This window comes from Neoarius graeffei, chromosome 26 (assembly GCF_027579695.1).
Source record: "Neoarius graeffei isolate fNeoGra1 chromosome 26, fNeoGra1.pri, whole genome shotgun sequence".
Lineage (NCBI taxonomy): Eukaryota > Metazoa > Chordata > Actinopteri > Siluriformes > Ariidae > Neoarius > Neoarius graeffei.
Window position 1 is genome coordinate 18,651,229 of NC_083594.1, and position 243,793 is coordinate 18,895,021.

Here is a 243,793-nt window from a genome sequence, read left to right on the forward strand (position 1 = left end):
CATTCCTCTACACAGTGACACAAGGTCAGTAGCATGAGTGGCTCATGGGAAAGTCAGGGCTGTTTCGATTCATTGCACATAAACACATTTACAACAAGAGTACATTTTTATATAGCGTGAGCTGTTCAAATCTCTGGAGTGTCATCAAAGGCAAGCAGGCAAAGGAGAAATTCCCTAGATGGCTTACTCTAACCACAGCCCATATTGCTTTTCCACACAAAGCCCCATTTTAAAAACAGTCCCGACAGACAGTTAAGCTGTTGATGCCACTCTTGGGTAAATGATGAAAAATCTGCAGCACGCCAATGGGCTGCGGCACTCTTGCATTCTACACACAGAGGGCAAACTGAGCAACTCGTAAACAGATGCATGCATAGGCTGACAGACACACGAAATGGCTTTTATATGCCTTAGCCAAGGTCTCTTTAAAGCTTTGGTATAAATCTTAGCAAGGAAGAAAGGTATCTGATGGGTGGGAGATTTACTCATATTAACACAACATGCTGGCAGACAGCATGTCTTTGGTGTCCATGGGCACAAGTAAAAAACTGTTTTGAACTTTTGTCAAGGGACATTTATCATGTAGGTTGTTTTAGACTGAGAGAGAGAGAGAGAGAGAGAGAGAGAGAGGGGGGGGGGAATTTATGGTTCTGTGCACTTTAGTGGGTTACTAATTGTCTGAGCAAATAAAGTTTTTCTTGTGAGACTTTCAGAACTGTTAGCTTAAAATGGGATTAGTAATTATGGTTAACACTTGTACACTTGGTAATCACACTAAATATTCTTTGCATAAGACTGTAGATACACTTCTACTTAATCTAAAATCATTGTCACCTTTATTACACCACTTGTTGTAGAGCTTGTGGCTAAGTTGCGCTTGATCATTAGTAGAATCCATGACCATGCTTTGTTTTGGTTTTAGCAGGAAATGATAGAAAAGACCACTTATAACCTGGAGTTATTTATAAATGGTAATCTTTCCAGACATGATGGATTTAGATTGGACTAAAATCCCTAAATCCAGCCTGAATAAGGCTTAAGTTTCAGGTTACTGTCCAAAACTGAAGCTCTGCTACACACAGTGAAGGGAAATAAATGTTCAGGCACTGTTGTTTTTGTTATTTAATATGCTTCCGGTGCATTTTTTTAAAACATATGCTTATGAATACATTTTTTGTCATATGTATATGTATGTATGCAAATCTGAAGTGGATATATAGACTGGAAGTATAATAAACGAGACCGTCAATGATGGCGTAGCTCACTCCAACCCCGTCTAGTCCAAAAGGAATGATCTAAAATGGGCCACCTTGAGCATTTCTACTCTCAACCAGTCTAGTTCAAATATTTGAGAGTAGAACTGTGCAAGGTGGCCCACTTTAGATCGCTCCTTCTGGACTAGATGGGGCCAGAGTGGGTAGATATTATATGCACCCTAGGTACCCCTACTTTCATGCCAAAAATAATCAAAATTGGTGAAGAATTGAGGGAGAAGAAGCTATTTGTGTGGAAACTGCTCATTGAGGCTTAATTACTCCATATCTTCATTATTAATTGCAATTATGCAAATTTGGGTAGAAGCTATATGTACCCCAGGCAGACCTACCTTCCTGTCAAAAAGAATAAAAATCGGTGAAGAATTGAGAGAGAAGAAGCAGTTTTTGTGAAAAGTGGATGACGCCGGATGGATAACGGACAATAGACAATACATGATGGCATAAGCTCATTGCCTGTCGGTCGGATGAGCTAATAACAAAAACAATCATGTCTGAATACTTCGTGCCCGTCCCTCAAGCAAAAGCTACACAACTTAACCGAGTTACTGAGTTCCCAACAGGGAAGCCATGGCTTAAAGGTCAGAGAATCAGCTTTGGGAGCAAAACGTCACTGGATTGATTCCCTGGACTAGCAGGAACGGCTGAAGTGCCCTTGAGCAAGGCAGCTAACCCCCAACTGCTCCTCAGGGTATGTTGTATGTCTGCTAAATGCCTGTAATGTACATCTTAAATGTATACAACTGATTTTGATTAACCTTGAGTACAAATCTCAGGAAACAACATTTCCAAACTGCTTTTTTAAGCATTGTCATCCTGTTGTGTGGACAATCTATAACACAATATTATGCATAGCAGTCCAGTCCCAGGTTTTTATGGGCTCTGATGGGGAATGCAATGGTTCAGTGAACTGCTAACCATTCTAGCTAGCTAGCTAGTTTGTTTTGGGTTTTGTTGTGTGAGCAGTTAGTGAAAATAGAGAAAGAAATTTTATTGTGAATGTTACATAATATCTAAGGGAGAAACATGGGGAAGATTGCTGTTTCCCTCAGTCTGTGCAGTATGCAAGGATTTCCCTGCTGGTTTTTGATCTTTCATATTAAACCAACAAAGATTCCTCAGACTACACAGCAAAGTTGGTAGAATGTTTTTTGGCTCAAATCCAAAACTAACAACTACAACATAAAGAGAACAAAGTAGTTGCTCTGGCTTGTGCTGATCAAAAGAAGACAATGAGATTTATTTGTGCCTGCGAGCACAAATGGAGTCCACAGAGAGCCGCTGAGATTTAGGCCCTCTGAAAAGGGACAGGATGTAATTTCTATGCAAGTCAATAACAGGCAGACAAGAATTCAATGCTCCTCAACCTTCTCTAGGTTGGTGGCTCTCGGCTGGAGCAGACGCTCAAAAACAAGCCATGGAGACACATGGCATGCTAAAGCAGTGGTGAGAATTTCTCGCTATGCACTAGTGAGGGCAAAAGCTCCCAATAAACTTATCCACAAGTACAGCAAATGACACTTTGCAGGGAGCACAGGCTCATCTGCTAGATGAGTTCCATATGACTTGCAGATAGAAAAGGGATTCATTAAAGACATTTAATCGTCTCTTCCCGAATGAAGGGCAGGAAGGCAGTTAGCATGCTCTTGGAACCTCTGTTTACACCAGACTGCGGCTTCACCCAAATAACAGGCCCTGACCACACTCTGTTATTGTGTTTATGATTACTGTAAAGTGCTGTGCACAAACACTCGCATAGCTAAAGCCAGAAAAACAAGACGAGGACAAAACAGTCATCAGGGAACTGTCGCCTGGCCGCTGGCTAAACATAAAATTAGCAGAGGCCACGTTATATCTGTGTAAATGCTTTTGCAACCAGATTAAAAACATTCATTGTATATGGAACTGAGTATGCTGTCAAAAAATCTGAGATCCTGTTAGCCTTAACAATGGTATAATTTTTTAATATAATATATTGTAAAATTAAATTTGCTGAATATATTTGAATATACACTCACTGGAAAGCCTGTACACCTCCTGTTTTGTGCAATTACCCAGTCAGGTAGCAGCACACCAATGCACAAAGACCAGGTAATAATAATAATAATAATAATAATAATTTATATAGCACCTTTCTCACACCCAAGGTCGCTTTACAATTAGAGGGGAAAGAAAAGTCCACCAAAAGAGGGTCAAGATGTAATTCCAGTGGTGTAACTGCCCACAGTCCCATCAAAAGGTGCATGAAGGTATGTCTAATACCGCCTACACAGCCGCCGTGATACCACCGGGCAACATCACTTGGAACACCGCGCCATGGATCCACAAACCAAGCACAGAAGCACCACCACACAGAGCATCGGTATGTCCCAAACTGCCTGCACAGCCACCGTGACGCCACCAGGCAGCATCGCTCGGAACATCGCACCAAGCACAGAAGCATCGCCGCACAGAGTGCTGGACAGCCCCAATGTGAAAAGAGCACAGGCATTACCCATGATAGACCAAGGCCTGAAAGAAACCGACGCCCAAAACTGGGTCTGGAGCTACACCATAACCGGCGGACAAAACATTCAAACAAAGAACAAACATCAAACCATACAAACACAAAAAAAAACAAAGGGGGAAAAAAAGAAAAAGAAAAAGCTCTGGTGAGAAGCGGCAGCCAAAATGCGCACAGTGTACTCTCAAACGGAAACCTGAGTAACGTTTTTCTGTCCAGTATGGGTGAATCTGTGCATACTCTAACCTCAGATTCCTGTTCTTGGCTGAAAGGACTGGAATCCAATGTGGTCTTCTGCAGTTGTAGCCCATTCAGCTTAAGGTTCTGTGTACTGTGCATTCTGAGATGCTTTTCTGCTGATCACGGTTGAAAAGAGTGGTCATTTGAGTTATCATAGCCTTCCTTTCAGCTCAGACCAGTCTGGCCATTCTCTAACCTCTGTCATCAACAAACATTTGCACTTGCACAACTGTTGCTCACCAAATGTTTCCGCGCCATTCTGTATAAACTATAGAGACAGTTGTGTGTGAAAAATCCCAGGAGATTCGCAGTGTCTGAAACACTCAAACCACCAGGACCCATGATACAGTTGAAGTCACTGAAATCACATTTTCTCCCCATTCTGATGTTTGATATGAACATTAACTGAAGATCTTGACTTGTATCTGCATGATTTCATGCACTGTGCTGCTGCCACATGATTGATTGATTAGATAATTGCATGAATGAGCAGGAGTATTGGTGTTCCTAATAAACTGGCCAGGGAGCGTGTTTGACATACATTTTCTAAATAGAAAATGTACCACATAATCCACATGGCACTCAGTCCAATTCGCACCATCATCTCCTTTCCTGTCTGATATCATTAGCTGTTATTTGTGCTGCCTCCTATAAGATACAACCTTGGTACCACTTAATCGCTACATCTTTCAGCCAGGACATGTTCTTGTCACTCCCTGACAGTTATATAACAGTTGATCAGCGAGCCATGTTAGGGATTAATCATGTCACCATACTTTCTCTTGCAGCACCAGGGCCTTTTGACGTATTTAACGCAGCCCAATCTCATTAAGGTAATCCTCTTGTGGAAAAAAAAAAGTTCCAGGCCAAATGATAATCAAGTCATATATATATAAGCTGAGGCAGGCTGGATGTCACTGCACAGGAAACTAGAGCACCAAACTAGTGTATACAGTTGAATGCAAAAGTTTGCATGCCCTTAGGACAAAATGAGGAAGATGAAGAATTTATCTTGCTTCAGATATGGCCCATTATGTTATCTTAATAGCAAACGTAATAGCTCTAAATCTTGCTTGGGTAAGATTTTCCCATATTTCTTTTATAATATAATGTATAAAGAATACTTTTTTTATAACTATATTTCTTCTTTTTTTTGTGTTGATCTCACCCTATCTTTTGGAGTGTTGACTTGTTGCAGTATACACCCACATGTCCATTTGAAATTTCTTAGCTCTTAGCACTGTTTCTATTTCACACCTCCTAAGCACAAGGGAAGTGAAAATCACCTGGATACTTTCTTATAAAACCAAGTCATGATGCATGATGCAGTTTGCAAATAAATACTTCTATCATACATCTATCTTTCTATTACATCAGACTACATGTATTCCATATGAAGCCATCTATTAACAGCTTGTAATTACATTACATTAATGGCATTTAACAGGCACTCTTATCCAGAGTGACGTACAGCATACCCAGAGCAGCCTAGGGAGCAGTTAGAAGAAGTCAAGCCAAGAAGCCTTTATTTGTCACACGTACACTCATGCAGTGAAATTTAACCTCTGCATTTAACCCATCGGAAGCAGTGAACACACACGTGAGCAATGAGCACACACACATACCCAGAGCAGTGGGTATTTATGCTACAGCACCTGGGAAGCAGTTGTAGGTCAGGTGCCCTTGCTCAAGGGGACTTCAGCCCAACCTCAGGCTATGGCTGCCCCATGCTAACCTAACAGCATGTCTTTGAAGATTAGGTGCCCTGCTCAAGGGTAATTCAGCCATTCCTGCTGGTCCAGGGAATTGAACTGGCAACCAGTTTTGGTCCCAAAACTGTTTCTCTAACCAAAAGGCCATGGCTTCCCCAATTACAGTTGGAGCTACAGGTGACCTGTCCAACATAGCTGCCAATAGCCTATTCTCATTTCTTCTGCTACAGTGAGTGTATTTTTTTATACAATACAGGCACATTTGTAGTGAAACAGTACAGAACTCTATGGTGACTCCAAGCTTTGACTTCTTAGCCTGTGTTATTGTTCAATAAGTGGAACTCACCCTCATTCTCCCCACTGTGTCTAGTTTTCCCTCAGCATGACCATGTTGTCTAACCAACTAGTAGCACTGTGGCTAAGCTCTGATAACATGTTGAGTAGTTTTCCCTTGCTGTACCACGTACTGTTTACTACTGAACCTGCTACATAAGCTAGATTCTGCTAATATACAACACTGCAGTTGTAGTTGAGTTCACCCCTCATCCCTCATTCTCCCCACCTGGTTAGGATCTTCCTTGGTGTTATCTTCTCACATCGCTTGCCATCCAACCAACTAGTGTGGTTGACGGGAATGAGCTATGTATTCATATAGATGCAATCTGGCTCAGATATCCGTTGCACTGGCAATGCTGAAATGGTGCTTGTATAGCATGCCAGGATGGTAGGTTTAGACTCTGAATACACCACAGCCTAAACTGTGCTAGTATGTTTACTACTAGCAGATGGTCTGTGAAGATTCTCAATCATCCAGGTCATAGTAAACTGTGGGTGGTAGAAATGGGTAACTGGACTTGCTTGAAGATTCTTGAAAACGTTTCACCTCTCGTCCAAAAGGCTTCCTCAGTTCTGTCTGACTAATAGGGAGTATCAGATATTTATCCTCCCCTGGATCAGAATCAGAATTCTGATGACCAGCTCATCTAAGGTGTCATTGAGGCATCATGTTGGTGTGGGTCACTGGAGGCTGGGTGTGAACAGCGAGTCATTAGGGTGATCAAAGGATTGTCCGTTAGGGTGATCAATGGCAATCTGACTCTCTCTGTCCTCCTGTGAGTCACTGAAAACAGCTGGGTCCTGGCGTACACCCAGCCGTCTGGGAAGAGTGTCCAATACTGCCTTGTAGATGGTTGATAAATGATGTCTTAGACCCCCACCTCTGTTCAGTGATGGCCGTTCCAGGTTGACAAAAATGGCTTCTTTAACTCCTCGCTCATACCAACGATCCTCTCTGGCTAAAATGCGTAAATTACAATCCTGAAATGAGTGTCCTTTGTTGTTAAGATGAATGTAGACAGCCGAGTCCTGGCCTGAGGAGCTGGCTCTCCTGTGTTGGGCCAAGCGCCTGTATAGCGGTTGTTTGGTCTCACCAATATACGAATCCGTGCAATTCTCACTGCACTGAATTGCATACACTATGTTGTCCTGTTTGTGTCTGGGTATTCTGTCCTTAGGGTGGACCAGTTTCTGCTTCAGGGTGTTACTGGGTCTGAAATGTACTGGAATGCTGTGTTTGTAGAAGATCCTCCTGAGTTTCTCAGATATACCAGAAATGTAGGGAATGACAATGTTCTTGCATTTGTTCCTGTTATCATCCTTGTCAGTTATGTTCCTTTTTATGCTCTTTAGGAAAGCCCAGTTGGGATAATCGCAATTCTGAAGTGCTTTCTTGATATGATTCTGCTCCTTCTCTTTTCCCTCTAATGTTGTAGGAATGTTCTGAGCCCTGTGTTGCAAGGTCCTAATGACCCCCAATTTATGTTCCAGTGGGTGGTGAGAGTCAAAAAGTAGGTACTGGTCTGTGTGTGTGGGTTTCCGGTAGACCTTGATACTAAGGCTTCTGTCTTGTCTAATGTGTACATCACAATCCAAGAAGGCTAGATTATTCCCACTGACATCCTCCCGAGTGAAGTTAATGTTGCTGTCCACTGCATTGATGTGTTTCGAGAAAGCTTCCACCTCCTGGATTTTGATTTTAACCCAGGTATCATCCACGTATCTAAACCAATGGCTGGGAGCAACTCCTGCAAAAGTGGTCAAAGCTATATGTTCCACTTCCTCCATGTATAAATTGGCCACAATAGGGGACACTGGTGATCCCATGGCGCATCCATGCTTCTGTCTGTAGAAACTTTCATTAAACTGGAAATAAGTGGTAGTCAAGCAGAGGTCAAGCAAGGTGAAAATCTGATCCGTGGTGAGTTTTGTTCTATCCAGTAAGGAGCTATCCTGAAGGAGTCGTTTTCTTACAGATTCGACTGCTTCTGTGGTGGGAATGCAGGTGAACAGAGAACTGTGGGTGGTAGAAATGGGCAACTGGACTTGCTTGAAGATTCTTGAAAACGTTTTCAAGAATCTTCAAGCAAGTCCAGTTGCCCATTTCTACCACCCACAGTTTACTATGACCTGGATGATTGAGAATCTTCACAGACATGTTTCCACGCATTTTGGGATGAGAACCCTTCGACTGGTGCGGGAGTATGAGAAGTGTTCCAGAAAACTGGCAGACTACAGAAACCACCTGCGTTTTAACCTGAGATGCCGACAATCCAACATTATCCCCACTAGCCTACGACTATTTTCAACGGTTAAAGGACACAGAGCTGAGATAATCCTGCAGAAAGCCCAGAAGCAGCTTCTCAATGAGAGAGTGAGACAAGTACATTTCACCATCGATGCTCTCCAGAACAAGACTAAACTGAGGTTTGAGGAGTTGACAGCCCTTCTTCCCAGTGAAGTTTTGGAACGAGTCTCTGATCTCACTGAGAAGGCACAGCTTTCACAACACACCAAAGGTAAGGAACGACAGATGCGCAAATTTCAAAAATTGCTGTCTAAAACCATCTCCTCTGACAAGACAGAAGGGCTGTCTTGGAGGAAGAAATCTGACCAGGCTACACCACCAGACATAGAAGAGAAATGGGTGAAGAACTTATCCGACAGGGTACTCACCCAACCAGAGAGAGATGTCTTATCCAAGGGTCTTAACTTTGCAGTTTCACCTGAGCAGATACCGGTAGTAGAACTCATCACAGCCACAGAGACAGCCATCAGGAACAACAACCTGACCAACACGGAGTCAGAACAACTTAGACTGAAGATATCAGTTGCTCTATCCAGTGCGAAAGCACCCCCCTCCAACCTCACCAGCCAAGAAAGGAGGGCTCTTACAGTGCTTCAAAGAGACCGGAACATCACCATCCTTCCTGCTGACAAAGGGAGATGCACAGTGGTGCTAAATACAGCGGACTACCACTCCAGGATGACCAGTCTCCTCAGTGACACAACCACTTATGAAACATTGAGGAGGGACCCCACAAGTGGTTACAAAAGGAAAGTTGTTAGCTGTTTGCAACAACTAGAAAAGGACCAAGCCATCAACCGATCTCTTTACTACAGATTGTACCCTGGGGAAGCCGTGCCTCTCATATACGGACTCCCTAAGATTCACAAAGAAGGAGCTCCTCTCAGACCTATTATCAGCAGTATAAACTCGGTCACATATAACATTGCTAAACACCTAGCCACCATCTTGGCTCCTCTGGTTGGGAATACACCATATCATGTCAAAAATTCCCAAGATTTTGCTTCTAAAATTGCAGACCTCAAACTAGATTCAGATGAAACCATGGTTTCCTACAATGTCACTTCTCTGTTCACCTGCATTCCCACCACAGAAGCAATCGAATCTGTAAGAAAATTACTCCTTCAGGATAGCTCCTTACTGGATAGAACGAAACTCACCACGGATCAGATTTGGACCCTGCTTGACCTCTGCCTGACTACCACTTATTTCCGGTTTAATTAAAGTTTCTACAGACAGAAGCATGGATGCGCCATGGGATCACCAGTGTCCCCTATTGTGGCCAATTTATACATGGAGGAAGTGGAACATATAGCTTTGACCACTTTTGTAGGAGTTGCTCCCAGCCATTGGTTTAGATACGTGGATGATACCTGGGTTAAAATCAAAATCCAGGAGGTGGAAGCTTTCTCGAAACACATCAATGCAGTGGATAGCAACATTAACTTCACTCGGGAGGATGTCAGTGGGAATAATCTAGCCTTCTTGGATTGTGATGTACACATTAGACAAGACAGAAGCCTTGGTATCGAGGTCTACCGGAAACCCACACACACAGACCAGTACCTACTTTTTGACTCTCACCACCCACTGGAACATAAATTGGGGGTCATTAGGACCTTGCAACACAGGGCTCAGAACATTCCTACAACATTAGAGGGAAAAGAGAAGGAGCAGAATCATATCAAGAAAGCACTTCAGAATTGCGATTATCCCAAATGGGCTTTCCTAAAGAGCATAAAAAGGAACATAACTGACAAGGATGATAACAGGAATAAACGCAAGAACATTGTCATTCCCTACATTTCTGGTATATCTGAGAAACTCAGGAGGATCTTCTACAAACACAACATTCCAGTACATTTCAGACCCAGTAACACCCTGAAGCAGAAACTGGTCCACCCTAAGGACAGAATACCCAGACACAAACAGGACAACATAGTGTATGCAATTCAGTGCAGTGAGAATTGCACGGATTTGTATATTGGTGAGATATACAGGCGCTTGGCCCAACACAGGAGAGCCAGCTCCTCAGGCCAGGACTCGGCTGTCTACATTCATCTTAACAACAAAGGACACTCATTTCAGGATTGTAATGTACGCATTTTAGCCAGAGAGGATCGTTGGTATGAGTGAGGAGTTAAAGAAGCCATTTTTGTCAACCTGGAACGGCCATCACTGAACAGAGGTGGGGGTCTAAGACATCATTTATCAACCATCTACAAGGCAGTATTGGACACTCTTCCCAGACGGCTGGGTGTACGCCAGGACCCAGCTGTTTTCAGTGACTCACAGGAGGACAGAGAGAGTCAGATTGCCATTGATCACCCTAACGGACAATCCTTTGATCACCCTAATGACTCGCCATTCACACCCAGCCTCCAGTGACCCACACCAACATGATGCCTCAATGACACCTTAGATGAGCTGGTCATCAGAATGCTGATTCTGATCCAGGAGAGGATAAATATCTGATACTCCCTATTAGTCAGACAGAACTGAGGAAGCCTTTTGGACAAGAGGTGAAACGTTTTCAAGAATCTTCAAGCAAGTCCAGTTGCCCGTTTCTACCACCCACAGTTTACTAGCAGATGGCTACAATGACAACTGATCAATACAAGAAGAAGTCCAGAAAGCAATATGAATTACTTTCTCGGTGAACTCAACATTGCCTTGATGTTGCTTCACATATAGTCATGTAGGCTAATATATATTATATCAGTGCTAATCACGAGTGCTGTCTTTTCTCAGGAATTGAAACCTTGTGATATTGATATGCATATTTCACTATTTCAGATGCAAATTCTCCCAGTGGTCAGAATGAAAGAATGAAAAGTTACAGTGCCTTGAAAAAGTATTCATACCCCTTGAACTTTGTCACATTTTTCCACCTTACAACCACGAACTTAAAAGTTTTTTATTGAGATTTTATGTGATAGACCAACACAGAGTAGCACATAATTGTGAAGTGAAACGAAAATGATAAATGGTCTTCAAAATTTTAAACAAATAAAAAGCTGAAAAATGTGGTGTGCATTAGTATTCAGCCCCCCTGCGTCAATACTTTGTAGAGCCACCTTTTGCTGCAATTACAGCTGCAAGTCTTTTGTGGTATGTCTCTACCAGCTTTGCACATCTAGACACTGAAAATTTTGCCCATTCTTCTTTGCAAAATAGCTCAAGCTCAGCCAGATTGGATGGAGAGCGTCTGTGAACAGCAATTTTCAAGTCTTGCCACAGATGCTCAATGGGATTTAGGTCTGGAGTTTGACTGGGCCATTCTAACACATGAATATTCTTTGATCTAAACCATTCCATTGTAGCTCTGGCTGTATGTTTAGGGTCATTGTCTTGCTGGAAGGTGGATCTCCTTCCCAGTCTCAAGTCTTTTGCAACCTCCAACAGGTTTTCTTCCAGGATTGCCCTGTATTTAGCTCCATCCATCTTCCCATCAACTCTGACCAGCTTCCCTGTCCTTGCTGAAGAAAAGCATCCCCATAGCATGATGCTGCCACCACCATGTTTCACAGTGGAGATGGTGTGTGCAGGGTGATGAGCAGTGTTAGTTCTCCACCACACATAGCGCTTTGCATTTAGGCCAAAAATTTCAACTTTGGTCTCATCTGACCAAAGCACCTTCTTCCACATGTTTGCTGTGTCCCCTATATGGCTTCTGGCAAACTGCAAATGGGACTTCTTATGCCTGTCTTTCAACAATGGCTTAAAAGTCTTGCCACTCTTCCAAAAAGGCCAGATTTGTGGAGTGTACAACTTATAGTTGTCCTGTGCACAGATTCTCCCACCTGAGCTGTGGATTTCTGCAGCTCTTCCAGAGTGATCATGGGCCTCTTGGCTGCTTCTCTGACCAGTGCTCTCCTTGCTCGCTCTGTCAGTTTAGGTGGACGGCCATGTCTTGGTAGGTTTGCAGTTGTGCCATACTTTTTCCATTTTTGAATGATGGATTGAACAGTGCTTCTTGAGATGTTCAGAGCTTGGGATATTTTTTATAACCTAACCCTGCTTTAAACTTCTCCAGAACTTTATCCCTGACCTGTCTGGTGAGTTCTTTGGTCTTCATGATACTGTTTGTTCTTCAGTGTTCTCTAACAAACCACTGAGGCCTTCACAGAACAAGTGTATTTATGCTGAGAGTAAATTACACACAGTAGGACTCTATTAACTAATTACCTCTGAAGGCAATTGATTGCACTGGATTGTCTCATCTCATCTCATTATCTCTAGCCGCTTTATCCTTCTACAGGGTCACAGGCAAGCTGGAGCCTATCCCAGCTGACTACGGGCGAAAGGCGGGGTACACCCTGGACAAGTCGCCAGGTCATCACAGGGCTGACACATAGACACAGACAACCATTCACACTCACATTCACACCTACGGTCAATTTAGAGTCACCAGTTAACCTAACCTGCATGTCTTTGGACTGTGGGGGAAACCGGAGCACCCGGAGGAAACCCACGCGGACACGGGGAGAACATGCAAACTCCACACAGAAAGGCCCTCGCCGGCCCCGGGGCTCGAACCCAGGACCTTCTTGCTGTGAGGCGACAGCGCTAACCACTACACCACCGTGCCGCCCCTATATATTATATGTTTTATAATATATAATAAACTACCCAGCCACTGGGGTTGCACAAGCCAGTGTATAATTGGCGCCGGTCCCAAACCCGGACAGCTTGGGGAGGGTTGTGTCAGGAAGGGCATCCGGTGTAAAAACCTATGCCAATTCAAATATGCAGATCATAAATTGGGGATGATACACTGTGGCAACCCCTAAGGGGAGCAGCCGAAAGAAGAAGAAAGAAGCTATTTATTTATTTATTGACTTATTTATTTATTACTAAGTGAGATAAATAAGGGAACAACCTAATAGGATTTAAAGTATTCTTTTCACGCCTCAACAACTTTTTTCAGTGGAGAACAACAAAGGAACAGAAATAAGGAGAGATGAAGCAACACTGAATGCATTATACTGATTCATTGTGAGTGTTTGCACTTAACAACTTGTACAGACAAGCCTCTGTACAAGAAGCCTCTGTGCACAAATCACATACAACATCACACTGTATTTTAAATTAGCTTTGCATACACTTGCCAGTAAAACTCCAAAAATAAAGCCAATAACAAAAGATTCTGAAATATCTGAACTAAATGAGGCAAGGCCTGATAGCTGACTAACAGGAGAATTGTACAAAGGCCAAAGCTGGACCATGCTTTGGTGGAGGCATGTGTCTTGGAAAGATATTTGGGAGGCTGAAGCGTCAGTGGTAAACCATCGAGGAGCCACAAAAAATTCTTCCATGCAGTCCTTCAGCTTTCTGTTTTTTTAACTGAAGCATGGCCGAAAAGAGTGCAAGCCTAAAATGTTGACACATGGCTATACTCAAGATTAAAAATGCTTTTTCCTCTCTTTGCTGGCAGCTGTCCTTAAAGTCATGTGGAGAGTTACAGGTGCCTATATATCATGTTCTGTTGCTTATCTGCATAGTGTTGCCATTAAAGGAAAAATCCACCCTGAACGCCTTGCATTAACATTAACCAACATTGCATTAACAAGTACCAGCCAACAAATTAACACCAGATTCACTAAACACACCACAGCTACTGTATTTCAATATAAACATGTTTAATGTGTTTCAGGATGGACTTTTTTCTTATAGTAGAGTTCATTCAAAATATTGATCAGTACATAACTGGTGCATTAAATGCAGTGATAAAGCAACAGAAAGTTGGCCTTCTGGTTTTATGCATTTTATGTATTTTATCATGTCAGCCTGGCATCAGGAATGCAGGTGATAGATGGATGTAAAAGTTGAAGAGTTTATTCAGGCATACTGGCAGACAAATCCATATTCTAAGGCAGAAAACAAATTTTAAAAAAAAAAACAGGCAATGGTCAGGCAAGGCACAAGCAAGATGTCAGAGGCAGTATCAGAAGGCAAAGTCCAAAATACAAAACAAAGTCAAACCAGAATTAGCAGAACAATAATAGAAGGCTTAGTAAAATCAGACACAAAGAACTGCACATATACTTCACAATGACTAGGTACAGTGAGAGCACTTAAATAGTGGTCTATGGTGATTGAGTCCAGGTGTGTGCAATCAGTAATCAGGAGACTGTGAGCAGTTAAGTGCATGAGGCTGTTATAGTCTATAGTGCCCATACTTGAAGGCTGCTGTGAATTCTGGGAAATGGAGTGTTGAGTGCAAGTAGGTGCAGTTTTTAGTTTTGACTGAGCTACCGGCCAAACTGATAATCACATAATCAGTTTTTCTTTGGCTAATTAGACACAAGGTATGCCACCACTCTTGCCAGAGCAGTTGGGATTAGGCACCTTGCTTAAGGGCACTTCAGCCAGTCCTACTGGTCCAGGGAATGGAACCAGTAACCTTTTGATCCCAAATCTGTTTCTCTAACCATTAGGCCATCATTTCCCACCTATAGTCATGTTGGCTAATGTTTATTGTATCAGTGCTAATCACAAGTGCTGTCTTTTATCAGGAATTGAACCCTTGTGATTTTTTTATTCAAAAAAAAGAAAGATGAAGGACTGCATGGAAGAATTTTTTGCGGCTCCTTGATGGTTTACCACTGATGCATCAGCAGGTGCAGATGTGACAGAACCCATGATAATTTTTCTTGGGTGGCCCTGAGGGCGAGGGGCAGGATTGTTGGGATGCTTGGCATGGGAATTCTTGGCAAAGGAGTGGATCTAAGCGGTCCTTAGCAGGGACCCAGCAGCACTCCTCGGGGCTGTAGCCTTCCCACTCAACCAGATATTCAAAGTTCTCTTTTTTGTGATGAGAGTTGAGGATGTCATGAATGATGTAAGCTGGTTGACCATCAAGGGTGAGGGGTGCAGGAGGTGAAGTGGAGGTAACACTGATGGCTAAGGCACTGGGAATGGCTGGTTTCAGGCATGATACATGGAACGTGGGTAAGAGTCTACTGTGTCAGGGCAGATCCAGCTTGTAGGTAACATTCTTGATGCATTGAAGAATTTTAAAGGGGCCAATGTACTTAGCACTGAGTTTTTTGCAAACTTGTGGGTTCCTGATGTCCTTGGTTGACAGCCACACTGTCACCTGGGTTTTAATGAGCGGGGTTCCCCTCTATAATGGTCAGTGAAGTGCTTGTACCTTTGTGCCACTTGCTTTAAGTACTGGTGGACACTCTCCCACATGTGTTCACTGCGCTTGAACCAGTCACCAGTGGGGGGCGGGTACATTGGTGGAGAGTCATCCCATAGGAAGAGCAGAGGTTGATAGCTGAGTACATATTGGAAGGGCATAAGTTGGGTCGCAGAATGCCGCAGAGTTCTGGGCGTATTCAGCCTATGGTAGCAATCGTGCCCTAGTCCCTCTGGTTTTCAGTGCAAAAGACCCTGAGAAAGTATCTGATCTCCTGCTTCACCCTTTCTACCTATCTGTTAGACTGTGGACAGTAACCAGACATTAGGCTTAACGAAACTCCCAGCTTGTCCATAAACTTGGACCAAAGTAGAGACATGAACTGTGGCCCAGGATCACTGACAATATCTTTTGGGACACCAAACTAATAAAACACATGAGTAAAAATGAGTTTGGCTGTTTGAAAGGCTGTGAGGAGACCTGATCAAGGAATAAGTCTGAAAGATTTTGAAAAATGATCAATGAAGGCAGTGATAACTGTATTGCCTTGGGATTTGAGAAGATCTGCGATGAAGTCTATGGCAATATGGGACCAGGGACGCTGAGGCGTGGGCAGTGGCACAAGCCTACCTACTGGAAGTGCCCGGGGCACTTTAGCCTGTGCACACACTGAACATGAGGAAGATTGATGTCTGTCAACATGTTGAGTCACCAGTATCTAGTTTACAATAGTTGGCAGGTGTGCTGACTGCATTGAAACCCAGTGGGAGGAGTGATCAGATAACCTCTGAGATGTGGGGGAACATGGGTAAGATTAGTAGGGCAGTTGGCAGGGACATGATATGGCATGATTCAGGCGAGTTCTTGGTCAGTCTCCCAGGTCAAGGATTTTACAAAGCATGGAGGGGACAATGGATTCTGGATCCTGGACTGGAGCTGTGGATGGGTAGATATGGGACAGAAAGTCAGCTGTTGTGTTCATAGAGCCAGGTCTGTAGGCTATTGTGAACTGAAAACATGTGAAGAAGAGGACCCAGTGGGCTTGACAAGGAATCAGTCATTTGGCAGTCTTCAGATACTCCAGATTTTTGTGATCAGTGAAAGTAGTAAACAGATATGTTGCCCCCTCCAGTCAGTGTCGCCACTCCTCCAGAGCCAGCTTAACAGCCCAAACATACCAGTTACCAATATCGTAGTTTTGTTCTGTGGGGTAAGTTTCTTGGAGAAGAAATCTACAGCATGCAACTTGGGCTTTTCACCAAAACGCTGAGACAGCACTGCTCCAACTCCAGACTCGAATGCATCAACTTCTATGACAAAAGGCTTTGTGGGGTCAGGGTGTTTCAGGATGGGGCAGACATGAAGGTTGTCTAGAGTTGAGCGAAGGGCCTTTCAGCCTCTTGGTTCCATTAGAGGTGTTTGGGGAATTATTTATTTATTTATTTATTTATTTTTAAGAGCTATCTAAGAAGTGCCAATGGAACTGAATCCTCTGAAAAAAAATGCCTGTAGAAGTTGGCAAATCCTAGGACATGCTTCAGCAGTAACTGTGGTGGGAGTTGGCCACATAGTTACTGCTGAGACCTTGTTCTCATCCATAGTTACTCTCTCTGCACTGATAATGTAACCTAGGAAGGATATCCAGGAGACATAGAATTCACATTTCTAACAATCAGTTTTCGAGGAGTTGAGACAGGACCTTCCTTACATGATCCACATGACTTTCCTTGGTCGGGGAGTAGATCAAGATAACTTTTATGCACGTAATGACAAATCTACAGCATTCAACAAATGCCCTTTTCTAGAAGTGCTTTGTAGTCTCTATCAAAAACACATCCTCATGCTTGTTTACTCGGTCAGGGACTAATAGGACTGTCTTACTTATATACCAGTAGTTATGATCTATTGTGTGGAAAAGTTTTATGTTAAATTCCAAGTTGACCTTTTGGTTAAACTTCATTTTATCAAGTGTATTTTCATTTTGGTTTCCCACATTACCTACAATACTGTTCAACTGCACACTGATAGAACCAGTGGGAATTCATCTTTCCATATGATGCAGCAGCAATTTAGTTTTTAATCTCTCCAGAAAATTTGTAATGTCCCAGTGTGATACCAGAGCAGCACACAACCACTAAGATCCCATAGGAATAAAACAAATTAAGCACCAACCAACAAATTAACATCAGAATCACTATACATCACAACTATTTCAATATAAACATATTTAATGTGTTTTAAGGTGGAATTATTTTCGTATAGTAGACTGCATTCAAATATTGATCAATATATAATTGATGCATTAAATGCAGTGATAAAGCAACAGAAAGCAGAAGGTGGCCTGCTGGTTTTATGTATTTTATATTCATGTTAGCCTTGCTCATATTGTTCCACCTGTGGCTACTGTTCCACCATTGTCTTCTTCTGTTTTGTCATTTGTTCATTTATTATAGTTCCATATTTAAAAGGCACTGTTATCACTTTCATTTTGTAATAAAGTAATATACAGTTGCACTGCTATGAAACTTAATGAAGCAACTTTGTTTAGTACAATAAAGCCTCTGAACATATAGTATTTATTTAACACAATGTTCTACTACGACTGCAAATTATGCATGAGAAAAAGGTTCAATTTAATATCCACACATGCCTCTTTTACACTTGTTATTTAGCAGAAACAAACAGTTTAAAAAGTGAGCGCTTGTGTCTAGTGCACTGGTGCCATGACCCTCTATTAGGCCCTTGTTATGTAAGTTTGTTGGTCTGTCTCAAATGAAAGAATGCAACCAATGAGTCAGAGCCTCCTTCCATATGTAGCTTTACTTTAGCAAGAACCTTTCCATAAAAACATTCATGTAAACATCAAGTGAAGGAAAACAGAAGGGCTGGAGGTTAACACAAGGAGCAGGATCAAGTCTGCTGAAAACTCTATGCAGTTGTTTACCAGTCATTACTGAGTGACCCAAAAGTATCTGTAATATGTCTGGGAAAATGATCAAAATAAAAATTTGCCAGGCATACCAGTGTAATTTTCAGACTGCATTGGCAGATTTAGGTGGGCAATAAAGCCACAGAGGAGGTTGCTGTTTTCAAATCGGCTGTGCATAGTAAATTCCTTTTGGGTATTATCCTAAATATGTTCATTTTGGTTCATTTGTGGGGATTATACTGAAGAATGCCCAGAGTCCAAACTTATTTGTATTTAAACACTAAAATAACCCATATCATTACCTTCAGAAAACTGCACAAAACTATTAACAAGAAAAACTTTAAAGCATAAATAATCATTGTATTTTTAAATAACATTTACCGAATGTTTAGCCATATATGCCATCCTTTTACACTTAGCATTTTTATTCCTATGTTCTCACTTGGAGTGTGATGATGTACTGTGTCATCCAGAATTATTGATACCTTTTATTTAATTGAGTAAAAAGAAATTTAAATTAGATAGCTCCTGTGACTAAAGTCATAGTGATTTGCACTAGATCTTACAAACCGGGACGTCTGGTCACCGTACCCTATAGATCCAGAACGGTAAGACATAGAGAATAATGCTTAGTGAAGAAAAAAGTTTGTTTTTCATGGATCATTCTGGTTCGGTGATTCAGATCAGTACCAAAAGTCACAGCAACTTAATTCAGCCCAGAGGTATTCTACATGTTAAATTTGGTGATGATTGGTTGAAAACTGAGGGAGAGATAAATGATTGAAAAAAAAGCTCGTTTTTCATGGATCATTCCAGTTCAGTGATCTGGATCAACACCAAAAGTCATAGCAACTTAATTCAGCCCAGAGGTATTCTTCATGTGAAATTTGGTGATGACTGGTTGAAAACTGAGGGAGAAATAGCATCCTAAAAAAATGTTAGGAGAAGAAGAAGAAAATGTGTTGCCAGGCAAAACAAACCTTGCCTGGTAGCACTTATGATGAATATGAAGGACAATATCGCAAAAATAATAGGTACCCTATGGGTACATGTGGCTACCCTATGGGTACATGTGGCTAGAAATAAAATTGTTTTCTGATACCATGTCCATACAGTAAATATAGCATATATATTTACTCTATGAGGCAGTAGCCACAAAAATGAAGCGTAATCCAAAAATTAACTATTTAAAAATCACAGAAGTAAAATATACCAAGTGTCTGTACTTTATATTATTCTACTCTTACCTTTTACAGTTTTTGAAACTGAAACCTCCGAACCGAGGCTGACATACACACGCTGTCGCCATGACCCAAACTCTTATTTCCCGGAAATGTCCCGGCGCTAGAGCTCAGTGGAACGCGCTTTCCCTCTGTAATAAGCATAAACATGTCTGAAAGCGGGCAGCACGGTGGTGTAGTGGTTAGAGCTGTCGCCTCACAGCAAGAAGGTCCGGGTTCGAGTCCCGTGGCCGGCGAGGGCCTTTCTGTGTGGAGTTTGCATGCTCTCCCCGTGTCCGCGTGGGTTTCCTCCGGGTGCTCCGGTTTCCCCCACAGTCCAAAGACATGCAGGTTAGGTTAACTGGTGACTCTAAATTGACCGTAGGTGTGAATGGTTGTCTGTGTCTATGTGTCAGCCCTGTGATGACCTGGTGACTTGTCCAGGGTGTACCCCGCCTTTCGCCCGTAGTCAGCTGGGATAGGCTCCAGCTTGCCTGCGACCCTGTAGAAGGATAAAGCGGCTAGAGATAATGAGATGAGATGTCTGAAAGTGATTTCTTTAGTCTAGTCCATTTATTTTGAATGGTGAACCAAATTGTATACACTCACCGGCCATTTTAACCCTTTGATGCAAAACATATGCACACCCCTTCTAATGCACAACATGGGTCACAAATGACCCGCATTCATTTTCCAGGTTATTTCATGCTGACTGAGTTTTTCTTTGCTCTATCTTTTGAAATCAATTTATTTTATGATGGAATATTCCAAGTATTCTTTAAATATCTTGTTTTTAATTACCACAAATCATTAATTAAATTTTTTCTTTCCTACTTTATGAACAAAAATACTTTTTATATTACTACACATGGGTCATCCAAGTGTGATTTAAAATTAAATGTCTTAATACTCATCTCTCATCTCATTATCTCTAGCCGCTTTATCCTGTTCTACAGGGTCGCAGGCAAGCTGGAGCCTATCCCAGCTGACTATGGGCGAAAGGCGGGGTACACCCTGGACAAGTCGCCAGGTCATCACAGGGCTGACACATAGACACAGACAACCATTCACACTCACACCTACGGTCAATTTAGAGTCACCAGTTAACCTAACCTGCATGTCTTTGGACTGTGGGGGAAACCGGAGCACCCAGAGGAAACCCACGCGGACACGGGGAGAACATGCAAACTCCGCACAGAAAGGCCCTCACCGGCCCCGGGGCTCGGACCCAGGACCTTCTTGCTGTGAGGCGACAGCGCTAACCACTACACCACCGTGCCGCCCCTGTCTTAATACTATAATAATAATTTGTTTCAAGTAATTACTTTAGCAGTGAATGGGGCCAGTTATTTATTTATTAACTATGTAGTTAGCTAAGCCAACTACAATAAAATTAGCTAACTAAAGTAGAATATGTCAACAGCTCGGTAGCTAATAGTAATTACTTGTAACTTTCTGACAAGTAATCTACTCACTCTCAAGGGAACCTAAACATAATCAATTTTTTTCTAAGGTAATGTTAGAACAATTGAAAAACATTACTTACATGTATTAGATGGGCAAAGGGCGCTGTGCTGAGCTGTGAAATGTCTGACACAAGCACGATTCACAGTTCCCACCAAACGCTGGAGTAAATGCATGCGGGTCGGTTCTGACCCATGTGTGTAAACTTGATGTAGAATTACAAAAGCTGTGCTTGTTCATAACTTAAGAAAGGAAAAATAAAAATGATGATTTGTGCTAAACAAAAACAAGATATTTACTGCATATTTGGAAAAGTAAATGACTAAATGAATTTATTTCAAAAGTATATCATAGAAACACTCAGCCATACATGAAATAACCTGGAAAATGAATGCAGGTCGTTTTTGACCCAGGTTGTGCATTAGAAGGGTAGTGATACAAAAAGGGTTTTTATTCAAAAAGTAAGAAAGGAAAAAATAAAATAAGGATGTATGATGATCAAACACAAGTTAATTGAGGAATACCTTGAATACTGAATGATGGAATTAATTTATTGCAAAGATATAGAAGATAAAAACTCAGCCGGGTCACTTTTGACCCATGTTTTGCATCAAAGGGTTAATCAGAACACGTGTATGCCCATGCGCAGTGTGCAATTGTTACACTCTTACATTCTTACAGCATGATGACGTAGTGGCTAGCGCCTCTATATGAGGCAGTAGCCACAAGAAAAACAATTTTCACCTTTTTGGTGACCTTGACTGGATGACCCTCAAAATGTTGGAGGTTCTATTTGAGACCAATGCCCATCTATCCTGAAAGTTTCATGAAGATTGGTCCAGCCATTTTTCCGTAATATCATTAACAAATAAACAAAGAAAGAAACCCGACCAAAAACAATACCTCGCCCCCGGTGGACGCTGTCCCGGGTGAGGTAATAAAGTAGAAAGATCCTGAGTAACAATTTGCACTACCGTTGCTAGCACAAATTAAAAACAGATACCACATGCAATGATATGACTCAGACATGATAATATAAACTCAAACATACAGAAAAAGGACATTGTATAGTCATCTTTTTTTACAAACACAAGAACAAAACACTGGTTTCAAAATGATCAGCACCAACAAATAATATTTCATTACACTTTCCCCAGAGAGAATAAAAGCATCGAGTCTCTTCTTGTAATGTTGGATGTTGGAGACAATTGTAGAGGGATCTTTGTCCACTCTTGCATGCAGAACATTTAAAGCACCTATACATACTATATTCTTATGTTTGTACATGTGGACATCTGTCTTTTTCTTTTTTCAGTCGGGTTCAAATTCAGAGACTGAGAAGGCAATTAAAAAATTTGTCTCTTTAACATTTCTGTTTTCATTTTGAAAATAGATACTTGGCTCATCATCTTGTTTAAATCTCTATCAATGGACCCTCTATCTATAAAGTCCCCGAACAACAAGCCACAAAACAGTCTCAACACATCAATATAGAGTGTACAGGTGCTTTTCCTTTGATAGAGTCCAGTTTTGCTATTGGGCTGCTCTGATCAAAACACACACGTTTTATTGCAGCATTTTGTGAGATGCTCTTAGCAAAGTCTCTTTTCTTTCAACACTTCCAAACAGCTTGTTATGACCACAACAGTGTGTTCTCACACAGTGTTTTCGGGTCTAATTCCTGGCAAATTTCCAACATGTTTCAGACATATGGTTGTTGTTGTTGTTGTTGTTGTTGTTGTCGTGGCCTAAATTGTGCTTTTATGATATTTTTAACTGCTTATCTATTTTTGTATGTTTTTTCTCATAGTTGCCTATATTTCATATCGGGATTTACATGGGCATACATGTCAACTTATAGGGAATGTCCGTATTTTATACGGATTTGATTCGATAAACGTAGTATACGGGCGTATAAATAAAGTTATACGGATTCTTTAAAAAAACTTCAATATTTATTTAGAGCTATAATCAATTCCCACTATGATAAAAGAGCGCATAACATTTACAAACGTACTGTACACCACAGACAGCCAGTAAAGAGTCTTATGAAATCGCACGTTATCTTGTGGTAGCGAGACTTCGTTCCACTTTTGATCATGCACACACCACATTGCGAGAATCCCGCCAACCGTGAAGTCATAGACATATAAACATAGACGCCGCCTTCTGCGTAGAATCATACGTCATCCTCGCCACCATATTGGATGTGGCAAAGTAGAGATTCTTCAACCATCTCTGGTATAGCGTCTAGACAGTAGCCGAGAATAAAGATGCCTCATTCATGTGCTGCGTTTAACTGTACCAACAGGCTTACCGTCCAAACGAGATCACATGGGATTACCTTTCACAGGTGAGACTGGAAAAATACTTTTCATTGTATTTGGTCATTATAATGTAATTTTACGAACAGATTTTCCTGACTTTGTGGCTAATATGAAGTCTCGCGCATAATAGCCGCTCGGTGAAACCTGTCTCCAAACAACGAAGTATTTCCTTCGTAACTACGCTGATAACACTTTGTGTTTTTGTCAAACATTGGAGCTTTGTATTCATTCTGAAGGTTTATTGTTATTAATATTGAATAAAAAGTAACTGGGATATATCATTGTTAATTATCATTCAAATTTTAGGTAAATTATTTTAATTTGCATCTTATACGGATTTTATAAGGGAAATACGGATTTTGGAGGTTGGTTATACAGGTTTGATTGACCAAAGGTTGACATGTATGCATGGGCGTAAGTGTACATGTATACCCTGGGGAAACTAAATGGCTAAAGCCAACAACGTTGAGAGCAAATGGATAAATAATATTAGAATGGCAATTTGTTTACATTTATTGAAAATACTTCTTAGGGATATCAGTAATTTTAGAACATAAATCTGAGAGAAAATATTATTTAAAAAAGCATGTAGTTAGTCAGAATCATTTTTGTTAGAACAAAGATAAAAAATATATATAAATATATCCTTAGTTTTATAGTTATGGTTAACAATGTTTTATTACTGTTTGGGTGGAAAATTTGAATTACTATGTGTAATGTAAATTACTATGCGAAAATACATCATTTTCATCCATTTTATGACGCGAGTACACTGGACAAGAATTGTCAGTTTACTATGGACACATTGGGCTTTTAAGTAGGATAAAACCCACACATTTACCTTATCTATTAATATAGAGAAACCACCTTAGGACCACCACTGACCAGCTATTATATTGGTGCTGGACCTTTCTCAACACATATCACATAAAAGTTAGTTTTTTTTAATATTTTAGCAGTTTCTAAATGTGATGCACCAGCAAGCATGATATTAGCTTATGAATGTCTCATTCCCACCCACACTGCAAAGACACTGTCCTCAGTTTGCCTTTCCTGCCTAAATAAAAAGTTAATAAAATGTAATAAATTTAAATGCCCAATTAGGATTTGCTGCAACTGGCAGGAAGATTTGAGTACAGCAAAAACAGATGCTTTGTAATAACAGTGCATCCAGTAAAACATGCAATGGGTACATTTACGATGTTAGTAAAACTCAAACATCATCATGGGCTTCAGGCTTTAGCTGCAGTACAACAGAACTATCATATGGCATAATATTACATTCACATTTATACATTTGGCTCATACTTTTATTCATAGGGTTTAATGTAAGCGCAGAGAATTTAAGGGTTAAAGGCCTAGCTTTCTTCCACTTCCAACCACTGAGTTACAGACTCATTTTCTGTTGTTGTAGATGGTTCCATATGTATATCCTAATGATTTTCAGATTTGTACCAACTGCTGCTCTAATCATAAAGACTCTCCTGTGATTATCCCAGGATTCTTATGGCCCTTTTCCACTGCATGGTACCAGCTCAACTCAACTCAAGTTTTTTGGTTTTCCATCGGGCCAAAGTGTGGATAGCACTCGGTACCCAGTACTTTTTTAGTATCACATCCATTGAGGTTCCAGGCAAGCCGAGGCGATACCAAAAGGTGATGTGAAAACACTGTGGACTATTGATTGGTCAGAGAGAATTGTCACTGGATCATCATTGTGCAACACAAGACATCCTGAACAAACCCTCCATTTTTACAAAGCATTATATTTATTTGTAATACTTCACTGATTATGAGGTTTTTTCACCGCTCACATGCATGTTTGTGTGTGTGCACGCGAAACAATGTTATGTCAACCCATAGTTGCCAGAATTCTTCACATTTCTAACAACAACAACAAAAAAAAACCCACTGTAAAAAGTGGTGTCCAAACTATCAGGATGTAATAGCAACAGCATAAAAATTGCCATCAGTTTACAAGTGGCAAAAAAGACACACTGTATATGCTAAAATGGTGTGATTGTGAAGGCACAGGGCTTTCAATCGGAGAATGTGGATTGGCATCCCCACTCAGCATTTTTTTTGGGGGGGGGGGGGTGCTGCAGGTAGCTCATTTAAAATTAGACAGCCTGTACTGATATTTTGCCTAACTCTCTGTTAGTAAACCCAATGAGTGGACGTGCACTCTTCTCTTGATCTCTGTAGTCAGTAAGTATATTAAAGAAAGCCTCAAATTGAAGGCTCCTGCCTTCATAAGAAACCGTTCGAAACCCTAACTTTTCGTAAGATAGATGGAATCCTGCTTCAGTCTGAGTATTGCCATGCTATGATGTTCAACTTATTAAAAAATCTCAGTCAACCCATAACATTACTCATAATTATTATTATTTTTTTTAACCAACAGACGGTTAGGCAAAATTGTAGCAGCTTTGGTGTATACACACACAAACATGCCTGTGAGTAGTCGGCGGCGGTTGTCCATTGCTAGCGGTGATGACTGCTTCATTAGCATGTGCAGAAAAGCAGATGGGCTGCGAGGCCTGCACCAGAGCAACAGAGTCGTCCGTAGCAGTGGCACGAATGGTCTGGCTGAGCTGCCATGGAATTTCTGGCTTCATGAGCTGTCGTATACTCCCTTTGACACTTGTCTTCAATTGTGGACACTGAGCTTTTAACTATGTTTCGCCATGTTGCTCTATCTGAGGCATCCCTTTCCCATGTCTAATCAATAATTCCGGCATTCTTCATGTTCCTCTTCAAGACGTCTTTGTACCTCAGTTTCTGTCCTCCTTGGCTCCTCTGTCCGAGGCTCAGTTCTCCATAGAAAACTGAGCCTGGGTAGTCATGTGTCAGACATGCACCAGATGTGTCCAGCCCAACGGAGTTAGGAGGCTCTGATCAGGGCTTCCACGCTTACTGTTTTGGCTCGCCTGAGGACTTCTACATCGGGGACCTTGTCCTGCCATCTTATTTTGAGGATTTGATGCAGGTGTCTGAGTTGTAGCCTGGTCAGTTTCTTGAAATGTTTACAGTAGAGCGTTATGCGTTTGGTGGCGTAAAGCAGAGATGGTAAGACTGCAGCACTGTAAACTTTCAACTTGGTGGTTCTCTTGATGTCATGGCGAGACCATAGTTGCTTTTGTAATGCACCAAAGGCTTTGGTGGCAGCTTGAATCCAGCGGTCTACCTCCAAGTATGATGAGTTTGTGTACCTCCAAGTCTGTGAGTAGTAGTATTAATAATAAAAGATATAATGAAATAACAAAGATGTTCCTGTGTGTTTTGTGTTGAGGATGGTGTCAAGGCAGTTTCATGCAACATCGCTATGACAACTAGCTGTAGTAGAAAATGAACTACCGATACCAAAAGCGAGTCAAGTTGAGCCGGTACCATGTAGTGGAAATTGGACTATTATTCCCAGTATGCACATACTGAACATCTGCTTAACACTATTACTATTGTTTGACTTTATAGCATACAGTTGTAGGAGAGTAATAACTGATAATCCCACTATCAGATTTCACCCAGAAGAGGATCGGTTCCTTTATTAGTCTGTTTCTTCTCAAGGTTTCACCCTCATGTTGTCTCAGGGCGTTTCTTCTTGCACCTGTCGCCTCTGGCCTGTTCACTGGGGATCTAAACCTACATCCAAATTTCTGTCAAGTTGCTTGTAGGCAATGTCTACTGTTAAAAGTGCCATACAGATAAAACAGAATTGAGTTAGCAATGCCCCAGTTAAAGCCCCACTTAGATTTTGGGATATGCTATTATGCAAATGTTTGGCTTTTGTTTTGTTTTGTTATTTGACCTTATGATTTTGTTTATATATGGACTTTTTGCTACATGGTGGTGCAGTGGTTCAAGAAGGCTCCTCACAGCAAGAAGGTTCTGAGTTCAAACCTCATGTCTGACAGGGGCCTTTCTCTGTGGAGTTTGCATGTTTTCCCTGTGTCTGCATGAATTTCCTCCCACAGTTCAAAGAAATGCAAATAAGGTATTTAAAAAAAAACAGCCTCTGGGGTTACACAAGCCAGTGCATGCTTAGTGGCGGTCCCTAGCCTGGATAGATTGGGGAGGGTTATGTCAGGAAGGGCATCCAGTATAAAAAAAAAAAAAAAAACCTATGCCAAATCAAAATATGTTGATCATAAATTGGGAAGGATTTCTCCAACTGTGGTGACCCCTAATGGGAGCAGCCGAAAGAAAAAGATAGACTCTTTACTTAGGGACTAATTATGCTAAACACATAAGATATGTATGAAAAGATATGAACTGGATTTGAGTGCTGTGAAAAAGAAAACATGAGCAGAACAAGTGTGGGCCGCGACTATCTGACCAATCAGGATGGAGGCATCTCTACCTGCCTGTCAACCATGTTACCTTTCAGTTCAGAATGCCCTGCCTCTTCCACTATGTTCCAGAAGTCTAGTTTTAATCATACAGTATGTTTGGATTTTGAGTTTCCAAACAGCTAGTTTTAGCTAATTTCCACCAAAATCACTGACTATACCTTTAATATCAAAGACCCAGAATGAACAATAAATAAATCAAAATCAGAAATGTCTTTGCAAGACCTCTCCTACTCAAGCTATGTGGGGAAAAAACAGGTATTTTGAAAAATGTGGTTAATAGTGAAATCATCTAGTTCCTTCCAGATATGCTTCAAGACTGCCAAGATGCTAAAAAATCTCCTTGGCCTGTGTAATTTCAGACATGCTTCTTTAGAAGAAAACAAAGATGTTTTTGCTCAAAGGCCAACGGAAAAAAAAAAAAAAACACCGGCCAGTTCATTAAGTTCAGCATCATTCATATAAAATCCAGCTCTTTAATACAGAAACTGCTTATTAAATTAGTTTGTTCGGAATGCTGAGGCAAACCACGGTGTGCTTAAACTGATTGCACTTTGGCGTTTTACATAACAGATTATATTAAAGGGATAACACGATGTGACATAAATAAGAAACTTATCCAAAACCTCAGCATATCAACCCAAATGGGATGTTGGGACGTTTGTTCATTATGTGGAGCCTAAAGGGGATAAACCACAAACCATCTAGTAATTTTGGATATCGTGGGTAGAAACATGAGAACAACAAAACAGTAAATCCACAAACCTGACCTATGAGATGAGAAGCGTGGAATCTCTAGATAACGTGTACTGGGTATATGCTTTGTGTGTGTGTGTGTGTGTGTGTGTGTGTGTATATATATATATATATATATATATATATATATATATATATATATATATATATATATATATATAAAAGCATGATGTGTGGACAAATAACTATTTCTGATTGAAGTGTGTTTTTAATTGCCTGTGCATAGCAAATGAATGGTACATCTGAATTCCAACACATTATTCTGTGCTTAATATTTCACAGGAACAGTAAATGACTGCTGGCACATGTGCCCTAACATTTCAACAAGCCTCTCCTTCAGCGGCTCCACTCTCGGCTCCATGCTTCCTGTGTAGTTTAATAATAAACGACATTCAAGAGCAGAGCTGATGAAACCCAGCACTGATCCGGAAGCCGAGGCCTGGTTATCGGCCTGCATTGTTTTTGCATCTGTTGAAGGTCTTTCAGTATTGAAAAATAATTCACCAAGGCTACATACTTTGTTTGTTCTGCAAACCATGAGTCTCAACTTGATTACAGAACATTAAAGGTTTTCTATGCTACTGATTTAGAGTTTCAGTGTATTACATACAGTGCCTTGCACACATATTCACTCCCCCTTTGAACTTTCTACATTTTGTATTGTTACAGTGTCTTGCAAAAGTATTGATCCCCCTTGGTGTTTGTCCTGTTTTGTCGCATTACAAGCTGGAATTAAAATGGATTTTTGGAGGGTTAGCACCATTTGATTTACACAACATGCCTACCACTTTAAAGGTGCAAAATGTTGTTTTATTGTGACACAAACAATGATTAAGATGAAAAAGCAGAAATCTGGAGTGTGCATAGGTATTCACTCCCCCCCCCCCCCAAAAAAAAAGTCAATACCTTGTTGAGCCACCTTTTGCTGCAATTACAGCTGCAAGTCTCTTGGGGTATGTCTCTATTAGCTTAGCACATGTAGCTACTAGGATTTTTGCCTATTCCTCAAGGCAAAACTGCTCCAACTCATTCAAGTTGCGTTGGTGTACAGCAATCTTCAAGTGATGCCACAGATTTTCAATTGGATTGAGGTCTGGGCTTTGACTAGGCCATTCCAAGACATTTAAATGTTTCCTTTTAAACCACTCCAGTGTAGCTTTAGCAGTATGTTTAGGGTCCTTGTCCTGCTGGAATGTGAACCTTAATCCCAGTCTCAAACCTCTGGCTGACTCAAACAGGTTTTCCTCCAGAATTGCCCTGTATGTAGTGCCATCCATCTTTCTTTCAGTCTTGACCAGCTTTCCCATCCCTGCAGATGAAAAATAGCCCCACAGCATGATGCTTCCAACACCATGCTTCACTGTAGGGATGGTGTTCTCAGGATGTTGGGTTTGCGCCACACATGGCATTTCCCATGATGGCGAAAAAGATCAATTTTAGTCTCATTTGACCAGAGAATCTTCTTCCATGTGTCTGGGGAGTCTGCCACATGCTGTTGGGTAAACTCCAAACGTGTTTTCTTAAGCAATGGCTTTTTCTGGCCACTCTTTCATAAAGCCCCACTCTGTGGAGTGTACAGCTTAAAGTGGTCCTATGGACAGATACTCCCATCTCCATTGTGGATCTTTGCAGCTCCTCCAGTGTTATCTTTGGTGTCTTTGTTGCATCTCTGATTTAATGCCCTCCTTGCCCAGTCTGTGAGTTTTGGTGGGCGGCCTTCTCTTGTCAGGTTTGTAGTGGTGCCATATTATTTCCATTTTGCTATAATGGATTTAATGGTGCTCCATGGGATATTCAAAGTTTGTGATATTTTATGTAACCCAACCCTGATTCATACTTCTCCACAACTTTGTCTCTGACCTGTTTGGAGGCTCCTTGGTTTTCATGTTGCTTGCTTAGTAGCGCTGCAGAGTCAGGGTCCTTCCAGAACAGGTCGATTTATACAGACATCATGTGACAGATCATATGACACTTTGATTGCACATAAGTGGATCTTAATAAACTAATTATGTGACTTATGAAGTGAATTGGTTGGACCAGCTCTTATTTAGGGGTTTCATATGAAAGGGGGTGAATACCTATGCACACTCCAGATTTCTGTTTTTTTCATCTTAATTATTGTTTGTGTCACAATAAAACAACATTTTGCACCCTTAAAGTGGTAGGCATGTTGTGTAAATCAAATGGTGCTAACCCTCCAAAAATCCATTTTAATTCCAGCTTGTAATGCAACAAAACAGGATACATACCAAGGGGGATGAATACTTTTGCAAGACATTGTACATCTTGGAACTGAAATGGATTTAATGAGGGTTATAGATCATGAATATACACAAAATAGGACTCTTGGCTGTGTTTCTGACTCATCCCCCTTTTACCATGTCACCAATTTGTGGTTGTGCCATACTATCTCCAGTTTTTAATAACGGACCTAATGTTGCTCCATGTGATGTTGAACATTTGGGACATTTTAAAAGAAAATTTTATAACCAAACCCTGATTGGTCCTTTTCTAAAACTTCCAGTTCCAGACTTGTTTTGATAACTCCTTGGTCTTCATGATGTTGTTGCCTGAACAATTGTTTAAGTATGTGCCTGGAATTCCAGTAACACATTTGTTTATATTGAAATCACACGGCACTTTAATTGCATGCAAGTCAGTTGGCAACCAAGGGTAACTAGTTGCACCAGAACTAATTTAGCATTTCCAAGCAACCAGGGTAAATACTTGTGCAATAACAATTTACATTTGTTTTTCATTTGAAAATCATTTAGCAAAACTATATACTGTCATGTTTTATTTTTTCTGTAGATTGTAGATGACATGATGTACTATAATCCCAATTCAATCCAATTCAGGTTGCAACCCTACAAAATGTGGAAAAGTTGAAGGGAGTGAATATGTATGCAAGACAATGTATGACACATGCAACACAGTTTAAGGTTCAAGACTTTCAGGACAAGAAAGTTTCCAGAATAGGTCATGGATCATGTTTATTCCACAGCAAGGTTGTACCATATTCCATCAATACAGTGAAGATGCTGAAAATCTCCTTGGTTGAGTCCTAGACATGCTTCTGTAGGAGAAAATAAATTATGTCTTTGGATAACCTAAGATGGCTATAACTGACTGGCCATCCATCCATTATCTGTAGCCGCTTATCCTGTGCAGGGTCGCAGGCAAGCTGGAGCCTATCCCAGCTGACTATAGGCAAGAGGTGGGGTACACCCTGGACAAGTCGCCAGATCAACGCAGGGCTGACACATAGAGACAAACAACCATTTTGACTCACATTCACACCTACGGTCAATTTAGAGCCACCAATTAGCCTAACCGGCATGTCTTTGGACTGTGGGTGAAACCAGAGGAAACCCACACAGACACAAAGAGAACATGCAAACTCCACACAGAAAGGCCCTCGTCAGCCGCTGGGCTCGAACCCAGAACCTTCTTGCTGTGAGGCGACAATGCTAACCACTACACCACCGTGCCACTCCACTGACTGGCCAATCATTAACAATTATTTGCTGAAGGTAAAGTGAATACTGGTGAATAATACAGTGGTATGCAAAAGTTTGGGCACCCCTGGTCAAAATTGCTGTTACTGTGAACAGTTAAGCAAGTTGAAGATGAAATGATCTCCAAAAGGCATAAAGTTAAAGATGAATCATTCCCTTTATATTTTAAGCAAAACAATTTTTTATTTTCATCTTTTATATTTTCAAAATGACAAAAAAGGAAAAGGGCCCAAAGCAAAAGTTTGGGCACCCTGCATGGTTAGTACCGAGTAACACCCCGTTTGGCAAGTATCACAGCTTGTAAGCACTTTTTGTAGCCAGCTAATAAACTTTCAGTTCTTACCTGGGGGATTTTCACATATTCATCCTTGCAAAAGGCTTCCATTTCTATAAGTTTCTTGGGCTGTCTTGCATGCATTGCTCTTTTGAGATCTAGCCACAGATTTTCAATGATGTTTAGGTCAGGGGACTGCTGAATTTTGTGGCTAGGATGCAGGAACAGTTTTCTTCTGATGACTCTTCCATGAAGGTCATATTTGTTCAGGTGTCGCTGCATAGTAGAACAGTGCACCACCACTCCAGGGTCTGCTAAATCTTTCCGAAGGTCTTTTGCAGTCAAACAGGGGTTTTTATTTGCCTTTCTAGCAATCCAACGAGCAGTTCTTTCAGAAAGCTTTCTTCATCTTCCAGACCTCACCTTGATCTCCACTGTTTCTGTTAACTGCCATTTCTTAATAACATTACAATCTGAGGAAACAGCTACCTGAAAACACTTTGCTACATTATTGTAGCCTTCTCCTGCTTTGTGAGCATCAATTATTTTATTATTCAGAATGCGAGGGAGTTGCTTAGAGAAGTCCATGGCTGTCAATTTTAGGGACAAGTTTAAGGAGTCAGAGAATTTATATGGCTTTGAAATCTGCATCATCTGACCTTTCCTAATGAAGAATTTGAACAAGCCACAGCTCAATAAGCTAATTAAGGTCTGGAACCTTGGTAAAAGTTACCTGAGAACTCAAATGTATTGGGGTGCCCAAACTTTCGCATGGTGTTCCTTTTCTTTTTTCACTCTCCAATTGTACAAAACAAAAATAATATACAAATCTTGCAGAAAATGCTGAAAAGAAATGTCATCTTTACCCTTATGCCTTTTGGTGATCAGTTCTTTTTCTGCTCACTTAACTATTCACAGTAAGACATTTTCAGTAACGGTGCCGAAACTTTTGCATGCCACTGTAACTGAGACAAACTCAATGTTATTATTCACCAATATTCAATGAACCTGAAGCAGATAATTGTTTTAGTATAAATACACAGGTGATTATTTTTTAAAAATCAGATGAAAAAAATTGATTTCAAACTTCAAAAGCGGCATACAAAAGCAATATAGGTGCAGCGCAGACTTGTGCCACTTATCTATGACATTTCATTTAAAATACAGATAAAATATATCACAATTCCACCTCACCTTTGAATAGTTTTAGATCAAATTTCATAGCGTCTTTACTGCTTTTAGAAACAGCATTTTCTTTCATAATTTGTCATTCTTCTTCACTTACGGTGACAAAGCAATTGGCCACCATTTTGCCGAGTCTCTCGAGGTGATTATTGAGAAGTAGTTAGAATTTTTTAACCAATCAGCACACGCGATTTTCTATAATCACCTTCATATTTATACTGACAGATGTTCCTTGTTTATCGTATCACAGCACAGTTTAATTCCCAAATCTGATTGCTCAGAGGGAGTTGATTAATTTTCTGTAACAACATCTCTAATGGTAATTCCAGATGTAAGGGAAATTTCAACTTTAAAGTATTAGAATGATCACATTAATATAGTGTTTACAACTTACAGTGGTGCTTGAAAGTTTGTGAACCCTTTAAATTTTCTTTATTTCTGCATAAATATGGCCTAAAACATCATCAGATTTTCACACAAGTCCTAAAAGAGAACCCAGTTAAACAAATGAGACAAAAATATTATACTTGGTCATTTATTTATTGAGGAAAATGATCCAATATTGCATATCTGTGAGTGGCAAAAGTATGTGAACCTTTGCTTTCAGTATCTGGTGTGACCCCCTTGTGCAGCAATAACTGCAACTAAACCTTTCTGGTAACTGTTGATCAGTCCTGCACACCAGCTTGGAGGAATTTTAGCCCATTCCTCTGTACAGAACAGCTTCAACTCTGGGATGTTGGTGGGTTTCCTCACATGAACTGCTCGCTTCAGGTCCTTCCACAACATTTCGATTGGATTAAGGTCAGGACTTTGACTTGGCCATTCCAAAACATTCACTTTATTCTTCTTTAATGATTCTTTGGTAGAACGACTTGTGTGCTTAGGGTCGTTGTCTTGCTGCATGAGCCACCTTCTCTTGAGATTCAGTTCATGGACAGATGTCCTGACGTTTTCCTTTAGACTTCGCTGGTATAATTCAGAATTCATTGTTCCATCAATGATGGCAAGCTGTCCTGGCCCAGATGCAGCAAAACAGGCCCAAACCATGATACTAACACCACCGTGTTTCACAGATGGGATAAGGTTCTTATACTGGAATGCTGGTACCTCGTATAGTGAAGGCTACATCAGGGGGCAGAGCCTTTTCTTACAAAGCCCCACAGTTATGGAACAGCCTTCCAAGTAATGTTCGGGAATCAGACACAGTCTGTGTTTAAGTCTAGGTTGAAAACCTATCTGTTTAGTCAAGCCTTTTATTAATGGTGTCTATGAGGTAAAGGTGTAGATCTGGAGGGTCTTCAGACATAGAGTGTTTTGGTAAACTGGGATGTATGGATGCTGTCAGTCCACCACTTGCTTGCTCACTCGAGTTTGTTGACGGTGTAGTGGCTGGCTGCTTTATGTCCCGGGGCTCCCTCATGCCTGTGTTACCTTCTGGCTCTCCCCTTTTAGTTATGCTGTCATAGTTAGTTGCCGGAGTCCCTGCTTGTACTCAGCAATATGTATACTGTTCCTACTTATTCAGGTGATATTGGGCATACCTAACAACCTGTGATTTCTCTCCCTCTCTCTCTCTCTCTCCCCTCCCCCCAATCTGTCCCTCTGAGTTACATGTTGGTCCTGGGATCGAGATGCTGACCTCTTCTGCTCCTCAGACCTGCTTGATCCATCCTGGTGCCCTGTGTCTGGTTGGAGTCTCATCGCATCGCTCCTGTGGAGGATGGCCCCATGAGGACAGCTGAAAGTCACACCTGGAGGACGCTCTGGACTCTTACAGTAATGCTTTTATGGCTGAAGACTACAGTTGACTTGCTAACTTTAGGACTGCGGTTGTCATGAACAGTTTTGCACTCAAGTTTCCATCAATGAAGAGTTTATAACATCAACGAAACTGACTTCATGTTAAAACTGTTAATATTATAGTCATGCTGTCTGTTGTTGCTCAAATGAGGATGGGTTCCCTTTTGAGTCTGGTTCCTCTCAAGGTTTCTTCCTCATGTCGTCTGAGGGAGTGTGGCAGCGGGGGCATGGTCAAGCATCAGTCTGTGACCGGAAGGCAGAGTCAGGGAAGGTAAGTGGCAGAATCACTACACCTAATGTTAATTAACCTGTTTGTATGTCTTCCCAGTAACCACACCCTATATCCCCAAAGAGATTCTGACTGACCAAGGCACCTTGTTTATGTCACGTACACTGAATGAACTGTATTGGTTATTAGGTATTAAGCCGATCCGCACCAGTGTTTATCACCCACAAACGGACGGTTTAGTTGAACAGTTTAATCGCACCCTCAAAAATATAATTAAAAAATTCGTAAGTGAGGATGCATGTAATTGGGTTAAATGGCTCGAACCCTTGTTATTTGCAGTGTGAGAGGTCCCCCAAGCCTCCACGGGGTTCTCCCCGTTCGAATTGTTATATGGCCGTAAGCCGCGCGGCATTCTAGATGTGCTGTGAGAAAATTGGGAGGAGGGACCTTCACCTAGTAAAAATCAAATTCAATACGTTATGGACCTGCACGCAAAACTCCACACACTCACACACCTAACCCAGGAGAATTTGCGGCAGGCCCAAGAACGGCAAACCCGCCTGTATGACAGGGGTACGTGCCTTAGGGAGTTCGCACTGGGAGATAAAGTTCTTGTACTGTTGCCCACATCGAGCTCCAAATTAATCGCCAAGTGGCAAGGACCCTTTGAGGTCACACGGCGAATTGGGGACGTCGACTATGAGGTGAGGCGAACGGACAGGGGTGGGCCGCTACAGGTTTACCACCTCAATCTGCTGAAACTCTGGAACGAGGAGGTCCCCATGGCATTGGTGTCGGTGGTTCCGGAGAAGGCGGAGCTGGGGCCGGAGGTTCAAAAGGGAACATTGGCGTCGCGTACCTCTCCGGTCCCCTGTGGAGACCACCTCTCCCCGGCCCAACTCGCGGAGGTCGCCCAGTTGCAGACCGAGTTTTCAGACATGTTCTCGCCCCTGCCCGGCCGCACCGACCTCATAGAGCACCACATTGAGATGCCCCCGGGGGTGGTAGTGCACAGCCACCCTTACAGGCTACCCAAACACAAGAAAAAAGTGATTCGGGAAGAACTCGAGGCCATACTTGAAATGGGCATCATCGAGGAGTCCCACAGTGACTGGAGCAGCCCGGTGGTCTTGGTACCCAAGACCAACGGGTCGGTCCGGTTCTGTGTAGACTCTAGAAAAGTCAACGCGGTGTCTAAATTCGACGCGTACCCAATGCCTCATATTGATGAGTTGCTCGATCGACTAGGCACAGCTCGCTTTTACTCGACACTGGATTTGACAAAGGGTTATTGGCAGATCCCCTTGACTCCATTATCCTGAGAAAAAAACGGCCTTTTCCACACCGTTCGGCTTACACCAGTTTGTCACACTTCCTTTTGGGCTGTTTGGGGCGCCTGCTACGTTCCAGCGACTGATGGATAGGGTCCTCCGCCCCCACGCCACCTATGCGGCTGCGTACCTAGACGATATCATTATTTATAGTAATGACTGGCCGCGGCACCTACAACACCTGAGGGCCGTCCTTAGGTCGCTGAGGCGGGCGGGTCTCACAGCCAACCCAAAGAAGTGTGCGATTGGGCAGGTGGAAGTACGGTATCTGGGCTTCCACTTGGGCAACGGGCAGGTGTGTCCCCAAATTAACAAGACAGCAGCAATTGCGGCCTGCCCGAGGCCCAAGACCAAGAAGGGGGTGAGACAGTTCCTGGGGCTGGCTGGCTACTATCGTAGGTTTATACCTAATTATTTGGACATCACCAGCCCGCTAACTGATCTGACTAAAAAGGGGGCACCAGATCCGGTCCAGTGGACGGAGCAATGCCAGCGGGCTTTCTCTGAGGTGAAGGCTGCACTGTGCGGGGGGCCACTGTTACACTCCCCTGACTTTTCTCTCCCCTTTACGTTGCAGACAGATGCATCGGACAGAGGGCTGGGGGCTGTTCTGTCCCAGGAGGTGGAGGGGGAGGACCGCCCTGTCCTGTACATAAGCAGGAAGCTGTCAGTGTGTGAGGGGCGCTACAGCACGATTGAAAAGGAGTGCCTGGAGATCAAGTGGGCGGTCCTTGCCCTCCGCTACTACCTCCTGGGGCGCTCTTTCACCCTCTGTTCGGACCACGCGCCCCTCCAGTGGCTCCACCACATGAAGGATGCCAATGCGCGGATCACCCGTTGGTATCTGGCACTCCAGCCCTTTAATTTCAAGGTGGTCCACAGGCCGGGGGCGCAGATGGTCGTGGCGGACTTCCTCTCCCGTCAAGGGGGGGGGGGAGAGTTGGCTGCAGGCCGGACGGCTGCCCGGCCTGAGTCGGGCGGTGGGGGTATGTGGCAGCGGGGGCGTGGTCAAGCGTTGGTCTGTGACCAGAGGGCGGAGTCAGGGAAGGTAAGTGGCAGAATCACTGCACCTGATGTTGGTTAATCTGTGTTTGTGTGTCTTCCCCAGTGACTGCGCCCTATATAAGGAGAGAGAGAGCAGAGGAAGGAAGCTCCCTCCCAACCACAATGCATGTGTGTGTGTGTGTGTGTGTGTGTGTGTGTAGAGTGTGTGATAGTGTGAGTGAGTAAAAGCTAAATTAAGTGGAATAAAAGAGTTTCTTTGTGGAACTTAACCCTGGCCTGCCGTCTTTCTGTGCTCCACCCATACAAACTGCTACAGTAATATTGGATCATTTTCCTCAATAAATAAATGACTCATTTATTTTGTCTCATTTGTTTAACTGGGTTCTCTTTATCTACTTTTAGGACTTATGTGAAAATCTGATCATGTTTTAGGTCATATTTATGCAGAAATATAGAAAATTCTAAAGGGTTCACAAACTTTCAAGCACCACTGTAGATCCAATCCAACTCAGGATGAAGTGGTTACTCATGATCAATGAATTAAATGAAAATCAACTTGATGAACTGGATGGGGTTTTTTTGCAGCTCTTGATAAATAAAGTTGGCCAATGCGGTAATCCATCCATCCATTATCTACAACCCCAAATCAGAAAAAGTTTGGAAGGTATGTTGAAATTGAAATTAAAACTGAAAACAATGATTTGTAATTAATCGTTGACCTGTACTGCACTCAAAACAACACAGCACATTATTTGATACTGTAGCTCCTGAATTATATTGTTGTTTTTTTATAAACACCTTTCAAAAAAGTTGGGACGATAAAGTATTTACCACTTTATAATGTTGCCATTCCTTCTCACAACACTTCAAAGATGTTTAGGTACTGAAGAGACCAAGTGATGAAATGTTTCAGGTGTTATTTATTTTGTCCCTGTGGCAGTGGGGGCATGGTCAAGCGTCGGTCTGTGACCGGAGGGTGGAGTCAGGGAAGGTAAGTGGCAGAATCACTACACCTGATGTGAATTAACCTGTGTTTGTGTGTCTTCCCAGGAGCTGCACCCTATTTAAGGAAGAGAGCGAGAGCAGAGCGGTGTGTGTGTGTGTCATATGTATACCCGACCAGAACACGTGTGTGTGTGTGTCATATGTATACCAAAATATAGCTAAGGCTGAAAAGCTTTAATAAAGTGTTTGTGATCTCAGTTCTGGCCTGCCGTCCTTCTGTGCTCCACCCACCCATCCGAGTTGCTACAGTCCCATTCTTCCTACAAACAGGTCTTAAGTTGTGCAAGAGTACAGGGTCATTGTTGTCATATTTTTAGTTTCAAAATTTGCTCCACGTCCTCTATTGGGGACAGAGGGGATACACCCTCTTCTTCCACAGCCATGCCTTTGTTACATGTTCAGAATGTGGTTTTGCATTGTCTTGTTGAAAAATCCCTGGAAAAGATGCCGTCTTGAAGGCAGCATGTATTGTTCCAAAATCTCAATGTACATTAATGCTGTCATCACAGAAGTGTAAGTTACCTTTGCCAAGGGCAATGACACAACCCCATACCATGACAGACCCTAGGTTTTGGACTTGTTGCTGGTAACAGTCTGGATGGTTCTTTTCGTCTTTGATCCAGAGCACACGGCCTGCGTGGGTGTTTGGATGTTGGCCAGCAAATATTGTCCTGGAAAATAACTGACTACGATGCTTGGTTTTTATTTTTTTAAATAAAGTCGGCTTCCTGTCTGCAATGGAATATCCCCATCTTGCATCAAAGAAAAAAAAAACAGAAATTCCTGGTTAAAATGAGTAATAGCCAACAAATCAGTGCAAGTGCGAGCATGTGTTTAGGACAAACACATGAGTGCACACGCCTAGCAACTTGTGGTTGTTCTACTGGTATCTTAGTTGATAAATAATTGAAGAGGAACAGTGCAAAGTAATGAACACAGGCTTGTGTCATTGATGACGTCTTAATATTTTGAGTCATTTGTGAGTTATCGCTGTTGGTACAGAATGAACTTATTCACATCCTTGATCTACAAAATGATGGTCCAAAGTGAATTTACATTTAATATCATTAGTATAATCAGCATTAAATTGAAATTCTTCTGTACAGAAAGTCATTTTAGCCCTGTCAAGAGATTTAATCAGAGTGATGCCTGGTTTGCATTTCTGTATTTATGCAGAAGTGTGGTTTATGGGTGTGTATTGCATGTTGAAATGCTTTTTGCATTCTCACATGCAGGCTTTCACAACCTAACTGGGTAACATGTATCTGCAGTGGTGCTTGAAAGTTTGTGAACCCTTTATAATTTTCTATATTTCTGCATAAATATGACCTAAAACATCACCAGATTTTCACACAAGTCCTAAAAGTAGATAAAGAGAACCCAGTTAAACAAATGAGACAAAAATATTATACTTGCTCATTTATTTATTGAGGAAAATGATCCAATATTACATATCTGTGAGTGGCAAAAGTATGTGAACCTCTAGGACTAGCAGTTAATTTGAAGGTGAAATTAGAGTCAGGTGTTTTCAATCAATGGGATGACAATCAGGTGTGAGTGGGCACCCTGTTTTATTTCAAGAACAGGGATCTATCAAAGTCTGATCTTCATAACACACGTTTGTGGAAGTGTATCATGGCACGAACAAAGGAGATGTCTGAGGACCTCAGAAAAAGTGTTGTTGATCCTCATCAGGCTGGAAAAGGTTACAAAACCATCTCTAAAGAGTTTGGACTCCACCAATCCACAGTCAGACAGATTGTGTACAAATGGAGGAAATTCAAGACCATTGTTACCCTCCCCAGGAGTGGTTGACCAACAAAGATCACTCCAAGAGCAAGGCGTGTAATAGTTGGCGAGGTCACAAAGGACCCCAGGGTACAGTGCCTTGCAAAAGTATTCATACCTCTTGAACTTTTTCACATTTTTCCACCTTACAACTACGAACTTAAAAGTTTTTTATTGAGATTTTATGTGATAGACCAACACAGAGTAGCATATAATTGTGAAGTGAAACGAAAATGATAAATGGTCTTCAAAATTTTAAACAAATAAAAAGCTGAAAAATGTGGTGTGCATTAGTATTCAGCCCCCTATCTTCTGATACCTCTAAATACAATCCAGTGCAATCAATTGCCTTCAGAGGTAATTAGTTAATAGAGTCCTACTGTGTGTAATTTACTCTCAGCATAAATACACTTGTTCTGTGAAGGCCTCAGTGGTTTGTTAGAGAACACTGAAGAACAAACAGCATCATGAAGACCAAATAACTCACCAGACAGGTCAGAGATAAAGTTCTGGAGAAGTTTAAAGCAGGGTTAGGTTATAAAAAAATATCCCAAGCTCTGAACATCTCAAGAAGCACTGTTCAATCCATCATTCAAAAATGGAAAAAGTATGGCACAACTGCAAACCTACCAAGACATGGCCGTCCACCTAAACTGACAGAGTGAGCAAAGAGATCACTGGTCAGAGAAGCAACCAAGAGGCCCATGATCACTCTGGAGGAGCTGCAGAAATCCACAGCTCAGGTGGGAGAATCTGTGCACAGGACAACTACAAGTTGTACACTCCACAAATCTGGCCTTTTGGAAGAGTGGCAAGAAGAAAGCCATTGTTGAAAGACAAGCATAAGAAGCCATATAGGGAACACAGCAAACATGTGGAAGAAGGTGCTTTGGTCAGATGAGACCAAAGTTGAACTTTTTGGCCTAAATGCAAAGCGCTATGTGTGGCGGAAAACTAATACTGCTCATCACCCTGCACACACCATCTCCACTGTGAAACATGGTGGTGGCAGCATCATGCTATGGGGATGCTTTTCTTCAGCAGGGACAGGGAAGCTGGTCAGAGTTGATGGGAAGATGGATGGAGCTAAACACAGGGCAATCCTGGAAGAAAACCTGTTGGAGGCTGCAAAAGACTTGAGACTGGGAAGGAGATTCACCTTCCAGCAAGACAATGACCCTAAACATACAGCCAGAGCTACAATGGAATGGTTTAGATCAAAGAATATTCATGCATTAGAATGGCCCAGTCAAACTCCAGACCTAAATCCCATTGAGCATCTGTGGCAAGACTTGAAAATTGCTGTTCACAGATGCTCTCCATCCAATCTGGCTGAGCTTGAGCTATTTTGCAAAGAAGAATGGGCAAAAATTTCAGTGTCTAGATGTGCCAAGCTGGTAGAGACATACCACAAAAGACTTGCAGCTGTAATTGCAGCAAAAGGTGGCTCTACAAAGTATTGATGCGGGGGGGGTGAATACTAATGCACATCATATTTTTCAGATTTTTCATCTCATCTCATCTCATTATCTGTAGCCGCTTTATCCTGTTCTACAGGGTCGCAGGCAACCTGGAGCCTATCCCAGCTGACTACAGGCGAAAGGCGGGGTACACCCTGGACAAGTCGCCAAGTCATCACAGGGCTGACACATAGACACAGACAACCATTCACACTCACATTCACACCTACGGTCAATTTAGAGTCACCAGTTAACCTAACCTGCATGTCTTTGGACTGTGGGGGAAACCGGAGCACCCGGAGGAAACCCACGTGGACACGGGGAGAACATGCAAACTCCGCACAGAAAGGCCCTCGCCGGCCACGGGGCTCGAACCTGGACCTTCTTGCTGTGAGGCGACAGTGCTAACCACTACACCACCATGCCGCCTTTTCAGATTTTTATTTGTTTAAAATTTTGAAGACCATTTATCATTTTCATTTCACTTCACAATTATGTGCTACTCTGTTTTGGTCTATCACATAAAATCTCAATAAAAACTTTTAAGTTCGTGGTTGTAAGGTGGAAAAATGTGAAAAAATTCAAGGGGTATGAATACTTTTGAAAGGCACTGTAAGTTCTAAGCAACTGAAGGCCTCTCTCACATTGACTAATGTTAATGTTCATGAGTCCACCATCAGGAGAACACTGAACAACAATAGTGTGCATGGCAGGGTTGCAAGGAGAAAGCCACTGCTCTCCAAAAAGCAGTTTGCTAAAGATCACGTGGACAAGCCAGAAGGCTATTGGAAAAATGTTTTGTGGACGGATGAGACTAAAATAGAACTTTCTGGTTTAAATGAGAAACGTTATGTTTGGAGAAAGGAAAACACTGCATTCCAGCATAAGAACCTTATCCCATCTGTGAAACATGGTGGTGGTAGTATCATGGTTTGGGCCTGTTTTGCTGCATCTGGGCCAGGACGGCTTGCCATCACTGATGGAACAATGAATTCTCAATTATACCAGCAAATTCTAAAGGAAAACATCAGGACATCTGTCCATGAACTGAATCTCAAGGGAAGGTGGGTCATGCAGCAAGACAACAACCCTAAGCACACAAGTCATTCTACCAAAGAATGGTTAAGAAGAATAAAGTTAATGTTTTGGAATGGCCAAGTCAAAGTCTTGACCTTAATCCAATCGAAATGTTGTGGAAGGACCTGAAGTGAGCAGTTCGTGTGAGGAAACCCACCAACATCCCAGAGTTGAAGCTGTTCTGTACGGAGGAATGGGCTAAAATTCCTCCAAGCCGGTGTGCAGGACTGATCAACAGTTACCAGAAACGTTTAGCTGCAGTTATTGCTGCACAAGGGGGTCACACCAGATACTGAAAGCAAAGGTTCACATACTTTTGCCACTCACAGATATGTAATATTGGATCATTTTCCTCAATAAATAAATGACCAAGTATGATATTGTCTCATTTGTTTAACTGGGTTCTCTTTTAGGACTTGTGTGAAAATCTGATGATGTTTTAGGTCATATTTATGCAGAAATATAGAAAATTCTAAAAGGGTTCACAAACTTTCAAGCACCACTGTACAGTGGTGGGAGTCCACTAGCTTGCGGGTGACTGCTGGTCAGCTGGAATAGAGGCATTTCTGGTTGTGTCTATTTACCTTTCTTCCATGGGTTTTAATGACATCTCATCTCATTTAAACACTGTAGTCTCACCAATTACTTTTTTTTCCTTTATCACATCCAGTAGTTAATGTCTCTTACAGGCTAAAGACGTGTTCATGCTCCCTAACTATTATTTTGAAAGTGTAGTCTGTTAAAAATCTCATACATCAAAGCTCACAACAGAAAATGCTTTCGAAAATTCCCACTTCATACAGAGTCACGCTGTTCAATTCTGAGGCTGGTACCTTGAATAAAATGTTTCCTTTATCAAATAAAACTCTCACACTGACAAGCAGACGGGAAAGTAACAATTACAGTTTAGGACAATAGTGTTTGCCTGAAAATGGCCAAGTTTCAGCTGCATAATATTCCTTTCTCACAGGTCAAATTAAGCAACTAACGTAAATGAATGCTGGCAACAATTTCCTTTTAATGCATAACCATTAATTCTTAGTTTACGGCTATTAAAAAAAGGGAGCTTATTTATGGTTTTGGAACCTCACGTTACCACTCTGGTAGTGCCATGAATGCCATGATTCTTAATAGATGAGACACATACAGTGGTATGCAAAAGTTTGGGCACCCCTGGTCAAAATTGCTGTTACTGTGAACAGTTAAGCAAGTTGAAGATGAAATAATCTCCAAAAGGCATGAAGTTAAAGATGACTCATTCCCTTTATATTTTAAGCAAAACAATTTTTTATCTTCATCTTTTACACATATTCACATCACATATTCATCCTTGCAAAAGGCTTCCAGTTCTACAAGTTTCTTGGGCTGTCTTGCATGCACTGCTCTTTTGAGATCTAGCCACAGATTTTCAATGATGTTTAGGTCAGGGGACTGTGAGGGACAGGGCAAAACCTTCAGCTTGTGCCTCTTGAGGTATTCCATTGTAGATTTTGAGGTGTGTTTTGGATCATCGTCTTATTGTAGGACCCATCCTCTTTTTAACTTCAACTTTTTTACAGATGGTGTGATGTTTGCTTCCAGAGTTTGCTGGTATTTATTCGAATCCATGCTTACCTCGACCAATGAAATGTGCCCTGTGCCACTGGCTGCAACACAACCCCAAAGCATGATCGAGTCACACCCATGCTTCAGAGTTGGAGAGGTGTTCTTTTCCTGGAATTTGGCACCCTTTTTTCTCCAAACATACCTCTGCACATTGTGGCCAAAAAGTTCTATTTTGATTTCATCAGTCCACAGGACTTGTTTCCAAAATGCATCAGGCTTATTTAGATGTTCATTTGCAAACTTCAGACCCTGAATTTTGTGGCTAGGATGCAGGAACAGTTTTCTTCTGATGACTCTTCCATGAAGGTCATATTTGTTCAGGTGTCGCTGCATAGTAGAACAGTGCACCACCACTCCAGGGTCTGCTAAATCTTTCCGAAGGTCTTTTGCAGTCAAACAGGGGTTTTTATTTGCCTTTCTAGCAATCCAACGAGCAGTTCTTTCAGAAAGCTTTCTTCATCTTCCAGACCTCACCTTGATCTCCACTGTTTCTGTTAACTGCCATTTCTTAATAACATTACAATCTGAAGAAACAGCTACCTGAAAACACTTTGCTACATTATTGTAGCCTTCTCCTGTTTTGTGAGCATCAATTATTATTCAAAATGCAAGGGAGTTGCTTAGAGGAGCCCATGGCTGTTGATTTTAGGGACAAGTTTGAGGAGTCAGAGAATTTATACAGCTTTGAAATCTGCATCATCTGACCTTTCTTAACAAAGAATTTGAACAAGCCACAGCTCAATAAGCTAATTAAGGTCTGGAACCTTGGTAAAAGTTACCTGAGAACTCAAATGTATTGGGGTGCCCAAACTTTCGCATGGTGTTCCTTTTCTTTTTTCACTCTCCAATTGTACAAAACAAAAATAATACACAAATCTTGCAGAAAACGCTGAAAAGAAATGTCTCGTCTTTATCTTTATGCCTTTTGGTGATCAGTTCATCTTCTGCTCACTTAACTATTCACAGTAACAGACATTTTCAGTAAGGGTGCCCAAACTTTTGCATGCCACTGTACAGTACCAGTCAAAAGTTTGCACACCCGTACTCATTCATAGGTTTTATACTGAACATACATGGAATTATGTGGTAAACAAAAAAATTGTTTAAAAAAAAAGTTTCATATTTTAGATTCTTCAAAGTAGCCACCATTTCAGGTGGCACGGTGATGGAGTGGTTAGCACTGTCACCTCACAGCAAGAAGGTTCTGGGTTCGAGCCCAGTGGCCGACGGGGGCTTTTCTGTGTGGAGTTTGCATGTTGTCTGTGTGGGTTTCCTCTGGGTGCTCCGGTTTCCCCCACAGTCCAAAGACATGCAGGTTAGGTTAACTGGCTACTCTAAGGCCGAATCCCATTTCACCCCTTGGACCAACCCCTTGGCCCTTCCCCTCCATTTTGCGCGTTCACGTGAAGGGGTAGGGGTATCCCAATCCCAGTTAACGCGGAGGGGTAGGGGAAGGGGGAGGGCTTCTGTACCCCTCCAAACGGAGATTTTCCTGGAGCAGACTCCGAACGAAGGGGTTTGAGTGATTTCCCACAATGCCATGCGGATTTCAGCGAGATTTCATGCGGATTTCATAAAGATGGCGGTTCCCGCGGCGAAAGATTGTCATAAATGTATTTTCTCCATTATTTACGTGTTTTAAGTTGTTATCCAGAGGAAACACGCCGCTTGATTCGCTTTCGAGCTGAGAATGAGCAGCGATTTCTGAAATCCAAGCTGCTGCTAAAAAGCTTTGGGAGTGAGTATTGTTTTCGGTTGCTTTACTGCGTACGTTTTGTTCTGTTATTCTCGCTTTTATTGTTTACATGAGTGTTCTGACACCTCATTCTGTCGGATGTGGTGCACGAAGCGCCAAAGATATCCCATTCAGTGGTGTTAGTTAACAAATCACACCCTGCCAGCAGAGATTTCTGCCTCTGACTGTAGCGGCTGGTCGCAGCCAATGACGCATTTGGTCGCGTTTTGCTAACGTAAACGCTGACGGAGGTACGCGATGACGTATGCGATCGTTGAAGGGCTATCCCAATACGTAAGGGTTGAATTTCAAGCCCTATCCCTTGTAGCTCAGTTTCAAGGGGAAGGGCCAAGGGGAAGGCGGAGGGGAAGGGGGAGGGGTAGGGGTAGAAATTAGAATTGGGATTGGGCCTAAATTGTCCATAGATGTGTGTGTGAGTGAGAGAGAATGGTTGTTTCCCAAGCCCAGCTATGGGAGGGTTGTAGCAGGAAGGGCATCTGCCATAACACTATGCTCCAATTAAAATGACATGTGGCTCAATAGGGTCCACAGGGACCCCTAGAGAAGAAGAAGCAGCCACCATTTCCTTGAAGATGCTTTGCACACTCGCGGCATTATCTTAACTAGCTTAAGAATGCTTTCCAATTAACAAAAGTTAATTCGTAGAATTTCATCATTCTTAATGCATTTGAGATTAAACAGTAAATAATAAAAATACAGTAAACAGCCCTATTCCACAACTGTAGTGATCCATATTATGTCAAGAACCACTCAACTTAGTAAAGAGAAACGACATCCATCATTACTTTAAGACATGAAGTGTCTTAATTCATAAAAAAATAAAGAAAAAACATTGAATCACACTACGTTCACACTGCAGGCTGAAGTGACTCAAATCCGATTTTTTCGCCCATATGTGACCTGTATCCGATCTTTTATTGACAATATGAACGACACAGATCCGATTTTTTCAAATCCGACCCAGGCCGTTTGGATATGTGGTCCTAATTCCGATTCCTATCTGACCTGTTCATATGCGACTTCAGTCTGAACCGCCAGGTCGCATTCATCCGACTTACACGTCATCAACAAGCCACAAACGTCACTATGTAGGCAAAGGTTCTCCTCCCGACGAGAAAGTTGTTAATGAACTCGGTGTCAGTGAAGGAGCGAAGCACATCTACATCCCACCATTCCTGGCTGCGACTCCGCACCCACACGTTCCTTTGAACGGAGGTTGCAGTTACTACCCCGCAGAACGCCCGAGCCAAAACCCTTGCCCTCTTCCTTCTCAACCTCCTCCTTAACATCAGGCTATTGTGCATGTTCTGGCTCCGTCGCAACAACAACTGCATCATCGCCAGGTACTCCATGCTGGCTACTGTCATACACAGGAAACTTTAGGTTACTTCCGTAAACACTGGCCATGCTCACTGCGTGTGACGTCATCGTATCCTGCAATGCGCATGCGGAACACTTTTAGGTTGCTTTTCGTTCATACTGAGGATCACATACAAGTCGCATATATTTGTTAATGTGAACGACCTCACAAAAAAATCGGATTTCACAAAAAAATCAGAATTGAGCATTAAGCCTTGCAGTGTGAACGTAGTGTTAGACAGTGTCCAAAGGTTTGACTGGTACTGTATGTTTGAATTTAATGCATGGAGAATAAACAACTTTTTCAACTTACAATGGGGAAAATAATTATTTGATACACTGCCGATTTTGCAAGTTTTTCCACTTACAAAGAATGGAGAGGCCTGTAACTTTTATCGTAGGTACACTTCAACTGTGAGAGACAGAATCTAAAAGAAAATCCAGAAAATCACATTGTATGATTTTTAAATAATTAATTTGCATTTTATTGCATGAAATAAGTATTTGATCACCTACCAACCAGCAAGAATTCTGGCTCTCACAGACCTGTTAGTTTTTCTTTAAGAAGCCCTCCTATTCTCCACTCATTACCTGTATTAATTGCACCTGTTTGAACCCGTTACCTGTATAAAAGACACCTGTCCACACAATCAATCAGACTCCAACCTCTCCACCATGGGCAAAACCAAAGAGCTGTCTAAGGACACCAGGGACAAAATTGTAGACCTGCACAAGGCTGGGATGGGCTACAGGACAATAGGCAAGCAGCTTGGTGAGAAGGCGACAACTGTTGCCACAATTATTAGAAAATGGAAGAAACTCAAGATGACTGTCAAGCTCCCTCGGTCTGGGGCTCCATGCAAGATCTTGCCTCGTGGGGTTATCAATGATCATGAGAAAGGTGAGGGATCAGCCCAGAACTGCACGGGAGGACCTGGTCAATGACCTGAAGAGAGCTGGGACCGCAGTCTCAAAGATTACCATTAGTAACACTACACCGTCATGGATTAAAATCCTGCAGCGTGTGCAAGGTCCCCCTGCTCAAGCCAGCACATGTCCAGGCCTGTCTGAAGTTTGCCAATGACCATCTGGATGATCCAGAGGAGGCATGGGAGGTGGTCATGTGGCCAGATGAGACCAAAATAGAGCTTTTTGGTATAAACTCCACTCGCCGTATTTGGAGGAAGAAGAAGGATGAGTACAACCCCAAGAACACCATCCCAGCTGTGAAGCATGGGGGTGGAAACAACATACTTTGAGGGTGCTTTTCTGCAAAGGGGACAGGACGACTGCACTGTATTGAGGGGAGGATGGATGGGGCCATGTATCGTGAGATTTTGGGCAACAACCTCCTTTCCTCAGTAAGAGCATTGAAGATGGGTCATGGCTGGGTCTTCCAGCACAACAATGACCCAAAACACACAGCCAGGGCAACTAAGGAGTGGCTCCGTAAGAAGCATTTCAAGGTCCTGGAGTGGCATAGGCAGTCTCCAGACCCGAACCCAATAGAAAATCTTTGGAGGGAGCTGAAACTCCCGTGTTGCCCAGCGACAGCCCTGAAACCTGAAAGATCTGGAGAAGATCTGTATGGAGGAGTGGGCCAAAATCCCTGCTGCAGTGTGTGCAAACCTGGTCAAGAACTACAGGAAACGTCTGACCTCTGTAATTGTAAACAAAGGTTTCTGTACCAAATAATATATAGATTTAGGCACTGCCTAAAAGCGGAGCTCCCATCTGTTTCTGGGTTGTAGAGTCTTCTTATATCATAGCCAGTCTCTTTTGCTTTATTTCTTTACTGGCTAGCACTGGCCACGAGGCGGTGTGTATGACTGGTAATTACTAACACTGACCACAAGGCAGTGTGTCATCTCATTATCTCTAGCTGCTTTATCCTGTTCTACAGGGTCGCAGGCAAGCTGGAGCCTATCCCAGCTGACCACGGGCAAAAGGCAGGGTACACCCTGGACAAGTCACCAGGTCATCACAGGGCTGACACATAGACAACCATTCACACCTACAGTCAATTTAGAGTCACCAGTTAACCTAACTGCATGTCTTTGGACTGTGGGGGAAACCGGAGCACCCGGAGGAAACCCACGCGGACAACATGCAAACTCCACACAGAAAGGCCCTCGCCGGCCACGGGGCTCGAACCCGGACCTTCTTGCTGTGAGGCGACAGCGCTAACCACTACACCACCGTGTAGGCGGTGTGTATGACTGGTAATTACTAACACTGGCCACGAGGCGGTGTGTATGACTGGTAATTACTAACACTGGCCACTAGGCGGTGTGTATGACTGGTAATTACTAACACTGACCACGAGGCGGTGTATATGTCTGGTAATTACTAACACTGGCCACTAGGCGGTGTGTATGACTGGTAATTAATAGCACTGGCCACTAGGCGGTGTGTATGACTGGTAATTACTAGCACTGGCCACTAGGCGGTGTGTATGACTAGTAATTACTAGCACTGGCCACTAGGCGGTGTGTATGACTAGTAATTACTAGCACTGACCACTAGGCGGTGTGTATGATTGGTGGTACACGTACACACCGCAAAAAAAATCGACTCGATGGGTTTACCATTTTTTCTTAGGTATGGTGCTCCGCTATTAAGTTCTGTTTTTCTATTGCATCAAATACTTATTTCATGCAATAAAATGCAAATTAATTATTTAAAAATCATACAATGTGATTTTCTGTATGTTTTTTAGATTCTCTCACAATTGAAGCGTACCTACGATAAAAAATTACAGACCCCTCCATTCTTTGTCAGTGGGAAAACTTGCAAAATCGCCAGTGTATCAAATAATTATTTTCCCCATTGTATTTTAAAAAAAAAAAGTCATGTCGGTTTGCTCAGCAGAGTAGGTAAAATGAAGACTCAAAGTAGGAAAACTCTCCCCTTTCTGAGATAAAATCTCTGTATCTAGTCTCTGATCATCTGTCTTCAGCTAAATAATTTTCATAAATGCATGTAACTGGATAAGATGCAACAGAGTAGCTGCTCTGGTTCATGTATAGAAATACTTCGCTAGGTCCACTTTACACTTTCACATTATTGACTTTCTTACAGTTGAATTGCTGTGTAAATAACCTGGAATTTAGGACACTTGATTCCCTAACTTATTGCTTTACTTTCTTCAAGGAGTGTGATTGTGTAATTCCACACCTCACAGCCAACACCCTAGACACGTTTGTGTGTGCTCCTAAGGAAGAATCATGTCAGTTACATGACATTGATCATATTTGAATGAATTTATAAATTTGTCATAGTTTAATTCCTGGGCGGCACGGTGGTGTAGTGGTTAGTGCTGTCGCCTCACAGCAAGAAGGTCCGGGTTCGAGCCCCGTGGCCGGCGAGGGCCTTTCTATGCAGAGTTTGCATGTTCTCCCCGTGGGCTTCCTCTGGGTGCTCCGGTTTCCCCCACAGTCCAAAGACATGCAGGTTAGGTTAACTGGTGACTCTAAGTTGACCATAGGTGTGAATGTGAGTGTGAATGGTTGTCCATGTGTCAGCCCTGTGATGACCTGGCGACTTGTCCAGGGTGTACCCCGCCTTTCGCCCGTAGTCAGCTGGGATAGGCTCTAGCTTGCCTGCGACCCTGTAGAACAGGATAAAGCGGCTAGAGATAATGAGATAAGTTTAATTCCTTTTTGGACGGAGTACATTTCCTATTTATTCAATTAATACTAAAACCCATGTCCAGGATTTCTTTCATTTTCTTATACGTAAGCATGACTATTTATAGATTTTATGGTTGCCATGAAGGTCCTCTCAAAGGACAAACTCGCATCCATCCTTCCCAGATCTCATCTATATCTGGTTAAAAGCACAATCGAGCCAGATGTGTGCGTGCATATATATATATATATATATATATATATATATATATATATATATGCGCTGTGGGAAAACCAAAAAGGACACTCGTTGAATAAACTACATCATTACCCTCACAAAACACTTTGTGATGGGAAAGGAGCTCAAGTTTCTTTCTTAAAGGAATAGACCAAATATTTTCCTACTCCCTCCCAAGTCAGAGTATGTGATGCTGTTTCAACATGTTTTTTGGCCATGTACACACCCAAAGAAAAAACAAACCAGCAACCTACTGTAAAGGCATTGGTTAAAAAAAAAACCCCACCCATAATAAATAAAAACAGTTTTCAAAACACCTTTATTAAACAGATACCGTGTGAACTTACTAACAATGAATCCTATGGGAAGGTAAATTTCCATGAACAGAGCTAGTGAGCACTGGTATAAAATTCATGCTCTCCAGTACATGTACTCTGCTCAATTTGTTTTTCCTGCTTTTCACTCACCAGTTAATTCACAAACAAGTACAGGGTATAGTGGAGCAGGAAAGGGAGAGAGAGAAAAGAAAAAAAAAAACCAACATACTAGACACAAGCACTCTGGACCCAGATTTAAGTAACACATCAACAAAGAGATATAAGGGACAGCCAAGATCCTTCATGGTGTAGGGAGCTGAAATTAGATGTGGAGGTGGCGCCACCTTCTGACCACTACTGCAATATAAAGCAAGCAACAGCTTTTATTCTATCCACATTCACTGGACATGAGCAATCACGCGCTCTGATTGGCTTCTTTACTACTAGGCTATCAACTCGTATACCGTGAGTAGAGAAAAAAATTGGCAGAGCGTGTTGGGTAGCACGGTGGTGTAAGTTCAAACCCAGCGGCCGGTGAGGGCCTTTCTGTGTGGAGTTTGCATGTTCTCCCCGTGTCTGCGTGGGTTTCCTCCGGGTTTCCTACACAATCCAAAGACATGCAGTTAGGTTGACGTGGGGCGGCCTTGGGCTGAGGTACCTGACCCCTGACTGCTCCCCGGGCGCTCTGGTGTGGCTGCCCACTGCTCTGTGTGTGCGCGCGCGCGTGTGTTCACTGCTTCAGATGGGTTAAATGCAGAGGATGAATTTCACTGTGCTTGAAGTGTGCATGTGACGAATAAAGGTTTCTTCTTAAAAAAAAAAAACCGAGGACAAAATAAAAACCTCTATTCGAAAACAAAACCAAAAAAAAAAATTTTTAAAAAGGCAACAAAATATGGAATAAAAGTATTTCATGGTAAGAATATCTTGATTTGTCAAGAATTATAGCATTTTTCACAAATTGCTACTGTCATTTCGCTGGTTTGTTTACATTTTTAGCAGAAATTATTTTGTCGGACTTTTATATAAAAAGTTTTTAGTTATCGAATTTGCAAAAAATAAAAATGCTCCGTTTCTCAAAATCCAGTGAATGTAGATAGAATTAAAAACAGTTATTCCACACAATTTCATCATACACGGCTTACAGCCCACTCGGTACTACGTGTCTCGTCGGCTATCGGCTCACGTACGACTCGATTTCGTGGAAAAACTTGATTACTAGACACATGATACCAGTCTTAAAATCTCAAATCATTGATCAGAAATTATTGAAAGAAATCAAGAGTTTTATTGTGAATATAAAGCATGTATGGAAGAAAATCCACATAGCTCACATCCAAAGGACTAACTGAAAGATACAATTTACCAAGCATGTAACACAGATGTTAACTTGTGACATTTTTCAACTCAAGATACAAAAACTTTACAAATCCGTGGTTGAACAAAACCAGCCGATATTCATAACAATTTACAGTCCAAAGTGTCCTTCGTTCAGAGCTTAGCCGACTCTCAGTGGGGGAGCGACTAGCACGACGCCATCTCCACGGACAAACAGCATGGGAATGTTCCTCTTCGTCGACTGCAGAAACATGAAGATGGAAATTAAACAACTGAACTTGCATGACCGAGGAAACGCGTTTACAAAACAAGAGAACTGGTTAATTTCAACTGAAATCAATTTCTCAGTAAGATGATGCTCACAGCCAGTGATTTCTGAACACGTGCTGCCATATTTAGTCTGTGATAACTGGGCTAACAAAAAGGTCACTGGATATGCAAGAGAGATCATGTAGAACTGGTATCCCAAGGTAATTTCTGTGTCAGGAGTCTCAAGGCACACCAAAATGCTTGAAAGGAAATCAAAACTGGGTTATTCAGTGCAACAGCAGGACTGCGAGTGGAATATCGTTTTTATTAAAACGGTTGTAGAAAAAGCAAGTAATTAATACCAAGTACATGCCCGACAACATGGCCAAATGCTTATTTCTATTAATTATTTAACTCCATCAGTGAACACAGTTCCCAAAGAAGCCACAGCCAAATAAAACACCACGTGTTGCCATGGCACTACAAAAGCTGACTGACAGCCAGAACATAAATGTATTCAACATGATGCATTGTATCGCTAAAAATAACTGTTGTGCTGGAATGATTGAGCAAATAGCCAACCACATGAACAGAAAGCTTTCATGCTGGAGACAATCTTAAAATTAGTATGCACGTCACATGTTAGTGGTCATCGTTACCATGACAACATGCAGCACTTAAACAGTGCTTTTTTTTTTCCTAGCCTATTTAACGGATTTTTAAAAAGGACATTAACGAGCCATGTACATTTGATCATTGTTTTCATGTCAGGAACAGAAATTAATAGGCCTTTTGTGCGTTTCTTTTCCTTTGCACATTAAAAAATAAATACAAAGAAGAGTTCAGTTTTCTGAAGCCTGTGGTTGATGGAGAACATGAGCGATTTACTGATCAGCTCGAGCAGTGCAAATTTCAATGCGATTCCAAATCATATAAAGTACACCAATTTTATGCTGTTGGGTAAAACCAGCTCTTTCCACAAGTATCTTTCAGACCTGCGGAGAGAAACGGCTCATTTTCTCACGCCATACTGTTCCTGTTGTCACGTCAATTGCACAAATGAACGCCACACCTGTTAAACTGTTGTCCCTTATAGCACGCTCCATTATCAAGGGATATGATGTGCTTTGTGTGTGTCAGGGAAGGAACATGCCCAAGGTTTGTTCATGCAGCTGAACTTTGCGTATTTATGATGTGCTTTTCTGACTTCGCATTGAATGCATTCAAGTGAAACGACTGAACAAAATGGAACTGTCCATCACTACATATCACGACTGTTTTATCACCCAGGTGGAAATGATACATAGCAGGGCTCGAAATTCTTTTTTTTTTTTTTTTCACTAGCCAGCCGGACTAGTTACCTTCCAAAGTAACTAGCCAAACAGAAAATCAACCCACCAAAATTTGTTCATGTATGAATTTTACTTCTGTCAAAAATAACACAAAGAGAGTAGTTACCATTGTTCATGACTAATGTGCATTTATTTCAAGACCCGAGTATTTTGATACTGTTTTTTTTGCACACTTTACAAATTGGCATTTGCTGTTCCACGTCCTCCTCGCGATATCAAAAAAAATGCTGGATGACTGACCCCTTACTAGTTCTTTTAGGAACCAATTCGTCCGCTTCCATTTTTAATTTGTCGCTGAAATTGACAGAGCTTACACGGTAGCCTATGCAACACCAGCGATTGCACAAACTGAGTCAGCGCTGTAAACCGAAACTAGGAAATCTTCCCGCAAGTTCCTTTCAGCACCTAGATGTCACCTGGGATTGGTTGGCGAGTGTGTGACGTTATTGTTTTTTTTACCCTTAGGCAGCCTCTCATGTTACTGCCTGAGGGACAGGGAGAAAACCACCAGAAAAGGTTTTAAACAAACGCAACAAACACGAAACAAACGCAAGTCGGCAGATGACCATAAAATACTCGATAGTTACGATATAATAATTATATGTATCTCACACAGAATTTTCTGAGATATATCGAGTATATTCGATATATCGCACAGCCCTAGTCTGAATCTTCGCTTCATATACATTTTTTATTTTCAACTAGCCAGCCAGGCTGGCTAGTGACAGGAATTACCCGCCAAATGACAAATTAAGTCGCCTACGGCGACCGGACCACCGCGAATTTCGAGCCCTGCACAGTGAAATGTACTAGTGCTGTTGTACCAAATATCAGCACTCTTTGAACACAGCTTGTCCAATCAAATTAGTAGACTAGAACTATCTTGGTATAAATACACAAATCAAGCACATTGATTATCGAGAAATAGTCCGAATTTCTCGACCAATCACCTTGAGCGATTTGGCAAAATGGCTACATCACTGTAAGTGAGGAAGAATTAGAAGTTATGAAAGAAAATGCATTGGAACGAAGACGAATGAAGGTGAGCAGCAGCAAAACAGAATACATGTGCATCAATGAGAATGGGCATGAGAGTGTAGTGAAGATGCGAGGAGTAGACGTAAAGAAAGTTGGTGAATTCAAGTACCTGGGGTCAACTGTGCAGGAAAATGGGGGCTGCTGTGCGAGGAGAGAGAGAGTGTGCAGGCAGGGTGGAGCAGTTGGAGAAGGATTTCGGGAGTCATTTGTGAGAGGAAAGTCCCAGCAAAAGTGAAAGGTAAGATGTATAAGACAGTAGTGAGACCAGCTATGATGTATGGATTGGAGACCGTACCCTTAACGAAGAGACAGGAGGCGGAGTTGGAGGTGGCGGAGTTAAGGATGTTAAGGTTTGCGATGGGAGGTTGGACAGGATAAGGAACGAGCACATCAGAGAGACGGACAGCACATGTGGTGAGCTTGGAAATTAAGCTAAGAGAGATGAGACTGAGATGGTATGGGCACATCCTGAGAAGAGATGCAGAGCATGTTGGAAAGAGAATGTTGAGGATGGAGCTGCCAGGCACACGAAAACGAGGAAGGCCAAAGAGGAGATACATGGATGTGGTGAGAGAAGACATGAAAGTGGTAGAGAAGGATGCGGAAGATGGAGCAATAGAGACGAAAGCTCCACTGTGGCGACCCCTAATCAGGAGCAGCCAAAAGAAGAAGAAGAAAGAAAATGCTGTTCCTAAAAAGCACAAAATGCCGTGAAGTTTGGTCTAAAACTATTCAAAACGTAAGGTGGAATTGAGAGTTATCTAATTCAAAACAAATTATGGAAGCTGGCATAAACAAGTGACAACTCTGCGATGTACCGTTAATACATTTTCAAATTTCAAAAGCAGCATGCAATAAAGGACTTAAAGAAATCACCTATGTATTCCTATGAAAAAAAACAATTATCCACCTTAGGCTCAGTGAATAATAACCGACTGAATCTCTGTCGTTATTCACTTTGCCTTCGGCGAATAGTTGTTCATTATAACGATCACTGAGGTCAAACTTGAGCAGGATAAACCTGTATATGCCATGTTCGTAGCCATCTGGATATGCAAAAAGTTTCCTCACAGAGTAGAGAGAGGGGAAAAGGAAAAAAACTGACACATTTGAAACAAACTTGGAAGCCTATGACGGGACCTAACAGTGCTCGAGGGACGTGTGAGCAGCAGTACTGCTCTTCGCAGATGGATTGTGCATAGCGCGTTACACAACACGCATGCAAAGCGGCATTCCTCCCCTCCAAGAAAAAAAAAAAAAGGATAAATCTGCATAAAAGCATTTTCAGATTGGAGAATCGTTTTCATAATTCTTAGAACTGCTGGAGGAAGTTCCGCCTTTTTTGCATATCCATACTGCAGGTCATGAGAACGATTAGAGTTCTCTGAACAGCGTTTCGAGCAGGCTTGTAGTACTCGAGTCCAGTACTCGGACCCGAGTCTGACTCGTGCCCTAATTTTAAGGACTTGAGCATTGATGACTCAAGCTAACTTTATTCTTTGTAACATGCCATCATAATTTGGTATAAGATCTTTATATTTTCATTAATTTTTGTACTAAATTCATGCAAGAGTGTCACACCTGCACGCCTTGGCGCGTGCATCAGATAGCCTCTCGGGCGCGCTCCGGACAGCTCGCGCACCAAGCAGACTCTCACGCGCATGCGCCGTAAATGACTCACACCTGCACAGGATTAAGGCGCAAATCAGCGTGCCGATATAAAAACTGTGAAAACACACTTACTTTGCGAAGTATTGAGTTGCATTGCTGACACATTACTGAGCCTTATGTCCTTGTTTGGTTTCCTGATCCCCGATTTCCTGTTTCTCCTCTTTGATTCTGCCGAGTCTACAATAGCCTGTTTGTGCCTCGCTTGACCTGCTGCCTGTTTCACGATTTTACCTGCCGTTCTGGATCGTTTACCTGTCTCCACCTGTATTAATAAACACACCTTCTGCACTTACATCCGTCTCCCAACCATCTCTGACAGAATACTTCGCACTCCCTGATAAAGAGAAGCACATTCACCTGTTCATACGTCATGTTCAGGAACAAACTAATGTTAATGGCGCTGAAACAACCACCGTCAAATGGTGCGGCTGGAGTCTTGACCTCGACTCGGTACAATACCGGACTCGACTCGAAAATTCTCTTTCATGACTCGGACTTGAACACTGGGGACTCGAGATTGGACTTGAGGATTAGTGACTCGACTACAACTCTGATTTTGAGGGAAATTTTTTTTTTAGCTCCTACTTTCGCGTAGGTACTCTTCCAGCACAAGAGGAACCATGAGTGAAGTGTACAGTGATTGGTCCAGAAAAATCTTCAACACCATTTTCTGCTAATGTCCCACGAACAAGCCAATTTACATCACTTCAGCGTTCCTACTGGCGGTGCGAATGCAAACGGGGGGCGGGGGGAAGAGTCCTTGAAGGTGTGCAGCTCTTAGGGTATCTTCCCAGTGGGTAGTTCCTCTGAAACCCCTAGAACTATTTGATCCGAAAGCACGTATATAGCACCGATTATGGAACCGACTTGAGTTTGAGAAATTCAGTGAAGCTCTTTAACTAAAACTACTGGTATCTGCTTAACGTAAAAAGAAAAGTTGCTCAACACTATTTTAAAATAAGCTGAAAATTACAATGCAGCCACTTTATATTACTATATGCTTTTGTCCTTTTCAGTCATACAACATTCATTACAAGCAACACATCTTACTATACACGTACTGCTCACCTTGTAAATTTCTTCATAGGTCTCCTCATCGATCTCCACTGTCGTCACTGTCTCCTCCACATCCCCAAGGATCATGTTCAAATGTTGGTCATAAGCCTAAAACAGATTTACCAAGTGTGAGCTTATTCTCTCTCGAGTGACACTTAAAATCTGACAATCTGCACCTACACTGAAGGAAAAAAAAAAAAAAAAAAGCTTGAAATACCTACTTTGCTGTTAACTATGTCTCAGGCTGAGAATTTCCCCCATTATTTATTTTACTTTCCCCTCTGAATATTAACTTCCTCGCATATCCATTTTGTACAGCTCTTGTCGAGCAAGTACAATTATGGGATTGCTTTCTCGAACTACATTAGTTTGTTTAAATAGGACATTTCCTAACGCTGATTCATTATAATGCTTTTGCAATATCTTGGACCCTCAACATAGGCTAAACAGGACTTTTTAAACAAACCTTCTCACAATAACATAGTACCACAATGCGCTAGAGTACATAAACACTCCCCTTCCACAAAAAGCATCAACAGCCTGTGGTAGAAAACTGAAAGGTTTTACACAAAACTCTTACGTGTAGTCTTCCACGTAGCTCCCTGTCATTCCGCATCTTTACATAAATTCGCTCATCCAGACTCAACCGAATGAGATCCAGTGGTTCCTCGACCGTGTTTGTGGTCTGTTGCTGAAAGATATTGAGACAAAAATCAAGTGATATTAGCTGTGCAGCAATTAAAGCCTGGTTGCATCTGTAAAGCATTGCCCTATTGGCCATATACAGCAGAGTGCAAAAATGTACAACCCTCACGACCTCTGGGTGTAGAAAAAGGAAATTTACCCACCCATGTTATTTACAAAAAAAAAAAAAGTTAAAAATAAAATGTGGCTGTGTTGTGTAAAAGAACACCAAAAAGAGACAATCAGTGGATACAATATGTTTTAAAGGAGCCTTTTTATATACAGTTATTTATTTACCACTGTCTCTGTGGTCTGGTGATGTTCGTATGGTTGTGATGTCTGCATGCGCTTTTGTTTTTTTTAATTGTCTACTGTAAAACCAAAGCAAATTGCAAACAAACCAAAATGATCAAATTTTGCTCTGAATCACTCAGTAAATGGACCAACAGATGTGAAGGTGCTCGCAGTTTCCAGAAGTGAACAGCTATAAGGAGAACAGGCAAAGAGCAGGCAAGCAAACTGGCAGAATTAGAACTCAGGTCCAACTGATAAATTGGCGTGCCGTTATTATCTACCGTTAAATTAGTAGTGGTGTTTATAACAGCTGCTGAACAGCCATTACAAAAAGAAACCGAGACAGAAGATCGTTTTCTCAACCATGTTATGAGCCTAGTCATTGAATAGTTTGTCCACCAGAGGGCAAACTGCAACTCCACTGTTGGCATCACACTCAAATCACAACAATCAGCAGACCCAAGCGGAGTCAAAGTAGCAAAGGTGTGTCAAACAGATGAAGACCTATGGCTATTTTAAGTCAGTCTCAGATGGACACAAATTAATGGTATACGTACAATTTTTTTTTTAAAGTTTTAACTGAATTTTTGTGTACAGGTCCTACAAAATTAAATGAACGAAGTACCTAAAGTACTTCAGTTATATTAACATTCCACACGAGTGATGATGGATTAAACTTTTTTTTTTCTAATTAAGTAGGCTATATCTGGAAAACACAACCAATATTAATCTGGAAACGTGCACATTTAATCATGTATACAAGTTATGTATATAGGCCTAATTAAAGTAAATTTGTTGTGTACATAGTTACCCCCCAAAGTGTACGTTTCGGTCTGCTTGACCATTTTTTTGTCAAGTATTTTAATTTAGTACAAATACAGAGGTGATTATAGGAAATCATGTGCTGATTGGTCGAGAAATTCAGCCTATTTCTTGATAATCACCCCGAGCAACTCAGCAGCCAATCGCTGAGTAAGAATTACAAATTACAAACAAAAACGCTGTTCCTAAAGGCACTAATTATGCTATGAAGTTTGGTCTAAAATTATTTAAAGGTAAAGTGGAATTGTGATTCATTTTAACGACTTCAAAACAATTTTTTGCGAGTTGGTATAGATAAGTGCATGTGCCTTTATTACATTTGCATGCCGCTACTGAAGTTTGAAATAACATTTTTAAAACAAATCTCACCAGTATACTTATACTAAAATAAGCATCTGCCTCCGGCTCGGTGAAGATCGATGAATAATTCACTTCGCCAAATAATTGTTGAATATTCCTATTTCAACAAAGACATCTCATCTCATTATCTCTAGCCACTTTATCCTTCTACAGGGTAGCAGGCAAGCTGGAGCCTATCCCAGCTGACTATGGGCGAAAGGCGGGGTACACCCTGGACAAGTCGCCAGGTCATCACAGGGCTGACACAGACAACCATTCACACTCACACCTACGGTCAATTTAGAGTCACCAGTTAACCTAACCTGCATGTCTTTGGACTGTGGGGGAAACCCACGCGGACACGGGGAGAACATGCAAACTCCGCACAGAAAGGCCCTCGCCGGCCCCGGGGCTCGAACCCAGGACCTTCTTGCTGTGAGGCGACAGCGCTAACCACTACACCACCGTGCCACCCCCGATAACATCAGTTATCAGAAATCAAACCTTTATCATGATTGTTGGAAGAAAAAAAAAAAATACCTTATCGGTCAGGCCATAACTAGAACAGAGAAAATCAGGAAGAACAGGGTGGAAAGAAATATTACAACAGAGGATTCAAAGCGGCACATGGGGTATGAAAAGTTATAAATGTCAAGTGTGGACAGACTGTTTATTAGAAAAAACTGACGTCACATTAAGAAGGATCAAATTTGAACAGTTTGGTTTTCCACCCACGATTAATATCTTCACATAGACCATTATTGCCAGTTGAGATAATGAAGGAATACCTGTGAAACCCAATATACTTGACATACTCTACAATCTTGTCTTAAGGGTGTACAAACTTTTGCATTCGACTACCGTTCACAACAGTTTAACCAATATTTCATATCCTATCTAATATAGTGAAACTCGTTTTAGCAGTAGATATTTGTATTTTTTGAATCTAACAATAATGGCAACTTTATTAGCCTTAAAATGATTTAGCCAAGCATCACGGATATATTTACAACTTTCGGTATGGCTGAATGAAGCATGTAGCCAACAACTTGTCTAAAAATAAAAATTCCACCAGTATTCCGATAAATCCCGCCTCCTGTGCTATGATAAGCTAATAAACGTGTCAATTCGAAGGACGACCTGAAGATGAGCCTTAATAACAAATCCGAGTGCAGCCCGCGAGAAAGTACTATCCAATCCTAAACAAGAGGGCAGGACTTGTCGGAATACAGGTAGGATGAGAACAAAGCCGGGTCTGCCGCTTATTTTAACCAACCTGCTAATATGAACTACACCTTATAACCATCACTGTTTTCTACGCTCTGGAAAAATACAAATATCACTGGGAGATTTATAACTTGACTAGCAAAGTATCTAAATTTGAGTTTATAAGCTATCGTACGCTTTAAAAAAAAAAACATACAAACCTGTTCTACGTCGTCCGCCATTTTTTAAAGTGACCGTACCCAGAATGCAACGCGTGTTCTTTAGGTTTTTCAAAACTCGCGAGATGTCCGCGTGATCAGTTAATATTCAGCTAGTCGAGTTTGTTAGGTTCTGTGGATTAGCATAACATTATATCGCTTTTTCATAATGTTAATAAACATTCAAACTTAAGTAGTAATTCAGTCCATTTTTACTTTATTTACACGTTGTAGTTGCAAAACCTAGGTTATATTTCCCTTCAAACATATGTTCTACCAAAAATACTAACTAACAATTCAAATAAACATCCTGAATAATATAACACATCAAAACAAACCTCTGCTTCTACAGGCGTCATCTCAGCCTCCTGGTTTATAATCAAAATGTCTTTTCCCTGAACACACACGAGATTTATGCACACCTGTGTTTCATAAAGCACTTTTAATTAGACTTGTTTGCCAATTCAAACATTTGATTATTTATCTTTAAGTTTTCCTATTCACTCCAGAGCTCACGCCAAAACATGAACATCTTTATGATGCTGATTGTTGCCAGATTGGGAAAGTTTACATACAAATGGCCTGTTAGGTTGTGTAAAGAAACTATTCTTCGTTTGCAAACACATGACCAAAACTTTCTGTGTCATTGACCGCTGCCACGTTGGAGGATATACTTGTGTTTATGACTATTCATCCATCATCTGTAGCCACTTATCCTGTCCTACAGGGTCGCAGGCAAGCTGGAGCCTATCCCAGCTGACTATGGGCGAGAGGCAGGGTACACCCTGGACAAGTCGCCAGGTCATCGCAGGGCTAGCACATAGACAACCATTCATGCTCACATTCACACCTATTAGCCACCAATTAGCCTAACCTGCATGCCTTTGGCGGAAACCAGAGCACCCAGAGGAACCCCACATGGACAGCATGCAAACTCCATACAGAAAGGCCCTCGCCAGCCGCTGGGCTCGAACCCAGGACCTTCTTGCTGTGAGGTGACCATGCTAACCACTACACCACCGTGCCAATCCTGAGTCTGTGGTACCGCTAGGGGAGACAAACAGATGGTTTCTGAGAGTTGCATCGAGCTGCCGCATACCGAGTCTGTCGAGTGGCGCTTTTTGTAGCCAGCCCGAAATGGCATAGCCCTCCTCCGCCATTGCAGCCGTTGAGTGTAAGACACAACCTCTGCCTGCTCCGCCGTTGAGGTCCTCCAAAGACAGCAAGGGCAACAAGCTTATTTGATGGCAGTCCGCACTCGCCATGTCGCAGACCCGTCAGAGGGCATATGTGGCTTTTAACGAAAGAAGTATGCAAACCCTTCACACACCACGCCCCGGTAGTGTCTGTCGCTGTTGGTCCACGACTGCTTAGTCGTCAGGAACATAGTCCTGCTTATTTCGCAGCTAGCCTCCATATCTGGAGGCCATTCCACTATCTGCCACCGCTCCATCAAGACAAACAAGAAAAGAGCAAGAACTGGACTCGTGAGCCACCAGCGAGCCCATCACCATTCTTAATGATGGAAGGAAAGATCCTCAGAAATGAGAGAACGCCGACTATATATATATATATATATATATATATATATATATATATATATATATATATATATATATATGGGTGGCACGGTGGTGTAGTGGTTAGCACTGTCGCCTCACAGCAAGAAGGTCCTGGGTTTGAGCCCAGTAGCCAGCAAGGGTCTTTCTGTGTGGAGTTTGCATGTTCTCCCCGTGTCCGCGTGGGTTTCCTCCGGGTGCTCCGGTTTCCCCCACAGTCCAAAGACATGCAGGTTAGGTTAATTGGTGGCTCTAAATTGACCGTAGGTGTGAATGTGAGTGTGAAAGGTTGTTTGCCTCTATGTGTCAGCCCTGCGATGACCTGGCGACTTGTTCAGGGTGTACCCTGCCTCTCGCCCATAGTCAGCTGGGATAGGCTCCAGCTTGCCTGCGACCCTGTAGAACAGGATAAGCGACTACAGATGATGGATGGATATATATGTTTGTCTGCTAAGGTTGTCACTTCCGGGGTAGGAGTCGGCCTGAGAATCTACTCTCTTATTAAAATGCTCCAAATGGCATACGTCTCTTATAGCCTCTGACAACCGAAGCCTGGCTCCTGGCCTTCTCGTGGCGGAGATGTTTGGCACTAACAGGGATAAAGGGCGAAGGCGAGGTGCTGGCGCTTTAAAACCAGTTTCTCAGGGTAGACAGAGCTTGTTAGCCTTGGCTTGGGAGTCTGTCTAGGAGAGGGCTCACTCTGATTTCAAAAGCCGAAGAGCGCGAGGACGTGAAACTTCTCTATTTGGTTTTAGAGAGTGCAGTTAAACCACTGGAAGTGAAGGACCCCTGGAGGGTACTCTGATGTAAAACCCGCGGTCTGAGTGATTACTGGTCATTTCGCTTCAGCCTGTCACCGGATGCTAGTCACAAAGATTCAGAGAGTGGTGTTTGTGTTGTACAAGCATACATCACTTTAATCCATTGATGTACAGATGTCTTACCACCTCATCGTCTCTTCACTTACTTTTTATCTGCCATGTATGTATGAAGCCTTGCAAGTCTGCTGCTGGACTAAATTCATACTTGAGAGCACATGGACGGAGGCAAGATGAAGAAATTGATGAGTGAGACAGCAATCATCTGACAAGATGCAGCAATCAACATGTATGGTGCTTGAAAGTTTGTGAACCCTGTAGAATTTTTTTATATTTCTGCCTAAATATGACCTAAAACATCATCAGATTTTCACACAAGTCCTAAAAGTAGATAAAGAGAACCCAGTTAAACAAATGAGACAAAAATATTATACTTGATCATTTATTTATTGAGGAAAATTATCCAATATTACATATCTGTGAGTGGCAAAAGTATGTGAACCTCTAGGATTAGCAGTTAATTTGAAGGTGAAATTAGAGTCAGGTGTTTTCAATCAATGGGATGACAATCAGGTGTGAGTGGGCACCCTGTTTTATTTAAAAAACAGGGATCTATCAAAGTCTGATCTTCACAACACATGTTTGTGGAAGTGTATCATGGCACGAACAAAGGAGATTTCTGAGGACCTCAGAAAAAGCATTGTTGATGCTCATCAGGCTGGAAAAGGTTACAAAACCATCTCTAAAGAGTTTGGACTCCACCAATCCAGAGTCAAACAAATTGTGTACAAATGGAGGAAATTCAAGAGCATTGTTACCCTCCCCAAGAGTGGTCGACCAACAAAGATCACTCCAAGAGCAAGGCGTGTAATAGTCGGCGAGGTCACAAAGGACCCCAGGGTAAGTTCTAAGCAACTGAAGGCCTCTCTCACATTGGCTAATGCTAATGTTCATGAGTCCACCATCAGGAGAACACTGAACAACAATGGTGTGTGTGGCAGGGTTGCAAGGAGAAAGCCACTGCTGTCCAAAAAGAACATTGCTGCTTTTCTGCAGTTTGCTAAAGATCACGTGGACAAGCCAGAAGGCTACTGGAAAAATGTTTTGTGAAATAGAACTTTTTGGTTTAAATGAGAAGCATTATGTTTGGAGAAAGGAAAACATTGCATTCCAGCACAAGAACCTTATCCCATCTGTGAAACATGGTTGTGGTAGTATCATGGTTTGGGCCTGTTTTGCTGCATCTGGGCCAGGATGGCTTGCCATCATTGATGGAAAAATGAATTCTGAATTATACCAGCGAAGTCTAAAGGAAAATGTCAGGACATCTGTCCATGAACTGAATCTCAAGAGAAGGTGGGTCATGCAGCAAGACAATGACCCTAAGCACACAAGTCATTCTACCAAAGAATGGTTAAAGAAGAATAAAGTGAATGTTTTGGAATGACCAAGTCAAAGTCCTGACCTTAATCCAATCAAAATGTTGTGGAAGGACCTGAAGCGAGCAGTTCATGTGAGGAAACCCACCAGCATCCCAGAGTTGAAGCTGTTCTGTATGGAGGAATGGGCTAAAATTCCTCCAAGTTGGTGTGCAGGAGTGATCAACAGTTACCAGAAACGTTTAGTTGCAGTTATTGCTGCACAAGGGGGTCACACCAGATACTGAAAGCAAAGGTTCACATACTTTTGCCACTCACAGATATGTAATATTGGCTCATTTTCCTCAATAAATAAATGACCAAGTATAATATTTTTGTCTCATTTGTTTAACTGGTTTTTCTTTATCTACTTTTAGGACTTGTGTGAAAATCTGATGATGTTTTAAGTCTCATCTCATCTCATTATCTCTAGCCGCTTTATCCTGTTCTACAGGGTCGCAGGCAAGCTGGAGCCTATCCCAGCTGACTACGGGTGAAAGGCGGGGTAATTACTAACACTGGCCACTAGGCAGTGTGTATGACTGGTAATTACTAACACTGACCACGAGGTGGTGTGTCTCATCTCATTTCATCTCATTATCTCTAGCTGCTTTATCCTGTTCTACAGGGTTGCAGGCAAGCTGGAGCCTATCCCAGCTGACCACGGGCGAAAGGCAGGGTACACCCTGGGCAAGTCACCAGGTCATCACAGGGCTGACACATAGACACAGACAACCATTCACACTCACATTCACACCTACGGTCAATTTAGAGTCACCAGTTAACCTAACCTGCATGTCTTTGGACTGTGGGGGAAACCGGAGCACCCAGAGGAAACCCACGTGGACACGGGGAGAACATGCAAACTCCGCACAGAAAGGCCCTCGCCGGCCACAGGGTTCAAACCCGAACCTTCTTGCTGTGAGGCGACAGCGCTAACCACTACACCACCGTGCCGCCATGTTTTAAGTCATATTTTCTGTATTTCTGCATAAATTCTAAAGGGTTCACAAACTTTCAAGCACAACTGTGTGTGTGTGTGTGTATGTATATTGTGATATCACGAGAGGTTGACTGGCTCTCAGCGGAACCCTTCAATTAGTGCAAGGACACAAAGGTTAAAATAAATCAAGATTTTTAATATTATGCCAGGAGATTAAACAAAAAAGGTATCTCAAAGTCCAATGTTCAAACGAGGATGGATTCCCAAAAGTCAAACTCAAACAATGTCTCTGGCTTTAGAATAACAAAATTATAGGCAGGTTTCCTTCAGTCCAATGTCCTTTTCACAGAACAAACAAAATCTTCTGCCTTACTTTGAGTCCAGTCCACAATCCCTGTAGTCTTCAGCCCGGTGGCCGTCCAGTCGCAGGCGTTCGTAACACAGGTAAGTATTTCAGTGCAAAATTTTGCTCATTAGGCCCTCATTGGCCACAGGTGTGTTGCCGTGGTGTGTGCTGAGGGGTGAAGTTCCTAACTCCACCACCAGATGGAGTTATAGCTGCCAGTGGTTGGAGCCATCTGCGTGGAATATAGCACCCCTCCAAGACGCAGCCTCTCGGGATGTCACACATCCCCCCTCCCCCCCCCCCAGGATCGACGTCCTCGTCAGGCTGAAGGTCATGAAGAGGGCATCTTGCCCGGACAGGGCGTCCGCATTGCCATGGCACCTGCCAGCCCTGTGGACAACAGAGAAGTTAAATGCTTGCAAGCTTAAAAAAACATCTGGTAACCCTACTGTTTGTCTCCTTGTTCTTAGCCATCCACTGCAGAGGGGCGTGGTCAGAGATCACCGTGAAACGCCGGCCCAGGAGGTAATATCGTAGGGACTCCAGGGCCCAGGTAATGGCGAGACACTCCTTTTCAACCGTTGAATAGTTCTTCTCTCTTGGGAGTAGTTTTCTGCTTACTGTAGGTATAGGATGGGATGTTCCTCACCTTCATGTACTTGAGCGAATACAGCCCCCAGCCCCACCTCTGAAGCGTCTGTCTGAACCACGAACTCCCTCTTGAAGTCTGGTGCCACCAGAACCGGACTGGAACAGAGGGCCTGCTTCAGGTTGATGAAGGCTGCCTCCGCCGCGGGATTCCACTTCACCATTCTTGAGTGCTGTTTGGTTGTCAGACCTGTCAGGGGTGCAGCAATGGAGGCAAAATTGGCAATAAAACGCCGGTAGTAGCCGGCTAGGCCCAAAAACGACCTCACCTGCTTCTTTGTGAGGGGTTGCGGCCAGTCCTGTATGGCCCGCAGCTTCGCTTCCTGTGGCTTGACCAGTCCCCAGCCAACGGTGTACCCCAGGTAATTGGTTTCACTGAAGGCCAGCCTGCATTTTTTCGGGTTTGCCGTCAGATCTGCATCTCTGAGGGAATCAAGCACAGCTTGTACACGGGGTAAATGACTGCCCCAATCCAGACTTTGAATGACATCATCTAAAAATGCAGCTGCATACCTCTTGTGGGGAGCAAGCACCCGATCCATTAAGCGCTGGAACGTGGCCGGCGCCCCATGCAGCCCAAATGGGAGCCATGTGTATTGGTAGAGACCTTCTGGGGTGGCAAAGGCCGTCTTCTCCTTTGATGCTGGGGTCAGGGGCACCTGCCAGTAGCCTTTTGTAAGGTCCAAAGTGGTGAGGAACTGGGCATGTCCTAAGGAGTCTACTAAGTCATCAACATGGGGCATAGGGTATGAATCAAACTCTGACACCTCATTCAATTTGTGATAATCATTGCAGAATCTCACCGACTCATCTGGTTTGGGAACCAGGACGATGGGGCTTGCCCAGGCACTTTTGGACTCTTTAATGACTCCCAGCTCTAGCATCTTTCTCACCTCCTCCTGGATAGCCACCTTGCGAGCCTCCGGCACACGATAGGGATGCTGGGTCACCATTCGGCCAGGGATGGTGCGGATCTCGTGTTGGACCACCTCTGTGTGCCCGGGGAGTGAGGAGAAGACGTCTCGGTTGCAGTCCACCAGCTCTAGGGCCATCTGCCGCTGATGTGGGGATAGGCCTGGCCCCACCTGAACCTCCTCTCTGGCGGGTTCTTCGGACTCTTTCGGGGGCAAACAGCTGAACAACGCCTCCCTGGCGTGCCATTTTTTCAAGAGGTTAACGTGATATATCTGCTCAGGTTTTCTTTTATCGGGCTGTCTCACCTTATAATTCACCTCTCCTACCTGCTCGATGACCTCATACGGTCCTTGCCAGGTTGCCAGGAACTTGCATTCCACAGTCGGCACCAGGACCAGCACCCTGTCCCCCGGCTTAAACTCTCTCGGCTGGGCAGGTCAGTTGTAGGAGGCCTGCTGTTGCCGTTGAGCAGTCTCCATGTGTTCACGCACTATTGGGTAGACGGCTCTCATTCTCTCCTTCATGGCCCCAACATGCTCGATCAGGGTCCGCTGTCTGCAGGGTTGCTCCTCCCTAGCCTCCTTGGCAATGTCCAGCAGCCCTCTGGGTCTGTAAGAAAGCAAAAGTTCAAAAGGCGAAAAGCCAGTAGAAGGTTGGGGTACCTCTCTCACTGCAAACAGCAGGTATGGCAGCAGCTGGTCCCAGTTCCGCCCATCCTCTTCAATCGCCTTCCTCAGCATTGACTTCAGAGTCTTGTTAAAACGTTCAACCAATCTATCTGTCTGGGGGTGGTAGACAGATGTCCGCAACTGTTTGATCTTCAACAGGGCACACAGTTCTTTCATCACCCTGGACATGAACGGGTTGCCTTGGTCCGTCAATATCTCCTTTGGAATTTCTAGACTGGTGGAGAGGAGGAACAGCTCCTTGGCTATTTGTTTGGAGGTAGCCTTCCTCAGGGGGATGGCCTCAGGGTACCGGGTCATATAGTCCAGGATGACCAGGATGTACTGATGCCCCCTGGAGCTTTTTGGCAAAGGACCAACTATATCCAGTCCAATCCTCTCAAAAGGAATTTCGATAATTGGTAAGGGAATGAGCAGGTTATGGTATGGGGGCTTAGGCGCCACCTTCTGGCATTCTGGGCAATTACGACAGTAATTCTCTGTTTCCTTGTGCACTCCAGGCCAGAAGAAACGCTGCAAGATCCTTTCTTTTGTCTTCTCTACACCTAGGTGGGCCCCCAGCGGATGTGTGTGTGCCAGATTGAGCACAGTCGCTCGGTGGGGCTGTGGTACAAGGAGCTGTTCATGCACTTCGTCATTTTTCTTCACCACCTGATACAGTAGGCCACGTATAACTGCGAAATGGGGGTATGTAGGGCTTGCTCTACCCCCTAACAGTACTCCCTCTAGCACCTGCACATTTCTTAAGGCATTTGCAAGCGTGGGATCCTGCAACTGGGCAGTACCATACTGGCCTGTGAGAGGAGGAAGCTCCTCAATGCCTGGGGCGTCTTCCTCGTTGGAGCTCGGAGAGCTTTCCGGGGCCACATTCTCTTCTCCAGTGTCCGGGCCAGTCTCTGTGTCGGTCTGGGTGCCTGTCATCCCTGCGAGGGCAAACGCGGGGATGAGTGGTTGTGCAGGTTGCACTTGTGTGTTTGCAGGACGAGTCTTACCCCTCTGACTGCGGGGTACCTAGGCTGGCCTCTGCTGGGTCTCTCTCCACAGCAGGTGGAAGGCTGGGCAATCTCACCCAATCAGAACAGGAACAGGGAGGGAATCAACCACTCCCACCCTCATGTGTATAGTCCCCCTGGTGGTGGTCACTTTTAGTTCAGTGGTGGGGTACTCTTTGGTGTCTCCATGGACGCAGGAAACTGGGAGAACTTTGTCAGTGGTCAGACACGATGGATCCACCAGGTCCTTATGCACCAAGGTGACCCAACTACCCGAATCTAACAATGCTTCGACATCACAGCAATTCACCGTCACTGGGCAGGTGGGGGGTCGATCTGGGGGCCCGTCTGCAGCCCCGATGAGTGATGCAAACAGCTGGGCGGATGGCGAGCTTGAGGACCCTGCAGTGGGCATAGGCTCGTCCACCGGTTTCCCACACTGCCAAGACATGTGTCCCATACCCCCACACCGGAAGCATTGTTGGGTGGCCCCATCACAGGGAATTCTAACCGGACCCGGCTGGTTTCTGGCTCCCCCTGGAGTATAGCCAGGTCCTGCTATGGCTGGGCTGGACACCTTGGGGTTTTTGGGGCGGCCTCCCCCTGTCGGCAGCGGGGGCACAGTCCTGGGGTCCTTTCTGGAAGCACGGAGCATTTCTGCTGTGGCCTGGTACTTTCCCACAGCTTCAACGGTCAGTTCAGCTGTGGTTAGGACTTGTTGGCTGCAAGGTTATAATAGTTTGATTTTTCATTATAGTTTAGTTTTATTTCGTTTTGACCTTTTTTTCCTCTAATTTAGTTAGTTTTAATTAGTTTTTAGAGCAGGTTTGCTAGTTTTAGTTAGCTTTCATTTTTTCTAAATGCTTAGTTTTAGTTTAGTTTTTATTAGTTTTAGTTTTTCATACTTTGGGTTATTTGTCAGGTGCAGGATTCAAAAAGATCAGTAAGTATTGTATAATAAAACTTGACAAAAGATACCATTTTTAAAAAATTTATTCAGTTACTTTTGAACAACCAACCATCCACCACAACCATAACAGTATACAAAATAGCAGCCTTAATTGCAAAATATGTGTAATACTGCTTCTGAGGTTGGATACAGGTAGTATTCCTGGTACAAATCAAAATAGCCAATAGACTAAAGACATACATGAACATAAGAATATAAACAGATTCATGAGGCACACGTCACATTTCTTGACAGCCAGGAGTCTCAGGGAGCTCAATCTGAGAAACATGAACAAACTTAAAAAAAAAAAATTCCACAACAGGACTGATTTTTTTTTTTTACCAAAATTACCTACTCAAAAAAACAAAAAGTCTTCTCAGCACTAGATCAGGTGCAGCTTTTTGACACATCAGTGCAGTAGACAATAGTAACAATAACAGACTAACAATACAGTACCTCACGTGTTGTACTGTATTTAACATTTTAAAGTGAACACAGTGAATGTTTTGGACACTTAAAGTGCACATTTAGCCTATCTGTTAGTGCACAGAGCCAGGCAGCTATAAAGATACTTCTACACCTCAGCTTGATCCTGATGTGCTTTGCCTTTCTATGTTAATCTTATGTCAAATATTGTAAACAAAAAGGAAATGAAGTCTTTGCATTTTAGGGAATCAGCTGTCTGAAATACAGCTTTTCAGGATTGTGTTATTTCTTGGTTCTACATCTAGCTCTGGTATCTAGCTCTTCGTTATACATCAGCAAGTGTTAAGTTTTCTTGGTCAGTTTTCCTGGTCATGACCAGGTTCTTTGGCAGCTAAAGAACTGGTGTGTGTGTGTGTGTGTGTGTGTGTGAGAGAGAGAGAGCGAGAGAGAGAGCAATGGGTGTACTTCAGTCAAACAACAATTTCCTGTTGATCTTGAGGAAAACGCGCTGCTCCAGAGATGTGGTTGTTCTGTTCCTCAGACCAAATGAGAACAGTCCACACACAGAGAAGATGCGCTCCACAAAGGCTTGTGAGGCAGGAGCACTAACGAGATCCAGTGCCACAGGGGCAAGTTTTGGATAGACAGCCTCTCTTGATCTCCAGAACTGCAACGGTGTCTCATTAAACACACCCTGTTTGACGTCATCACCATACTTCATTTCGGTCAACAGACTATCAGCTCCATCAGGCTCGTTTGTCAATGACACACTGACCTCCATAAGGGAGGCAAGGAAGCGGTATTTCTGAAGGACAGTAGGAGGGGAGTGTGCTGCAGTTTGAGTGGCAAAGACATTATCCTGAGAAGGAGTTGCTGGGTTATACTGAGCTGCCAGGTTCTGCACTAAAGACTGTGCTGCCCTCCTCAGTGGCACCATGTCTGGTGTTTGAAGAATCAGTGAAACACTTGGATCGAGTAGGCAGGCTGCTGCTGGTGTAGCATCAAACTCTGGGGAATCAGGGCTAAGAATGGCAGCAAAACGTTCTCGCAAGGACTTCAGTAGTACTTGAGCTAACTGTTTCCCTGCAGCAGTAGTCGTCAGCAGGTGTGCCTCAAGGTTGAGCAGGCATGGCACTACTTGTGAGAGTGACTGACTGTCACTCTGAAGCTGATCTGTGTGAATGGCAAAGTGCTCAAGCAGCTTGACCAGGTTCTCCAGCTTAGCCCAATCGCTCGTGAGAAGTGTGTCCATGCCCAGCTCCTCAAGTACTTGGTTTAGTTCAGTTCTGATCTCCAGCAGTCTTCTCAGCATATCAAAAGTGCTGTTCCATCATGTGCTACAATCTCGGACCAGAATTTTGCCACACTTTTTGATCATTGCTTCATTTGCCACTGACGATTTCCTCACTGTGTGTACCAGCTTTCTTGCTCTTGATATGATCAAATCAGCATTTGGGTGCTTAATGGCATCTTTCAGGGTGAGCTGAAGGGTGTGGGCCAGGCATGGCATTCTCTGGAACTTCTTGTTCTCCCCATCATCTGGCAGGTCAAGTTCTTAGCAGAGAGAACAGACAAACACATAGATAATTAATTATCATCAAATGTAAAACACACATAGGAATGGTACAGTTTAATAAAAAGTTATTTATGAATTAGGACTTTGTCTGTATTGCCCTAAATTTGTTTCCACAGGATAACACATTTAATATTGCATCTTTGTAACGAATCTCAATTTTAGATAATGAAATCATGACAACAATAACTATGATGTCAATGTGACAATTGTACATTTTATTTTTTAAGAGATGTATACCATTTGGGATGGACATTTTAGATTTTGAATAGGAGTGAGTAAATGAGAGCAAGTAAATTATTTTCCTCTCTCTTTTTATTTGAACTCTATGGAGTTAATGTCAATTAAAGCTTACAATGCTGGTTATATCATTGTGATATTTTAGATATAAAATAATAAATCAATAGGACTAATGTATTTGGCACTATAACCTCACTCACCGAGGTCTCCAGTATCTCCAATCTCCTCATCCTCCTCGTCTGTCTCCTCCGACTCTGATTTGATCCACAATTCATCCAGACCATCTCCAGCACCTCCTGGCTGAGGCTGTGAACCATCTGTGGACTCCTCACTTTGTTCTTGGCCTCTGTCCCTAAGCAGCCGCACAGCTTTGATGATGTTGGAGCTGTTATCTGTCACAATGAGCAGCACCTTGTCTTCTCCTATACCCCATGCATCCAATGTCTCAATGCAGCGAGCAATGGTCTCTCCAGTGTGTGGGTGCTCAATTCGGTGCAGGTTAAGCAGAGCATGGTAAACCTGGCCTCTGAGTGGATGATAAAAACATGCTGACACACCCATGAAAGACGCTGTTAATCCTCTCTTGCTCCAACCATCTACACAGAGGGTCAGCTTCCTTGCGTCCTTTATGATCTCTTTCAATTTGTGCTTTGCCTCATCCATCTTAGCTCCAATAAGATTATTCATTCTTGCAGCACCAGGTGATTTGAATTTTGGTTCGAGAGAAAAGTTGAACTTTTTGAAAGCAATTGAGTCACATAGTCGTGTGGACATCCCAGTCTCAATAAACATATTTACCAGTGCATCCTCCCACTTGTGGTGTTCCTGCGTATTTACTAACCAGCAGCTGTTTGGTCGTCGGTGAAAGCAGTCCATTATGGTTGTCTCCTCCTTCCCGGTGCTACTTGGCCGTGATGTTGCTTGTCTTTCAGGGGAGCTAATCAGAGAGGCTACTTGGTCAAGGTACTCGTGATTAGCCGTCTTATGCGAGCTTCTCAAATGGACTTTAAGATTTGTGGGGGGGTTTCCCTTGAGAAGTATCCCACAAATTCTGTCACCTGTTTCTACAATGCACTTGCTCTTATCTGTCTCGCTGTCATAGTCAAAAAAATTCCATATAGGACTCTGCCGCTTTCTCCCAACTTTAGTCATTGCCATTTTGCCAGGTAACGCAGTGAGCACAAGCCGACTGAACAAAAAGTGACGGACCGTGAAGTGCTGTCAGCTCACGTAAAACTGCTAGAGCAAAGTAAATCAATTTCATATTAATCCAAAAGGCTTATAAAGACGAAAACGAAGGACATTTTATCTATAATTCCAGTACATTTTAGTTAGTTTTGTAAACGCACAATACAGTTTCAGTTAGTTATCGTTTTTTCTTTTAATTGTCGTTTTTATTTATTTCAGTTAACAAAAATGTTTTTTTAATTTTAGTTTTCGTTATTTTATTCGTTTTCGTTGACGATAATAACCTTGGTTGGCTGATGAAGCGCTTCGCCTCATATGGCAGGGCTCGTATGTAGTGATCCATGACAATGGCCTCCACTACTGCAGCCACTGTGGTTTTTTCAGGTTCCAGCCATCTCCTCACGATTCTGGAAAGTTCGTGCATCTGCGCACGGGGAGCCTGGTCTGCTTGAAAGGTCCAGCTGTGGAAGCGTTGAGCCATCCCGAACTTGGTGAGCCCATGTCTGCTGAGGATCTCAGTCTTCAGAGCATCATAGTTCGTAGTCTTGTCAGGGGGTAGGTCTCGGACAGCGTTCAATGATTCTCCTGTTAAGAATGGGGCTAACAGTCCAACCCACTGTGCCTTGGGCCATCCTTCCCTAGTGGCCGTGGCTTCAAAGGTGTGCAAGTATGCCTCAACATCATCTGTGGCCCCCGTTTTGGAGATAAAGTTACTTGCTTTTATTGGGCCAACACTCTGAACAGCCATCTTCATCTGTAGCTGCAACTCCTCTGCCTTCAGTTGGTTGGCTTTCCTTTGTTCCTCCAGGAGGGCTGCACTCACCTGCATTTGGGCTTGCTGGCCTGCAATAAGGGCCTTCAAAATTTCCTCCATCTTGTTATGCGGAGGGCCTATGGCTAACTGGGAAAATTGAGCAATCAAATGTTCAGTGTCCTCCTCGTACATGCATTATTATTGATGATTGAAGTGCCCACATTCTCCACCATATTATGTGATATCACGAGAGGTTGACTGGCTCTCAGCGGGACCCTTCAATTAGTGCAAGGACACAAAGGTTAAAATAAATCAAGATTTTTAATGTTATGCCAGGAGATTAAACAGAAAAGGTATCTAAAAGTCCAATGTTCAAACGAGGATGGATTCCCAAAAGTCAAACTCAAACAATGTCTCTGGCTTTAGAATAACAAAATTATAGGCAGCTTTCCTTCAGTCCAATGTCCTTTTCACAGAACAAACAAAATCTTCTGCCTTACTTTGAGTCCAGTCCACAATCCCTGTAGTCTTCAGCCCGGTGGCCATCCAGTCGCAGGCGTTCGTAACACAGGTAAGTATTTCAGTGCAAAATCCCTCAGGTAAGAATTCCAGATAAGAATTTCAATGAATACTCAGCCAAGAGAGTCCATGAACCTCTCTCCTCCACATTCACACAGAGTTTTGAGCTCTCACGGGGCTTCCAGCAAGATGGCGTGCTGAGCAGTCACGCCTTTGGTATGCTCTGCAAGCCTAGTCCCAAATTGCAACAAAATTAAAATATTCTCCCAACGTTTACCTCATTTTTAGTCAGCCGAAGCCGGAAAAATGATGTTCGAGGAAGTTAAAGCCTCGGGAAGTGAAATAAAGTCGAAGCTGGAAATAGGGGCCAAGGTGAGCCTAGCATCGGCTAATGAAGCTAACGTTAACATTCGCCAAGAAGAAACAGAGGATATGGAGGCAACTTGCTCTGTGGTAAGAAGAAGACAACACAGCCCTCCATCCAATGTCACTGTCTCTGCTAAGAAACAGAAGGGAATGCCGAAACTACAGCCGGAATTCGTGTCTAATGTGGACGTCCTAGCTGCTATCCAGAACTTAACGGCATTAGTAGAGGACTTCGGTGCACAGCTAAAACAGAACAACATCATGATAGCTAACGTCGCAAAGGCAGCGGAGTTTAACACTGCGAACATCAAAGAGGGACAAGAAAAGACTAAAGTGCTTGAAAATGCGGTGCGGGAGCTTCAGAAGGAGAATTTGGAGCTGAAAGAAAAAACTGAGGAATTGGAGCGATATCAAAGAAGATGGAACCTCCGTCTAAATGGGCTCCCCAAAACTGAGGGCGAGAATACCCGACAGGAGGTAGCAGAGCTAATAGCAAGGATGATACCAGAATGGTCACACAAAATGGACATAATTCTGGACACTGTTCACAGACTGGGGAAACCGAAACCAGGAAAGACTCATCAGATCATCTTACAATTCACCTCAAGAACCCACCGTGACACACTTTGGAAACAAGCGAAGGACGACAGGGTGTGCGCCGAGAGGAAGGTACGCTTCAAAGAGGACCTCACCAAAGCGGAACGAGATGCTCGCAACGTGCTCTGGCCAAAGATTGAAAGAGCGAGACAGCAGGGAATGAAGGCATTCTTCAGAGGACCCTTCGGATTCATCAAGGCTTTTGATACTGTCAACCATTCAGTACTCCTTTCTAAGTTAGGGTGCTTTCAGCTGGCTCCAAGTGTACTAAACTGGATTGAGTCATATTTAATGAATCGGACACAATGTGTTAGAATTAAGGATAAAATATCTTCCTTAAGAGCTTGCACTATGGGGATTCCACAAGGTTCCATTTTGGGACCGCTTTTGTTTAGTACATATATCAATGATCTCCCTTCTGTTTGTGAAGATGTGGAGATACTGATGTATGCTGATGATACTGTCCTATTCACATATGGTAAAGATCCTGGACAGGTTGCAAACAAATTGACTCAAACATTAACGAAGGTCTCAGTGTGGTTAAAAAAATCTTGTCTTACACTAAACACTGACAAAACTGTTACAATGTTCTTTCATAATAGATCTAAACAAAATATTATTCCAAATATATATGTTGATGGAATAAGGTTAAAGAACGTTGAAGAATTCAAATACTTGGGAGTGATTTTAGACTCTACTCTTTCTTTTAAAAAACATATTAAAAAGCTTGGTAATACTATAAGGTATAGCATAGCTAATTTTAGACACATCCGTACCTCTCTAAGTGTTGATGCTGCTATGATGTATGTCAATGCAATGATTATGTCTCACTTACATTACTGTATATCAAGCTGGTCTCAGGCCAACAAGACTGCCTTAAGATCCATTGCTTCACTGTACAAGCAGGCTCTGAAGGTCTTAGACAAAAGACCATTTCAGTACCATCACTGTGCCATACTTGGCAAGTATAATATGCTTAGCCTTGAAAACCTTATACAGTACTCTGATCTGCATCTAATACATAAAATCATTAATAATACAGCACCCCCACCTCTGAGAAAATTTGTTCAACTCTGCTCTGAACAGATGAGCAGAACCACAAGATCCACCAGTAGGGGAGATTGTAGCCTCCCAAATCGGCGCTCTGCCTTTGCTCAATCAGCCTTCTCTTTTAGAGCTACCAGAGCTTGGAATAGTCTCCCCAATGACTTAAAAAGTATTGTTGATTTCAAGGCCTTCTCAAGGAGCATGAAAAAATGGATTTTGAGCAACCAGTCTTGTCAACATTAATCATATTATGTAATGCTGCAATTATATATCTTATGTCTTAATTCTTAACTGATTGTGTGTGTGTGTGTGTGTGTGTGTGTGTGTGTGTGTGTGTGTGTGTCTGCGCACATGCATTTGTGCACCTATGGCTGCTCTTATTCTCACGTATTTTGTTTGTATTTGTTTTACCTGCCTAGGGACTGCAGATGGAAATTAGCTTTTTAGCTATAATCTGGCGCAAGCCATCTTCTTACTTTTGTAACCAATGACTCTTGTGCATGGTCCCTGTTTCAACTAAACTAAATAAACTAAACTAAACTAATCAACGGACAACGCATTCAGGAATAGGAAAGGTGATCGGGTATACCAGCTGACTACGATAAAATGTAAAGGGAGGAAAATGTTTATTAGGGGCGTTGCTGAAGTTAAAAACTTTTACCATTACTTTTGACGGCAGGTGCTTGATTTAAAGCCACTAGAGTAGCATGTTTGGCTCTTTTCTTTTATTTTTTTTTCCATCGTTCTTTTATTTATGTCGTTGTTTACCACAGAAGTTTCAGTTACATCTCTAAATGTAAGGGGTCTTAAAGACAACACGAAAAGGAAAGCTTTGTTTTTGTTTTGCAAAGGGCAGAAAAGTACTTTCACGTTTATGCAGGAGACACATTCTATGAGGGAGGATGAAACGTTTTGGACACAACAATGGGGAGAAAAGATTTTTTTTCAGTCATGGCACAGAATGGTCAGGAGGAGTGGCAATTTTGCTAAATAACTGTTCTGGGAAACACTTGTATGTGAAGGCAGACCAACATGGACATTGGATGATTGCAGTGATGGACTTAAATGACTCAAGGCTCATTTTGCTAAATGTGTATGGGTACAACAACAGACAGAAGAATTTGGACTTGTTAAAAGACATGACAAACGAAATAGAGAGATGCAAACTATCTTACCAATGTGAAAATGTATTAATAGGAGGGGATCTTAATTTGGTAAACGATGAATGGTTGGATAGGTCTCCCCCAAGAGGCCATACTTATTCACCGAATAAGACATTTCAAGAATTCTGCCATTCAAATGCGCTACAAGATGCCTGGAGGTACTACAATGGTAACAAAGTACAATTTTCTTGGTTTCAACCAAATGGGAGTCATCGGTCTAGGTTGGATTACTGGTTGCTATCAGACCCTCTTTTAGGACTGGTGTCTGATGTAAGAATGTCGGCAGCTCCGTTAACAGATCATTCAGTTATCTCTCTGGTACTAAAACCCCCTGAACCACAATTTCATTCTAAGGGTTATTGGAAATTCAACTCAGAGTTACTTTCACATGATTGTTACTGTACGGGTGTCAAGCAACTTATAAAAGAGGTTATGGATATGGAGGATTTTTCCTCATACATACTGAAATGGGAATTCTGTAAGTATAAAATAAGACAATATTCAATTGCTTACAGTAAAAATCTTAAAAAGTCTCAAAGACAAGAGGAACTGCAGCTCATTAAGGAGCTGAATGCCACATGCAACAAGCCCACACTTACAGATAATGACAAACAAACTCTATTGACTCTGCAGACAAAGTTGGATGAAATGGATGCAAGAAAAGCCAAGGGTGCTTGTGTTAGATCTCGGGCTAGGTGGATAGAAGAGGGGGAAAAAAACTCAGCATATTTTTGTCGCCTTGAAAAAAACAGACAGCAAAGGAATGAAATACGATCTTTACTGATTGATAATAACCTATGCAAGGATCAAAGGGTTATTTCTAAAGAGATTCTAACCTTCTATAGCCAACTGTGTACTTCCAAGTTCTCAGAGAACGAGACACTCACTTTCTTTGAAGGTATTAAACACCACATTCCACAAATTACAGAAGTATTCAGGGACACTTGTGATGGAGAGTTACAGATTCAAGAAATGGATGTAGTTATCAGTAAAATTAAAATTAACAAATCCTCGGGGGTTGATGGCTTAACTGCCAATTTCTACAAACATTTTTGGCCAGACATGTGCCATTTTCTTTTCCATACATTCCTTGAAATATTAAACAGCCACACACTTTCCCCATCCATGAAACAAGGTATTATAATACTAATTCCCAAACCAGGGAAAAATTCACTGGTTTTAGATAATAGAAGACCTATTACACTTCTCACAACAGACTACAAGATTTTAACTTATGTTTTTGCAAACCGTCTTAAAACAGGTATTGAACAATGTGTTAGTGAGTCTCAGTCAGGCTTTATGAAGAATAGATCTATTCATAATAACATCAGGTTAATTCTGGACATTATAGATTACAGTGATATGATAGAAGATGAAGGTTTTATACTGTTTCTAGATTTTTTTCAAAGCATTTGATACTTTAGAACATAACTTCCTCTTTCAGTCTCTTGAATACAACCTCGATTCCAAAAAAGTTGGGACAAAGTACAAATTGTAAATAAAAACGGAATACAATAATTTACAAATCTCAAAAACTGATATTGTATTCACAATAGAACATAGGCAACATATCAAATGTCAAAAGCGAGACATTTTGAAATTTCACGCCAAATATTGGCTCATTTGAGATTTCATGACAGCAACACATCTCAAAAAAGTTGGGACAGGGGCAATAAGAGGCTGGAAAAGTTAAAGGTACAAAAAAGGAACAGCTGGAGGACCAAATTGCAACTCATTAGGTCAATTGGCAATAGGTCATTAACATGACTGGGTATAAAAAGAGCATCTTGGAGTGGCAGCGGCTCTCAGAAGTAAAGATGGGAAGAGGATCACCAATCCCCCTAATTCTGCGCCGACAAATAGTGGAGCAATATCAGAAAGGAGTTCAACAGTGTAAAATTGCAAAGAGTTTGAACATATCATCATCTACAGTGCATAATATCATCAAAAGATTCAGAGAATCTGGAAGAATCTCTGTGCGTAAAGGTCAAGGCCGGAAAACCATACTGGGTGCCCGTGATCTTCGGGCCCTTAGACGGCACTGCATCACATACAGGCATGCTTCTGTATTGGAAATCACAAAATGGGCTCAGGAATATTTCCAGAGAACATTATCTGTGAACACAATTCACCGTGCCATCCGCCGTTGCCAGCTAAAACTCTATAGTTCAAAGAAGAAGCCGTATCTAAACATGATCCAGAAGCTCAGACGTCTTCTCTGGGCCAAGGCTCATTTAAAATGGACTGTGGCAAAGTGGAAAACTGTTCTGTGGTCAGACAAATCAAAATTTGAAGTTATTTATGGAAATCAGGGACGCCGTGTCATTCGGACTAAAGAGGAGAAGGACGACCCAAGTTGTTATCAGCGCTCAGTTCAGAAGCCTGCATCTCTGATGGTATGGGGTTGCATTAGTGCGTGTGGCACGGGCAGCTTACACATCTGGAAAGACACCATCAATGCTGAAACGTATATCCAGGTTCTAGAGCAACATATGCTCCCATCCAGACGACGTCTCTTTCAGGGAAGACCTTGCATTTTCCAACATGACAATGCTAAACCACATACTGCATCAATTACAGCATCATGGCTGCGTAGAAGAAGGGTCCGGGTACCGAACTGGCCAGCCTGCAGTCCAGATCTTTCACCCATAGAAAACATTTGGCGCATCATAAAACGGAAGATACGACAAAAAAGACCTAAGACAGTTGAGCAACTAGAATCCTACATTAGACAAGAACGGGTTAACATTCCTATCCCTAAACTTGGGCAACTTGTCTCCTCAGTCCCCAGACGTTTACAGACTGTTGTAAAGAGAAAAGGGGATGTCTCACAGTGGTAAACATGGCCTTGTCCCAACTTTTTTGAGATGTGTTGCTGTCATGAAATTTAAAATCACCTAATTTTTCTCTTTAAATGATACATTTTCTCAGTTTAAACATTTGATATGTCATCTATGTTCTATTCTGAATAAAATATGGAATTTTGAAACTTCCACATCATTGCATTCCGTTTTTATTTACAATTTGTACTTTGTCCCAACTTTTTTGGAATCGGGGTTGTACTTTGGTTTTGGGAATGGATTCGGTAATTTTGTCAAGACATGTTACAAGGACATAAATAGTGTGGTTGCTCTACCCAGTGGAACAACCACACGTTTTCCAATTCAAGTAGGGGTAAGACAAGGCTGTCCTATTAGCCCATACCTATTTATCTTGGCAGTAGAAATGTTGGCTATTCATATTAAAAATTACACAGAACTAACAGCACTCCGTGTGCTTGATACAGATATAGTCATAAGTCAATTAGCAGATGACACAACAATTTTTCTGAAGGATAAACATCAAATCCCAGTGGCGATTAAAGGGATTGAAATGTTCTCCAAAGCCTCAGGTTTACGCCTTAATATCACCAAATGTGAGCTCATGCCTATCAAACAACGTGAAGAGTTGGTCATTAATAGTATTCCAGTTAAAAGGGAAATAAAATACTTGGGCATTCACATAACTAATGACAAACAGAGAAGAATCAAGCTTAATATAACAGACACCATTCAGAAAGGGAAAACAAGGCTGGATATATGGCAGCAAAGAGACTTGTCTGTTTTTGGCAGGGTGTACCTAACAAAAATGGAATTTTTATCTAGGTGCATCTATCCTTCACACTCCTTAGCCATCCCAAAAGATGAAATTAAAGCTGTTAATCAAGCTAATTTCAGCTTTATATGGAGGAATAAAACTCATTATTTACAGAAAGCATACATTGTCAAGGACTTTAAAGAGGGGGGGGTAAAAGTTATTGACTTTAACTGTTTAAATGGCATGATTAAACTTAACTGGATTAAGGAGTACTTGAAGAAGAGTGAAGCCTTTTGGTACTGTATACCCAGACTGATCTTTAATAGAGTTGGTGGCTTGCCTTATCTCCTGTCATGTGACTTTGCCACTTCAAAATTACCAATCAAATTGTCAGACTTTCACCAGCAAGTTCTAATGTACTGGAAACTTATCTACAAGCACAATTTCACACCCCATTCTTCCCCTATTTGGAACAATAGATATGTTACATTGAGTCGTAAATCCTTGTATATAAAAGAATGGAAAGAGAAGAATATTTGGTCCATATTGGATATTTTGGATGATGAAGGGAACATTTTTTCTTATAATACATTTTGTGTTAAGTATGGTTTTACCCCCCCCCGAAACGACAATTTCATAATGTCATTAAAGCTATCCCTGAAGGTTTGATTAAAACTATCCAAAACTATTGAAATATGACAGTTTACAACCCAAGTTGCCTGATTTAATTGTGAAAGGTGTGCATCTACTAGATATTAAAAGTACAAACAAGTTTATAAGAGAATGCTTACGAGAAGAGTTTCACCCGGTGAGACCAATAAGAAATAATTTATTTTACTGAAAGCCAGTTAGTCTCACTCAGAACTAAATATTTGAAGTTCCCAATTCCACCAAAAGCAAAAGAGGTGCATTTTAAAACCATTAATAACATATATCCATCAAAAGAATTGCTACACAACAGATTTAATATTGATTTAGAGCTATGTGTGTTCTGTAAGAAAGAAAAAGATGCAACTGTACACATTTTCAGTGATTGTTTGGCAACACAAAGTTTTTGGGTTGCTGTGAAGAACTGGTTGGCAATATCTGGACCTAGACTTACAGCTGAAGAAATTCTTTTTGGCACCACAAGGGGAAACTCAGAAGAGAATTACATGGTGAATGTTGTTATAATTTTAGGTAAAATTCTTTATTCATAAAACCAGATATCTAAAAACGTTCCCTCACTTTATAGTATTTAAAACAGAATTTAATACATACTGGAATTCACTTAATAAAATGACAAGTAAGAAAGCAATTGTCCTTAAAAATATTATCTGCAATTTTATCTAACAGCCCTTGTACATGTAGAAATGAAATTACTGTCCTATTTTTATTGTCTGTGGTAGGTGTGTTAGTACAAAGAGACTTGGCTATGTAGATGGCAGTGTTTTTTTTCTTTCTTTGTTCTTTCTCTTTCTTTGTTTTGTGTTTGTCTTGTTTGTTTTATGTTTTTTGACTACATGTGAGATGTAATGTTAAGTTCTTTAAAATACTCTTATATGAGCATGTAACATGTACTGGGTTATAATCTTAAGTGTACACATGCTTTGTATTGAGATTGAATTTCAATTAAAATAAATAAATACATAAATTAAAAAAAAAAGTTTTGAGCTCTCACAAAGCCCTCTTGCTCATTAGGCCGTCATTGGCCATAGGTGTGTTGCCGTGTTGTGTGCTGAGGGGTGAAGTTCCTAACTCCACCACCAGATGGAGTTATAGCTGCCAGTGGTTGGAGCCATCTGCGTGGAATATAGCGCCCCTCCAAGACGCAGCCTCTCGGGATGTCACTATATATTATAGTACCAGTCAAAAGTTTGGAAACACCTTCAAATTCAATGTTTTTATTTTTTTTCCTACATTGTAAATTAATACTGAAGTCATCCAGACGATGCAGCAACATGTAAGGAATCATTTAGTAAACTTTAAAATGTTAATCAAATCAAAATATGTTTTAGATTTTAGATTCTTCAAAGTAGGCACCTTTTGCTTTGATTACAGCTTTGCACACTCTTGACATTCTCTTAGTCAGCTTCATGAGGTAATCACTCGAAATGGTTTTCCAACAGTCTTGAAGGAGTTCCCAGAGGTGCTGAGCACTCGTTGGCTGCTTTGCCTTCACTCTGCGGGCCAACTCATCCCAAACCATCTCAACTGGGTTTAGATCAGGTGATTGTGGAGGCCACATCATCTGATGAAGCACTCCGTCACCCTCTTTCTTGGTTAAATAGCCCTTACATAGCCTAGAGGTGTGTTTTGGGTCATTGTCCTGTTGAAAGATGAATGAAGGGCCCACTAAGCGCAAACCAGATGGGATGGCATGTCGCTGCAGAATGCTGTGGTAGCCATGCTGGTTAAGTGTACCTTCGATTTTGAATAAATCGCCAACAGTGTCACCAGCAAAGCACCCCCATACCATCACACTTCCTCCTCCATACTTCACTGTGGGAACCACACATGTAGGAACCATCCGCTCACCTTTTCTGTGTATTCTGCCCTCGCTATACGTCAGCTGTATACAGCTAGACAGATAGTTAACAATAATGAAGAGAAACTCTGGAAGTCTCGTTGAGGATTTAGGTTTGGTCTTTTGTTCTCCTTTCCTCAGTTTTATTTCTCAGATTTCTTCCCATTAGTTTTTTTTTTGTAAGACTGAAATGATAAACAGAAAATAAACATTACAAAATGTAACGTCTGCTGTCTCTTTACAACAATAAAATATAAAGTTACACACATTCATATAAATCAACAGGTGTAAATAAATCTGTCTGAGGCGCAGCGCCAAGGCCCCTGCAGGGCAAATTAAATATTACATTGGCAGAACAAAACGTATTTACTGCGAGTTTAACTTGTAAAATACAGTCAGAAACGTGATAAACTGTATTACATAAAGTAAACAGGTACACCGCAAAATAACCATAATGCTGACGTGTAATAACTTGCAGACAAAGATTGTACCCAGCGCTGTATTGAAGCAGACTCATGTTGGGTATGATTTTCGTGTAATTGCTTGAGTCGGTCTGTCCCTCAAAACGGTCCGACTAGGAACTAAACTCAAAACGCCGAAGGGCGGAATACTCCTCACCTGGTATATTATTATACCACTATAAACATCTTAATTACTCAAATGTTAATCAACCAAACTATTAGATTAAACAAGTATACAATCAATCACCATTTACACTACCGTTCAAAAGTTTGGGGTCACTTTGAAATGTCCTTATTTTTGAAAGAAAAGCACTGTTCTTTTCAATGAAGATCACTTTAAACTAATCAGAAATACACTCTATACATTGCTAATGTGGTAAATGACTATTCTAGCTAAATTCTACTAAATGTCTGGTTTTTGGTGCAATATCTACATTGGTGTATAGAGGCCCATTTCCAGCAACTATCACTCCAGTGTTCTAATGGTACAATGTGTTTGCTCATTGCCTCAGAAGGCTAATGGATGATTAGAAAACCCTTGTACAATCATGTTAGCACAGCTGAAAACAGTTTAGCTCTTTAGAGAAGCTATAAAACTGACCTTCCTTTGAGCAGATTGAGTTTCTGGAGCATCACATTTGTGGGGTCGATTAAATGCTCAAAATGGCCAGAAAAATGTCTTGACTATATTTTCTATTCATTTTACAACTTATGGTGGTAAATAAAAGTGTGACTGTAGCCGGGTACAATGTGTGGGTGGAGCACAGAAGACAGCAGGACAGAGATCAGGATGCCAACAATCGGCTTTTATTGCCAAACTTTTCAGCTTAACATTAAATTCAATAGCTCAGAGAGTGACTCGCGCGCACACACACAGACTGTCGTCTCCTCTGGATAATCACTGACTCCCCTCCGCTCTCACTCTCCCTCTTTAAGTAGGGCGCGGTTTACTGGGGAGAACACACACAAAACATAGGTTAATCACACTCAGGTGAAGCGATTCTGCCACTTACCTTCCCCAACTCCGCCCTCCTGTCACAGACTGGCGCTTGACCACGCCCCCGCTGCCACAGTGACTTTTCATGGAAAACACAAAATTGTCTGGGTGACCCAAAACTTTTGAACGGTAGTGTATGAACACTCTTGTTACTCATCAGAATGTCTATCACTTTATGAGCCTTTAGACATAAGAAAAACAAGCTCTGAGATGGGCCTGACGTAGGTTTTTGTTGTTCCTTGTCTCACAACTTTAACTTCAACCTTGCGGACTTTGTTGTCTTTGCTAGGCAATGTCTTCACTACAAGTCCAATTGGCCAGTCGTTCCGTTGAACCTGACTGTCTTTCATCAGAACTACATCATCCACTTGAATGCTTGGCTTGTCATCAGTCCACTTGTGACGTTTCTGGAGAGTCACCAGATATTCCTGTCTCCATTGCTTCCAGAAGCTCTCTGCCAGACACTGCACCTGTTTCCACTGATTTTTGTGAAGATCCTTATGATCAAAGTCACCTGGAGGAGCTGTTACTGGTGTCATCTTTTGAGTGAGAATCATTGCAGGTGTTAATATAGTAGGATTGTCGGGATCAGTAGACACTGGAGTTAACGGCCTGGCATTTAGAATGGCCATGACTTCTGCCATCAGTGTTGTCAACACTTCGTGTGTGAGGTGGTTGGTGTCAGACCGCAGCAACATCCCTTCTAGAATCCGACGTGCTACTCCTATCAGTCTTTCCCAACAACCTCCCATATGGGATGAATGGGGGGTGTTGAAAGTCCACATGCAGCCCTGTTTGTCAAGGTAACTTGTCAGCTCTGGATCACTGGTGTTGATTTTTAACTCTCTACATGCTCCAATAAAGTTTGTGCCTTTGTCAGAGCGAAGCTGTTTGGATGAACCACGGATTGCAAAGAATCGTCTTAAAGCATTTATAAAACTTGAAGTGGACATGGATTCTAACACTTCGATGTGTGTCGCTCTCGTGCTCATACATGTGAATAACACTGCCCATCGCTTACTTTCAGCGCTGCCTCCATGAGTGCGGCGAGTGACAATGCTCCACGGCCCGAAGATGTCCAGTCCGACGTGGGTAAAAGGTGGTAACAGTGCCATTTTCTGTTCCATTAACCTCCCTCTCAGTTTTTTGCAGGTCACACAGTTATAGAGGATACTAGACACCAGCTGTTTGCCTCCCACTATCCACACTCCTGCTGACCGGACGGCACCTTCAGTAAGGTGACGACCCTGATGGAAAATGTCTTCATGGTAATGTCTCACTATGAGAGTCGTGATGTGATGTGTTTTTGGCAGTATGACAGGATGTCTCTCGTCTCTTGGTACCGTAAGTCAGCGTTGGTAAGGCGTCCTCCAATCCGAAGGAGTCCATCCTCGTCGATAAAAGGATTTAACTTTCTCAGCGGACTCTTCTTTGAGAGCTGAATCCTGTCTCTCAGACAGTTTAACTCTTCTCCATAGGATTCTTGCTGGACACAACGAATGACGACCGTTTTAGCTTGCCACTGTGCATTGACAGCATTCGCTTTGTGAGTCTTGGAGAATGTTCTTATTACTTGAATAAGTTTTGTGATAGCTTGCAGTAATCTCTTCCAGCTAGAAAATCGTTCAAAGCATGCTGAGCTGAACTGACCTTCTGTAGCTTTGGTGTTGTTGACAGCAACCTGAGGCCGGACTTCCACATCATGTTCAGGATCCACAAGATCAAAACTGTTGCTTTGTGGAGACTCACTTGTGTTTTTCAGGAATCCTGGACCTGAGAACCAGTTTGAAGCTCTGAGGATGTCTACAGACTTGGGCCTGGTGGCATGATCTGCTGGGTTCTGTTCGGTGGCAACATACTGCCACTGTTGAGGATGACTCAATTTCCTGATGCGATTGACTTGGTTAGCAACATACACATGAAATCTTCTGCAGGTGTTATGGATGTACCCGAGAACAATCCTGCTATCAGTGAAAAATCTCACGGCATGCATCTCAATGTCCATCTCACTGCAGATTGCGTCTGCCATCTCAGCTGCCAGGACAGCAGCACACAGCTCTAAACGTGGTACTGTATGGGCTGGATGCAGCGCCAACTTCACTTTGCCCATGATGAATCCTACGTGGCACTTGTTTTCATCATTGGTGACATGCAGGTAGGCTACTGCGGTGATAGCCTGAGTGGAGGCATCGGAGAATAAACAAAGCTGTCGACTTTTAGATGAGGGAAGAGAGATAGGCACATACCTTCTTTTGATGTGTAGCTTTTCTAATTCTGGGAGGGACTCTTTCCACAGCTTCCAGGACACTTGCTTATCTGACGGGAGAGGATCATCCCAGTCATATTCTTTAGACGACAGTTCTCTGACCAGAGCTTTTCCCTGAACTGTGATGGGAGCCACGAAGCCCAGCGGATCACAGAGGCTCTGAATTGTTGATAAGATGCCTCTTTTCATGAACGGTTTCTCCTCGCGGGATACTTGGAAACTGAAACTGTCGCTCTCCAGATTCCATATCAGTCCGAGGCTCCGTTGAAGCGGGAGAGGATCTGTTCCTAAGTTGAGGTCTTTTAGGTCTTTTGCAAGGTCCTCTGGGGCAAATGCTGTCATGACTTTGTTGCTATTGGAAGCAATTTTGTGGAGCTTTAAGTTAGATGCTGCTAACATTTTTTGAGCCCTCTTTAGCAGATCAATAGCTTCCTCTTCTGTCGGAACTGACGTCAATCCATTGTCCACGTAGAAGTTCCTCATGACGAACTCTTTACTGTCTGTGCCGTATTCAGCCTGATGTTCTTGTGCAGCTCTTCTTAGACCATATATGGCAACTGATGGTGAGGGGCTGTTGCCAAATATGTGCACCTTCATTCTGTATTCTGTGATGTTGTTGTTGAAGTTGTTATCCTTATACCAAAGGAACCTTAGATAGTCACGATGATCTTCTTGAACAACAAATGCGTAAAACATCTGCTGAATATCAGTGGTGACTGTGATGTTCTCTCTCCTGAAGCGCATTAAGACACCCAGCAGGGCGTTGTTTAAGTCTGGCCCACTGAGCAGCACGTCATTCAGTGATGCACCATCATGTTTGGCGCTTGAATCGAAAGCCACTCTGATCTGATTTGGTTTTTGAGGATGATAGACTCCAAATAGAGGTAAGTACCATCTTTCTTGATGTTCCTCTAATGCTGGTGCTAGTTCTGCTTGGTCATTCTCGAACACTTTTTTCATGAACTCCACAAAGTGTTCTTTCATGCCTGTGCGTCTGTCTAGTGTTCGTCGGAGAGACAAGAGTCGTCGCAGAGCCATGTCTCTGTTGTTTAGAAGACGGCGGCGGGCTTTGCAGAATGGCAGCGGTGCTACCCAGCTGTTCGCTTGATCCATGTAAACCTGTTTGTCCATGATGTCTAGGAATGTCTGATCGTCGACTGACAGAGCTACCTTTTCATCATCAGGGTGGCTGTCGAAGACTGTAGCTCCAAGTTTTTCCGTCTCCTCGCCTTGGAATGTGCAGTTCACAATACTTGGTTGATGAGTATTTTTGTCTTAAGTGTCTCTTTCACTTGTATTTTGTTAGGACAAGGACTTAACATGGATGTATGTTCATTAGGCAGTGTGTGTGTCTTGTAGACTCTGACACTAGGTGGTTTGTGAGCTCGGTCCAGGCAAACGTCTCCTACAATAACCCACCTGAGGTCAAGACGTTGGGCGTAGGGGTCGTCATGGTTACCATTATACTGCTGCCTCACTTTATGCACTTGCAAAATGTCTCTTCCTAGCAGGATGAAGATCTGAGCATTTTCATTGAGAGGTGGTATCTTATCTGTTAAATGTCTCAAATGGGGGAAAAAGCGGGCTATTTCAGGTGTGGGGATTTCATCTCGGTTGTCTGGAATCATTTCACACTCAATGAGAGTCGGAAGCTTGACCTTGATCTTTCCATCATAGGATTCCACCACAAAGTCTGTTGCTCTCCTCCCTGCAGTTTCCATAACACCAGAGCACATCTTTAAGGTGTAGGGAGATGCTTTTTCATAGAGGCCAAAGTGGTTGAAGAACTCAGGGCGACCAAGTGAACGATTGCTCTGATCGTCTAACACTGCGTATGTCTGAATTACCTTTTCTGGTTGATCTTCAGGGTAGATGTTAACTAAACATATTTTGCAGCAGGATTTGGCGTTGGTGTTTCCCCCATAAACCTCTGTACATTTTGATGTTACTGCAGGGAGAGCTCCTGGAGGACTCTTGTGGGTCTCCTCCTCCTCGCCTTGATCTGCTGGGACTTCTGAGACCCAAGGTGTGCGACCAGGATGTAAAGCTGATGTGTGAGCCTTGCTGCCACATTCTCTGCAGATTATTTCTTTATCACAGTCTTTTGCTCTATGTTTGGTCGAGCTGCAACACCTGAAGCAGATGTTCTTCTCCTTGAGGTAGGTTTTACGCTCCTCTATGGGCTTGCTGCGGAAGGTGTGGCATTTTCTGAGTGCGTGAGGTTTGTTATGTAGAGGGCATAGGCGGTCTGGATCTATAGCTCTTTTTTCGACAGAGCCTGTGGGAGCTGCTGTAGCTTCAGAAAAGACGCCAGTCTTCCTCACAGACACTGCTACTCTGTTGTTGTATCTTGTGGGTCTCTCTGTCTTGGTGGGACCTGAGTAGTGAGCTTGAGATATCATAAAGCTAGGGTCATTTCTGGTTTTAGCTTCAGAACGAATAAACTGTGAGAAGAAGCTGAAGGGTGGATAGGGGACATGGTTGTATTCTTTGTACTTTGACCCTTAGGAAATCCATTTTTCTTGAAGACTAAATGGGAGTTTTTCTAGTATGGGGTTCACCCCACGTGAAGTATCAAGATATGTTAGGCCAGGGAGGAATCCTCCTTCTTTTGCAGATTCAAGTTCAAGCAAGAGCTCTCCAAGCTCTCTTAATCTCACATTGTCTCTGTTCGTGATTCTGGGAAATTCCTCAATCCTCTTCAGGAGTGAATGTTCGACTGCCTCAGGGGTTCCATAAGTCTCTTCTAGTCTTTGCCAAACCATGTTTAGCCCTGCAGCCGAGTTGTGGCTGTGTATGGCTCTGATTCTTTTTGCTTGTCCCTTAGATGCTGGTCCGAGCCATTTAATCAGGAGGTCTAACTCTTCTCTTGGAGTTAATGCGAGTTCATCAACGACTCTTTGAAAAGATGTTTTCCACGCCCAATAGTTCTCTGGGTGGTCATCGAACTCCATTAAACCAGATGTGACTACTTCTCTTCGCATGAAGTATTTTGCGACATCTGGTGTGGTTGCTATCTGCCTTAAAGAGTTGTCAGGGTCCCACCTCTGCTGTGCAGGCTGTCTCAGGTAAGTTGAATTTACAGTTGGATCTAAATGTCTCTTTTTCTGTGTTTGCACAGGAGGAACGTTTACAGGAGTATGTTGTGTGGCGTTCACTGCTGGTTGGATGTTCACATCTTTATGAGCTGTTTGAAGGTGAGTATCTTTATTTTCAATTTTGAGGTTGCTCATTTCTCGTTCAACTTTCTCGACTGCAGGTTGTGAACATGTGTGCATAGACATGTGTCCTGATGCGCCACAGCTGTGTTGCAAAACGTACTCACTTGTCCTTTGTGCAGCGTTGGATGGTGAGAGAGGTAGGTCAATGTCATGACGAGAGTCTATCTCTGCGTTTTTCTCAGCAGCCACGAACACTGCCTCTTCTGCAGTGACTGTAGCTGCATCCTTTTCTTTCTGCAGAATGTGCATTTTTGCTTTTAATGTTGCCTCTTCAACCATCATCTCCGCTTCTTTCTTAGCAAATGAAGCCTGCGTGCAAGCAGCTTCAACTCTGGCTCGAGCCCTGAGTGCAGCCGAGCTTGCTGTTGATGATTTGCTACTTGATTGTGTGATTGATCTAGTCGCCAAGGACTGATGTGTTTCTTCTGTGTTACACCGTTCATCCATCCTGGTTGCTTGGATGATGTTGGGTAAGCAATAATGGAATCAGTGTCGAGCTGCCTCGTGAAGAACTTGGTGTATTACTGTCTTCTTACTATTCTGCCCTCGCTATACGTCAGCTGTATACAGCTAGACAGATAGTTAACAATAATGAAGAGAAACTCTGGAAGTCTCGTTGAGGATTTAGGTTTGGTCTTTTGTTCTCCTTTCCTCAGTTTTATTTCTCAGATTTCTTCCCATTAGTTTTTTTTCTGTAGGACTGAAATGATAAACAGAAAATAAACATTACAAAATGTAACGTCTGCTGTCTCTTTACAACAATAAAATATAAAGTTACACACATTCATATAAATCAACAGGTGTAAATAAATCTGTCTGAGGCGCAGCGCCAAGGCCCCTGCAGGGCAAATTAAATATTACATCGGCAGAACAAAACGTATTTACTGCGAGTTTAACTCGTAAAAATAGATACAGTCAGAAACGTGATTAAACTGTATTACATAAAGTAAACAGGTACACCACAAAATAACCATAATGCTGACGTGTAATAACTTACAGACAAAGATTGTACCCAGCGCTGTATTGAAGCAGACTCGTGTTGGGTATGATTTTCGTGTAATTGCTTGAGTTGGTCCGTCCCTCAAAACGGTCCGACTAGGAACTAAACTCAAAACGCCGAAGGGCGGAACACTGCGTCTTACAACCCCGATTCCAAAAAAGTTGGGACAAAGTACAAATTGCAAATAAAAACGGAATGCAATGATGTGGAAGTTTCAAAATTCCACATTTTATTCAGAATAGAACATAGATAACATATCAAATGTTTAAACTGAGAAAATGTATCATTTAAAGAGAAAAATTAGGTGATTTTAAATTTCATGACAGCAACACATCTCAAAAAAGTTGGGACAAGGCCATGTTTACCACTGTGAGACATCCCCTTTTCTCTTTACAACAGTCTGTAAACGTCTGGGGACTGAGGAGACAAGTTGCCCAAGTTTAGGGATAGGAATGTTAACCCGTTCTTGTCTAATGTAGGATTCTAGTTGCTCAACTGTCTTAGGTCTTTTTTGTCGTATCTTCCGTTTTATGATGCGCCAAATGTTTTCTGTGGGTGAAAGATCTGGACTGCAGGCTGGCCAGTTCAGTACCTGGACCCTTCTTCTACGCAGCCATGATGCTGTAATTGATGCAGTATGTGGTTTGGCATTGTCATGTTGGAAAATGCAAGGTCTTCCCTGAAAGAGATGTCGTCTGGACGGGAGCATATGTTGCTCTAGAACCTGGATATACGTTTCAGCATTGATGGTGTCTTTCCAGATGTGTAAGCTGCCCATGCCACACGCACTAATGCAACCCCATACCATCAGAGATGCAGGCTTCTGAACTGAGCGCTGATAACAACTTGGGTCGTCCTTCTCCTCTTTAGTCCGAATGACACGGCGTCCCTGATTTCCATAAAGAACTTCAAATTTTGATTTGTCTGACCACAGAACAGTTTTCCACTTTGCCACAGTCCATTTTAAATGAGCCTTGGCCCAGAGAAGACGTCTGCGCTTCTGGATCATGTTTAGATACGGCTTCTTCTTTGAACTATAGAGTTTTAGCTGGCATCAGCGGATGGCACGGTGAATTGTGTTCACAGATAATGCTCTCTGGAAATATTCCTGAGCCCATTTTGTGATTTCCAATACAGAAGCATGCCTGTATGTGATGCAGTGCCGTCTAAGGGCCCAAAGATCACGGGCACTCAGTATGGTTTTCCAGCCTTGACCCTTACGTACAGAGATTCTTCCAGATTCTCTGAATCTTTTGATGATATTATGCACTGTAGATGATGATATGTTCAAACTCTTTGCAATTTTACACTGTCGAACTCCTTTCTGATATTGCTCCACTATTTGTCGGCGCAGAATTAGGGGGATTGGTGATCCTCTTCCCATCTTTACTTCTGAGAGCCGCTGCCACTCCAAGATGCTCTTTTTATACCCAGTCATGTTAATGACCTATTGCCAGTTGACCTAATGAGTTGCAATTTGGTCCTCCAGCTGTTCCTTTTTTGTACCTTTAACTTTTCCAGCCTCTTATTGCCCCTGTCCCAACTTTTTTGAGATGTGTTGCTGTCATGAAATTTCAAATGAGCCAATATTTGGCATGAAATTTCAAAACCTCTCACTTTCGACATTTGATATGTTGTCTATATTCTATTGTGAATACAGTATCACTTTTTGAGATTTGTAAATTATTGCATTCCATTTTTATTTACAATTTGTACTTTGTCCCAACTTTTTTGGAATCGGGGTTGTACAAAGACATAGCGATTGGAACCAAAAACCTCAAATTTGGACTCATCAGACCAAAGGACAGATTTCCACTGGTCTAATGTCCATTCCTTGTGTTCCTTGGCCCAAGCTATTCTCTTCCTCTTGTTGTTCTTCCTTAGAAGTGGCTTCTTTGCAGCAATTCGACCATAAAGTCCAGATTCACGCAGTCTTCTCTGAACAGTTGATGTTGAGATGTGTGTGCTACTTGAACTCTGTGAAGCATTTAGGTGGACTCTTATCTGGAGTGCTGTTAACTTGCGGTTTCTGAGGCTGGTAACTCTGATGAATTTATCCTGTGCAACAGAGGTTATGTTTTCTTTCTAGGTCTTCCTTTCCTGGAGTGGTCCTGATGAGAGCCAGTTTCATCATAACATTTGATGGTCTTTGTGACTGCACCTGGGGATACTTTCAAAGTTCTTGAAATTTTTTGGTCTGACTGACCTTCATTTCTTAAAGTAATGATGGACTGTCATTTTTCTTTACTTAGTTGAGTAGTTCTTGGCATAATATGGATTAGAGCAGTACTCAAATAGGGCCATTCACTGTATACCAACTCTACCTCTTCACAACACAACTGATGGTCTCAAACACATTAAGAGGTCAAGAAATTCTAGAAATTAACTCTTGACAAGGCACAGCTGTAAACTGAAAGCCATTCCAGGTGACTACCTCGTAAAGCTGACTGAGAAAATGCCAAGATGTGCAAAGCTGTCATCTAAGCAAAAGGTGCCTATAAGAATCTAAAATATAAAACATATTCTGGTTTGATTAACACTTTTTTGTTTACCAAATAATTCCATATATATTTCTTCATAATGTTGATGACTTTAGTATTAATCTACAATTCAGAAAATTTTAAAATAATGAAAAACCACTTTCCAAACTTTTGACTGGTACTGTATGTGTAATATATATACACACACAGTGGTAAGAGTATAGACTGAAAGATAAAGAGGAGTTACATTTAGAAGCTTGCAGTCATTTCACAAATCTATTTTAAAAATGATCATTTTGACTGCTTCAAAAGATCGGCATCTAACACACTATAGAACATTTAGTTATCAAAGAGCTCTCGCCAGGTGAGCAGACTACAGTATTTGAGGTAGTGGACTGACATGAATCTTGTTTGATTCACTCTGTGATTAAGAAGATTCTTCAATAATTTTGTTTTTCTTTATGTGCTCTGTACAAAACTAAACTCTAGTTTAGTACCAGCTTTGATTTTGTTGTGGCCCATATTTTGCTTTGGAGCCTAGTCTGGATCTGTAAAATTGTAGAGATCAGCTGGTTTCCCTAATTGAAAGTAAAAGCAAAATAAAAGCAGCATCATTAAAAATTATATACAGCTCTTTTTAAAATGAAACAATCGTAGAAGCTTTTGATTGTCGGCTCACACACTTGATCACGGCTTTGTTGCATTTGACAGCGGTGAGTTTCTGCACAACCAGGCTATTAAACGATCGACAATTTCTTATATATTGCGATCTTTCATTAATAACTAGTTTGTAGCACGTACCATTGATAAAATGTTCACTGCAGACTTGTGTGGTTTTAGCTTTCTCATTACTTAGATCAGCCCAGTTTATATTGGACAGCCATTGACGTCTATGCTCCGTGGACAACTCTCTCGTTTTTTCTCCTTGAGTATTTATAATTGCTGGAGTTCTACAGAACTTAAGTCCCTTTGTCTCAAGTAGAGTTGTGCCCGCGTCCAATTAGCACAAAGAGTCGGCATGGCGAAGAAACAAAAGTAATTCTTGATCGTAACAACCCCTCGAGCATACACTACCGTTCAAAAGTTTGGGGTCACTTTGAAATGTCCTTATTTTTGAAAGAAAAGCACTGTTCTTTTCAATGAAGATCACTTTAAACTAATCAGAAATACACTCTATACATTGCTAATGTGGTAAATGATTATTCTAGCTAAATTCTACTAAATGTCTGGTTTTTGGTGCAATATCTACATTGGTGTATAGAGGCCCATTTCCAGCAACTATCACTCCAGTGTTCTAATGGTACAATGTGTTTGCTCATTGCCTCAGAAGGCTAATGGATGATTAGAAAACCCTTGTACAATCATGTTAGCACAGCTGAAAACAGTTTAGCTCTTTAGAGAAGCTATAAAACTGACCTTCCTTTGAGCAGATTGAGTTTCTGGAGCATCACATTTGTGGGGTCGATTAAATGCTCAAAATGGCCAGAAAAATGTCTTGACTATATTTTCTATTCATTTTACAACTTATGGTGGTAAATAAGTGTGACTTTTCATGGAAAACACAAAATTGTCTGGGTGACCCCAAACACGTGCATATGAAGATTTAAATGCCTACTGAGTACTGGACGGGCGGCACGGTGGTGTAGTGGTTAGCGCTGTCGCCTCACAGCAAGAAGGTCCTGGGTTCGAGCCCCGGGGCCGGCAAGGGCCTTTCTGTGCGGAGTTTGCATGTTCTCCCCGTGTCCGCGTGGGTTTCCTCCGAGTGCTCCGGTTTCCCCCACAGTCCAAAGACATGCAGGTTAGGTTAACTGGTGACTCTAAATTGACCGTAGGTGTGAGTGTGAATGGTTGTCTGTGTCTATGTGTCAGCCCTGTGATGACCTGGCGACTTGTCCAGGGTGTACCCCGCCTTTCGCCCGTAGTCAGCTGGGATAGGCTCCAGCTTGCCTGCGACCCTGTAGAAGGATAAAGCGGCTAGAGATGATGAGATGAGTACTGGACACCCTGCGGATTCTGACATTCTGCTTTTTTTGTGTGTATTTATATAGTAAAGCAGTGTACGTATTCAGATGCAATCTTGAGCAACTTACAGAAGTGATCTATCTATTTTGTCCCTGTAACGTAGGTTTCTATTTCCATCAGGCACAACTATTCATTAGTTGAATCAGGTGCATTAGAGCAAAGAAAGCATGCATCTCTCATAACCCGGTACGGAACAGAACGGGACAGAACTGTACCATCACATATTTTAATGTGGTGTCACGTATTTTCTTATATTTGCTTTCCGGGTTTTTATATGCTCTTCCATCCCATGTATAACAAGTGTTCCGTCCCGCAATACCATTTTTGTGGCATTTATTTACATAATGTATAACCTTACCTATTTGTTCCAGTTTCACACAGACATCTGTCACGTCCACCATTTTATTCATCGGCACTTACATTAGTCATCCCGCCTTTATAGATGAACCCATCCTGTCACGTATGATAAAGTTAGAAGAAAAACAAAATATATTGTTCAGTTGTTTTATTGTCAAAACATATAACGCCACACAGGATTTCTTTGTGACGTCACGCCAAGGTATATTGGATTTTGTAATTGGAATTCCAGGCTTTTAGATCAATTTCGATTGAAAATATTGTGAATATAACATTAATACAATGTGACGGACTGCGAGTTGGCCTAGTGGTTAGCGTGTCCGCCTCTCAATCGGGAGATCGGGAGTTCTACTCACAGTAGGGTCATACCAAAGACTATCATAAAAATGGTACCTACTGCTGTCTGGTAAGGCATGCTGCAATACAGATGCGAGTGGGGAGTCAAACTCTCACGGTTACCAGAGGACTAGCCCCCCACTGTAACCCTAGCTATGTAATAGGCGAGAGGCCGAGGGCTACGGGAACAGAGATCGGCGCCACCTTGTGCATCACATGGCTTGAGAAGGGACTTTGACAATGTAATGGGATCTAATAATAGTGGATAATCAAAGAATACATGACAGTGATACGTGTGAGTACAAGATGTTAAGTATGAAACCCCTGAATATTTAGAAAACGTAATGTTATTATAACGTACCATCCGGTTCATACTTTATGTACTGGGTTATGGGAGACACCAAGAAAGCACGAAAATGTACAGAACAGGGTTTCCAAATTTCACGATGGTGAATAAACTGATAGTGGAAACATTTTATCTTCAGAAATAACTTTCTATAAAAAATGTTTGAGGAAATGTCTCTGGGGTGGCACGGTGGTGTAGTGGTTAGCATTGTCATCTCACAGCAAGAAGGTACTGGGTTTGAGCCCAGTGGATGGATAGATGGATGGATGAAAACAAGAACACAGCTTAAAAAACAAACCTCATGTTACTTAAAAAGCGTCACATCCTCTGTCCTGAAGACTTTCCTGTGATAGAAAACATGTCTAGGGCGGCACGGTGGTGTAGTGGTTAGCGCTGTTGCCTCACAGCAAGAAGGTCCGGGTTCGAGCCCCGTGGCCAGCGAAGGCCTTTCTGTTTGGAGTCTTCGTGGGTTTCCTCTGGGTGCTCTGGTTTCCCCCACAGTCCAAAGGAATGTAGGTTAGGTTAATTGGTGGCTCTAAATTGACTGTAGGTGTGAATGTGAGCGTGAATGGTTGTTTGTCTCTGGTGGAATTAAACATGATAAAACAAATATTCTGCAATAGGAAAATAATCATCACTGGGGTATTGTGATGCACAATTGATTATTTTCCTATAATACCATGCTATCAAGTTTTATTCCTCTTATTAAATAGCAACATGTCAATTAAAAAGTGACCTGACATACTTATGATAAATTTGTTAGATGTCCATGAAATACATTAGTTCCTGTTATCACTTACTTTGTAAACACTAGAAATCGTTATCCCATGTAGGGCTGTGCAATTAATCAAATTTTGATCACGATTTCGATTTTTGTGTCAAACAATCTCAAAATTCATATAATCGAGTTAAAACAATTATTTTGCCATTTGTCGGGGACGCGCACACGCAATACATTTCCTTCCCGCGGGCCCATGCGCAGACTTGCCGACAACACTCACGCGGCGGAAGCAGCATGTGTGTCTCTATGGCTCTCCACTCACGCAGATGAAAGGAGGAGAGATTGTGAATTGTTTGGCGTGAGGTAGGCTCGCAAGATGACAGAAGGAGGGCAGAATCGGTTGGTCGACAAAAAGGGACGAAAAACGTCTGTAATATGGGATCACTGTGGATTCGAAGAATCCGAAGTGGAACAGAAGCGCATCATGTGTAAGATTTGCAATAAGGTAGTATCTGCGCCTCTTGGCAACACTACAAACCTCTTCAACCACCTGAAACTGAGCCATAAAGTTATTCACGACGAAACAATAAAAAACAAACAAAAAGATAAAGCCAATGCCGCCACAACCAGCAAGACAATGCAGCCATCCATTTCAGCCACTCTCTACAATGCCACGAGTTCGGAGAGGCACAACGCACTCACAGCATCCATCGGATATTATTTAGCCAAAGACATGCAGCCTATCAATGCAGTAGAGGGTGGGGGTTTTAAGAAAATGATAAACGAGTTTGACAAACGTTATGCACTGCCCTCTCGACATCATTTTAGCAGAATGGTTCTGCCAATCATGTACGAAAAATATCGAGGTGAAGTCGCAAAAGAAGTGTATGAAGCGGATGACTTCGCAGCGACGACAGATCTTTGGTCTAGCTGTACAGCAGAGCCATATATCGGTCTCACAGTTCACTTCATCGATGCAGAATTCAATTTGAAAGTGAAGTGTCTCCAAACGGCGTTCATGCCCGAAGACCATACCGGACAAAACATTGCGGATGTACTGAAGGAAGCTCTGGCGGAATGGAGATTAAATGAAGAAAAGTTGGTCTGCATTACCACTGATAATGCCGCTAATATGAAGCTGGCTACTGAAATCAATGGAAGGATGAGGCTCCAGTGTTTCGGGCACAGACTCCATTTGGCCATAGGTGAGTAGCAGTTAATTCCAGTGTGACAAATACCATGAAGGACATATAAAATAGTGATGGTACTTACAGGTAACAGTGATAGTTACTGTTTATGGCCTATGAGCACTCAGTGCTTTTTCAGACCATAGCATACTAATGGGCCTTTTCCACTACCCTTTTTCAGCTCACTTCAGCTCACTTCAGCCCAACACGGCTCGCGTTTTGACTACCTCAGAGCAGCACAACTGAGCTCACTTCAGCTTTACTCAGCACCCAGAACTCGCACGGTTTTGGAGTGAGGCTGAAGTGAGCCCAACCGAGCCGAGTGGGGCTAGGGGCGTGAGGAGACACTCCCCTGTGCACTGATTGGTGAGGAGGAGTGTCCTCACATGCCCACACACGCCCCGCGAGCACACTGGGATCTTTAACCACCATCTGTAAACACCGTAAACCCGGAAGAAGAAGAATTACGACAAAGAAGAAGAAGAAGATCAGAAAACTAGCACCAAGACCAGCAACACTAACGACTCCATGTCCTCCATGTTTATTGTTTACTATCCGGGTCGTGAGACTACCGCTTAAAAGGTCACTGATGTCACTGTTTGCGCCGCCTAACGACATCACGTGACATCCACCCACTTTCGCTAACTCCACCCAATGTGTCCACCCACTTCCAGCCAGCACGGTTCACCGCGGTTGTAGTCAAAATGCAACCCCAACAGCCCCGCTCAGCTCGACTCAGCCCAACTCAGCACCGCACGGCTCAGCCCAACTCAGCCGCGTTGGTAGTGGAAAAGCCCCATAAATGTATTGTGCTTAACATTTTATCTTAGCCTATACTTAACCTGGGTGGAGCTGGACACTGATACTATCAATAAATGGCAGAGTGTAGAACAACCCAGGACAGCATTAAATTTGTGTTATTCGTTTATTATTAATAAGTTTAGTTTTACCCCAATGGCTGTGTTATCAGTTGTGTGTAGCCTTCCCATTGCTAGGTAAATAATATGTGATACTAATATTTTTTTTTAATCTTTGTGTTATGTTATCTTAGAAAATGCAATGAAGGATCCCAAGATCAGCTGTGCAATGGGAGTCTGTAAGAAGTTGGTCAGCAGTTTCAGCTACAGCTGGAAAAAAGAGGGATCTTGAAGAGGTCCAGAAGCAACTGAATCTGCCTCAGCACTCCCTCAGGACGGAATGTCCGACCAGATGGGGATCTAGACAGGCCATGATCGACAGAATCCTTGAACAACAGAAGGCCATTGCCCAGGTCCTTTCTAATGACCGGAAACTCCATCATCTCTGTCTCTCCTGGCAGGACATTGATGTACTGGAAGCTGTCAATAAGTCACTAACCCCTCTGGTTGAGTTCACTGACGCACTGTCAGGAGAGAAATACGTAAGCATCTCTCTTGTGAAGCCCACCCTTCACCTTTTCAGTAATTCAGTCTTGAAAGACCAGGAGGACTTGCCAAAACTACCAAACATAACATACTGGAGTATCTCAATGAGAAATATAGTGACCGTGAAACACAAGAGATACTTGACATGGCCTCTGCCCTAGACCCACGCTTCAAGTTAAAATATGTGGATGAAGACAAGAAGGAATCCATTATGAATCGAGTGAAAATGGAGCTGAGGGATGTGAGGACTGCCAGTGCTATGGTAATAATAATCTAATTAGTAACAATACATTAATACTATAATAATGTCAAGATTGTGTGGTAAATATAAATATTATATTAGCACATAGCTGTTTAATATGTTTTCCCATTTGTGTTTTTGTCTCTAAGGTCAGAGCCTCTTCTGAGACAGCTCCGCCCCCTGCTCGTACCAAGGATGCTGGTACAGAGGATGCTGTTCCTTGCAAGAGGAGGAAGAAGGGCCTGGGCAGCTTCTTCAAGGCCACCACAGACCAGGCTGCAGGGCCTCCTCCGCAAGAAGACCAAGTCATTGCTCTTGAGATCCAGTCTTACTTCCAGACAGAAACAATAGATCCTGAGAAGGACCCTCTGACATGGTGGAGAGATGCAAAAGCTATCTACCCACGTCTTTCAAATCTCGCCAGGAAATACTTGTGTGTCCCTGCCACAAGCTCCTCATCAGAGAGAGTTTTTAGCACTAGTGGAAACATTGTTACTTGCTTGCGTGCATCTCTGAAACCTGATCATGTTAACAGGCTGGTATTTCTTGCAAAAAACCTTTAAGAAATCTTAGCATTTGCCATATTCACCTAAACTTATTCAAGTTAAAGTTCATTTCAGTTGCTTTGCACCCATGCAATAGTGGGTGTTGTTTACAAAAATGTTTGATTTGGAATTTTGTAGTATTGCACTAAAGTGTACCAAAGTTTATTTCTGGATATTCTTTATATAAATAAGTACATTTATTTTATTTTTTTAAATATAGAGATTGTGGACAACTGGATAGAATGTACATTTGTTTTTCTCTGTCTTATGTCAAAAGAATATTTTTATTTTGTTTTATACAGTGGTGCTTGAAAGTTTGTGAACCCTTCAGAATTTTCTATATTTCTGCATAAATATGACCTAAAACATCATCAGATTTTCACACAAGTCCTAAAAGTAGATAAAGAGAACCCAGTTAAACAAATGAGACAAACATTTTATACTTGGTCATTTATTTATTGAAGAAAATGAGCCAATATTACATATCTATGAGTGGCAAAAGTATGTGAACCTCTAGGATTAGCAGTTAATTTGAAGGTGAAATTAGAGTCAGGTGTTTTCAACTAATGGGATGACAATCAGGTGTGAGTGGGCACCCTGTTTTATTTAAAGAACAGGGATCCATCAAAGTCTGATCTTCACAACACATGTTTGTGGAAGTGTATCATGGCATGAACAAAGGAGATTTCTGAGGACCTCAGAAAAAGCGTTGTTGATGCTCATCAGGCTGGAAAAGGTTACAAAACCATCTCTAAAGAGTTTGGACTCCATCAATCCACAGACAGACAGATTTTGTACAAATGGAAGAAATTCAAGACCATTGTAACCCTCCCCAGGAGTGGTCGACCAACAAAGATTACTCCAAGAGCAAGGCGTGTAATAGTTGGCAAGGTCAGAAAGGACCCCAGGGTAACTTCTAAGCAACTGAAGGCCTCTCTCACATTGGCTAATGTTAATGTTCATGAGTCCACCATCAGGAGAACACTGAACAACAATGGTGTGCATGGCAGGGTTGCAAAGAGAAAGCCACTGCTCTCCAAAAAGAACATTGCTGCTCATCTGCAGTTTGCTAAAGATCACGTGGACAAGCCAGAAGGCTATTGGAAAAATGTTTTATGGACAGATGAGACCAAAATAGAACTTTTTGGTTTAAATGAGAAGCGTTATGTTTGGAGAAAGGAAAACACTGCATTCCAGCATAAGAACCTTATCCCATCTGTGAAACATGGTGGTGGTAGTATCATGGTTTGGGGCTGTTTTGCTGCATCTGGGCCAGGACGGCTTGCCATCATTGATGGAACAATGAATTCTGAATTATACCAGCAAATTCTAAAGGAAAATGTCAGGACATCTGTCCACGAACTGAATCTCAAGAGAAGGTGGGTCATGCAGCAAGACAATGACCATAAGCACACAAGTCGTTCTACCAAAGAATGGTTAAAGAAGAATAAAGTTAATGTTTTGGAATGGCCAAGTCAAAGTCCTGACCTTAATCCAATCAAAATGTTGTAGAAGGATCTGAAGCGAGCAGTTCATGTGAGGAAACCCACCAACATCCCAGAGTTGAAGCTGTTCTGTATGGAGGAATGGGCTAAAATTCCTCAAAGCCGGTGTTCAGGACTGATCAACAGTTACCGGAAACGTTTAGTTGCAGTTATTGCTGCACAAGGGGGTCACACCAGATACTGAAAGCAAAGGTTCACATACTTTTGCCACTCACAGATATGTAATATTGGATCATTTTCCTCAATAAATAAATGACCAAGTATAATATTTTTGTCTCATTTGTTTAACTGGGTTCTCTTTTTCTACTTTTAGGACTTGTGTGAAAATCTGATGATGTTTTAGGTCATATTTATGCAGAAATATAGGAAATTCTAAAGGGTTCACAAACTTTCAAGCACCACTGTACATCGCAAACTTGTTTTTCTAGACTATATTTATTTTCAGTTTGAAAGAAAGGTGAACATAATGATCAGTAACAAAGAGGTTTTTTGTTTTAAAGAGAAATGCTGAATAAATGAATTGTTACAAAAAATCGTTTGAATAATCGTGATTTCAATATTGACTGAAATAATCGTGATTATTATTTTTTCCATAATCGAGCAGCCCTAATCCCATGGCCAGCTTCTCTTTTTTATTTCTCCTGAAAACAAGAACACAGCTTAAAAAACAAACCTCATGTTACTTAAAAACCAAAAAGCGTCACATCCTCTGTCCTGAAGACTTTCCTGTGATAGAAAACGGCATGGTGGTGTTGTGGTTAGCATGGTCGCCTCACAGCAAGAAAGTTCCGGATTCGAACCCAGTGGCCGGTGGGGGCCTTTCTGTGTGGAGTTTGCATGTTCTTCCCGTGTCTGCGTGGGTTTCCTCTGGATGCTCCAGTTTCCCCCACGGTTCAAAGACATGCAGTTAGGTTAACATGGGGCGGCCTTGGGCTGAAGTGCCCTTGAGCAAGGTACCTAACCCCTGACTGCTCCCTGAGCACTGTAGTGTGGCTGCCCACTGCCCTGGGTGTGTGTGCGTGTGTTCACTGCTTCAGATGGGTTAAATGCAGAGGATGAATTTCACTGTGCTTGAAGTGTGCATGTGACACATTAAGGTTTCTTCTTAAAAACATGTCTTGCAAAAGTATTCATCCCCCTTGGTGCTTGTCCTGTTTTGTTGCATTACAAGACTGAATTAAAATGGATGGTGGTGTAGTGGTTAGCACTGTCACCTCACAGCAAGAAGGTCCTGGGTTCGAGCCCAGCAAGGGCCTTTCTATTTTGCATGTTCTGTCTGTGTGGGTTTCCCCCACAGTCCAAAAACATAATTGGTGGCTCTAAATTGACCATAGGTGTGAATGGCTGTTTGTCTCTGTGTCAGCTCTGCGATAACCTTGTCCAGGGTGTACCCCGCCTCTCTCCCATAGTCAGCTGGGATAGGCTCCAGCTCGCCTGCGACCCTGTAGAATAGGATAAGTGGCAACAGATAATGGATGGATAGATGAAAACAAGAACACAGCTTAAAAAACAAACCTCATGTTACTTAAAAACCATCACATCCTCTGTCCTGAAGACTTTCCTGTGATAGAAAACATGTCTAGGGCGGCACGGTGGTGTAGTGGTTAGCGCTGTCGCCTCACAGCAAGAAGGTCCGGGTTCGAGCCCCATGGCCGGCGAGGGCCTTTCTGTGTGGAGTTTGCATGTTCTTCCCGTGTCTGCGTGGGTTTCCTCCGGGTGCTCCGGTTTCCACCACAGTCCAAAGACATGCAGGTTAGGTTAACTGGTGACTCTAAATTGACCGTAGGTGTGAATGTGAGTGTGAATGGTTGTCTGTGTCTATGTCAGCCCTGTGATGACTTGGAGACTTGTCCAGGGTGTACCCCGCCTTTCGCCCGTAGTCAGCTGGGATAGGCTCCAGCTTGCCTGCGACCCTGTAGAACAGGATAAAGCGGCTAGAGATGATGAGAAAACATGTCTTGCAAAAGTATTCATCCCTCTTGGTGCTTGTCCTGTTTTGTTGCATTACAAGATTGAATTAAAATGGATGGTGGTTAGCACTATCGCCTTACAGCAAGAAGGTCCTGCGTTCGAGCCCAGCGGCCAGCGAGGGCCTTTCTGTTTTGCATGTGTAGGTGTAATTAATGATTATGGATATGTAGATTGGTATCAAATGATCACTCTTTAATAATTACATGAAATCAGTCTCATTAAATTTGAAGGTTAATAGTTAAAATGAATCAATCCTATTGAATCGTTTAATTTGACTCATTTGAATTGAATCATACCATAGAATCAGTCTCATTGAATTGGTTGAAGTGAATCATTCAGTGAATCATTTGGTGAATCATTTAGTGAATCATTCAATGAATCATTTAGTGAATCATTTAAAATTTGATAATTCAAAGTTTATCACTTACCAAACTGCATCTAATTAATTATTCATACACCTTAGGAGTTCTTTGACAATGTGGGCGACTTCAGAGTATTGTAAACAAACAATGACAGTTTTAATAATAAGAGTTTATTATAAAAAGATAAAATTTTTAATAAAAAGAAAAGGAAAAATTTGAACAATCTAATAGCAGCAGAATTGAAATCTTCTGTAAACAGAGTGTGTGTGTGTGTGTGTGTGTGTGTGTGTGTGTGTGTGTGTGTGAGAAAAGAGAGAGAGAGACCTTGGCTCTCTCTCAAAGTTGGAATGCGTCCATACCAGGACGTGCTATCTGCAATCTTGGAGGAGGGGAATCCTCAAAGTTTAGTGAGCATGTGTGTGTGTAAGCAGTTTTAGCTTGTGAGCTAACTGAACAAAAGAATTTCTAACTAGCCATGTGCTTCCAGGCCTAGTGTGTAAAAGCTGAAGGCTTTAATTAAAATTAAACATTCAAACAGTCATCTGTAGTTTATATGGCTTTAAATGTAAACAGGAGAATTACTATCAAGGTTGAATTAAACTCAGGACTTATGATGTTTATCTAATACTGAGATACAGGACCATGTGTTCAAACTTAGTGTGTGGAGGCAGGGCCCAGATCTGCTCCTTGGAGAACAAAGGAGCTGGCTCTGCTTTGCTATCTAAAACACGTGTGAGGCCCAGTGGAAGGGAAACTTTCCAGCCAGCCAACTCTCTTAACTTCCTAGTATTACCCGAGTTACTGAAATCTTAATGAGATCAGGATATGAGTGAGTAATGAATTCAGGATGTTAAAAGGAGAGAGAGAGCGAGAGAGAGAGAGCATGCAACTTATGGATTAACCAATTTTAAAATCAACAAACAAATGATAGAGAACCAAGATTCAGTGTATACACTTCATTTAACTTCATACAATCTTCACATTAAGTTAAACTAATTCCTAAGACTTAAACTTCTGTTGCCCAGTGCCTTTCTTACTGCAGAGGAAGTTTGTCTTCTGTCTGAAGTTGGAGGCTCGAGGAAGTTGCGCGCGCTTCCTAAGGTCAGAAGTCTTCGGTGAGGGAGAGAGAAGTTCTGAAGCTTTCTTTGGTGATCTTTGTAGTTGATAAGACAAAGTCTTTGTTCAACACCGTGCACGGATTTAAAAGAAAGAAAAGAGAAGAGCTCTTTAGAAAACTGCCTTTGCTTGCAGCCGCGTACGCGTTTAAAAGACAAGTGATACTTGCAAACCGGTTAATAACTCGCTTGAGTTGATGATCGCGTGTTTCCGATATCTACTTTGATCAGGAGCAGATTAAAGAAGGAAACGTGCTGTTTAGACGTCTGATGATGAGTTCTCTTTTTAGGTCAGTCTCGGTTAGAGTCCGACGCGAAAGAGCAAAGATGGCTGTGTTCCAAGTCCTTTTGTTGAAACCTGAGGAATGTGTATGTGATCCCGCCCAGGCGTGACGTAGTCAACGCGGAAGTTGCCTGGTAGTTGTAGTTCTTAGACCAAGATGGTGGCATGATACCTACACATGTTCTCCCCGTGTCTGTGTGGGTTTCCCCCACAGTCCAAAAACATAATTGGTGGCTCTAAATTGACTGTAGGTGTGAATGGTTGTTTGTCTCTGTGTCAGCCCTGCAATAACCTTGTCCAGGGTGTACCCCGCCTCTCGCCCATAGTCAGCTAGGATAGGCTCCAGCTCGCCTGCGACCCTGTAGAACAGGATAAGTGGCGACAGATAATGGATGTGTGGATGGATGAAAACAAGAACACAGCTTAAAAAACAAACCTCATGTTACTTAAAAACCAAAAAGTGTCACATCCTCTGTCCTGAAGACTTTCCTGTGATAGAAAACATGTCTTGCAAAAGTATTCATCCCTCTTGGTGCTTGTCCTGTTTTGTTGCATTACAAGACCTTGTAGAACAGTATAAGCAGCTACAGATAATGGATGGATGAAACATCTGTGTGTGTGTGTGTGTGTGTGTGTGTGTGTGTGTGTGTGTGTGTGTGTGTTTAGTGCATTAGCAGCCGAATCTGAACTGAGCTGTCCAATGAAATGACTGACTCAAATCCCAACCCCAGACACGTCAATTGCCCCTTTTCCACCAAAGCAGTTCCAGGGCTGGTTCGGGGCCAGTGCTTAGTTTGGAATTGGGTTTTCTGTTTCCACTGACAAATAACTGGCTCTGGGGCCAGAAAAACCGGTTCCAGGCTAGCACCAGCTCTTAGCTGGGCCAGAGGAAAGAACCGCTTATGTCAGCGGGGGGGAGGGGTGTTAAGACCAACAACAATCACAAGACCGCGAAAGGTCGCCATTTTTAAGCGACGAGAAGCAGCAGCTGTACAAACGCGAAGTCATCCATTATTCAGACCCTCCAGGATTTCGCGATGTTGCGATTTGCAAATTCAACCAACCCCTGCGAATTCAGCGCGGTGTTGCAATTATATCCAGTCACCGCAACTTTCCCGCAAATTTGACCAATCGTTGGCATCGTCTTGAGGTGTGCGAGTCAGTGTTTATATAGGCTTAAATTCTGTTACTGAAAGTGTGTTATGTTTACAGTGAAGGACTGTGTGCACTTTACATTATTTTTTTTACTTAATACAATAAATTAATGGATGCCAACATTTTTGCCAAAATGGTATTTTATTTTCCATTGTTTAGGCAGCTTCAGCATCATACTGTGAGATTCTGTTCAAATTGTTTTTTTTTCTTCTATGAAGCCTGAGCCATTTATTTTATTAGTTTATAATTATTGTTTAATTTAGTCTTCAGGAGAGACTGCCTGCACACAGTACTAGTATTAATAGCTTTTTTTCTTACATGAAAGCTGAGGCATTTATATTATATTTTAAGGTAACTTCATGTTGTGCTGTGAGGTTCTATGCACTTTAACTTTTCAATCAACAGGGGCATTTGGATAAGTAAAGCCTATTTTTCTGTATTTTTGTAGTCCTGGTAATCTATTATATTCGGAGCATTTTTTAAGGATTTTCCACTAGGAGACCAACTGGTCTGGGCAATACAATCACAGGCGCCAGAGTCCATGCGGCTGCACCGCTGCGGCATATTCTGTGATGCAAAATGGTTCACCAATCACCATACAGACAAACACACTACAGTGACTACACAGCTATCAAGAGCAATTACCAAGCACATGTTATGTCAAAGACACTCAAAGTTACACAGTAATGACATCGGATTCTGACATCAGCCATCTCAGCAACCAAATTTTAGTTTTGTTTTTGTTAACCAACATAATCTTGTGTGTATATCTTATAACATAGATCTTCGTTTTCCTTGTTAAATGTATACTTACATGATACTTGATTAATTAATTGCAACTGATTGAACCAAATGATAAGACATAACTTGGTTTAAAATTTGGTCTCCCAGTGAAGCTAGTTTGGCATTGACTAGGAGACCAAATCTGGCCACTGGGAGACCATTTGGTCTCCCAGTAACTATGTTAAAAAATGCTCTTTAGTAAAGTTGTTTACAGGACCATTTCTCAGTGTCTTTTTGTTTTTTTTAATCAATAGTTTTTCAGTAATAACTTAATATTTAACATATCACTCAATTTTAATCACAAAAAGAGAAAATTGCAACTTTCACTTCCTCCTGCAATGTAATTGCAACAAAAACCTAAAAAACACTGTAACTTTCATCGCAATTTTTTGGAAACCCCCCCGCAACATCAGACATTTTAGCCCGCAACAATCACAGAAAAGGCCCGTGAAATCCTGGGGGGACTGCTTATTGTTATTGTTGCTGCTTCGATATTCGCGCCAAGGTTTATGCAAACGCAGCGACGTAACTGACGTATACAGCGACGTCATGACGTGGCTCCCCTTAGCACCACAAGCTATGGAAAAGCAAGTTGAATGAGTTGTGAACCAGCCGTGGAACTGATTTGGTGGAAAAGGGGTAAATGACGCTTTCGAATGGTGTGTTAGAAAGCCTGTGCGTTTTTGAGAACACAGGAATCCTTTGGGGCGGCACGGTGGTGTAGTGGTTAGCGCTGTCGCCTCACAGCAAGAAGGTCCGGGTTCGAGCCCCGTGGCCGGCGAGGGCCTTTCTGTGCGGAGTTTGCATGTTCTCCCCGTGTCCGCGTGGGTTTCCTCCGGGTGCTCCGGTTTCCCCCACAGTCCAAAGACATGCAGGTTAGGTTAACTGGTGACTCTAAATTGACCGTTGGTGTGAATGTGAGTGTGAATGGTTGTCTGTGTCTATGTGTCAGCCCTGTGATGACCTGGCGACTTGTCCAGGGTATACCCCGCCTTTCACCCGTAGTCAGCTGGGATAGGCTCCAGCTCGCCTGCGACCCTGTAGAACAGGATAAAGCGGCTAGAGATAATGAGATGAGAAAACATGTCTTGCAAAAGTATTCATCCCTCTTGGTGCTTGTCCTGTTTTGTTGCATTACAAGATTGAATTAAAATGGATGGTGGTTAGCGGCAGCACGGTGGTGTAGTGGTTAGCGCTGTCGCCTCACAGCAAGAAGGTCCGGGTTCGAGCCCCGTGGCCGGCGAGGGCCTTTCTGTGCGGAGTTTGCATGTTCTCCCTGTAATGACGAGACACACACCGAGGTATCAGTCAGAACGTTTACTGGTAACTGCAAGACTCTCTCGTGTACAACTGCTTATATTGCCAGGTCATGGCCAGGGGTCATACTGCCCACTTGTGGTGAACTCTATAACTTCACATATCAATACATCTCCCCTTTTTTCAAGTAAAGGACATTTCCAAACTATAAACTTAAGACTGTTGACATCATTTCAGAATAAATCCATTGCTTGACTTCCTATATCTTTTAAACACATACTGTTTCTTAAATTTCATTAAACAAAATAAAATCCATTTCTTCTGTTTACATATATCTGTGTCAACCTAGTACATTGAATTATAACTTCAACAATTTCTCTGTTTACAACTCAACATACATTCTCAACAGTTTGGAACACTTTTTTTTTTTTTCAACTTTTATACATTCATCTCAGAGCATTTCATTACATTTCCTCAATCAATCTCTTTGGTCTCACAATTTGTCTTTGTGAGCTTCTACTCTGTGTCACCTCAATCTGTTCGCTCCTGTCTGTCTCTATGTTCTGATTGTCTGCCATTTCTGGTTGTTCTGTCTGGCTTGGAATTGGCATGTCACTCGTATCACTGTCCATGACTCTCATTTTTGTCTGAGGCACTTTCAGTAAGTGACGTCGGTTTCGCCTCATTGTTTTGCCGTGCTCTGTGATGACTTCGTATGATCTGGGAGTTGTTTCTTTGACCACTTTCGTCAGCGGTCCCCATTCTCCATCACATCTCACTCGCACGATGTCCTCATGTGCAAGTGGTCTCAGAGGCCGTGCTGTTCTGTTGTACAGTTCAGTTTGCCTCTCATCACGCCTCACATCTCTCTTTTCCATCTGATGAGATGCTGATGGAAGTCGTGTTCTGAGTTTCCGGTTCATGAGCATTTCTGCTGGGGAAAGTCCATTCTCCAGTGGTGATGCTTGGTAATTCAGAATCGCCAGATGAGGGTCTTCTGCATTGTCTGCGGCCTTTTTCAAGATGCGCTTCACAATTTGCACTCCTTTCTCTGCTAACCCATTCGACTGTGGGTACAGAGGGCTTGAGGTCACATGTTTGAACCCATATGTGTCTGCAAAGTCTCTGAAGCACTGACTCGTGAATTGTGGTCCGTTATCGCTTACAACAGTCATTGGAATTCCATGGCGTGCGAACATAGTCTTTGTATGTGCCACCACCCGTTCTGCTGTTGTGTCACTCAACCCTACAAACTCAGGGCAATTTGAATGATAGTCCATGACTAACAGATAGTCCTTGCCCTTGAGCTGGAATAGATCCATGCCCACTTTTCTCCATGGCTCTTGAGGCTTGTCATGGGGCCTCATAGGCTCCTTTGGCTGCTGATATCTGTGGCGCTGGCAGGTCTCACAGCGCTGCACATATGCCTCAATGTCCTTGTGCATGCTGGGCCAATACAACACATCACGTGCACGTCTTTTGCACTTCTCAATACCCAACTGACCCTCATGCACTAATTTGACCATTTCTGCTCTCATGGAGGTAGGTATGACAATCTTTGTACCCTTTAACAGAACCCCATCTAACACAGACAGTTCACCTTTAAAGTGTTGGTAAGGCTTGTCAAGCTTAACCTGTCCTGGTTGATGTATCTGTTCCATTACTCTTTTTAGTTTCTCATCCTTTTGTGTTTCTTTCACTATCTCTGCCCATTTTGCATCTGACACTGGCATGTGTACCCTAATAGCGTCGACATGGATTTGCACTGCTTCTTCTGTCGTGCTATTGGTGTTGTGCAAGCTAGCCCCACTCAGCGCATCGGCTACCACTAGGTGCTTGCCTGGTGTGAACTCAAATGTCAGGTCATATTTCTGTAGTCTTAGCATTAGACGCTGGATGCGCGGCGGTGCGTCACCCAGTGGCTTCTGTGAGATAGCAATCAGTGGTTTGTGATCGGTTTCTAGTATTACTGATCGTCCATACACATATTTGTGAAACTTCTCACACCCAAACACTGCGCCTAGAGTCTCCTTCTCTATTTGCGCGTAATTTCTTTCTGCGCTTGTCATGGTGCGCGACGCGTATGCGACTGGAAACCACTCTGTATCGTGCTTTTGCAATAGCACAGCTCCTAGGCCGGCTTTAGACGCATCAGTGGACACTTTCAACGGTTTGTCCTGATCATAAAATTTTAGCACTGGCTCCTGTGTGAGACTACTTTTGAGCCACTCCCATTCTTCGACATGTTCTGCCATCCACTGCCACATTGTATTGGTCTCTAACAAGCTTCTGAGAGCTCTTGTGTTAGCTGATAAATTTGGGATAAATTTCCCCAAGTAATTCACTAGCCCTAAGCTCTCTGTAAGTCATTTTTATCCTGCGGTACTGGCAGTTCTGCTATGGCCCGCACTTTTTCCGGATCTGGTTGCACGCCTGTCCCAGATAGCTTCTCACCTAGGTACGTAATCTCCTGCACCCCAAATTGGCACTTACTCTTATTCAGTTTCAAACCTGATTTTTGCGCCTGTGTGAGAACTCTGGCTAATCTCTCATCATGCTCTGCTTTTGTTTTTCCCCAGACTACCACGTCGTCGATAAAGACTCCCACCCCTTCTATTCCATCGAACAGTTGCTGCACGGTTCTATGAAAAACCTCAGGGGCTGAGCTAATCCCAAACGGCAATCGTAGAAAGCAATGCCTTCCGAATGGCGTATTGAATGTGCACAATTTAGAGCTTTCCTCATCAAGCACTATTTGGTAAAATCCAGATGAGGCATCTAGTTTTGTGAAGTAGCTTGCTCCACTCATTGTGCTGGTTATGTCAGATTTTGTTGGTAGCCTGTAGTGCACACGCTGTATCGCCTTATTTAGATCTTTCGGATCTATGCACAATCTCAGATCTCCATTTGGCTTCTCTACGATAACCAAGGAGTTAACCCATTCAGTGGGCTCTTCAATTTTTCTGACGACTCCTTCTGCAATCAGTGAGTCTAATTTTTCCCTCAGCCTCTTTTTAAGAGCTACTGGCACTGTTCTTGCTGGGCGTATGACTGGCTCTGCATTTTCTTTAAGCCTAATTTTATGTTTGCCTGGTAGGCGCCCTATGCCCTTGAACACCTCTCTGTATTCCTTCACCCAGTCAGTGTGTTTGGGCCTACTTGTAGTAGCCTCTGTATTTTCTCGTGCTGTCACCTTGTCTGCATCAATGACATTCACTCTCTTAATCAGGCCTAGCTGATCACATGTTTTCAAACCCAAAATTGCTTGCCTATTTCCATCAACAAGCACAAACAAAGCATTCACTGTTTTACCTTTGCTTGACAGTGTAACCCTGCACACTCCCTTAGTGGGTATTGGCTTATCATCATATGTTCTCAGATTAATCTTTTTGTCTCTTACTTTCGGTTTGTTTTTCAGTCTCTTAAAGTCTTTCATTGGCAGGATGTTTACCTGCGCACCTGTGTCGAGCTTCAGTGACACGTCCGTGCCATTGACATCCAAGCACGCAATCCATTCATCGCTCGAAGCACTCTTCTCACCCTCGATTGCATCCACGAAGAACGGCTCCTCCTCGCTGTCGCTCTTGTGCTGCACGAGTTGCACCCTCTTCTTGGTGAAGCAGCTCTTTGCAAAGTGGTTCTTGCCGCCACACTTGCGACATTCCTTCCCGAAGGCTGGACACTGTTTTGGCGCGTGTTGCATTCCACACCTTTCACAGTTCCCGCTCTCTTGCCTGGGTTTTGCATCCCTTTTCCTTGCATGCGACGTTGCTTTCGGCTTCGCGCGCTGCACTGCATCGACCCCAGCAGTCTCGCTGTCTTTGCTGCTAAAAGTCTTTAGCTGTGCCTTTGTACTCTCAGACGCTTGGCAAATTTGTATTGCCTTCTCGAGCGTTAAGTTAGTCTCTTTCAGTAATTGCATCCGCAACTTGTTGTCTTGGACCCCGATTACAATTTGGTCCCTTATCATGGAATCACACAATGTTCCAAAGTTGCATGACTGACTTTTCAGGCGTAGGTCTGTGACATACAGTTCAATCGATTCTGACTCTTTCTGAAGCCTGTTCCTGAACACATACCTCTCGTACGTTTCATTCTTTCCCGGTGTGCAATAATCCTCGAATTTCTTCATCACGACATCGAAGTTGTCCCTTTCTTCTTCCGTGAAGACAAATGTGTTGTACACATCCAAGGCAGCTCGCCCCGCCACTGTTAGCAGTAGTGCTATCTTCCTTTCCTCGTTTCGAAGACCGATAGCTAGCGAATAAAGTTCAAAACTTTGTTTAAACGCCTTCCAGTTCTCGTTGACATTGCCCGTCAACTTCAACTCTTCAGGTTGTCGAATAAAGTTCATTGTCGCCGTCGGTTCGATATCTTTATCCTGGTACCATGTAATGACGAGACACACACCGAGGTATCAGTCAGAACGTTTAATGGTAACTGCAAGACTCTCTCGTGTACAACTGCTTATATAGAGATCTTGCAGTCACGTGACCGGAAAGTACACAGACGCCATCTTGTCGGGCAACAACACAGCTGAATACTGCTGCACTCGTGTACAGAATGGATCACTTTCAACCGATGGACTACACGGTTCATTTTTCTAATGCACAGATAATTAGATATATGTCTAAAATAAACGGTCTACAGATTTGTGACCCTCATGGCTTACCGGACGGAGTTTTCACGACCGTGTCAGTGGATCTTGAACTGCCGAAGGTGGAATACCCAGACGTGTATAATTACCTAATCAACTTTCCTTCGCTGTTCAGTGGTGAAGCACTGCGTGCTTATAAATCTCTGGAGAGTTATCTCTACAGAAATTCAGGATTTGTCAGCCCCCCTAAGATGTGGCATCTTGTAAAGAAGAAAAAAACTATTGTCATTGGCCGGGTAAGTCACGTAACTGATGCTAGATATATCAGTAGTATCTAGCATAGCACTGACCAGCCGATTATGGTTGAATATTTTATATTATCAGTTAGATCAAGTATCAGTAGTCTATCACTATTACTGTATATATGGTAAACCTGCTTAATGAAATAAAAACATATTTGTCCAGTTTAATTTCCTTAGTTTTTACCTTAATTAGCAATACTGATAAATCATAATTCTTAGAATTAAAGATGTGTGGGCATATATATTTATTTATAAGTCCTTATAAGGATTGATCCTTATATTTATAAGGATTTACTACTAAGACAGTGGTAAATTCTTATAAGTTCTTTACTGTTTTTTTTCGTACCACACCGCTAAAGACCCAATCCACCCCAACCCCAACCCTCTTTTCTCAGGCTCCCACTTCCCGGAATTTTTTTATTAGAGCAAGTCATAAACTTATGCTGCAAATAACCACATGGATATACTGAAATAAATACATGACGAACCTGAGATGAAATGGTCACTGCACAGGCGCCAGTGATCGCTCCTTCCAGTCGGTACCCATGCCTTGTTCTTGTTGTTTGGATCAGCCCGGCCGATAGCAGCAATCCATTTTGCGCGCCTGTCAGGGTCCCGTGGCAGCCTATGAAACTTTCTTCCTGTTTTCTGACCTCTCCTGTTGTGGCATTTATATGCCATGCAAATATCCGGCATTGTGGCATGGTAATTTTTGAATATTTCGGCAAAAAAAAAAAAAAATGAAAGTCAGCGTCGGAAATATGGCGCTTGACCGCCAAGATGGCGTTTGTCTACAATCTGGAGCGGATGTGACGTCACATGCAAGTGCTCCATTGCCAGGTCATGGCCAGGGGTCATACTGCCCACTTGTGGTGAACTCTATAACTTCACATATCAATACACTCCCCGTGTCCGCGTGGGTTTCCTCCGGGTGCTCCGGTTTCCCCCACAGTCCAAAGACATGCAGGTTAGGCTAACTGGTGACTCTAAATTGACCGTAGGTGCGAATGTGAGTGTGAATGGTTGTCTGTGTCCGCTACGTTCACACTGCAAGGCTTAATGCTCAATTCCGATTTTTTTGTGAGGTCGTTCACATTAACAAATATATGCGACTTGTATGTGATCCTCAGTATGAACGAAAAGCGACCTAAAAGTGTTCCGCATGCGCATTGCAGGATACGACGACGTCACACGCAGTGAGCATGGCCAGTGTTTACGGAAGTAAAACCGCCCGGTTGCGGTATGACCCATCCAATCTAGCTTGAATAGCTGCATCCCCCCAAATGGAAATCAGCTCCCTAACCTCTGCGTCCTTCCATTGAGAAGATTCAGAACCTTCACAGCCCGAAGTGTCCCTCGCATTGATGTCATGCGCAGGGGCGCAGATACGTTTTTTGAACTGGGAGGGACAAAAAACTGGGGGGGACAAAGCTGCCAGCAAACCAACCCCAACCCCGATATGCCTGTCAAACTTGTTGTTAGTAACCATAGCAACCAAGCTCGAGCTCGCAACCTGTGAAGTCTGCGCCGCTCAACCAACCGAATATGTCTTTGTTTTGTTTTATGTGAGTTGTTGCAACTATGTATACACTGCCGTGCACCTCAATAAACCGAATGGTAATTAGTCTTTTGATTTTTCCGTGAGGTTTGCCTTATGCAAAGAAAGACAGCATAGACGTTTTTTCCTCCCTATAAGTGGGGGGGACCGAGCGAGGTGAATTTAAATCTGGGTGGGACGAATCCCCCCCTCTATCTGCGCCCGTGATTATGCGCCATGTTGTTGTAACTTTTTTTGAGAGACCCGCCGCCTACTTCAGCGCAGAATAGTGACGTTTGTGGCTTGTTGATGACGTGTAAGTCGGATGAATGCGACCTGGCGGTTCAGACTGAAGTCGCATATGAAAAGAGCGGATAGGAATCGGAATTAGGACCACATATCCAAACGGCCTGGGTTGGATTTGAAAAAATCGGATCTGTGTCGTTCATATTGTCAATAAAAGATCGGATACAGGTCACATATGGGCGAAAAGATCGGATTTGAGTCACTTCAGCCTGCAGTGTGAACGTAGCCATGTGTCAGCCCTGTGATGACCTGGCGACTTGTCCAGGGTGTACCCCGCCTTTCACCCGTAGTCAGCTGGGATAGGCTCCAGCTTGCCTGCGACCCTGCAGAACAGGATAAAGCGGCTAGAGATAATGAGATGAGATGAGGAATCCTTTGGGTCAATCTGGCAACCCGTGGTGCACAGTATCTCGCGTGTGGCATCCCAGGATCACAATCCACTTCCAGTTCTGTTTGAATTATTCTGGATTCTTCCTCGTGAATGTGGCGTCCGGCTGTGGTGTGTGCTGTGTTCGCCGTGTGGGTGTGTGGATTCCCAGCACCGGCATCATGCGGCGTTTATTTAAATTACAGACCCGTGATCGGTAAGGCGCTGCCTGTTGTTCACTGTGTGTTTGTGTCATCGCTGCTGCCACAAGTTATCCTGCCTGATGCGGATAATAGCTGTGATGGGTCATGCACGAGCGAACCGGATCTCTCTCTCTCTTTTTTTTTTTTTTATCATTCTTTCATGGTCAAATGAATCGATTCCTATATCTATATCTCAAAAGAAGGCTATGTTGTTTCATGCTAACAGACCGATTTATACTTCCACCACTTCTATAATATTTTGATGTTATCAAGGTTAAAACACGTTTTCTGTCACAACTTAACAATTTACTATATTAAAAAAAAATCCGTCAATATATTATATGACAACATTTTCTATAAATGCTGCACTGGGTGACTCAAAGCCTTCATGAATTGGTTTGAAAGAACCGATTCAGTGAATCATTAACGAGAATCGATGCTCGGGAATGTTCGAGAATCAAATCTTTAGCTGATTACCTTTTGTAGGACATCTCAGTGAACACAAAGAATTTCCAAAATGCTGACAAGACAAAGATTAATATAACATCTGAAAGTAAGGTTAATAATATAACTTTTTTTTTTCAGTTTTACTCAAATTAGGGTGGTGCAAAAATGAGTACACCCCACAATAAAAACTACTACATCTAGTACTTTGTATGGCCTCCATGATTTTTAATGACAGCACCAAGTCTTCTAGGCATGGAATGAACAAGTTGGCGACGTTTTGCAACATCAATCTTTTTCCATTCTTCAACAATGATCTCTTTTAGTGGCTGGATGGAGAGTGATGCTCAACTTGTCTCTTCAGAATTCCCCAAAGAAAATAATTTCTTTCCACCACAAAGGTGAAGGCTACAAGAAGATCAGCAAAGCTTTACTTATCAGTCAGAATACTGTAGCAAAAGTGGTACAAACATTTAAGAAAGATGGAACTGCAACCATCTCACAGAGACGTCCAGGTCGTCCACGGAAGTTAACACCTCAACAGGAGCGTCTTCTGATGAGAAGAAAATCAGCATGCAAGTTCACTGCAGTTATCTATAGAAAGCCAAACCGGGGTGACTATTTCTTGTGACACAATACGGCGTACACTGCAGAGGAATTGCATGCATGGACGCCGTCCACGAAAAAAGCCTCTCCTAAAGCCCAGGCACAAAAAAGCCCGCCTAGAGTTTGCCAGGGCCCGTGCTGACAAAGATGAAGATTACTGGGACTCTATACTCTGGAGTGATGAGACCAAGATAAATGTTTTTGGAACTGACGGCTTCAAAACTGTATGGTGTCGCAAAGGTGAGGAATACAAAGAAAAATGCCTGGTGCCTACAGTGAAACATGGTGGTGGCAGTGTCCTTATGTGGGGCTGCATGAGTGCTGCTGGTGTCGGGGAGCTGCATTTCATTGATGGCATCATGAATTCACAGATGTATTGCTCTATACTGAAAGAGAAGATGCTACCATCACTCCGTGCCCTTGGTCGTCGTGCACTTTTCCAACATGACTAAACACACATCTAAGGCCACTGTTGGATTTCTGAAGAAGAACAGGGTGAAAGTGATTCAGTGGCCAAGTATGTCTCCTGATCTGAACCCAATCGAACACCTATGGGGAATTCTGAAGAGACAAGTTGAGCATCACTCTCCATCCAGCATCTAGTCACTAAAAGAGATCATTGTTGAAGAATGGAAAAAGATCGATGTTGCAAAATGTCGCCAACTTGTTCATTCCATGCCTAGAAGACTTGGTGCTGTCATTAAAAATCATGGAGGCCATACAAAGTACTAGATGTAGTAGTTTTTGTTGTGGGGTGTACTCATTTTTGCACCACCCTAATTTGAGTAAAACTGAAAAATGTGTAATTTAAGTTATATTATTAACCTTACTTTCACGTTATAAGTTAAACAGATGCAGGGCTCGAAATTCGCGGTGGTCCAGTCACCTGAGGCGACTTAATTTGTCATTTGGCGGGTAATTCCTGTCACTAGCCAGCCCGGCACACACACACACAAGTCGTCTGGTTGGGGAGAGAGAGCTCCCTTCCTCTGCGCGCTCTCTCTCTCTCTCTCTCTCCTTTTATAGGGCGTGGTCACTGGGGAAGACACACAAACACAGGTTAACTAACATCAGGTGTAGTGATTCTGCCACTTACCTTCCCTGACTCCGCCCTCCGTTCACAGACCGACGCTTGACCACGCCCCCCGCTGCCACAGTTCCTAAAAGAACTAGTAAGGGGTCAGTCATCTGGCATTTTTTTTGGATATCGCGAGGAAGACGTGGAACAGTAAATGCCAGTTTGTAAAGTGTGCAAAAAAAACAGTATCAAAATACTCGGGTCTTGAAATAAATGCACATTAGTCATGAACAATGGTAACTACTCTCTTTTGTGTTATTTTTGACAGAAGTAAAATTCATACATGAACAAATTTTGGCGAGTTGATTTTCTGTTTGGCGAGTTACTTTGGAAGGTAACTAGTCCGGCTGGCTGGTGAAAAAATATATGAATTTCGAGCCCTGAGATGTTATATTAAACTTTGTCTTGTCAACATTTTGGAAATTGTTTGTGTTAAGAGATTGTTTAAAATGTTACTTTTCAAAGGGGATGTACTCATTTACGCTGAGCACTGTATGTATGAAAACACCACACACAGTGCCGTCTACAAATATTGGCACCCCTTGTAAAGGTTAAAAAGGATTAGAGGGGGAAAAATCCACCTTTTGGTGAAGTAACTTCATCTCACACTGAAGAAAAAAAAGAGAAAAATCCAAGAGTGAATTGAAGATTTTGTATATATGGTATATAAAAATTTTATTTATTTATTTTATTCAGAGAGAAACAAATCCCTCATCAAGAAATAATTTTCAACAAAAACACCTGTTCCACTATAACCTAGAAATGATAGTGAACACAATGTAACTGAAGCATGTTTCCAATTTAAAAAAGTACTTTGTTGTTTTGTTGATTGACACGTGTAGGAACTTTCAAACTGTAACCCGTGACTTCCTGATTAACTAGGGTACAAATATGAGGGGACACAGAGGCCAAATTCATTTATTAGCATGGGCAGAGGTGGGCACCCAACTTCATTACTTACAGTGGTGCTTGAAAGTTTGTGAACCCTGTAGAATTTTCTATATTTCTGCATAAATATGACCTAAAACAGCATCAGATTTTCACACAAATCCTAAAAGTAGATAAAGAGAACCCAGTTAAACAAATGAGACAAAAATATTATACTTGGTCATTTATTTATTGAGGAAAATGATCCAATATTACATATCTGTGAGTGGCAAAAGTATGTGAACCTCTAGGATTAGCAGTTAATTTGAAAGTGAAATTAGAGTCAGGTGTTTTCAGTCAATGGGATGACAATCAGGTGTGAGTGGGCACCCTGTTTTATTTAAAGAACAGGGATCTATCAAAGTCTGATCTTCACAACACATGTTTGTGGAAGTGTGTCATGGCACGAACAAAGGAGATGTCTGAGGACCTCAGAAAAAGCGTTGTTGATGCTCATCAGGCTTGAAAAGGTTACAAAACCATCTCTAATGAGTTTGGACTCCACCAATCCACAGTCAGACAGATTGTGTACAAATGAAGGAAATTCAAGAGCATTGTTACCCTGCCCAGGAGTGGTCGACCAACAAAGATCACTCCAAGAGCAAGGCGTGTAACAGTCGGCGAGGTCACAAAGGACCTCAGGGTAAGTTCTAAGCAACTGAAGGCCTCCCTCACATTAACATTAGCCAGTGTTCATGAGTCCACCATCAGGAGAACACTGAACAACAATGGTGTGCATGGGAGGGTTGCAAGGAGAAAGCCACTGCTCTCCAAAAAGAACATTGCTGCTTGTCTGCAGTTTGCTAAAGATCACATGGACAAGCCAGAAGGCTATTGGAAAAATGTTTTGTGGATGGATGAGACCAAAATAGAACTTTTTGGTTTAAATGAGAAGCATTATGTTTGGAGAAAGGAAAACACTATATTCCAGCATAAGAACCTTATCCCATCTATGAAACGTGGTGGTGGTGGTAGTATCATGGTTTGGGCCTGTTTTGCTGCATCTGGGCCAGGATGGCTTACCATCATTGATGGGAAAATGATGGTAAGCTGTCCTGAATTATACCATCGAATTCTAAAGGAAAATGTCAGGACATCTGTCCATGAACTGAATCTCAAGAGAAGGTGGGTCATGCAGCAAGACAACGACCCTAAGCACACAAGTTGTTCTACCAAAGAAGAGTAAAGTGAATGTTTTGGAATGGCCAAGTAAAAGTCCTGACCTTAATCCAATTGAAATGTTGTGGAAGGACCTGAAGTGAGCAGTTCATGTGAGGAAACCCACCAGCATCCCAGAGTTGAAGCTGTTCTGTACGGAGGAATGGGCTAAAATTCCTCCAAGCCGATGTGCAGGACTGATCAACAGTTACAGGAAATGTTTAGTTGCAGTTATTGCTGCACAAGGGGGTCACACCAGATACTGAAAGCAAAGGTTCACATACTTTTGCCACTCACAGATATGTAATATTGGATCATTTTCCTCAATAAATAAATGACCAAGTATAATATTTTTGTCTCATTTGTTTAACTGGGTTCTCTTTATCTACTTTTAGGACTTGTGTGAAAATCTGATGAAGTTTTAGGTCATATTTATGCAGAAATATAAATTCTAAAGGGTTCACAAACTTTCAAGCACCACTGTAAGTCAAAGTACAGATACCACTGTTTAAATGTGTCTCCGATACAATCGAAAGTTGTCCAGTCAAATTTTTACTGAAGTACTTGCTTTCAAAAAATACTTAAGTATTAAAAGTACATTTTCTGTCAACACATTGTATTATTGCCACAACACTTACAAAACGTAACGCCTCTGAAACAACCGACTGGATTTTCTGACTAGCAAACTCTCTTTTCCAACTCTAAATCATATTGGGTAGCTAATGTTACTAGAAAAGAGAGATTTCTACAGTCTGTTTATTTGGCAATATTATGCTGAAGTTAACGTTTTTCATGTTAGCGTAACTCTGTTTTTACATGCTAACTAACAGTGTCCATGTTAACTAGCTGTGTGTTAACGTTAGCCGTGGACAAGGTGATGGAAACTTGGTGGGAAAATCCATAGAAAGTCATTTGACTAACCAGACCTCATAGCTATTGCAACATTATCGCTAGCTCTAAAAGCACAGACAACTTCATTACAAGCTTTCTCTCGGAATAAAACTTTTACATTCCTCACTATGCTCCCGCACGTTGGACGGCAAGTTTTTGTAGGCCGTGATGTGGTTTGTTTTCGGCAAACATTTAAAATGAAATGAATCTTTAATCCTTTCAGAAAACTGAAACATGGGGGCATGCATTCTCCAGAAAAACTGCCTCCTTCCGTGCTGCCGTCAACTGATCGTGTTCAAATAATGTTGCGGAGAAATCCCTGAACTTGATTGTCTACAGTCTATGGATGTGATGTGAGCCTAGTGATCACTGATCAACTGTCTCAGTGTCACCTGCGAAAAAAAAAATCATGTTTTACAAAAGAAAACAAACAAAAAACATCGACTTTCAAAGCTGCTTCATAGTAACGAGTAATGAGGACCTTGATAGAAATGTAGTGGAGTATAAAGTACGATATTTGTCTCTCAAATGTAGTGAAGTTAAAGTCATAAGTTTTCCAAAAAAAAAAAAAACTTAAGTACAGATACTCAAAGTGTACTTAAGTACAGTCCTCAAGTAAATGTACTTCGTTACTGTCCACCTCTGAGCATGGGAAAGATACCATTTTTGTTAACGCACACACACCAGTGAGTGGATTTTTTTTGTTTTGTTTTCATAAAATCTGTTTTTAAAAATATATATTGGCTCATATTTAATTGTTTCTATTTAACACAAAAAGTCTAAAAATCACATATTTGTGAATCCAAATATGAAAAATTGCCCACTGAAGGAACGTTTTAAGCATTAAGCTATTCTCTGGTTAGAATGTGTACTTCTTATCCTGCTTTCATAAAACATACAGAAATTTTGTGATTAAAATATACTTCAGTTACAGCATGTGGAAAATTCCTCCATGTTGTCCATTATACCATCTCATCTCGTTATCTCTAGCCGCTTTATCCTGTTCTACAGGGTCGCAGGCAAGCTGGAGCCTATCCCAGCTGACTACGGGCGAAAGGCGGGGTACACCCTGGACAAGTCGCCAGGTCATCACAGGGCTGACACATAGACACAGACAACCATTCACACTCACATTCACACCTACGGTCAATTTAGAGCCACCGGTTAAGCTAACCTGCATGTCTTTGGACTGTGGGGGAAACCGGAGCACCCGGAGGAAACCCACGCGGACACGGGGAGAACATGCAAACTCCGCACAGAAAGGCCCTCGCCGGCCACAGGGCTCAAACCCGGACCTTCTTGCTGTGAGGCGACAGCGCTAACCACTACACCACCGTGCCGCCTCCATTATACCGATCACTCATCATTTTTACAGTTATATACACATACATTGCAGCACATCAAGAATTAATGGTAATCACAGGAAAATGAGAGCTTTTTGTAATAGAGCAGCAGCTACAGTTATTGACAGTCCATAATTATCGACACCTTTTCAGATTTATCAATAAACAGTTTTACAAAGGTGAGTTTCAGTTATAACAGTTATTATTGGTTAATTCATTAACCAGAAGACCCGCCTCGCCCTTTGATCTTGTCATCTGATGACACAGCTCGTTACCTGAGATGGAATTTATTTTAGCACAATCAGCAATTTGAGGAAAACCCGGACATTATCATTGCAGGTAAGCATGGTGGAAACAGGGGCGTATCACCCGCGGGGGATGCGTACGTTTCATCCCCCCCACTTTTGTTGAAACACAATTTCATCCCCCGCACTTTTGTCAGATTAAAATGACATCATTATGAAAATTATACAGCTACTATAAAATGTGTAACAAGGAAGTAAACTATTACCATAACGTTAGACAAAAAACAGCTACGCAACGGACTCAGAACAGTTTTTCTCACCCGACCAATCAGCAGTTGCGTGAATATAATAGCCAGTTTGCGTAGCGTGCCGAAAGCGCTCAGTAATACAGTATCTGTCTGCAGAGCTGCAGAGCCAACACCAGTTTTACCGCTCCTGATTCACCGTTCCAGGTTTGACGTCGCATGCGGTGCCTACTGTGCCTGGCTCTGCAGACAGACCCTTCTCAAAGCGCTTGCGATGCCGTCGTTCAAACAGTTGTCCCAGGTGCCATGCCCTAAAAGATTGTGTTAATAGTAGTTACTAGTTGTAAAGTCAGTTGAGGCAAGTTTTTTATTACGAGTGTGTGTGTTTGTACCAAGTCTACTTTTCATGCATTATAACTGCTTATCACTTTTTAGAAGAGTTTTTCAATTGAGATTTAAAGGCATTTCAACTCGAATGAATGTTCAATAATTGTTGTACAGTAATGTTATTTGGCCATTAAGTGTTTGTTGTATGTGTAGTCTATTGCATCATTTTCAAATTTTATGCATTAAACCTGATGTAATGCATGATGCAAACAAGTTTTGTAAACGAGTTTGAATAATTAAAGACATTAAAAGCAGGAACTGCCTCGTCTTATTTGAATTCTATACTAAAGAGGTCCTTCCAGGATGCTGCGCTTCTCCAACATGAACTGATTAGCCATGCCTCCTGCTCACACAAAGCGATCCCAGTCCAAACTGCTATGCATGATGGTGTATGATCTATACACTGTGTATGACTTCTTGGGCTATGTGAAGTTTTTGGTTTTGTTTATATCAGTGTATACCAGTGTAGGCAGCAATACTGACATCTCTGTTATAGTATTCTGTTACCTAGAATTATCACTCAATACTTTTTGCCTTCACTTACTGAATAATTACATAGCCCTGGCAGTAACAACACCAAAACCCAACATGATAGATCTCTGCATGAAATGCAGAACTTGGCTGGAGTCAACTGGATTTATAGGCTTTCTGCTGTCCTCCATTTCATTTGCATCCATGGACCATGGGTATGAAAAAGTTCCGTATCGGTCATTGACAGTACATCAGTGTACACGCCGGGCGTGTATATAGCCATAAACCGATTTCTAATGATATGGCTTCCCCATTCCAGAACACCCCCACTTTTGGAAAGCTTGATACGCCCCTGGGTGGAAAGATCATGGACATGTTTTTACTTATGAAATTCACCGATATTTCATGATCTCCTTGTCGAAACCTACTTTGTTTCTTACTCTTTCATTTGACAGTCACTCAGTGTTTCCCCGAGAAAATGTTTGAAGGTGCGGTGGCAAGACCTGCGCTCAGACGTCCCACCCCAGTACGAGGATACGGGAGCATTCTGAGAAATTTTTTGACAAAACACACTCTAAAATGGTGACCCTTTGTAAGGGAATAAATGAATAAACCTAGTCTTGAAAGACTAGGTAATTAACACAACAAAGACTATGAGTGGCAGAATTGGTTGATATTAAAGTAGCCACAGAATACTTGCCATGGTCAGTGTGGTAAAGCCAAGGTTTGTATCTGGGCTTGTCAACCCATGTAGGGTCCCAGCCCGTGGCCCTGTGTTTGCCCTTCTTTTGGCTGCTCTCCTCTCTCTCTTCCCTCTTTTCACATTCTTTTTCCTGTTCTGGCAGTCTGCTTTGCTCTCCTGCTTGATTACTGCTACCTGCCGAAAATGTTCATATTTTCAAAACATTTACATGGACATTTTGAAATTAACGTGGCTTTGATCATTTCTGATCTGATATGGCATTTTGCAGATGATCACACACCCACTGACGTTCGGAAAAAGGGCTGTGTTTAAAAACTCGCGTCGGTGTTGTACTTTCTGCAACAGTGTATGCTCGAATTAGGGATGGACATCACATAACCAATAGCCTAGATTAATCGATAATTGACCATTAAAAATTTCGTTAAGAAGAATGACGTTCATGTTCATCGACAAAAATGAATAGCCTATAGGTTGTTGCGTTGTGCGTAGTACAAATCTTCAAGCAATGAATTTCGCTGTCTGTCACGGACAAACATTTGGCCGTACCCTGGCTTCAGTTACCTACGGGTTTCCGTAGCGTAGGTCAATCGCTTAAAAATCAACATGAAGCAGCACGGTGAAGTGTGGCGTGGGACCATTTTTAAATGGCCAAGTTTACTGTCATCACTATAATGGAGCGTATAAATACAATTCATCCACAACAAAAGTGATGTAGCCTACCATTTGAACAGTGCGCACAGGAGCCTTGTAAAATGACGGTGGCGGTTCATCTCAATTCCAACTATCGACTCGGTGTTAGACTACGGACAAGAAGGAGCTGGAACATCTCATAGTAAAACTAAGATAGTTAAATACAAACGTTATGGCTTTGGTTCTAAAAACACACCGAAGAGGGTCTGAAGTTTCGATATTTAGTGTATAGACTATCAGATAGAACCTGTGGTTTGTATCCAAGGACGGCTCGCAAACCGCAAGATCTAGAGTAAAACTAAAATATCTAAAAATAATTGATTACAAAGACGTGTTTTTATTATGAAAATAAATCAAAGAGGGTCTGAAATATTGATCTTAAGAGTATTTAGGCTTATCTGTAAATGGGATGATGGCGTCGTCCGTTCACCTACATAGCCTATTAAAACACCGACGCCGGCCGCTACGGGATACAATACGGCCGCCGCCGGCCGCCATGGAATCTAATGGGATAAATTATAGCAATAATTATGATTACTTTAATATAAAGATGTTAATTATTATTCGATTATTCATCGTTAATTCTCCCGACAATCGGCGAAGAAAACGTAGCAGTTAGTTTACCTCAGGTTGGCTTGGCTACGCTGCTCCAGGCGGAACGTTGTCCAATCAGAGCCCACGGCGACCCGTGGAAACTAATCAAGTAACTGCTAGCTCGGCCAGTGGAACTGCGCTTCGCCCCAAACGCAAAGGCTGGGCAAGCAACGGATAATGTAGTCGAATACATATAGCTCCTAGGGGTATTCCTGAAGGTGCGGCGGCAAAAATCAAGGTGCGGCGGCCCGCCACAGCCAATTGTGCATAGCGGAAACACAGGTCACTGTTTTGTATCTAAACGCACGTTTGAGTGTCCCGTGAGGCGTCGATAATAGTGATCACTTTCACCGGTGTCCACCATTATCGACACCCTGTGGAATTAAGTGACGTTTGCAACTGTTATGGATCGATCTTTGTGTAACATTGTTGAAGTAGATGAAGTACTTTTAAAAAAATAAAAGTGCTGTGATTTTATTTTATTTTTTTTCTGATTCATAACAGAATGGAATGTTTATAGAGTATTTGGAATCCGATTGCAATAAATAGAATTAGACCAGAATTAAATTCCTAGCATATAAAAAATTACATGCTTGAAATATTCAGATTTTATCTATTCCATTCAGAAAATATTTTTTGCACTTTGTCGTAAATATCTACCACATATTACAATATCAGACATTTTATATTTTGGTTCGAGGAATGACATGCAACCTTTGACCTGGATTGTCATGTGGTTACAATGTCGACTGCCTGTTGACATTTATTGGTAAATGACAAAACTGGAATTTAATACAAACAACAACGAATGATTAACAAAATGTGATCTATGAAAATAGTTAGAAAATGAAACAAAAAGATTTTCTGAAGCAGGTTAAACATCATCAGTTCATTTGTTTACAAACATTAGAATTACTTCCTCATTTACGTAAGCACCGACATTGATATATTTGTCTCATCTCATCATCTCTAGCCGCTTTATCCTGTTCTACAGGGTCGCAGGCAAGCTGGAGCCTATCCCAGCTGACTACGGGCGAGAGGCGAGGTACACCCTGGACAAGTCGCCAGGTCATCACAGGGCTGACACATAGACACAGACAACCATTCACATTCACAATTTAGAGTCACTTAGAGTCACCAGTTAACCTAACCTGCATGTCTTTGGACTGTGGGGGAAACCCACGCGGACACGGGGAGAACATGCAAACTCCACACAGAAAGGCCCTCGCCGGCCACGGGGCTCGAACCCAGACCTTGCTGTGAGGTGACAGCACTAACCACTACACCACCGTGCCGCCACCCGATATATTTATATAAAAGATATTTTGTATTAAATATAAGTCTATGTAAAACAAATTTTAAATAAAACCTATATTTTGTTAATACCACATACCTACAACCCCGATTCCAAAAAAGTTGGGACAAAGTACAAATTGTAAATAAAAACAGAATCCAATAATTTACAAATCTCAAAAACTGATATTGTATTCACAATAGAACATGGACAACATATCAAATGCCGAAAGTGAGAGGTTTTGAAATTTCATGCCAAATGGCTCATTTGAAATTTCATGACAGCAACACATCTCAAAAAAGTTGGGACAGGGGCAATAAGAGGCTGGAAAAGTTAAAGGTACAAAAAAGGAACAGCTGGAGGACCAAACTGCAACTCATTAGGTCAGTTGGCAATAGGTCATTAACATGACTGGGTATAAAAAGAGCATCTTGGAGTGGCAGTGGCTCTCAGAAGTAAAGATGGGAAGAGGATCACCAATCCCCCTAATTCTGCGCCGACAAATAGTGGAGCAATATCAGAAAGGAGTTCGACAGTGTAAAATTGCAAAGAGTTTGAACATATCATCATCTACAGTGCATAATATCATCAAAAGATTCAGAGAATCTGGAAGAATCTCTGTGTGTAAGGGTCAAGGCCAGAAAACCATACTGGGTGCCCGTGATCTTCGGGCCCTTAGACGGCACTGCATCACATACAGGCATGCTTCTGTATTGGAAATCACAAAATGGGCTCAGGAATATTTCCAGAGAACATTATCTGTGAACACAATTCACCGTGCCATCCGCCGTTGCCAGCTAAAACTCTATAGTTCAAAGAAGAAGCCGTATCTAAACATGATCCAGAAGCGCAGACGTCTTCTCTGGGCCAAGGCTCATTTAAAATGGACTGTGGCAAAGTGGAAAACTGTTCTGTGGTCAGACGAATCAAAATTTGAAGTTCTTTATGGAAATCAGGGACACCGTGTAATTCGGACTAAAGAGGAGAAGGACGGCCCAAGTTGTTATCAGTGCTCAGTTCAGAAGCCTGCATCTCTGATGGTATGGGGTTGCATTAGTGCGTGTGGCATGGGCAGCTTACACATCTGGAAAGACCCCATCAATGCTGAAAGGTATATCCAGGTTCTAGAGCAACATATGCTCCCATCCAGACGACGTCTCTTTCAGGGAAGACCTTGCATTTTCCAACATGACAATGCCAAACCACATACTGCATCAATTACAGCATCATGGCTGCGTAGAAGAAGGGTCTGGGTACTGAACTGGCCAGCCTGCAGTCCAGATCTTTCACCCATAGAAAACATTTGGCGCATCATAAAACGGAAGATACGACAAAAAAGACCTAAGACAGTTGCGCAACTAGAATCCTACGTTAGACAAGAATGGGTTAACATTCCTATCCCTAAACTTGAGCAACTTGTCTCCTCAGTCCCCAGACGTTTACAGACTGTTGTAAAGAGAAAAGGGGATGTCTCACAGTGGTAAACATGGCCTTGTCCCAACTTTTTTGAGATGTGTTGTTGTCATGAAATTTAAAATCACCTAATTTTTCTCTTTAAATGATACATTTTCTCAGTTTAAACATTTGATATGTCATCTATGTTCTATTCTGAATAAAATATGGAATTTTGAAACTTCCACATCATTGCATTCCGTTTTTATTTACAATTTGTACTTTGTCCCAACTTTTTTGGAATCGGGGTTGTATTATTATTATTATCATTATTATAAATAATCATCTGGGTGTCGATAATTGTGGAACAGTGTCACATGATCTGATCCGCTAATTAATCAAGAATCAACTCCTCCCCCCTCCCCCAGTGGAAGTTTGAGTAACTATTCATGCACAATTTACTTGTTGAAAGTCTTTTCTACTTTTGCAATGGCCAAAAGATCATTAAGGTGTCGATAATTGTAGCCACCGCTCTATTTGTTTTAAAGCCAAAACTGTTTTGAAAACAAAAAAAATCTTATGCACTCAATTTAATTTTATTTGTATAGTGCTTTTATCAGTCAACATTGTCACAAATTTGCGTTACAGGAATATGTACATCCCAGATATAAATTTTACATATATGCAGTGGTGGCTGGTGTTTGTGTGTACAAACACGGTAGAGGTCAGAATTTTCAGTCCCGCTCCCGCCCGCTCCCGCATTGTGCAGTCCCGCTCCCGCAAAGAATTATGATCTTCTGTCCCGCTCCCGCCCGCGCCTGCCATATTTTGTCCCGCTCCCGCCCGCAAATCCCGCATGATGCAGACGTTCGCGTTATTTCTCACGAAAGTTCTTGTCATTGGCTTGGGGAATTAAACATACTGAGCTTAGCTGAGCTCTCCACTGACCGATCCTTCATTTATTGTAAGTTTATTGTTTAGACTCTGACATTCTGCTGCCACATTCCAAGTTGAGCGCTGCATGCGCTCATGATTGACAGCTCTCGCTTTGCGCACTCCCACTTCCGAGTCTGTGGCGTTATGATTCCAACCGCGATTTCATTCTCCTCTCATATGAAGTGCTGCGCAACCACAACCAGCTCCTCAGATTCTCATCTCATCTCATTATCTCTAGCCGCTTTATCCTTCTACAGGGTCGCAGGCAAGCTGGAGCCTATCCCAGCTGACTACGGGCGAAAGGCAGGGTACACCCTGGACAAGTTGCCAGGTCTCTTCAGATTATACACCGTCTATTTCTAGCTTTAAATTGAACAATCTGTGCGATACACAGTCCTTTTTAATACTAGTTCTCAGGGCCGGTTCTGGAGGGGTAGCAACGGTAGCATTTGCACCCGGGACTGGTGTGGAGAGGGGCCCCAAAAAATAAGATAAAATAAAAAATAAAGAGTTCTCTCTGTTCCTGAATAAGTGCATTACTGAGACCCCGTCCACACGTAGCCGGGTATCTGCTAAATCGAAGATATTTTTCTACGTTTTGGCCTGTCATCCACATGAAAACACATCAAAAACGAATATTTAAAAAAACTCCGGGCAAAGTGAAGATTTTTGAAAACTCCGTGTATGCCTTTTCGTGTAGACAGAGATAACCGGAGTTTTGCGTTTTAGAACGTCACAATCTGCGCCAAAAAAATGACAACAAATCTGCCCTGACATCAAACGTGCGACCTTTGTTTACTGCAGAAGCCAGATTAAGCATGGACAAAGAGTAATAGTGCCTTGAAAGCGTTAATTATTGTGCAGGTGCTATTTACATGTTTAATTTTAGAAGCCCAACTACTGACAAGATTCCCAATCAACGTTTTCTTGCGTCTTTTGAAATTTATACTCCAAAATTGTGTTTAGAAGCAATTCTGTCTCAGAGTCTGTCCAGACGAACGAGCTTGGCGCCATGTTTTATGTTTAGGCGGAAGTGACGCCAACAGAGGGCTATTCTGATGTGATTAGGGGGTAGGATTTGGGGAAATAATGCCATCTACAGTTTGGAATGCTTATGAATGTGATTGAAAACGCAGATGTTTGGTTATGTGTGGAAGGGATTTTTTTCGAAGACGAGGTGGTGTGGATAAAACATTTTTATAAACGGAGGGGGGGAAATGTTCGGTTTTAAAAATACCTGGCTACGTGTGTACATGGCCTGAATGTCTCTGAGCAAAGGAGAGCCTGAACGTTGCAACCTCCCCATTGGCTGTTTATTGGTTGTTTGTAAAAATGTATCAATTGTTGCCCTTCCCATGGGAATCATCGCGGGCTCGAGAGACGAGACCTGACGAGTTAGTTCGTTGGTAGCAGAACAAAATGTCTGGACACAAATCGGGTTTTCAGAAAAGGAAAGAAAATAAACGCAGGGTCGAAAATACAAAAAAGGAGGCAGAAAATGCAAAATGAGTATATACTTCTTGGCTTAGTAGACGAACAGAAGAAATCGAGGACACAGGGATGGTTACTTTTTAAGGCAGCCCGCCGTGGCTGCACAAGCTGTCAGTTGTGTCATTGAATGGTTACTTTTTAAGGCAGCCCGCCATGGCTGCAGGCTCATTTATTATAGCCCATTTAGTTAAAATAGTTGATGTAAAATGTTTATAGTTATGTGATGGTTGTCCTGATTTAGACTGGTGTGTGTGCGCGGTTTTTTTTGGGGGGGGGGGTTGCGCGATGTTGCACCCGGGTCCAGATTAGGGCAGAACCGGCCCTGCTAGTTAATACTTTTATTTAATACTTAGGACTAATACTCTTGACTTTTTAACGGTAAATGTACCTCTTTTTAAAGCAGCACTTACTTCTGAAGCACTGTGAGCTTCACTAGAGGAGCTCTGCTCTTCTGCCATGATCGGAGATCTCAAACACGGAAGAGCGGACAGGAATCGGAAACGTACGCGTGATTAGACCACATCCGCAAATTTAGGCATCTTAAAATGTTTTTATTAATGCCAAATAAAATATCCAGGACAAATTATATATGATGGACATAAATTAATAATTTATAAATTTTATTTTAAACACGTTTTTAGTTAGCGGGACTGCAGCTTATCACCTCTCCCGCCCGCGCCCGCATTGTGCACTCGCGCCCGCAATAAGCTTTCAAAATTTGTCCCGCGCCGCACTGCTTTGCGTCGGGTCCCGCAGGACTCCCGCGGGAGTGCAGGGCTCTAAAACACGGTACACAGAACACCCTTTTGTTCAAACCCAAAAAAATACAAAAAAAACACCTATACTTATGGTTTTGTCATCTGTTCTTTTGTGTAATTTGAAATTTGATTCGACATGTGCTCAGTCTATCAACTTTCAGTTTCTCCTCCGAACACATTTTACTGGAGAAATAACAATAGGGTAAATAATCTACTTCATTCACATTCACTATACCTGTGACTGAGTCCAGTGGTGACGTATTACAGAAATGTCACCAAAAGGGGCTAGAATAGAATGCTCTGGTGCTGTTATACTCTGGTTAAAAAAAAAATCACAAATAATCCTCTTGAAAACGTTTATTAACTGCAGATAAGATGATGTGGATGCCCAAAATATGAAACTAGTGCATTGATTTTTCTTTTACCTTTGGGGGGGGCTTAGCGAGCTGCCCTTGCATATCTGAATTTATAAATTTATCCCTAATGAGCAAGCCAAAACCTTGAGAGGGAAAACCTTCCAGACTCAAAAGAGAACCCATCCTCATATGGGTGACACCAGACAGTGCGATAATAAATAACTTGCTTCTGTAAGTGTGTGTTTTACGGTATATGGTCAGTGTGCAACTGAGTAACCAGGAAATTCATTATAGTTTGAAAATGAACTGTTTTGTTCAACTGTTTTGTTTGTATTAAATGTTCACTGACTGAGACTGGTGGGCAGCACGGTGGTGTAGTGGTTAGCGCTGTCTCCTCACAGCAAGAAGGTCCGGGTTCGAGCCCTGTGGTCGGCGAGGGCCTTTCTATGCGGAGTTTGCATGTTCTCCCCGTGTCCGCATGGGTTTCCTCCGGGTGCTCCGGTTTCCCCCACAGTCCAAAGACATGCAGGTTAGGTTAACTGGTGACTCTAAATTGACCGTAGGTGTGAATGTGAGTGTGAATGGTTGTCTGTGTCTATGTGTCAGCCCTGTGATGACCTGGCAACTTGTCCAGGGTGTACCCCGCCTTTCGCCCGTAGTCAGCTGGGATAGGCTCCAGCTTGCCTGCGACCCTGTGGAACAGGATAGAGCGGCTGAAGATGATGAGATGAGAATGATTGAGACTGCGAGAATGTACAAGCAGCTCTCACAATGAAAAAGCTTCAAAAAAGCCATTTTGAAGCTGATAAAAGAGGGAAAATCAATCCGAGCCATTGCACAAGCACTGGGTGCAGCCAATACAACTATTTGGGATGTCCTGAAAAAGAAAGACGTCACTGGCACACTAACAACCAGACATCAAACATGTGGGCCAAGGAAAACTGCATTTATTTAAGAAAGAAAAGAAAATGGCAGTTGACAGCCATTGTGAGAGCTGTAAAAAAAAAAAAATCCCCCAAAACAAGTCAGTGACATCACCAATAACATCCACAGGGTAGGGGTGAAGATATCGCAAGGCTAGATTGGAATTCACACAGAAATACACAAATATCGATATGATCTATAAAAGTTCTAGAACCAAGATAACCTCATGAAGAAAGAAAGGATCTGCTCATGATCTGTGTCATGGCTTGGACTTGCATGGCCACTTCTGGAACAGGCTTACTCATCTTTTATTAATGATGGAACTCATTTATGGTAGCCGCAGAATGACTTCAGAAGCCAACAGAAACATTCTGTTTGCCAATTTAGAGAAATAAATCCAATCTAATTGGGAAGACCCTCATCCCGCGTCAAGACAATGACCCAAAACACACTGCCAAGACAACAGAGGACTTAAGGGGGAGGGAAAGTGGACAGTTTTAGACAGGCCAAGTCAATCACTAGATCTTAACCCAGTTGAGCAGCATTTAACCTCCTACAGGAGACTGAAGGGAGAAAAAAAAAACCCAGAAAGAATCTGCAGTACATACCTGTAAAAGCACCACAAAAGGAGAATGCTATAGTTTGGTGATGTCAGTAGGTTGTTGACTTGATGCAGTTACTGCAAGCAAGGGATATGCAAAAAAATATTAAGTAGTATTATGCATACGGGCCACTTTTTCCATGGAATAAAAACACGTATTCTATTCCTTTCTAGTGGGTTTATTGATGGCATGCAATATTATCATATTGCTTATCCTCCATGTAGTACGCCACTCTCCCCAATGGAGAATGAGCATGCAATATTGTAATAATATTGCACATTGTCAAGACAACGCGGCATCACACTTCGGAGCTCATGCGAAGCTCCAGTGATGAAACTTTGCTGCTGCGCATGCGCACAAACATTTCTTTGTCAGCCAGGAGAGAAAAAAGATGGTTAATTCAGTGCTCGGTTTAAGCACCAAATAAATAAACTGAAAACTGAAACTAAAGACGCGCTGAACACCCGAAAGGCTACCAAAACTTCATTAGATATTCTTCACACATCTCTTTCTCTATGGTCCGCGTCACAAATGACGAGCGGAGTCTCTCAGTTGACGTCTTTGACAGTGCCTTTGAGATCTAAGGTCAAGCTGTTCCTCAGCATAGACACGGCCTCTTTTCGTCTGGTTACGCCAGGCATCCCTGTCTGTGGTGAGGTTATGCCATGAGGTCAAGTTGAACCCAAATGCCTTCAGGTTTTCCTTGATGCAATCCTTCCATCGTTTCCTTGGGCGACCTCTGCTTCTCTTACCTTCTGCCATCTCGCCAAATAGCAGTTGTTTGGGGATGTGATTATCCTCCATACGACATACGTGTCCCAGCCACCGGAGTCTATTGCTGCGAATCATGGTCTCAATGGTGGAGGTCTTTGCTCTATTGAGGACTTCTCTGTTTGTCTTCTTGTGCCACCATCTGATTTTAAGTATCTGGTGTAGAGAACGTGGATGGAATGCTTCCAGACTTTTGAGATGGTGTGAGAGAGTTGGCCAAGTCTCACTGCCATACAGCAAGGATGGTAGGACAATAGCTTTATAGACAGTGAGCTTAGTAGACAGGGTAAGTCCTTCCCAATTCCATACTCTTGAGCTTAGGGACTTGAATGCAGCTGCACCACGGGAGATTCTGTGTTTGACCTCTGATTCTAACGAGGCATCTTCTGACGTAACCCCACCAAGATATGTAAACTTCTTGGCACACTTGAGTGTGAAATCATCAATCTTTATTGGGGGTGGATCAGGGCAGCCAATATGCATCACTTTGGTTTTCGGTTTACTGACAGTAAGACCCCAAGCTTTGCAAGACTGATTGAGGGCAGTAACTCCTATACTGCAGAGAACCTGCACTTTTTGTGGCTAGAGATGCATCATCTCCGTACAGGAAATCAACACACACATATGTACACGAGAAAAACATACCAATGGACATTGAAAAATTGGAAAAGAGACACATCAGAGACGTAAAACTTCTGCACTAACGAGTGACTGTGACAGTTTATAAACAAACATGGTCACAAGGTTTGCTTCATTAAAAGCGGAAGATTTAAAGAGAGACACGCTGAACACTCAAAAGGCTACCAAAACTTCACTGGATATTCTTCACACACATTTATAAGAGAAAAACATACCAACGGACATTGAAAAACTGGAAAACGGAGCAATAGCAGAAATATTGTCAAAGTTCTACTTGAAGGTGAGGAAAAGTGATGGAGACTTTTACAAGAGGACTTCACTTGTGGACTTCACTCAGCAAAACCCTTTTGTTTTGAACAACTGCAATGTAACAATTAACTCCGACCAAAAGTAACTTTGAACATGAACTGTCAACCTGGATAAACAGTAGCTTGTATATAAGTTGGGTTGTTGTTCAGGCTTTTTGGACTTGTACCATTTTTATTGTTAGAACTTTGAGTTTGTACATTGGGTTGACAGAACATTTGAATTACATTCAATCAGAATCAGCATTCAATATTGGTAAGTTACAATATTGTTATATTGTCAATAAGTTATCAAATGTGGATGTATTATTATAATAATAATAATATTGGCTGGCTTGTTTTTGTGGTGTATCAGATATATTCCATTCAGCTACCCATCTTCGACTCGGTCAATATCATGCTAGTTGAATGGAATATATCTGATAGCCCACTCAACGCCAGTTAATATTATTAAATTATTTACTTTAATTTCCTATGGGCCCTATATTACACCAGGTGTAAAGCGGCACCAAGTGCAATGTAAGTTTCTTTGCTAGTTTGAGTATCATTTTCCTGTCCAGCACTCATGTTGGTGCTTGTGGGTGTGTTGGTTTTAAAATCAGGTGTAGTCAGGTGCGTTGTTGACACACTGCTATCTTGAGGCAGCAGAAACTGATTGCGTGATTGATTTCAGACCAAGTTGGGGTTTGTTTTGTTTTTTTAAGTTGTTGGTCAGTGGTGTAGTTGTTATTTTAAGGGCACATTGTTAAGATTGTAGGCTAATATAGGCGGGTGCACAAAGCACATACGTGACTTGCAGTGATGGCAATAACGGCGTGAGAAATTAACGGCGTTACTTTTTTTAGTAACGAGTAATCTAACTAATTACTTTTTACATCGTTATAACGCCGTTCCCGTTACTTACAATAAAATACTATGCGTTACTTTTATTAAAGCTGTTCTCATCTGGCACGCTGCTCGTTCAGCCTTTCTTTACTCTGCTTTCGTGTGGGGCGGGGAGACACGAGACAACGGCACAGTAAGCCAATCAGAGTAGATTTGGACAATATACGTAGGTAGGCCACGCCTACTGCACTACTGCGCGCTCTTTCAATCGGAAGACACAGCGATGGCGAGCGGTCAGCCCAACACTGCGCTTTCAAATTGGAAATACAGCCATTACTTTTCATTACTTGAAATAAAAGGCAAGAGTGTTTACGTGCAATGCACATTATGTCGAGGAACAAAGCGTTTGTCCTCGTCAGTGGCCAGTAATTAGTAACATAATTTTAATAACTACAAAAATATATTACATTTGATAGATGTCTTATCTCACATTGTCCCACAAAAATATTAATATAGTGTAGATAACATTACTAATTGGTTCTGTTAAGTGTCCATTTCAGTCATTAAACACATTTAACATTCACTTTTATTATGATTACACTAATTGAATTTGATTTTTTTTTGAGGGGGAACAAAATGTAACGGAATAATTACTTTCCCTGGTAATTGGTTACTTTTATGACAAAGTAACTCCGTTACTAACTCAGTTACTTTTTGGGAAAAGTAACTAGTAACTATAACTAATTACTTTTTGAAAGTAACGTGCCCAACACTGGTGACTTGCTACCCACATAGGGAAACACAGCATATGCACAAATGTGCAAAAGATGACAATGTGAAAGATTGTTTTTCTGTACTTCAAGATTTTTTTTTGCCGTAATTAACAATTATTCGCCAAAGGCAAAGTGAAAATTGGTGAATAATAACCAAGACAAAGTCGAGGTTATTCATTGAGTCTGAAGCAGATAATTGTTTTAGGATAAATACACAGGTGAGGTTTTTTTTGTTGTTGTTGTTGTTTTTTAAATGAGTTGCTTTTTTAAAAAAATTTATTTATTTCAAAGTTCAAAAGCGCATGCAAATGTAATAACGGCTCAGCACAGACCTGTCACTTATTTACGCCGACTCACATACTTTGTTTTGAAATAGATATAACAAATCACAATTCCACCTTACCTTTGAATAGTTTTAGACCAAACTTCGTAGCATCTTTAGTGCTTTTAGGACCAGTGTTTTCTTTCATAATTTCTAATTGTTCCTCACTCACGGTGACAAAACGCTCGGCAACCATTTTGCCGAGTAGCTCGAGGTGATTATCGAGAAATAGTCCGAATTTCTCAACCAATCAGCACACGCGATTTTTTTATTTTTTTTTATAATCACCTCCGTCTTTATACTAATTATTACTCCCTGCTACTTCCTCCCATGCCTGCTTGACCTGAGGGAGCTTTGGCGGAATCCTGTTATTGCCATAGATGGTGGTCTGCCACCAAATGTTCCATGTTCTTGGTTGTTTTAGCACATCTGCATGTAAAAGCTGAAATTCTGATCCATCGTCCCCTATTCATCTTTTAATCTCAACCCCAAAATGTCTCCAGTGTATAGCAAAAACAAAAGAATTGGAATTAAGGGGACTGGACACAGACCACATTGCTATCTGATATTTTCTTTTCACCGTTTGTCCATTTATTTCTTAGGTGTTTTAGCCCAAGAGAACTTGGAAAGTGATCATCAAGCCAAAGGAGCCTCCTATATAGCTGCTTCCTATGTGAAGTATTTGGAGTCGGCTGGTGCCAGGGTTGTGCCCATAAGGTAGGCTGAAATATCAGTGACTGAATGTTTGACATTACAGATATATTGAATCTGATTAACTTTTTCACCCTTGTTTGTTCATGTTCTTTCCTCAGGATAAATGAGACCGAAGAGGAATATAGCAAACTTTTCTACTCAATAAATGGGTTAGTATAGATATACTTGTATAGATTTACATCTGGCTCCTAGGCAGTATTTTGAACCCAAGAAAAAGCTACAGAAAACGTTTTTGTGTTCTTCATAATGTAGGCTGTTGCTGCCAGGTGGAGATGTGGATCTTCAGAAGTCCCAGTTTAGTAGAGTGGCCAAGATTTTCTATGAACTAGCAATCAAGGTCTGGTACATTTATCAGAAGCGACACACCAAGGATGGAGCTTAAGGGAAATTTGATAAACTAATCGCAAACCTCATAATATGTGACCTTTTAGAAAAATAGCCTGCTGATTATAATTGCACAATAGTTTAGTAACATTAGCTAAGCTTGCCAGCTACCTATAGATTGTACTGTACTACATTACATTACTGGCATTTAGCAGACACTCGTATCCAGAGTGATATATAACATGCCCAGAGCAACCCAGGGAGCTTTTGGGGGTTAGGTGCCTTGCTCAAGGGCACTTCAGCCTTTCCTGCTGGTCCAGGGAATCGAACTGGCGATCTTTTGTCTCAAAGCTGTTTCTCTAACCATTGGAGAAGCCATGGCTTCCCCCATACAAACATGAACTAGGCTAGCTGGTTCACTGCAGTGCTGGTTTTGGTCATCAAAAGGGTCAGCATTATCTTATCTGATCTTCGATCTAGACATGTTGGGTAAACAGGTGTGTTGTTTAATTAGAATCAGAGTTTACTGGTTTATCAAAGTTCACTGCTAAACTACTGTATTGGTTATTTAAATCTGGACTCCAAGGGGTATATTTAGTAACGATTTGCGGCATTAAAAAAAAATACTGTCAGGATTTAGTGAAAAGTTAATGATGGAAAGGCATGGACAGTTATCTTTGCTGCTGACCTCACTACCTCTGCCATCTTTGTTGAAGGTTATGGTTTCGCCTCCGTTTGTTACCTCGCCCACGACGGAGTCAGCGGGGCGAGATATTGTAATCAGTGTGGTTTGTTTGTTTGTTTGTTTGTTTGTGTGTCTGTTTGTTAACAATCTAGCATCTAGATGGTTGCACCAGTTGACTTCAAATTTTCAGGGTAGGTGGGGGCAATTCCATGTAAATGTCAACCTCACCATGCAAAAATAAAGCAACATGTAATACATCAAAACCACTCCCAGAGATATCACCTAGGCCTGTATTTTACAGATGTGAATAAGTTGAACCAATTTGTAACCAACCTAATATGTCACTGTCAGTCTTTCTTTCTTATAATGTAAACCCCAAGCTAAAATCAACTTTGATCATGTACAATTCTATATTATTGCCACAAGCCACAGAAATGTATGCTAAAATCCACAAAACAGCAAAACAATAGCCATCCTAAATATTATTTAAGAACTTTGATAGTTTTAGCTGATATTTAGAGAGTTTTTCAAAGGGTTATGGTGGTTAAATTGCTGATTTTCTAAACATATGCCATGTCTATTTCAGACGCGTCACATCCATAACGGAATTTCGTCACATCCATAACGCTGACTTTTCCTTCCGAAACTCTGCATGAAATACAAAATATTTTAAACAAAGATTTTTTAATATTCACCTTGGACCCCTCTATCAAATGGATATCTCCATTTCGACATTAGGTTTACAATTTCACAGAGTTTGATAAAAATGTACAGTCACCCAAGAAAAGTGATACTTTTTCTGTCACATCCATAACGCATCTTTTATTGGCATTTTCTGGCATGCCCTAGATGTACTATGGGAATTGTTCTTGTTCTATCACTTCTCCAGTATGGTACAGCCTTAAAATATGCAACACCTGTTTAAATACTGGGAGACAATAAAACATGCACTGGGTCATTTGTTGCCATTTTGAGTTCAAGTGTCACGTCCATAACGCTGGAATTGCTCGTGGGCAATGGTCCATAGATTACCTGATTAAATTTTAGGAGTAATCAGGTCAAGGTCACCGGTAAGGTCAAAATCGTTTTTTTACGATAACTTTCTTCAAATTCATCATTTTGACTTCAACCCAAAACCAAAATATGCATCTTTCAATTCTGCTTCCAACCATATGCTGCATGATGGGGTAGCTTGGACAGTCTTCGTAGCGGTTGGGGGTTAAAGGTCGGGGGGTCAAGGTCATCAATCAAAATAACATTTTCCATTATAACTCAAAAACGGTTGCCGATAGACAGATGTTTACTATTATGAGCATGTCAGTGCCGCCGGGCGAGGTTTGCTTTGCCTGCCAACACTTGTTTTTGTTTGTTTCCAACATAACTCAAAGTAGTGAACAGATTTTGATGAAATTTTAAGGAAAGGTGAGCCATGGGCCAAGGAACAATTGATGCAAATCTGGATATGTATGCAGATCCATGATTTTTTTTTTTTTTTGGTCTGTTCCCAATGTAACTCAAAAAGTAGTAAACAGATTTTGATGAAATTTGGTGTACAGCTTTGGTATTATCCTAGATTCAAGTGAAATTGATTTTGACGTTGATTTGTGGCTTCACGGAGGTATGCGCTCTACCGAGTGCCCTTCTAGTTGCATATGTTGCATGTGGGAAGCCATGGTCTAATGGTTAGAGAAGCAGCTTTGGGACCAGAAAGGTCACTGGTTTGATTCCCTGGGCCAGCAGGAATGGCTGAAGTGCCCTTGAGCAAGGCACATATCCCCCAACTGCTCCCCAAGCTGCTCTGGGTATGTTGTATGTCACTCTGGATAAACGCCTGCAATGTAATGTCATATGTATTTGTGGGAGGTTTCCTTTCAGATCGCTAAATCTGGAGGACGAGAGTATTTAAATGAATCACGCAATGTGATTCACTAAGGTTTGCAGTAGTCAGTTTATTACTAATTGCGCTATTATTTAATGCCGAAAAAAAGCACGTCTTTGCAGAGATGTTGCGAGGGCAAGAGAGACACCATGCACAAGTGTACAGGTGTCTGCCAACGCACACAGCAGAGATTTTTGTTTTCTCAGATTAGGCTGATATTTTCGCTTCAAAATATCCCTAATTTATGTGCTTGCAAGCTCATGTCAATTTATTTGGATTGCTAAAGGAAGACATTATTAGAACCTATGGATTGCTAAGGCACATTATTCTGTAGTTTCCAACCCTCTGCTAATTTGCACTGCTCTTGGTAGATCGCATCGGTCAGTATTAAAGTTAACTGATTGTGTCCATGTTCATTTACATATTGTTAGATCACTCACAGAATTGGCCACTCCCATTCAGTGCCCTTTTTTACTCGCGAAAATCGGGGAGTTTTTTACAAGTATGTTGATCTGTCCGTTTGTTTGTTGGCACTCTAGTGTCGTCATTTCTTGACCAATCTTCACCAAAATGCACAGGACAACTCACTAGGGTCACACAAAGACATCATTAGGTTTTGGTGGGTCAAGGTCAAAGGTCAAGGTCACCAAGGTCAAATCTTGTAAAAACACCTAATCGGCCATAACTTCCGTTTCTTTGTGATTTTCACAAGTATCATGCTCTGCACAACTTTTCTGATTTTTGTTTGTTTGGGGTTTTTTTTTTGGTATTGTGGTCTCACGCTAATTTGCCCTATTTAGTAAATCTGGCCCCAAGTGTATTAGCAAGCTAGAAAGGTAAATAAAAAGTCGTGCAGAGCACGATACTTGCGAAAATCACAAAGAAACGGAAGTAATGGCCAATTAGGTGGTTTTACAAGATTTTACCTTGACCTTTGACCTTGACCCACCAAAAACTAATGTCTTTGGCCCAATCCCAATTCTAATTTCTACCCCTTCCCCTCCGCCTTCCCCTCCGCCTTCCCCTTGGCCCTTCCCCTTGAAACTGAGCTACAAGGGATAGGGCTTGAAATTCAACCCTTACGTATTGGGATAGCCCTTCAACGATCGCATACGTCATCACGTACCTCCGTCAGCGTTTACGTTAGCAAAACGCGACCAAATGCGTCATTGGCTGCGACCAGCCGCTACAGTCAGAGCCAGAACAGAAATCTCTGCTGGCAGGGTGTGATTTGTTAACTAACACCACTGAATGGGATATCTTTGGCGCTTCGTGCACCACATCCGACAGAATGAGGTGTCAGAACACTCATGTAAACAATAAAAGCGAGAATAACAGAACAAAACGTACGCAGTAAAGCAACCGAAAACAATACTCACTCCCAAAGCTTTTTAGCAGCAGCTTGGATTTCAGAAATCGCTGCTCATTCTCAGCTCGAAAGCGAATCAAGCGGCGTGTTTCCTCTGGATAACAACTTAAAACACGTAAATAATGGAGAAAATACATTTATGACAATCTTTCGCCGCGGGAACCGCCATCTTTCTGAAATCCGCATGAAATCTCGCTGAAATCCGCATGGCATTGTGGGAAATCACTCAAACCCCTTCGTTCGGAGTCAGCTCCTGGAAAATCTCCGTTTGGAGGGGTACAGAAGCCCTACCCCTTCCCCTCCCCCTCCGCGTTAACTGGGATTGGGATACCCCTACCCCTTCACGTGAACGCGCAAAATGGAGGGGAAGGGCCAAGGGGTTGGTCCAAGGGGTGAAATGGGATTCGGCCTTTGTGTGACCCTAGTGAGTTGTCCTGTGCATTTTGGTGAAGATTGGTCAAGAAATGACGACGCTAGAGCTCCAACAAACAAACAAACGGACAGATCAACATTACTTGTGAAAATCTCTGATTTTCACAAGTAACTAGCAAGGTAATGAGGAAAACTATTGTTCCCAACACTCGCTGGACAAGCTAGGAAAAATTAGGTTAAAATGACCATGTGTAATTAAAACTAGGAGCCAGTTCATTACTAAGCAAGCTTACGAGGTAAACTGTTGTGATGTGGCAGTTAGTTAATCAGATTTAACTTAAGCTCTTCCCTTGATGAACCAGGAATATCCATCAGTTCTTTCAGATTTTCACCATTTCCTAGCAGGGGACTTGCTGCATTTTTGTAAATCTCACTCTTCCTTATCTTTTGTTCATGTTCTCATTAGGCCAATGATGCCTCTGATTATTTTCCAATATGGGGAACTTGTCAAGGCTTCCAACAGCTGACTGTTCTGACCAGCAACAAGAATCTGCTGACATCAACGAACACTAAAGCTGTGACCCTGCCGCTCATCTTTGCTCCAGGTTAGTCACAGCTTGTTTTATGTCACGAGTCTTCCTACTAAATTAAACTTAATATATAAAATTGTCTATCAATTCCATGTAATTTAAAGTTTTCCTTCTGGGGTGATTATCCAAATTTGTAAAGAGTTCATGCAACTAACACAGTTAATATTCTGCACTTTCAGTTGTCTTGCGTTTTATCAAGCATTATATAAGATCAGACTCAGAACATCTGTAGAGGGTGGTTCTCCACTCTAGTTGCAAATTGGTGTCACCTCACTTAACAAGTATTCTGAGACCAGGCCTTTAAATAAAATCAGGGTGTCTGTGTTCATATGCCTTCCTATTGATTATAAAAATTAATTGATATTAAATTTTATCCACTCAAATATAATAGTGTTGGTAGAATTTTTCATTGGAAGTACCCAAGGGGGTCCAAAATGCGTGTCTCATACATCCCAGAAGGAAAATAAACCCTTGCTGAAAAATATTTATTGGTGTTATTTTGTGTCACCCATTTAAATATGATCAATATTGTCCATGCAGCATGAAGAAAAGCACATTTTGAAAATATTTCCAATACTAGTCAGAAATTTTCCTGCCAAGAAATTGATTTTTGGTGTCCCAAGTAATTAAGTCAGTACACTAACAGTACTAACTAGAGACACCTGGGGAAAATGGACAGAACTATTCTAATGAGATGACTGCAGTGCATTGTGGGAATCCCACAAGTTCAAGGGAGGGAAACATTGAATTTCATATTGTGGTAGTTTTCCAGCATTGTTCAGGTTTGTATGGCAATTTTTAACAGAATTTATAATAGCAGTCAATACACTAACACTTCTAGAATGATGTAGGCCCAGCTTTGTCATGAAAACATGTTTGTGCCATGAATGTGAGTTATGGCCCTTTTCCACTACCCTTTTTCAGCTCGCTTCAGCTCACTTCAGCCCGACACGGCTCGCGTTTCGACTACCAAAAAACAGCACGACTCAGCTCGCTTCAGCCCTGCTTAGCCCCTAAAACTCGCACGGTTTTGGAGTGGGGCTGAAGCGAGCCAAACCGTGCCGAGTGAGGCTGGGGGCGTGAGCAGACACTCCCCTGTGCACTGATTGGTGAGGAGGAGTGTCCTCACACGCCCCACGAGCACGCTGGGATCTGTAAACACTGCAAACCCGGAAGAAGAATAATTACGAATTACGAGAATTTCTGAATCCTTATGCGCCTCGCCTCATCTATACGCTCTTGCCAGTATCTGTTCGCGTTGTCGGTGACAACAAGCCACAGCACCAAGACCAGCAACACTAACGACTCCATGTTTATTGTTTACTATTCGGGTTGTGAGACTACCGCTTAAAAGATCACTGATGTCACTGTTTGCGCTGCTTAACGACATCACCTGATGTCCACCCACTTTCGCTAACTCCACCCAATGTGTCCACCCACTTCCAGCCAGCACGGTTCAGTGCGGTTGTAGTCGAAATCCAACTCCAACAGCCCCGCTCAGCTCGACTCAGCCCAACTCAGCACGGCACGGCTCAGCCGCGTTTGTAGTGGAAAAGCGGCATTAGAAGACCTTTCAACTAGACTACAATGCACAGGCATCATATACACATCTGCACCCTGGTGACCAGATGATGAACTATTTGTCCATACACTAACAGTCCATACACTAACACCGGGGTCTGTTTGTGTACTGACTATTGTGTTAGTGTATTGACCAATTTGATAGGATGACAGTTTGATGTCTCTTGATCCCTTTTGTCAACCTAGTACATGTATCCTACCAGGATATCTTTAAAGGTTTTCTGATTAGGCCTAGTCAATTTCTGAGAGTGTCTGTGTACTGACTTAAAAATTTGAACACTGCACCCTTTTAATACATATATTTATTGTTCTATTGTGATAAATATACATTTTCAAATAGAATTATTTATAATAAGGCCCAGATTTGTAATTGGGGTCAATTACATTTTGATTTTGGTCAGAGATCATGGATTTATTAGGCATTTCAGAGACCTGTTTGTGTACTGACAGAGACAAGGGCAACCTTGGCCTTGAAATGACTTTGACCTTGAATTTTGCCATATAGAGCAATAAGAAGATACTTTGATAAAACTCCAAAATTGGCTACCAGAATTCTGCCTTATGAACTTATCAGTTTGCTCAAGGTCCATATCCCAATTTGCAACTATAGTGGAGAACCACCCTAGAATGTTTGCTTATTGTCCATTCTGCTTTAAACTTGCAATCACAGAATTATTTTTACATTTCAGCATGTATTTCTTCATATAAGTGTCACTTAGGCGGCACGGTGGTGTAGTGGTTAGCGCTGTCGCCTCACAGCAAGAAGGTCCGGGTTCGAGCCCCGTGGCTGGCGAGGGCCTTTCTGTGTGGAGTTTGCATGTTCTCCCCGTGTCCACGTGGGTTTCCTCCGGGTGCTCCGGTTTCCCCCACAGTCCAAAGACATGCAGGTTAGGTTAACTGGTGATTCTAAATTGACCGTAGGTGTGAATGTGAGTGTGAATGGTTGTCTGTGTCTATGTGTCAGCCCTGTGATGACCTGGCGACTTGTCCAGGGTGTACCCCGCCTTTCGCCCGTAGTCAGCTGGGATAGGCTCCAGCTTGCCTGCGACCCTGTAGAACAGGATAAAGCAGCTAGAGATAATGAGATGAGATGAGAAGTGTCACTTATCCATAAAAAATACAAAAAAGTACATAAAGTTTACATGCCGGTTATTCTTTTAATAAACAGTTTACCCACCGTGTTTCATTCGAAATTTCATTTAAATCAGTCTGTTTTGATCGAGGTTTACACACATCATTTCTTCTTAAGACATTAATAGCCTGGTTTATTAATAAAACATGAGGCAGAACGTAAATGTAGATATTTTTACCAATTATTGAACAGGAGCACAGAACAGCAGGCTTTTCAAAAGTTTCCCCAAGGACCTCCTTAATTCACTTGCATCGGAGAACATCACATCCAACTTCCACAGCTGGAGCATGTCTACACAGGTAGTACTGAGATTGTATTTCATTACAACCACAGCCAAGCTTGTAAAGTGGACGGATAATCTCTGATGCTTGAAATGTGCTTTATGCCATCAGAATTTCACCCGGAATGTCAAGCTCAAGCGCTTTTACAAAGTCCTGACCACAAACACAGACGGCAGGAAGGAGTTCATTTCTACCATGGAAGGTGAGAATGCTGATGGAATCTGGGAACAGATCAGTAGTCCTGACATGGGTGACCACCTTTTAAATGTATTCCCAGTTCAGAGCCAGTTTTCAAAATTTAATTGATCAGAAATTATGTGAAGATCAACCAGTTTGAATTGGTATAGCATTTTGGATATTTACAATATGGTTATTCAATACCCGCAGGCCAGAAGCATCCATTGAGTACACTTGTACTGGCCTTTTTATTGGTCCATACCAGCGAACTAAAGCAGGATTTACAATTTAGGATGTACAATTATTATTTATTTATTTATTTTTTGTTCGAAAGGCCTGAAGGGGGATTATGTCGTGGCGATGTCCATCTGTCTGTCCGTCCGTCCTGGGAAGGGTACTCGCCTTCTGAAATCAACTCCTCTCACTATTTTTGGAGGAATTTCACGAAACTTGACAGGATTCTTTGTTATATTTCGGTAACACACATATTGTAATTTCGTTAAATTCAGTCGCGTTTTACCAGAGTTACGGCCCTTGATTACCAAACTTGTACTTTGACAATTTCATGAGGGTGTGCTTGTCTACTGAAATGAACTCCTCTCTGAAATTCTTGGAGGAATTTCACGAAACTTAGCAAAAGGCTTTGTTATATGTTACTAATACGCATATTGCAATTTAGTTTGATTCGGTCAAATTTTTTTCAGAGTTAGGGCCCTTGATTACAAAACTTGTACTTTGACAATTTCATGGAAAAGTGTGCTCGTCTTCTGAAATAAACTCCTCTCACAATTTTTGAAGGAATTTTCCGAAACTTTGCAAAAGGCTTTTGCTAGATATCGGTAATGCGTATATTACAATTTCATTCAATTTGGTCACATTTCACCAGAGTTATGGCTCTTGATTACCAAACTTGTACTTCGACAGTTTCATTTGCTGTCGCAGGAAAAAAATCGCACAACATAAAATAAATTTTTAGTTGTGAGATGAGTTCAGTGATCTTAGAATACATAATGTGACATGCTCACAGGTGGCTCATTTAGGGCCTTTGCATCCAAAGACTGCTGTCAAAAATGTGTCGGAAATTCTTGATTAAAATCTGACCAAGTACTGCTTGGACGCTCATCTAAAAGCCAATAACAGGAAGGCAAAAGATTAGATGAAAACCACTGGATAGCTCCAAATACAATACTGACAATGGTGAAACATAAACAAACTGGAAGGGCACTCAGTAGAGTGTATACCTCTGCCAAGCCACATATTAGAATATCCTGGATCCACACACACATCCGGATTTGCATCAAAATCTAATCGGTTATTCCTTGGCCCATGGTTCACCTTTCCTCCAAATTTCATCAAAATCAGTTCATTACTTTTTGAGTTACATTGGGAACAAACAAATGGAGGCAAAAACAATCTCCTCCAGCAACGTTGGCTTGTTCACATGACCCCATTTTCCGCACAAGCCCGAATCACACTGATTGTTGACCTAAGCAGAACATCGCAATTTTCTTTAATTGCCAGTCCATTCTTGGAGAATCTCCATTATATAATCTGACGTGGAGAACGTGTTATAGAATTTGGCTTTATCAGGATCTCATACAGTGTGTCAGATTATTTTCTGTATTTCCATGATTATAATACATGATTTAATCAATTAAATTTAGTGTGATTTCATTAAGGGTCTTACTTCCTTCATAATGCATACATGTCTGCGCTTTGTTCACTTATAATATACACGTATCTGTTTCTGGGGTCATGATATTTTTGTCTTTGCTCATGTTTTTCTTTATCTTAGTCTTGGGTATTATCTATCTACAGTGTCTTGTCTACAGTGCATTCATCCCTCTTCTGGTTTGTCCTGTTTTGTCACATTACAAGCTGGAATTTAAATGGATTTGGGGGGGTTAGCACCATTTGATTTATACAACATGCCTACCACTTTAAAGGTGAAAATTGTTGTTTTATTGTGACACAAACAATAATTAAGATGAAAAAACAGAAATCTGGAGAGTGCATAGGTATTCGACCCCCAAAGTCAATACTTTGTAGAGCCATTTTTTGCTGGAATTACAGCTGCAAGTCTCTTGGGGTATGTCTCTATTAGCTTAGCACATCTAGCCACTGGGATTTTTGCCCATTCCTCAAGGCAAAACTGCTCCAACTCCTTCAAGTTAGATGGGTTGTGTTGGTGTACAGCAATCTTCAAGTTATGCCACAGATTCTCAATTGGATTGAGGTCTGGGCTTTGACGAGGCCATTCCAAGACATTTAATTTAATGTTTCCCTTTAAACCACTCCAGTGTAGCTTTAGCAGTATGTTTAGGGTCATTGTCCTGCTGGAACGTGAACCTTCGTCCCAGTCTCAAACCTCTGGCCGACTCAAACAGGTTTTCCTCCAGAATTGCCCTGTATTTAGTGTCATCCAGCTTTCCTTCAGTCCTGACCAGCTTTTCTGTCCCTGCAGATGAAAAACATCCCCACAGCATGATGCTGCCACCAACATGCTTCACTGTATGAATGATGTTCTCAAGGTGTTGGGTTTGCACCACACATGGCATTTCCCATGATGGCCAAAAAGATCAATTTGAGTCTCGTTTGACCAGAGAATCTTCTTCCATGTGTTTGGGGAGTCTGCCAAATGCTGTTGAGCAAACTCCAAATGTGTTTTCTCTGGCTTTTTTCTGGCCACACTTCCATAAAGCCCCACTCTGTGGCATGTACGGCTCAAAGTGGTCTGATGCATAGATACTCCCATCTCCGCTGTGGATCTTTGCAGCTCCTTCAGTGTTATCTTTGGTGTCTTTGTTGCATCTCTGATTAATGCCCTCCTTGCCCGGTCTGTGGGTTTTGGTGGGCGGCCTTCTCTTGTCAGGTTTGTAGTGGTATCATATTCTTTCCATTTTGCTATAATGGATTTAATGGTGCTCTGTGGGATATTCAAAGTTTGGTATATATTTTATAACCCAACCCTGATCTATACTTCTCCACAACTTTGTCTCTGACCTGTTTGGAGGCTCCTTGGTTTTCATGTTGCTTGCTTAGTAGTGTTGCAGAGTCAGGGTCCTTCCAGAACAGGTTGATTTATACAGACATCATGTGACAGATCATATGACACTTTGATTGCACATAAGTGGATCTTAATTAACTAATTATGTGACTTATGAAGTGAATTGGTTGGACCAGCTCTTATTTAGGGGTTTCATATGAAAGTGGGTGAATACCTATGCACACTCCAGATTTCTGTTTTTTTTTTTTCATCTTAATTATTGTTTGTGTCACAATAAAACAACAATTTGCACCTTTAAAGTTGTAGGCATGTTGTGTAAATCAAATGGTGCTAACCCTCCAAAAATCCATTTTAATTCCAGCTTGTAATGCGACAAAACAGGACAAACACCAAGGGGGATGAATACTTTTGCAAGACACTGTATCTATTGAGTGTGTCCTTGGACAAATAATAATCGAACCGTTTTAAACATGCTCAAACGGGTTGTATTAAGTAAATTATGGAAATGAATCACTTTTTCCTATTTGTCCCACCCAAGCAGTGTTAAAAAGATAACCGTGTGATTTTAATCAGATGCAACTCCTGTGCAGTCAGTAGTTATCTTGACTATTTAGTCTGTGCTGCCAAAATCTGAATCAGTATCATTTTCGTGTGTGTGTGTGTTTGTCTTTAGTCACATGATACAGTCAGCAGTTTTACAACCCACATCACATTATCATCCTAATATCCAAATATTGCACCTTAAGCAGAAATTGGTGGACATTGATAGACTGTATTGGTAGAATAATCAGTTAAATAGTGCAGGACCCAGAAGTACAGTTACTGAATAATAACATTTAAAATGTCAAGTTGACATTCAGAAACAATTGAGATCTCAGTTTTAGAGCTATTTTAAGCACTTTGCATTTACAAAATTACAACATTACAAAATTACCAGTCAAAAGTGTGGACACCTTCGAATTCAATTGTTTTTTGTTTTTTTCCCTTTATTTTTATTAATTAAGACACTTCTTGTCAAAGTAATGATGGATGTCGATTCTCTTTACTTAGTTGAGCATTTCTTGACATAATATGGATTACTACAGTTGTGGAATAGGGCTGTTTACTGTATTTTTTTAACACATTAAGAAGGCAAGAAATTGCACTAATTAACATTTGACGAGGCGTTCCAGGTGTCGACCTCATGAAGCTGGTTAAGATAATGCCAATAGTGTGGAGAGTGTCGTCAAGGTAAATGGTGTGTACTTTGTAGAATCTGAAATATGAAACGTTTTTTAAATACTTTTTTTTATTATTTCCTACATATATGGAAATATGTTCCATATGTTATTTCATAGTTGTGATGTCTTCAGTATTGTTCTACAATGTAGAAAATGGTCAAAATACAAATGCAAAAACCTATGAATGAGTGGAGGTGTCCAAACTTTTGAATTGTCCTGTGTATATACTGTATAATCTTATATAGTATCTAGTATACTAAGATGCTACTACCACGAGTTGGCCTAGTGGTTAGCATGTCCGCCTCTCGATTGGGAGATTGCAAGTTCTACTCACGGTCGGGTCATACCAAAGACCATCATAAAAAATTTACCTACTGCCATCTGGCAAGGCACGCTGCAATACAGATACGAATGGGGAGTCAAACTCTTGCGGTTAACAGAGGACTAGCCCCCCACTGTAACCCTAGCTATGCGAGAGGCCGAGGGCTACGGAAATGGGGATCGGTGCCACCCTATGTGGCATGGGAAGGGACTTTGATTTGATACTAAGATGCTACAAGGGCAAGTAGTTTGTGTGTATATATATATATATATATATATTTTTTTTTTTTTTTTTTTATTACGCGTCTTTGGTCCTTATTAGGCTTGGGAAGATTCACCGATGCACATCGGAAAATCGATACGACCTGTTAAGATGCAGTTGCATCGATTTGCAAACGTCGCATCGGAAAAAAACGCACATAAACTCGAGATGCATCGTATCTAAACTGTCTGCATCGATATAAACCGATTAATATCTTAATTTAATACATATAATGAATAAATTATAACATAACAGTTTAGAAAAGGGTCTGGTATTTCTGGGTTTCATCTCTCTATCTCTCTCCTACTCAAGTCTCGGCTCAAGTCTTGCGCGAATAGGCGGGTCCAACCTAGCTTTCGAATAGGATAGAGGCGGAAAGTCAGCCAGATAGCGGTTAACATGGAGGAAGACAAAACAGACATTGTTCATTTGGTGGTGGGTTTCAAGTCTAACGTATGGAAAGATTTCGGGTTCTACAAGCGAGGGGGAGAGCTGGACAAGACAACGGCCATATGTAAACTCTGCCGTTCCAGAGAGACCTGTAAGCACTTTATGTTGTACTTCCTGTGTTTCAAAATAAAAGGCACAGCTTTAATGCTTCAAGTGCCATAACTTGAACTACTCTGTATTCCATGGTGCACTTTTCTTCTGCATTGCATCGTATCGAATCGCATCGTATCGCACTGGACCGCATTGTATTAGAATTAAATCGTACTGTATCGCACCGTATCGCAGCATGCGGGAGAATCGTATCACATCTTAGCACTGGCAATTTCATTAATCTTGAATGTATCGAATCGTTGGCAGTGTATCGAGATGCGTATCGTATCGCTTTGATTATGAAGATTCCCATCCCTAGTCCTTATATTTGGTATCATCTTTGTTGTTTAACCTGCTCCCTGCACTGAACTAGTTATTTAATAGCTTGCTTTACAAAAGGGCTATACTGATTTATTGAGAAAGTAGAAAAGTGATGGATTCGGACATGTCGATTAAAGTACCACAAACCCAGCTTTTTTTTTTTTAAATTACTAGTGTACTATTATTTGACCTTTCTAAATGAGCACAAATGTTTGCATGATGCTGTCTGCTTGTATCTTTCACACATCAGTTTGTTGATTGATTGATTTTCAGAAGTAGCGGTTCCTACTTGGAGGGAATGGAAGGAAACGGATACCGTGTCCTTGCAATCGTTGTCCACGTTTCATTTTTAACCATGCTCCTTTTGTTTCAGCTTACCAATACCCATTCTATGCTGTCCAGTGGCACCCTGAGAAAAGCCCGTTCGAGTGGATAGACAAGCCAGGCATGGTCCACTCCATCTCAGCCATTACAGCCTCCTTCTACACGGCGAGCTTCTTCGTCTCTGAAGGTTTGTTGCATTTTGGACCATCTTGTATTTTAAAATTAATTTATTTTATCCAAAAGGACTTGCGCTCTCAGGATGAAAGGTAATAAGCTGCATGGTTCAGGGTCCTGTCGGTGTGATGGGACCCTCTAGGGCCTGTGTTGTACCTGTTGAGGATGACTGTACCTCAAGGACCATTGTTCTATCTTTGTCGGTACTTTTAATTCTACAGTGAACAAATGAGGCCCAAAGGCAGCTGAGCACTTTTCAGTACAGCAGAGAATCTCATTTCAGGGCCTAATTTGCTGTTTATTTGCATGTCAAGGGTGTGGGCGTTTTTGGTTTTGTTTTTTGTTTGTTTGGAGTGGCATGGTAAATGTTTTAAAATTGTGTTGATAAGAATCAGTTTCTATTCTTGCACTGTCACATCACAGCAAGAAGGTTCCAGGTTCAACCCTCGCAGCTGACAGGGGCCTTTCTGTGTGGAGTTTGCAGGTTCTTCCTGTGTTTCTGTGGCTTTCCTCCAGGTGCTCCGGTTTCCCCCACAGTCCAAAGACACGCGGTTGGGTTAATTGGCTACTCTAAATTGCTCATAGGTGTGAATGTGTGTGAATGATTGGGTGGGAACTGCTCTACATCCTTGACGTCCACCCTGCGTAGCTCTCCTGAGCTAGCTAGCAAATCTGCAGTAAATAGTCAACTATGGCTAGGGTTGCCACCCGTCCCATATAATACAGGACCCATATTTGAACATAAAATACTTTTTTCCCGTATTTTCAGACACCTTGTTTCATAGCCTATACTCGGTCTTCAGAGTGCTGAAAATAAATAACATACTATCAAGTAAAATCGAACCTACAAGTGAAATGAAGGTGTTTAATTTCAGTGGTGAGCTCCTGACCGACGAGCTCTGCGTGCTGTGTGAAATTGCACGTCACGCGAGGTCAGCGTCAGCGGTCGCCTTGTACAGTGAAACATAGCGGTAGCGCCTTAGTTCCCGTTTTAAAATGTCGTCTGCAAGTCCGCCCGTGAAACGTAAGAGGCTATCAAGTTATAGGGTTGAATGGGAGACAGAGTACCAGTGGGTCAACTCTGTCCCTGGCGATGAATACAAGGCAAACTGTACAGTTCGCCGTCAAGCTTTTCAGTCGTACATGGATGGGTGTGTGACCTTATGCTTGGTGTTTCAGCCTTGCGTATGTACGGCGTATCAGGATACGTGGCAATAAGAAAGGAATGTCAGAGCATCGCCAGCTTACGTAGCTAATACTCTAGGATGCATAACACGATCTCCTTGTACTCCTTGTACTTAAAAATCCATAGCACATATGTAGTAGCTTTGATACGTCACACATACGTCACGTGTATGCCGTAAAAACGAAAGCTACGCAGCAGTGACGCAGTGGGAACGTTGCTTGAACACCTATTACGCCGTGCAAATGCTTTAGTTGACGTGTCTGATGAAGGTGGCTCCGGGGCTGGCTGGGTGGATGCGGCTGATGTCTTCCCTTGCCCTTCTTGGGTCCCGACTTCTTCACTGGCATGATGCTTTCTTGACTGTGACGAATGACAACGAACGCAGTGTCAATGCCGCCGGTACGCAGCAGCAACGTCACAAGTAAGAACGAAACGCTACACCAACGAAACGGTTACGCCACGGCAACACGTCATACGCCACGCATACGCATCAGTACGCCATAACTTTACGTCTCTTGAACCCCATACAAACCCCAGATACGCCACAGTAACGCCACACATACGCCATGTTCGTCACAAGACTTTAATTTTGGACAAAATGTGCCTCATTTCTTGCCGTTTGATCCACATGCCGCTTCCGTGGCAAGATACGCAGCTAAAGAGCGGACTACACAGAGTGGAATCACCCGATACCTCACAGTTCCCCTGAAATGAACATGGTATGTTGTTTCATCAGTATCTTGCCAACTGTAGCCGATATTTTCACCTACGTTACCCAGTCTTATACATTATCCAACACAGGTGGCTTTACAATAATCAGCAAATCGATCGTGTCTTCATTCCATGCATTCTCGTAAGGTTAGGATAGTTATTTTAGAATTAATAAATATGATACAATATGTGAATATGACAATGTACAATTTAAAACATCTAAACCTTAGTCTACTCTGTATCCTCCATAACCATGATGCACATTAATTGTTTTTCTTCTCATCTCATCTCATTATCTCTAGCCGCTTTATCCCGTTCTACAGGGTCGCAGGCAAGCTGGAGCCTATCCCAGCTGACTACGGACAAAAGGCGGGGTACACCCTGGACAAGTCGCCAGATCATCACAGGGCTGACACATAGACAACCATTCACACCTACGGTCAATTTAGAGTCACCAGTTAGCCTAACCTGCATGTCTTTGGACTGTGGGGGGAAACTGGAGCACCCGGAGGAAACCCACACGGACAACATGCAAACTCCGCACAGAAAGGCCCTCACCGGCCACGGGGCTCGAACCCGGACCTTCTTGCTGCAAGGCAACAGCGCTAACCACTACACCACCGTGCCGCCCCTTAGCCCAGTCCATACATATTTTAACCTAATTAATGACTCCTCTTCAGATGACTGCTACAGAGTTGACGCATGTACTGTATACCACATTGTGAAGCAAAACCTGAGCTTTAACAGTGCCGATTGTGTACAGAAGCTGAACCAGAAAACCTTTCAAGACACAAAAATTGCCAAGAAAATTTCTTGTGGCGGGCGGCACGGTGGTGTAGTGGTTAGCGCTGTCGCCTCACAGCAAGAAGGTCCTGGGTTCGAGCCCCGGGGCCGGCGAGGGCCTTTCTGTGTGGAGTTTGTATGTTCTCCCCGTGTCCGCGTGGGTTTCCTCCGGGTGCTCCGGTTTCCCCCACAGTCCAAAGACATGCAGGTTAGGTTAACTGGTGACTCTAAATTGAGCGTAGGTGTGAATGTGAGTGTGATTGGTTGTCTGTGTCTATGTGTCAGCCCTGTGATGACCTGGCGACTTGTCCAGGGTGTACCCCGCCTTTCGCCCGTAGTCAGCTGGGATAGGCTCCAGTTTGCCTGCGACCCTGTAGAAGGATAAAGCGGCTAGAGATAATGAGATGAGATTTCTTGTGGCAGAACAAAATCAGAGGCATTAGTAAAATGTGTCCTTGCACCAAAGGCAGTGGAGGATGTGGTGAAAATTTTGACATCAAAAAGACCGCCAACTTTTTCAGGGGGCTTGGGGGCGTCTCTTATTTCTCCACACAAAAGGTGGCAACCCGGACTATGACTGACCTACGAGAAGTTGTTTCTATTCTATACTTGTATGAAGCAAGGACTTTTTTTTTTTTTTTAAACCCACTTAGTCTTTTTGCACTTGCCTATGGTGTTTTCTAACGAACAGTTGTTTCTGTTCCCGAAATATACATTTTTTTAAATGACTAATTTATACCACGACAATAAATATTTACTGAAGATGGATGGATGAATGAATGTAATCGTACGTGTGTGTCAATCAGCGCTGCACAAGAACCCAGTACACTCCCATGTTGATCTCTGTGTAGGAAAAAAAAAATGGTTTCAATGCAAAGCAGTTTAGCCTTTACCTTTTACTACAGAGCTTCTGGCTTGATAGTTACAGTGGTGCTTGAAAGTTTGCAAACCCTTTAGAATTTTCTATATTTCTGCATAAATATGGCGTGTAATAGTCAGCGAGGTCACAAAGGACCCCAGGGTAACTTCTAAGCAACTGAAGGCCTCTCTCACATTGGCTAATGTTAATGTTCATGAGTCCACCATCAGGAGAACACTGAACAACAATGGTGTGCATGGCAGGGTTGCAAGGAGAAAGCCGCTGCTCTCCAAAAAGAGCATTGCTGCTCATCTGCAGTTTGCTAAAGATCACATAGACAAGCCAGAAGGCTATTGGCAAAATGTTTTGTGGACGGATGAGACCAAAATATAACTTTTTGGTTGAAATGAGAAGCATTATGTTTGGAGAAAGGAAAACGCTGCATTCCAGCATAAGAACCTTATCCCATCTGTGAAACGTGGTGGAGGTATCATGGTTTGGGCCTGTTTTGCTGCATCTGGGCCAGGACAGCTTGCCATCATTGATGGAACAATGAATTCTGAATTATACCAGCGAATTCTAAAGGAAAATGTCAGGACATCTGTCCATGAACTGAATCTCAAGAGAAGGTGGATCATGCAGCAAGACAACGACCCTAAGCACACAAGTCGTTCTACCAAAGAATGGTTAAAGAAGAATAAATGTTTTGGAATGAACAAGTCAAAGTCCTGACCTTAATCCAATCAAAATGTTGTGGAAGGACCTGAAGCGAGCAGTTCATGTGAGGAAACCCACCAACATCCCAGAGTTGAAGCTGTTCTGTATGGAGGAATGGGCTAAAATTCCTCCAAGCCGGTGTGCAGGACTGATCAACAGTTACCGCAAACGTTTAGTTCATGGGTGTCGCCACCATTGAATGTGAAGGGGACGTGTCCCCTTCACATTTCATAATTCTTCGTTTGGACCCCCCCACATTTAACATAAAATATTAGTTCACCCAGCGCCGTTTTTATTGCTTCGTGAAAGAATCCATTCCACTTTGATCGATAAGAGAATACACATACCACTGAAAATCCACTCCGGGTTTTCTGGGCATCACCTACAATGTCAGCCCCATTGCCACCTCACAATGTCTAGCTTTTGCTAAAACCTTATTCTTTTGTTATATGCCCTCAAAATGAACCCTAGGCCACGTTAAATTAATGTTCAACTAAACAATGAAATAAGCTTAGCCTAATGGGGTATTCTTGGTTGATGATGAATTGTTTGCAATATTTGCTCCTCCCCAGACACAATGGACATAAGGAAATTCTTTACAAAGAAGTGGAAAGTCAGTCAAAATTTCCCCACAGGACAGGTTTTTTTGTCCCAATGGAAATGTTAGTGCAGTTAGCTGGCTAGTCAGTGTTAGGAGATGTATCAGCTAGCTTAATGTTAGCTATCATTTAATTCAAACCCAGTAGGCCGACCTTATTGTAATGCCAAGAATGAGGTCAAGTCTGCTCTGATGATATTTACTGATTCCTTGTTGTGATTTGAAGAACTTGTTTTGTCTGGTCTTTGCCAGTTTTCTGGAAAGTAACATGGGAAATCAGTGTATGGGGAAGGAATAGTAGAAAGGAAAGCAATGGAGAGAGATGGATGTTATTCCAGGTGGATTGTGAAGGAAAGGGGGATAAAAGTTATGAAGTGGTAGAAATTGTGGTGGCACCAATATAAGAAGGAGTTATATCTATAAATCTATTTGTTATACTAATCTGTAAATGCTACTGTAGTACCACCATTGCATGCAGGTTGACAAAACTGCACTTGTTCATTGTGTGAAGTTCTCTTTTATGTGTCATTGCTTGACCCAGTGTAATTTTGTGTTATGAAGACTGCATGATGCCATGCCATTTTTGTTATGAGTATCACTAAATCGGAAAAAAGTAAAACGCACCCACTAAAGTCACTGTTGGTGGTGAACAAAATTGCACCTGTTCATTGTGTGAAGTTATTTTTTATGTGTCACCGTTGCTTGACGCAGTGTGATTTTGTGTTATGAAGTTTGCATGATGCCATGTCATGCCTGTTCATTGTGTGAAATTATGAATATTCTTATTTTTAAACATACAGTTGAGTGTCAGGCGGCACGGTGGTGCAGTGGTTAGCGCTGTCGCCTCACAGCAAGAAGGTCCTGGGTTCGAGCCCCGGGGCCGGCGAGGGCCTTTCTGTGTGGAGTTTGCATGTTCTCCCCGTGTCCGTGTGGGTTTCCTCCGGGTGCTCCGGTTTCCCCCCCCACAGTCCAAAGACATGCAGGTTAGGTTAACTGGTGACTCTAAATTGACCGTAGGTGTGACTGTGAGTGTGAATGGTTGTCTGTGTCTATGTGTCAGCCCTGTGATGACCTGGCGACTTGTCCAGGGTGTACCCCGCCTTTCGCCCGTAGTCAGCTGGGATAGGCTCCAGCTTGCCTGCGACCCTGTAGAAGGATAAAGCGGCTAGAGATAATGAGATGAGATGGGTTGAGTGTCACTATTGCTTGGCACAGTGGCATGTTGTGTTATATCTAAAACTAAATAAAGGAAACAAAATAAAAAGTTAAATGCACCCATAAAGTCATTGTTGGTGATGAATTGTGTCACATTCATCTCATTATCTTAGGCGTAGCGGTGGGTTTAAAAACAGGCTGATGAATATATGGACTAGTTGAATGAGGACTTATTGCTGAGTCTCTAAAATAGTCATTGAATTAAGTGACTTTTGTAGGTAAAATTAGGTGTTTAACAACCTGTTAAAATTACACCAGAATGCAGGAAATGGCATCTAATTCATTAAAAATGTTCTGGGGGAGGACCCCCAGACCCCCCACCAGTGTGTCCTCCCCACATTTAAAAATGCTTCTGACGCCCCTGGTTTAGTTCCAGTTATTGCTGCACAAGGGGGTCGCGCCAGATACTGAAAGCAAAGGTTCACATACTTCTGCCACTCACAGATATGTAATATTGGATCATTTTCCTCAATAAATTATCTCTAGCTGCTTTATCCTGTTCTACAGGGTTGCAGGCAAGCTGGAGCCTATCCCAGCTGACTACGGGCGAAAGGCGGGGTACACCCTGGACAAGTCGCCAGGTCATCACAGGGCTGACACATAGACACGGACAACCATTCACACTCACATTCACACCTACGGTCAATTTAGAGTCACCAGTTAACCTAACCTGCATGTCTTTGGACTGTGGGGGAAACCGGAGCACCCGGAGGAAACCCACGCGGACACGGGGAGAACATGCAAACTCCACACAGAAAGGCCCTCGTTGGCCGTTGGGCTCGAACCCGGACCTTCTTGCTGTGAGGCGACAGCGCTAACCACTACACCACCGTGCCACCCTCCAGTAAATAAATGACCAAGCATAATATTTTTGTCTCATTTGTTTAACCGGGTTCTCTTTATCTACTTTTAGGACTTGTGTGAAAATCTGATGCTGTTTTAGGTCATATTTATGCAGAAATGTAGAAAATTCTAAAGGGTTCACAAACTTTCAAGCACCACTGTAAGTTTTGCAAAAAGGATGTTTGCCTTTGTCCATCATTTGTTTGAAAATGTTTCTCCTCATTGCAGCTATGAAAAGCCAGCACCACTTTCCCACACCGAGCGACGAGGAGAAGGCTCTTATTTACAACTACGTTCCTGTTTTCAAAGGGTTGGACAGCATCTTCATTCAGAATTACTACTTTGATTAGACCTGTTCTTAGTACATGAAAATGTTAATGTCAAAGTCCAAGCTGATATTTGCTTTCTCTAATGTTTTATTGTCAGAGCAGTAGCATGTTCACTGTGGTCAATATTGAATTAGCATACTGTAGTTTAATTTGATCCTCTTTGATTGTGCCGTTTTATTGTGAATGAACAGAAACTTCTGATCTACAATGCTTAAATGTTTTTGCGATCTCGTGAACTTTTTTTGCTTCTTGCTAGTTTTAGTGATTTTTAGAGTAGGCGATTGTTGCACGTTTAAGTTAAACCTCATTGAATGTAGCAGTGCTGTCCGATGTGAGTAGCTCAGCGACAATGTATTAGTACTGTACTCCGGTTGTTCAACCTGTAGACCTTGTGATCAAGACAATCTTGCTTTCATTCTTGATTTGACAGCTATTCTTGTTTCATCATTTAGGCATATGGCCATTAACACTGTAATGATCCAGTGATTAAAATGCAATTAAAAATGCAATATGTTTCATTATTTGAGTATCCTAAAGTTTCATATAAAGCACACACACTTAAAGTTAGACTGCCTTTCAGATTTTTCAAGTGTAGGTCATAAAAGAATTTTCCCTGACACCAATAATTTTTTTTAGTGGACCGAAAGCTACTGAATTCAAATCACAGACTTCCAATTTTATTAGTATTTTTTAAAATAGAGAAATTAATTAATTTCAGGCCACGTGGCACTAAATTCTCCACTATTTTTTTTCCTGCTTCACCATGACCCAATTCAAGATACTACATCATGCATCACATGGTGGGCTTTCCCCATTCACGCAAGGCATTGTGGGATACAAATTTGAAACGAGAGAAAAATGGACGACGTGAGTGTGCGAATGAAACGTGAAAGACTGACTACAGTAACAGAAAGCAAGAAGAAAACCTTATGTTGCGAAGGAAAGGAAACGCAGAACCAAACTAATAAAGATCGACGGTCAGCGAGCACCTCGGTGTGATCAGCTGTTCGTTTAGCGACAGAATGATGTAACTGTCAGTGCACGGTCAAAGGTAAGCCTGTAGATGGCAGTAATGCAGCACTGGATGCCGCATGATGGAAAACCCAACAGAAGGTAAATCTGCGCACGCGGACTTTCTCTGTCTGCTTGACTGCGCGAAGCGAGCGATTTCATGCACATTATCTGCTAGGGAATCCCTTCAAATTAAATAACTTCCCAGCCACAGAATGGTCTGGGGTTTTTTTTGGTTTTTTTGTTTTTTAGATATTGCAGAAATAAACATATATCACAATGACAATTTCAGAGGGAACTAAATTTCACCGATTTTATGAAATCGAAAGGCTGTCTACTTTTAATATTTTTGAATGACCTTGAGTTCAGTCATAAAATTCTGTTTCACATGTTACATTACATTAGTGGCATTTAGCAGATGCTCTTATTCAGATCAATGTACAACATACCCGGATCAGCCTGGGGAGCACTTGGGGGTTAGGTGCCTTGCTCAAGGGCATTTCAGCCATTCCTGCTGGTCTAGGGAATCAAACCAGCAATCTTTTGGTCCCAAAGCTGCTTCTCTAACCTTTAGGCCATGGTTTCATGTTCATGTGTTCAAATTCCCAGGAAAAATACACTGTAAGGCAAAAGTTTAGAACCTTTGTATGACCATATTTAATAAAGAATGTTTACTTGTTAGCAAATCCTGTTCGCAATCTTGTAAAAATAAACTAACCAGCCACTTTATTAACCACACCACACTGGGTAAGACCTCATTTTACCATCAGAACAGTCATGCAGTAGTCTTTCACAGCATGGATTCCACATTGTTTTGGAGAAATTCCTTTGAGATTCTGGTCCATGCTCCATGATGGAGTAAAGTATGGCTGTAGAGGGATGAACATGGTTACCAACAATACTCTAGATAGGCTGTGGCCTTCAAATGATGCTTAACAGATAATAAGGAGGGAGTGGTATAGTGGTTAGCGCTGTCGCCTCACAGCAAGAAGGTCCTGGGTTCGAGCCCCGGGGCCGGTGAGGGCCTTTCTGTGTGGAGTTTGCATGTTCTCCCCGTGTCCACGTGGGTTTCCTCCAGGTGCTCCGGTTTCCCCCACAGTCCAAAGACATGCAGGTTAGGTTAACTGGTGACTCTAAATTGACCGTAGGTGTAAATGGTTGTCTGTGCCTATGTGTCAGCCCTGTGATGACCTGGCAACTTGTCCAGGGTGTACCCCGCCTTTCACCTGTAGTCAGCTGGGATAGGCTCCAGCTTGCCTGTGACCCTGTAGAAGGATAAAGCAGCTAGAGATAATGAGATGAGATAATAAGGAGACCAATGTGTACCAACAACCCAGTCCTCACACCATTACACCACCAACAGCAGCCTGAACTGCTGGCAAAAGCAAGTTGGGTCCATGGATTCATGCTGTTGATGCCCAATGTTCTTATTTAGTGTATCTAGATGATGAGTTTGAGCAAATCGCCAAATCTTGCATCCAGCAACTTTAAATGGATAAATATTTTGCTCGACAAGTTTCTGAAACCCCTGTATTAGAAATGCTGCACTGTACAATAATATAAATGTAAAACCTAAAATGTAAAAACATTTGATAACCATATGGTTCTAAAATTTTAAATAATTCATGTATATGAAATCATCAATGTGGAATAAAATGCAGATACGTTCATCAACAACTTTCTACTGGAATACCAGCTACAGTCAACGACAGACAGAGGTGGTGTGTAACCACCATTTGAAATCTGCAGTACAGTGCATCTCCTTTGCATAGAGTGAATAAGGTTATTGATTGAGGCTTGTGGAATGTTGTCTCTTTCCTCCACAAGAGCTGTGCAGAGTTGATGGATATTCCTAGGGACAGGAACATGCTGACGTACCTGACGGTCCAGAATATCCCACAGATGCTCAACAGGGGACATATCTGGTGAACAGGAAGGCCACTGAAGAAGACAACGTAATGACATGAGGTCAACCATTGTCATGCTGAAAAGTGATTTGTTGACAGATGAATGGCACAACAATGGGACGCAAAACTCTGTGCAGAGATTCTCTGGTTGTTCAAACCATACACTTCATCAGCTGTATGAGTAGCTGGTCTTAAGCAGTCACACAGATGCAGGAGATGAAGGTTCTGATCCTGAGCCAGTGTTGTGACGTCCTCTGCGGGTATGTGCTCAATTGGCTGTGGTGCCAAACTGCTGCAACTGACTTCTAAGGTGGCTTATTGTCTCATCTCATCTCATCTCATCTCATTATCTCTAGCTGCTTTATCCTGTTCTACAGGGCCACAGGCAAGCTGGAGCCTATCCCAGTTGACTACAGGCGAAAGGCAGGGTACACCCTGGACAAGTCGCCAGGTCATCACAGGGCTGACACACAGACACAGACAACCATTCACACTCACACCTACGGTCAATTTAGAGTCACCAGTTAACCTAACCTGCATGTCTTTGGACTGTGGGGGAAACCGGAGCACCCGGAGGAAACCCACGCGGACACGGGGAGAACATGCAAACTCCGCACAGAAAGGCCCTCGCTGGCCACGGGGCTCGAACCCTGGACCTTCTTGCTGTGAGGTGACAGCGCTAACCACTACACCACCGTGCCGCCTGGCTTATTGTTGAAAAATAATATTACATTACTGGCATTTGGCAGCACGGTGGTGTAGTGGTTAGCGCTGTCGCCTCACAGCAAGAAGGTCTGGGTTCGAGCCCCGTGGCCGACGAGGGCCTTTCTGTGTGGAGTTTGCATGTTCTCCCCATGTCCGCGTGGGTTTCCTCCGGGTGCTCCGGTTTCTCCCACAGTCCAAAGACATGCAGGTTAGGTTAACTGGTGGCTCTAAATTGACTGTAGGTATGAATGTGAGTGTGAATGGTTGTCTGTGTCTATGTGTCAGCCCTGTGATGACCTGGCGACTTGTCCAGGGTGTACCCCGCCTTTCGCCCGTAGTCAGCTGGGATAGGCTCCAGCTTGCCTGTGACCCTGTAGAACAGGATAAAGCGGCTAGAGATAATGAGATGAGATTACTGGCATTTAGCAGATGCTATTATCCAGAGTGACGTACAACATACCCAGAGCAGCCTGGGGAGCAGTAGGGGGGGGGTTAGGTGCCTTGCTCAAGGGCACGTCAACCATTCCTGCTGGTCCACAGAATTGAAGCGGCAACCTTTTGGTCCCAAAGCTGCTTCTCTAACCATTAGACTATGGTTTCCCCTAAAAAATTAACCCATCTGAAGCAGTGAACACACAAATGTACCTAGAGCAGTTCTGCTACAGTGCCCAGGGAGCAGTTGGGGGTTAGGTGCCTTGCTCAAGGGCACTTCATCCATGATACAGATGGAGGGGAAAGTGCTGTTCATTCACTCCTCTCACATTTTTCCTGCCACTCCCAGGAATCAAACCAGCAACATTTGGACCTAAGGTTGCATCTCAAACCTTCAACCTGCCAGTTGTCCTCTCCCTGTCGACACATGTCATCTGTGGCATTGTGATGTGTGACAAATCTGGAGGATTTGGGGTGGCCTTTTATTGTCCCCAACATTAAGGTGCGTCTTTGTATTGATGATACTTCTCAGGCTCAGGCAGTGTTTCAGCTGGCCACACCTATTTGTTGGGTGGATGATCTTTTATCTATAATCCAATTTTTAAAAATCCCCCTTTTTAAGGTCCTGCGTTTATAATTTTGTTCAGTGTGTCTACATCTAATTGGGAAAAGTCCTATCTGTATCTGTAGGCACTTGTAGCACACAACACACACCATCCATTTTAATTGGAACACTTGTACATCTGCACATTCATGCAGTTATCTAATCAGCAGCGCAATGCATAAAATCATGCAGATGACTTGCGCAATAAATTTACTTAAAGTGAAGAAGAGTTGCGCGACGTCAACCTCCCTCTCTCGTCCGAAGCCATCTATTTCCAGGGGCAAGACTAGGTCAAGATGACTGGAAGATGGAAATGGATGCAGTGGATGACCAAGATGTCCTTCTGTGCCTCATCTTGCTCTCTGCACTCCACAGTGCATTGCTGTAAACGCCTTCCTCTACGTTGAACCATGAAGGTTTAATCCGCAGAGTCTGCCGGATCCAGTCTTTACATGCAGGGTAGGCAAGCCGTAGCTCACCGAAGGCTTCAGGCACTTCAGCTACCGTACCCTCACCTGGTTTTGCCGGCCTGTCGAAGCTGCTGCCCGGGGTGTGGCCACTGTTGCATGCAAGCAGCTACGAGAAGCCACAAGTGAGAGTTCAGTGTCAGGTGGGGACCACCGTGAGCAAACTACTCTGAAGAGCACGATATGTTTCCCCCAACGGAGGTTCTACCCCTCCCTGGCACCCCAAACACCCCAAATCATGCAGATCAAGAACATCAGTTAAATATCAGAATAGGGGGAAGGGGGATGTGATCTCAGTGACTTTAACCATAGCATGGTTGTGGGTGCCAGAAGGGCTGGTTTAAGTTCAGAAAATGATGATCTACTGGGATTTTATCTCACACACACACACACACACACACACACACCAGTCTCTAGAGTTTACACAGAATGGTGCAAAAATAAACAAACCCTCCAATGAGCAGAGAGTCTGCCGGCTGAAACTAGGATTAGGGTATAAGTATTATAAGTCTATGAACTCAAATAAACACTCTTTACAACCATTTTGAGCAGAAAAGCATCTCGGAATGCGCAACACATCAAACCTTGAGGTGGATGGGCTCCAACAGCAGACCACATCAGGTTCTAGTTCTGTTAGTCATGAACAAAAATCTGAGGCTGTCATGGACACAGGCTCACCCAAACTAGTCAGTTGAAGATTTAAATAAATAAATCACACAATCTTTTTCCAGTCTTCAACTGCAGTTTCTGTGAGCCTGATTAGCTGAAATGCTTGTCTGTTCACCACAGTGAACACAGTGGTGTAAGTGGTTAGCACGGTCGCCTCACGGCAAGAAGGCCCTGGGTTCGAACCCAGCGGCCGGCGAGGGCCTTTCTGTGTCTGCATGGGTTTCCTTTGGGTGCTCTGGTTTTGTCCAAAGACATGCAATTAGGTTGATGTGGCTTGGCCCTTGAGCAAGGTACCTGACCCCTGACTACTCCTTGGGTGCTCTGGTGTGGCTGCCCACTGCTCTGGGTGTGTGCGCGTGTTCACTGCTTCAGATGAGTTAGATGCAGAGGATGAATTTCAGTGTGCATGTGACAAAGGTTTCTTCTTCTTCCTGGCAGCTCCTGGCCATTTTCCTCTGATGTCTCTTATCAACAAGGCATTTCCATCCACAGAATGGTCACTCACTCTTGTTTTTTTTTCTTCGCACCATTCTGTGTAAACTCTAGAGACTATTGTGAGTGAAAACCCCAGGAAATCAGCAGTTTCTGAAATACTCAAACCATCTCATCTGGAAACAACATCCATGCCACAGTGAAAGACACAAACATCACAATTTTTTTTTTCATTCTTAAGTTTGATGTGAACATGAACTGAAGCTCTTGACCTGTATCTGCATGTTTTGTTTTGTTTTTTTTGCATTGCATTGCTGCCACATGACTGGCTGGCACGAATGTGCAGTTGTCCAGGTTTTCTTAATAAAATGGATAGCGATTGTATATTTTCCCCATAGTTAATACTAACCCTGTCTAATACTGTATGAACTGTCTCATAATATGAACTTGTCAGACAAATCAAGGCTTACAGTAAGCGACAGTAATTAGGCTCATTTAGAGTCCCATTACCATCTAAGTCTTTATATACAAAGATGAAACTAGAAGACACAGTGCTGTAATGTTGGCAAAGGGAAGTAACTGAAATGTGAATTTTATATACATACACACATATGGCAGCATGGTGGCGTAGTGATTAGCACTGTTGCCTCACAGCAAAAAGGTTCTGGGTTCGAGCCCAGTGGCCGGCGAGGGCTTTTCTGTGTGGAGTTTGCATGTTCTCCCAGTGTCTGTGTGGGTTTCCTCCAGGTGCTCCAGTTTCCCCAACAGTCCAAAGACATGCAGGTTAGGTTAACTGGTGGCTCTAAATTGACCATAGGTGTGAATGGTTAGTCATCTTTATGCGTCAGCCCTGTGATGATCTGGTGACTTGTTCAGGGTGTACACCACCTCTCGCCCATAGTCAGCTGGGATAGGCTCCAGCTTGCCTGCGACCCTGCACAGGATAAGCAGTTACGGATAATGGATGGAGATATGTATGTATGTATGTTCAGATATATTTTCTAAAGATTTTCTCTCATTTTCACCATAAAAGTAAGCTTGCTTTATTTGTTTGTCAAAGTGTGGCAATTCTGGCTCTGATTGCAGGCTACTTTACCACACACAATTTGTCAGCTTTTCTCAACTTACTGTACCAGTTGCACCAGTATGGAAGGTGTACCTGATATTTTGGCCAAAAGGTGGCTCCATTGTAAAATCAGTAATCCAAACTATTGATTGCATTTCCTGCTTCCCCCCCACACACACACAACAGTCACCATTTTTCAACACCACCTTCGATTCTCTGAACATTTATTGTCTTGCATTTCAAAATGATCAAACCTAAATTTACATTAAATAACACAACGAGATTGGAGTTTGTCCATACAAACGTTCCATACAAAGCGATTAAGAGGATTTCCATACAAAGCATTCGAGATAAACATCAAAATGAAAAAAGTGCAGTGCAAACAAAGCTGTACAGTTACTGTAAAGTACAAAAAACCCAAAAAAACCAAAAACAAAACTATGCTTACTCTATGATAATCAAGCTCAGCCTGTTGTATTTGATCAAGTTGATGTGATCAGTCAGCTTTTTTACAATGCAGGTAATAGCATACAGAAAACAGATATAATGAACTATCCAAGACATCTAGCTTTGCAATAACCACGGTTTGGTTGGATCGGTTTAATACTGCCAACTTCTGATATGTGCTTCGGGTATATTACTATAACTGCATCATGCACATTAAATCAGTACATTACATACAAACTGTCAATTGTCATATAGAGTAGGTGGTTTAGTACAAATAAAACAGTAACAATTATTATAGTGTTACATCACACTGTACTGTAGTACCTCATAATAAAGATTAGTTACAGTTAACTTAATATAGAAGCACTAATTACAACATGAAGTTTCACACCTTGTGTAGTCATATGTACAACTAAATAAAATGATTTCAGAAAAGAAATATGGTCTTCAATGCCATAACTGTTTCAGTAGCTATTAGTCAGATTTGTAAGAATTTCTACAATACTCCAAGTTAAGAATATTTGCTTGTACTAATTTCTCATATAGCTCAATAGGTACTGGGAGTCGGTCACCTAAAATCTTATCCGAATGTATCTGCTCCAAATAATCATACCCATTTCTTCAGAAGAAAATCACGCAGAATTGTTGGATTGGTCAGTTTGGACTACAGTATGATTTACTGTCAGGAGTGTCTGGTATGAATGAGCGAGCAGAGCGAAGCCTTGCCTCTCTTTCAAGGATCTAATGTTATTTTTTGGAATTCACGTCAGCTTATTTGCTGTACGCAAAATGTCTCAAGGCAGACGATTTGGACTTGAATGCGATGAAGAAGCAAGCCTGGGGCTGATTACAGTCTAGCCCAGACTGTAGATTCATGTTGCCCATCAGCAACAGTTGTGTCAGATGATTACACGGAGTAAAAACACTGGCTGGATCTGATCTCCATCTGGGCTGATATTTTTTGAACCTTCACTTCACTGAGATGAGACCTTGTGAATGTAATTTCTTTCATTCTTTATTTCATAATTACTCTCTTCTAATTTGGCCTCGTTTTCTATCAAATTTGCTTCACAAATGAAAGGGTTACTGTCCTGAAAACATTAAAATCGAGTTATCCAATGAGGTTTTTTTTGTTTGTTTGTTGTCTCTATGCTGAGAAGAATTTAGAGCCGGCTCACTTATTGGTTAGGACTTCATTGCCGGGACAGAAGGCCATGGCAGTGTATGTTTATGTAGGAAGTGACAGATGAATTAACCAATCAGATTTTAGTTTATAGTGAGAGGGACCAACAATTTATCGCCCTAGGCCTTCTCAAAGGCCAATGTGAGCTTAACCGTGAGTCGGCACCGTCAGTGCAGCAGTGAAGTCACCTTCCAGCCCGTGTGGCATTCATCGGTAGTGTTAACGAATGCTAATAAAGCAGTCAAGCCAGTGCTAGAGCTTGAGAGCAAGGAGTACAGGCTAACGACAGAGAAACTAAGATTTCTGTCTCCAGACACTTCTTCCATGCACACTCGCCAGAGTATTTTTCACTCAGACTTAAGTATTCATTTCCCTGTGTAATTTACTTAGTTACAGTGCCTTGAAAAAGTATTCATACACCTTGAACTTTTTCACATTTTTCCACCTTACAACCACGAACTTAAAAGTTTTTTTACTGAGATTTTATGTGATAGACCAACACAGAGTAGCACATAATTGTGAAGTGAAACGAAAATGATAAATGGTCTTCAAAACTTTAAACAAATAAAAATCTGAAAAATGTGGTGTACATTAGTATTCAGCCCCCTGTACTCTGATACCTCTAAATACAATCCAGTGCAATCAATTGCCTTCAGAAGTCATCTAATTAGTTAATAGAGTCCTACTGTGTGTAATTTACTCTCAGCATAAATACACTTGTTCTGTGAAGGCCTCAGTGGTTTGTTAGAGAACACTGAAGAACAAACAGCATCATGAAGACCAAAGAACTCACCAGATAGGTCAGGGATAAAGTTCTGGAGAAGCTTAAAGCAGGGTTAGGTTATAAAAAAAATATCCCAAGCTCTGAACATCTCAAGAAGCACTGTTCAATCCATCATTCAAAAATGGAAAAAGTATGGCACAACTGCAAACCTACCAAGACATGGCCGTCCACCTAAACTGACAGAGCGAGCAAGGAGAGCACTGGTCAGAGAAGCAGCCAAGAGGCCCATGATCACTCTGGAGGAGCTGCAGAAATCCACAGCTCAGGTGGGAGAATCTGTGCACAGGACAACTATAAGTTGTACACAAAACAAATCTGGCCTTTTTGGAAGAGTGGCAAGAAGAAAGCCATTGTTGAAAGACAGGAATAAGAAGTCCCGTTTGCAGTTTGCCAAAAGCCATGTGGGGGGGGGGGACAGCAAACATGTGGAATAAGGTGCTTTGGTCAGATGAGACCAAAGTTGAACTTTTTGGCCTAAATGCAAAGCGCTATGTGTGGCGGAAAACTAACACTGCTCATCACCCTGCACACACCATCCCCACTGTGAAACATGGTGGTGGCAGCATCATGCTATGGGGATGCTTTTCTTCAGCAGGGACAGGGAAGCTGGTCAGAGTTGATGGGAAGATGGATGGAGCTAAACACAGGGCAATCCTGGAAGAAAACCTGTTGGAGGCTGCAAAAGACTTGAGACTGGGAAGGAGATTCACCTTCCAGCAAGACAGTGACCCTAAACATACAGCCAGAGCTACAATGGAATGGTTTAGATCAAAGAATATTCATGTGTTAGAATGGCCCAGTCAAACTCCAGACCTAAATCCCATTGAGCATCTGTGGCAAGACTTGAAAATTGCTGTTCACAGACACTCTCCATCCAATCTGGCTGAGCTTGAGCTATTTTGCAAAGAAGAATGGGCAAAATTTTCAGTGTCTCGATGTGCAAAGCTGGTAGAGACATACCACAAAAGACTTGCAGCTGTAATTGTAGCAAAAGGTGGCTCTACAAAGTATTGACGCAGGGGGGCTGAATACTAATGCACACCACATTTTTCAGATTTTTATTTGTTTAAAATTTTGAAGACCATTTATCATTTTCGTTTCACTTCACAATTATGTGCTACTCTGTGTTGGTCTATCACATAAAATCTCAATAAAAAACTTTTAAGTTCATGGTTGTAAGGTAGAAAAAATGTTGAAAAAGTTCAAGGGGTATGAATACTTTTTCAAGGCACTGTACTTTTAAAATCGACAACTACACACAACGGAGCGACCTGGCAGCCTGCCGCTAATCCCTTGCAAAATCCTTTGTCCTGTTGCTTTTTTGGTATGTCTGGCTAAGTTTTGGCTGAGCTCAAGTCCTAGCTCTAAGAGTAACGGTTTGCCATTGCTGTAATCTACTAAAAAAATGTCACCATGTAGCTACAGACTATACCATTATGTAGGCAGCCATCTTGGCCACCTGGAACCTGTTACCTGAATTTGCCATCATTCTTCCACCTTGAACCCACTTCTAAATATCTGAAGGCCAAACTGTTATAAAGATGATTGTTTATTTCTCCTTTGAGCATTTTTTTTTCACTCCTGACTATCCTTGCTTTTACAATTTGTTTATTCGAAAACAAGATTTCATGACTTAATGTCATTTGAAGCAAGTACATCAAGATTTGGGTGGAAAAACGTTTGGTCGAACTTATTCCTGGAGATTATTCCCTGATGGTCTTGTTGATTTGAAAAATCTACATTCCAACAATGAGCCAAGCCTTTATTCATCATTTTACTTTATCATTTTATTTAGTTGTCACTATGGCTTTACAACACACTATGGTAAAGATAGATAGCTGCATGTTGTAATGAATATTTCCATAAATCAGGACATTGTAACTGATCTTTATTTGGCATTGTTTGTTATGTGGCGATAAGAGCTTTGTGAAATATTGTGTGACTAATATACCAGTTTAATATCAGATACGCTAAAGTAACTGTACTGTAAACCACAGGGAACTGATGTATTTTGGCTTAGAATACTAAATGGAGTGTGTACATAGAGAAATGGCCTTTGTGTAAACTCCGTCATTCATTGATGGTAGATTCCAGAGTTGTTGGTGTTTTTATCCCCCCAACCTAATATCTACCACAGAAGAGAAATTCAACACTTTTCCCCTTGTGTACGCAAAGGCAGTTGTTAGAGCCCATCTATAACTGTTGGTGCGATATTCTACCTATGTCTATGTGGATTTGTTCTGTGTATTCAAGTTTCCTCTGACCTAAATACACACCCAGAAGTGGTAGGCTTTTCTAAAATCACATGAGTTTCTAGTAAACTGTTTTACTTTTATGTTCATAGTACAAGGAAAAGTGTCAATTTTCATCTGTGGTAATTAAACACGCACGCACACACACACACACACGAGATGTAGTGGATTGAGATTAGGTTAGGTTGAATAGTAACAAATGCACAAATCACAGGCTTCCATTCCTTATTCTTAAACATGTTCTGTTTGCGCTACCTTCAATTCAGCCTTAAAATTAAAAACGAATTAAACAATGAGGTTTAACTGCTTGCTTCAAATGTCAAAATGTGTGATTTTTACACTAAATATGGGTGAGACCTTTCTATGGAGGGGTGCACTGATGAGAACCTTGACTATGACACTGAAAACAAAGAACATTGAAAAACATCTCATTTGTAGACAGGCCATTCCGACAAGCGATTAAAGAGCAAGGCCAGTTGGCTGCAACTTCACCATGGTAAAACACACTGCGCTAATGTACTGCTTCAAAAGGTGCACTAGATGCATCCATACAAAAGGAAAACAGGATATGCGTGTACTGTAATAGCCAGTTCAAATACATTATTATGCATTAAAGTCCTACGAAATACTGCTATCTGGTTGACTTCTGACAGCTTATTAAAGACAAAATTTGGCAAGTTTTCAATACGTGTTTCTTCACAGCTAAGGATAATTAGTAGCTTTGCACCCAGAATGAAATGTTCCTCAATTAGCACGGCGAAAAATTTGACCGATGCCTCTCTGCGTTTGAATCAACCCCACGTCACGTTGATTGAACATGAACGCGCTGTCCCTGGTGCAGATAAATAAAAGACCGTACAAGCCAAGGACAATCAATCAATTTAAATATTCAGCAGGTAGTTGGAAAAAAACAAGCTCTGGTATTCTGTGACCTTATTTTCTAACAAAATTTTTTCTTGCCCTTTGTTCTCCTCCTTATTAGAGGTGGGTGTCCTCCTCTTGATTGTCTTCCTCCTCTTTGCCTGACTTGTTTGGCATGCCTTGCCAAGCTCCAGAGCCTGCTGGCACGCCATTGGTGCTGTGCTTCTTCTCCTGTGGCTCCGGTTGGCCATCGCTTGTCACGTCCAGCGTGGGGTTGTCATGACAGCCGTTCTCCACAAAATGGAGCTCTTCGCCGCGTGACTTGTGACAAAACAGAAAAAAAAAAATGAACAGTTCACAGCCAACTCTTTCATAAATAAGAGACATGCAAAGTTCTACATCTGTATACGTTCGCCATGTCCATGGAAGAAGATGCCTCTATGCCTGATAGTCACAATAAAGAAGGCATGGCATCTGTTAGTACCAGTAAAGGAAGTATGGCCTATGTCCATATCTGTCTCAGTGAAAGGGGCATGGCCTTTGTGCCGGACAATCTCAACAAAGGCGGCATGGCCTTTGTGCTTGGCAGTACCAGCCTATGTGACCGTCATTGCCAAGAAAGAAGCTGTAGCGTCTGAGCCTGTAAGTCCCTGTTAGAAGGCATGTGCTGTGTCCGAAACTCATTCACTACTCACTATATAAGGAATTACTATAAAAGAGGACTATGTAGTGAGCTCATTGGTAAAATGAAAAAACACTTTCGGATACTACTCCATCGCACCGTTATTTACATCATTACTGTTGCACAATTAAAACATGCCAGATCAGTCGGCTGGTGGGTTATTAAAAGAATAAATAGATATTATACTGAGCGTATTTCCTGAATGAATTAAAAAACAAAACAAAAAACAGTTTGTGTCTGCTGCATCTTTCAGTTCTTTTAAATCAAGGCTGAATACTTTCTTCTGCCTTTTATTAAATCAACTTTGAGGCTTTTGATTAATTCCTCACTCTGCACTGTAATTTTTATTCTTGTATTTTATGTCTTATTCCATTTTAGATTATTTTCTATTATCTTCCTATTTTTAATTGTACAGTACTTGAATGTCCGTCCATTCACCCTCAACACACTTTTTTTTTTTTTTTTTCAGCATGACCACAATGCATGATATTGTTTGGTTAGTGACCATCGGTTGTACACTACTTTTCACAGTGCATTGTGGGATACTTTGAGTGCACTATATAGGGTGTAATAATTCTCACTATACATTCAGACAGCACTACAAAATGGCGAACTCACTATACAGTCCACTATACAGTGGTGCTTGAAAGTTTGTGAACCCTTCAGAATTTTCTATATTTCTGCATAAATATGACCTAAAACATCATCAGATTTTCACACAAGTCCTAAAAGTAGATAAAGAGAACCCAGTTAAACAAATGAGACAAACATTTTATACTTGGTCATTTATTTATTGAGGAAAATGAGCCAATATTACATATCTGTGAGTGGCAAAAGTATGTGAACCTCTAGGATTAGCAGTTAATTTGAAGGTGAAATTAGAGTCAGGTGTTTTCAACCAATGGGATGACAATCAGGTGTGAGTGGGCACCCTGTTTTATTTAAAGAACAGGGATCCATCAAAGTCTGATCTTCACAACACATGTTTGTGGAAGTGTATCATGGCATGAACAAAGGAGATTTCTGAGGACCTCAGAAAAAGCGTTGTTGATGCTCATCAGGCTGGAAAAGGTTACAATGGAAAAATGTTTTATGGACGGATGAGACCAAAATAGAACTTTTTGGTTTAAGTGAGAAGCGTTATGTTTGGAGAAAGGAAAACACTGCATTCCAGCATAAGAACCTTATCCCATCTGTGAAACATGGTGGTGGTAGTATCATGGTTTGGGGCTGTTTTGCTGCATCTGGGCCAGGACGGCTTCCCATGTCAGGACATCTGTCCATGAACTGAATCTCAAGAGAAGGTGGGTCATGCAGCAAGACAATGACCATAAGCACACAAGTCGTTCTACCAAAGAATAAAGTTAATGTTTTGGAATGGCCAAGTCAAAGTCCTGACCTTAATCCAATCGAAATGTTGTAGAAGGATCTGAAGTGAGCAGTTCATGTGAGGAAACCCACCAACATCCCAGAGTTGAAGCTGTTCTGTATGGAGGAATGGGCTAAAATTCCTCAAAGCCGGTGTTCAGGACTGATCAACAGTTACCGGAAACATTTAGTTGCTGTTATTGCTGCACAAGGGGGTCACACCAGATACTGAAAGCAAAGGTTCACATACTTTTGCCACTCACAGATATGTAATATTGGATCATTTTCCTCAATAAATAAATGACCAAGTATAATATTTTTGTCTCATTTGTTTAACTGGGTTCTCTTTTTCTACTTTTAGGACTTGTGTGAAAATCTGATGATGTTTTAGGTCATATTTATGCAGAAATATAGGAAATTCTAAAGGGTTCACAAACTTTCAAGCACCACTGTATAGTGAGTAGTGAGTGATTTCAGACACAGGGTTGGCCTCTGTGCCTGTTAGTACCATTAAAAGAGACATAGCTGACATGCTTATTAGGTCAAATGAAAAAGGTGTGGCCTCTGTGCCGGTCAGTTTTAGGAAAGGAGGTGTGGCTTATGTGCATATCTGTCACAGTCAAAGGGGCATGGGCTCTGTGCCGGTTTGTCCAAGTGAAGACAGTGTGACCTCTGTGCTTGTTAGTACTAATGAAGGAGGCATGAGTTCTGTGCCTGATGTGGAGTGGATTTGAGTTACTTTAGCCTCACTGTGAGGCATTCTGCATTTGATATTTATACTTTATATTCTGCAGTTTATCATTCCATCATTTCTTAACTGAATCATTTGAAACTTATAAAAATCTGTTTTTATATTATTTTGAACAGCATTGATTGTACACAGTGTGACTAGGAGTGTTATGAGTATCCACTTACCATGCTCTTCATTTTGGGAAGGCGGCGCTGCCAGCAGATGTAAATGAGCCCAGATGCAATGATGATCACACACACTGAGCCGATTATCACCAACACGACAAACAGTTTGCCGTAATCGCTGCGCGTCTGGCTGGGTCTGGAGTGGCACGTGCTCACGCTGGAGAAGTTCTGAATACCAATCTGAAATGTCATTTTCATTAATTGCCAGAATGTAAAAATCACAGAAACCCATTATGTGAAAAGAGCGATCGGCAAATTCAGGTTGAATGCTTCTACCTCGTTCAATTCTCTCCTTACTTCTCCCAGCATTGACAGCAAATCTTTAGTAGCAATGACACCTAATGGAATGAAATAAAGAATGCAATATTATAGTTTACTGTTCTTAATGACCATCTAATACTTGCGTGTTTGCTTTTTCAAAATGCTTCATACCATTAATAATGCATTAATATTCCTGCATTCGTTTTTCACTCAAGCTCTACCAAGAGCAAACCTATCTATTTCTGCTGCCCAAATTGCAAATTGCTCCCTTTCAAAACTGATTAAACTCAAATTCAAAACCAAATAGGTTCCAGGCTGCTCAATAACAAATATGGAATTGCAATCAAAACATCTGCAAGAATGTACTGCAAGTCCCTAACAAAATTATTATTGTTAAAAAGGCAAAGGGATGTGGAGTATTTTACAGCAGAGGTATATCATCATCTTCATACATGCAAAGAAAGAAAGCACAACTTTTATTCATCACACACTTGTGAAATTTCCTCTCTGCATTTAACCCATCTGAAGCAGTGAACACACACATGCACACACGTGAGCAATGAGCACACACACATACCCAGAGCAGTGGGCAGCCATGCTAACAGTGCCCGGGGAGCAGTTGGTAGTTAAGTGCCTCGCTCAAGGGCATCTCAGCCCAAGGCCGTCCCATATTAACCTAACCGCATGTCTTTGAACTGTGGAGGAAACCGGAGTACCCGGAGGAAACCCATGCGGACACGGAGAGAACATGCAAACTCCACACAGAAAGGCCCTCGCCAGCAATAGTTTCTTCCTTGGTGGTGTTTAATGCAGCAATATTATCTACAACCCCAATTCCAAAAAAAGTTGGGACACTGTGTAAAATGTACAGTTGTGGTCAGAAGTTAACATACAGTGACGTCATCTTGGATATGATTTGGGCTTTCGTTTATTTCTCTGAACTGTTCGTTTTCTGTGGCAAAAATGATTGTACAGCATACATCTTTAATTAAAAAAAACTAGAATTTGGTGCACAAGTTTTAATTTTCTTTTGGTTTTCTGAAATCAACACAGGGTCAAAATTATACATACAGGGTCAAAAATTTACATACACTCAGATTATTAATTCAGAGGTGCGAAAACTTCCAAAACATCTCTTATCTTGCCAAGGCCTCTTAACTTCCTTTTAGCAATTATGACCGACTACAGCTGGTAGCTTCTCTGCGCCTTCATAGAAAGGGTTTGTTTACAGCACTCATTGGCTTGACCAACACACAGTAAAATGGGAAAGTCCAAGGAGCTCAGTGCAGATCTGAGGAAGAGGATCGCAGATATACACAACTCTGGAATGTCTCTTGGAGCCATTTCTAAACAACTGCATATCCCAAGATCAGTTCAGACAATTGTATGCAAGTTATTGTGAGGTGTAGTCACTTTGCCAAGCCACTTTGCTTCAAGAAAACCCAAACGGTCACCCTCAGCTGAAAGGAAATTGGTTCGGATGGTCAGGAACAACCTGGGAACCACCATGGCACAGCCCTGCCATGAACTGAAAGATGATGGATCACTGTTTACAGTTCAGTGAGTTTTATATCACCATGGACGAAGAGGCTGCTATCCAAGAAATAACCCCCTGCTCCAAAATTGACACCTTCAAGCTTAACTAAAACGTTTGCAACTGACCACATGGACAAAGAAAAAGCCTTCTGGAGGAAAGCTGTATGGTCACATGAGACAAAGATTGAGTTGTTTGGCCACAATGACCACCATGTACAGAGGAACACTGTACCAGCTGGTAGTGGTGGTGGTAGCAGCATCATACTCTGGGGCTGTTTTACAGCCAGTGGAACTGGTTCATTGCACAAAGTGGATGGATAATGAAGGGGGACTACCTCAGAATTCTTCAGCATAACCTCAAACCATTGGAAACTTGAACATGATTGGGAGTCACAGCAGGACAATGAACCCAAACACACATCAGAGCTGGTTGTGGAGGATAAAACAGGCTAACATTAAGCTTAAAACAAGCCCTGACTTCAACCCTATTGAAAATGTATGGACCGTACTTATAAGTAGAGTCCATGCCAAGAAGAAAAAAAAAATTAATTGAACTCTACCAATTCCACCATGAAGAGTCAGGAAATATCCAACCAGAATTCCACCAGAAGCTTGTTCATGGTAAACAAAAAATGTTTGGTCAAGGTGAATCTTGCAAAGAGACATTTTACCCAAATATTAGGTGTGCTGTGTGTATATATATATATATATATATATATATATATATATATATATATATATATATATATATATATTTGACCCTGTATGTATATTTTTGACCCTGTGTTGATTTCAGAAAACCCAAAGAAAATTGTGAACTGAATTCTAGTTTTTAAAAAAATGCTGTACAATCATTCTGCCACAGAAAAGGTTGTTCAGAGAAATCACTGAAAGCCCAAATATTGCCATGACATTTATATCCAAGATGACAGTTACTGTATGTCACTGTATGTAAACTTCTGACCACACCTGTAAATAAAAACAGAATGCAATGATTTGCAAGTCTCAAAAACCCATATTTTTTCACAATAGAACATAGACAACATATCAAACGTGTAAACGGAGACATTTTACTATTTCATTAAAAAGATTAGCTCATTTTGAATTTGATGGCAGCAACACATCTTAAAAAAGAAAGTTGGGATGGGGCAACAAAAGGCTGGAAAAGTAGGTGGTACTAAAAAAACAGTTGGGGGAACATTTTGCTACTAATTAGGTTAATAGACAACAGGTCAGTAGCATGATTGGGTATAAAACGAGCATCTTAGAGAGGCGGAGTCTCTCAGAAGTACAGATGGGCAGAGGTTCACCAATCTGCATCTACTACAAAAAAAAAAAGTCTATAAATTGTGTAACAATTTCAGAATAATGTACCTCAACATAAAATTGCAAAGACTTTAAAGATCTCATCATCTACATTACATAATATAATCAAAAGATTCCAAGAACCTGGAGAAATCTCTGTGCGCAAGGAACAAGGACGAAAATCAATATTGGATGCAAGTGATCTTAAAACCATTAAAAGCAAGCATGATTCTGTAATGGAAATCATTGCATGGGCTCAGGAACACTTCCAGAAATCATTGTCTGTGAACACAGTTTGCAGTGCCATCAACAAATGCAGGTTCAAGACCTATCATGCAAAGAAGAAGCCATAGGTGGATGCCGCAGCCTTCTCTGGGTCAAAGCTCATTTAACATGGACTGAGGCAAAGTGTAAAACTCTTCTGTGGTCAGATGGATCGAAATTTGAAATTCTTTTTGGAAACCATGGACACCATGTCCTCCGGACTAAAGAGGAGAGAAACTATCTGCCTTGTTATCAGCACTCAGTTCAAAAGCCTGCATCTCTGATGGTATGGGGGTGCATTAGTGTCTATGGCATAGACAGCTTGCACATCTGGAAAGGCACCATCAATGCTGAAATGTATATACAGGTTTTAGAGCAACCTATACTCCCATCCAGATGACGTCTTTTTGCAGGAAGGCCTCACCTATTTCAGCAAGACAATGCTAAACCACATACTGCATCTATTACAACAGCATGGCTTTGTAGTAAAAGAGTACAGGTGCTGAACTGGCCTGCCTGCAGTCTAGACCTTTCACTAACTGAAAACATTTGCCGCATCATGAAATGAAAAATACGACAAAGACGACCCAGGAGTGTTAAGCAGCTAGAATCCTATATCAGGGACAACATTCCACTCCCCAAACTCCAGCAACTGGTCTCCTCAGTTCCCAGACATTTACGGACTATTGTTAAAAGAAGAGGGGATGCTACACAGTGGTAAATATGGCCCTGTCCCAACTTTTTTGAGATGTGTTGCTGCCATCAAATTCAAAATTACCTTATTTTTTTCTTAAAATGGTACTTTTTCCCAGTTTAAACATTCAATATGTTGTCTATGTTCTATTGTGAAAAAAATATATGGGTTTATGAGATTTGCAAATGAAGAGTTTGGTCCTAAAATGCTATATATCAAATTCCACTGTTTCAAGAAAAATTACTTTTTCTGATTATGGGAAGTGACCAAAGGAAAACCACTGTATCCTGTTTTAAAATTTATTGACTAACTTCTTAATGATAATAAACTTCATAAATGAAATTCAGAACTAATTAACAACTTTTAACTGAACCAAGTAATTATTTTTGGTCGTCGCTATATATCCATGCCACAGTATTTCTCCCCAAAATGCAACATATCCTATTCTATTTAAAGTGCTCTTAACCGTGTTCTTTCATGACAGATTATTTTATAGATTATTTAATTTTTTTAGATTATTTTATTGAAATTATTCATAATTCAGTGTGAAATTGTCCAATAAATGAGAGAAGTGATGAAGCGATTTCCTACTTCATGGGCGCAGCCATCTTAGAAGACGTCACGCTAATGGCGGCCTCTGATTGGCCAAATGGATATGTCTGGTTTTGAGAAAAATCAGTGATGGTGCTTGCTGCATTTTGGAATGAAAGGCCATAATGCAGTGTGTAAATCAATGGCAGATATCATGTTTTGGCGAAAACTGAATATGGTACGAGTAAGATATGATAATTGTTGATTGTTTGGTGGCGGGAGTTTCAATTTTTCAAATTTGGTGTTTATTGCATTTTGGAACCAAGCTCTTCAAATCATTGTATTCTGTTTTTATTTACATTTTACACAACATCCAACCTTTTTTGGAATTGGGGTTGTAACTGAATCTTATAAAACTAATTTTATAAAACTGTTTTACAATGTGATTGGCTGAGCCAAATTCTAAACCATTGACCACATCAAAATAATTGAATTCTCGATCAATATACAATATATAAATCCACCAGTTGTTAAACTAATAGAACTGTTACACTTAAGCCTTTGCTCTGTCCACAGAATACCATAATCTTCATCTGTTATGTTGCTTAGCAACCAAAGCTTGCTGTAAACAGACTGCACTGCATGAAGGAAGGATTGTTTACTGGGAATGTTATTAATAATAAATTAGGTTATCTATTCAAGACAAAGCAATATCCCACATGAGGGTATGCGTTATAGTGGTTTTGTCATGGGTAAGGGCGTCTTACTTACTTCACTTTGCATTATGCCTAAGGACACCCTTACCACTTATAAAATCAATCAATCAATGTAATGCATGCCTTTGAGTGGCTTATTGCTTTACCAAATCCAGTCGAATTGCATTGTTGGAGCTTTCTGTTGAAAGAATGTGCTTTAGGAAAGAAAGCAGGCATTTGTGATTGTATTCAATGTGGAAAGTCCATTCATCAACCCCAAGCTTTTTTCCGCATGGAGTTGAAACGTCTAGGATCATCTTCCACATAATACGATTAACATGAGTAAAGATGCCTTAGGGAAGCAAAGAACATTTTTCCTGATGAATACAAAAAAGGGGCGGCACGGTGGTGTAGTGGTTAGCGCTGTCGCCTCACAGCAAGAAGGTCCGGGTTCGAGCCCCGGGGCCGGTGAGGGCCTTTCTGTGCGGAGTTTGTATGTTCTCCCCGTGTCCGCGTGGGTTTCCTCCGGGTGCTCCGGTTTCCCCCACAGTCCAAAGACATGCAGGTTAGGTTAACTGGTGACTCCAAATTGACCGTAGGTGTGAATGTGAGTGTGAATGGTTGTCTGTGTCTATGGGTCAGCCCTGTGATGACCTGGCGACTTGTCCAGGGTGTACCCCGCCTTTCACCCGTAGTCAGCTGGGATAGGCTCCAGCTTGCCTGCGACCCTGTAGAACAGGATAAAGCAGCTAGAGATAATGAGATGAGATGAATACAAAAAAGGGCGTAATGAAAACATGGTCAAATGAGAGATCAAGTGCAGGGATTTAATTGTAATTTTACATTGTACTGTAACTAATAATTATTACAGTCATTAAGCTACATTCAGTGGTGTACTCAAGTCACTAAACTTCGAGTCCAAGTCCAATCTCGAATCCCCAGTGTTCAAATCCGAGTCAAATCCAAGTCATTAAAGAAAATTTCGAGTCGAGTCCGAGAACAAGACTCCAACCGCACCATTTGACAGTGGTTATTGCTGCCTTTACGTAAAACCATCTCTGTTACTGCATTGGACTAACGTTACTGCTTGACTGCCCCATTTTAGTTAATAGGCTACAGATAAAAAGCTTGTTCATCGTTCAGCAAGCCCCGCCCACTATCAGCAGGGCAAATAACATGAGAGAGGGTTAACACTAGCTAGTTCATCGGTCAGCAAGCCCCGCCCACTATCAACAGAGCAATGAACATAGCGTGTCACTTACTCCTCTGGCTGGAGTCTTACCAAATGACGACTGAAGTTCGAGGTTGTCCCTGTCGTCTCCTCAATAGTTCTTCTACATATGGAACACATAGCAGTGCATTTTTCCCACTGCACGAGAAGTCTGTATAAGCAAAGTGGACAATCCTAGGGGCTTCTCTCCAGGCATGTTAGCACCATTAACGTTAGTTTGTTCCTGAACAGGTGAATGTGCATTCTCTTGCACGAAAATTCGTGTAAAAAAAATGTAATGTAGATATGCCAAATTATGATGACAAGTTACAAAAAATTAAGAAAAAATCTGAGTCCTCGTCTCCAATTTATGAGTCCGAATGCAGTTAATGCACGAGTCCGAGTCCAAGTCTGAGTCATCAGCGCTCAAGTCCAAGTCAAGTCACGAATCCTTAAAATTAGGGCACAAGTCGGGCTCGAGTCCGAGTCCTGGACTCGAATACAACAAGCCTGGCTACATTACAACATTTGTGTTGTACAACAAAAATTCCCAGCTTCAAAGCTCAAAGTATTCTTATTCAAAGAAACCTGGTAGTTAAAGAAAACATCCGTCCTGAAATATTTGTATGTTTGTAATGTGATGTGCCTAGTGATTTTGATTCTGCATTTTTACAGTGGTGCTTGAAAGTTTGTGAACCCTTTAGAATTTATATTTCTGCATAAATATGACCTAAAACATCATCAGATTTTCACACAAGCCCTAAAAGTAGATAAAGAGAACCCAGTTAAACAAATGAGACAAAAATATTATACTTGATAATTTATTTATTGAGGAAAATGATCCAATATTACATATGTGAGTGGCAAAAGTATGTGAACCTTTGCTTTCAGTATCTGGTGTGACCCCCTTGTGCAGCAATAACTGCAGCTAAATGTTTGCGGTAACTGTTGATCAGTCCTGCACACCGGCTTGGAGGAATTTTAGCCCATTCCTCCATACAGAACAGCTTCAACTCTGGGATGTTGGTGGGTTTCCTCACATGAACTGCTCGCTTCAGGTTCTTCCACAACATTTCGATTGGATTAAGGTCAGGACTTTGACTTGGCCATTCCAGAACATTAACTTTATTCTTCTTTAACCATTCTTTGGTAGAACGACTTGTGTGCTTAGGGTTGTTGTCTTGCTGCATGACCCACCTTCTCTTGAGATTCAGTTCATGGACAGATGTCCTGACATTTTCCTTTAGAATTCACTGGTTGAATTCTGAATTCATTGTTCCATCAATGATGGCAAGCCGTCCTGGCCCAGATGCAGCAAAACAGGCCCAAACCATGATACTACTACCGCCATGTTTCACAGGTGGGATAAGGTTCTTATCAGGCCTCGAAATTAACGGTGTCCCGATGGCCACTGGCCACTAAAATTTAGGCCGGGACAACTTTAAAAAAAATAAAATAAATTTTTTATATATATTATATATATATATATATATATATATATATATATATAAAATAACTTTGGGACATTTTTGGGACAGTAGAAAAATAATCAACATCAGAATGTCAGCCCTTCATACGTTTGTCAGGCGCGCAACCCAGCTTTTGGCTCCCAAAAAGCCCCCCAAATTTGATCTGTGCTCTGCAATTACAGCGCGCATGGGAGCCAGAGACGCGCTGATTCATGACCCCGCCCATCGCCTTTGATCTGTATTCAGCACTATTACAGCGCGCGTGCGAATCACTTTCCTGCCAGTTCGCTGACATTCTATCCATGTAAACAACATTCAACCAATCACAGCTTCCAGCCAATCAAGGCATCCACCAAATATGGCAAACTGCAACTGTTTAATGTTCGGATATTTCCGGAATACGTTCGGTAAAACTCCCTAGCATGAATCATCCCGAATCACGCTTTCCGGACAATCTTTGTAAAGAATCGTGAGCTCGGTGATGTTCGGGAGATCAGCTGACAATGCCAAATACGGTAAACCGGCAAAGCTCGGGAATGTACGGTGTAGCTCGAGCTACCTCGTGAGTTTCGGTAAACTTCGCCAAGTTTCCCGCGAAATGATGAGTGGAATTGCCGAAAACAGAAAGATCAGTATGTTGTGATGTTAGGTCATGGCGCAGAGGACAATTCTCAAAGAAAGAAAATGTATTATTTTTATTTAAACAATTTGTCTTTGGTAAACATTTGTATATTGTATTAATAGTACTGCAGAGTCTACATAGATTACAGGGACCACTTGCTGTATCCTAGTATGTAACAAGTGGAAAGTCTAGGCCAGAGTTTCTAGACTAGTGTTTCTTTACAAATGTTTACCAAAGACAAGTTGAAGTATATTGTATTAATAGTACTGCAGAGTCCACATAGATTACAGGGACCACTTGCTGTATCCTATGTAACAAGTGGAAGGTGGGAAGAAAGAAAAAAAATTTTTAAACTTAATTTGTCTTTGGTAAACATTTGTATTAGGCTTGGGCGGTATGGTGAAAATATCGTGTACCGCGGTACGACAAAATACCGGCGATATATTTTTAATACCGTCAAAAATAAATATATTTGTATTTTTATCCAACTTACTCGAAACGACTGTAATGTCATTTTATTATAGTACAACCGTCTCTGGTACAGCGCACGCACGCCACTAGATGGCAGTTTGCGGGTCAACAGCAAAGATTCTAGAATCTTTGGTCAACAAGCAGCAGCGACAGTTGGCCCAGACATACATGTAAGGCCCAGTCAGCGCGTGAGGATGGCGACTGCAAATGATGGCGGTGCGGAATTAGTCAAAAAGGCCAATGTCTCAGCCGTTGTCTGGGAGCATTTTAGTTTTCTGCCGAATGATAAAGGTGAGCCGAGCGGAGCGTGCACAGGCAGAACTGTCAGTATATGCGCAAGAGGACACAATCCATGCTGAAGAAAACCCATTTGAATGGTGGAAACTGAATGAAACACGTTTGCCAATGATGTCAAAAGTTGCCCACAAATACCTCTGCATATGCGCGACAAGCGCTGCATCTGAGTGCGTATTCAGTACAGCAGGAAATATGGTCACACACCACAGCGTTGCCAACTGAAGCCAGATAAAGTAAATATGCTGGTGTTCTTGGCAAAGAATGTTTGATAGAAATTAAGAATTGCTTGTGGCCTACCACTACCAGAAATGTAAATTTAAGTTAGCGAATTATTTTCATTTAGGCTATTGGGAGCATGGGGCCCCATGTATGGTTTCTGTTCATTATTTCTGCCTTGGATTGGCTATTGCACTGAATTGCATTATGTTTCGAGTTCTCTCCAATCACTCAGCTAAGGATGCTAACCTGTTTGCTTTGCATAAAGAGGCTTTTAGTGCATTCCTAATTTTCTTCTAAATGGGCACAGCCTACTAGCAGCCCAAAATAGCTTTATTGCATTACTTGTATAGCCTATTTGCCTGTTTGAGTGGAAAAAAGCTACCTGTTATTGCTTGAATTAGGCAAATTATTTTCTTTTGATTTACAAAAAGATGTGATTTGAACTCACACGCAATGTTTTGTTTTCTGCTGGCTTTGTTGGTGTTTGCACTTCTTATTTTTATTAATGTGTGTTTTTATTTCCAACATTAATATAGGCCTACTTGATTGCTTGGCACGGAGTTCAAAAACATGTCATCCTGGCAGTTTAAATAAATGTCTTTAAACATTTCAACTGTTTGTTTTATAAATGTCAAATACAGAATATCTAAAACAGAATAGATAACAAAAAAATAGAATAACAAAGAAACAAATTACTACAGAATGTGAAGATACGAAATAAAGCCTACAATAGTATATATATATATATATATATATATATATATATATATAAAACCACAACACCACAAAAAACGTAAAATACCAGCATACCGGGGTATTTAGTCAGGAATATACCGGGGTATGAAAAAAAATGGATACTGCCCAAGCCTAATTTGTATATTGTATTAATAGTACTGCAGAATCCACATAGATTACAGGGACCACTTGCTGTATCCTATGTAACAAGTGGAAAGTCTAGGCCAGAGTTTCTAGACTAGTGTAATGTATGTTTCTTTACAAATGATTACCTAAGACAAGTAGTAGACTCAGCATATATCCTATGTAACAAGTGGGAAGAAAGTTTAAAAAGAAAGTATGTTTGGTTTGTCTTTGGTAAATTTGTAGACACAAGTCTAATAATAAACCGGACAAGACAAGTTTGAATTTGAACTGATTTTGAGTTTATTTCAATTGACAATTAGCTTACACAGCAATACTGTACTCTGACTCAGCTTTATTGTTGTTGTAATACATACTTCCTGAAAACCAGGTTGGGACAGTCCATCCTCACTTTGGGACAGTTGGAATTTATTTTTGGGACAGTTCTGGGATAATAGGGAAAAAAGTTAATTTCGAGGCCTGCTTATGCTGGAATGCAGTGTTTTCCAAACATAACGCTTCTCATTTAAACCAAAAAGTTCCATTTTGGTCTCATCCGTCCACAAAGCATTTTTCCAAGAGCCTTCTGGCTTGTCCATGTGATCTTTAGGAAACTGTAGATGAGCAGCAATGTTCTTTTTGGAGAGCAGTGGCTTTCTCCTTGCAACCCTGCCATGCACACCGTTGTTGTTCAGTGTTCTCCTGATGGTGGACTCATGAACATTAGCCAGTGTGAGAGAGGCCTTCAGTTGCTTAGAAGTTACCCTGTGGGTGGTAAAAGAGAACAACTGGACTTGCTTAGGTTAGTGGTCAACCTAAGACCCTACTACATGCCCTGCGAAATAAATCAGATCTGCCTTTTTATTGTATACATCGCACCCTCAGCTGATGTGAGGGAGGCGGGCAACACTATACACAAGCTGGTGACACTGATTGAAGCAAAAGCACCCGACGCAGCAAAATTCATACTTGGCAATTTCAATCTTTGTAGTCTGGCTGAGACCCTGCCTGCTTAGCATCAATATGTGGCATGTTCTACACGCGAGGAAGCGTGTTTAGATCTGTGCTATGGCAACCTGGAGAAAGCCTATTATGCAAGGGCTCTACCAGGGCTCGGTAGGTCAGACCACAACATGATCCATCTAATACCAACATATCAGCCTTTGCTGCGTCGAGAAAAGGTGAGAAAAAAAAGAAGTAAAGTGCTGGTCAGCTGAGGCTTCCAACACTCTGAGAGTCTGCCTAGACTGCACCGACTGGGAGCTTTTAATAAACTCGATGGATATCAGTGACGCTGCGCTCGTAGTCACAGGATACATTCTGCGAGGATCTAATCGTTCCCAAAAAGACAGTGAAACCTTACCCCAACAACAAACCGTGGGTCACCCCTGAACTCAAAGAACTGCTAAACCAAAAAAAGAGGTTATTTAAATCTGGGGGTTCAAAAGAGGACACAATTTTACAGAAAAACATTAAAAGAAAAATACTGGACTGTAAAACTGTTTTACAAAAATAAAATTCAGTAACTTTTTAATAGTGATTCTCGGAAGGCCTGGCAGGGACTACAAATAATGACTGGATATAAACCTAAAATGCATAACCTGACTGTTTCAAATGATATTATTTTTGCAGAAGAACTTAACTCATTTTATTGCAGATTTGATAGTACTGACTATACAGCTCAGCAGACCCTGGCTGTTAGGACTAGGACTGTTTTGGCCTCTAGAGGCCGCTGTTATTTCCTTTTCATGTCGTGTTTATTTTGGCCTCTAGAGGCCGCCACTGTTCCTGTGTCTTGTGTGTTAATTGCCTAATTATCTTCACCTGTGTCCTTAATTAGTTTGTCTATTTATACCCCTGAGTTCAGTCCTCTTGTCACGGAGTCTTTGTGCTGTTATGTTTATCTCCAGTTTCCTTTGTACTGTGTTTTTTGATCTTCTTAGCTTTTGAATTTTTGCACTTTGCTTTTCTTTTGGATTATACTCTTTGGTTTTTTTTTGTCTTTTGTTTTGCCCTGTATATAGTGTATATAGTTTAAATAAACCTTTTGATTCTTTTTCTACTTCCGCCTCACGCCTCTGCATTTGAGTCATCCCCCTGGTGGCCTAGTGGGGGTTTGCTGGATTATCACACCAACGAACCAGGTTCGAATCCCAGCAAAACCCTAACAGAAAGACTCCGTCATGACCGACTCAGCAGAGGCTGCTTCAACTGTCTACCCGGCCAACCTTCAGGGAATTATGGCAGCTTTGACACGCTTCGGAGCGACCATGGACGCTCATGGACGTACGCTCACCAGCCAACGTGAGGCCCTCGCTCGCCACGAGGAACTGCTTCAGCAAATTGGGAAAACCCTGGCACAGCTGACATCTCTGCCTGCATCTCCTGCTCCTGATCCAGTTCCTGCTCCTGATCCAGCTCCCACTCCTGCTCCAGTGCCTCCTGCAATGCTGCCTTCTTCACCTCGCGAACCCAGCCTTCCTGCACCACAGAGGTATGACGGCAAGCACAGTGAGTGCCGAGAGTTCCTTACCCAGTGTCAACTCACCTTTGAGCTTCAGCCTACCACCTACACTACGGATCGCCGCAAGATTGCCTTTGTGATCACCTTATTAGCTGGTAAGGCGCGAGCCTGGGCTACTGCTATCTGGCAAAGACAGGGACCTGAGTGCTTTGATTTCCAGCTGTTTTCTGAAGAGATGCTTCGGGTCTTCGATCAGGCAGACATCAGTACCGACGCAGCCCGAAAGCTCATGTCCATCCGGCAAGGAGGAAGCGTCGCAGATTACGCCATCTCGTTCCGAACACTCGCAGCAGTAAGTGGGTGGAACGAGACTGCCCTGGTGTCAGCCTTCCACCATGGTCTGTCTGACCCCATCAAGGACGGTCTGGCCTCTATTGGATGCCCAAGTGACCTCGAAACCCTCATCTCACATGCTATTCGTCTGGACAACAGGATGAGAGAACGCCACCAAGCCTTGAGCCCCCCCAGCCTCCCTACCTCTACCTGGAGACCGTCTACCTCCTTCAGTGACTGTCCAGAACCCATGCAAGTGGGTCGTACTCGCCTCTCCGCATCTGAGAGGGAGCGCAGAAGGAGGGACAAGTGCTGCATCTACTGTGGCAAGCCTGGTCACTTCCGAGCATCATGTCCCGAACTCTTGGGAAAAGGACCGCCCCGTCCAGCCGAGGGAGGGTTGTGACGGGGCCTACCCTCTCTCCCGGACTCCCTGGCCAAGGAATCTACATCCCGGTCTCCATCTCCTGGGGTGAGTCTGTCCACTCTTGTCAAGCTTTGATAGACTCAGGGGCGGCTGGGAACTTTATGGATATTCACTTCGCCCAAAGCATCAATATTCCGACTGCACCTCTTGAAGTCCCACTGTCTGTGTCTGCCCTCGATGGCCAAGCGTTAGGTGATGGAAGAGTCACCCAAGTTACTTCTCCAGTTTTCCTCCAGTCTCAAGGTCACAAGGAAGAAATATCCCTGCACCTGATTCCTTCACCTGAGTTCCCAGTTATTCTAGGCCTTCCTTGGCTTACTCACCACAACCCTCGCATAGACTGGGTAACAAGCCAGGTTGTGGAATGGGGCCCTGCATGCCATGCCTCTTGTCTGCTCTCTAGCTCTCCTGTGTCTCCTGCCGAGCCCCCTGATCTCACCGAGTTATCTCAAGTTCCCACAGAGTACTGGGATCTCAAGGAGGTATTCAGCAAGAGCAGGGCCGCCGTTCTTCCTCCGCACCGGGCCTACGACTGTGCCATCGACTTGCTCCCTGGGACTACCCCTCCTCGTGGCAGACTGTTTTCACTCTCTCAGCCAGAACGCAAGGCCATGGAGGAATACCTCAAAGATGCCCTGGTCTCTGGGTTTATTCGACCCTCCACTTCACCTGCTGGAGCTGGCTTCTTCTTTGTCGGCAAGAAGGATGGGGGGCTCCGACCATGTATTGATTACAGGGGCCTGAATAAGATCACTGTGCGCAACCGATATCCCCTTCCGCTGATGTCCACAGCTTTCGACCTGCTCCAAGGCGCCACCGTCTTCACCAAGTTGGACCTACGGAACGCATACCACCTCATCCGTATCCGACAGGGAGACGAGTGGAAGACTGCCTTTAACACCCCGTCTGGGCACTACGAATACCAGGTGATGCCCTTCGGACTCACCAACGCACCAGCTGTTTTTCAGGCCCTAATCAACGACGTCTTAAGGGACATGATTAACCTATACGTTTTTGTCTACCTCGACGACATCCTTATCTTTTCCAAGACCGTGCAGGAGCACTGCCACCATGTCCGCCAGGTTCTCCAGAGGCTGCTACAGAACAATCTGTTCGCCAAGGCCCAGAAATGCGAATTTCATGTTCCCGAGGTCTCCTTTCTGGGATTTATTGTACGGACAGGCCAACTCCAAATGGACCCTGCCAAGACCCTGGCCGTCCGGGATTGGCCTACTCCCAAGTCCGTTAAGGAGGTTCAGCGGTTCTTAGGATTCGCTAACTTCTACCGCAAGTTCATCAGGAACTTCAGTTCTGTGGCAGCACCCATGTCAGACCTCACCAAAGGGACAGGTGGATCTTATGGCTGGTCTCCTCAGGCAGAAAAGGCGTTCAAAGACCTCAAGGACCGCTTCTGCACGGCACCCATTCTGGTTCTCCCGGACACCTCCCAACCATTCATCGTGGAGGTGGACGCCTCGGACAGTGGTGTCGGCGCGGTGCTCTCTCAACGTTCGGAAGGAAAGCTGCACCCCTGCGCTTACTTCTCCCACCGCCTGAGTCCTGCTGAGTCCCGGTACGATGTGGGGGATCGAGAACTGCTAGCGGTCAAACTGGCCCTTGAGGAGTGGAGGCACTGGCTGGAGGGAGCACAACATCCATTCCTGGTTTGGACTGACCACAAGAACCTGGAGTACCTCCAGCAAGCCAAGAGACTGAACCCTCGACAGGCTAGGTGGGCCCTGTTTTTCAGTCGGTTTGACTTCACCCTCTCATACCGCCCCGGCTCCAAGAACACCAAACCTGACGCACTGTCCAGACTGTTCTCTGCCACTAACAGGGAGAATGAAGTCGGGCCTATTATCCCTGTGTCCCGGATTGTGGCCCCTGTCCGCTGGGGTATTGAGGAGGCTGTCCGACGAGCCCAACGCCAGGACCCCGGTCCTGGGACGGGGCCACCAGGCCTCTTGTACGTCCCACATCAAGCCCGGGCCAAGGTTCTCCAGTGGGGTCACTCTTCCCCTCTCACCGCCCACCCGGGAGCTCGGAGGACCCTGGACTTCCTGAAAAGACGCTTCTGGTGGCCTAACATGGAGAAGGAAGTAAGGTCATTTGTCCTGTCCTGTGAGGTTTGCACCAGAACCAAGAACCCACGACAGCGTCCCCAGGGTCTCCTGCATCCTCTGACCATTCCCCGGCGTCCCTGGTCCCACGTGGCAGTCGACTTTATCACGGGTCTCCCTGAGTCACAAGGTAACACGGTCATTTTGGTCTTAGTTGACAGATTCTCCAAGGCCTGCCGCTTCATACCACTGTGCAAACTCCCCTCTGCTCTTGAAACTGCGAAACTTTTGTTTAATCATGTCTTCCGAGTCTTTGGTCTTCCACAGGACATCGTCTCAGACCGAGGGCCCCAGTTCTCCTCCCGAGTGTGGCACGGGTTCTGCAAGGTCATCGGAGCCACTGCCAGCCTCTCCTCTGGGTTTCACCCACAGTCCAATGGTCAGACGGAGAGGCTCAACCAGGACCTGGAAACCACCCTGCGAGGCCTGGCTATGGATAACCCGACATCGTGGAGCACCTGGCTGCCATGGGCGGAGTACGCCCACAACACCCTGCAGTCATCGGCCACCAAGCTGTCGCCATTCCAGTGCCAATTCGGGTTCCAGCCACCTCTGTTCCCGGACCAGGAGGAGGACGCGGGGGTGCCCTCGGTCAACCAATATGTGAGACGGTGTCGCAAGACCTGGAGCAAGGTCAGGAAGACCCTCATACAGACCTCCAGAACCAACCAGACTCAGGCCAACCGCCATAGAAGACCTGCACACGCTTTCCGCCCTGGGCAGCGTGTTTGGCTGTCCACTAAGGACCTTCCACTGCGGGTGGAGAACCGCAAGCTTGCTCCTCGCTACATTGGCCCCTTCAAGGTGGTGCGCAGGGTGAACCCTGTCTCCTACCGGCTCCAGTTGCCCCGGACTCTGAGGATCAACCCCACTTTCCATGTTTCCCTGTTACGGCCCGTACTGACGTCTACGTATGCCCCTGCCCCTAGGAACCCCCCACCCCCCCGCATCTTCCAGGGGCAGACTGTGTTCACTGTGAATCGCCTGCTTGACTCCCGCCGGGTCCGCGGCGGGTTGCAATATCTGGTGGACTGGGAGGGCTATGGTCCTGAGGAGCGCTGCTGGGTTCCTGCTCGGGATGTCCTTGATAAAGAACTATGTCGGGACTTCCATTCGGCCCATCCGGATCGCCCTGGGAACGTCAGGAGACGCTCCTAGAGGGGGGGGTCCTGTTAGGACTAGGACTGTTTTGGCCTCTAGAGGCCGCTGTTATTTCCTTTTCATGTCGTGTTTATTTTGGCCTCTAGAGGCCGCCACTGTTCCTGTGTCTTGTGTTTGTGTTAATTGCCTAATTATCTTCACCTGTGTCCTTAATTAGTTTGTCTATTTATACCCCTGAGTTCAGTCCTCTTGTCACGGAGTCTTTGTGCTGTTATGTTTATCTCCAGTTTCCTTTGTACTGTGTTTTTTGATCTTCTTAGCTTTTGAATTTTTGCACTTTGCTTTTCTTTTGGATTATACTCTTTGGTTTTTTTTTGTCTTTTGTTTTGCCCTGTATATAGTGTATATAGTTTAAATAAACCTTTTGATTCTTTTTCTACTTCCGCCTCACGCCTCTGCATTTGAGTCATCCCCCTGGTGGCCTAGTGGGGGTTTGCTGGATTATCACACCAACGAACCAGGTTCGAATCCCAGCAAAACACTGGCAATGGATGCAGTCAATGCTATGCAAGCCAGTGACATTACAATCACCATTGATGAGGTTAAAGAACAATTTTTACGTATTCATACCAATAAATCTCAAGGTCCAGATGGCATTAGCTGTAAAGTTTTGCGTACATGTGCCGACTCACTTGCCCCTCCCTTTCAAGTGTTGTTTCAACGTTCTGTAGACACTGGTTTAATACCTAACCAGTGGAAGCAGTCTCTGATCGTACCAGTGCCTAAAAACAACAGGCCCAAAGAGATGAATGATTTAAGCCCTGTTGCATTAACATCAGCTCCCATGAAATGCCTGGAGAAGATTGTGCTGAAACATCTGCTTACTGACATAGCACCATCACTGGATCCATACCAGTTTGCATACCAGCCAAAGCGTGGTGTGGAGGATGCACTGCTGACAATGACAACCAGTATATACGAGCATCTTGAAGCACCTCAGGAGTTTTGTAAAGATTGTCTTTATTGACTTCAGCAGTGCATTCAACACCATACAACCCCACCTGCTGGTACGTAAGCTGGTAGATCTAGGCGTTAATCCAAGGCTCATCATGTGGATCAACAATTTTCTTCTAAAGCGAACCCAACAGGTCAGGTTTAATCAGACTATCTCTTCCATGAGGTACATCAATACTGGTGCACTGCAGGGCTGTGTGTTGTCCCCTATACTTTATACACTTTACACCAATGAGTGCCGCGCTTTTGACACCAGACATTCTTTTATTTTAAGTATGCGGATGACACTGCCCTGGTAGGAATTTTAACAACAGGGAGTGCATCAATGGCCAGCTTTGAGGAGGAAGTGGGGAGCTTCATAAGCTGGTGCTTTGAAAACCATCTTGCTGTAAATGCAACCCAAACTAAATAAATGGTTACTGATTTTAGACGTAATACAGAAGAAGTACCCCACACAGTCGTCAATAACACATCCATTGAAAGAGTTAACACCTACAAATATTTAGGGATTGAACTTGATCAGTTGAAGTTTGACAAATGTGCCACTTCTAAGGTAAAAAAAGCTCCAAAAGAGAATGTTTTTCTTAAGGAAGTTACGAAGTTTTAATGTTGATAGATGTATTTTACAGTTGTTTTATAGGTCTGTGCTTCAGAGTGTCTTGTCCTTTGGACTGATCTGTGTCTTTGGTAATATGCGTAAACATGATCAGGATAAATTACAACACATTATTAAGAATGCCAGTGGGATAATTGGGTGTAATCAAGTATCAGCTGTCCAGCTATACAAAGACATTATACTACATAAAGCTGAGAGTATTCTCAGGGATCCAACACATTTCCTATACAATAGATTCCAGCCAAGCCAACGTGGCAAGGGGAGACTGCTGCAAAGGAAAATAAGAACTACCAGGTTCAGTAAGTCATTTGTCCCCACTGCAGTAAGGATTTTAAATGAAGGGCAAAGAACTTGACAGTACTGTGTGTGCGTGTGTGTGTTAGGGGATGTGAAAGACCAGCATGTCTCATCTCATCATCTCTAGCCGCTTTATCCTTCTACAGGGTCGCAGGCAAGCTGGAGCCTATCCCAGCTGACTACGGGCGAAAGGTGGGGTACACCCTGGACAAGTCGCCAGGTCATCACAGGGCTGACACATAGACACAGACAACCATTCACACTCACATTCACACCTACGGTCAATTTTAGAGTCACCAGTTAACCTAACCTGCATGTCTTTGGACTGTGGGGGAAACCGGAGCACCCGGAGGAAACCCACGCGGACACAGGGAGAACATGCAAACTCCACATAGAAAGGCCCTCGCCGGCCCCGGAGCTTGAACCCAGGACCTTCTTGCTGTGAGGCGACAGCGCTAACCACTACACCACCGTGCCGCCCAGACCAGCATGTAGCAATTGGATTGCTGATGTATGGGGTGGAATGGGGTATTTATTATTTGTTTTATGTTTTTATGTTTTAAATCTTGTCTACCTCTGTGTATGCACTGACCACTTGAATTTCCCCTTGTGGGATAATAAAGTTAACTTTAACTTTGAAGATTCTTGAAGATGTTCACCTCTCATCCGAAAGGCTTCTTCAGTTCTGTCTGACTAATACCACCCACAGTTTACTATGACCTGGATGACAGAATCTTCGCAGACATGTTACCCTGGGGTCCTTTGTGACCTCGCTGACTATTATATGCCTTGCTCTTGGAGTGATCTTTGTTGGTCGACCACTCCTGGGGAGGGTAACAATGCTCTTGAATTTCCTCCATTTGTACACAATCTGTCTGTAGACTGGTGAAGTCCAAACTCTTTAGAGATGGTTTTGTAACCTTTTCCAGCCTGATGAGCATCAACAACGCTTTTTCTGAGGTCCTCAGAAATCTCCTTTGTTTGTGCCATGATACACTTCCACAAACATGTGTTGTGAAGATCAGACTTTGATAGATCCCTGTTCTTTAATTAAAACAGGGTGCCCACTCACACCTGATTGACATCCCATTGATTGAAAACACCTGACTCTAATTTCACCTTCAAATTAACTGCTAATCCTCGAGGTTCACATACTTTTGCCACTCACAGATATGTAATATTGGATCATTTTCCTAAATAAATAAATGACCAAGTATAATATTTTTGTTTCCTTTGTTTAACTGGGTTCTCTTTATCTACTTTTAGGATTTGTGTATAAATCTGATGTTTTAGGTCATATTTATGCAGAAAATTCTAAAGGGTTTACAAACTTTCAAGCACGACTATTATTACGTATGTATTTTGAGAAATTACGTACATGGGAGGGCAGGACACTACTAGCACGGTTACAAATAGGAGAAAGATTTTCAAAGCATGATGGCATTGATCATGAGATTAGGATGAAACTGTATATTTAAAAAAAAAGTGATAATACCAACATGGTAGTGAAAGACGTTTAAACATCAAAAAGTTGACTCAGAATCTCATTACAAAATAAACCTTTGAGACCACTGAAGATCGTATATTAACTTTAAAGACGAATGTCACCTATGTGCTGGAATCCACTCAGAACTCCACTTCCCAGAACACACCACGGCTAACAAATATGGCCACCATGGACTATGACTCCCAAAAACCACACTCAGTTTCACGTTCACAGTCACCTGATTACTGATTGCACACATCTGGACTCTGTTACCGCCACACACAAAACAAGCACACTCACAGCACAAGGACTTTATGAAGTAAACACACAGTGTGCACACAGACTTTACCAAGCCTTATAATTTGTGATTTGATACTGTTTTACTTTGGATTTTGCCGAGTTCATGTTTGCCGATCACTTGACCCTTTTCTGTTTTGATGACCGCTATTTTGCGAGACTCAGAACAACATGCCAAAGATGACATCACCATCGGACAGACGATATTATGTCGATAAGTGGAGATGTCGGGTGAATCAGACTCAAGGATAATGTACATTTGATCCATGAATGTAGCTAAAGTTGAAGCGAAAGAAAGATGAAAAGCAAATGTTGTTCATGTAAAATTGATCATGAACTTTAAAATTGCAGGTTAAAATGTAGTTACCATATATAATCAAACTTCAAGCTTAGATTTGTGAGTTTTGAAGACAATTTAAGCTTAAATGACCTTCAACAGTTCTCATTTACGAACTCGCTAAGTATATAAACAATGTATGTATGGACATACAAGTGTACATTATAATTATCAAATGTACAGTACATTATCCTCAATGCATCAAGTTGTAGCTTAAACTTATTTTTATGTAATCAAAAAGGGTTTCATATTTAACAGCTGCACTGAACCTGGAAAACTTATCTATATTCCTCGCCACAGTTTATTCACATATTGGCGTGAAGCTTACGTTGTCTTTAAAACTCACAAATCTAAGCTTGAAGGGTGATTTTATTTTATTTATAAATAATAATAAATTTATATATATATATATATATATATATATATATATATATATATATATATATATATATACACACAGGGAGTGCAGAATTATTAGGCAAGTTGTATTTTTGAGGATTAGTTTTATTATTGAAAAACAACTATGTTCTTGATGAACCCAAAAGACTCATAAATATCAAAGCTGAGTATTTTTGGAAGTTGGAGTAGGGCTTTCTTAGTTTTAGCTATCTTAGGAGGATATCTGTGTGTGCAGGTGACTATAACTGTGCATAATTATTAGGCAACTTAACAAAAAACAAACATATACCCATTTCACTCATTTATTTTCACCAGGGAAACCAATATAACAACTCAACATTCACTAATATACATTGCTGGCATTCAAAAAAACAAAAACAAATCAGTGACTAATATAGCCGCCTTTCTTTACAAGGACACTCAAAAGCCTGCCATCCATGGATTCGGTCAGTGTTTTGATCTGTTTGCGATCAACATTGCGTGCAGCAGCAACCACAGCCTCCCAGACACTGTTCAGAGATGTGTACTGTTTCCCCTCCTTGTAGATCTCACATTTGATGAGGGACCACAGGTTTTCTATGGGGTTCAGATCAGGTGAACAAGGAGGCCACGTCATTAATCTTTCTTCCTTTAGACCCTTTCTGGCCAGCCATGCTGTGGAGTACTTGGATGCGTGTGATGGAGCATTGTCCTGCATGAAAATCATGTTTTTCTTGAAGGATGCTGACTTCTTCCTGTACCACTGCTTGAAGAAGGTGTCTTCCAAAAACTGACAATAGGACTGGGAGTTGAGCTTGACGCCATCCTCAACCCGAAAAGGTCCCACAAGCTCATCTTTGATGATACCAGCCCATACCAGTACCCCACCTCCACCTTGCTGGCGTCTGAGTCGGACTGGAGCTCTCTGCCCTTTGCTGATCCAGCCACGAGCCCATCCATCTGGCCCATCAAGACTCACTCTCATTTCATCTGTCCATAAGACCTTAGAAAAATCAGTCTTGTGATACTTCTTGGCCCAGTCTTGACGTTTCATCTTGTGTGTCTTGTTCAGTGGTGGTCGTTTTTCAGCCTTTGTTACCTTGGCCGTGTCCCTGAGTATTGCACACCTTGTGCTTTTTGACACTCCAGTGATGTTGCAGCTCTGAAATATGGCAAAACTGGTGGCGAGTGGCATCTTGGCAGCTTCACGCTTGACTTTCCTCAGTTCACGGGCAGTTAGTTTGCGCCTTTTTTTTTCAACGCGCTTCTTGCGACCCTGTTGACTATTTTGAATGAAGCGCTTGATTGTTCGATGGTCACGCTTCAAAAGCTGGGCAATTTTAAGAGTGCTCCATCCCTTTGCAATATATGTCACTATTTTTGACTTTTCTGAGTCCGTCAAATCCCTCTTCTGACCCATTTTGCCAAAGGAAAGGAAGTTGCCTAATTTTGCACACCTGATATAGGGTGTTGATGTCATTAGACCACACCCCTTTTCATTACAGAGATGCACATCACCTGGTATGCTTAATTGGTAGGAGGCTTTCAAGCCTATGCAGCTTGGAGTAGGCCAACATGCATAGAGAGGGTAATGTGGTCAACATACTCATTTGCCTAATAATTCTGCACTCCCTGTATATATATAAAATCACACACACACACAGTGCCTTGCAAAAGTATTCATACACCTTGAACTTTTGCACATTTTTCCACCTTACAACCACGAACTTAAGTTTTTTTATTGAGATTTTATGCGATAGACCAACACAGAATAGCACATAATTGTGAAGTGAAACGAAAATGATAAATGGTCTTCAAAATTTTAAAACGCATAAAAATCTGAAAAAAATGTGGTGTGCATTAGTATTCAGCCCCCTGTACTCTGATACCTCTAAATACAATCCAGTGCAATCAATTGCCTTCAGAAGTCATCTAATTAGTTAATAGAGTCCAACTGTGTGTAATTTACTCTCAGCATAAATACACTTGTTCTGTGAAGGCCTCAGTGGTTTGTTAGAGAATGCTGAAGAACAAACAGCATCATGAAGACCAAAGAACTCACCAGACAGGTCAGGGATAAAGTTCTGGAGAAGTTTAAAGCAGGGTTAGGTTATAAAAAAATATCCCAAGCTCTGAACATCTCAAGAAGCACTGTTCAATCCATCATTCAAAAATGGAAAAAATATGGCACAACTGCAAACCTACCAAGACATGGCCATCCACCTAAACTGACAGAGTGAGCAAGGAGAGCACTGGTCAGAGAAGCAGCCAAGAGGCCCATGATCACTCTGGAGGAGCTGCAGAAATCCACAGCTCAGGTGGGAGAATCTGTACACAGGACAACTACAAGTCGTACATGAAACAAATCTGGCCTTTTTGGAAGAGTGGCAAGAAGAAAGCCATTGTTGAAAGACAGGCATAAGAAGCCATGTAGGGGACACAACAAACATGTGGAAGAAGGTGCTTTGGTCAGATGAAACCAAAGTTGAACTTTTTGGCCTAAATGCAAAGCACTATGTGTGGCGGAAAACTAACACTGCTCGTCACCCTGCACACACCATCCCCACTGTGAAACATGGTGGTGGCAGCATCATGCTATGGGGATGCTTTTCTTCAGCAGGGACAGGGAAGCTGGTCAGAGTTGATGGGAAGATAGAATAGAATGCCTTTATTGTCACTATACTCATGTACAATGAGATTAAAGCATCTCCAATAACAGTGCAAACAGCATGTAGAGAGGGAGAGAGAGAGGAATGGGGGGAAGGGGAAGGAGGAGAAAAGAAAAAAAAAGGGGGGGGGTGTAAGGTGCAGAGTCTGAGGTGTATGTGTTGTGTTATACATTATGGAGTGAGGTATTGCACATATAAAGTATTGCACAGAGACAGTCACATTGTAAATTATTGCACGAGAGAGTCACATTATAAGATAAAACATTACACATTTGAATTATTGCAAGGTAAGGTGCACAGACTTGAGGTATATGTGCTGTGTGTAAGATGCACAGTTCTGAGGTGTATGTGTTGTGTGTAAGGTGCACAGTCCTGAGGTGCATGTGTTGTGTGTAAGGTGCACAGTCCTGAGGTTGCATGTGTTGCATTTCACATTTTGGAGTGTGGTATTGCACATTATAAAAAGTATTGTATAGAGAGTCACCTTATAAAAGTACTGCACATTTATAAATTAGTAAAATAGTAAATAGTAAAATAAATAGACTATAAAGTCAGAGCATATCTGAGTTCAGGGCAGTTATGGCTTTTGGAAAGAAGCTGTTTTTTAATCTATTTGTCTTTGCCCTGATGCACCTGTAGCGCCTCCCTGAGGGCAACAGGTCGAACAGATCAAAGCCAGGGTGGGAGCTGTCCTTGATAATATTCTTAGCTCTGCTAAGACAGCGGGAGGTGTAAATGTCCATCAGGGAGGGGAGAGGGCAGCCAGTGATCCTCTGTGCTGCCTTTACTACCCTCTGGAGCCGCTCCCTGTCTACAAGATGGATGGAGCTAAATACAGGGCAATCCTGGAAGAAAACCTGTTGGAGGCTGCAAAAGACTTGAGACTGGGAAGGAGATTCACCTTCCAGCAAGACAGTGACCCTAAACATACAGCCAGAGCTACAATGGAATGGTTTAGATCAAAGAATATTCATGTGTTAGAATGGCCCAGTCAAAGTCCAGACCTAAATCCCATTGAGCATCTGTGGCAAGACTTGAAAATTGCTGTTCACAGACGCTCTCCATCCAATCTGGCTGAGCTTGAGCTATTTTGCAAAGAAGAATGGGCAAAAATTTCAGTGTCTCGATGTGCAAAGCTGGTAGAGACATACCACAAAAGACTTGCAGCTGTAATTGCAGCAAAAGGTGGCTCTACAAAGTATTGACGCAGGGGGGCTGAATACTAATGCACACCACATTTTTCAGATTTTTATTTGTTTAAAATTTTGAAGACCATTTATCATTTTCGTTTCACTCCACAATTATGTGCTACTCTGTGTTGGTCTATCACATAAAATCTCAAGAAAAAACTTTTAAGTTCATGGTTGTAAGGTGGAAAAACGTGAAAAAGTTCAAGGGGTATGAATACTTTTGCAAGGCACTGTATGTATGTGTGTGTGTGTGTGTGTGTGTGTGTGTATGTATGTATGTATGTATGTATGTATGTGTGTGTGTGTGTGTGTGTGTGTGTGTGTATATATATATATATATATATATATATATATATATATATATATAGAGAGAGAGAGAGAGAGAGAGAGAGAGAGCGCGAGAGAGACAGAGTGTATATATATAATATTTATTTATTTCATTCTATCCACATTCACTGGATATGAGCAATCGCGTGCTCTGATTGGCTACTCTACTACTAGGATATCAGCTCATATACCTGTGAATAAAGAAAAATCAAACTTCAAGCTTAGATTTGTGAGTTTTGAAGACAATTTAAGCTTAAATGACCTTCAACAGTTCTCATTTACGAACTCGCTAAGTATATAAATAATGTATGTATGGACATACAAGTGTACATTATAATTATCAAATGTACAGTACATTATCCTCAATGCATCAAGTTGTAGCTTAAACTTATTTTTATGTAATCAAAAAGGGTTTCATATTTAACAGCTGCACTGGACCTGGAAAACTTATCTATATTCCTCGCCACAGTTTATTCACATATTGGCGTGAAGCTTACATTGTCTTTAAAACTCACAAATCTAAGCTTGAAGGGTGATTTTATTTTATATATATATATATATATATATATATATATATATATATATATATATATATATATATAAAACACACACACACACACACACACACACAGTGCCTTGCAAAAGTATTCATACCCCTTGAACTTTTGCACAATTTTCCACCTTACAACCACGAACTTAAGTTTTTTATTGAGATTTTATGTGATAGACCAACACAGAATAGCACATAATTGTGAAGTGAAACGAAAATGATAAATGGTCTTCAAAATTTTAAAACGCATAAAAATCTGAAAAATGTGGTGTGCATTAGTATTCAGCCCCCTGTACTCTGATACCTCTAAATACAATCCAGTGCAATCAATTGCAAAATTTTGTGCATTTTTTTTTTTGGGGGGGGGGGGGGGGGGGGGGTTTGGAGTAGAATTTTTATTTTGTCCTTGGTGTTGCTGAACCAACCAAGGACAAAATAAAAATTCTACTCCAAAAAAAACCCCCAAAAATGCACAAAAAAATAATAAAAGAGCAACAAAATATGGAATAAAAGTATTTGAGGGTAATGTACATTTTTTATTTTTCAAGAATTATTCTTCTAGCATTTTTCACAAATTGCTCCTGTAATTTTGCCGGTTTGTTTACATTCTAAGCGGAAATTATTTTGTCGGACGTTTTGTATAAAGTATTTATTTATCGAATTTGGAAAAAATAAAAATAACAAGAAGACAGTCATCTATATCTCCCACCCTATATACCAACTATATACCAAGTTTCAAGATATTATTTGCCACATTTTTCAAGTTCTGCTGCAGGAAACCAACCCTACCTCTTTACACTGACCTCAGCAGCCCATGGCATAAGCACACCGGACCTTGGCCTAGATGAGCTAAAAATTTAAATTTCTCACATTTCTTAGTATCAAAAGGCATATACAGTGTCTTGCAAAAGTATTCATCTCCCTTGGTGTTTGTCCTGTTATGTCGCATTACAAGCTGGAATTAAAATGGATTTTTGGATCATTCGATTTACACAACATGCCTACCACTTTAAAGATGCACACTGTTGTTTTATTGTGACACAAACAATAATTAAGATGAAAAAACAGAAATCTGGAGTGTGCATAGGTATTCACCCCCTTTCATATGAAACCCCTAAATAAGAGCTGGTCCAACCAATTCACTTTATAAGTCACATAATTAGTTGATTAAGATCCACCTGTGTGCAATCAAAGTGTCACATGATCTGTCACATGATGTCTGTATAAATCAGCCTGTTCTGGAAGGACCCTGACTCTGCAACACTACTAAGCAAGCAACATGAAAACCAAGGAGCCTCCAAACAGGTCAGAGACAAAGTTGTGGAGAAGTATAGATCAGGGTTGGGTCATAAAAAAAAATAATACAAAATTTGAATAATCCAGGGAGCACCATTGAATCCATTATAGCAAAATGGAAAGAATATGGCACCACTACAAACCTGACAAGAGAAGGCCGCCCACCAAAACTCATAGACTGGGTAAGGAGGGCATTAAATCAGAGATGCAACAAAGACACCAAAGATAACACTGAAGGAGCTGAAAAGGTCCACAGTGGAGATGGGAGTATCTGTTCATAGGGCCACTTTAAGCTGTACACTCCACAGAGTGGGGCTTTATGGAAGAGTGGCCAGAAAAAGCCATTGCTTAAGAAAACACATCTGGAGTTTGCCCAACAGCATGTGGCAGACTCCCCAAACACATGGAAGATGATTCTCTGGTCAAATGAGACTAAAATTGATCTTTTTGGCCATCATGGGAAATGCCATGTGTGGTGCAAACAACACCCTGAGAACACCATCCCTACAATGAAGCATGGTGGTGGCAGCATCATGGTGTGGGGATGTTTTTCATCTGCAGGGACAGGAAAGCTGGTCAGGACTGAAGGAAAGATGGATGGCACTAAATACAGGGCAATTCTGGAGGAAAACCTGTTTGAGTCAGCCAGAGGTTTGAGACTGGGACGAAGGTTCATGTTCCAGCGGGACAATGATCTTGAACATACTGCTAAAGCTACACTGGAGTGGTTTAAAGGGAAACATTTAAATATCTTGGAATGGCCTAATGGGCGGCACGGTGGTGTAGTGGTTAGCGCTGTCGCCTCACAGCAAGAAGGTCCTGGGTTCAAGCCCAGTGGCCGATGAGGGCCTTTCTGTGTGGAGTTTGCATGTTCTCCCCGTATCTGCGTGGGTTTCCTCCGGGTGCTCCAGTTCCCCCCACAGTCCAAAGACATGCAGGTTAGGTTAATTGGTGGCTTTAAATTGACCATAGGTGTGAATGAGAGTGTGAATGGTTGTTTGTCTCTACTGTATGTGTCAGCCCTGCGATAACCTAGCGACTTGTCCAGGGTGTACCCCACCTCTCACCCATAGTCAGCTGGGATAGGCTCCAGCTTGCCTGCGACCCTGTAGAACAGGATAAGTGGCTAAAGATAATGGATGGAATGGTCTAATCAAAGCCCAGACCTCAATCCAATTGAGAATCTGCAGCATAACTTGAAGATTGCTGTACACCAACGCAACCCATCTAACATGAAGGAGTTGGAGCAGTTTTGCCTTGAGGAATGAGTAAAAATCCCAGTGGCTAGATGTGCCAAGCTAATAGACATACCCCAAGAGACTTGCAGCTGTAATTGCAGCAAAAGGTGCCTCTATAATAGTATTGACTTTGGGGAATGAATACCTATGCACACTCCAGATTTCTGTTTTTCCATCCTAATTATTGTTTGTGTCACAATAAAAAGAAAAAAAATGTGCACCTTTAAAGTGGTAAGCATGGTTGTGTAAATCAAATGGTACTTGCCCTCCAAAAATCAAATTTTAATTCCAGCTTGTAGTGCAACAAAACAGGACAAAACACCAAGGGGGATGAATACTTTTACAAGGCACTGTATACATTACTTAAATCAACACATATCAACTTTCAAGACCATACCACTCATAGTTTTCAAGTTCTGCTCTGGAAACAAAACCTGCCCCTAAGACTAACCTGAGAAACTAAGTCTGAAACTGTTTCCATGGAATCATGAAAAATTTAAATTTCTTAGTATGAAAAGGCACATCTGTATCACCATGTATACCAAGTTTCAAATCTGTATCATGAATAGTTCTGGATATATGCTCCAGAAACAAACATTGCCAAGTCAAAATCAATATTTTATGTAAAAATTTGAAAAATACTTTTTTTCAAAAATCCAAAATAGCAAAAGGCACCAGTTCACATGTTGCTTGATATGTATACAAAAGTTTCATGTAGATATCTTCAGTAGTTTTAAAAGATATGGCCCAGAAACGAAAACGTGACCGGACTGATGGACAGCTGGATGGAACCAGTTTCTATATCCCCTGCCAAACTTTCTTTGGGTGGGGGATAAAAATGCTTAATTTCTCAAAATCCAGTGAATGTGAGTAGAATAAAACAATTATTCTACTCAATCTTGTCGTACATGGCTTATAGCCAACTCGGCATTACACGCCTCGTCGGCTATCAGCTCATGTACGACTCGATTCCGTGGAATAACTTAAATATATGGTAACGACATTTTAAACTGGGATTTTATAACGTTCATGAGCTGACATTGTTACTGCTTAAAATTATGGCTATGGCATGATCAATCTTGGAATTCCAAACATGATAAAAGTATTAAGACCTATTAAAGTGCTGATGACACGTTTTTGACATCTTTGGCGATGTTTTATAACATAAAAAGTAATTCCCGATGATCCATATATTAATTCACGAAGGCGCCTATTTTACAAGTTATGATAAAAAACGCGGCTATTTGGGCAAATTTGACAGGGCTGCAGCACCCAGGAGACGAAAGAGGAGGAGGAGCTATATGACGTCAGCGAAAGAACCTTCCTCCTAACTTACCAGTTTATTGTTGATGCGACAGGTGTTCAGTTTGTCATTATTATACATTATATATTAGTTATTATGCCTTCGCGTTGTGTTGCCGGCTTTTGCTCCAAAACCTACAAGGATGGGGTAAGTTTATTCAAGTTTCCCAGAGATCCCGAGCTGCATGCGAAGTGGGTGAAGCAAGTCAGGCGCACTCGTGACAAGTGGGAGCCCTCACCAACATCCGTCCTGTGCTCTGAACACGTCGATTTGGATTGTTTTGACACCCTTCCCAGCTTAAAAGAATCTCTTGGGTGTTCAGTTCAGCACAAACGTGTGTTACTACCATCAGCAGTGCCTACACAGTGTTGTCAGATTGGGAGGTTTCCCGCCCAGTTGAGCGGTTTCAAGTGCATTTTGGTGGGTTTTGAACATATTTTGGGCTGGAAAACGTCAGCAGTATCTGTTGCCAGATACTGCTGAAGTTTTCCAGCCCAAAATATGTTCAAAACCCACCAAAATGCACTTGAAACCGCCCAACTGGGCGGGATTCCTCCCAATCTGGCAACACTGCCAGTATTCCGGAGGGGGTCTACTCGTAGCTATGCCGGATCCAAAGACAGTCCTCCTGTCAGCACATGTGTTGTGAAACGACATAAGATAAAGGTACGTAGAGCTATAGATCTCATCTCATCTCATTATCTCTAGCCGCTTTATCCTTCTACAGGGTCGCAGGCAAGCTGGAGCCTATCCCAGCTGACTATGGGCGAAAGGCGGGGTACACCCTGGACAAGTCGCCAGGTCATCACAGGGCTGACACATAGACACAGACAACCATTCACACTCACATTCACACCTACGGTCAATTTAGAGTCACCAGTTAACCTAACCTGCATGTCTTTGGACTGTGGGGGAAACCGGAGCACCCGGAGGAAACCCACGCGGACACGGGGAGAACATGCAAACTCCACACAGAAAGGCCCTCGCTGGCCCCGGGGCTCGAACCCAGGACCTTCTTGCTGTGAGGCGACAGTGCTAACCACTACACCACCGTGCCGCCAGAGCTATAGATTCTACATGATAATCATAAATGTAATCATAAAGTCGGCGTGATATCAGTCATGTATTTGCTTGTGAAAGCTTGCGGCTTTCATGTAACTGCTGCCTAGCAACGAGAGGCAAAGGGTAAAGAGGGTAGGCTATCACAGATTCTATTCGGAAGAGATCAACACAATTCTAGACTCCCAGAAGAGGAAGAGCTAGCACTAGAGAGTTCACCGGCGCTTTCATGCGCCATTTCCATTGAGTAGAACAGCCAGTGAACCGCAGCGTGTTCTCCCGCTGACGTCACAACATGGCCGCGAGCCACGGACCCAGTTTTCTTGCGCTGTGCAATTAAAAGTTGGATATTTGCGTAACAACAGCTTCTTTTCACGTAATTATAACAGAAATCTAACATGTTTGCCATGTTGTATAGTTTATTTAAGAAATTGCATAGAGTCATGTTCATGTCATCAGCCCTTTAAGAAGTCTTTTATTTAAAATCATCAAGGTTAAACCTGTTTATTCAACCAAAACACTCGTCTGATTCACCAGACAGCTCCACTTATCAAGACAATGTCGTCTGTCTGATGGTGACGTCATCTTCGGGATGTCGTTCTGAGTCTCACGAAACAGCCATCACCGTCTATTTTTCTTCTAACTGGATTTACACCCTCCTACAGTCTACTTTCCTGACAACTAAAATGCAGGTAGTTCACAGTGGATTTTTCCTTTCACATAATGCGTGTTTGAGACATGGTTCCATGACTGTCATTAAGGCATATTTTAACATGAACAGATGTGCCAAGCTGGGACTTCCACAGCAAGATGTGTGAAGAGCTTTTTAAAAGTGTACCAGGTGATGATGTGCTTGTCAGCAAGTGTAAAACACCAGATAAAACAAAAACAGTGTGTCTTCTATCTGATGTACAATTTTTTTAAACACCGTGGGAAGTAGTGAATTATAGAGGTATTTGTACTTTCCAGTTTCTCTGTAACAAGACAAACTGTGAATTTTGGCTTATTAACTTTATATGAGAGAGAGAGAGAATGAGAGACAGAGAAAGAATAGAGCCTGGTGAGGGAATGAGTGTTTATAGACCCCTTGCACTGACATTACATTTACATTAGCAACTGTTGCTACCCTAGACCTGGGGGACAAGCAAGCTTTGTTTACATACTGAAGCCAAGCAAAGATGTCCCATGTTTGTAGCTGTTGTCCGAAGAAAATTACAGCTAAAAAAGCTCTACTACTGGATTACTTGGATAATCTACGTCAGAAAGAAGCGAAGGATAGATATACGTGGAAATTAGAGTTTACTAGTGGTTATGATCCATACAATATTTGTTGACAGTGCAGATTTGTGGCTGAGTGGTAGCGTTAGCTATGTGTTGGAATATACCTTCTTTTTCCGCAAAGAGTCCCAACACGGACGAACAGTTTATTTAAAAAAAAAAAAAAACACCTACAAAAGCAAGAAAACCTTTTTTTGTGTAAATAATTTTGCCCAACATCAGCTTTTGGGAACAGAATGTTGCAGAAGCCAAAGCATTTACTCTCAAAAGGACTCCGACCTGAACTGTGGGCTACATGGCATCCCGGCCCTCCATGTCTCAACAACCCTAAGGACATCTAGTTACAGAGCTATTTACACTTATTTATACATTGATACAACCCTGATTCCAAAAAAGTTGGGACAAAGTACAAATTGTAAATAAAAACGGAATGCAATGATGTGGAAGTTTCAAAATTCCATATTTTATTCAGAATAGAACATAGAGGACATATCAAATGTTTAAACTGAGAAAATGTATCATTTAAAGAGAAAAATTAGATAACTTTAAATTTCATAACAATAACACATCTCAAAAAAGTTGGGACAAGGCCATGTTTACCACTGTGAGACATCCCCTTTTATCTTTACAACAGTCTGTAAATGTCTGGGGACTGAGGAGACAAGTTGCTGAAGTTTAGGGATAGGAATGTTAACCCATTCTTGTCTAATCTAGGATTCTAGTTGCTCAACTGTCTTAGGTCTTTTTTGTCGTATCTTCCATTTTATGATGTGCCAAATGTTTTCTATGGGTGAAAGATCTGGACTGCAGGCTGGCCAGTTCAGTACCCGGACCCTTCTTCTACGCAGCCATGATGCTGTAATTGATGCAGTATGTGGTTTGGCATTGTCATGTTGGAAAATGCAAGGTCTTCCCTGAAAGAGACGTCGTCTGGATGGGAGCATATGTTGCTCTAGAACCTGGATATACCTTTCAGCATTGATGGGGTCTTTCCAGATGTGTAAGCTGCCCATGCCACATGCACTAATGCAATCCCATACCATCAGAGATGCAGGCTTCTGAACTGAGCGCTGATAACAACTCGGGTCATCCTTCTCCTCTTTAGTCCAAATGACACGGCGTCCCTGATTTCCATAAAGAACTTCAAATTTTGATTCGTCTGACCACAGAACAGTTTTCCACTTTGCCACAATCCATTTTAAATGAGCCTTGGCCCAGAGAAGACGCCTGCGCTTCTGGATCAAGTTTGGATACAGCTTCTTCTTTGAACTATAGAGTTTTAGCTGGCAACGGCGGATGGCACGGTGAATTGTGTTCACAGAATGCTCTCTGGAAATATTCCTGAGCCCATTTTGTGATTTCCAATACAGAAGCATGCCTGTATGTGATGCAGTGCCGTCTAAGGGCCCGAAGATCACGGGCACCCAGTATGGTTTTCCGGCCTTGACCTTTACGCACAGAGATTCTTCCAGATTCTCTGAATCTTTTGATAATATTATGCACTGTAGATGATGATACGTTCAAACTCTTTGCAATTTTACACTGTCGAACTCCTTTCTGATATTGCTCCACTATTTGTCGGCGCAGAATTAGGGCGATTGGTGATCCTCTTCCTATCTTTACTTCTGAGAGCCGCTGCCACTCCAAGATGCTCTTTTTATACCCAGTCATGTTAATGACCTATTGCCAATTGACCTAATGAGTTGCAATTTGGTCCTCCAGCTGTTCCTTTTTTGTACCTTTAACTCTTCCAGCCTCTTATTGCCCTTGTCCCAACTTTTTTGAGATGTGTTGCTATCATGAAATTTCAAATGAGCCAATATTTGGCATGAAATTTCAAAATGTCTCACTTTCAACATCTGATATGTTGTCTATGTTCTATTGTGAATACAATATCAGTTTTTGAGATTTGTAAATTATCGCATTCCATTTTTATTTACAATTTGTATTTTTTGTCCCAACTTTTTTGGAATCGGGGTTGTACTTATTATTGTTAAAACAATATCTAAAGTGTTATTATTTGTAAAATAACAAAATAGCTTGCTCTAGACTTTCAGTGTTGTACGATTTTATTTTAATTTTATCTAATAGTGGATGGGACAATAATTACAAACGCTAACAGAATCAGTACATTCCAGTTGTAGCTATAGTCATATATAGTAACTCTAAATCACCCTTGTAATAACTGAACAGTTAATGTTCAGTTCCCTCTTCATTTATTCTCTATTCAAAAGGCACAACCGAGTCACACAGGTCGGTAAGTGTGTAACAGACACTAACAATTTTATGCAAAATAGTTTTCCTGCCTTAGTCGATTTATTTCCATTTCACATACATGTGGCTGTTAAGTTCAGTCTGTGTGTGTTTCCAGACTTCAGGCTTATCTCCTCTCATCGTATTCTCTTTAACCACTCATTTCTTCATTGTTCTTGAAGCATTTGCTTCTCTTTGTTAACATTTTTCTTGATAGCAGGGAGACGGTAATACCTTTAAATCTATTTGAACAACCAAAAACGAACCATATTGAAGACAGATTACGTTTTGCTTAAAACGAAAGATGGTGTCTGTTTGACCCCCAGGTGAAATTATCATGTGATGTGTGATGTCATGCACAAGGGGTCTATAGCTGCTATAACATAAGTGACAAATTGTCTCACGGATGTTCTACAACATTATAAATGGGTAAAAATATAACCTCCTGTTCATTTATCAATTAAAAATTGTAACTCAACAAATTACCATGATATAAGAGAGGAATAAAACATTGTCTTGATTATTTGAAATTAAATGAGTACTTCGAATACAGTTAGTCATCGGTTATATGTGTGCTTAGACGGTGTAATAATACAAATATACAGTACTTCACATGTAACTTAGATCATGACTCTTTCGCATTTGTGCTGATCCAATTAAAAGTATAAAAAGCAGGCATGTGTGTATTACCCTGCTCATTGGTAAGCATCATGAGAAGCTGATGTTCCTGTTTGGTGGGTTTGCTCAGTGAGATGAACCATGAGCCATGAGGACTGTTCATCTTCCTGGAGAATGTGCTCTCCAGCATCTCCAGCAGCCTGTCCCCACTCTCCACACGAAACGTATTCTGGAACACAAACACCTACATACATTAAACCAACACTTTTCTGACAACAGTGTGTGCCTGTTTTTTTTTGTTTTTTTTTTAAACACAGATGAGCTATCCACGACGTAGACATTTGCATTGACAATTGTACATAAAACTTTTATTCAAATTATGAACCAAACTATCAAAATATTTGTATCTAAAATACAGAGCATGGATAGCCATCATGTCTGTTTTTGGGATGGATACCACACTCGAATACTTGCAAATTCCTGGAATGATAGAACATGACAATGCAAAAAGAATGGACTGTAAATAAACATGTATTTAATGTTTTTCTTAATTTAATTTTTATCAAATACATTTTACATTTATCAGAAAGAAAGCACAACTTTATTCAATCACACACTTGTGAAATTCCTCTCTGCATTTAACCCATCTGAAGCAGTGAACACACATGCGCACACACGTGAGCAATGAGCACACACACATAGCATGGCTGCCCACTGCTCTGGGTAACAGCGTCCGGGGAGCAGATGGGAGTTAGGTGCCTCGCTCAAGGGCACCTCAGCCCAAGGCCGTCCCATATTAACCTAACCGCATGTCTTTGGACTGTGGGGGAAACCGGAGCACCCAGAGGAAACCCATGCAGACACGGAAAAGAACATGCAAACTCCGCACAGAAAGAACCCGCCAGCCACTGGGCTCGAACCCAGAACCTTCTTGCTGTGAGGCGACTATGCTAACCACTACACCACCATGCCACCCAAGTCCAGGAGTGAATGATAGAGTGTAAATCCTAATGGAAACGGAGCTATAATTTTTTCCCCTTTGTTTTGCATTAGGATTTTGGGCAGTAACTATGACCTGATTAGTCAGAGTAGCATTGAAGGTGGAAATTTTGGTCTGAATGGTTACTAGAGGTAGGCATATCGGATGAAAATTCAAATTGCTTGAAACTGGTCTCACTGAATTCAGAATTGAATGCAGAACAACATACTTTTTACAGAATTAAAATATGTTTATCCGTTCTTGAGCTCTTAAAGATTGAAAAAATGGCTTAATTTTTAGAAAACTGCCGCAATATGATATATTCGGATCACATGGTCCAAAATGGGCCTCATTAACGAAATGCTTTTTTTTCTTAACTGTTTTGCTTTTCAAGATATTTACATGGAAATTGGCAGGCACATAGATGGTTGTATGCTGAATACAAAGTTAAGCAAATGAGTAAAAACCAATTATGCAAATTAGCATTTAATTAGTATTAATTAGGTAAACCCTTAAATCAGTACAAAGTTTCACCAAATGGCTTTATTTGTGCAATATAAAGCTGATCTTAACTCTCATTTATACATCACAAAGAAGGAGAACTCAATATTAATTATAAAATATGCATAAATAAGCACTGAAATGTCATTCACATCTACTGTTCTCTATCAAAATAAAAAAAGATCATTTCTAATCCCCTCTTTGTGCTCTGTAGGGCTTTGTATTTCTAAGTAGGGCCTGCTAGTGTTTATACAAAAGAATATAAAATGATTATTTCGATTAATATTCACAGCGGCGGTACGGTGGTGTAGTGGTTAGCGCTGTCGCCTCACAGCAAGAAGGTCCGGGTTCAAGCCCCGTGGCCGGCGAGGGCCTTTCTGTGCAGAGTTTGCATGTTCTCCCCGTGCCCGCGTGGGTTTCCTCCGGGTGCTCTGGTTTCCCCCACAGTCCAAAGACATGCAGGTTAGGTTAACTGGTGATTCTAAATTGACCGTAGGTGTGAATGTGAATGGTTGTCTGTGTCTATGTGTCAGCCCTGTGATGACCTGGCGACTTGTCCAGGGTGTACCCCGCCTTTCGCCCGTAGTCAGCTGGGACAGGCTCCAGCTTGCCTGCGACCCTGTAGAACAGGATAAAGCGGCTAGAGATAATGAGATGAGATATTCACAGCTTTCAAGGCAAACCTTGAAAAAAAAAATGTCTGAGCCACATCCAGTAAACAGTTTCAGTTAACTGAACTGAAATTGACACTCGTGTTTCTGACTTCCGGTTTTTAATATATTCTGACCACTAAGATCTCAATATTTTTCATCAAAACAACTACAGGTTATATTCTAAAATAGTTATTTATTTTCAGGAATCAGTTTGATTTGAAAAAATAAGTAGGTAAAGCTATGCAAACTCACTTCAAAGTCTCCCGTGAATCATAACGTCAAAACTAGCTGATGGAAAATTTTGCTGAATGCTTCACCAGAAACAGTGAGAGCGAGAGAACATCCTTATAAAAGTTATCTGATTGATAGTCATCCAGTTGGAAACCGATCAGAAGAGAGAGAGCCTGAGCGCTTTCCCATGACTCAAAAAGCACCGGCAGTTTCTTGACGTCATGCAAGCAGAGAGCGTACTCTGTTGTACCAACTTCAACCTGCTGTTATTCCCAAAGTATTGAACAGATCTTAACAAAATAAATTTATTTGGAAAGCAGAGATAAGCTTTTAAATGATAGTGTTCATGATAGAAAATATTCGAGAGTTAAGCAATGACAGATTTGGAAAATTAAATGAGCATGCACAATTTTCACAGCACGGCCAGCGAGCGTCTGATACGCCTACTTGAGGTCCAAACTGTGCTCTAATTGTTTACAGTTTCTTACTGAATTAGGATTAGAACTGTCTAAGTTGAGAAAACACCAATAGGCAGGATTCCATTAGCCTCCTTAATGTGCAATCTGAAATCTCGAATGAAAAAACGAGTAAACGTAAATGTGAATTTTGAAAAAACTCATCTCAAATATAAAAATGCTTATTCACTAGCCTGAGGTAATTTTTTTCAGACGATTTGACAAAAACATTTCGCAAAATTGAAACGGAAACACATGTTTCACATTTAGGTTACGTGACATGACAAGAAGAACAACAAAACGAGGCTAAAAGTATGAACATTGCTCAAATTTGATGATGGATTGTGTGTGCTATTATTTTGAAATGTTACTGAGAGTCACGTTCAAAACAAGCCACATTTAAAAGCAACATCCTATTTTTGTGTTTTTCACCATCCTGACATGCTGCACTAGTGTAGGAGTTCAGCAATAAAAAAAAAAATGGATGAATTTCTCTTTCCATCTACCCCCACTAGTTCCTCAACATCACCGAGTGACTCAGATTCAGACTCGGGGGGGGAATATGCCAAAACACTTATTGAATATGGATTTACAAGCTTGATGGTAAATGATGAACAAAAAGCAAAATGCCAAGGCTCGGGTCATGTCTGTTCATTGGTTGTTTTCCCAAAATGATTGTGAACACCCAAGTTAGATGAAGAACTGCAGAAGTCCCTTATTCCTTTCTGTCTAGTATGTATTCACTATTGATGCACTCTTATTGTGAAGAGTTCACAGAGTGCAAACAAACCATTCAAAAGGGGTTTTGAATTTGTCTGTGCAGTTTGCATGGCTTATCCAATTTTTTTGTATTAAAATGGAGCTTTTGCACAAATACCGAATCACACTGAATTGCATCACATTGGCCTAAAAACAGCTCGAAATCCATTACACAAAGGTGATGCTGTTATCACCTGAAGTTGACTATTTTCCTACAGCAACACATCTCAGTGTGATTTTTTTCCTCTGATACCATAGTAAGTTATTAAGGATTATAATTTTTTTTTACTTATTATTGAACAACACATTGTAATTTTAACCGCTTCAAGTTACATTTAATGTCGAAGGTCGTCTGAGAAATTTGTCATCGCTTGCGTTACAGCAGCTATAAACACTCCTAGCATTTTGAGGGCAGGAACTGTGGACCCATTGGATCCAAAACCCAAATGTATACTTGATTATTCCATGAAATCGAGTCATACATGAGCTGATAGCTGATGAGGTGCGTAGCACCGAGTAGGCTATAAGCCACAAGATTGAGTGGAATAACTGCTTTATTCTATCCACATTCACTGGATTTTGAGAAACAGAGCATTTTTATTTTTTGCAAATTCGATAAATAAAAACTTTATAAAAAACGTCCGACAAAATCATTTCCATTTAGGCGGACTTCTTAAAAACCTATCGATGGCTGCATGAATTGACTTTAGTGTTGTTTTTGTAGAAAGCGCCGTCTTGCTGAGGTATATAATAGTTTTAGACCTTTATTTAATTCTTCCTTGGACATTTCAGTGATGTAATTTTCAAACAACTTTGAGCTTTTGAACCAGTCTTAAAAAAAACCCAACACATTTCAATGCGGGCGGCACGGTGGTGTAGTGGTTAGCGCTGTCGCCTCACAGCAAGAAGGTCCGGGTTCGAGCCCCGTGGCCGGCGAGGGCCTTTAAATTCTAAATTGACCGTAGGTGTGAATGGTTGTCTGTGTCTATGTGTCAGCCCTGTGATGACCTGGCGACTTGTCCAGGGTGTACCCCGCCTTTCGCCCGTAGTCAGCTGGGATAGGCTCCAGCTTGCCTGCAACCCTGTAGAACAGGATAAAGCGGCTAGAGATAATGAGATGAGATGAGACATTTCAATGCTTAAAGATGAAGAATGTAAACAAAAAAACAGGAGCAATTTGTGAAAAATGCGATCATAATTCTTGAAAAGTTTTAAAAAAAACAAAAACTTCTTGCCATCAAATACTTTCATTCCATATTTTGGTGCTTTTTTTTGTACTTTTAGGGGTTTTGATTTCAAGGAGTTTTTTTTATTTTATCCTCAGTTGGTTCAGCAACATGCTCCGCCATTTTGTTTTTCTCTACTCACAGTACATGAGCTGATATCCTAGTAATAGAGTAGCCAATCAGAGCGTGTGATTGCTCATATCCAGGGAATGTGGATAGAATAAACCAAATTACGACTGTAAGATATGTAACAATACAGTGTGATCCAGTGCTTCAGTATTGTGCAAATTGTGTAATTTTAATTTTTTAAAATTTGGATGGGCCATGCAAGCAAATTCACAACAAAGCTTGTGTGCATTAAAAGTTGTCAAAATAAGAATGCATCTACAAGAAATATACAGTTGTGTTCAAAATTATTCAACCCCCAATGCTGTAAAGGGTTTTAGGGAATTCAGTGTGCATTTGTAATTGTGTTCATAATGACATCTTACAAGGACTTGTTAAAGAACCAAAGGCAACTAAAATGACATCAATTGCTTTTGTAATAAAGTATTAAATGGCCTTTTTGTGATTTCTTCATTGACAATTATTCAACCCCTTTAAGACTACCACTCTTAAGAACAGAGGTTCATTCAAGTGTTTTCAATCAGGTATTGAAAACACCTGTGGATGTCAACGAGCATCAATCAAACATAATAAGCACCAATTAGGCAGATTTAAAAGGACTGTGATACTCAGCTCCTTCTAGACATTTAGGATACGTTTACATTAGACCGTATCTGTCTCGTTTTCTTCGCGGATGCACTGTCCGTTTACATTAAACCGCCTGGAAACGCCGGGAAACGGGAATCCGCCAGCGTCCACGTATTCAATCCAGATCGTGTCAGCTCCGGTGCTGTGTAAACATTCAGAATACGCGGATACGCTGTGCTGAGCTCTAGCTGGCGTCTCATTGGACAACGTCACTGTGACATCCACCTTCCTGATTCGCTGGCGTTGGTCATGTGACGCGACTGCTGAAAAACGGCGCGGACTTCCACCTTGTATCACCTTTCATTAAAGAGTATAAAAGTATGAAAATACTGCAAATACTGATGCAAATACTGCCCATTGTGTAGTTATGATTGTCTTTAGGCTTGCCATCCTTCCACTTGCAAGTGGTAAGTGATATGCGCTGGGATCACACACACAGCGGCTCAGTCCCGAATCGTGGCTTGTGCACTTCACTCGCGCGCTCTGTGAGCTGCGCAGGGCTGGAGTGCGCACCCTCCAGAGGGCACTCGCTGTTCAGGGTGGAGTGATTTGGAGCACAGGATGCCTGCGGAGCCGAGCGTATCCGTGTATTGGTGTTGCTGTGTGCACGCGAATCGTGTATTGGTGTTGCTGTGTGCACACTAATCGTTTTAAAAACGTTAATCTGATGATCCGCTGATACGGTCTAATGTAAACATGGGCTTACTGGTGTGTTGACAAACATGGTGAAGGCAAGAGAATGGTCCCAGAAGACAAGAGGTTATTTCTCTTCACAAGAATGGCAATGGATATAAGAAGATTTCCAAAATGTTAAACATTCCAAGAGATACTATCGGAAGCATCATCTGTAAATTCAAGGCAAAGGGCACAGTGGAAACGCTACCTGGTCATGGCAGAAAGAAGATCCTGACGGCGACTGCTGTGCGCTACCTGAAGTGCCAGGTGGATAAAAATCCCCGTGTGACTGGTGAGGAACTGAAAAAAGATCTGTCAGATGTGGGCATTGAGGTTTCAGCACAGACAATAAGGCGCACACTGCGTAATGACGGCCTCTATGCCAGAACTCCCAGGCGCACCCCCTTGCTGACTCCAAAGAATAAGAAAAGTCGACTGCAGTATGCCAAAAGTCATGTGGACAAGCCACAAAAGTTTTGGGAAAGTGTTCTGTGGACTGATGAAACTAAATTAGAACTGTTTGGGCCCATGGACCAGCGCTATGTTTGGAGGAGGAAGAACCAGGCCTATGAAGAAAAGAACACCTTGCCTACTGTGAAGCATGCCGGGGGGTCAATTATGCTTTGGGGCTGTTTTGCTTCTAATGGTACAGGGAAGCTTCATCGTGTGCAGGGTACCATGAATTCTCTTCAGTACCAGGAAATCTTGGAAGAAAATGTGATGGAGTCTGTCACAAACCTGCGGCTTGGGAGACGTTGGACCCTTCAACAGGACAATGATCCTAAACACACATCCAAGTCCACTAGAGCATGGTTGAAGATGAAGGGCTGGAACATTCTGGAGTGGCCAGTGCAGTCACCAGACTTAAATCCGATTGAGAACCTCTGGTGGGACCTAAAGAAGGCAGTTGCAGCGCGCAAGCCTAAGAATGTGACTGAACTGGAGGCTTTTGCCCATGAAGAATGGGCTAAGATACCCGTTGGTCGCTGCAAGACACTTGTGTCAAGCTATGCTTCACGCTTGAAAGATGTTATAACTGGAAAAGGATGTTGTACTAAGAATGAATGTCACTTGGGGGTTGAATAAAACTGATAATGATGTGAGCACAGAAAAGACATTTGTGGTCATTTTATTATAAATGTTATGTTATAAGGGCGGCACGGTGGTGTAGTGGTTAGCGCTGTCGCCTCACAGCAAGAAGGTCCTGGGTTCGAGCCCCGGGGCCGGCGAGGGCCTTTCTGTGTGGAGTTTGCATGTTCTCCCCGTGTCCGCATGGGTTTCCTCCGGGTGCTCCGGTTTCCCCCACAGTCCAAAGACATGCAGGTTAGGTTAACTGGTGACTCTAAATTGACCGTAGGTGTGAATGTGAGTGTGAATGGTTGTCTGTGTCTATATGTCAGCCCTGTGATGACCTGGCGACTTGTCCAGGGTGTACCCCGCCTTTCGCCCGTAGTCAGCTGGGATAGGCTCCAGCTTGCCTGCGACCCTGTAGAAGGATAAAGCGGCTAGAGATAATGAGATGAGATGAGATGTTATGTTATATTTGTCTAATTTACAAGTGCCTCTTTGATTTAATTGTAAATAAGATGACTGAAATGATTAAAATCAATGTCAAACTGGCCAAAACACTTAATTTCAGTGGGGGTTGAATAATTGTGAACACAACTGTACTTCCTCACTAGATAGAAAGACACAAGAAAGACTTGGAGCAGTCTGAGCTTCATTTTGCTCCAGACATTGAAGCTTTCTCAGAGTTGTTGGTTTTTTGTTTTTTTTTAAACCATCATGTCCACATATGCTGGTTGTCTTTATGCCAAAGCAGACGTCTAATTGCTTCAAATCCTACTGTGTCAAGTGATGATTCATTTGGCCAAACAGGATATGGAGGGGCCAAGTCTCACAGAGGAAGCCTGGTCTTTATTCTGGATTAAACTCCGTCTTCTCTACTGCTGGTAATTATTCTTTTAAAAATAATTATAGAATATTATTCTGTATCCTACAATCAGACAATAGGCTTTCAACAGTACTTAGAATTAAAGGTCAAGAGGGAGAGTTTTTCCATTTCTTAAATACCTTCCTAAAAATGGTTAAAAATATCAAATAGCACTTCTTTGCTGTCTGAATTTTAAAAGCTTTGATTGCTGTAATGAATGCCTGATGTATTTTACATTTTTCCCCCCCGTTTCATTGTACTCTGTTTGGAAACAAATGGCTCTGCATATATAAAACTGAGAATTATAGAATGTATTAATTCATTATTTTCCTTGCAGCATTTGTTTGTTAATACTGCCTATACCCTACGGACCCTCTCCTAGTTGGCATGCCGTCGATTGTGGCACGCAGATGTTCAGTGCAAAATACCGAATGCCATGCTGATTGTAATTACATGCCTGGCAGTTGCCATGACGATGAACGAGCACCTCGAGTTTTGCTATTCTGGAGTGGGTGCGGACAGAGAGGTGTGTGTGCGCGTGCATTTTTTGTGGCCAGCCTGCTGCAGTACCATTGACAGAGAATGTGATTAAAGAAATGGTGTGCTACTGCTGAAACTGCTGCTACTGCAGATAGAGAGAGCTAGAATATAAATATCAGGGGTGGGACAATATTGAGGCATTAACTGTGTACTGGTACAAATCCCCATGACAAGGGAATCTAAGATAGCTAGACCATTAAGGTCTAATAATAATAATAATAATAATAATAATAATAATAAGTGTAAATAATGAAAACAACAAAATAAAATGAAAGTTAAATATTAAACATTTTATTTGGTGTAATACAGGGTTCTCCAGAAAATATAAAGTAGCCGGCTTAAAAAAAATAAAAAATAAAAAAAAGAAGAGCAGGTGGTTCTGGAATTTGCAGTGGCAAAGCTGCCATGGCATACCGAAAGCGCACTAATGTTGGGGGGGGTTCTGGGGACATGTCCCGCAGAAAATTTTGAAATTTACATGCCTTCTGATGCATCCTCAGGTAATAAATTACTAACCATTTCCCTGTAAAATATTTGCAAAATATGTATGAAATTTCCCGCCAGATGCGCGTGCTTGGCTTTCTCAGTTACCCTCTGTAGTATACTGCCTGGCTCTGTAACATAACTACATACACTACAGCAGGGTCACATGGTCCGGATCAGCCAATCGGAGCGCGGGAATCGATCGACAAATATGGTGTCGCTTCCAGTCATGTTAGACCCGAATCGAAGACAATTTTGTGGTGGAATAATTGGATTTGCAGCAAATTATGGGAAGCAGAGACCATATAAAATCACTTGAACATTGAAAGGCAAGTTTTGTTGTTTTTTTTTTCTGGGATTGAGTAGCCGGCGCAGACTATCTGTGGAGGTGGAGAAAACCACCGGTTGCAATATTTTAAGCAGGGCTCCCTCTTTTTAGTGAATGACTAATATGGTACTCATGCAAATAACTGAATAACAGATTCCAGTTTGTAGAATAAACTTTTTTCGAAAATTCAGCTTTTGTTATTTGTGCTCCTTAACAGTGTAAAGAATCCAGGAAACACCACAGTTTGGTTCCAGGAGGACATTTAATCTTCAAGCTAGTTTATGCATTCAAGTCTGGTTCCATTAACCCCATAGCACCATCAGGGACAGTGTATGACGCCTGAATACACCTTTGTTCATGTGTGCATGCATGCCAAGTATCTTCAAGAAGGCACATGTTGAAATATGCAGTATAATAACACCATCATGCGGCAATCATTATTCGTAGAGCCCTCCCATAGAGCTGGTGCAAGCTCCAAATGACAAGGAACCCTGATAGTTGTATAGGGTTTAAAGAAGTAGTGTTATGTACATTATATGGCCAAATAACCATTACAGGCAGCTAGAAACAAGCTTTATTTATTTATTTCACGTAGTAACTCTGGATAGCCTTTCAGTTACATCATGTGCAACCTTGGTGTAATCATTGACTCTGCTCTCTCATTTGAAGTTCATGCAAGTAATATTACAAGGATATCCTTCTTTCATCTCAGATGACTGCCAAGATAAGAAACTAGTTCATGCTTTTTTCACTTTTAGGTTGGATTATTGTAGTACCTTGCTGTCATGATGCAATTATTTTTTAGAAATAGAAATTTCATGTACATGGAAATATCAAAATTTTAAAAAGGACAAGACGGGAACTTACACAATCATAATCCTCTGACATGTTGAGGATGACATAGCCTTTTCCTCCCAGATCACTCCAGTCAACACACATTACCTAGGGAAAAAAAAAAACAGAATTGAATGAAAAGTAACAAATGGGAGATAGAGGAGTCACTGGAAGTGATGTCTCACAATTCTGCTAACATTAGTTACATAAAATGGTGAATAAGTTAAAATAATTAGCACCATTAATTACTGACAGGCAGAACGATCGAAAGATTAAAATGTCAAGAAATGTCAGGAGAAATTGTACAAATGTGCCTCATTAAACCCTTTCAGTCCATCAACAAAATTCACAAATTTCTCTCTTTTCTTTTAAAATGGTTGCGTTATAGATAACGTACAGTAGAACTTTGATGTACACAACTGGAACTGAGATGTACACAGATTTGGTATTTTCTTTTAGTGCCTTCTATTAATATGAAAACTTTTGTTCATTTTAAAAAGGAACAAAAATGGCCTTAATTGTATACCGTAGGGGGGGAAAATGGTTGCTGGGTATGGTTTACTGTTACTACTAGCAGAATTTGTTACAAAAAAAATATCTGAACCTTTAAGTTCAAATCAGCTACTCACAGAAAATTACGACAGGATCAGGTGATATTCTGTTTTCTGGACTAGACCACTGTTGCTTACATAATTGTTTACATTATTGTGTACATTACTGTTTACAATATTATCAGCCTGGTGTTATTTGTAATTTCTGGCCATATTTCTGGTATACTATCAGAGCACTGCTGAATTTTTCACATAACACTTGTTTCTACTTAATAAAGTATTTATGTAACTGAATGTTGTTTTATTTACTTAAATAAAAGATTTTCCTCTGATAATAATTGTACTTATTCTGTCCATCTGTTTCTTTACCCATGCAATCTACCACTATATATCTATTACTTCATCCATTAAATTCATCAGTCTATTTATCTGCCCATATATTTATCCATCCATCCATTCATCCAAGATACCCATCCTTCCACTCAACAAACCCATCAACCCAGCTCCCACCGAACCATCACCCCAAACCCCCACCCACCCTTCCACGCATCTACCCACCCATACAACCACCTTTTGATCCATCCATTCATCCATCTACCTGCACTGTTTCTTGGGAACCAGGCAGGTCTGTCTCTGACAGATAATCAGTGCCTCCATGACGAAACTCAGACTCCTTCTCATCATCATCATCATCATCATCATCTTCCCCTGCTTTGTGCCAGGCTGTCTCAGTGAAGGCCACAATAGGCGTGTCCGAATCTGCTGAAGAAGGAGGCTTCCAAACATCTACCTCCTGTCCAGCTACCTCAGTTGGGAACAGCACAATCTCTTCATTTTCCTCCTGCTCCTCTGAGTCATCCTGGTGGGAATCATCAGGCTGTAAGGGCACTTGGCTAGGGAACACCCCTATTTCTGGAACGGTAGGTGCCTGGGTGAGGATGTTCTCTCGGACATCATCAAAGTCCTCCTCAGGGCTGTCAGCACCATCTGTGGCTTCAGGCAGGAAGCTGTTTGTTCCAAAGAACCCAGCCATGGACTCAGTGATGGAGGAGTGTATGAGTGAAGTGACAGCTGTGGTAGACAGTGGAGAGGAAGAATGAACTGGAAAACCGCTGGCCTCAAACTCGCTCTGCCATTGTTCTGGGTCCGGAGCTTTAACCGCAGGGAGGAAGAAAGATGAGGAGGAATTAAGCTTCTTGGGAGCCTTGCGGAGAGTGAGAGACGAAGGACGAGTGGAGGATGGATTATAACCTGAGGGAGGACATGGGGAAAAGGAGTTGTGCATATTGTGTACATAGACTTGTCAGCCAACTGTCATTCATGCTGTGCAATGGTATTCTGTGAAAAAAAAAAAACTGAAGAACAGAAATTAGAATGGAGAATAAGAAAGGAAATAAATATGGATGGATGGATGGATGGATGAATGGATGGATGGAGAGACAAAGAGATATTGTATACTACACTATACTTTTTTATTCCCCCTCCATATTCCATTGCTATTTTTCACAATTTTATCACGCAGTTGATGTTTAAAGAATCGTTTAGGGGTGCAATGAGTCACAGCAATATAAATGTCTGCAATAAAGCAAACCAGCTACTAAAAAAAATAAAAATAAAACAAAAATTAAAAAAGGATCCTATATATTCACAGTTGTCTAGCTGATACTATTCTGAAGTAAACAAATTATAATGTGAAGAGTCGTTTACTGACAGCAAAGAAACAAAGAAGCAAACAAAAACAGACAAAAGATAGAAAGGGGACATCAAAAAACAAAAGAAAAATAGACAGATACCAATCAAAAAAAGAAAAGAGACTTTAAAAATGCATCCTTAACCCTATAGCTAAAGCCTTAATTCACTTTCTTACAGGAAATAAATATATATATATATATATATATATATATATATATATATATATATATATATATATAAAAAAAATTTTTTTTTATTTCTTCTATCCACATTCACTGGATATGAGCAATCGTGCACTCCGATTGGCTACTCTACTACTAGGCTATCAGCTCATATACCATGAGTAGAGAAAAACAAAATGGCAGCGTGTGTTGCTGAACCAACCGAGGACGAAATAAAAACTCAACTCAAAAACAAAAGCCCCCACAATACAAAAAAAAGCAACAAAATATAGAATAAACATATTTGATGGTAAAAACGTTTTTTGTTTGTTTAAGAATTATTATAGCATTTTTCACAAATTGCTACTGTCATTTCGCCAGTTTGTTTACATTCTAAGAGGAAATGATTTTGTCGGATGGTTTGTATAAAGTTTTTATTTATCGAATTTGCAAAAAATAAATTCTCCATTTCTCAAAATCCAGTGAATGTGGATATAATAAAAGTTATTCCACTCAATCTCGTCATACATGGCTTATAGCCAACTCGGTGCTATGCACCTCATCGGGTATCAGCTCATGTACGACTCGATTTCGTGGAACAACTGTTAAATATTTTTGGACAAACCATTTTAGCAGGACAGGAAAAGTACCAAGGTAAAAGTAGTAGTTGTCAGGACAATTTGTTCACACCAGCAGAGGCAAAGGCCAAGAAGGTGAGGGCGTGTGTGCGCGCACACACCTCAACAAAGCTGTTCCCACATGCCTGCCTAAACTGCCAGGTCTGCTAATAACTTAGCAGTTACCTAATTAGTGCACTACTGTGAGATAAAGTGGAGCTAGTCACAAAAATCAGCTTCTACTTTCTATCACAGATATGAATTTCAAAATAGGCATACGGGTATGCTAGCTTTTCCTACATATTTATGACAAAACCAGCACTAGCTGGAATAAATGGGCTATCAAGGCCAATCCCCACCCCACCCTCTTTCAAGGAAACATGACATAAAAATACAGTATGCCATTTTTTTTTATAAAACAAACCCATTATCTTGGATTGTGGATATTTTTTCCCCACTTTGTGAAACCAAGAACAGCAGCGCTACAAACAGTCAAAAGAAAAAAAGAAAGAAAAAACCACAACGATATGAAGCAAAGGCTGATTTCTTTCTAGCCCAGATTATAGATTCATACAGCTTAGTGATTTTTCAAAATGCCTTTGGAGAAACTAGAAGTAAATATCATCTAGGCTATATAATAAGCGGCAAAATTTGTTTGTTTGTTTGTCTTGAGCTAACATTGCCATTTCTCGACAGATTTTCACCAAATTTGGCAAGTAGGTCTGGGGATCACCTGGAAATTTGAAGATATAAGCAAAATTCATGTATGGGCACAAGGGAGGTCCGCCCCCTCCCTCAACACCTTTGACATTACATTTATCAACACAAACTCTCGACAGATCTTCACTCAACTTGGCATGTAGTAGGTACAGGAGATAGCCACAATTTTGGCAGAAATTCCATATTTGGGCCCCAGAGGGTCCTTGGTGGGCCCCTGGGTGGTAGATATTTGGATTTTTGTTTGTCTTCAGTTAACATCATTTCTCGACGGATCTTCACCCAAATTTGACATGGAAGTCTGGGGGCAACCCAGAACTTTGCAAAACGCTAGTACAGTATAAAGTACAAATTACACAAATGGACAAACAACAAAACCACAAGTTTGGTGCTAAAATGACATCTAGGGCAATAAGGATCAACTGTAATAGTTTCCTAATAGAGATGATAATTTACTGATAGGTAGTTGCTTTATTTTAGCTCTCCCATTCATTATCGTGACCAGCTGTCACTGGGTAAGACTATCAGCTAAAACAGGTGCATGCATGGTAATATAATATTTTCTACCTAATATGATTATGATGCTTATTAAATGATGAGTAAGCAAATGCGACAAAGTGAATCAAAATATTAACAGCAACATGACTCCTACTAACTGCTAACAATACAGGGATAAAGTCATGGAAGGTGTTCTTTCGTGGTAACACAGTATCAGAAGTTCTTAAACTCTAAAACAGGAAGCATAACTATTCTCCAATTAGACACCAAACAGGTAAATGGTAACTCTCAGAGAAGTGTGTCAGTGCTGAACATGAAAATCCAGCCTATTTCAAACCCATTTGATAGCACACATTTAGTGCTGTAATTACAAACTGCCAACAAATTTACACATTCTTGAATAGAGAACAAAAGAAGGTGAGATTAGTTATTGTTGTTGCTTCAGTATAATTAATATTGACTGTTTTCATATAACCCCAATTCCAAAATAGTTGGGACGCTGCATAAATTGCAAATAAAAACAGAATGTGATAATTTGCAAAATCATGGAAACCCTGTATTTCACAGAAAATAGTACAAAAGACAACATATCAAATGTTGAAACTGAGAAATGTTGTTTTTTGAAAAATATATGCTCATTTTGAATTTGATGTCAGCAACACACTTCAAAAAAGTTGGGACAGGGGCATGTTTACCACTGTGTTGCATCATCTCTACTTTTAACATCACTCTGTAAATGTTTGGGAACTGAGGAGACCAGTTGCTGTAGTTTTTGAAAGTGAAATGTTGTCCCATTCTTGCCTGATATACAATTTCAGTTGCTCAATAGTTCAGGGTCTCCTTTGTCATATTTCGTGCTTCATAATTCACCAAATGTTTTAAATGGGAGACAGATCTGGACTGCAGGCAGGCCAGTTTAGCACCCAGACTCTTTTACTATGGAGCCATGCAGTTTTAATATGTGCAGAAAGCAGTTTTGTATTGTATTGCTGAAAGAAGGAAGGCCTTCCCTGAAAAAATTGTCTGGATAGCAGCATATTGTTCTGAAACATGTATATATCATTCAGCATTAGTGATGCCTTCCCAGATGTACAAGCTACCCATGTCATGTGCACTAATGCACCCTCATACCATCACAGATGCTGGCTACTGATAAGCCGGACGGTCCCTCTCCTCTTTAGCCTGGAGGACGTGGTGTCCATGATTTCTAAAAAGAAGTTCTACTTTTGATTTGTCAGACCTCGAGACAATTTTCCACTTCACCTCAGTGTTTCCGGATATTGTTTATATCTGGTTTTAACTTGCATTTGTGGATGCAGTCAGGAACTGTCTTCACAGACGATGGTTTTCTGAAGTGTTCTTGAGCCCATACAGTGATTTCCACTACAGACACACGTCTGCTTTTAATGCAGTGTCACCTGAGGGCCTGAAGATCACAGGCATCCAGTGTCAGTTTTCAGCCTGGTCTCTTGCACACAGAGATTTCTCCAGATTCTCTGAATCTTTTAATGATATTATGTGCCATAGATTATGTGATCCCAAAATTCTTTGCAATTTTACATTGAGGAATGTTATTCTTAAATTGTTGCACTGTTTGCCCACACAGTCTTTCACAGAGCGGTGAACCCCTCCCCATCTTTACTTCTGAAAGACTCAGCCTCTCTGGGATGCTCTTTTTATATCCAATCATGTTACTGACCTGTTGTCAATTAACCAAATTAGGTTTTTTTTTGTAAGCATTACACAACTTTTTCCAATCTTTTATTGCCCCGGTCCCAACTTTTCTGAAACATGCTGCTGACATCAAATACAAAACGAGCATATATTTTAAAAAAATAAAAAAATAAATAAAATAAAAAATTTCTCAGTTTCAACATTTGATATGTTGTCTTTGTACTATTTTCAATGAAATATAGGGTTTCCATGATTTGCAAATTTTTATATTCTGTTTTACGCAGTGTCCCAACTTTTTTGGAATCGGGGTTGTACAAACTTCCAACAAATTCACACTCTTGAATAGAGAATAAAAGAAGGTGAAATCAGTTATTGCTGTTGCTTCAGTATGATTCACATCATGACTGTTTTCATACAGCAATACGACACAAATCTGTGTATGCAGGTGTTATGTGAGCACCTGTACTATGGCTCGGATCAATACACAAATTACTGTAGATACAAAGGAAAAAGCCAAGCTATGGTTATTAAAAACAACCTTTCCAAGAAGATTAGACTTTTTGTCGTACCCAAATCTGAAAAATTACTCCAGCAGACAGACTTCAAACAATATCCATTCAGACCACTCATCACAGAATACATGGCGGACAGCACTGTTCTATATGCTTTAATTTTCTTACACACGCACCCCAAGAAATTTGACAGAATGTGAAATTTCTCTGTGAAATCCAACTTTAAAGGGCAAGCATGTCAGCTTAAAAAAATATATATCTCATCTCATTATCTCTAGCCGCTTTATCCTTCTACAGGGTCGCAGGCAAGCTGGAGCCTATCCCAGCTGACTACGGGCGAAAGGCGGGGTACACCCTGGACAAGTCGCCAGGTCATCACAGGGCTGACACATAGATACAGACAACCATTCACACTCACACCTACGGTCAATTTAGAGTCACCAGTTAACCTAACCTGCATGTCTTTGGACTGTGGGGGAAACCGGAGCACCCGGAGGAAACCCACGCGGACACGGGGAGAACATGCAAACTCCACACAGAAAGGCCCTCGCCGGCCCTGGGGCTCGAACCCAGGACCTTCTTGCTGTGAGGCGACAGCGCTAACCACTACACCACCGTGCCGCCCCCCAAAAAAATTATATATATATATATATATATATATATATATATTTTTTTTTTTAGGGGCATTGAATCTCAGACATCTTTTCAAGCCTTGATAACGTAGATATGTTCAATCTTTCATCCTTATTGTCACACTGCAAGACCACAACTACATGTCAAATAAGAGCAAACAGCCATAGTGTTCACTGTTTGAATGGAAAAATCCTTCTCAGAAATTAGTGAGGGAGGGGAAACTCATCACCCTCTAAAGGCTAGCAGGATGTAGAACAAATCATTATTATAAAGTGCAAAAAGCATTTTACCACACATTTTCACGAGGCTAATTGCTGTTTTGACATTCAGGCAATGTTCTGGGATGGGGACTGTCAGCTCAAGATGGAGCTACGTCAGGATGAATGACAGTTATGAGACCACTTATGTGAATACTGATGAGTCATGCTACAATATGACACACTTTTCTAGCTGCATACAGGAATGGAAAGTGTTTTATATGGCTTACCAAAGAACTGACTTCAGAATATGACCATTATATTTTTTAAAAACACCCATAAGGCATTTCAGCATGTCTGAAGGACAGCCTTATGACCTTACTTTCCTCTAATGTAATGGACTGCTCTGTTCTTCAATTGGGAAAGAGGAATTGTGCTAATCTAATATGAATGTATATTATAAATATCCACATGCCCTGACGTACAAGGATTTTTCTGGGTAATTCCATGATTGGGGATGACATTTTTGTCCCACTAATGTTACATGTACAAATATGTACAGTGGTGCTTGAAAGTTTGTGAACCCTTTAGAATTTTCTATATTTCTGCATAAATATGACCTAAAACATCATCAGATTTTCACACAAGTCTGAAAAGTAGATAAAGAGAACCCAGTTAAACAAATGAGACAAAAATATTATACTTGGTCATTTATTTATTGAGGAAAATAACCCAATATTACATATCTGTGAGTGGCAAAAGTATGTGAACCTTTGCTTTCAGTATCTGGTGTGACCCCCTTGTGCAGCAATAACTGCAACTAAACGTTTCCGGTAACTGCTGATCAGTCCTGCACACCAGCCTGGAGGAATTTTAGCCCGTTCCTCCGTACAGAACAGCTTCAACTCTGGGATGTTGGTGGGTTTCCTCACATGAACTGCTCACTTCAGGTCCTTCCACAACATTTGGATTGGATTAAGGTCAGGACTTTGACTTGGCCATTCCAAAACATTAACTTTATTCTTCTTTAACCATTCTTTGGTAGAACAACTTGTGTGCTTAGGGTCGTTGTCTTGCTGCATGACCCACCTTCTCTTGAGATTCAGTTCATGGACAGATGTCCTGACATTTTCCTTTAGAATTCACTGGTATAATTCAGAATTCATTGTTCCATCAATGATGGCAAGCCGTCCTGGCCCAGATGCAGCAAAACAGGCCCAAACCATGATACTACCACCATGTTTCACAGCTGGGATAAGGTTCTTATGCTGTAATGCAGTGGTTTCCTTTCTGCAAACATAATGCTTCTCATTTAAACCAAAATTCTATTTTGGTCTCATCCATCCACAGAACATTTTTCCAATAGCCTTCTGGCTTGTCCACATGATCTTTAGCAAACTACAGACAAGCAGCAATGTTCTTTTTGGAGAGCAGTGGCTTTCTCCTTGCAGCCCTGCCATGCAGACCACTGTTGTTCAGTGTTCTCCTGATGGTGGTAACATTAGCCAATGTGAGAGAGGCCTTCAGTTGCTTAGAAGTTACCCTGGGGTCCTTTGTGACCTCGCCGACTATTACACGCCTTACTCTTGGAGTGATCGTTGTTGGTTGACCACTCCTGGGGAGGGTAATAATGGTCTTGAATTTCCTCCATTTGTACACAATCTGTCTGACTGTGGATTGGTGGAGTCCAAACTCTTTACAGATGGTTTTGTAACCTTTTCCAGCCTGATGAGCATCAACAATGCTTTTTCTGAGGTCCTCAGAAACCTCCTTTGTTCGTGCCATGATACATTTCCACAAACATGTGTTGTGAAGATCAGACTTTGATGGATCCCTGTTCTTTAAATAAAACAGGGTGCCCACTCACACCTGATTGCCATCCCAATTGATTGAAAACACCTGACTCTAATTTCACCTTCAAATTAACTGCTAATCCTAGAGGTTCACATACTTTTGCCACTCAGAGATATGTAATATTGGATTATTTTCCTCAGTAGATAAATGACCAAGTATAATATTTTTGTCTCATTTGTTTAACTGGGTTCTCTTTATCTACTTTTAGGACTTGTGTGAAAATCTGATGATGTTTTAAGTCATATTTATTCAGAAATATAGAAAATTCTAAAGGGTTCACAAACTTTCAAGCACCACTGTATGTAAAAGTAAAAAGGCATTTTAAACATAGGTTATTGTGAAGGATACTTGATCTATCTGAAACCTGTACATAGATAACTTAATACAGCATTTTTGCCTATCCAAGCCAACTATAACTACAATTTACTTTCAAACGTCATTTGTGAATACATTTAAAATCACATGCTTGAAACCTCCTTCTCCATGAATCAATACAGGCTATGAAAAATGTACATTTTCGTACGTCCCATGACGTTCACTCAACCCCCATTTATTGAACATATTCACCCCAATTAAATATTTGGAATATTCCACAAACTGTGTGTTCAACAGGAAGTCGCATCATTTGAATTTCCTAAAGGTCGTGGGAAGACAAAAGTTCACCTGCTTTTTAAAATCTTCTCCCCAAGTTTCAGTGATATTATGATACTGACTGGTGAGGGCACTTTGAAAGTACATCCCTGTAACCCAAATCATAAATTGAAAGTAAATGATGAATTTAAAAAATGAATTTAAAATAACCATTAGCAAGTCCAGCTCATGGGTAGTGCAGCAGAAAAGTGTTTGCACTGTCATCCAGAGATCACGAGTTTGAATCCTGATGAAAAATACACATTTAAGTACATGGCCCACAACATTCACTCAACCCCATTACCTAAACATATTCACCTCTATGAAATATTTGGAATTTTCCACAAATGGCAGTGACACTAGCCAATCATGGGCATCTGTGAGGCCATACATATGGAAGTGGGCAGATAGCACTTTCCTCCAAGTGCGTTATGTCACCCCCTAACTTTGCATAAGCAGCAATTCGAAAAGATGTGGTCAGCTGGCTACACATGCCTTGAAGGAAGCACATGATGACCTCTGCCTCCCTGGCTGGTAGCTGTTGTGTGATAAGGAGATCTGTCTGGTGGGTGGGAATTGTCCATGACCAAGTTCAGGAAGAAATGAAGGAAAAATTAAAAAAAAAGAAAATTAAGAAAGTCCTGAAATTACTAAATGCAAAATAACTCAGTCCTGTTACTCATTTAAGAGTGAAATAAATGACCATCACTGTAAGCCAAATAATGTTGTAAAAAATTAGATATTATTGCCCAAGTTGGGTTGATTTTTTTTTTTTTGTATATTTAAAGTCCAGGTTTTCTTAGTTTCAATTGAGTTTCTCTGTTTAATTTTTAAGAGTTACAAGTGTTAAATGCCACCCCAGTCATGGAATCACCATCCTACCACTCGAAGTCCAAGGTGTTAACAGAATTACACAATGAAAAAGTCCACATTTTAAAACCGTAGTGGAAAGTGGTTTAAATATGACCTCCTATAATCATAGTCATTCAATTTAAAACATTAATGAAACTATTGCTTTGACTCAACCTTTACATACCTATCAAAGAATCTGCATCCAAACTGGAGTTGAGCTCCTTTTGAACATCCCACTTTCGCAATGCCAGAGGACCCTTATTTTCCTCACCATCCTCACTGAAGAACCCAGAATTTTCCTGGGAACTTTCGACCAAACCAGGATTTTCTGCATCCCGAAGAATACCATCATGTTCATCCAGACCAAAAGAACCATCCAGAATGGGTTGTGATGAAGCTGAGGAGCTGGACAGAGGTGTTGGATTGCCATTAAGAACTTTAGAAAATGTGATGAGCACAAGAGAGGAGCCTGAAGAGAAAAGTGAAGAGATTATGTTAGGATAATGCGGGGGGGAATCCCATAATCCTGAAGCTTAAATTCTGGAGGACCACCAAATGTAAATAAACAGTCAGGAATAAGACTACAGTCCAACAGTGATGTAATTACAGTAATAACAGAGAACATGTTATGTACAGATATTTATGAGCATTTGTATTTGCTTTCTTATTGGTAGCTACTGTCTATGCAGTGATATTTGTGTAAGAATAATAGATACACCTAAAGTTAGGGTAGAAAAGGGCATGCTCCCTTTCTATAAAGGTATTCAGAGACCTTTTATCACCAGCCAGCTGCTTGAAAAGGAATTTTTATTCATAGCTAAAATATAGCTGTGACAAATGAAAGTAAAGACATATCCACCATACCCACAAGTGTCGACAGCCTAACCTACCCAGCAACACGTCTCGCCCCAGCTGGCCCCTGACCACACATGGCTCTGTATCAGCTTAACTTGCCATTTGAGACCGATCGTTTCCCACTTATAGTACAGGGTCACTGGGAGATTAAAGTTAACATTAGCAAATTAAAGGTTGAATTTGGGGTACGGGCCACAGCTTCTCCTCTGCTTTGATCCACCCGAATTGATAGGTTTAGAGGTTTTCGTAATCGAGCAGTACACCATAACATCAGGTTAAGGGAACCCCCCCCCAACATACACACATATATAGGGTAGCTAGCGAGGTAGATGTGTGTTGCTAAATGGCCTCAATGTGTGTATGCGCATAGTGCCGTATAATGGACTGGTGGTTACTCATCTAGGATGTACTCCTGCTTCATGTTCAGTGGTCTTTGCATAAGCTTCAGCTCCTACATGACCCTGACCAGGACAAAGCAGCTACTGAAAATGAATGAAAATTTTAAACAATTTCTTTCTCAACATATATATATATATATATATATATATATATATATCATTCTCTCTCTTTCTTCCACCAAAGGTCACTTCGACAAATCATGAACATCAAGTGGTGGCATCGCGTCACCAACACGGAGATCCTTGAGCGTGCCAACTGCTCTTCCATTGAAAGCATGATCCGTAGTAGCAGACTTCGATGGCTTGGCCATGTATCCCGAATGGACAACTCCAGGATTCCTAAGCAACTTCTATTCGGCGAGCTGAAGCTTGGTAAATGCAACAGGGGACGCCCTCGCAAGCGCTGGAAGGACTGCATTAAAGAAGACCTTTGCGCCTTCCAAATGGATTTAAAGACTTGGTATGAGGACGCCCAGGACCGCTGCCTGTGGAGGTGTGCCCTCCATTCTGGGTCGGAAACCTGCGAGCTTAGGCTCAGAGAACGAGCCGCAGAGCGACGAATAAGGAGGCACCACAGGGCTACGGGTCCCCCATCGTCAGAATTGACGGGGATCTTAAGTAGTAGAAGTAGTAGCCGTATAATGGACTGGTGGTTACTCATCTAGGATGTACTCCTGCTTCATGTTCAGTGGTCTTTGCATAAGCTTCAGCTCCTACATGACCCTGACCAGGACAAAGCAGCTACTGAAAATGAATGAAAATTTTAAACAATTTCTTCCTCAACATAGATTATTTTTAATATAAATAATTGGAATGAATATTGTCAATTCAGATTGTACATGTCAAATACCAAATCCCTGTGGAGATGGATAATATGCTAATTTTATAAGTATGGCAAACTTGAGACTTATAATTCCAATCTCCATCGAGGAAAACCAGAAATTCCTACTTGCTAACTCAAGGTAAGCTTTTTAACAAGTTCCTCTCAGTTCAGGGAGTGACATCAAATCACTATGGCTGTTGACAGCATCAGAAATAAACATAGGAAGCTACTATCTTTAAATGAGTTATGCTATATTTAAGCTTGATTTGATTTAGCTCAATCAACATACAGACATTCACTTATTAAATCTATAACATTGCTGTTTGAAGAGGAAAATATACATAATTCATTACAGTTAGCTAGCTAGCCTTGTTGCTAACAAAAGTGAGGCATCCATGTTTTTTCCCCACTTTGTATGTTGAAAATTACATAATTCTGAGCTCCAACTTGCCATATCTAAGGTAAGTTGAGTACAACTTGAGTATAGAGCAGTGTTGTAGTTGAGTCACTAAACCTCGAGTCCGAGTTCAGTCTCAAGTCCCCAGTATTCAAGTCTGAGTCAAGTCCAAGTCATTAAAACAGGAGTCATCAAACTACGGCCCGTGGGCCGACTCCAGCCCGCCACCCCCCTTTGACCGGCCCCTCTGCCCCCCACCACTTGAACCGGCCCTATGAGGCAAGCCCCAAAAGTGGTCATGGCCTATTTTTTTAAATTGCTTTTTGGTAAATAACAACATGTCTGCATCTTGTATTTTGTTGATTTTATCAATTAAAATTTATATTTAGTTATAAAATGAACTATTCATATTTTCCGAATTTTCATCACATGCTCGCGATCAAGCAGTGACAGGCAGCGCACGCGCAGAGAACTGTCAGTGTTCAGGACAGCAAAATGGCGAGCGGTAAGCGAAAAGCTGACAGAGTGCAGAGTTTTTAAAGAACAGTGGACCGCCGATTATTTTTTCGTTCAGTGTAAGGACCGTGCAGTTTGTCTTGTATGTAAAGAAAGTGTGTCGGTTTTCAAAGAATATAATCTGCGTCATCACTCCGAAACCTGCCACAAAGAGTATGCTAGTTTGCGAGGGCAAACAAGAGAAGACAGGATTCGGAGGATGAAATGCGGACTGGCTGCACAACAGAATGTATTCCTTCGCCAAACCCAGATCAACCAGGCTGCTGTCCGAGCTAGCTATAAGGTAGCTCACCTACTAGCTACCCATGGAAAGCCGTTTACCGATGGGGACTTTGTTAATGTATGCATGCTTGCTGTGGCCGAGGAGGCGTGTCCCGACAAGAAGGATGCGCTCAACGCGGTGAGTCTCTCCGCATCTATGATGACCAGGCGAACCGAAGATTTGGGGGACAACGTGTATGACCAGCTGAATGAGAAAGCGTCAGAATTCGAGTTTTTTTGCTTTGGCCATGGATGAGAGCAATGACGTGCAGGACACAGCACAACTGCTGTGATCTATTGCTCATATTATAATTTCACTGGTTTTTTTTAATGTATTTATTTTATAGGCCTATTTGACCTTTATTAAGTGCTGCACACAATTATTATTAATCTTATTAATAATATCAACAGGCCTACCTACAATTTATAATTTCCACTCACCTTTGCCGGTGTCAATCACCTCAACTAGGCAGATGTTTCTTACCTTGACAGCTTTGATGTTATTTTTATTAGAAAATAAATAAATGGAATATCTGTGGTATTTCAAATTAAAACAAAGTGTGAAGACTCGATTACTACTTTTGCAAACCACTAGTAAAGATAAACAAATATGTGCCAGGAATCTAGTGTGGATATAGTAGTGTGGATGGCTGTGCCAGGCTAGTAATCTCTACTACACAATGAGGCCTGCTGGTGGTCATATTTGTCTGGGTCATACAATTCTACGTTATATAGCTGACCCGACCCCCCCATCACAGTCAGGAACGACAATGTGGCCCCCAGAGAAAAAAGTTTGGTGACCCCTGCATTAAAAGAAAACTTTGAGTTGAGTCCGAGAACAAGACTCCAACTGCTCTATTTAATGGTGGCTGTTGCTGCCTTTATGTGAAACCATTTCTGCTACTGCATTGGACTAAACATTACTGCTTGACTGCCCCGTTTTAGTTAATAGGCTACAGATAAAAAGCTTGTTCATTGCTCAGCAAGCCTTGCTATCAACAGGGCAAAATAACATGAGAGAGGGTTAACACTAGCTAGTTAATCGGTCAGCAAGCAAGCCCTGCTAATCAACAGAGCAATGAACATAGCATGTCACTTACTTCTCTGGGTGTAATCTTGCCAAATGACGATTGAAATGTGAGGTTGTCCCTGTCATCTCCTTGATAGTTCTTCTACATATGGAACACATCGCAGTGCATTTTTTTTCCTACTGCACAAGAAGTCTGTATAAGCAAAGTGGACAATCCTAGAGGCATTCTCTCCAGGCATTTTAGCACCATTAACGTTAGTTTGTTCCTGAATATGACGCATGAACAGGTGAATGTGCATTCTCTTGCACAAAATTAGTATAAAAATTAAATGTAGATATAAATATCTTATGCCAAATTATTATGGCATGTTACAAGAAAATAAAGAAAAAAATCCAAGTCCTTGTCTCCAATTTATTAATCCAAATGCAGTTAACACACGAGTCTGAGTCCAAGTCATCAGTGCTCAAGTCCAAGTCAAGTCACAAGTCCTTAAAATTAAGGCACAAGTCGGACTCAAGTACTACAAGCCTGGTATAGAGGCTTGTACTGTATCCAAAGAGCCGAGTACCCAGTATGATGACAACAGTACAGCAGTGAACAAATCTGAGACATCCCACTATTTTTTATTTAATTACTTGATTAAGGATTGGGCGGCACGGTGGTGTAGTGGTTAGCGCTGTCGCCTCACAGCAAGAAGGTCCTGGGTTCGAGCCCCGTGGCCGGCGAGGGCCTTTCTGTGTGGAGTTTGCATGTTCTCCCCGTGTCCGCGTGGGTTTCCTCCAGGTGCTCCGGTTTCCCCCACAGTCCAAAGACATGCAGGTTAGGTTAACTGGTGACTCTAAATTGACCGTAGGTGTGAATGTGAGTGTGAATGGTTGTCTGTGTCTATGTGTCAGCCCTGTGATGACCTGGCGACTTGTCCAGGGTGTACCCCGCCTTTCGCCCGTAGTCAGCTGGGATAGGCTCCAGCTTGCCTGCGACCCTGTAGAAGGATAAAACGGCTAGAGATAATGAGATGAGATGAGATTAAGGATTGATGCACATTTCGCTTTGAAGGGTAAATTTAAAAAACTAGCCAGTGGTCACTGAAAGTATATGAACTATAGTGCAATTATAGAAATACATACAGTCCTGGTATTTGTACTGTATTTGCATTGTACACTAATTCTTCATTTGCCAATTCCTTTATTTGCTCCTGAGGTTCTAAGTACATTCAGGCATGCACAAATGCAAAAATCCTAACTTCTTATACTACTGTATTTCTAAACCTCTAGCATTTCACCCATACTCAACTATAAACATGACCATTAACAGGAAATAGATTGACTGATTCTACTATGCCACCTAGTTGGAGAGTAGGGATTACATATTAAACAGGCAACACATTAAAAACTAGAAACGCACTCGGAAAGCGCAGACCTCCGCCAAGAATCCTTTAAAAAAATCCAGGATCCAGAAGGTGATCCAGATCACTGCCAAAATTTAATGGATTGTTACTTGTGCCCAGTCACACCTCTGGAAAAAATTTCAGAGCAATCCGTTCATAACTTTTTCAGTAATGTTGCTAACAGACAAACCAACCAACCAATCAACAAACAAACAAACCAACACTACCGAAAACATAACCTCCTTGGCGGAGGTAATGACTGAAGCAACATCACAAAGCTGGAGAGGACAATGCACTGTCTACGGTGACACTTTTTTGGTCAGGTATGAAGGGACAGATGCATCACTTTAAGAAACCATGTCCCCATATGCCATGCCGGTATCTCTAACTTCAACATTTATGACACCATGCTGTATTCCTTCAGTCTGGGGAAGTACATCTTGTGATACCAGTGACTTCTGGAGCAAAAACTTTACATCAAGGCCAAGAAGTACCAGTTTCCCCACTCAACTTTTCACCTTTCTAGGTTAGGTCTTCATAGAAGGGGTATGTATAAGTTCCAGACATTGCTGGAGTTGCCGAACCACCCAAGAGCTACAGAGGCTTCTTGGCTTTAAATATTACCATTGTTGAATCTCCAAGCAATTCAGTACTGTAGTTGTACCCCTCACCTGTTTCCTCAAAAGGGTTCCATGATAGCTCACCAAGTCACCTGCTGCAGGAGAGGCCTTCACCTCATTAGTACAGACATTTCCTTCAGCTCCAGTTCAGCATCAACCAGACCAATCACTACCATTGTCTTGGAGGCGTATGCCTTTGAGATGGGAATATGGGCTGGATTCACAGTGGGAGCCCAGCTAAGCTTTACTCCAATGCTTACTTGTTGAAAAAGCTCTCTAGTGCTGAGATAAATTACTACATGGATAACCTGGTTCTTCTTGCTATTTACAGTAGCTGGCATTCAAGGAGAGATGTCATTGGGTACAAGGGGCCCTCCATCCCTTCATTGTAGATACAGAACTTGGATTACAACTAGAAAACCCAATATCTTTGACAATCTCCCTGCCAAGCATGGGGGGCATTATTCTTGACGTGTTTCTCATTTGTTATATGCTGCAAACCAAAATACAAGTACTCCATCATCAATCATTGAGCCCACCTGCTTGATTCTTTTCAGTCAAGATCAACCAGGATTTATCCAACAAAGAAGCAGATGATCCCAGACAGAGTAACAGACCACCAGAAAAGCTGCATGCTCCAGGGGCCACCTGGCATAAGCTCATCACTACTACTTCTTCCAGCTGTTCCCATTAAGGGTCACCAGAGCAGACAATGTCCCTCCATCTCCTCTGGTCCTCTGTATCTTTTTCTGTCACACCAACCATCCTCATGTCCTTCACCACATCCATAAATCTCATCTTTGGTCTTCCTCTTTTCTTTCTACCTGGCAACTCCATCTCCAGCATTCTATTCCCAATATACCTTGGATCTCTCCTCTGTACGTGTCCAAACCATCTCAATTTCGCCTCTCTCACTTCGTCTCCAAGCCGTCCTACATGTGCTGTCCCTCTAATATACTCATTTCTTATCCTGTCCAACTTTATCACACCCAATGAAAATCTCAGCATCTTCAGCTCTGCTACCTCCAGTTCGACCTTCTGTCTTTTTGTCAGTGCTACTGTCTCCAAACCATACAACACAGGTCTTACTACTGTCTAGTACACTTTCCCTTCTGTCACAAATCACTCCTGACACTCTCCTCCATCCATTCCAACCTGCTTGCACTCTCTTCTTCACTTCTTCCACACTCGCCATTACTTTGGACAGTTGACCCCAGATATTTGAACTCACCAGATATTTGAACTCAAAGTTCATCACATGGGCACCTAGGAGTGACACAAGGTGCAGCCTCTGCCAGTATCCTAAAGACCTTGGACTCACTTCTCCGTGGTCTTTGTCACAGACTTTGTAACCTTGTAACGTCATACTGGTAATAGCTGATCTGATCCTTCTTCTAGGTCTGATCTGTGTAGCAAACTGCAGAGGCCCTCTTCCAGTACAGTATATCTTCCACTGACTTGGGCTCCCTGAAGACAGCTGAACTGAGGTGGAGGTGTCCAACAGGCAAGTAAATAAACTGAACCAGGAGCATGGATGGCATCTCAGCAGTTACTGGAGAAACAATGTGACTAGACTACTGGACAGAGTATACCTACAATTCACTCATCCACACCTTATCTGGCCTTAGTCAATTTCAATGCTACCTAAGCTACAAACCAACACTATTCCCTTAGAACCTAACTTGAGGAGAGGGACCAGTGGTTGAGAAATGCAGTGGAAAGGCATGAGAATCATCACACTGTCAGTTGAAGTTGACTCTCGATGACCGAGGACCCAAGCCAATCATCAACACAGGGTATTGCCAGGAGAGTGCGTTACCCACCCAATATCTTCTGCTGTGACTTCCATCCAAAAAACTGTTTTCAAGCAACACCCATTTAAGATAATCCAATGTATAGATAGGGTGATCTATAGACTTCAGTTACTCATCTCAGTTCTGTCTCTCTCTCTCTCTCTCTCTCTCTCTCTCCTTATGCCTGTGGGTCCAGACCCAGTGCAAGATATTGTCCCCTTGGAAATGTTACCATCACCTCTCCAGGTTTACAGAGCCTATGCCATGAGAGACATCTTGTCCTCCTGCAGGAGGTGGAACAGCTTCAGTATTTTTTGTATTATTTATTATGTTGGGTTTTTTTTATTTAACCTTTAATTAACCAGGCAAGTCACTAAGAACAAGATTTTTTATTTATAGTGGCGGGCTGGTATTTCAAGTGGGAGACTTACTATCCAGTGGAGTGCTCTTGGGTCTTTACTGAGGATGTTCTGTACCCCTTCATAGTGGCAGAGTTCCACTGCTGCTGCCCAGATTACCCAGCACCACACAAGCTAGGTTGACCATTTAATAGGTTGACCAATTACAAAACCATGGTTGTCACCTCAGGAGGGGGAATACCCAGCAAGCCATGCTGACAGCTCCACCCTTGACGTCTTGTGCTGGTGCACTGTCTTGACCAAATACTAATACCTGCAGCCCATTTCCTAGTCAAGTGAGGATGCTGGATGTCACCTTCAAGCACTTTCCACAGCACTGCACTTCCCATGATCTTCCCCATTTTCTTTGTTATGCATTCCTAGTCAGTCAATCTTTCTATGAAGAATTTTCTATTTAAAGGAACAGTCCACCGTACTTCCATAATGAAATATGTTCTTCTCTGAATTGAGACGAGCTGATCCGTACCTCTCCTAGCTTTGCGCGACCTCCCAGTCAGTCAGACGCGCTGTTACTCCTGTTAGCAATGTAGCTAGGCTCAGCATGGCCAATGGTATTTTTTGGGGCTGTAGTTAGATGCGACCAAACTCTTCCATGTTTTTCCTGTTTACATAGGTTTATATGACCAGTGACATGAAACAAAAGTTCAGTTACACAAATTGAAACGTGGCGATTTTCTATGCTATGGAAAGTCCGCACTATAATGACAGGCGTACTAACACCTTCTGCGCACTTCGACAGCGCATTGATACCTAGCTACATTGCTAACAGGAGTAACAGTGCGTCTGACTGACTGGGAGGTCGCGCAAAGCTTGGAGAGGTACGGATCAGCTCGTCTC

General features: G+C 41.9%; 5 protein-coding genes across 5 annotated transcripts; 1 reads left to right on the forward strand and 4 right to left on the reverse strand.

Annotated features, from left to right (window-relative positions):
- Positions 1-53,409: 53,409 nt before the first annotated feature.
- lsm3 (LSM3 homolog, U6 small nuclear RNA and mRNA degradation associated) lies at positions 53,410-62,467 on the reverse strand. Its single transcript, XM_060910589.1, has 4 exons — positions 62,415-62,467; positions 59,429-59,539; positions 58,861-58,956; positions 53,410-53,723 (listed from the first exon to the last, which is right to left on the reverse strand). The coding sequence occupies exons 1-4, from the start codon at positions 62,433-62,435 to the stop codon at positions 53,643-53,645; spliced, it is 309 nt and encodes a 102-aa protein (XP_060766572.1). The 5' UTR covers positions 62,436-62,467; the 3' UTR covers positions 53,410-53,642.
- A 24,432-nt stretch (positions 62,468-86,899) lies between these two features.
- LOC132874029 (uncharacterized) lies at positions 86,900-88,372 on the reverse strand. The gene has a single exon (XM_060909898.1). The coding sequence runs from the start codon at positions 88,223-88,225 to the stop codon at positions 87,272-87,274; it is 954 nt and encodes a 317-aa protein (XP_060765881.1). The 5' UTR covers positions 88,226-88,372; the 3' UTR covers positions 86,900-87,271.
- On the reverse strand, positions 88,372-93,665 carry LOC132874028 (uncharacterized). The gene is made up of 2 exons (XM_060909897.1): positions 93,583-93,665; positions 88,372-93,285 (listed from the first exon to the last, which is right to left on the reverse strand). The coding sequence occupies exon 2, from the start codon at positions 90,493-90,495 to the stop codon at positions 88,378-88,380; it is 2,118 nt and encodes a 705-aa protein (XP_060765880.1). The 5' UTR covers positions 90,496-93,285; positions 93,583-93,665; the 3' UTR covers positions 88,372-88,377.
- A 25,212-nt stretch (positions 93,666-118,877) lies between these two features.
- zgc:171566 lies at positions 118,878-163,108 on the forward strand. The gene is made up of 9 exons (XM_060910768.1): positions 118,878-118,980; positions 140,739-140,853; positions 140,949-140,999; positions 141,103-141,187; positions 145,946-146,084; positions 148,975-149,081; positions 149,175-149,265; positions 155,285-155,422; positions 162,550-163,108. The coding sequence occupies exons 1-9, from the start codon at positions 118,878-118,880 to the stop codon at positions 162,669-162,671; spliced, it is 951 nt and encodes a 316-aa protein (XP_060766751.1). The 3' UTR covers positions 162,672-163,108.
- A 12,466-nt stretch (positions 163,109-175,574) lies between these two features.
- Positions 175,575-243,297, reverse strand: podxl2 (podocalyxin-like 2). The gene is made up of 8 exons (XM_060909772.1): positions 243,210-243,297; positions 234,641-234,925; positions 225,018-225,670; positions 223,902-223,976; positions 213,591-213,747; positions 178,712-178,773; positions 178,436-178,615; positions 175,575-175,791 (listed from the first exon to the last, which is right to left on the reverse strand). Exons 1-8 carry the CDS (start codon positions 243,295-243,297, stop codon positions 175,588-175,590), a joined length of 1,704 nt encoding a protein of 567 aa, XP_060765755.1. The 3' UTR covers positions 175,575-175,587.
- Between the last annotated feature and the right edge of the window lie 496 nt (positions 243,298-243,793).

What these genes read in the sequence shown, in the direction of transcription:
- lsm3 (XM_060910589.1), bottom strand. Translation starts at nt 62,435, where the DNA reads ATGGCGGACGACGTAGAACAG. An exon ending in TGGCGGACGACGTAGAACAG is followed by an intron (nt 59,540 to 62,414) that starts GTTTGTATGTTT and finishes AATATCTTTCAG; the next exon opens with CAACAGACCACAAACACGGT. An exon ending in AGCTACGTGGAAGACTACAC is followed by an intron (nt 58,957 to 59,428) that starts GTAAGAGTTTTG and finishes AATCTGTTTTAG; the next exon opens with GCTTATGACCAACATTTGAA.
- LOC132874029 (XM_060909898.1), bottom strand. Translation starts at nt 88,225, where the DNA reads ATGGAACAGAAAATGGCACTGTTACCACCTTTTACCCACGTCGGACTG.
- LOC132874028 (XM_060909897.1), bottom strand. Translation starts at nt 90,495, where the DNA reads ATGGACAAACAGGTTTACATGGATCAAGCGAACAGCTGGGTAGCACCG.
- zgc:171566 (XM_060910768.1), top strand. Translation starts at nt 118,878, where the DNA reads ATGTGGCGTCCGGCTGTGGTGTGTGCTGTGTTCGCCGTGTGGGTGTGT. An exon ending in CTTTTCTACTCAATAAATGG is followed by an intron (nt 141,000 to 141,102) that starts GTTAGTATAGAT and finishes TTCATAATGTAG; the next exon opens with GCTGTTGCTGCCAGGTGGAG. An exon ending in TCTATGAACTAGCAATCAAG is followed by an intron (nt 141,188 to 145,945) that starts GTCTGGTACATT and finishes TGTTCTCATTAG; the next exon opens with GCCAATGATGCCTCTGATTA.
- podxl2 (XM_060909772.1), bottom strand. Translation starts at nt 243,297, where the DNA reads ATGGGGAAGATCATGGGAAGTGCAGTGCTGTGGAAAGTGCTTGAAGGT. An exon ending in GTTCCCAAGAAACAGTGCAG is followed by an intron (nt 223,977 to 225,017) that starts GTAGATGGATGA and finishes TTTTTTCCCTAG; the next exon opens with GTAATGTGTGTTGACTGGAG. An exon ending in TGTCAGAGGATTATGATTGT is followed by an intron (nt 213,748 to 223,901) that starts GTAAGTTCCCGT and finishes TTTGTGTTCCAG; the next exon opens with AATACGTTTCGTGTGGAGAG.